Source organism: Accipiter gentilis, chromosome 17, assembly GCF_929443795.1.
Source record: "Accipiter gentilis chromosome 17, bAccGen1.1, whole genome shotgun sequence".
Classification (NCBI taxonomy): Eukaryota; Metazoa; Chordata; class Aves; order Accipitriformes; family Accipitridae; genus Astur; species Astur gentilis.
Window position 1 is genome coordinate 21,017,252 of NC_064896.1, and position 207,370 is coordinate 21,224,621.

Genomic DNA, 207,370 nt, shown 5'->3' on the forward strand with positions numbered 1-207,370 from the left:
ACTTCAGTGCTAGTTAAAAAAAAAGGTATCTATGAAACCTTCCTTCCTCTACTCAGTGGCTAATGCCATTCCTCTTTGCTTTGTATCTGCTTCTCCCAGCTACAGCTCTGAAAGCTCAGGTCTACCCTGTGTCTTTCCTTCAGTCCCCCTCTCCAAGTCAGACGCAGCGCGTCGAAGAGAAGCTGTGGAAGTGCAGAGCAAACAGAGAGCAAGAAGGAGATCAGTTTTCCCATTCAGAGTAAGCTGTGTCTACTGCTAGTTTCATTAGTCTTAAACTCGGGAGTTTTGGAAAATTAATCAATCACCAAGCTCTACTAAGGCACTGGTGAATAAGAAACTGTGTCCCTTTTTTAAAAAGTCATCCTTAAACCTTTTATTCCTTGGGTTTTGTCTTTAAAATGGAGACACCACCACTTACCCCTACCTAACAAGTGTGTTATGAAGAAGAATGATGTGCTCAAAACTTAATATAATAAAGACCAGATATGCACCTCAGAAAGACATATGGTTTGGACTAATTTATCCAAACTAAACATTACTTTCACTGCTTTCTTAGGAGAACTTCTCAAAATATGGCAGGAGTAATAATGGACTGTAATTCTTTAAATATACCCCTAAACATAGGAATCTGCATTCTAATCCACTAGACTGCTAAGTATGCCAGCATACCTACTCTTACCATTGAGACGCTTACTAGCAGGCATTTGATATATCTGGTATCAGAGATACTTGATATTAGAAAAAAGAAAGAAGCTTGTCACACAATAGTATCACAAAGCAATGGAGGGAAAGCGTTATCCCAATGTTTGCTGTAACTATATTTCCATCCCAATTAAACTTTCCTAAATACGCAGGGGAATTTCAAAGCAATTTGCCGTGATTTAACTGTGCAGCTCACACTGACATTTCTGGGAGTCAGGATGATAAATCCCTTCACATTGCTCTGAAAGTTCCTCAGCATGTTGGAGGCATGCGTCAAAGTCAGGAGAGTTCTCCTAATGAGCCCTGCACCCTTTGATGTTTCCGCTGGATAGCATTTCTGGCACTGAATGAATATTTCAGATGTCTTATGCAAAAAAAGTCAAACAGTTTTCACCTTTGATAACCATACATCTTGCTTTAAAGGCCTTAACTTCTAAATACTGGGGATGAAAAGTGATTCTTTTATGTCTTTTTTGCCATTGAGAAGTAATGCTTTTGTTATTAAAAATGAATAATGTTTCACATTTTGTAACCTTAGTATACATTAGTCAACCAATGGCATTGAGGTTAGAAATCAATATATAAAGTTAAGCAGTGTTAATGTAGTGGATAGGTCATTTCTCCATTAAAAGTGTTTTAAAACTGAGCACATTTTTTCCTGTAGTCATTTGAAAAAGCCCATGGAGAAAATATCTGGACTTTCAAGGAGATTTACCCAAGATTTTTGTCGAGCCAAATTTCTGAATGCAAAGTTCAATTGACATGTCTGATTTTAGTGTCCTTAAGTACAGTGTTTGCTGTTCACAGCAAACAGTAAAATTTAAAGAGAGGGAGAACATTAGCATTATTGAAAATCAGTGCCTAATCGACTTCATCAGAATGCACTTGCAAACATTAGAGCAGAAAATATTCTGCATCTTTTACACAATTAGGGAGACATCAGAAATTCATAGCAAGGGAAAAAGGTTGAATATACGTACATTTAAAAGCCCTAAAGAGCAGGAAAATTATTTCTCCTGTTGCTGTTTTTGCCCCATATTTGCAAGCCTTCCCTTAGTTTTAAGGGAATGAATGACAGCCCCTGAGGTTTGGAGATGGTCATTTAAAAACTCTTTGCTGGTCTAAAAGGGTCTATGCCTTTGCTCATTCAAGAAAGTTCAGAACTTGAACTCGTCAAATCACAGTCAGCTTCAGAAAAATCCTAAGCAGGTTATGGGTGTGTTACAATGGGAAAGCAAAATCCAAGAAATCAGAAAGCACACAATAGAGCACGTCTGGGGAAGATTTTCAGATAGATTTTTAAAGTACAGAAAGCTGATTTAGCACTCTGATCCTCTAGCTCTAAGGGCAAATCTCCTTGCCAGGCTACAGAACCAGAGCCTCGAGACACAGCCACGCTAACACCAAATGGCACGACAGTGTAACAGCGTCGGTAGCTTCTGACTTCTGCCCAGGTATCTATATCAGTAAATCACATCCTAATTCTGAGTCCTATTCAAAAAACACAACCACTATTCTAAGGAAGATTTTATCAAATAGCACATGCAGGATTTGACCTGGTGCTTTATAGTGAGATCTCCTGGAGACTATACCAAAATCCTTGTAGCTACAACGGAGGCTGCCTAAGGAAATGGAAACCTTTTATTATGATTTCTTTGCACTTTTTGTTCAGCTCCTGTGTAGAGCTCACAAAGAAGGTTTCTATGCTCACTTTTCATAGGCAGGTGTAAGGACCGTCTCACTACGGTACATACATGCGATGAGTATCTATGAGTTCCAGTCTCATAGATACCTCCCATAAGGCAGCTTCCACAGCTACAGCTGAACACAAGAAAACCTAGAAATAAGAGCTGTCCAGGTGGTTTGTCATTTTCAGCCCTGCTCTGAGCATTACCAGTTGCATCCCACCAGCTCACTGGTGTAGGCCAAACGTCCCCAAAGCACAGTCAAGGACATGATTCTGCACTGCTGCCCAGTCACGCGTTCATTAAAAGCTACTGAGGCTCATTCATTCTTGCTGATTTTATTTCGGAAGTTACATTCACAGAGATACACCAAACACAGGAGCTCGCTGAGACTCTCATAAAGTTCGGAAAGTACGGTAAAATGTTAGAGGATGATGATTTTGATTTTCAATTATGATGTGAATTTTTGAATGTCAAACCATCCAGCACTGATGAGATATTAGGAAAGCTAGATTTTAATGTGTGGTGTATTCTCCGAGTATGTTTTGGGTCATATGTGACAGACAAGCAGAGGCGAAAATTGTTCTTCTGCATCACTCTGACAGATATTGCTAGATGTACCTTTCAATGTCTTATGTACCATCTGAACTAAGTGTCATTACCTATATGAGCAACCTTCTACCTTCCATTCTACATCCCTAAGCCCTTGTTTCAGTGTCCCACTGCATCTGCCTACCCAACGAGGAGTAAATGATCCAGAACGCATTTAATGTCTTCCTCTCAAGCAGAACCAAGACTGCTTACAAACACCAACTGTAAGCTGCATTTACATTTGGCAAGTTTCCAGCGATACACAGCGCTGCCAACAAACAACAAGAAAAAAATGCTATAGTCAGCACAAACTACAAGGGAAGGTTATTGTAAAAAGCAGCTTAATTCTATTATCCAACCTGGAGTTTGACAAGAACACAGGAGTCCCAAATTAAACAGAATTTCCAAAAAATTCTGTATCATCTGACATCTGAAACAAGAAGCTTAAGCACTGCAGCACCAGTGCAGCGCAATCATGAGATTAAGGCACTGAGTAATAATGAATTTTAGTATTTCTGCAGTAACAAACACTAGAACAGCAGTAAATAAACATAGGAGTGGAAGACTTTCCCCGCAAGGTATCACAACTATTGCCTTGGATTCTAACACATTTCAAGACATTAGAAATTGAAATGAAATTTTAAAAACCATCTTTCACAGGGCCCCATGTAGAGCCAAATGTACGCATTTGGGCATAATTCCCTGATGACACATTTAGGAGAAATTAACTTTGAATGAGAGTAATTGGGAACTCTTTGCATCGCAATATCTATAGTGGGAAAGTCCCCCTATGCTGGATGACCCTTCAGTATTGTATCAAAAGCCCTGGCTTTCCTCAGTATGCTTTATGCATAATACACACAAAACTGTAAGAACATAAAGCTGGCGCAGCTAAATTCAAGAGCTACAAAATGAAAACACTATGATTTTCAGTATACATTAAATGAAAAAACTATGATTGTCAGCACACTTTTTATTTGTCACTTGTTCCCTCCTTTCAGCAGCATATTCTGATGCAGTCTATAAATACATGATCTGCTATTTTTCCCACAAGATTTTGATTCATTCAGTACACAAACACCTGCTGAAGAAAAATTCAGCCTTAGCAGTTAACATTTGGCAACATTTTACAAAACTGGCAATGGGGTTAAGCTCAAAATAGAGCAGCAGCTCATCCTGAAATCCATTAAAATTATTGTATTGTAATTAGCATCAAGAAGACAGTAAGCTTTTAAAAGCAGTCTGAGACAAAGCTGCATACGTAACAGATAATATACATGAAGTCGTACTTTTTATCAGAATGAAGACTTTTTCTATTAAAACCAAGAACATTCTGTAAGCTGAACATTATCATGGCAAAAAAGCGCAAGCTTAGAAAACCAAGAAGCTCCAGTAAACAAAAGTTAAATTATTCTTATCTGCAACCTCTAATTATGTCAGCCTATGAGCATACATTGAATGAAGCGCACTCACTTAAACTTGAAATATCTCTTCACAAGTTTCGACAGTTTCTTTTGTCAACCTTTGCCTTGTTTGGTTGATAGGACCTAAATGATTTCACGCATCTTTCTCCATTGCACGAGTTCACCAGTAAATGATGCACGAAAACATTCCATAAAAGCAGCCCCAGCTACTGTGCCATGCTAAAAGGCTGCTCCAGGATCCTGAGCTTTTTATTTATTAAGGAGTGCTAATTTCCTTCACTCCTTTCATTACTTGTTGAGCAAAAAGCAATCCTGTGGAGCAAATCTCTAAAAAGCCCTTGGGTCCCCTTTTTTTAAAAAATCTCATTTTATTTACATCCAATCTAGCATCTCCTCTCAAGGTTTAAGATTATTCAGACAATAATCTGGCTTTCTGCAGTCCTAACACAATGTTACAATGGGTTTAGAGCCCCGAACTGCTCTTTTGTCATAGCAGCATTCTCCTTCAAAGAAAGAAAAACATCTGAAAGCTAGTGAGCTAAAGAGGAAAATATTTTATTTCTGTGAAGAAGCTATTAATTGGATGAGTTAAGCCAAGGAGGGAAAATTGCCTACATCGGAAAGTAAATTCAGAATTAAAATCCTCCCTGACCCTCCAAGTCTGAAAAAAACCCAAGTTTAAGTACGTTGTACGAGTGTGACTGTTACCCTTCTTTCTACGTCAAGAGGAGGAGAGCAGTGGATGTTGCTGACCAGCGGATCCTCACTGACAAACTGGTGATGTACCAGATAAATGGACATTAAGCTGGACTGGTACCTGGCCAGACCACAGGTTCAAAGGGTTGTGACCACAGGCACAAAGTCCAGCTGGAAACCAGTCACTGGTTGTGTACTCTGTGGGACCAATTCTGGGGCTGGTGCTGTTTAACATCTTCATTAACAACCAGTCAGTGCTTTGCCTGGGGACAAAAAGGGGTTTCTGCTATTCTCTTTTGAGAGAGAGAGAGAGACTGAATGGGCAATGAGACTTTTGGAATAAGGAAGCTCTGAGCAAAGAAAAGCTCTAGTTATTCAAGCACAACCCTGCATTACAAATTTTCTAACATTTTTAAGACTAAAAATCTCTTCTAAGTATTACATCATTTGCATCATTATTGTTTTTAGCAAAGAGTTTAAAACATCAAATGTATCTAAATCTTCAGTTCTAGTTTACAGTCACATTTTACTGTAAATCAGCTTCTGAAACGTTGGGTTTAGTTTTGCTTAAAAAGGTAGAGCTAGATTTAGATTCTTAGTGAATCCACTTAACTTGCGATAAATCACATTTAAACTAAACTCGGATTTTTCCACTGGGTTAACTGAACTAATTTAAAACTGTACTATTTGTGAAACTGGAACAATTTTGAATATCTGTGAAATAATCTAGGTGCCTCTATCTCAGTGAAATCTAAGGGAAGGCAACCCCTAAGTGACTTTGCACCTTGGCAATTTTATCTCAGACCTCAGCTACACTTCCAATATGTGCTCTCTGGATCAAGACTGATCAAATGGACAAGATACTGCTTGCATAGGCACATCTTTGTAGCCTGTTAAAAAACTGTTAAGCCTCTTAAATGCAGGATTTAATCAGAGTTGTACCTTGGACACTCTTTGCCTGTAGGTAAGAATAGCTTTTAGAAAATTGCCAAAACAGTATTTATTAAATCCCTTGCTAAAAGAAGCTGTTCTTAGTTTACCTTCCTACAGATAAGGACAAGGTCACATGCTTTAGTCCTCAAATGGTTTTTTCAGTCTGTTTATTTTGACACAGCAGTTGTCAGGTCAGGTTTGGATTACAGCCTAGTTAATCTCTGCTGCGCTAGAGCATCGTGTTCTTCCTCCTCCTCACTCCATCCTCCCAAATCCTTACAGCGAAACCTTGCCCTAGCAGACAGCTACGTGCTTGCCATAATGCATAGTGTTGGTCAGCTTCAGCAAATATAAAATAATTCCTCTAATAAGTCAAACAAAAGAATTTTGTCTTTATATCACGTTTCTCCGATTCCTTGATATCATGTTTCAGCCTGTTCTCAGCATTTTCATGAAAGGCCACCTGTGTCACTTTAAACGGAGAACATGTTTTGGTATACGATTGAGTGGGATTTACCTGAAGGCAAGATTTGAGGACAAGGCATGAATATGCAAGGCATCAGCAGTTGCTCGCCCTTCTCAGTTTCTGACAGTTATTTTAGTTATGCTTACAGCTCCTTCAAAAGCTATCAAGGTCATGTAACTATCTGCTTTTACTGGGTCCCATGTCTTCAGCATCTCCCAAACTAGCATTGCCATATTTTGGGATAACACACACCAAGAGAAGGAAGACTGAAGTCACGTTCTGAGGAGGACTCGCTAGTGCTACGGACTGCATGCGAAAGATATTAGCCTAAAGATTCCACTCTGGTATTGCAGCTGTTTATCACCTGCACCTATTTTAATCAAATACAAAGACCTTTACAGCACCCATTAGAACTAATGATGTACAATAAATATGAAAGAGCATAGCCTCACTGCTACTAAGACAGATGTCAGACACATGTTACAAGTACCTCAAGGTAATACAAAAGTGGCTATTAGTTGTTATTTCAATAGCAAGCCTGCTTTCTTGGCTGTGAAAAGCGTGAGTTTGCACAGAATGCAACAATTTTCTATTCTAAATCTGATTTTTAAAAGTACTCTACAACTCCTGCAGAGATAGATCATTAAGCTTACAATGCCTTTAACAGATTGTATAATGATTAAAGCTTTAAAAATACTTTGCCATTTCAAGAAACTTCTTGAAAAATCAGAAACTTTCCTATCACCACTCAGATGAAACTGAGGCCTCCTAAAATTTTCATGCACCAAAAAAAACCCCCAAAAGCAGAAACAAAACCAAACCCCAGACAGGAAAAGATATATTATTCCTTTACAAGCAAAAGGGTATTTGCGTGTGACTGTGAGCGACCTGGTTCATGTCCTTACTGTGCCATTTTCCTACATGACAAGTAAAATGCTTTAGGTGTCAGATTGCATGTTCCTTTAGGGAGGGTCGTCTTCTTTTCTTCTGCCTGTTTTCTTTTTGACCATGAAATCTGGCCCAGAGATATCTTTTTTGATGATTCCACCCCCCACCCCCAATAACTGGAACATTCCCAAGAAAAGGCCTGGTTTCAATAATTTGAACATTTCTGACAAAATAAGTTTCTTAGAAAATAATAATTCCTCAACAGTTCTAGTAATGTGGGATGTAAAAAGAAATACATAAACAGACTGAAAACATAATTAAAGAATCTCCCAGGGAAAAATGGTTTCCTTCTTACAATGGGCAGGGGCCACAGCTACAAAACCCAGGGGACTGCAGAGAGAACTTCTGCCATAATGGATAGGGTTTTACAGGCACACAGAATAGCTAAAAATGTATTTTTAAAATAGAACAAAAAATATGCAAAAAGAAAAAAAAAAAATCAAACTGATGCCTTATTTGAAGTTGTTTCTAAAAATGGAGAAAACCATGCAAAAAACATAAGGTTTTCTTAAGTCACTATATAGCTAAAGAACTTGATTCAGATTAGCCTGTGCTATAAAGAGTACATCAACCTGGGTCATAATTTGAACATCGGTAAAAGTAATTACTAAAATATGTAAAACCTCATCTTTCATCAACTCATTTTTTAATGCTCCCTCAGGACCTTTTTGGACTCTGATATTTTCTGCTGGACCTCGTTATGTGTGAGTGAGTTACCTGACAAGCACTGGTCACAGGAAGATGCTTCTTCCAGAAGAACACCTGGCAACGTAAGATCCCCACAACGGCCCCAATTGCTCTTCGGCTACATTTGTACCAATAAATTAAAAATACTCCTAGCTGTTTTTTATCACTGGGGCCAAATCCTCTGGAATGGTCCATATAGAAATTAGTAAATCTCCAGCACTGAGCTGGCCACATCTAAAATGCCTATTGGGGATGCTCCCATTAACCCTCAAAGTACACCCAGGAATTGTCTGGGAAGGTGAAGCCAAAGCTGTGTCAGAGACCAAGAGAACTATTTAACAGTACCTTTAAACAACTGTGTTCCTATACGTGTGCCCGCAACCTGTCACTGTTTAATTTAATAAACTATATACTATAGGGGCAGCTTTTGCATATTCTTGAATTATTTGAAGTACCACATGAATGAGTCAGCGCTGCAGTTTAATGGGTCACACACAAATAGGAATGGAGCGCTTTGCAGTTTGACAGATATCTATGGTTCAGCCTTATTGCTAGGTAAAATTTAAATTACTTCATTTTTTCAAAAACACAGATTTACGAAAATAGGAGAAAGCTGCAATAAAACCAATAAATCCAGTATTAAAATAACTTTTTACATCAGAGATTTACTCAGCTTCTCAAATGACTCCTAAGGTAGACCAAATATCTTCTACAACATACCCCTGACTATTCTGGGAGTTAAACACTGCTTGATCCTGTTCTGAAAGACCCCCTGGTGTGACCTTCAACATCCTTATGCAACGATATATAGCAGTCAATCTACAGTTCCTAAGTATTCTCTAAATTTCCTCCGAAAAACATATCCTTTCCCGTAAAGACACAAACAAGAGAGATAACAGAAGAAACCGTACTCTTTCTTTTACACCCAATATATTTAACCATGCTAGCAATACAGAATTAGGGAACTTCTAACTTCTGCTGTTGATGATATACCAGTTACAAATAAGGAGACTGGAGCTGCTCTGATACAACTTGTCTTGAAACTTCTGCCCATACTTTTCCATTCCTTGCCTTGAATTTTTTTTATACATGCTCTGAGCTACCAGAAACCTAAATTCCTTCACCTAGGAGCACCATGAGAGCTTGCAGAGCTCTCACTTGTTTCACAGAATTTGTTAATTGTTGGTTTAGTCCAGCGGGAAGAAGAGTTTTATAACACTTTGGGTCAAAGAAGAGTTACAGGAGCATGATTCCTTATTATGGTAGTGGCTATATCACAGCTTATTCTAATTCTTATCACCTCCTTTGATAAAAGAAAATAGCTTATTTTAGAATAAACTTTCTGTGGCGTTGAATAGAATGCATAATCCCTGCTTCAGGGTTTGCAGAGGCTCTAGAGATCAGCAGGAATATTATTCATTGTCACAAACTGATATTAATGCAGCATTTTATTTGAGAATTTCAATGCCCAAAAGACAAAAGACATTCTTCAGTTCCCTGGGGTTGGGAAGGTTATATACTGGTGTCTGCTCTACATTTTGCACTTCACAGTTAACATGGCCTGCTCAGAATAGGAGCAAACAACATGAGTACATCAAAACCTACGCTTGAAGTTGTACCTTGCGGTGCGAGAGGAACAAACTTTGCTGCAATATTAGATTCATACCAGTTCAAAATATTAGTTGAGATTTTACCCTGCCTTCACTTACAAATCCATCGTGAACGATGGAAGAGCCTAACTGGTCTCTTCCATTTAACGGAGATTTATTCTTAGAGGAAGGTTTACTGAGCCCACGTACAAAATCAAACCCCAGTGGCAGGACAAAATGAAGAAAAAGTTCTCTGCAGGGGAGAAATTCAACATCTGTGAAGACTGCTGCACTCCTGCTGCTTTAATAACTGCCAGAGCTGACTTCACTACTCTGCCCAGCCTATAAAAGGAAAATCCTCATTACCTGTTAAAAAGTCATTCTCTTATATAAACAGATTACTCGGGATGTATTTTGATAGTTGTATTTGTCCCTAGTGGAGAACACAGTATGTTTAAATGTCCAGAAAATATATTCTACCCACCTGCCTTCTTGCAATGGTTAACAAAATAGAAATCAGAATAATTACCAGTGCAAACATCTCCAGTGTTACTTACCAACAGGCTTTTCAGACCTGGGGAGAAGTTTTATAACCTGTAAAGCAAGAGATAGCTGAATTCTACCAGTGTCTGAATTTAAAAAGATAATCACTTGCAGAATCCTCACAGTCAAAAAATGAATTTTTTTTTCCCCCCAATAAATTTGTAATACTTTTATATATTCACTTAATGCATCAGAAACACACCGCTTCATCGCCTGAACACTCAAGTGCACAGGAAGCAGCAGTGCTTCATAACCACTGCAAACAAAAGCCAGTGCTATTCTGAAAAAAACCCATGGGCTTTGACTTTTATTGAATTCTAAAATCACTTTTATTCATTTTTTATTTTGAAATAGTACCAGAAACACATTAATCTAACTTTGGAAGCCTATAGACTTCACTCGCATGAGGGAAAAATCTCTTTAAGGGTTGTTATTTTTCCTCAGAAGGAAATGGAAGCAAATAATATTGTTTCAGACCAATTTATGGTTGATAGGAATATTGGAATTCCTTGTATCCCCTCCCATGAGTTACATGGACTTCTAGTAAATTACATCATGTTCAGCACAGCCTCAGATTGGGAAATACAAACAATACACCAAAAGCCTCCAGCTATCAGGTTTATAATAGTAAATATAATTTGCAGTAGATTACATTTTTCTAAAATTATATTATTTTTAGCTAAAGAATGATGTGTGCGAAATATTTTTTTCATTTTCCCTATTTTATAGAGTATGACAAAAGTCAAATAAATGCTTCACTGAGCAAATGAAGTATATATAAAATGGCGACAAGTAATTATCTGCAACAGTGTCTTAGAGAAATAACACATCTGCTATTTTTGGCATTTCCTGCTGTATACAAAATGTCTCAATATTTAACTGTGTTATGTCAGCCACATTCACTGACCAGATATTTTCCAGACAGGTCCTTGAAAGGATAATTATTCTTTTTCTTTTCTAAGGATCGCCAGGCTAGAATAATGTTTACAGGTTTTGACAGACACCTTACAAAACAAAATTAGTGTTCGCTGGAAGCAGATAGAGCACAACTTGCAAGCAACTGAGAAGTCTTGTTCTATATCTGATCTTCAAATTAGGGCCCAAACACCTAAGGAAGGTAACTGGTTTTACTTGCCAGTGTAAGCACTAAAGATTGAAAACTGATGGACATATTTACTTCCATGATTAGGAATAAATGGGGGGGGGGGTGGGGAGAGACATTTTTGCTGGTAAAGAGGGTAAGAGTGATAGCATTTTTAATACCCAGAGGAAGTTACTATTTTCAGCCACCAAATATTTCCCACCAGGTTCAGTGCATCTGTTATAAGTAACGAGGACCAAGAAAACAAGGCAGGGATCGCAGTCCAGAACTAGCGCTTTGGCCGTGTCTGCTATGATATTGGAAACGGACAGGAAACATCTTCAATACCTTTTTTTAGATGCGATTGACAAGTTTAATTTATTTGATGTACTTCTTAGTTATAGGAATAGCAATAATGCAACGGAAGGATGCTGCACGGCAGAGTTGCCATGGCGACAAAGCAGTCAAAGTTAAGGCATGAAACACGAAGAGACTGAATACAAAGAGTGAATTCTCTCTTGGCATGGGAGAAGGAGAAGTTTTACAACAAAAGGCAAATTGTAGCAATATAACACAACACTCGCCTGCGACGCTGGTAATATCTAGAATATATGACGTTAAATGTCCAACTTTACAGTTCCGAATTTGTGAACGCTGATAGGCAGTCTGCAAATCGTGGCATTCATTTAGGAAAACGCGGAAGTTAACAGCCTAAATCAACGTGATAAACCCACTCCTGTGTCTTCTTATGGCTGCAAAAATGAAACCTGGAGGAAACCAGATTTCACCTTTTCCCTGTTACACCTCTTGCCCCACACTACGTGCTCCGACACAGGTGACATTATCAAACCACCCACTTGCTGCCAAGCTGCCGTATGTTCTTCCTAAGGTTATGATAGACAAACACAATTCTCGACGCTGTCTTTCCAAAGCAAGTAATATTTTTGACAGATGGATGTAACAGCTTCCATTTTCATTAGCTTCATAATCGCCGGAAAGTGCCAGAAAAACATACTGTATCTGAGCGAGTAAACTTTCACGGCAATATTTTTAGGCCCCACTGGAAGTATTTCCTTGTAGCAGGGACTTCTTTTTGCTTCCTTCATGGAAATCAAATGTTAACCAGAAACGCTAAGCTTTGCATACTGATGACTGAGAAATAATTGGAATACAGTGCAGTTACAACAGTATAAACTCTAAAGAACTCAGCCGTCTGGAAATATTGAAATCCCCCCCTGATTCATTAGTTTGACTATTTCTGTGGTGTTGCGTGGCTGCACCGCAGGGAGTCAAACCTCCCAGGAGCGAACATCCCGGCTGGGCTTCCCGAGCCGTGGTGTCAACCCAGGCACGGTGACACCGCGCAAGGGAAAAATGACACCGTCTCGGGAAAGAAAAGGACTGACCTTTTCTAGTCACCAGTGCTGCTCCGCGGTGAAGCCAGACGTTGGCAGAGGATGAGAAGAAATGTCACGTCAGGTGGCAGCCAGCTGATGTGGACCTTTGAAGGCCAGATGAAAAGGAAAGGAAAAAGGCTTTAATTCAATACTTCTTTTTGAGCTTCATTATTTCGCATTGCACCTGCAATTTGCAACAGAACAACAGTTCGTTTTTACTGTTTATATCTTCTTTGGAAGTTCGGCGTGACTTACACCCACTATAAAGGAAACAATCACAACCGTGACTTACAACGTAATTATTTGCACTGTAGAATTTGTTTTCATTAGAAAGCATCTTCCCTACTTTTAAGCATAAATGTACCTTTGGTTTTGGAGTACTTTATATAGTTTGTGTAATACTAAAGCTTAAGAGATCTTCTGTTCACTTTGCACATGGTTTTACGATGAGCAATAATATCACAGTTAATATTTCCTCCATATATCTTTTTACCAGGACCAAAACTGGATCAATACTGTAAACTTCAGCCTGCTGCACCTCTCAATTTAATGAGTACAACAAGCTGCATTAATCACTGCATGGTCAAACTGATAGCACCCGGCATCCTTGAAATGTCTCTTGATATTTAGCTACTACCATTTTGGAGGGCTGTGGAGTTCATTTTATAGCAACCATGACAAAAAGTGTCTCTGCCAGGAGTCCCCCGAGCACAACAACTCACTAAAATCCAATAACTCCATAGGCTATACTCTATTAACATTTTATACTCGCTTCCCATTCAAGGGCTCTGTAGCAGCTTGACACCATTAAGCTGAACGGCAATTATTTAACATGACCACCGTATCCTTTTCTACACATGAGAAGCTTGGGTACAGCATGCTGAATTGTCTTTACCCCAAATCACTAAGCCATACACTTAAAACTAAAAGTTTCACACATGTAAAATGATGGGTGGACTACCTGTTCCCGTGCACTGGCAGAACCAAGCAGAGAAACTCAATACCAAGACCCCAAACGCCCTACCTCAAAGATTAAGCGACTTTATCCAGTATGTAGTTAAGCACAATGGAGTGCCAAACAGCCAAAAAAGTAATGTTCTGGAAACCAAAACCATTCTTGGCCATGACTGGCACACACAGGAGTGAAATAGTACAGTTTCAGTTTGCAAGATCAATTTTTAACCTACATTTCATATTAGTAGGGTGAATAAAAGTGCGGTAATAATTTGGAGGAAATTCTACAGCTACCATGGGGTCATCAAAATATGTTTTACGTGCTTTAAAATTCATTTTTTTCATTAGCATTATAAATCTATAATTTTAAAAATGTAAACAAATATCATAAACAAACTTAAAAGTTAACATATGTGCTATTAACTCTGCTAATCTCTGAGGAAATCTGCTTTTCAGTGACTTCAAATAGGGGAACCATACTGCACTATATGTGCTCAGCCAGTGGTTTGGTAAAACAACTTCACAAAACATAAGTAGCACAAATCTGCAGCTGAAGAAATTTCTGCTTATTCTACCTTATTATTTTAAATCTCAATCAAGTTGTAATGCTCTACATTTCAATATCCATTTTGTTATCTGTTCCAACAGAATTTCTTAATAAAGTTCATTGGAAATTCAACTTTATTCTTTTGGCGATCACCAGTCAAACTACTTTAAAGAAACTAAGAAGTAACCTAGTATTGGCATTAGCTGACTCTATTTCTTTTTCTGTCTTTCTGTTTTCATTAAAAGGAAGAAAAAAAAACCAATAGAAGCATAAATATTTGCAGGAAAAGTTTTTTAAAAAGAAAACCTGCTAAAAATGTAACGTGACATTATGGCAACCAATGTAAAGGCCTAAATGTATTTAAGTTAGGCTAAAATACTTATTAAAAAAGCAATTTATAAAGAATTAAAGGTGCTGCTTTCTAATTACAAGTAAAACTACAAGGTAAATAGCTGTTCTCATGTCAAGACAACTATTATACACTTTTCCATAGTATATTAATGTCTATATATACTGGCTTTGTTCTTTACAATGAAACAAATATTAAGATACCTCTTCTTTTCCAGCTGGTGGTGACTAGTTTCTCTTGTTTAGAAAATCTTCTTTGGAGTTTTTGTCAGATTTTAATATAATTACACACATAAAATTAAAATTAACTGTCAAAGCACCTGCCTCTTATGTTTCAAAATTTGAGTGGGAACTTACCAGTAAAAATAGCTTTAAAGAAACTTTTCACTCACTAGCTTTCATGAGTTTCCTTTGTTCACTAAGTTTAAGTGAAAAATAAGTGTAGATTTTTTTTTTTAAATTATTTCCATTTAATTAAAGCAATTTTAGGATTAAAATGCATTTACGTTAAAATTCCTTTTGCATGCATACAGTTGGACAAATTCCAAGTAAATAAAATTAAGAAAAAAAAAGTTACCCACCTAACAAAAATACAAAAATGAAGGCTCAGGATAAACGCATCTAAAGCTACATAACTCAGCATTCTGCTAAAATGGAGCATAACTTTGAGTACTTGGTTGCAAATAAACTTTTAAAAATTCTATGCATTGAGAAATAACCTTTAGCTAGGGGAGAAGAAAGGATGAAGCATATAGTTTTAACTAAGTTTTCTAACAAACCTTTCAGAGGAGTAATACCTATGTCCTGTGTTTGTGTCCGGCAGAGCAGGACTCTGAAGCCACTGGACACGACCACCATGCAGCTATGCAAATACAATGCAGAAAGCATCTTTTTCTCTTTGCAATGTAGCAAACCTGGGAGGGTAATATTTTCCTCTCTTTCATTTGATTATGACTGAAAGGTTTTTAGGAGCCCGTGACACTCCTGGCTCTGCTACATTTTCTCATTACTACAATGCTTTGGCTGCAGACATGCAGGCAAAAGATTATTTCTTTGAAAATATATGGTATTTTCCTGAAAATAAAAAAAAAAAAAGGGGGGTGGGTGGGGGGAAGGTGTTGGAGAGATGCACAATGTGAGGCCTTGGAAAACCTCATTTTATAGAAAGCTTAAATTACAGCCAAACTGGGAGTGAAAAACATTGCTTTACCATTCCCACTCTTGGGAAAGTCCGCCAGCTCCCAGAAACACGAGCTGAAGCATAAAGATAAATGAACTCCATCCTGCCAAGAGAAACCTGCAGCATTGTGTCCCTGCCTGCTGGGGCCAGCCCTGCCAGTGCAGCTCCTCCAGCTGCCAAAACGGGGGACGAGTACCCGAGCCTAGCTGCTGGATAACGGAGGGATCTGGTCACGATTCCCCCACCTCTGCTCCACGCTGCCCGAGAGAGGCGTAATTGGCACTTGAGTTGAAGCATACGCAAGGTCCTTTCGTATCCGCCGCTTGCTTAGCTTGAAAATTAAAAGACGCTATTGATAGCAATTTATATGCACCAGGACGGCTGCGAGGGGAACTTGTGCATGCTAAATTGCAAGTAATAATTCACTGTTCTGTGACAGCTTAACAGAACATAATCACAAAACTTAAAAAAATAAGATTGGAAAAGAGGACGAGAGGACATAAAGTCCTTCTCTCTGCTCTTCGCACAGAGTTTCTATTGATAAGATTTCCAATGAAAAATCTCTGTTTGGGGATGGGAATTTAAAAGTGCCTAACACACTATGGTTACCTGCATTTTCTGCATGCAGACATGTGCTTTAAAAACAAATCTCTCTGCTCGTGACAGTTTAATCCAAAATCCGTACGTAAACCTAGTATGTTTCTCATTTCCATACTAGAGAGAATGCCACTTTGATAGAAATTACATGCACTCAGATGGATGAAAGGCTGGATTTTGTAGACTGGACTTCACTTTTCTTATCTTTATTTTAAAAGACTTCTTTGTGCCAGTAAAAAAACCCCACTTTTCATACATGTCCTTTCTGCAGAATGTCCATATCAAGAGCTAAACACGTATTTCCCATTTGCTAGTGCTCCAAAACCCCCATTATTTTAGGAATGGGGTTTCCCTTCTTATCTTCGATTGCAATTTAAAAATATTTCTTGTCCATTTCTCTTATCTTTTCAGCTTTCAATCAATTTCAGCAGCTTGAGAGAAATGTGGATACTCGGCGCAAAGATGAAGGCGTTGGCAAAAGGCTGAAAAATCATACTGGAGAGAGCCAAGTACCTGAAGAGAGGGAGGAAAAGGAAGGAGACCAAAAGCAGAAAGGAAAAGAGGCAGATGTGCACATACACTACGCACGTGGCTCAGGTAAAGATAAAAACCACACCATATAAAATAAGCTCTGTAGTATTTTGCGCTAAATGGAAATATGACAAGCCGTGTTCAATGGAACAAATCCCCTTTCCAGGAGCAATGCTAATCCCTAAAACCTCAGACATCTGAGACACTCCGCACGTCCCCATTAAGCTACAACAGCAGAACAAACCAAGTCTTTTTAATTTTCTATGTCTCACCCCTGTACAAATAAACTCATTTAAATTGCTGATTCCCTGCCTCACCAACGCACATTCATGCACGTTATTTATTGTGCTTAAATCATATCATTCTCAGATAGCAAATTAAGGTTGAAAAGATTCCTCACATTTGACTTCAATTCATCTCGCTTTCCTGCTCAGTCCATAAAAGCAAGAGGAAAAGAGACATTTCACCTACCACCTCTTGCTTATTCCTTTTAAAATGACAAATGAAACAGACTCAAATACATTCCAGATTACTGCGCAGAAGAGAGTGCTTTTGCCACCAGTGCCTGAAAGAGACGGAAAGTATCAACAGAAAATATATTCTTATATGAGTTTTGGTATTACCCAGATGGTGCCACTAGTCAGTAATTAATTTGAGTGAAATAAACTGTGTTTTTCCACAATCATGGGATGGAAGAAATATCAGAGGGTAAAAATCTCATCTACGGGGATTCTTTACACTCTTACAGTGAGTAGTCACTATGTATTTTATGTCATATAAAAGAGCTTTTACCCACCCGCTCTCCTCTGCCTTTATTTCCAACCTTCCTCACGCAGTTGCTCCCTTACCTACCGTGATTGCAATTGGTGCCATAAAACAGTATACCAAAGAACTTATACAAGGAAATTTATTGCCAAGGGCAACAACAACAGATAGTTACCAATACTACAAGTGAAACTAATCACATTAACCCTTATAATTACTACTGACACTGAGTACAGCTGTGAGCCAAATTGATCACACAGGGGTGCCGGCAATGGCATTGTCACAGCTGGCGCCTTGCAGAGCTCGGGAGGCAGGGGTGAGCGAGTGGGAAGTCACTTTGCATCCAAGTTAGCATGATGAGGATAAAATACTGTCTCCTGAGTGATGTTTGTATAAATTGAAGGAAAAGTAAAGCCTCAGCTCAAACCCTGAGACTTCCAGATCCAGTCGGTAAAGGAAGAGTCGACCCAGCCAGGCTGCGCAGGGTCAATAAACAGTGCTAAGCACTTTTTCCCATATCACTGGTAAGAATCTTGTCCAAAAATGTTGTGTCTGACACAGAAGCCTGCATTTCATCACTTTCAACAGAAGTTGAAAGATACCCTGTCTGGAGATGCGCTATCTTCAGCCTAGTTGCAACTGAATACAACACATTTCCGCAGCAGTTATTCTTTTTGGCAATCGAGATAGTCATTTGTGAAATATCTTCGTGTCTTGCAGAACTGATTTTCCACAGGCTCAAGCTTCTCAGAAAGATTAGCATGGCGCAAAGTGGAATTAGAGGGTGGATCTGCATTAGCGTTTAATTTGGATGAGGAGTAGACACTTGAAACAATGATGGCCTCCGCTCGCAGCGCTCCGGCTTGCTTCGGTGACCCACTCCAGAGCGGAAGATCGGCGCTCCTGCCAGTGAAACTATATTGGGAAGTACACCCCAGCCATGAATCCACGCTCAGACCAGAGCCAGCCTAAAGTAAAACCACTAAAAAAGTATACAGTGCGGATGCGGGATCCTTAGTACGATTTTACTCTACATCTGGGTCCACAGGAGCATCCACACACCTGCCTGCCTCTAATTTAATACAGGAGCAGGCTCAGTTTTGAGGTGGGGGGGTCGGGCTTCCTCAGTCACTATGCATCCACAGGATGTTCCCAATTTAACAGTCTTAGCCTTCAATAGGCATAGTCAGTGACAATTAACTCCTTAACTACAAAGATGACCCCTGAAGGTCAAAGAGCCCTTTGCTAAGTAGTATGAAGAGGAATGCTGTACTGCAGTCTACATTACATTGACACTGAGACCAAAGAAAGATTTTTCACCGTCGCAAATCTCAGCACGGCAACTTTCACAAGAACAACTTTCACAAGGTTTACAGGAACACAGAATCAGACTAATAACATGTGTTTCAAGCATTCCATACTAAGGGTTGTGCTATATGCTTGTTGCTATTGCCTTTTGCAGGTTTTCATTTAAGTAAACTCAGAAATACTAAGAATCCCCTGTGAAGAAACCATGTAATACATTCACTTGAACAAAAGGTCCTCTTCAGGTCAGTATTCCAATGAATTTCATTTTAATTCATTTTAAAACTTCTTTACAATGGCACTGAAAGTGCAGTGGTGGGTAGAAGAACGAACGACGAAGGAATAGATTCTGCAGAATTAATTCTTTTATAATCTTGGAACAGCAGGTCACAATATCTTAAGCACATTATAATGTATATCCTTGCTATTCATTTAAAATGCTCAGTTATTGAGGAAAGCAGCTATTTCAGCTGAAATTTTGTAGAAATCTTAATTTTATCAATAAATTGGGAGAAAGAATTCCTACAAAAGACAATTCCAAGGACGATCATTTTCAGAGTTCAAATCATCTCTACAGGAGATGGCTGGGACTGGAGGACACAGACTTTTTGTCTTCTGGAAGAGGAAGAGGGTAGTAAGAAGAGAGACCCAAAAATGCAGTTGGGACAGAGGCTGATTATCAGTAGCAAGCTATAGAGGCCGAGGGGACAACTCAGGAACTGACAGAAAGATGAGATAAAGCATTAGATGTTTTGAACAAGGACGGAAGAATGCGAACATACTTTTGCAGGGCAGAAAGGGTCTATTTTCAGCCTGCTTTTGCCACGCTGGAAGTTTCCATGATGGAGAAGAAAATAGCACTGTAGCAGAAAATGATCGTGACCTCCTCAACGAACCTGACCTCCGCTAGAGAATGTGCCAGTGTGATGAGGGAAATGAAGAATCTTAATGAGGTAAGAGGAAAGCCGGTCATCCTAATGCAGCGGGCTCCTCCCAAGAGATCAGCTAGAAAGCAGCATTCACTGTATTTTGCAACTTTATTTGAATTCATCCTGGTTTATCTTTTAAAGAAAAAGCAAGACTATTCAGATAGTGACATAATCTATTTCTAAATTTCTTTTTTCCCCCTCACGTTTTTCCTCTGAGGAATTAAAATGTACGCACAAGTCGTGGCAGCTGTAATACAATCCTGGGGCAGAGGGGTCTGAGGACCCTGTGCAGAAGGCTGGGGACGGGGAGGTGGCCACCGGTTGTGGCTTGCAGGAGGAAGACAGGTTAGCAAATGGCTCAAGGAAAGCACCTTGACAGTCCGAGACACAATCATGTCCCTCAGATCCATTTCTGGGCTACAGACAACTCCTGGCAATCTCGCGACTCCATTTGCTAATAACCTGGAGAATTAGGTTAGACTGTGCTAGAACAGGATCTCCCACCTTTCTCACTCGTCTTACATCACACAGACCCAAACGTAAAGGTTACGTGTAGAGTACTGAATAAAACAGGCCTGCTCTCTGCCCCTGCGGGCATATGGCTGAGAGTAGTTTGCATTCATGCATCTATGTTGTTTTTATCCCCCAAACAGGTCTCATCCATCCTGCTACGGGGACCTGTCCCTCAGCGTTCACACAGCTCCCCAAACCAACCGTCTACATTGACTGGGAGTAGCAAGGTTCCCAACCCTGCCAAAGAGCATACAAGCATTTAAATATTATAGCCCATCGTGTGCCAGTTCTCAAATCTGTTCTCTAGCCCTGTTTAATTTATTGATATAGACATGGTGATGGAAACCACACAGCACGGACGTAAGTCCCTTCTCAGAAAAACAACTAAAAAATTCCCACATGGACAGATGATTATCCCACACATGGCCTCAGGGTGATTACAGACAGACGTTATTGTCAACATTACCATCCATTTCTCTTTTAGCTATTGTTTTCTTTTTTCTATGTCTCTTTCACAGGCAGGGAAGAAAATCTAAAAATAAAGCCCTTTTTTCCTTGAAAAAAGTTACTTGCTGGTAGCCCTTTTTAATCTTCTTCCTTTGTTCCCAGTCAGCTGCTCTTGCAACACAACCTGGATTTGATAAAAGAAAGCTAAAGATGGAGAATAAAACTTTCTTTGGCTTTTTTTGAGAAAGCATCTTCCACAGAAAAGCTACAAAAATTATTAGATTTCAGATGTTCCCCCCATTTGAAAGCTGGAGATGGTTGTCCTGGAAAATTGCTGCTTTTTTAGGTTCCTGAACTTGCTGGGGTTTTGGGGTCTTTTTTTGTAGGGTGGGGATTTTCATTTAATATCCAACTTGACCAGGTGAAAAATACTAACCCATCACTTCTCCTTCCCAAGCCTCACTTTCTAGCTTATGCATTTCTTTTTTAGGCTCCTGTGTGAATATTTTCTTATTTATTAATAAGAATCTTTTCATAGAATGATAGAATTGATTAGTTTGGAAAAGACCTTTAAGATCAGTGAGTCTAACAATTTTGGTTTCTCATTATCCTATGAAAGAAACAAATAATTTTTTAAAAAATGCCCAAATCATATTGCTGTAGCTGAAAGCAGAAAGGACTGATAATTCAGCAGCACTAAGCTGATACTTCTGAGCCCAGAAGCTGATCTAACGTGCCCCGTAGGGCAGGGGTAACAAACCAGCAGAGGACAGTTCTGCTTACAGCATTATTCCACCCCTCTGCTCTCCCCTGGCTCTGGGGCTCAGGGAGTCCGATGAGTTTGATCAAGCAAGTAGTAGTAATAATAATAATAATAATAATAATGATATACAAAACAAGTGATGCACAACACAATTGCACACCACCCGCTGACCGATGCCCAGCCAGTCCCCAAGCCGCGGTGCACCCCAGCCAACTCCCCCCAGATAATGTATGGGCATGACATAATATGGTATGGAATACCCCTTTGGCTCGTTTGGGTCAGCTGTCCTTGCTGTGTCCCCTCCCAGTTTCTTGTGCGCTCCTAGCCTCCGCTGGCCGGGCAGTATGAAAAGCTGAAAAGTCCTTGAATTAGTATAAATACTGCTTAGCAACAACTAAAACATCGGTGTGTTATCAGCATTGTTCTCATCCTAAATCCAAAAGACAGGACTGTACCAGCTACTAAGAAGGAAATTAACTTTATTCCAGCCAAACCCAGGACATCCTTCCACACCATATTGTTCTGCAGGACACCTTTGTATAAGAAGCTGCATAGTTTTGCGGCATTTCTTTCTCATTCTTCACTTTTTGCACATTGAAGGTACTCTGAAGTACAGAAAACAGCACATGGACCTTAACTTCATCTCTGTTACATTAGAAAGATATATTTATACAGAGCAGAAATGGCACATGCAGAAGTGCTGCAGCCAGGCATGAACTGGAGTAGTCCTGATTCCCTTCCAAATTGCACAGAGGTTAAAATAAGTCCAGCACCTCAGCAGGGCACAATGGGAACACAGAGAGAGACACTTGATCCTGCTTAGCCACCTCTTACAGCTTCATCAGTGGTGCAAGGAACAATTCAACCTTTTTCTTTAACATTTGAACTTTTTTCTGTAGGTTCAGCAAATTTAGTGGTATGCTCTGGTGCTAGATATTTTCACTTCAAGAAATGACAGTTAATAAAACCAAATGCCGTATCTTACCCTTTTACAAAACACGGCTCTAACCTGAAAACCTACAGCGTATCTGTTACTCAAGTAGCATATTCATTTTATTTAGAGCCATATATCCTGGCAATCTAGATAGGCAAGTAATTTTAAAAGACATAAGGAAGGACTCTAGTTGTGGTCTGTATTAGCAAATTACCGTGTGAAAAGCTTCTTTTTGGTGCAATTTGTCCTCCAACTGTACTTGGAGCCCTGTGGTGCGTGCTGCAGGCAGCCCTGAACACTTCCCCGCTTGGTGGAAGCAGGGTGGACTCAGCGGCAGGTAGCGCAGGCACACTTAACGTGGTGCAGTAGGTCACAACTTTTTGAGTCAATCTAGCAGGTAAAATACACACTGGGAACCAATGCAGGCTTAACTGACAAGCCACCTGGAGCATAAACTCCCCAGCTCGGTTTTTTAAGAGTATTGGACAGCAAAGGTTAGGTGAGATGGCTCTCACATGCCCTATCTAGATCACGGTGATTTCAGTTTGCAAAGTTTTTACAGCATCCTGTCTCCCACAGGAAGACTGGCCAGCAGTGAAATTCCCAGTCCTCTTCACTTTTGAAAACTAATGACTTTGCCACTTCTTTTTAAGCCAAAAATTGCTTGTGTACATGTTCATAAAGAATACCAAATATTAAATGTCTAGGTATCATAACGTACCACCAAATCCATTTTGTCTGACTTTAGATGCCAAAAAGTTTCAGCGAGATGCCTTTTATTCTCGTTGAAGGCTTAACGGGCATAGACAGAGAGTATTGTAAGACACCAGTGGGATGAATCCAGAGCCTTGAGACATGCTTAAGACGACCAAAAAAAGTAAAATAACTTCTGTACCTCCTGGATTCTCCCAGCTCGATGCCAACAGGATTCCCACTATGGGCAATATGTAGTTGCCACACCATACAATACAGTCCCATGGTACAAAGACACAATGCCTACAATACATTTGCAAAGGCCGGCCACAGGATCTTTGAGAATCAGAGAATCAGAAGTTTTAGGCAGATACTTAAAATTCCTCAGGAGCTCAGGGCCAGTCAGACCGCCTCTTACCAACAGAAGGAAGAAAATTCTTCTCTCTGCAAACTACTCCTCACCCACAGTCCTAGCATGATACGACTGGCAGACTCCAAGGAATGAAAATAACATTTTCCACAAATTTTACTATCTCAGCTCTGTAGAGTCACAAGCAGCTCTGGGAACTGGGAAACAGCGGAGGACCTCTCTACCGCATAAACAGAATTTGTTAACCAAGTTCCAATTACAGGACCAAAAACCTACCTGCTTATCTATAGCTGCCATCACACTAAATCTGATGATAATTGAGTTGAACAGATGTGTAAATCAGGGCAGAATCTGACCTGCCAAATCTCTATTATTAGTGATGTTATTCACCGCATAAAACTCAAAGTGACTTTCAGACTCTGGCTGAAATCTGCATTGCTGCCCATTAAAGAAACAAAGTCTTTTTCATTTAATGCTGTCCAAATTTTGAATTAGAACAAATTAGGAAAAAATACATAGGCCCTAAATTCTCATTTTGTGCCACCAAATACAAGTACATATATAGCAAATCTTGGAAGAGGGGAGAAACATCCACTAAGCCTGGGCATACAATGTGAACAAACACTCTTAAGGAAAAGATTTTCAGCATTCCTTATAGGAGCCATTATTCAAAGATGGCATTAGCACACAAAAAGCAGAAGTGGGTGTCTTGCATATCCTGGTTTTATTCACAATTAATGATGTTTTCTTCTGTAGAGAGTTAATGTTTACATCACATCTTCATTGATAGAAAAAAAAGTGTTGATTATTCTTCTCAGAACTAGCAATTTAAACAATTTCTAGCATTTCAGAAATGTTGCTCTATCACACAGTGTACACGCCTCTCAAATGATCTGTTTTGCTTAACACTTGTGAAACAATTTCTGACAAACAGTCAACAAGGACCCGGGGCCATGCCTGCTCCAGCTGTTCCTCGCTGCGGCAGGACGATGTGCCTGTGCTGCCAAGTGAGCACGGTAGGACCGGTACCTCTGGGAGACAGAGCTATCTCACACTTCAGTTTTTCCCACTCAACAGAGAAAATGTGCACCGTTCCTATTTACAGAGAAGACAAGTCACGTGTTTTCAACACCCTCTCCTCAGCAAAAGCCAAAATACAGTCCTGTTGTTGAAGAATGGAATCTCTTTTGCCCCCATCTGCGCTGCCACCTCAGCTGGAGTTTGCCAGGTAGAGCTCCCACGCAGCCCTGCGGCACCTAACCTAGAAAGCAACATATCTCTCAACAAGGAAACCCACAATCAAAGCCAATGCTACCAAGCCTCTCCTGCCGTCTGCAAGCCCATTTTCTGCTGTTGGCCATTTCTCTGCTGCCCTGAGCTCCTGAATATCAGGAGATCAGGTGTACCAAACAACTCAGTTTAGAAATGGCAACGTCACCCCCGCACTCTTTGAATGCAACCAGTTCCAAACTGGAGGGGTTTGCCTCCAAATCCCCTTTCAGAGGGCCAAGGACAACCCTGCCTGAACCCAGCAGTCTCTTGTGAAACATCTTGTTCTCTCATCGTTAGTCCCCTTTTCTCCAGTCACCAGATACACAGCTCGGCGTGTTATTGCCAAGGAGCTGGCACCCCATGCGAACGCAGCATCTCCCCAAGGTGACCCACGACGACCAGCTCCAGCTCGTGCAGAGCCAACGGCAGCGGCTGGCCATGCTGCTGCCCGTCAGCCGTGGCTAGTGGCCAGACAGAACCGGCTCAGGTCGGCACGAGCGTTGTTTGGTGGCGAGGGAAGGAGGGTTTGCTTGAGTACCCAGGAGCCGCCGGTGTGTGTGGCAGCTGCCAGGGGCCGGGTCCAGCACCCTGGCGTTCGCTAGCGGCGCCCCGTTTCCGACAGATTTAGTCCACGTGGGTCCAGCTCCACGCAGTATCGGCTAAGCCAGGGCTGCCCCGAGACGCCTCCAGCGCATCCTCCTCCCGGCCAGCACCCTGCTGCTGCTGCTGCTGCTGCTGCTGCTGCTGCTGCGTGGGTGACCAGCTGAGCGCAGGGCTGAGCACCTTCCCTCTGGGGTTTTGCAGGAGGATGCTACACACAGGGCGTCAGAGACCTGGAGGAGAGGAGAACGGTCCTGGGCACCGTACAGTCACCTCCAGCAGCCACAGGCAGAAACAAACTCAGGTACCCATGGAACGTAAAAAGCTACAGAGTGGTAACAGAATGAGCCCAAAGAATCTTTCTCTGACGTGCCAGTGGGGTGTTCTCAGTATCTCACATCCATTACACCTTCCTAGCCGTGCCACAAAGCCAACACAGCATAGACGGTTAGCAAATCCCATCACTCGGGTGTCAATCAGAGCGCTTCGACAGGATAGAATAAATCCAACCGACCTACGTCAGTCTTGAGCAATTGCCGTTAATGTCAATCACAGCTACATCAGTTATTTGCATAATTGAAACCGCTCCAGGGACTGAAATCCCAAAGGAGACATGATCTATGTCTCCCATCTATATACTGAAAATTACACCGTTCTATTTTAATTCCATGTATCAAATTCTCACATGGGATCTAGAGCACACAATTTAAAGACCAAGAAAGTGGTTGGTGAATAACTGCAGGCTACAAAATTTTAAGAAAACCTGTGCAAGGAAAATTTGCAATATTAAATCCATCTCAGCTGTTGAGATTCCCCAAGTTCAGTATTTTTGACAATGGACAGTCAGGAAAATCAAAACCATTAACCATAGAAAATAGGTCTTCTGTACAGAAGTCTTTAATCTGGTTGAATGACTGAAATTCATCTGAAAAGCTCTTACATAAAATATTTCTCCAGGATTAATAAGTAATTACCATGCATTGTTATCAATCTAGAATATCTTACGACACAGGGCATAGATCTATTAAGCTCACAGATAATGGACTGAACCATGAAGTCCTTCTTTACCCTGATTTTACATGAATTCTTATTTCACGTTCCTTTCAATGAAATCGGTCGTTCCTAGCATTGTGTTTCTTTTTCTTCCTTTAAATGTCTTAATTGGAGATAAGAGGCAGAAAAGAAACCATCTTAAAGACTAAAAATCAAATTCAAATGAATTCATTAATTGTTGTTTTGTTGCAGTAACTAACAAATTAGTTACGGCAGAACTACGGTGTCAGGGACACCTGGGTTGGAAAAGAGCTACTAAGTTATCTACTATGCCATCCAATTCCTTAATTGTGAAGAAACATTTAGTTGTATTAAAATATACTACCTTCACCTGTTGTTTTCTTTTTCTCAATAATGCTTCTTCTCATACCGTGTATTTCATGAAATACCCATCTTCTTGCAGCCCTTCAAAAGTGGGGGGTTTAAGTGCTGAAGAGGAACACCAAGAGCTGTGGTCTACATTTCACCTCCTGCAGTCTAGAAACCGCATTCTGCTGGCAAAGTGTTTACTTCTATTTTTTCACTTTTAAGCAACAGCTATATCAATTATTAATGGTATTTTTCTCTGGTGCTTAAATTTAACTATTTTAATTCTCTGGTGCTTAAATACAACTACTTTTATTCTTGAGAATGGTGGAATTAGAAATGGGTGGATTCACTTAATAAAAATCTTGCCTTTTAGTTCCCCAAAGCCTCAATAATTCCAGAGCTGAATTACAAATCATCGTTTTAATAGACATCCTCAGTAGTTCATCTTAGACATAGTGATTACTGCAGCCAAAGCGACTAGGTAAGACCAGAAAATCAGTTCTTCAGTCATCTGTACAGGAATTAAAAATGCTTTACTTGAGCTGTGATATTCATGAATTTGCCTACCTTTCTGACTGGCTAGCATTTCCTTATATTTTGTTTTCTTTCAGTAATTTATGTATTCCTGAGAACACCAAAAATATCAGGGCCTGTAATCAAGTCAAATCATGTCACACTCAATAAATTATGATTCAGAATTCTTGCCAGTTCCTGAAATATCTTTAATCTTTAATTTGCAAGTTAAGGTTAACATCCAAAGAGAAACTATTGAAAAGGAGCGCTACGAAGAAAAGTATCAACCACCTGAAGACAGAGATTTATTAATGTCACTTATAACTATTTTAAAACAAATCTTCAAAGTTAGATATGTAAATAATACACAGAAATGTAGGTTTCTGAAAAAGGAGAAGAATAACTTTCAAAGCAAAGCAAAGATGAAGAGGTGTTGATGTAGTGCAGACATCTGCCTGTGCAACAGCAGTATATTACTTTTAAATAATATATATAAACTGTGTAAACACACTTTAATTATTAGCATTTTAGAGGAGACTTTTTTCCTGTGGTTGAAATCAGTTGTCGTTATTTGTTAGCGTAATATTTTACAGAATTTTTTAAACGGATGTTTAAATGTGGACATACAATGGCTTTTGTCATACACAAATACATAAAATAAACCACAGAAAAATACAATTGTTTTTATGGTGTTCCAAGCAATAAATGTAAAGCAAGTAAAGCAGCGTGTTCTTTCTTGACTTCCCCCAAAACCTGCTGTGACCATATTTACCTCAATTATATAAATACAAGTACCTTCTTCTTTGAAGGGAAATATATGAAGGGAAATATATCAAATTTTAAAATTCAGGAACAAATCGTACCACACTGCTCACACAGTATGGTAGTTTACTATTTTGTTTCTGTGTCTGGAAGAAATTAATTACTTGGCACTAGACAGAAGAGTTAGGCCCTTTATTTATTTTGAGAACACTCCCAAACGGCCAAAGTCCCGGTTCACTCTAGGTAGTGTCCTGTTGAATTAGTGCTCCATTGCTAATTAGAAATGCTTCTAGTTAAAGCAATGCAATCAGAGAGGCATAAGGATGGACTGAGTGAAATCGTATGGAGCCATCCTCTCCAAACCTCTCCGTCTTGCTCAACTGGAATAGAAAGCATACCAAAAATAGATTCTTTCATGAGAAATTTACTCCTTTCTGCTTGTCAGAAGCACTGCTTTTAGGAGACCTTTTTTCCATTATTTCAACAGTTCTTTAAAACGTGATTGTAAATGTTGAGCTGAGGGAGTTAAACAAGCAATTCAGACCATAAAAAAGCATCAACCTGGTTTACTCCAGATCCTAAGCACTGGACTGCGTTATCTCCCCGTGAGTACACACACACACACACCCCCCCACACCTCGGTATGTTTGCCCAAGGCTGGATAAAGGAGTTTTATGCATATCACACGCCCTTCTTCAGGAGGCGTTAGCTGGGGTCACCAGCGGGAGGCAAAGGATGAAGGTTTTGCACGCACCTCCCAGTTTCAGCAAGCGGTCGCTCTGTTATTCCACATACAGCTATTGAGAAATTCCAGCACCCCTCACCTCACACGTGTGCTAGCTCAATGCGTCCCCTCTAGCACTCGAAGCCCAAAGCTGAAAAGGACCCCAGCACGCCCCACCTCACAGGACACAGCTCCGGAGAAAGATTCCCACGACTCGCCTCTTCCCTGGGTAAAATTACGCATTTGAATGAGAGCTCCTTTAAATAAGTTTTTAATAAAAACTTAGAGTATTTTTCCTTAACAGTAGCACGGAGAAAACTTACTGCTGACCCCCCCAGCGTGAAGTAACTCAAACACACAGTGTTCCCATAGCACAACTGACACCTAGTGCGAACCATCAACCCAGCGCTACAGTCACTGCCAAAAAGACAAGTAGCTGGAAAAAAGAATTTCTTGGCCAGAAGAAGTAGGAATGCTTCCTGTCTTTGACAAGGTGGGAGAGGAGTGCTGATCAACTTGCTGGCAGGCGGTATATACATGGCGTAGATGGTTCAAAAAGGAAGGGGAGGGGGGAACGTCATGTGTAAACAATTAATGCATCTGTGGCAAAGTCTCAAGTAAATGGGTTGCTCTGCCTTCTGGTACTTAATTAGTACGCTCTGTTCAGTACATACGGTGTCCCCAGGAAGCAATGCCTCCAAAGCAAATCAAAGGGAGAATAATAAATCTTGCTTTTTTTCTCCAGACATACAAATCTCTCTCTACACCTATGTGTACAAATATGTACATCTGTACGTACGTGTAGGGAGAGAAAGAAGATAAAAAAACTAAAGTTGCAGGAGGACAACAGAGCAACAGCCATCGTGTTCATTTCTTGTGTTTCTGAGGAATCGGCTCTGTAGGGCTACAGAGCTGATGACAGCCTGCACAAGGACAGAGCTCGGTGAATAATTCAGACCCAGTAATTTTTAGATATATCTCACAACTTCAGCATTTTGCAGATGAGTTAAATGTAGTTGTACGTCTGAGAAAAAAAGCAGCAAAATGTAAACCAATTCCTGTAAAAGTTTGAACGCAAACCCATGAAAAAAAAAGTGTGGCAATATATCTATTTTCTCGTGTCAATAATTTTATAACAATTATAATGTCTTCAACCACTAAAGATAAACCTTCTACCTACTAGTGTCTTGGGGTTTTTTTTTCTGCATTTGACTCTAGTGGGAGCAGGCTGTAACACCTGAGTGTTTTCTCACAAGTCATCAGTGCAATAATGAGAGGTTTGGGCTTCTCAGGATTAGTATTCTTGTGCTTTTCAAAATGGCCACGCTGTAGAAGATGGTGCTCACCCAGCAAGGGAGAAAAAATGATGCTGTATTACAGCAGAATAGTTTACAAAAGCAATGAGAGACTTAAGGTGATACACAGCTTGTGTTTATTAAAATTCATAAGCATTTCAAGTGTACCCCTAAAGGAATCGTGTAGATGCTGCAACAAATTATTATATAATATAATTAAACACAAAAACCTGCAATAGTAAAATAGCATTAAGGGACAGATTTTCATTGCCGTAGCAGTGGCAGATTGCAAGCAAAGATCCCATTAGAGGTAATGGGAGCTGAAGCTATAATCCACTGTGTAGTGTCAAAAATAATATCCCTGTGGCTTTGGCTTAAACTGGCAGACTTAAGGTAGCAACCTGATTTCTAATTCTCCCAATTGTGTGCAGACAGCAACCCTCACAACGCCCCTCTTCCCCTTCTCCTTCCCAAACACGTTTTCAAGAAATCCACATTTGAGCACAAGGGAAGGAGGGAGGATCAGGCATGCTATATATAATCGTGCATTTCCTTTGCTTTTGTTGGTTTAAATCAAGCTTTCACTTTATTTTAGCATGGTTAACGGTTAGAGCAAAGGGCTACCACCGAGAGCTCTGCTGTTTTGCACTTTGTAATCATGGGTAAATCACCTTTGGACTGGTGTAGTCAGGCTTTTAGCGAGGTGAAGCAAGCTGCTCTCCCTCCCTAAAATCACCCTTCACCTCTTACAGGAACAAATTGCACCAGCCTGTAGCCGGTGCAAACCATCGGGGACTCCACAGTGCTACGGCTGGCAGCAGTTTTTCCTAAATGAAATGGTCCCTGTGGGGTCATTTCATACCCCCCCCCAAGCTCTTGTTACCCGCTGTAACAGGTTTTCCTTTGTCCCTTACGCTCTTTCGGAGGATGGTCAGCTTCAAACAGACTAGATGCCCAGCTCCAGTCCAAACCTGAGGGCTTGGGCTCCCTCCCAGCCTTGAATTAGACCCGGGGACTCCAAAGTGCTGGAATAAAACCAATGCACATATGGAATCTGCACAAATGTGTGTAGGGTTTTTATTCATTTTCATAACTTCTAAGTGTTCGGGATAACTTGTTTACATTAGATGCTGAGAGAGGAGATGGGCTTTCGCACCCGCATGTAGTTGCTAGGGTGGTCTGTACTCCCTACGAGCTTGCAAATGACACCAAACTGGGGGGGAGTTGGAGGGCAGGGCTACCATTCAGGGGGAGCTCAACAAGCTGGAGGTAAGACCGTCAAAAACTTAATGCAGTCCAAAAAAGACAGATGCAAAGCCCTGGATGTGGGATGGACCGACCCTGTGAATCCCTACAGAGAGGGGACCGACCAGCTGGGCAGCAGCTCTGCGGAAAATAATCTCGGGGACCTGACGGATGCGTTAATGACCTCTCGCTTGAACCACTCAGCCTAAATTTCTGTACCGTTCTGCCTTCCAACAAACTCACAGAAAAGCCATCTTATACATATAATGCAATATTTGCCCTTCTCCATCCAAACATGGCAGGGACTTAATCCCGGTTTATGTCAAGGAAAAGAGACACATACAGACATCTGCAAAGTAGCTCTGCTGGCACCAGCCATCCAGTGAATCAGTGGCAGAAGCAGAATTGTAAAACAAGAATTACTGGCTCCCAGTTCTACCTGTTATCTGTTCAACCGTAATGGTCTCACATGAAAACCTTGTGTTGCTTGGGACAGCTTTCATGATGTGTTTTAACAGCACTGAGCACAACAGCTTTCTGGCCTTCAACTGATAATTCTTGGCATTACCGTAATGCAGATTATGATAATTACTAATAATGTGCTGGGGTATGAATAAATTGTGTGGAATATAGGAAATTATTCTGGTGCAGAACAGTGAGCTTCAACACAACAGAAAAAAATAACTCATGGCAGAGTATGTGTAATAAAGTAATAATTTTCACACTAAAAGATAGCTGCTAAAACAAAGTTTTTTGGGAGAGAACAGTTTTTTTCATCTATGTTTTGTACAGTGCTTAGCACTATCCAAAACCAGGCCTGCTACATACTATTATGGTCCAAATAAATTTAAAAAAACCCCAGTAATACAAAATTTGAGACATACAGAGACCTTGTCTCCAATAAGGAGACAGGGAAAAGGTGAGGAGAATTCATACAGTAGGGGAAAATGTTTGCTACACCTACATCTCTTCCTCCTTTTTGATTGATTGAAAAATTTAATAACTGGGTAATCACAATGAAAATTTCTGAATCAGTATTCAATAAAACTAATGAACTCAGTTTTCAGCGCAAAGCATTTTGGGACTTGGCACACTGTTCAAGCCACTTTTATACTCCCCCTATCACAAACTAATTGCAAACATCAGTGTGAATGTGACTAGGACAATAAAAGGTTTTGAAGGTATTGTCTGGCCTCAGCCATTCTGTCATTTTTAAAATTTCATAGACCGACCTTCTTGTCCAGCAGATTCAAAAGCTCACTCAAAACCCAGATATATGTGACCTAGGCTCATTTTCCAGGGAGAATACTAGGAATCAACCAAACCTGTTAATCCTCTATAACGAAAGGGTCAAGTACAAAGTCATGTTTTACTTGAAGTTTGTTCCATCCCGGAGAAAAAGGTTTTCAGATGAACTGAAAAAAGGAAGAAAAAACCCCACAGTATCATGTGTACTAAATCAGAGGCAAAGTCTATAAATATCACCCTGAAAGGATGAGAGAATTCTCTGATCTTTTCCAAGATACCTGGGACGATTATTTCACTTTCTGCATTGCTTCTCCCACTGTCTGTTAATTGTTTGATTGTTCTCTGCCGTTGCCTTTTGAAATATCTTTTATTACATTCTATGCTTAATATTATAACGCACAAAGATGAATTACAAATGAAGCAGTAGAAAGAAGAGTCGATGGCACAAGCTGAACAAAAATAATGGGTTTTTTATAAATAATATTTAATACCTCTCTCAAAATCCAAGGTTCAAACCTTGCCTCCAGTAAAGTAAATGGCAGAATGAAGCATTTTATCCCACTTTTTGGTACAGCTCCATCAGCGTGTTTCAGAATCGAGTAAGAAATCTAGGTAATAAAACAGTATAAATCCTACGATCCTTTCGTTTTCTAGATGGCACCTGCTAGAACAGGTGCAATAATTACTGATTACTGGGGCCTAAGTGTCTATGATCGCATGACACCAAGGATGACTCACAATTCATTTCATATAGACAAGTGGAAAGAAAATAATTTTCAACTCTTGACTCTATTTTAAGCATTTCTAAAGCATTATTCACCATAGTATCAGTGAAAAGGATAGATTCTAAAACTGAAAGTCTTCATAGACAACCATTAATCCCCTGGGTCGTTTGTAAACAGGACAAAATTTATCCTATATCCTTTGGGGTACGCAAACAATATGGGCTCCAATCTCCATATACAACTGTAGCTCTTAACACATATGAGTGCAGCACATGGCCAGAAAAAACATTAATCTCTCGGGTCTTTAAAATGAAGAGCACTTTTCTAGCAATGACTTCAAACAGCTAAAGTCATGGAAACATATTCATAATTGGTTTAAGTAACTAATTTTGGCACCAAATAAAATTTTTGTATCATCTTTTAATTCAGCGGAGACCTGCTTCAAAGTTAATAATTTAATAACTCTGTTAAACAGAAAGAACCCGTACAAATTGTACATTTTTATGAAGTCCCAACAATTGTACATCTAGAGCTACATCACCGGTATTGCAACAGTCTTCTCTTTAATAAATTTATGTTTCAACAAATATCTATTTTGCTATTTTTTTTAAAGAAGTCACTTATTTTTAGATAAATCTGAAGTCATTAAGTGGATGATGGTAATTCTGTGCCCTGGAACTTTTAATAACACATAATATTAAATGCCTTGAAATGTTTGCATATCTGAGAGGAAATAAAACAGGATCTTTAAACAGAGGTTAAAAATGTATTTGTTTCTTTATATTCTTGAACATGATATTATAGTTAGCAATAATAAATACTATCGTCCTACTCTGATATCAAAGTCAAGTTGTACTAGACACGGCACAAACACACAGACTACAAGAATTGCCAATCTGAACAGACAAATCAGCAAACGGAGAAGGAAATGCATAAGGCGATTTGTCTCATATCATTAGCAAAGCCTGAAGCAGACTTGATCCGCAGACTCCAGCCAGAGGACTACATTGCCTCTTAAAGAACACCGGGCACCATTACATGTTGGACTTCTACCACCCCAGTGTAATTAAACTGTGACACTGGCACTAGTCCATAAGGCAAATACAGAGTACACTAGTAGTTCTATGCCCCGAAATGGCAAGCACTTCCATGCAATAAATATCTATGTTATAGCAGCTACTGTAAACACTGTAAGAAAACACACCCATTTGGTAAACCTCCACAAAGAAAAGGCTTACACAATTTATTAGCATTTCCACTATTTAGAACAAAAAAATTCTGAGGGTATGTGCCCTTCCTCACCCTACGCCACTTGAGTTTAGGCTGATGAAAATAAACGTGACAGTAACAACCAACGCGTGTCTAACACAGCCCAGTGCCCACTTCCCATATTTTGTTACTTCAAAAGCATCAAGAAGCAGAGGAAAAGACAAGAATATCAGTAAACCTCATTGTTCTCAGCATCGCGAAAGCAAAGGGAGACAGGCAGTTAGACGATAAATATTAAATTAAACAGCAGAGATTCATTCTCCACACTCAAAAGCGTTCCTTCTAAAAATGAAACTGTCAGCACTGACTATAAATGTTTGTTTATCATTGATCTTTTGGGACCTGCAGTTGTTATGAAGTACTAGAGATTGCAAACTCTCTGTATTTTGGAAATCAGGCACTGAGCATTTTGATAGCAGAAGACAGGGGAAATAATTCATCTCTTTAAAAAAAAAAAAAAAATTATCTTTATTTTATAGCTCTCCTTTCATCAGAGCTTCATTTGAAGTTTTTAGTCTCTGTTGTATTAAAAGATAGTTCTGATTCTGCAGGAAACACTCTCAGTGGGAGGTATCTTATAAATTAATACACAAAATTGAGGACACCTCTTACAGCGCAAGAGTATAATCTGGAAATAATTTATGGAAACCCAGAATAAAGACCAGGGATAAAACATAGTAAGTTCTCAAATGTGGAGAATAAGTTAAACATTAGAACAAGAAATGCTGACTAAAAAGACTTTAAGCATGCAAAACCCCGGTTACAGTCTCAAATCCAGACAGATGGTAACCAAGCTGGCTTGCAAACCTTTCACTGATCTTTCACTGATTAGATCTTCCAAAATTTTTTTCAAGCATTTGTTCTAAAATTTCATCCAATTGCATTAAATAAATCATTGGATTAAGTCTCCTGACTACGTCTTGTCAGCTGGGAAGAGAGGCAATTCGAGCACCTTGGATGCTGCAAATTGGGCAATGACAGGGGGACTGGGCCTCCCAGTTGGGAGCCCGTTTGTCTACTGGGCTGCGCAGAGTTACTTGTTCCAAAACACACGGAGGACTTTTAAAAGCTAGTGACGCACTATTCTGACATTACTATCGTACATCATACATGGAAAGTTGGAATGGAAAATTAGGTAGGTGCGTAACCTCCTGCGTTCCAGAACAGCTCATAAACCTTACTGCGCTGAGCTAGAGTCGGGGTTTTTTGGGAGCTTCCTTGGCACCCAAAAGCTCACCAGGGAAAGATAAACTTCGGCAAGGAGAGACCAGGATAGCAGTGCCGGTGGAAACAAAAACTGCAGGGAGGTGAGATGGGGTGACTCTCCGTGCTTACCAGGGGTGACTCTCCGTGCTTACCAGACTCTCCGCCATGAATCAGACACTCCCTGGGCAAGGGGTGAATCGTCCTGCAAAGCAGGCTGAAAATGGGAACCTGGTCTCCCACCACAGCGACAGACTAGCAGTACCCTCCTGAAAACGCGCTGGCAGCTAAAGACGTGCATCCTCCTTAAATCCGAGGTGCTCCTCACAAAACGCAAACGGAGCGGCCTCGGATCCCAATGGGTCTGTCTGTAGAAAGGCTGTTTGGCAAGGAAGTCAGACCAAGAACGGTCGCGGATCATTCCCAACCCTTGGACAGCATTTCGGCCTCCACTGCTACAGACGGACCCGCTACCGGCCCGGCAAAGACTGCGTGACCCAGGAGGTCACGGCCTAGAAAAGCACACAAAAGGCATCTGTGGTCCACGGGGCCGTGGATGCCTTTCTCCTCAGGATGTCAATTGGAGCTCAGTTCTCTGTAGGAAGAAATGAGCCACGCTTGAAGGAACGGAGGATCTTCGATGACAATGCCTGTATTCTGTATTTTGACGTACATTTTTTTCCATTCAGCTGAAACAACAGCGTGTGCAAAGGCTGCAGTAGAGTTGAAGGGAGAATACGTAGCACAGGGCAGGAATTTTTCAGATTTTTTCATCTTTTTCTGCAGATTTACACACACGGTTTTTCAGACGGGAAGCGGTAGCTGATGCCGTCCCATTCTCTGTTTTTGATTCTTGTAAATTCCTATTAGGTTAACTTCTGGTTTAGTAGCTTGACGTACTGTGAAATGACTATAGATTCCAGCTCTAGCCAGGCAAGAAGCCAAGGTAACTGCACTGTGAGAGGGACGGGCCTTAGCTCTGCTCTTGAAAATTTAACACATTTTAACTATCGATTTTCAAATGAAATACACTTATGTCACATCAAAACAGAGCAGTATTAGGTTTCCTCCATACTTTGTGCTGCTGAATTCAATTGCCTCATTTGATCCTAACTGCAGTAAAAAAAAGACAAATGGCTCCTCATATTAATAATACTCAAAAAAATGTAACTGCTTAAATTGCATCTAGCAACAACCTGGGAGTCGGCACAAGCGCGACAAACTAACTGCAACGTAGATGAAGCAACAAAGAGACAGAAACTTGCGTTGGTTATAACTGAAGACTTAGAGTCATCTTTAAGTGTAGCATTCCCAAGCTCAACAGAAGTAAAATTTTGCTGTGACAAAGCGCAACTGCAGCAAAACTGGTCCAAGACGCCCAAAAGCCCAACCAGTGGCGTATGAGAGAACAGGACGCCTGCTCATCTCTAGATCTTCAGGAGCACCTTACAATAAAGCAGAGCAATAAGCTCCAAATCAAAATTCCCATATTGCAAGGCTATTCGTATCACGCCTTACTGCTGTTTTGAAAAAGCAAGATTACTTCTTATCCTGGGCAGCTCTTTTTCATCCAGCCTCTGCCTGAAGGAACAGATCAAGCAAACAGCCAGGGCCATCTCCCGTCCACATACCTTCAAAACACACAGCTCCCGCTGCCTCTGCAGCTTTCCTTCAACATTTTCAAACACACACGTGACTTGCTGTGGACTGGATATTTCCAGAAAGGAAAAAACACCATTAACTACAGGGATTTCTTTTTTTCCTGGAAAGACTTCATTGCAACTGCTATGTTCTTTCATATGAGAAGCAACAAGCTTAAAATATATTTCCCTGTAGAATATCTAATGATAACTACAAAAATAACCAGCCTGTTTGCTTTGATCTTCATAATAGCTGTAAATTCTAAGCATTGCGTTAACTGTGTATTAAAGCACCATAAGCAATGGTGTTTATTTCAATCATTTTTCAATTACCAAATCAATTTTCATAGTCACCTTAAAAAAATGTTTCTAACAAGGAGCTTTGGGTATTTTAGCCTAAAATGACAAAGAAAGTTCAGATGAATAATTATGAACCAGGATAAATTGTGACCACAGTGTATACTTACCAAATATTGCAGAAGTATTAAGGCAATAGTCACTGGAATACAGTATCGCATGAAGTTTATAAATACTGACAAAAATCATATTAAAATAATATATTAGCAATAGAACACAGAACGATGAAGGTCAAAGAAGTAATGTTCACTTTGATTCATCTTAAATGTGAATGAAACCTTGAATAATGGCATCCTTAGTTTGGAATTTCTTGGCTCTTGTTGTTTTGTATCACACTTCTAGTGTCATTTAGGAATCATATTACCAGATAATTCAAAGGTAGATTTTAGATACTACATAACAGATTTGACAAAACATTAGAAAAATTATTTCTATCTTTCTAATGACACCATTTATATAAATAATACTACAAGGCTTTTTAAACGAAGCTTATTTTAACCTGATATTCTTCTGCAACGCTGAAACCAAAAAACACATTGTGGTCTTAAAATAATAAAAAAGAAAGTGTCTATACCCAGATGCAGATCTACTTTAGCTTTATAAATGAAATATAAAATGAAAACAAAATCTCATATGGTGAAAAACATACTGATTTCTAATGTCAGTCAGTATTAATAACCTAAACTATAGCAAGTACCTTTTATAACTGATTTTATTAGACATTTCACATTAAATGTAGTTTTTATACTATTTTTCCAGCGGGGGGGGGGGGGGGGGGGATGTCCCTAGAAAAAGGTAATTCTAGTAGAAAAAAGATTTATTTTTAAACAGTGCAATTACATAAAAATTAAGAAAATTTTACCATGTTTACAGTAAGTGAAAATTTATGTGTAAAAAGTCTAATCTAACCCTTACTGCCACCAATAAAAATATTCTCATTCACTTCAAAAGGTCCATGTGATAGAATATTTGGATTGATTATCTAAGTTGTTTTTTTAATTTTAGTTTTTATTTGTTAACGAACGAAGTAGCAAAGGACCCCTAACGTTGCATAACTTGTTTGCATAGTTGCCATCACTAGAAACGGTACAGAAAGTTGTTTCTTATCACAGAATAGACTCACAGAACAGTTTAGGTGGGAAGAGACCACCGGAGGCCACCTAGTCCAACCGCCTGTTCAGAACAGGGCGCAGGGAGTAACACGTGCACGCATCAGACCAGACCTCTCCTCCATCCAATGCTGAACGCATCAGAAGGTGAAACGAAAGATTCACGCGCAGTACCTGTTGTGCAGCACTATATAAAAGCAAAAAAATTCCTTTTGCCAATTAGATGCAACCAGCAGAGGTTCTGAGCGTTATTTGATTAACATTTTCTCCATCTTTGCAGACTGCAGTGCTGTTAACAGTCATAAACTAATTGACCATCCATCTTTTAAAGCCCAGACATCACTTCCTGCGTCTTAAAACCCACAGCAGTAATGGACATGTCTTGATCTATATTGCTTCTATTCAGAGAGGGAAGAACGATATGAGATTGGGGCAAGGATGACACAACAGGGATGTTACGACTGAAGCATCCTTATTCTCTTGCCCTAATTCCAGAGACGGATTATTACTTAAAGTCAAATGACGTGGATTTCCACAGTACATGGTGAAAGGAATGAGAAGTTTCTCCCTGCAGCACTTTCTGATCCAGTCCCAGTAAAGCACAGGAATTCGGTAAATCAATGTTAACGTTACGATCAGCAATTTCACCAAATTCCTTATCACCATTTACTTATACTTTCCTATCAGCAAAACCCGCAGTCAGTATTTTGTGCAATACTCACTATATGTGTGTATACATAAACACACACAAGTGGAGTAAGGTCTGACCAGCTGTGCAGGAATACAGCTTCCAACAAATTAATTTGCGTTAATCTAGAGAGAGATGTTCTACTATTTCCCGGAGTATGCAGAGCAGCAGGATGCGGTAGGACAGCAGCCCTAAGCAGCCTCTCTTAAAGGTTAGATTTGCAAGGAAAGCTCTATGGCTGACATTTGCAAAGTCAGCTAGGAAAATGGACATCCATTCTGCATCCATTTTAAAGGTAATTTGCCATCCAGGTATTTTTCTTTGTTCTGCATATCTCAAATTCTACACTTATAAAATTGCTGCTTACAGGTTTGGATATAAGACTCTCTTCCCTTTGTTGCAAAGTTATCAAGGGCCTCTTTGTTCTTACACTGTGTTGTTCATTAAAGAAGGAGAACTTTCATTTTCCTTATAATGGAAGTTGTGCTCTCAGAAACTACACATATCCCTGAAACAACCCTATGTGGAATCTGTTGATATCAGATACATATTTCCCACAGAAACACTCTCACAGTGAAAGAGAAATAGCTTTTCATAAAAGAAGCTGAAAGAACTTGAAAAGTAATACAAAACACAATAAAAGAATTTATTTCTAGCGGTGCATTTCTGAAGTATCTATCCTTTTTGAGATGCGTCACAGTTTCCTAAAGGGTTTGTATTAAAAACCACTTTAAAAATACACAGCGGGTTTCTTTAGGGATTCTATCAGACTTCATATCTAACTGATTTTCCAGAAGTGTATATTTTAATAGAAAAAAAATCCTGCTGCACTAAACATTAATGTCAGATAGCAGATGAGATCCATCTAGTGCTCCACTGATGTTGCACCTGAAGAGTATTCGGTGGGGAAAACTACTGGGCTCAACTGTTAGACAAATTAATCTCTGCCCTCACAACCCCCCCTCCACCCTGCCCCATCTTGATCATTATTGAGTGAGCTTTGTGTAAAATGTATTTGCATTTCAGTGACATGTATTTTTAAAAGCATGCTAATGCTGCATGCGGTTGCTTGGACATACCACCTCTGTTTACATTCAGCATATTAAAATTGGAACCTTTCCATTATCCCATTTTCACTACTCAATAACTCCTTCCGTTTCTGAAGTTTCTTATCCTCCTTATGAACCTTTATCTAAGAAGCAGGCTGAAGCACCAGGCTGTGCTAATAAGGAGAAAGTCCCCAGTGAATCCATGTCTGGCTTAATTCTTATTTTCAGACCACTTCTTCTGCAACATATACTAATTAATTAATTTCCACATTTACTTGCCAAATTCTATTCCATAAAGAGTGAACCTCCACTGTGACTTCTGTCTCTTTCCCTGTGGACTTCTACAGTATGTACCCACTCCTTTTCAGCATGTCAAAATTTCTGCCGCCCAGCACGGCAGCTGGAGTTTCAACCACATTACGTCTTTGACCTGTCCCTTTACTGATAACAAGACAACTTAAGCCTTGCTTTCATCTGTTCAGCATCTCATCAACATTCAGTTTCCTGCCCCAAAAATCCCACCAGCGTGTTCTTTACAGTGGCAGCTGCCCCCTATAAGGCTTTCCCATACCATACACTGGACTTACTCGAACTCCACCTTGCTTAAACTCCACAAATTCCACCTTCCCATTCAAAATCTTACTTCAGTATTAGCAAAGGTAAAATAGAAAAGGTTATAATACCCATTTGTCACCCCTACTTAGACTATTTTCTTATTTCAGCTCAGAATATGAATTGGGGAATAAGCTCCAAAATGGCACCCGAGTAATTTCATGATTATACCAACAGTGTTTTCTCTAAGCTTTAGGTAAGAGATTTTTTTCTGCTAGATTATTCAAGCCTTGTCTGAGTCCTCACTCTTTTGTAATATTCTTCACCAGCAAAATCAAATGAGATATTTCTCAAATTGTCTTTCCTGCAGTGCATCATTCCATTATTATTTTTTATGGAACTGAAGCACATTTGGATGACATTTGTGCATATTCATTCTTGGATACCATTAACTCAATGTATTTCTAGATGTCTGCGTGCAAAGCCACATAGCTGCACGGAGCAGAAGAGAATTTCAGTTAATTGGGAGCCAGCTAGAATGAGGTACTTAACAGCTGTACAACCTACGCACGGACCTTAAATCAGAGTTCAGATCATCAATTGTCATGCTATGCAATATTCAAGAGAGACATCTGCTGGCAATAAAAGGAAAGAGCGCCGATCATGAACTATGATGAAAGCAATACACATTTAATTATGCGGATATATACTTATCCATGAAAATGAACTATTCAGGGCTAATTAGAAATACCCAATCTGCTGAAATCATACATTTACTTTCATTACACCATTTTCCAGATGCATCCTGTTTCATTTATGATGCATTTCATCTGTTTATGTTGGATATGATTTGCTACATTACACTGCTTCACGAATGTTGTCAGTGGGATGGATGCAGCTCAATACAAAAGGCATTTATTTACTAAAAGGACCTACATCTGGTTTAAAGTCTGAATACATGCTCTGAGTGCAAGGTATTTTATAGAAACGAGTCCTGTAATTTTAACAAGTCAATGACAGGATGCCATCCAATAACTAATTAATATGTATCAAGTAATAGTGAATGATCAAGCTTTGAGGACCCCTTAACGAATGTCACGCACAGCAACGGCACCGCAGCCAGCGGAGGTTCGGGCATTAGCTCAGCACCGGGGAGATGAGACCCCAGCCAGCCTTCCCGTCCCGAAGCTATTTCGCTATAACCGGGCCAAAGATTATTTTTAGACAACTTTCATGTGGGCTATAAAGGAAAAACCCTCCTTAACCGATGTCTTAAAATGACACTTAGCCACAGCCTTGTTAGCTTGGTTTGTTTTAGCTTGTGTTTTCGTATTCATATTTTGAACTTTGTCAAGAGCCAAGGAGGAAAATGTGCTGCAGGTGTCAAAACATTTATGACTGTCCTGCAGAGGACATTTCAAAGAAACAGCGAGGCACAGAATTAGCCATTGCTAGTGCAATATTGCTGGTGCAGCTGCCTCGTATTTTATTCCACCTACTTTTGAAATTTTCCAGCGTTCTTTTCCCAGCTATGAAGCCATTTCTTTCAGCCCTGCTCAGGAAGGAGCCATTGTTCCACCACCCTGCTGCAAGATGGGAGAAGGTATCTGTAAGCAACAGCCGTGCTGTTCCCTCTCCGGCATTTATCCTTCGGTCTTAGGAAAACACTTGTGACCAGACTTTCCAGTTTCTTTTGGAATACTCCAGATTGCACGCAATACCTTGTTTTTCAAAAACAACACTCTGGAGGGGTGCCTTATGCTCCTAACAGTGCACCTACTCACATGGTCCTCCACTTTGCGCCCGTCTCCCTCTTATTTCTTCATCTAGGTCATTTTCACAGACAGTTGCCTCCTTTGATATTTTTGTGACCAGGTGGCAATAGCCAGCAAGTCTTCACTGTATTTGCCCTCCCTCTACCCCCAAACCTGTGCTGAAATTACATGCCCTTTTTGCATTCTTGCTACAATTTAGTCCTTAAAGTAAGAAAACAGCAGCAGTGCCCCAGAATTAATTGAAAGCTTGTCTTTCACTGCATTAGGGCATTCAACTATTGTTCAAATGAGTCAACTGAAGAGATGGGAAAACAATTTTCCAAGAGGCGGAGGAAAATGGACAGTAACAGACCTGCCTATACAGTAAGAAGCCCTAGAAAGAATACTAATGCTTCAGGCAAAATATATTTTAACCAAAGTTAAAGCAAGGAGGTAAAAAATCCCCTATAATTTCCCTTTAGGAGCTTTAAACTGTTTTGAAATGGTTTTAATAATTTCAGCTACATAATCAAAAAATCACTTCTATGTATATAACTGCAAGAGCCCTTCTAAGCTTCCTTTCTAATTCAGTCTTCTTATCCTAAAAAGCCCAGTTCTACTTCCCATCATCTCTCTCCCAGGTTAGGAGATGCTTTAACTCCTAATTGGCTCCAATCTATTGATTTCCATAGCTTTACTCCAGTTCTTTCCCTCCACTATGATCCACATCGTCATCATAACTACAGGAACCAGGCGTATCTAAAGGTTGTTTATTGGAAGTGACCATTTCATGTGACAACAGGCTACCCACCAGAATTAGTATTTCGGAGAATAACACTCATCACTTTACATAATCTGTAATTTTTAGTCTGTCGATGCCTAGAGGCACAGGTATTGTCTGAAACACACCAACTTTCAATGCGTGGATTACAATCTGCCCACTACTGAGAGACTGAAGCTTCAATCAAGCATTTAGGTGGTTCTCAGGGAGCTAATGATTAAGGTCATCTTGGTGATCTTTTCAAAGTTATGTTTACTAATCAGAATTGGTTTGACATGATGATGGATGGGCAGTCCTTTTTAAAAAAAAAAAAAAGTTATTTTGTTACTGATTTATTGTATTGTTTTCTTCTCCATATTCTTTATATATAGGGTTAATCTCTCTGCTGGATCATTTGGTTTTTCGTGATAAACTACAGTAAGAAATACACAGAAAGTGCCAAAAGCACTGCTGCAGCAACCAGCTAGCCGTAAAGTTATCTTCCAGTAGAGGGAATGAGGTCACAGCAGCTGAAGATGGAACTGCACAGAATCCATTTAAAACATGATATACTACTGATATAGTCCGTAAGTCTTCCAAATACTTAAACTGATGGATCTTGCAAAGAAGAAAAGAAAGAAATTCAACAGACCATGATCATCCCAAAAGCCTAAGACATGGCTAAAACATAATGTCATGATTTTTCCTGAGAAAAATAATGACCTAACTGTAAATCTGTTTAAGATTAATCTAATTTAAGCTGTTTAAAATAAAAAAGTTAAGCAATCAGTCAACATACACCAGTTGCTATTACTGTTTATGAAATACATATCTTGTTTGTACATTTTTAAAAAATCAGCTTTAAGTAGCTTCGAAGAAAATGCTATCTTTATCACAATTTCTGTTCATCAATGCATGGCGCTAGCAATGGTGAGCAAAGGCATATTGGACTGAAATACTTGAATGACATCTTTGCTCTGAATCAGCTATGCTGTATGATGAAAATGCCTCTTAATGACACTCAGTGTAACATTATAAAACAGTTTCACTGCAATCATCGTACTTTTTGTTTGGCATGAGCCAGTCTCCATTATTCTAAGTAGTTAATGTAAGCAGCGCAGATCATACTCGCTGATATGATTTCACATTCAATGATAGGATGGGCTGCAGCTCTGAAGAAAATTATTAGTGAGTCAGAGACCACTCACATTCCACGGCTGCTATAATTAGAAACCATCTACATCTCCAAACTACGGCAATTCTAATCCTGAGGATAACTAGAGCCTATCTTTTACAGTAAGTATTGGCAAGTATGAATAAAAACTCACTTTATATGCCAATAATATTTACACAGTTCTGAAAATATAATCTTACACAATGCTAACCCTTAAAGACATAACAGGTTTTTAGCACAGTGCTTGGCCCGTAAGTATAGTGTAAACTAATAAAGAGCAAATCTTACAGATCCATACAAAGGCTTTTTCTGTTAATGTCTATTTGACTTAACTTATAAGCATATGCATATTCACAGCAAAATCCATCGGAATTTTAGGGGCTTTGCATAAAATCTCCCAAATAAATTTTGAGATCTATAGACTACATCATTGTCTAAAAATGCACAGATTTATGATGGTTTCAACTCCCAACACACAAAGAAAAATATGAGAGACATGTAGATTCTCTTCCAACCTTTTTCATTTCACAACAGGAAGAACAAAACATGCAACCCATTCCAGTACTATTAAATAAACTTTATTATTGTCAAACCTATTAGTGTTTATTGAGCCGAGATTAAATGGTTCTGCAATAGGAATTTTAAAAGGTGTTTGAGTACAGCATATGAACAGTCAGGAGCAAGGTGCAAGACTACCTTCAGGATTTTTCATGACTTCTATTATTTCAAGGCTGGGATGGATTGGACTGTCTAATTTTTTATGTGGTAAACTGTGTCCTTTTTGTGCAACCTTATCTGCTGTGATGGCTCATTTCCTGTATGTGTGAGGTAGCACCGAACCCAGATCTCTAGTCTCATGCTCAGTGGAATTCAGCTTTCCCATTCCACAGGAGGTCTCATTACTTCCTTTACATTGCCAGGTATACTCCTAAAACAATATGATTTCCAGAAAAGAAAGAGACTATCAAAAATAACATCTCAAAAATGAGGTCATCCTAGAGATATACTTGGTGGCAAGAAGCAAGGTTTGACAACTTCGTGTTTAAAGAAAAATCACCCATCACTGAGATGAAAACACAGCTAATTAAAGTACTTACCTGCTGAATTAACATGCAGACATTACGCTGCTCTATCAAAATAATCTCTTTCCTTCTCCATCACCCTACACATACTCATAGACAAGATACAATGCATAAAAACAGGCAACTTCAAAAGATCTTTTCAGAAGTCTGCAGGTAGATCAGTTTTTAATGCTGCTTTTGTTCCATTTATGCACCCTTCACCACTTTGTCTTGTAAAAATGTAGCACCTAAACCACTTCTGAAGCCACTGGATTCCCATTCCTAACATTCCAGAGAACAACAGGACATAATGGTAAAGAAGAGAAAAACCTCAAAACATACAAAGCTCCCCAGTACCAGACTTGAATGCCTTTAAACAAGCAACTCCAAGTCTTCCAGACAAGTTCTATTTGTTGTTTCATACCACATTTTGCGTTCTTGGAATAAGGCGTTTTGAACTCAGCAGCACAGAAATCATCAGAGTCATGGCGTCTGCCAAAATCTCCAACTTCTGATTGAACATACCATAAACATGTACACAACTGAAACACTAACACTGAAAAATAGTTTGCTTTATACTTTCTATCCAAACCAGTGTATCTTCTGATCCTAAAGATTGGCAGAGACTTACCTGAAGAGAAAATTAAGAATTCATTTCTTACACAGCTAGTGCTTTTTGCGTTTCTCTTAATCAGTCCAAATTTCCATTTCAGGCACTAAGTCTCTGGCTAATTTTGTATTTCAATTGAAAACACATCTCTTAAAAACTTTTTAATTAGCACTTCTTTCAAGTTGTATAATTGTTAATTAGTTGCTCACTGTTAATTTTAAGTTTGCTGGCATAGTGCTTTGAGACTTTATAAATAGTCCTCTGCATATTGGTTTGTATTGTTGTAAAGTGACAAATCTAGCAGACCAGCCACACGCATCAGGGAAGGGAGTGGCATACTTCCGAAATCAATTTCACTAATAAATCCTACAGATTATAAACTGAAATCAGTATGAACTCAGTAAAAATAATTATATTTTATTAATAGCAAATAATCTAGATTAATTTACTGTGGTGGCCTGACCTTGGCTGGCTGCCAGGTACCCACCAAGCCTCTCTGTCACTCCCCTTCCTCAACTGGACAGGGGAGAGACAATATAACGAAAGGCTCGTGGTCGAGATAAGGACAGGCAGAGATCACTCAGCAATTACTGTCACGGGCAAAACAAGCTTGATTTGGGGACATTAGTTTAATTTATTACCAATCAAATCAGAGTAGGGTAATGAGAAATAAAGCCAAATCTTAAAACACCTTCCCTTCACCCCTCCTTTCTTCCTGGGCACAGCTTCACTCCCAGATTCTCTACCTACCACCCCTCTAGCCGTGCAGGGGGAAGGGGAATGGGGGTTGGGGCCAATTCATCACACGTTGTCTCTGCCGCTCCTTCCTCCTCAGGGGCAGGACTCCTCACACTCTTCCCCTGCTCCAGCGTGGGGTCCCTCCCACAGGAGACAGTCCTCCACGAACTTCTCCACCTTGAGTCCCTCCAACGGGGCTGCAGTCCTTCGGGCACAGCCTGCTCCAGCGTGGGTCCCCCACGGGGTCACAAGTCCTGCCAGAAAACCTGCTCCAGCCTGGGCTCCTCTCCCCACGGGGCCGCAGGTCCTGCCAGGAGCCTGCTCCAGCGCGGGCTTCCCACGGGGTCACAGCCTCCTTCGGGCATCCCCCTGCTCCGGCGTGGGGTCCTCTGTTCCCGGGCTGCAGGTGGAGATCTGCTCCCCCGTGGACCTCCCTGGGCTGCAGGGGGACAGCCTGCCTCACCGTGGTCTTCCCCAGGGGCTACAGGGGAATCTCTGCTCCGGCGCCTGGAGCACCTCCTGCCCTCCTTCTGCACTGACCTGGGGGTCTGCAGGGTTCTTGCACATATTCTCACTCCTCTCTCCCAGCTGCTGTTGTGCAGCAGTTTTTACCCCTTCTTAAGTACACTTATCACGGAGTCTCTACCAATGCCACTGTTTGGCTCAGCCTTGGCCAGAAGCGGGTCCATCTTGGAGCCATCTGGAACTTGCTGTGTCAGACATGGAGGAAGCTTCTGGCATCTTCTCACAGAAGCTACCCCTGTAGCCCCACCACTACCAAAACTTTGCCATGTAAACCCAATACATTTATTCAAATTATTAGAATTTATCTTAAAACACTGTGGTGGTAGTGGTCACATGTCTAAATCAGGAGATGGGGTTGAACAGCACCAACATCTTTTCAAATACAAGCAAGAATGACCTTCTGGAAGGGACTCCAAACATAAAGAAACAGAAACAAGTGACAAATTAGATGCAGTACAATAGTTCACAAACATAGTGGGACCTTTCTACTTATCATTAAGAAACAGCGCACCATTAAGAAACCCATGCATCTGAAGTACAGCATGGCAGTTCTTGTATAGATTTTTAGAAGCTTTTCCCCTAGAAAGGAGAAAAGCTAGTAATTTTTGCTGGAGAATCTGAATGACAGGCAATAAAGGCTGCGGATTGGGGTACTGAAAGTGGGAAGTTGATATAAAATACATTATTGGATCAGCCAGGAACACCAACATAATGCAATCAACTAAAAAGGGCAGAAAAAAAAGACAACTAAACTAAAAAGGTAAACTAAAAAGAAGAGATAGCAGAATATCCATGCTGGAAGACTAACACAACTCTCAACTGCATGCAAAAAAATGTGATTTATTAGTATATATTTAAATAACACATTAGGTGTTACCTCCAACTTTTTGACATAACTTTTCAGGATATCTCAGTGATGAAAAGCTGATATTTTTTTTAAATGCCATACAGAATTCACTGTAAGTGGAAGAGATGTAGGTTTTGCGGCTTTTACAGATTCTTAGAGCAATCTGTGTGAAAACATGAATTCACACACATGCACACTCAACACTTCTGAGTATCAGTATTTAAACTGCTTATGTTGCCAGCAGCTGTAACTTTTCAAACCATAAATATCAAACCAATGGAAGACACTCTCCTAGGTATCACTGAATGTAAGTACAAATGAATGCGCATAAAAAATGCAAAATAAAGTTTATATAGCTTAGATAGTGACACAAGCAGTTAACAGCATAGTTTACCATTCCCGCCATTTTAGATGTTAATATTGTCACTGACACTGCAGACTGCATTGCCTGCTGCTGCTAACATGAGAATATTTTAGCTGCCCTCAGACTTCATAACTTTAATTGACTATCCTTAACTTCTCCCAACAGAAAAGCCTTTCCAAAAGTTTTTAAGTACTGTAGAGGACTGGTGGCTAGAATACTGTCCCTGTCAGCTAAGTAAGTAAAAGACTTGCTTCTCCAAAATTAACATTTTCATAAGCACTTCAAATATCAACACTTAAATACACAGAGATGAATGTGCTAAATTTATCAGTTTAACACACTACCAAGTGTATGTATATTACTCCCTCTACTGGATCAAATCTGTATAGTTATCCATACTGCAATTGCTAGCCTACAAAGCACACACAAACATTTTTTGTCTCAAAACTCTGATCTTTATACCATTTTTGGTCAGTTTAGCTACACGAAATTTCTGACTACATGATGTATTCATTTGCATAACCCAGGACTAAAGGATCCCAGCTCTGGAAACAAATTTTGAATGCCAAAGATGAAGGCACATGTCTAACCAGTGTGTAACACTGTATAAATATGGCAAATGAACATACCTTTCTTAACAGCAGAGTTTTTCCTCGCATCTCACAGCATGTCATCCTTTCTCCACCTTGCACAACCAGCCTTCCCGGCAGGCAGACAGCAGTATTACCTCTCCCTTTCCTGCCTCTTCCCAGGTGTCTCACCTGCTCGCAGGAGGCAGCATCCAAAATGCCACCCTGCTTTATCATGCACTAGCTTATGCTTTAGGTAGGAACTGCGCGGACATGTGAAAAGGACCTTATTCCTGAGGCCTAAGTAGAAAATAATATACTTTTAAACTCTTTGGTTAAGCAAAACAACAGTACTGTCTCCCATGGGACAAGTCCTACTGTAACTCATATAATTGACTCTTAAGTCCTGAAGACATCTAACAACAATATATATAGTGACTATTCTACTATAAAATTTACGTGAACCCTTTTGCTATTTAATATGATCGTTGGGGTTATATTAATAGAAATGCATTACCTCAATATGCCTGTACAATTACAAAAATAAACCCTAAAATATCTTGACAGCATTCCCCTCAAAAAGGTTAGACTGCAACTCCAGAATGTCATCATCTTAATTTCAAAATATCATTACCAAGAATATTATTTGCTTCACAGTAAAGAGGATATCACTAATTATACATTAAATGAAGGAGAAAATTTTAAGAGTTACAAGAACTGGAAATCTCTGAAACCCATACTATAAAGATGTGCACTATAATCTGACTAACTCTCCCTGCTCCAGCCTTTGCTCTCCTGGATATCATCTTTGTCTAATCTCTGTATCTCTAACTTCTGGTTCTTGCAGCAACCTTTTTTGTGCTCATCACATACTTATCTGCATGACTAATGAAATCAGAAAAAAAAAAAGCAGCACTTTCAACTTGCTGTAAAAACTCCACCAGATGGCACCTAAAGACAACATGACCCACTACTTCAGCACTAGTATGGCACACTTTTTTTGCTGTAAGGGTTAAAAAAAGGAACCTTCAGGTTCATGATTTTAGCATCTAGCATATAAAACCATGTATTGCTGTGATTTACTAGTCCACATGTTTTAGGAAAATAGAAAATGTTTATAAACTATATGTGACTGATACCAAATGATGAAAGAAAAATGCTAGAAGAAGTGTTATCAGCATCTGTGAAATTACAATGCTTGTATTATGCTCTCTCCTTCAAAAATTTTCCTCTTTGGTGAATGCAGGTACCTTCTTCTCAGTATGTTTTTTTCCCCATTTTGCTCCTTTCAGCTGAAAATCTCCATTCTCTGTGTTCCGAAAGAGTTATCTTTCTGTTTTCACTAAGATCAATCTCCAGAAACTTAGAATTGCTGCAACGGATCAGGGCCAAGGCCTGCCTTGATGTCTCTTGGCATCCTATCCCTGCTAGTTGTAATAAATGACCAAAACTTCACAATACACACATATTAATGAATATCCACATTTCACCTCTCTCAAATTAAGTACACATATTGGCTTTAACTCTGAAAAATGGCATTCATAAACCTATCAAAATGTTTATCAATAGGCTATCCTTGTTTTCCATACGAGCATCCTTGAAACTGTAAGTTATACGGCAGAAATCCTTGTGCATCACCTATATACCAAAACATTATTTAGAGTATATCTCCAGGACACTCTAGGAGAGTATGAAGCATGCCAATAACAAATAACAAATAACGGCTAGGACTGTTAATGCCACTTCAATAAAAAAATATATATCAGTCATAAGTGCTATTTCATAGAACAAATGCTTTTACTAAAGATCTTTTTCTATTTCTCAATTCTTTTGAAAGAGTTCTTTTTAATTCTTTTTTCTCAATTCTTTTGAAAGCAGATGCTTTTCCTTACCACCTCCTATACAAGGAACACACTATACAAATTTAAGATTGGGCTTTAAAGTCATGAGAACCTTACTGTTTTTCTATTACCCCGTCTCTTCCACCTACATATATACTTACACATACCTTGATATACTTACATTTTGGTTTTCCCTACTGAATACTAAATAATAATATTTTACCTAATCTATAATAGTTAAGAGGTGGGGGAGCAAGGGTGTGTTTGACAGTGCAACGGCAAGACAGTAGTTACTCTACTGTGATATGAAAGGCTTAGAGAAAAAAAAATCCAAATCCAGTTACTCAAAGTATTACTAATTAAAAAGTATGCCAATATTACCCCAATGACAAAGTGAATTGTACCAATAAAAGGGAAGCTAAATTAGAGCATAAACAAAGACAGATTGAATCAGATTCAAATAAAATAGCAATGTGTCTGTTTTGTTTTGCATGTTCACAGATAACAGAAACTTATTCTAGGAAAGATAAGTGGAAGCACTGGGCCTTCTGCTGGTTTCAAAAGTTCTTCATGAGCACTGTTTTAGTTTCAAAAGCGACCCACAAAGACCTAGTTAAGGAAGGGTTATTGACTTTTACTGTACATTCCCAAATTATCATGGAAACACAAAAAAGAGACACTTGCAGGTGCTGTGTCCACCTAATGCTCGGACTTTCTCCTCACATTGTCATGTAGAATCAACTGTACTGGTAGTTCTTGCCTAGTCTACAAAGAACCAGGGGGGACGGGGACGGGGGCAAGGGGAATAATCTTATTATCAGACTTCTCATCTGATCAGTGTTTATTTCAAATATGTGTGTTCCATTCACAAAATACGCAACCTGTACTGTTATTACACCGGTACTGGAATTTTAATAATGTAAGCACACTGCATATAACGCAACCGGTTTTGACTCTAAGTCAGAGCACATTCCCTAAACAGTGCACATGAAATGAAAACACTGAATGACTCCTGCCGCTATCTCTCTGCTCCTACCACTTTTCAGAGCACTGACTGACGCTCTTGTGACAGCTAATGCCTGTAGATCTGCTAAATCTCAACAAAACATTCACATCGGTATTGGCTCACAACACAGAGCACTACACCTAAGTACACAAAGGTACGCTTCTAGAAAAAGGTAATGCCAAACTTCTCATTTTATTCAAGGGAAAGCTTTAAAAATACAATTTACTCCAGAGCACATAGCAATCCCCCAGGGGCCGTGTACTGTTGAAGTCTGCTCAAGCCTGCGTTAGCACTGCAGTGGGCTTTTCACCTCATTTTAAGTGAATTTACTGATTGTAACTAACCTCCACAGCCCCCGCAGTCATCAATCCTTTACCAACACCACTGGTACAGCACCTCTCCTATTAGGGTTGTCCAGAACACCTCAAATCAGCTGAAATCCATCCCAGAAGTCCTCCTGCTGGAAGCCCGAGAGGGTCTTTTTGGCCTATTTTGAGCTCCGCGGATGTAATCGGCAATGCCCCCGCTAGCTGCCTGGGGCCGGAGGGAGGTTGTCACGTTTAATGGAAACAGATAAGGCTAAAAGAAATACCAACCAGCCAGCGAATACTAATGACAGGTCTCTTACTCAAATCAGGGAAGGTTTTCTGGGTTGGGGAGACGGGGGGGACCCCCCTCCAAAAAACCCCCACCCTATAAACCTGAACATCAGATATGCTGAGCATTACCTTCCTGTGAGCAAGATGAAACTTCCCCTCATCTCACCACCACCCCCCTTCATCCTCGCGATCCGGCTCCCCTGTTACACCCGCAGCCCGAGAATAAACCGCCAAGAGATGATTTTCCCTCGCCGCTTCCAACAAAAGCTACTTTCAGAGCCTAACGTCCCCCGCCCAGAAGTACAACCGCCGGCTGAAACACCTGCCCTCTCCCGGGGAAACTCAGCCCCGCTGCCGCCGCCAGCCGCAGCCGCGCTCCGGCCCGGCGCTGTTCGACGCCGGGAGATTCAAAAATTCACCCCAGGGGAGGCGGCTGCCCGGCTGCAGCCGCGGGGCGAGGCCGGAGAGCGGCGGGAGAAGGCGGGGAAGGCAAGGCCGCGGCCTCCGCCCGCCGCTTAGCCGCCGGCAGCGGGCCCGCGACGCCCCAACATGGCGGGGCCCCGAGCCCGACTCGAGGCCGGCCCGTCTCCAGGACGACCGCCGTTGGCGGCCGCCGGGCGACGCCATGACCGAGCAGCGCCCGCCGCGGCCGCTCTACTTCCCTCGCTTCCACGACCGCGCCGAGCCCGGCCCGCCCGCGCCCGACGGCGGCCCCGGGACCCCCTTCGCAGCCACGGGGGCGCCGCGGCAGCCCCCTCCGCCCGCCGCCGGGGCTCCCCGCTGGGCCGCGGGGCTGGCGCCCGTCGCCTACGAGCCGCTGCGCTTCTTCTGCCCGGCGGCGGGTGCCGAGGAGGGCGGCGCGGCGGAGAGGCGGCCCGGGGAGCAGCCGCAGCTGGAGGGCGAGATCTGCGAGCTGGGCATCCGCCTCAAGGAGCTGGAGCTGTCGGCGCTCGTCGGCGACGGCTTCGACGCCCAGCAGTGTGCGTGTGTCCCCCGCCCCGGGGCAGGGGCGCAGGCCCGCGGCCGTCGAGCGATGGGCGCGGGCCGTCTCGGGGATCCGCACCCCCAGCGCCATCAGCCAGGCAGGGGGTGACGGCAGCGCTCCTGCGGGGCGAGGTGTGAGGCTCCCCGGGTTCGGCGCCCCGCACCTCATCGCTGCGGGCCGCAGGTGCCCCGGGGGGAGCACGTAGGGTGCGGGGGCGCAAAGGGTGTCCTCTGCCCCCGACGCTGGTCAGGGGGCAGCCGGCCGAGGGCCCGGATTAAAGGAGGCTCAAAACTACAGCTGAGGTCACCTTTGCACAAAGGAGCAAAACCCCCGAAGTCATTAAGCGTTAGCAAAAAAACAAGCGAGACGCCGCTGAAATCGGAGGGAGTTTGTACGTGCAACGTGGATCCGCTACTAATGAGATCTGCGGCTGTGAATCGATGTAAAATAAAGGCGACCGATGACCCCAGATAGCTGGAGGCGTCAAAAAAAAAAAAAAAAAAAGTGAAATAACTTTGGCGTTTTAATTTTAAAACCTGCTGGCCGTGAAGGAAATACAGGAAATAAAATAGGTCAGCAGATAGTGATTACTGAGAGTTCCAGTAGGGAGGCCAACAATTATTAAGGATACGTGCTCGCCAATTCCTTCAAGGCCACCGGCTGCCAGTCAGGAAACTTTCAGGAGCGCAGAGGTTACGAGAACACAGAAAAAATGTCCATCAGATATACACATTCAAAGGAAGGTTCTACAGAAATTGTGATAGGTGGTTTGCATACATTTACTTTTCAGAACAGGAAATTAATAGGGTTTTTTCCTTTCTTATAGCAATACAGACCTTTTTGCATTTTAATACCTATTATTTTCAATACATGTGAGAAACTTTAGTTTTCAGATATTTGCTAGACAAGAAATTGTAAGGAATGTTACTACTTTGCTTAACACGTTATTTGATTTTCTCAGAAGTACTGTAAAGTATTAATGCCAAAATTAATGGCAAGTTATGTTTCATTCCTGTTTAGATAAACTTCTGAAGGCACTGAAAGAAGAAAAGATACAAGGCATGAAAGCAAGGCAGAAGCTGAAGAAATAACCACCAACAGCATGAGGATTATTTCAGCTGGATATTCTGTCACTACATTACCATAGAGTATTTTAATGGATCTTCGATATTATTTTTCTACTTTTTATATGCTATTCTTCTACCAAATTAAAAAATACAGTATATTTTCTTGTTGACTTTTTTGGTGTATTATTTGTCTAATACTAGTTACTGATAACACTACTATGTAGCATTTTAACATTTTTTCTCCGACTACTATAGGCAAACAGGATGGATAATATTTTCTTCAAAAACACTAAGAAATTAACACTGTCCAGATGCCTGGATTCCTAGCAGTCCACTGATGATGTTCAGGATAGATGTAGCAGGGAAACACAGCAATTCCAATACAAAATACGGGAGTCGCTTTGTTTTACTTCTAAGTACATTAAGTAAGTGCAACTGAGAGTAAATAGACATGGTCAGAAGTCCTATGCTTCTAAGCAAACTTTTGAAAACGACTTTCACTTCAGCATAAAAAAAAAAAATCTTTGTTACAAACAATCACAGTGTATTCTTTTATTGTCTTTAGTGAAATTACAGAAGTTATGGCTTGAGTTAGTTTTTAACAGAACAGCTGTATAACATTGACTTTCAACTAATATTTTACTATTATTTTAGGACTAATAGCACTTAGGCTAAAGCCTGTGGCAGTTTTTGGAGTAACAACATCTGTATGTTTGGAATGCATGTCCTTTCCTGAGAAAAAATGAACAGAGGCAGCGATGACAGATTGAAGATCTGGAGAACATCTGCCATTAAAAAAGTAATGCCATATATAGCATCGAGAATAACCTACCAAAGTAGTAAATAAGCTCATCAGACTGATAAAAAGACATCAATTACTTTTTCCTGTTCTAATTCAAGAGCAGTAGGTGGCAGCATGAAATAATAAAGTTACCAACCCTGAAGCTATCATATTTTGGCAAGCAGCTTTTTTTTTTTTTTTAGAGAGTAATATTTTAATTTTTATTTTTTTTTAAACTGTGGTCAAGTTGCTCAACTATGAAGCATTTTAACACAATAGAGTATCAAAATTTTATCTCCTGTCACTGCTTATTACCGCATTTACTCTTTTACTATCTTAATCTTTCCAGCCAGATGTTGATCTACCCTACACAGAGTTTATATTAAAAAAATACCTAGCTGATAACTCCCATTTGTCAATCAGCAAACTATAATAATCCCATTTTATCAGAGCAGCTAGGGGATCTTAAACAGAATCTTACCATCCGCAATTGCCAGTGTCAGCCGGGCGTCTCCACCAATATGGCAATTCACGGTTTCATCTGCTAATCAATACGCTTCTTAATGAAACAAAGCCTGAGCAGGGCTGGGTGGTGGGTAGTAAGGACAGGGTCAGGCATATGTGGGCCAAGAGTAGCTGCCATGAGCTTTTGCTCCCCCCCCCTTCCCACTCCAAAGTTCCCTCCAATATAAACACCCTCCCTCTTCAGCTGGCTTAAATCCACTCTTTAAGCCCACCTTGGCACCATTTAATTGCTGCTTAGCTCTTTAGAGCCTAATTAACGACATCGTGCTTCTGGCTAAACAGTTCTGTTTCACTAGTTGGCATCTTTTAAGCTATTTTACTTCAGACAGCACATCACAAGTAACTTCCAAAGTGGGCTTTGGTATTTTTACACCCGGTTGGGAAATGCTCACGTAATCACCGATGATTTATCTCTCTTTCCAACCACGTCTTGGAGGCTGAGGCAGTAAATATACAAATGATAGATCTAGGTGCCTAAAGAACCAAATTATTACCGAAACACCTTGGAAAGCCGGGCTTCAGTGTTTTACAGCTCCCTTGCAGAATGAGGATAAAAAGTCTCTGAGAGTTTTGAGGCTAAACCCATGAACAGATACTGAAATTATTAATTACTATGACAATGGGAACTGTATTAGTGCCGAAAATAAATACCAGAAGACAAACTCGGACAGGACAAAAAGGGCCAATATACAGGGGCCTTCAAAGGCTTTGTGCAGAAGTAAGAGCTTTTAAATCAAGTTAGGTAGCAGAGGAACTATCTTCATTTTCCCAAATCTCCAGAATAATTTCACTCCGAAACCACTCCAAGTTTTCCACGGTTATTGCAAGGGCCTACAAGGATTTCCATTACATATGATGCCTGCTTCCTAACCGTTACTTCCCCGTACCTTCTACCAACTCTTCCACTTGGCGTCCAGCTCTCATCAGCCATTATTCACTCAGGTTTTCTTGGCTTAAACAGAGCTAATTTTCCCAGCATGCAGTTTAAATCTTTTTTTCCATCTGTTGTTCACTTTGTCATATGGCCTTTATGTTAAAGCAACACTTCATGTTTAATTACCAGGTAATAATGCGAGGAATAACTTCAGTTAATATGTAATCTCAATTTAAGTTGCCTGGGGACACGCATCTACTGAAAAAAAATCATTTGGTTCACATGCCGGAACAAGGCAGAACGGTTTCCCTTGGCCAGCGTCAGCCACGGCACTCTGCTCTCAGGATGCTTTGGTCAAAGCCCTTTCACTGAAGCATCTTGGCATTCCAAGAAGATCATTAAAGAATGATGGCTATCTTCACCGGAAAGCCAATTTGGCCTTCTGTGTGTAAAGCGGCACCTACAAAAGTAACTCAGAGACTGTAGGGGAAACATGGGACGTACAATGAAATATTTCTGCCAGGAAAGAATCACTGATTGTACTTTCAGCTGGAAATACTAACACATCCATGTGCGTAAATTTGGCGAGAGAGTAATAAACTTGTATTAACAGCCTGGACTAGCAACCAGTTAAACATAACAGCACGTATATTGATTCTCGTTTGTCCACGAACACTTTATTCACCTTTATTTTTCTTCTCTGTTTCCACCTGACCTTTTTACTTTCAGTAATTTCCTCTTGTCTCTGTAGGCTTATGGGTACATCTGAAAACCGATCTATTTATTGTTTCCTTTGTAAAAACTAAACATATATTGAACAAAATAGAATGAGCATTCTTACTGCAGTTTTTTTATTCATAGAGCATGTGTCTTTTTTTTTTTTTAATTGTTTCTGTCCTCTTAGACTGCTTAGGGAAGGCTAAACTTGATATTTAGATGCTGGCACAGCTCAGATCTCTTTCATATACCTGCCGTGTGACTCAACAAATCTATCCCCACTGCAGTCAAGAGAGAAACATTAGGCTCCGATTTTGATACACGGGCAGAGATCTCAAAACGTCAGTAGGTTGCTCCCTTTCCCAAATCTTAACACAGGCTTCTCAAAAGCAATGTCACATCTTCTCAGGCAACCTGAGGGCTGAGCAATGACAGCCGTCTTGCTGAAAGAGCCCTGTCTACCCCCACAGTGATACTGGTGTGCTCCCCAAGGAATGCCCTCAGGTCTTTCAGTTCCGAAACCTGAAGCGGCCTTGGCTGCTTTATGGTGGGGAAGAAATAGATACAAAGCCATTTGAAAAGAAGAATGCATTTAAGCCTTAAAGTATTTTATACCAAACAGTTGGGTCCCTCAAATTTCAGGTTGCTTTATTTTAGAGTTTGCTACGTTAAAATTCTCCAAATAGATACTCAGCCTTATTACAATGGATCATTAGAATGTAAATTAATCTTCAAATAAAGCTGCCTTAATTAGCTCAGGGACAGATTACAGAGGAAATCCAAAAGCACTAAGCTCTCATAAAATGATTTTTCTGTTTTCAGCAGTGAATGCTGTATGATAGATTCACCTGTCCTGAAAATTCAGAGCTAATATCTCAACATAAAGTAGGGAAAATCTAGAGCAACACTTAACTCTAGGAAACGTGTCCTCTTTTGTTTGTTTGGGAGGCAGTGTTTCTTAAGATCACTGACATCTAGATACCGAATCAAAGAGGTGCCATAAGAGGTGCTAATCAGAAAGCAGTCGGTAAGTGGTGCATTTGGCCTTTCTAAGGAAATACTAATAACACTACTCAGTTATTTAATGTTACACACTAAAAACATACATTTGCAAAGCAGGCTGAGATTTTGCTGTATCTTGAGAGAAGTCAGAACTACCCCTTGAGGCAATTTAAGCACTCACAGTTACAACATATATATATATATAACTGTATCTTAAATATACCATCTGTCCAGAACTTTAGCAGTGATATGTACACTAGGAAGTTAATTTATTCTTTATTTTGGTAAGATCCTTTCGTGCCTCTTTTTTTCTCTGAAACTACAAAGAGAGGGAGGAAGGGGTTAGATGTGTTCCTTGTAGTAAAATGAACTTTTTATTCCAAATTTCCTGCATCACAAATTACACAAAAGCAGTACTGTCAAAAAGCACATACCTGCATTTTCCTTTTTCTTTTAATGTCACTTCAGACTGACAGCAGGAAACTTAGGCTTGAGTAAATACCAATAAAAACCACAGTAACTGACTGAATAATAGGGGAAGGCATAGAGGAGGATATTAAGGTGAGAACAAAAATTCACAAAGGAAAGACAGGATCACAAGATGTCCTCAGAACCCACGGGCTTGCTGGTTACTGTCCTTGCTCACCTCTGTAAGGTAAGCAAACACCTTTCTTCAGAGGGAACGCCCCTGCTGAAATACATGGGCTTAACTTGTGGAGCTCTTAAAACTCCTTCCCTGTTTTTTGCCAGGCTCTGCCTTGAGAGCATGAGCAGCGGGACCCCTACAGAACCCAGGAGCCTGGCAGCACCAAGGGAAAAACATGCTTATGCTTTAAAGCAGCTGATCTAATCAAAAGGACACGGCAGGAATAACCAATAAGTAGCAACATCGATTTTAAGACATATTTTATTTAATGTGCAAAATTGCCAAGAAAAACATGTACAACTTCAACTAAGCTATAGCCACTAACATGAAAGAAACTATTCTATGTACTTGTAAGCTTCATTTCTAGAATCACCAGAGTAAAAACACAGCCATTTGGTAATGACCCAGAACATTTTAAATGCCTCCTTTTCAGTGATATGTAAAATTCTACCATTGGTATGGTTTTACATTTGTAATTGCAAAAGGAACAAGTTCTTGGAGATTTCCCTTCTGATTGCATAGTATAAAATTTTAATTAATTATTTTCTTCCTCTTTCAGTTTAATTCCTAGACTTGGCTTTACAAATCACTCTCAGTTTTGCAGCTCTTAAGTGGCTTCAGAAAACTAATTTTCCCATTTATAGCTGAAACACTTATAAATTTTGAGCAATTTTCACAGACACAGCCATTACAGTTTAGGTGAACCAAGCTGTGAACAACAAAGATGATATGGATATTTGTAATCATGCAGAGCTAGTCCTTTCCATAATTCAAAGATGTAAGAAAAGTTCATTTCATCAGGAAGTGAGATCTGTTGCATGGGAAGTGAGACAATTTATTGATGTAACATCTCTGTAAAAAAGCGTAGAAGCTGTTAGTGGAAAGGCTTCCTAGAACATCCTGAAATAGTATCAGGAGGTGGGTTTTTTTCTTGTAAATTCATGTATATTTAAACGCTACTAGAGGAACAGGTAATTTATAGTCTTGAACAATTACCAAGCTCTATGAAACAATAAATAGTGCTTCATACTAAAGTAACCACTTGCACTCCAGGGTTTCAGTGTTTCTAACATTATTGGTGAGTTCAGCCTCTCACCAGGGGTGTGAGGAGAGGCAGTCCTCTTCCCCCTGCTTTACGGACAGGGACACTGAGGCATAGTCAGATTAAGCGTCTTGCCCACAACCAATCCGAAATTCTGAAGAAGGGTCAACTGACCTCCAGTCTCCTAACTTCCAGCTACCCATAACCAGACAGCATCCTTCCTCTCTTTGCACAATTTTAAGATACTTGTGATGGCTAATTCACTGAGAGAATGAATACTGGATCAGTCCTGCTCTCCTTGAAGTGAGTAGGTGGCTTCCCAATAACTTCAGCGGAAGACATTACCTGTACTCATGTTTTGCCTTAATACTAATATGACATCTGTAAGTATCACAAAGCAGAACAAGGGCCAAAGAACAGTGCCATAGCTAATTAGAAATTATATCACGTATGTCGGTTACTACTTCTATCACACCAGCAGTGTATCAGTGAGCTAAAGAGTGCACCTCTTTGTGTACACCAATATAGAGTCAAATTCAGAATGCACAGCACTGGCAAGAAAGACATTAAATGAAAATAAAAAGTCAAAGAACATAGCAATATCTGCGCTGTACACATGTCCTTTCTAATGAGACTCAAAGAACAGCCCTGAACAGACCCTTTGTTGGGTCTGAGCTGTTTCTGCTGGGTTGCTAAATCCTAAACCAAAATTCAAGCCTCAGTAAGATGGGTTCTATCTTATTTTCCAAAGTTTTTGGCTTCACTGGTGTTTTTTTTCTATCCAATATGACTTTGAATAGAGTTTGAAGAACCCAAAACCAACATGAAATGAAAAAAGCCTTCCCAGTCTCTCTGTCATAGAAAGAAATATTAAAATTAATTTGGCAGAGGGTAAAGTGTTGTTTTGGGGTTTTTTCCTACTTTCCTACTTGCAGTGCTGAAAGTAGTAAATAAAGGCAAGGACGAAGAATGAAGCTCAAGTTTACTTACATTCAGATCTCCCATGTTTATAACTCCGAAATAGAATATGCTGTTAATGTTGCTATTTTTGCACTGCTTTAACAAATGAAGAAATCGAAAGCCAACTAAATACATAAAATTGATTCCAAGCAGTTAACTTCAAGACTCTTTGACCTGCCATAGTAATCAATTCATAATTGCTTAGTGTCCATCCACTGCTGAAGTAGAAGTATTACCACCTATTCTACTACAGTCACTTGGCTTTTTAGATCCTGGTGAATCCCTGGCACGGGCTGCTGTATTCTTCTGCTGCTGCATCACATCTCAAGGTATCTATTGGGTAAGTTTGCTGGTGATGCAGGACCTAAAAGCCACTGATTCCTTGCAAAAAGCCAGAGTTAAGGACCCACAAATTTCTTGTTTAATAGTTTAAAAAATTAATCATATACACAGGCACTCTTTACAAAGTTCCACTGGAGGCTGCAAAAGTCAATGCTCCTTGCCAGATGTACGATATTTTAGCTGATGCCAGTGTGTGTTACGGTGTCCAGACACTGGTTTACAAAGCATAGAAATGCATTGAGCTGCAATGAAGAGGGACATACTTTGGAAGAAAAATTCACCTCCTCTCTAAATATTGTACTCAGTGGAATCAACTTTCTGTATGATTTACAATCCTTTGGACCCATTATTGCCTAGTATGTAAATATGTATTTATAAAGTTACAAAATTATTTACAGAATGTAATATAGTTTCAAGCTACTCCTTGGTAATGAATTGAGCGTGGGATTTTATGAAAAGTCAGGCACTTCTTAAAACAACAATTATTTTTAACAAATGAAAAAAAATCAAATTCCTGGAACACCTCTTCATGGTATTTGTAATTATTTTCGAGACATCTGCTATACACTTGACCACCTAACTATTTAAAACCCATTTCTCATCTTTCATGAGCTTCATAACAGAAGAACTCTGGGAACTAACACTTCATTACTGCCTCTGTACACCTTAAGGAACATGAAATGGATGGGGACAAATAGACAGATCGAAGAACTAGTTTTCAAAAAATATTTTTGGACATACGTCTGTGTGTGTGTATATATATATATATGATTATGATACCATACTCCTAGGATTTTCAATAGGAATATGGTCTGAAGCTGATTTTTAAAAACATGAAATATTATATGATTTGGGGGGCATCTCAACAGTTTTAACCATTGGGACCTAAACCACCTTTCTGACACACCACTTCGGTGTAGTTTTTATGCCTGTTGGTATTCAGGGCCACCCAAAAGGCAAACGTGTTACACAGGATAGTCCATCCACCTCAGCACCCTATCAAAATCCCTGTCTCATCTCCCATGTCTTGTACACAGCCCAAGCAAAATTTTTCCCGAACAACAGGAATCGCAAGATGTGCAGTTTTCTGATTGCTTTTCACTCATTGGGGATGGCAAAACATTTTAAATCAAGGATGTGCAATGCAGTTAATCTCAACAGAGATTCTGCAGTATTAACGAGGTTTGCCTTTGTGACTTGGCTATCTCGAAACTTTCTTTTAAAGAGCAAGTCAGTACGCAATTCATTTACTGACCTATATAAATCTCATTTCCACAAGTCAAGTTTTGCATTATTTATTTACAAGAGAAAGGCAAGAGTTCAAAAAAAGTATTCTAAAGGAGTATGCTTATCCTCATTTTGCATGCCTACCCTTTAAAATGGAAAAAATTAACTTCAAAGTATTTTGAAAAGCAAAAAAAAAAAAATTTAAAAAAATCTTAGTCCTGGAGTTATGGCCAAAAAGTTAACCCATGAAAAGAAAGTCTAGCACAGAAAGTGTTAGGTCACCACTTGACATACTGATTCCATACAGCACCGTTAAAAGTCTAAAGTGCTATGTCCAAATAACATTACATTAAACAAGCTTGAGCTAATTAATTTCTCTTTGAACACACACTGCTTTGTAAAAATTGCTTAGCAGACCAGTAATGCATCTGGAGTGAACACAGAGAACTAGGTAGACGTTATTTACCCCATATACTTATTTTCAAAATTACGTCTGTCTTAAAACAGCTTGTACCCTTTTCTGGAGGGGCAGTAAGTGGCGAGAGGAGAGATGTGCTCCCCCAGCCACAGGAGCGTACTGAGCAGAGGGGCTCTCGCGCCCTCCAAGTAGGGAGCGGTCCTCAGCTTAGCAGACCAAACTTGCCCTTGTGCGCAAAGCCTTTAAAAAAAGGCTGATGGTATTAATATACTAACATACTGTATGATCGTGTCTTTCTTTTTCACCCTCCTAATTATGTAGTAAAATATATATAAGATGTCCTACAACTTGGTGTTTTATTACATGAGATTACTTTGAGTAACCAGAAACCACTTGTCTTAATTATGCCACTTGCAGAGCTGCACAGAGAATGCACATGGCTTAAACAAATCAGTGGATGCATGAATCGCTACACTCTCTTGGGATAGGACTGAGTCTTAATTTATACATACGGTCACTGACAATGAAATGAATGTAGCTGGCTGAGAACAGCTGCCAAACACAACCATTTTCTACTAGGTGTGAGTTAATATGCAACAGAAGATCCATGGCTTCCAGACTGTTAAGGCACTCCTGACCTGTTAATATCCTTCGTATTACCTCACGCTTGTTCTCTTCCTATCTCACTTCATGTCAGTGAGGTATGGGAAGCCACCGAGATTTGTTTATGTACTAGAACTGCAAGGTCAGGACCATAACCAATTTATGGCATCCTTGGACACAGTACTCAGACCTGCTCAGATGTGTAGAGGATGAACAAAGTCAGCGAAACGAAGTGACTTCTGCTAGCTCAGAAAACTTGCTGCTTTCAAATCTCCTTCAGACTCTTGGAAGCTGGCAGTTAGCTCTTATATTTGCAATGCAGGACTAAACCCAGTACATTAAAATGTAATTAATTCTTCAACAGACATCTCGAAATACAATGAAAACTGGAGTTAGCTTTGTATGTATCATCCCTTAAACTAGACAGTTCTGCCACTCAATCCAATGCTGCTTTTTCTACCGGCTTCACATTTTTATCTTACACTATCTTACATTTCTTACGTCTCACCTTTTCAAAGTTAGTCTGAAAAAGAAATGAGCATTACATATGATAATCTCCCCATTTCTATATATAGGATTTACATGCACTTCTATCAAGTTCTACCCATAATATTACTACATACAAGTATTATTCATATTTCTAGACTGAGTGCTAGAGCTTCTCTCAAAGCCAGATAATATGTTTTTCTGCAAAAACAACTCTCAAAGATTACCCTCTTATCCTCACAAAGTTACTGTTCTACTGATGTTAATAAAAGTCACACATAAGTATACCTACTGAAAGTGGTCATAACACACATACCAAGAAGTAATTTTGCGTGCGTTTCATTTGCAGATGTTTCTACTGATGATTTACAAATCTGAAGACAAATAGTGGTCAGTGGTGAGAACATCAACATTTTTGTACACAGAAAACAGTTTTTTTCACCTAAACATTTAACATTATTTTAAAGAAAATTGGGGCATTTAGTAGAAAAACCTTAATGACTAAGTTTTTATCAGTAAAAATGGCATGAATATATTCTGATGAGGTCATAACTTTAAACAGGTATACTTTCTTCTTTGAAATCAGTATTGAAAAACTATATTGTAACTGTAGTCATACAAAATGTTTATTATATTACAAATTATTTGTACACTATATTTTCACTTTATCATTGCTTTGTGCTCAGACAGTATAAATATTACAGCATGATTTTTCTTTCCCAGGAATGTCCTTAGTGTCTTGATATCTTACTTTGTACTTAAAAAAAATAATACAGAAACATATTACAAACAGGATAAAAAGCCATTATGAATGAAGAATGTATGATGTCTTTGTGAATAAAGTGCACCACAATGGTTTCAGAGTGATGGTTCAGGGAATATTCAATAGACTGCACATCATTGATACAATACCAAACAAAATTAATTTTGAAAGACTAACATGTCTTCCTCAGCAGTATGAAGAGTACTTTGTTTAACTTTACTGAAATGTTTTTATCTTTCTAGAAGGCTATTTAAATGTTTTTATTTGGGATTTTTCTATTTGTTAATTTTGCTTGCATGTAGGCATTCAAACCCTGTACATCTACATAATTTCCAAACTTCTAAATTTCCAGTATGGCAAGATATATGCTTCGTCATGTAAGATATATGAGGCTTTACCCTCGCACATTTTTCAATAGAACTACTAAATTGCCTAAATTTAAGAACAGGTACAGCTTTACAAAAAAAGCTGAGTGTCCCAAAGACGCTGTTTAAATCTGGTATGTCCTACCTCCCGTGACTCTTTTGGGAACATGTCGTAACGTTACCCTTCCCAGCTACGTGGCTTCACGCTCCCATCCACGTGATCGCTGCTGCTTCCATACCTGCAGCTTTAGGATAACTCTGCAAGACTGGAGTCTAAGATACAGAAATTTATTTCACAGCACATTTCACTCCCATTGCATAGAAGGGCCTATCTACTTCCAAAATTTCACTGGGCTAAATAGAAGAATCATTCAAAAACTGAGGTAATAAAGCTGATGCAAAACGTGGCTGACACAATTTAGTGTAGATTTCCCTTACCAAGCTAGGTTAAGCCAGTTATGAACCATCTTAGGCTAAATAAACGTAAGCCACTCTTCAATTGTGTCTGCACTTATGTTACAGTGATTTAAATGACTGAAAAATAAGCAGAATATTGTTTAAGGGATTCTTGTGAAGCTTGCACGAATAGACGAATCCTAATAGAGAAACTCAGCCTTGCTCTCAGTGAGTGATGTTCCCACTGAAGCCAACCAGAACTAGTCTTTTTATGGCACGCTGGGTTTGGCCCAGTATTTTTAAGTTGTTATTTTAAAGTGTGATATTCTTAGGCAGCTATTAATTCAACACAATTTGGATGTATTGTATCGCACTGATAAGATCAGTATTATTTAGCTGACAGGTAGACAGAAGTCTGTCTTTACTAGACTTATATTTGTATGAAAGATTGAGTTTCTTTGGTTGTTTGGTGTCCAAGTCACCCAAATGTATATTTGTGTCCTCCAGACATAGTGTGTTTATATTGATCATTAAAATTACTAGGTTTTTTTTTTCTTTTTCTTTTTTGCACTTGGTTTATGGAAATTTTCTGACTACAGCAGACTAGTCACTTGTATAAATATACAGCACATATATACATAGAAATTACAAAAATACATTTTATTTATATCTGATTTTTAAATAATAAAAATGAAATTTCACATTTGTTGAAAGATTAGCTAGCATTCCAAAAGCTTCTGCAATATTTAAGGTATTGGAGCAGAAGATATCTGTGTAATCTAGGCTAACTATCACAATCTCAGTCAGGGTTTATAATATAATTATTTGGGGAAAAAATAGCTCTGCTTTAAAAGTTTGTGCTTCATCAATTTCTTCTTCTATCCCCTATTCTAGTCTCCTCTCTCCTCCTCTCATTTTACTGATGGCCAAAAAGCTAAACCAAGTTCCCTTTCTCACCTCAGTAAAGACCAAAGAAACTCAGGGAAATGAAATGATCAGACAAAACAGCATAAGCAATTGAGGATAACTAAACAGCTTACTGAAATGAAGGACATTACCTTTAACTCCAGTCCATCGAACATGCCCAACACAACAAATTTTGCAAGAACTTCAGTTCCCGAAGCTAATTGCTGAAGGAACAGAAAACAATTGTTCGTGATCTCTGACTAGTCTGTACAACTGCAAAAGATGAACTACTGTCCCATTCAACTGGTTTGTGTTTCTTTTGGGATTGGATCCATACAACAATGTAGTTTAACAATTAGTGACCTTTATCTTGCACAATGAAAAGTCAGCATAATTTCTGGAAATGCCCTCTTTTTCACAGAACATTAGTATTTTTGTTAATCCATGTAATTGTTTACTTATTTACATGTTAATATAATACTCAGGTCCTCTACATTCAGAACTTCCTAGGTTTGCATTCACCGTTCCAGTGTAATCAAAATCAACTGCAGCTTCAGGTAGCACTTTCTGGCATCACTTTAGTAGATATCATTGTTTAAGAAAGAGAAAAAAGCACTGTGTTAAACAGAGGTTTTCTTGTCCAAGCAGGTGTAGTCATTATTCCAGGTTGGAAAGACTTGCTCAGAGGTCTCAGGTTCACCAGCTTCACATGCATTCAGAGTGAAAAGCCTGAATATAGAGCAAACACGAATAACCTTTTTTCTTTCTCCTGGAAGCTTCTAGCACCAATACCCTTTGTTGGCTCTTCGTGCATTGTATTCTCTCACACCAAAAAAAATCTCCTCTATAACTCATCAGTGGCATTGAGGTAGCCACCAATTATCAAAATATCATTCACCTTCTTCACAGTCTTCTCTTCTTTCACTTCTTTGTACTGTTAATAGGATGAGGAGAATTGGGGCTATTTACAGGACATTTATTTGTATTACTTACTCATCTCAAATTTTTTTGGTTTGAATACAGTCTCTAGAATGAAAAGGCTGAATGACTCTGCATTGCTGAGATCAGCATCCTTTATACAACGTCCTGCAGCAAACAATTAACATGGCCACCACCACACCTACCGTGGCCTTTAGCTAACTGTGTTCTACTGTATTTTCTTCTTTAATCAAAGTTTTGACATGCAGAAGTTATTTGCAGCAGCTCTGCCTTTGGACCCACAACTGAAACATCGTGTGGCACAGACATGTTCAGCAGCATCTCTAGTGAACGGGTCATAATACGAGAGCTAAGTGACAGTTGCGTATGATCAGTCCTTATCCATATTAAACATTTACCTGGCAGCGTTTCCTTAGCTGGCAAGCAGAATTATGTATCTTCAGAGACCTGTTGCTCTACTTTAAGTCATTTCATAGCGGTGACTTTTCAGACAGAAAAAAATGCCATCACTTTGGCACAATTCACAGCAAGTTTGTAACTGAAAATTAAAGAAGTCACTTTCTTGGCTACCCCAGGTTGCATGACACAAATACTGTGCACAAAAGATATTAGACCTGGAACTCAAACATATCTGTTTGCTTCTTGGCCAGTTTAGCAACTTCTTCCCTTATTGCCTTTACGAGGGCAGCTGTAGAAATGTTGGTGAGCGGAGCATCAGACGGGTCATTGTCCGTCAGGCTCTGCTGAGAAGCTGCGGTGGATGGCAAAGGAGCTTGTTCCAGGCTGGGATGCATGCTTGCTTGCTGGCTGTATTGGCGAGGAAGTCGGGAAGGAGAATTATGTTGGTAGCGGGGCCGTGGATAAGCCTCGATGTATCCAGGTAGTGGTACCTGTAGAGCATTGTAATTATACAAAATTATACAGGACAACTGATCCGTAGTGCCACCCGCCAGGTAACACAAACCTCCCCAGGGCAGAATAAGATGTAACAGATAGGACTATATGAAGAGAACGTAAACCTCATACTCCTAAGTGTCCGTTTACAAGCGTCTATCTTGGCATGTGCCGTTTATACACATATGTCAATGTACGGGTTACTCAACTCCCCAGACTGTGGCAGCAAAAACACCTAGAAGGGCAAACATTGCATGTCCTAATTTATCATCACAGCAAAAAGTCAAAGGGAGAAGGCTTTTCTGAAAGTATCTCCTCTGCTTACTATCTCTCCTAAACATTTCAGTTTTAAATATATGGCACCACTACATTTCAGGACACCAAAAAGCCTAGAACAGAAAAGTAGGATTTGCTGATTTGCAGCCACTGTCTAATCCAAGTCAGCCAAGTCTCTGGACTTACTGTTCCTAACAAAAAGTCACTAGATCCAGACAACAGGGTTAAGCTCAGGTATGCCAGCCTGGAAACTCAACACTGAATTCTCAGAAGTATCAGGATTTCTGGCCACATTTAACAGCATTACATGGAGGATTCACGATTTTACTCTGTTGTAAATTCACTGATTTCAGCCCTACGTTACACTGGCTAAAACTAAAATAATAACGTAGGCCCTTTAGTTACTGTGAGATATTAAATTTCCTTCACAAAGCCATGAACCACGATACCAGTCTTTATAGTCCTCAGAAGTTCCTAATGCATCAAATAAAAATAGTATTTGTTTACATTTTGCAGAAATCTATAAAACAGGAAATCTACAGTCCTTCACTTTGAAGAAGGCTTTATGTTGTTACAGAAGGCAATAACCCATAACCTATTACTAGGACAAGATAATTTCTCCTTGAGAAAAAGCTTACCAGCTGATCATTATAGTCCCTGCTAATGACAAGCAAGTAAGGAATGTTCAGAAAGTTCAGTGATGTTTTTTTCTGTGACTCAGAAAACTACACTTACATACACTGTACTCAGAATACTACACTTGTAAGTTAACTGATACGTTTCCACAATGTTCAATCACTAAAAAGTGAATTTTGTAAATTTTTTTGCTTTAAATGGGAAAACCACATTTTTACTTTCCAAATACATTAAGGTTTTATATAAGCGTATAATACAGGTGGCCAGGCAGACATCTCGGCTAATTTTTGGATTTCAGTTAGGCTGAGGTGTAAGCTGCTTCACCCTCCAGGGCTAAGGCTTTGGTGGGTATGCCAGAAGCAGAATTTCAGAATTTTAGGTGTCTGCAAGCAGACTAAAATGTCAAGATCTGAAACATCTGCCAATTTTATATACCTTCTGGGGAACAGGGGACCTCAGCATGGACTTCAGAATGACAGCTTTGGAATTTTGCTTAAATCCCATTTTGGCTCTGGCCCTGTGGGAGCTTAACAAACCCTTGCTTTTGAAAGTTTTGCCACTTCAGGCATCTAAGAACCTATGAAAACCTGACTACTAGGATTTACACATGCTCTATACAATCTTGGATATCCATCAATCGATGAAGAGAACGTCAAACACGTTCAGTATGGTGCGATGAGACAAACATAGGAAGAAGGCATGATATAAAAGTTATCATTAAATGCAGTTGCATCTGTTTAGTTTACAGCACATTATTCAAAAGACAAACATTTTAGTAGTACAACACTTGAACACGCCACTAGAGGCCACCAGGTTACTACTGTGACTAAGCAGCACCTAGCAATTTGGAAAACAAATGTTTTGTCAGATACAGTTCCCTTATCCCACAAAACTTAGTGCCTGAATACTTACCTTTTAACTGAGAAAATAGTACATTACAGTAAATTGAGCTTATAAGATAATTCTTTGTTGTCAAATCCCCTGTTTCCTATGTCCCTTTGTTTACAGTCCAGCTAGTGGACATGCATGAAAAATAAAGAATTTCGATTTTCATCTTACAGATATTAAGCGTCTGCTCTTACTAATTGTCAAGAAAACCTTGGAACCATGACCATAATCTAGAGGCTCAGAAACGACAAAACATCCAGAAACTCAAACTCTGAGTATTACCTTATATCTTTATTTTTTGCAGTTTTATTCAGCCTTTCTGACCATATTATGTTGCTAACACTATTACTAGTTCCTCTAGTAATGATTTTCAAATAAAGACAATTTCTTGACAGATTTGCAGTCAATGGGAGGTGCAAATTCATTGTAGAAAGTGAAGTGTTTGGGGTTTACATTTTTTCCTCTTCTGCAAAGTCACAGGAGGGCTGAAAGTCTGAGTAACAAGTTGTTAAAGCTCTGTAATAGGTAAGTGAAGTTAAAAGGATTATTTGTTTCCTTTGAATTCTACATTGCCACAGTTATTTTTCTCACAATCTCTCCACTCCTCTGCGTACGGTCCACCAGCACTAACTGCTCTTCCCACCTCATTCCCTGAAGACAGGGAAACCCACATCAGGGTTATACTCTTCTCCTTCCAGAGGAAGGAACTGGCAGCTGGAGACTTGTGTTCCACTTTTGTCCAGTTTGTTTTCAGTCTCCCCTTTTGACAAGTGATATCTGACTCTTTTTTTCATGGGACTGCAGCCAAGGAGTAGGGATGGAAAAGGAAAAAGAATGTAAGACAGGTAAAATACTTTTCCTGGGTTTTGGTTGTTTTTTTCTTTTTCTTAAAGAAAACAGTTAAAATGATTGCTTAGATACAACAGGCCTCCTGGATTTAAAATGTCAGTAGGGTTAAAAATAACCAAAAAAACCCCCAAACCAACAAACCAAATAAATAAAACAATGAAAAGAAAAACGGTTTCCATGCTTTAAAGGGCGGCTCTGGGAAGGCAATCTACGACAGCATCAAAAGCCTCCAGGTGTTGGGCACATCAGCAGATGTGCTCAGCTTACAGGTGAACATACTTCTTTTTTTCTTGACAGTTCAGCCTACAAATTCAGACTTGCATCTGACAGTCAGAATGAATTCTTTTTCTCACAGGCAACAGGAGCAGTAATAAAGATTTGGCAACAAATAGCCGCCCCCAGGAACTTTTACATGCCTGTGCTGCCTCTTGCTTAGCTGCTCAAAGCCAACTATTAAACTCCAACTGCAGTTCACTAAAATATTCTGTTGATGATATGCAGAAGGAAATAGAATCCATCTCCCAGTTTGTTTAGCTGAATTGGTTCTGGATAAATACCAGATGTGAGGTCAAGCAGCAGAACTGATCTTTTTTTTTCCTAGTGGAAAAACCCCCTAAATTTTAGAAATTGTTTCAAACATGATAAACTATTGCAATTCATTTTAGGATGTCTCAACTTTATTTCTTTGAAATAGAGGTATACTTTGGGCTAAAAATTACATCTGTCGCAGACTAGGATTGTACAATTAATTATTTAATTTATGATCTGTCACTGCAGTCTGCAGGAGGACTCGAAACACTGCGCAGCGGGGCTGCAGCGGAGCCGGGAGCTCGGATTCGGGAGCTGGGCTGCCTTGAGAGAAGCCTCCAGGAGGGAAAGATGCTCCCCAGCCTCCAAACAGCACAAGGCCACCCTGAGAGGCAGCGTCACCTACTCCTGCCATATGCCTATCCAAATATTTAACCTCTGTCTTGGGAAAGAAAAATGGTACCTAACCCACCAACTTTGAATGGGTGCCAGCCCCTAACCTAGTGAATTATTTAACTCTCTAAAAGACCTTACTTACAGTTCATGGGAGGGACAGCTAAAGTATCCATGCCCCCTCTCATAACTTTTCACTACTACAGATTATTACCATTCAAGGAAGAATTGTCAAGCTCAGATTCTTTGCTCATCACTTAGCATTGTTTAAAACCTCTCCTCTGCAAATAACAGTAAATATATGTAGTTAGAAAAGCAACAATGCTTACTGAGTCTGCCCATTGCCCTGGTAATTCATTCTCTCCAGCATAGGGCATCCAGGCTTGGTTCCTGTATGCAGTAGGTGGTGTTGGGATAAAATAGCCTGTGAAGCCAGGTCGGTTTGCTGCTGGTATGGCAAACACTGCTGGTACGGTATTTCCTATTAAGAAAGAGAGTAGATATAATTAATAGTTGACATTTTCAGTTATAAATTAGAAGATAAAGTTTATGAAGTAACTGGCTTCAGTTTGGGGGGGGGTTTGTTGTTCTGTTTTGGTTTTTTTAATTGGTGAGAATGTGATCACCATCGGTTGCATGTGAAGCTCCCACCATCTGACTAGAACATCTCTATAATGCTGGGAAATACTGGAGAAGGCAAGATTTGCAATTGTCTATATAATCATGGACAGCCTTCAGATAAAGATACGAGGACTTAGTCCTTAGTACTTGATCTTTCTAACAACTGATCTTCATAAATCATTAGAAAAAAAAGGCTTTTTTTCCTCTTACATTTGCTCCCTTGTATTTAATTTGTAGCTGTTGTTATCATGCGGTTTCAGAGTAGTGCACCTTTCTTTTCAATAGCAGGTTATAGAGCATTCAGTTTACACGGTAAAACTGCCTTGATATCTCTAGGCACAAAATGTACAAAAATGAGTGAGCGATCCATTTAAAAGGCCTGCTCAATTCCTTTTCCAGGAACAGCCTATGACTGCAATAAGTTATGCAGCTATGACAAATATTTCCAAGGAAACTTACTGACACCAAATCTGTTTTATCACAGCTTGGTCAAGATGTATGCATAGGGATGCCCAGGAAGCCTTCTACTAAAATTCCACTATCATACTCCAAATTGGGTGGGAGAAACCAGCCCTCCTAGTATGAGGTTCAAGCCAAATGTCTGGATATGGCTACATCTGCTCTTTCAGGTAGGGTTTATAACTGGGGCTCACAGAGATGCAGAGAATGATGCAATTACTCAGATTACCCGCAGGATATAACTAGGCTGACTGGAAGACCAGCATCTTCTCACATGCTCCCACTATTTCCCTTGAGAGAAGCCATCATAACTCCCTGTATTTGCCAAGTTTAGAACAAATACAAACAACTTTCTTGTCCAATAAAACTTCCTTCCTCTAGTGTCTATTTACATGTGAAGGAAGACACCCAGCAGTGTACCACAGTTACACTAATGTCACAAAATCCTTCTTCCTAAATCCTGGGTGGGAAAGCTCTATATCATCTATATCGGGTAGTAAACAAAGCATGTGGATGGTGTGTTTTGAGTATTCAGTTATAATACATGGATATATACTTTTCAGATTCACAGAATATAGCAAAAATAACACCATTTATGCAAAAGCAGAAGAGCCAGTAATCCCCATAGGAACACAAAATACAACTCAAGCATTTTCCCTGAGGAATGGAAGTACAGTAACGTTGGATAGATAGGCACCGGCTCTGTACTAGAAACAATGCAGAGAAAATACACTACTTCTTCCTTCCAACTGCACATCATTTGAATATTGCCACTAATTGCCCTCAGTAGATATGATGCTACTGCATAAGAGATGCCAACAAAATGGCAAGATATGGGCATTCTCCTGAACTTCATACAGAGAATAACTGATAGAAATCAGCATCAGTTACTGGCTGGTTCAAATATCTTCCCCCAGAATGTCATTTACAGCCCTTGTACATCCTTGCTCCTGAACACTCTGCAAGAGGGTTATGCTGCCTACTCTGATAGATGCTGGGAACACTGGACAAGCACATGCACAGAGACAGAAAAACTCAAACAGCGACAGCCATCCCCAAAGCAGTCTCCATGAAAACAGTGATTTCTAAGTTCTCAATGACCTCCCATACAGTCCCATGCCAGAAGGGCTATGGATGCAATTAGGGCTCGCTAAGAGGAGAAAAATGTATTCTGTGGCACAATTCTCTCCAGAGCAGAAACGTATCATCTCTTTCAACATTGTCTCCAAAAAAACCCCACAAAACAACCCAACCGAAAAAAAAAGCCCCACCCCAAAAACAAAACCAGGAAAAAACTGGAAGAAAAATGAGGGATATGTCATATGGACTAAAAACTTCTATGTTATGCTTGACATTTACATGGTGTTTTCTACTGTTAGGGATTAATTCCTAGCTTTCATTTTGACAGTGGGTTGTAGTGCCTTTTCACGTATGTCATGGAGGATGCTGGAGCCACTCAGCCATCAGAGAAGCAGTCACCATGGAATTCCTACGGACCAGTGGGATCTAGGATGGACGCCTGCATGGCAGATAGCCACAGGTTCTCTCACAGGACCTCTATCCCAATTCCTCCAGCCCCTTGGTTTGGAAGGAGGTGGGCTAAGAGAAGAGGTGTGGGCGATCTTTGTTCTTCTCAGGTCACAGACAGCACAAGGTTTGCTATTTTCAATGATTTAGCAAGGATGGAAATAACAATTCTTTGGATATGTACAGAGAAGAAAGTGCTGCTCCTGTAGATGACACATGGCTTCTACACCAAAATGGTCTTTGAATTTAACCACACTAAAATGAGCTACTATTCAAAATGAACACTCAATAATATGATGTACTACTTTATCCCAATTCTTACTGCACCATCATTATCTTAGAGCTGGTGTTGATGGGCTGCATGAGAGCAACGTTAGGCTATTTCATGCCAAATCAGCACCTGCAGCAACATTTCTTCAAGTATTGAGGCAATAAAAATTTATTCTCCCATCAGAACATTAGAAATCCTTTTATGACAGTTGCAGGGTTTTCAGCTCTCCATGTCTTTCCCTGTATTACAGCCATTTGTAGCATCTATCATATGCAAAAGTTTCCTCCAGCTACCCTCAGAATTATTCTGGCAAACTCCACAATGTACACGAAGGTCACTTTCTCCCTTCTGAAACGCAGCCACTCTTCAGTGGTAACACAACATACCCATTTTTAACATACAGCAATAAAATTGCCACATCACTGGAAATTATTAAAAAGGTATATCACACAGAACACATTACTGCAGACACGAAGAAAGACATCTTGGTAGTGTGGCACATTTTACAGCTTGAAATGCTTTAAAGTGAAAGGCTGAGCATCTGCTCTTTTCAGATTCACATGCACCGTTTGCAGAAGTTATGACAAGAAGTGAGAGTAGAATGGATCCTTCAAAACTACTATATTTAATTAACTGACAACAGATTTGCATATTCACATTATTATTCTCAGTAGAACATGTTGAATACAATGCAGATAATTGTCTATTACTTCTGAGGAAGCTAAGAAAGAAATTTTTCTGGCAGATTAGCAGAGCAATGTCTAATAAACCTACTAATTTCAAAACTTTGAACTGATAATGAAAAAATTTTTTAATCTTTTAAGCTCTGTTCTGTAGCTCTTCAAGAAAACATACTTTGCCAATGAGAAGCTATTTCAACTATTTTCCCAGCTACATGTTATCCATCAAAACAGTGCATCAGCTTGATCTCATAATTAAATCAATTCATTCATAAACAAAATTCCTATCAAAGGTCCAGGAACTCACTAGACCTTTAAAACTGGGACATTGAGACCCAAAACAAGTTCTGCACTTGAGCAGGAACTACCCTCTCCAACATAGGAGGGGAGATGAGCTAACGGATTACTTTTGACTATGCAAAAGCACTGCTGCCTTGTGTTCTGAAGGGAGGGGGGCACATATGTTCAACTTAACCCCCTCAGCAGCCCACTGGTGTGACAAGTCTAGGGGTTAAGTTTCTCAAGAGGAAAAAGGGAGTCCTAATACTCATCCCACAGCCAGGTTGGAAAACTTCAGTCTCGCACATGCTATTCTTTATGTCCACTTGTTTTCCCTCCCTTTCCTTACAAACCAAGCAAAGCTGAATGTCATTAAGCCTCCTTCTGCACTACTACTTACAGCTCCATTGCATACTTACTCTGTTCTCAAGCACTTGGCCTGATATTCTTGACTGATAAAATTATGGAATTTCTCCATGTCCCTCAGAACCCCGTTACCCATCTCTCCCACTTTGGTTGTTTCTGTATATGGTGCAACACAACATGCGAGTCACACATCAGTCCCAACGCTGCAACTTCTGCTTTTGCCAGCCAACACCCTCTGTACCAGCCCTAAAAATTCTGCTGGATTTTGTGGTACAGACGAACTGTTTTACTGGGCTTTAATAATTCGGAGTCCTTATCAGTGAGCCAGCAGAATGCCATACTTGAACAAAGACCATCTGGTACATTGCTGGATCTCACCTTCAGAAATGACCATTTCCTGGTGCTTCTGCAGGATGAGTAGTATTTTACAACGCAGCTGATGCTGCATTTACGAAGGAGCAATGCTTTGTAGGTCTCCTTCAGTTGCACCAGAAAAAACACACCTAATAGAGTCTTTCTCCAAATAATCATCTGTATTTGCTATATCCCATACATTCATTTCTATGCAAAATAAATTGTTAAGGGTCTCAAAGCTGCAAGTTGGGTCTGCACTATTTTTTCACCTGAGTGAAAAGCTGATTGATCAAGTGGACCAACAGACATCGGTGCTCTCGAACCAGGTGCAAAAGATGCCTGATCGTGATGCTGGGCCTGATCTGCCCCACTGGACTCAGGTATTCTCACTTTGCTGCCAATATCTGATGTAGACCTGTGCATTAAGAAAGCAAAAAAAGAAACTTTTGTCATTCTGACTGACAGATGAGGTTCATAGCCACATACATGCCTATCAGCTACAGTATGACAAGCCAGCTAGGAACGAGCTATCTGATTTTGCTCTGGCATGACAGAAGTTTGGAGAACAGTAAGGCTGAAGAAGTCCAAGAACAACTTCTTTGGCCTGGTCGCTGCTTTGCCAAAGCATGTTATTACCATTACACAGAGCCTTTGCTTGCTGCTTCAAACAAATGCCTGTGACATGCAACACAAAAACCAGAGCTTTACCATAAATTCATTGACACAAGACTGCAGACAATACCATATTATTACAGTATATATGATATGGCATCATATAGTAGGGGACCACTGTGGTAAGTAACATTAACTGCACTTGGGAAGTACTAACATCTTTTGAAATGGTTGCTTTAGAGCTAAAACGTAATGGATGAACAAGAATACGTCAACAGACAGCATCTGTATCCTGAGTCTTTGGATGCAGTTACGATATCATTAGCAGCCATTCAGAAAAGTTTCCTTTGGCCTTAGCGCTCCACAGTAATTCTCAGCAGGCCTGCGGTGCCTTGAATTGCAGTTGGCACCAGGCAGTACCTCACAGCACAGCACTGAAGGCTAAATGAGTTCATCCACCACAGAGGTGTAAAAATTCCTTGAAATGCATTTTGTAGAGCGCCTTACTGTGAGGAAGAGGCAAAATGTATGCACTGAGCTAAGGCAATCAGGCTTTAGCACATATTTGGCTTCAGAAATGCAGGTATGAGATATTTGAAAGCTAGGCAGAAACCCCTGGACCCAGTGTACGGAGAAACATCTTACAATTCATCCATATCCTGTTGCAAGCCCTCAACAATAGAGAAAAGCAGCGAGAATGACAGTGCAAATTATCTACCACACATCTGCAATACAATACGCCATTATGCGAGTTGAGGCAAAGAATGTTTTAAAAGAAATCGGAGCCTGGATTTCCTGATTTTATTGAAACTGATTAGATAATAGAAGAGAAAATTCATTGTTATTCCTTTCCTCTTTGTGTTAAAATGAAATAAAAACAACGTGTTTCTAATTTCATGAATGTGTCTCTATAAGTGCCTTGTAAGTGCCCCTTCAGGGTTTGCCCCAGTTTTTATTACAACAGTGTTTTTTTAGAGATCATACCTAAAATAAAACAACAGATAAATACCTCCGGAGAGAGGCAACAGCCACAGGACCTGTTCTGGGAGGGACAGGAGGAGGAGGAGAACCCATTACCATCTCAGGAAGCTGAGAAAATCTGTAAGCCTGTAAAAGGGGAAAAATAAATATTTTCTGAAACACCAATAGATCTCAGTCAAACTAAAAAAACAGAAGAAAGTCAGAAATTAAATACCTGCTTCACGTGCTGGCCAACAGGAAGTTAACTTTTTGTGGCATCAATAGTAACTGCATTTTATTTGAGAATTTACAGTGCTTGGGTGATTTTAGGATGTGGAAGAAAACATAAACAAATGAGTTCAGAGCCAAGATGAAGTCTAATTAAAATAAAAGGTATTAAACACTGTCTCTGTGACATTCGTAACCTTGCTGGCAAAGCAGATCTGTTATGATTATGTGAGACTCAACAGCTGCTTTGGACCCACAGGAAAAAGATCTCAGTATTTTCACTTGCTCCAGAAACAGTCTTTTAAAGATTCAGAAAGCATCCTCAGAGCAGCATCTTGTGAAGTGAAGCTGCCTGTGAGCAATGCATATTTCAACCTCTTCCTTTCAGCCTTGAAGAGATGAAAAGAAAATTCTTCACAAAAACCCCAAGCTCTGTAACTTTCTAAAGCAATAATGAAGGTCTCAAACAGTTCTGAAAAAGCAGACTAATTCAGAGGAACACAGAACCAACCCATTAAGTCACAAAATTAAGCGTCTTGCCCATAGTAATTCTGGATTTCATCACTAATACATGTGAAGGATGAGTAATCATGTACATGAAACCCATGGCACCCAAGAAATGACATGTAGGACAAAACTGCTCTTCTAAATTCCTTGTACTGCTATAGATTAGAGGTCATAATTTTGCTAAATGTACTTAAAGACAGAGGGATGATAGCTCTCTAGCACTTCATTGACACTTTTCTTAAACAAATTGTGGGTTTGGGTTTTTTTGTTGTTTGTTTGTTTGTTTGTTTTTAATTACGCTTTTATTGACCATGCTTCAGAGCAATGCACAAGATTAAAGATAAGATCAGAGCAATAGCAAATAACAGATTATGGGGAGGCTGTCCAGCATCAAGACATAGGCATTTTGACAAAAACTAGAGTCCCAAGTCCAATGGTGGGACTTTGGCCCTCTAAACAAGAGGTATCTGGTTTAGGCAGAGAAGCTCCCTCCACAAACAGCAGAGGAAGCTAAAAACACATTACCATGGGATGAGTCACGCTCTCTCTCCTGCCTGTAGAAAAAGCCTACAGGATTTACATGATTAGCTCAGACTTAACACCTACATTTGAGTTTGAATTTGGCAATATAAATCCCACACTAAATACCAAAACCCACTATCTTTCAGTAATCATCTTTAAAAATTACACACTTAAGACAGCGTTCCGATACCTTCTTTCTCAAATAGCTGCAAAACTGGGTTAACACAGAGGACGGGTAACTTACCAAATACTGACTTTTGATGTCAGTGTCTCTAAGGGAAATGCAATACAGACCAAGCATTTTTCTCCTGCCTCTCACTGCCATCCTTTTTAAAGCAGGGTAGAGTCCCTCAAAGGCATGTCTGTGAAAATCATTTTTCCCTTCACGCCACCTACAAAGTCTCCTAATATTTACTTTCACCATGCTACAATGGTATTTAAAGTATTTCTATATTTAGCTGGAAAAAAATACATCTAAAAAGGCAACGGTACATTTCCTCGCCAGGGGTTGGATATACTGATTTTTAATGAAAAAGAACTGTATAGAAAAAACAAATGCTATTTGCATCAAAGAAAACCTCAATTAGATTTCTCCTAATAGTGCTGGACTTGAAATGATCTGCAATGCCTCTTCTGCATCTGAAAAGCTGGCAGTGCTCTCACAGCCTGAACTGAGCACTTCCTTCTGGCTCCACAAGCCTTTCATCCCACATCTTGCTCTCAGCATACATTTGTACCAAGTATGAAATTCTCCCCCCCCCCCCCCCCCCGCCAATTTTAAAGGAACAGTACATTAGCTAATGTTTCAGAGTGGCCGGTGACTCCAGATACTCTTTTGAGTATAACAGGGTAGACAGTGGCACAGAGGTAGATTTGGGTTTTCTTTGTGTGTTAATGGATGTGCTTTAGAATATGGACATCAAAGGAGGCATTTTAAGGGATCACAAAGAACAGTTCACAAATGGGCTGCAACTTGCACTGAAAATTTTGGGGAAAAAAGTAAAACAGAAAATTGAAGCACTTCTTTTGCTGCTTACATGGGAGAGGAACAATTTTGAGTGAGTGGCAATATTTTGCGAATGGCTGGGCAGAGGGTTTCCTGTTAAGGTGAAAAATCCTGTTAGAAGATCTGCTACACCATGCTGAGGAACAATCCGTCATGGGGACAGCAGTCAGTCCTCTTTGTGCTGAGCTTCCACAGACACCAAAATAGTTACGTGAGGGAACTCCAATAAAATTTCTAGAATTTCTCCAATGGGTTGGGGCATTAGTGTTTTCCTGCATGCAACACATAAATGGAAAAAAATGTTCAGAGGCTAAATTAAACCAAAATTTTACTAGAGGCACCTGTCACAGATTTAGATGAGCCTTTAGGTTCTAGGCTAACTGGGATGATCGTAGAAATAAAGTCACTTCAGTGAAATTTGTACACTATTGTAAATCCAATCAGAAAAAAACCACCCAACAACTGATTTCACAGATTTGCCTAATTTTATTCTTCAAAATTAGTTTATCCTTTAAAAAAAAGTGTTGCATCACTTTTGTTGTTCACCAAAAAACCCCCCCCAAAACCAAAACAACTTAAAAAGAAAAACATTCTGCATGGATTCCAAATTCTATTTTGTTGAAAAATGAGAACTTGTATAATACAAAGGCTATAACAATCGCTGACAGAAGTAATCAAATTTGAGATTCAGGACAGACTGCACAGATACCAGACTGCAGACCCCACACCACCCTCTCAGGAAGAAATACCCATGAAGGAGTCTGTTGTGGCTAAAAACACTGATAATTTAAAAAGCAAATGAGTGAAGAATTTTAAAAAGTAGTAAGTAAGTGCAGTTTAGCAGAGCAATTTCAGCCTTTGGGCCCAGGAGACATACAACACAAGCCTCTGGAAGATAAAATCCAGCCACTAGCAGTCACCTGCACTAGTGTCTTCTACAACCCACAAAAGTCTAAGGTACTGCCTGTCAGGATGCAGGAAAGAAAAGTTAAATCAGCACACAATAACTAAAGTCTAAAGGAGAAACTTTGCAGTTAGCTTTAAGGCTACATTTCCTTGGTTGCAGTATTAAAATATTTTTACCACCTCCAACTTACAGATATGTCTTAGGTGAAATTATTCAATACTACCTTCTAATGACAGAAATATCCTTCTCCTTACATCTCACCATAGGAATTAAAAGGGCAATGTCTTTATTTACTCATTGAATGATTTAACTAATTTGATTATTAAATTGCAATCCAGGAATAATGCAAAATTATTGATTTCAGTTGGATTTGGTTTTGCTTTGCTAGCTGTCCTGTTTTATACTTAGTTTGGTAACTGTTATTGAAAGTGGCTGAACTTTGGCAAAATACTCTCACTTTACCTCTGTTAAATGAAGTGAAGCTCCGAGGACTTGGATACATTACCAGTCACTCAGCCTGCAAGTTTGTCCGCCAGTGCCTGTTGTACAGTGCTAGGTCTCACCTTGGGACCCAGAGCTCTGTTACTCTCACTCCTCTTTCCAGAGCACTAAAGAGGAGAGATGGGAACTGGTCCAGCTTTGTAATGAAGAGGTGGGTGGGTTTTTTCCCCTGGCCATAGCTCTCCACTTGACTCAGCCGTGAGAATTTCCAGAGTGGTAACGTGATCTGCCAAGGCACAACGCTGGCAGTCGGGCTTGTGTTATACGCTCAATGCTATAACTCCGTCCTCCAGTTGTAGTATAGCACCTGGATGACAAGGACCCAGCCAAGTGTTGCTCATCCCTCTTTTGGAGGCTCCAGAACAACACTAAGAGTTTGCATTTTACTAGCTTTTCTCTGACAGGAGAAGGCACGGGCCCCATGAGAAGGAATCCTGTTATCACAGGTCACCCACGGGCAGTTTGGCAAACAGGCATTCCCTCGCAAGAGCTACAGGTAATGTAGGTATTACGTTAGCATGTAAAAAGCCACAGGAGGCCTCAAAAGGGAAAAGAAAAAGAAAAAGGAAGAAGAAGATGCATGCACACTCTGGAGAGCTACAGTACTGTTTGATGGTGGGACTAGTCAAGAAGTTGACTGCAAAAAATCGAAGATCCATAACTTGGAGGAGACCAGAAGAAACGTAGGCCTGAAGAGTGGTTCTGGTCCTCTGAAAGTCTACGGTACAAATACTTAGGAACAGAGGCAAACACTGAGATAGAGATTTGCATGCAGATTTTTGGTGTTTTGCCTCAATCCGTTTACCATTTGGGCTTTATAAAGGTAGAGCACATCTGTGCTAGAAATCTTGTGTATCGCTTTTATCACCTATGAAATACCTTTGCATTAGGTTTCATGAAACCTAAAGGTGCACTCAAGTTACTGGAAAGTTTGTGGGATCTTGTAAAAAGTTTAGTCTGGTATCACTGGACTGTGAAGAGCCAGATGTCAGAAGAGAGTGATGGACTGAAGACCCTTATACTTGCCTTGTATCTAAAGACCCAAAGGTAAAGCCAGTGGCTGCATTTGTTCCATCTAAGCAGGCAAAATGCTCTTGAATCCAGACTCCAAATTATAATAGCATTGTTAGTGGCAATTGCCACTAAGAACTGAATTTTAAGAAAGGGCAAAAAGAAAGAATTCTTGGTTTGCAGAGGTAACATCCTCCCCCGTAGAACAAACACCCCAGTGCTCAGGTCCGTCTCACCCCCAAAGCTGCCGGAGGGTGCTCACTCCCCTCTCAGCTCGGTGAGCCTGGATACCTTCTCCACGTCTCAGACAACCCACTCCCGAGCACTCCCCGTCGTAGCATCTCCCCCGGAGCTGCTGCGTGGAGGTATCCCGGGCAGGCAGACAGCTGCTAAGGTGCTGAGAGCAGTAATTCTTCCATGTTTTTCCCACCCACAGGTCACTTCCCACACACGTCTCGGCTGGGTATTTTCAATTCCAATCCTCTGTCCCCATTTGAGAGCAAACCCGTAAATGGTGTGGTTGGAGTACAGCTCGAATTCGTGAAACTGATACGCAGAAAACTATGAATTAACAGCCCTTATCCAAAGTCCAGCAGACTGTGCCGATCCTAATCTGTGGCGATTGACTATCTTTAGGAAATTTTTTAATGCTATCTTCAAAACGCCAGAAAGATAAGCAAATGCTTAAAGATCTGAAACATGCAGATTTACAAGAGTATTAAGTCTTAGAACAAAACAGTGAAGCATTCACCAAAAAAGTATGGCTATTACATTTTTTTAAAACCTGTCGCCATATAGTATTTTTAATTTCATTTTAGAAAGACTCTCTGAAGTGTCAAAGTAATTTGACTACCCATTAGCTGTCTCTTAAGCTTGTAATCGAATTCTAACCATAAAATATGATTATATGCTGTATGAAGTTCATTGGACCAATTTCAAAGTGCCAGAAATAACCTTTAGCATGATTTAAATAGCACCAGCCTGAACCTTTGCAGGCAGTGCCATTGGCTTTCAAATATGTTCAGAATAGTTCAGAAGCAGCATCCCTTAATGTATTTTTTATTGTCATGGAAGGAAGTCATAGTAATAGTTATTTTGAACTGAAGACGTTTTTCTGCATTATCCTCTTATTCTAGCCAGAGTAAGGGACCTAATTTGAAATGCATTCTTTCAAAAAAATATTCATTTCCAACCAAAAAAAGCCTTAATGAACAACTTTTCACACTGCTATTGATAGATGGGCTATTTCTCATCTGAAAGCAATCATCTCTGGTTTAGATTTGTACCTGCATATAAGAAGAAAATACATTGTTGAGTTTTGCAATACCGTAATGAGGGAATTTGTGGGTAGTTTCACACACACTGAGGGCGTGCACAGTGCTACTGCAACTGCTGTCTAGATACCTACAGAATTCCATTAACAACTTCCACCCATGGATTTAAGTTCTAAATTCATTTATTACTTCTGCGAGGTAAGGACATGTTAGCCACAATTTGAGGCTAGAAAATGAAGGATAAAGAGTGACTTACACAAGGTCAACCAAGAAACCCATGGAATTAAACCACCTCTAGAGTCCCAAGTCAAAAGCTGTAACTGCAAGATTGTCAATAACAGCCCACACTTCAGGTCACTCTGATTATTACACTTGGTTCACTCTCTTGCAATGATGCTCTTCTCTTCAGTGATGGACCTCATGCGGAAGTGCTGAGTGTTTCACACCCAGCTGCCTACACAGTTGTTCTACAAAACCAGATTGTTTCCTAATATTTGTTTAGTGAATAGGAGAAGACATGCAAACAAGTTCTTCATCTGGTGAACAGCCTGGAGCTTAGTGCAGCCTATTCTTTCAAGCATAATTTAGACAAGACAACCTTGCTGCTAATATAGATACTGAGTCTTCCTGCAGAAGACGGGCATGGGTAAGCTTACATACATACACCCCACTACCCATACTTACTTACCGTAAGCATGGGTTTACATCTGGTTTTAAGCATGTAAACAGGGCTACCTCTTTAAAAAGTGTGTCTCGGAGTGGAAATATCTTTATGATCTTACAGTATACTAAAGAGAAGTTTCACTTACTGGTCTTGGTAAACTGTACTGATACATTTCTGGTCTGTATGTGGGTACCCACTGTACCCCCCCTCTAGGTCGGGTCATGGTACCAGGAGCACTGGTCACAACCTCCGAGTAGGGCAAGTGCGGTGCTGAGCTGTACGCCTCCTGCCTGCTCTGTCCTCCGTGGCCCGCAGAGGCCAGGCTGAAAGCCTCTTCCAAGAGCATATGCATCTGCTGTCGAACCTCATCAATAGAGGGCTGAGAACTTAAGGTTGAGGTCTCCGAGTGGCCTTTGGCCTGACGGGACCTGGCGTAACTCCGAGGCTCGTTGACGCGGTCAACATTTGTTTCTTCTATAATTTCAGGCTCAGTCTGTTGGATGGAATAAAAGCACGTGTATGTAAAAAGCTTTACAAGACAGTATTTGTGCTGCTTCACACAAAATGTTCTCAAACACAGATGTAACACATACAAAGTCGGGAATTGTGACAATATAGACAAATATTGGAAAGGAGTCATATGATGCAGGCGACTATAATAGCCTGTTATATCCTACATTGTTTGCTAAGAAAACTAGCAGGGACACTCTGTAGCCGATTAAATTGTCAATGATTCACTTAAAAACAATTAGAAGTAATGTTTAAATTCTTCTCTTAGTTGTGAGTATCAATGGGAATACGACTGTGCCAGGAGGAATATGGCTCCCTAAATAGTACCATCACTATGAAGGACCTCATACAAGGGACTGCTTGTTACAGCTACAGAGACTGAAATTCTTTTGTCCGTTCTCACATGTTAAGATTTCAGAAGAATTAAAGTTTAGGGGGGTTCCTGAGCTTTCTAACCCAGTGAGGAGCTCTAACAATGATGCCACAAACTAGGTCCTGTCCCTTGCAGAAAATATCCTGACATAACTTGGTTGTCTAACCTAGTCACCTAACAGTAGTTACACAGAAATTTACCTAAAACTAATGTGGGAACAGTCAATGAAACACGTACTCTAATGAGCAGATAGTACTTGTGCAGCTTAACTTGAAGGGTTACTCCTAGGGTAATTCCTTCTGCACACGTAGAGTACAAACAGAAATCACCCCCCTGATTTTTTTACCTGTAACTCCAAGACAGAAAAACTCATCATATTGTAAGAACTTGACAGTGAAATAGCTAACTTCACCTATATTCTGTAAGATTAGATTTACTGCCTGTAGTTTTAAAAAATACATTTTAAACAGGCAACCTGAAAAAGCAACCAATTCCTTATAATTCTTTAAATATCAATAAAATGCATTTAAGATGCTAGGATAACTGCAATGAAGAATAGGATATGTACCTCCTTCTATATATAGCACGTGGTTAGAACTGCGTTAGCATTTAAAATAGCCACAAATAAAAGAATACAACAGGATGTTCTTATTAAAAATTCCAGCACTATCCTGATGATTGGAGTGCTCTTTAGCTCCTAGTGTGGCATACTTTTTTTCCCCCATGTAACAGTGCTTTTCTATACCTGACTAGACAAGCAACTGTGACCCCAATCTTCTGCAAGCTATGTATGGTCATATGTACTATAGGACAATCATAGTACATATTTCTTCATTTGCAGAGGAAAAAAATCAAACTGACTTTCTTCTTCTGTTATCAGCCATTCAGAGAAGAGTTACACGGTTAGCCTGAAAACTGACAATAAATTTAAATAAACGATCTTAATTTGTTTTCTCTTTTAGCTGTTTTAAGTATAGCTATTTTTTGTACTTCATGAAAACACAGCAATAAAAAAAGAAAAATTAAGACAATAATTACTCATTTGCATATTAGAATTGAACTGTAATTTATATGGTTATAGTTATATGGTATATTATTCAAATTCATAACCACAAACCCAGCTTCAGGCTTCTTAAGTGGTACACACATCAGATTGGGGGAGGAACAATGTAACGGCTCAAAGTTATCTTAAACTGAAAAACTTTTTAGGAAATCTTCAACTAAATAGTTTCCTGTAATTTTCTTCCTGCATTTTGATTCCACTGTTATTTGTGTTGTTACAATAAATAAGACTCAGGTAAATTTTAGAAGCTTAACTATAAAAATCAGGTAAATTTTAGAAGCCTGACTATAAAATGCAATGGTAGTTTGTATAAGTGCAACCAAAGAGCCTCTGAAATCATACTGCCCCAACTGGATGATTAATAACCATGGTTCTTCTGTTTTCTCATGCTTGTAAAAATGTCAGTGAACAGAATCGCACAAGAGACCTATCAGTACCCAATGCTGAAATAAATCAGGTTCTCTACTACAACACCTTGGTGAAGGCATTAGACCTCTATAGAATGTCTAAAAGATATCATATGTATAAAGGGTGCATATTAGCAGTCAACATTAAGTCAGCTTTGATTTATCAATATAAAAGTTGACATGAAGATTTTGGAGGAGACTGGTGACCATTACTTTTCCTCAAGTTTTAAAATTTATTTCAATTCATCCTATCACTTTCTGATGTATGTCATTTGCTTTCCTATCAACTGAAACACATAAGTATGGTAAATAAATGCCATTATACATTAGCATTACCATTCTAAAAATGCAGATAATGCTCATACATGGTTACTGTATAATACAAGGAACTGGAATTATATGAAGAAGGACAAGAAAATCCTGTACTGAGAGACAGACTTTATACACCTCTGGGATAACTCTGCTGCTGCAACTATACTAGTAAAATTCTTCATGTGAACATTAATCCATAAGCTTTTTGAGGAGTTGCATTAATTTAACTATATCAGTAAAATTATACCAGTAAATTCTTTTGTATAACAATCTTAGATATGTACAATAAGGTGATTTTCCTCCTTTTACGCCAAAACCAGTCTAAATATTTTCTGCCCTAGTATAAAGCTCATTAGCAGTCTAGAGGTTCTAGACTCTTTCATTATAGCATTTGCTCTACTCACAATTGTCTGTGAACATGTTGGAAATAACAAACATGTTCATAAAGTCTCCTTAATCTACTTCCTAGGTGAAGGCGATGATAGTAAACCCTATTGGGATTATTTTAAATTGAAAGATAGGTACTATTCAATAATAACCTGTTTATAAAAGATGCTGTAAAGGCAAATAATATACTGAGAACATCAAACAGTAGAACGTACACTCCAAAATAATACAAAAAGCTACATATTCTATGTAACTATTGACCTCACATCCTGACCAGTTTTTAGCTCTGAGAAACAGAACCATGGTTCAGAGAAATATCACAAAAAAATCATTATAGGGAATGAAATATTTTTAGAAAATTGTAATTGAGATATTAGAACTTTGTTATGTAAGGGGAACCAAAACCACATAAATAAAAAAGTCAGTAGTGTGGAATGACAGATTTCTCAGCTCTTACTTCCCTCTCCTATTAAAGGACAAAGCAAAATCATGCAGATCATAAACTCTCATGATTTAGTTGTGTATATGAGTCTAATAGTTCTTAAAGAGTTTTCTTAAAGAATCTAGGGGATCTTAGCCTCTTTTGTTAAGGAAAAAAAAAAAAAGAAAACATTTATCATTGTTGGGAAGATAAACCTCAACACATAACCTGGGCATACTGGTAACAGCTCAGGAAAAAAAAAAAAAAAGGAAATTTGTTAATCTGCATAAAAATCTCATGGCTTGAAGATAACGTGAGCTATTTGATTCATTAATGTAATTATTTGGAACTGCTTATAAAACACAAATTTCACTATTCTTTGGCGGGACTTGGTGCTAAATAAAATACTGGGAGGAAGAGGTTAGCAGGAGTCCAAGAAGGCTGGAACATTTAGAACGACAAAGTAGATGTCAAAAAGTGGTACCAGATGTTATTAGATAAAAAAGAAAGGACACAAGATTCAGCATACAAACCAGCCCTTTTTCAGAGCCCTTTTTCACCCATTTTCCGAGGTCAGATTTACAGAGGTGTTTAGTTGCACCACTGGTGAGATCCATATGAATTCCACACATAAATATAGATACAAGTGCCTGCCGATAGGTATCCTGGGAGACCAAGCCTGTCAGACGCTCGGCACAGCTCTCGGAAACCTCAAACGGGAGCGAGGGAAACCAGCCCACGCTGCAAGCCGAGGCTTGGGAACTAAATTTCAACATCCTGTCCCATTTTCCCCAGCATTCTTCCGCTTTCAGACGGGAAAGACATTCAGAGTTAGAAGAGGTGCACTGCAGTGAATCTGCAGCGCATCAGGCAAAAGGAATTTTATGTAACTTATCGGTAAAAAAGACTGTGCCATGGACAGCTCGCCCAACTGCAACCTTGAAAGAAAGGCAGAAGGAAACTTGTGTTTGATGTGCACAGATCTCAGAGTTTATAATTACTTTTAGGACATCTCAGAAGCTCATTAATCTATTTTCAAGGGTTTTAACAATTTTTTTAAAAATATATTTGATATATAGCATACACAATATTTTAAAATCTATTTTTTAAATCTTCTAACTACTTTTGGCATATTAATTTTCAACTAATAGCAGGAGGCCATGCCTGGTCTCAGAATGTTTTCAACATTCATTTCAGGATAATATCACCTATGAAAAACTAGCTTTTATTAGCATATTAAAAAAAACCCTTGCTGTCTTGAAACATATGATTTTCAGGATAATGAGGGTAGGGTGGCTCGACAATGTTTTTATCTAAGACAGCTCCAAAAATAAAGGAAACATTGAGGTGAGGTAGGGGGATGGGGTGTGGGATCTTTTTCGCAAAATGTAAAACCTGTTTCAACAGGTTATACCTTTCTTTTTCCAGGCTACAGCGATGTGTTCTAAGGCCTCAGAAAGCAGCGAGCCAGTCGTCCCACTTACACGGCACAACGTGACTCAAGCAATCTGATGGGAAGTGTCCAAATGCAGGAAATCATGTAAGAAATCGGACACCAACAGCATGCCCCTAAGAATTCTGTAAAAGATTTAAACTTCCCTGAACACATTCCCTGACCTTGGTACATTCTTTCACCTTGCTAAAAGTGCATCCCTGGCAGCTGAGTTGACAGTTAAACCCCACACAAAATGCTTGTCACCTACAGAGTTTAGAGGATGAGCAACCACCAAATGCACTTTCTTACTTTTCCAGAATGGTTTAGTCTTTCTCTCGGGACTGATCTTCAGGGATGGCTGAGAATTTTGTACACGTGACGAAGGATAGAAAAATTCTATGTTACTCCAGTGTGGGGGCTATTGTTATCCTCATTCTGGGTGCACGCAGTGTCAACTTGCGCCCAGTGTATGTTCAGACTGCACAAGACAACTCATCTGCCTTGTGTTGGCTCCGTGAGTTCCTCGGACCATAAACCAGCATCTCCTTTGGCTGGTTTTGACATTTACCTACGCAAAACTCTCCCAGTTCTGATGTAGTAAGAGGACAATATCTCTTTCTAGGGGATTTCCACAAAACACTGACATCCGGACTCAAGTGAAATTCCCAGAAGTTGGTCGTTCGTTCTTCTAAATCAAGAGAGCAGCATCAGGGGTACAGAACAAACAGAGGATTTCAATTCAATGAGAAAAAGCTCAGTATCAAGAAAGTGGCCACATACTTAGAAGAACTATCTAAATTCAAAATTCAACACTTTGGCAAATAATGAGTTTCAGGGTGTAGGGATTGGCGCTCGGAAGATCTCGCGATGTACGGAAAGAGAAGGGTTAAAGGAGGCGGGATGACCGACAGGCAGTATATAAGGGCGTGACGCAGTTGAATAAACGCCATTTGCAGCATCCTCATATTGGTGTCAGTGCTCTGTGGCCCAGGGTATGGTGGACCCTGTGCCGAGTCCCACGGGGTGATCAGACGAATGTCTACATCAGGGCAAATGTTTTCTTTCCATTTCAGACTGTAAAATGAAGTACAGCTGTAAACTACGTGAATGAGCTTTTTTCAGGATGCTGACTGCACATGAAGTACTGTAACGTTAAATACTCAATGGCACTCTGGCTTGTAGCTTATCAATAGTTTCCTGGTTTTAGGAGTAAGTTGAGACTTTGCTGAGCAAATTTCACTGCATATAGCTGATAAACTTACGTCATATCCACTGTTACGGATTCCACGTCTAGGTCTTTCTCGAGTCACTAGAAGATCCATCTCAGTTTCTCCTGGGCTAGGACTGTTCAAAGACTGCCTGCTTCTGTACACCGAGTTCTTCATCGGTTGCCTAGAAAACACGAAACAAGAAAACAGTAAAACAAAAAGAAAACAAGAAAAATGACAGGCAGCAGTTTTCAATACTTACCTTTATTCTAAAATGATGAGGTTCATCAAAATGCCACTTTATTATAGGATATTCTTTCTATGTATATGGAAGTGCTAGAAATCAGTAACATTATTAAGAGATCATTAATTTTGTTTACTATTAAAGAAAATAAAGCTATGTAAAAGACATGGACATCATATGTGGGAGCTTATCAGATGAAATACATCCCAAGAAGGTATCAGAACCCTTTTAACCTCAGCTGACATGATTCTAATTAATAAAAACTAAATAGGTGCTATTATCAAAAAATAATAGGACCTCCCACACACTCAGATGGGGAGCAGAGATTTTGGTTGCTGATCCTGCGCAACGAGAAGTGGAATAATGCTCCAGTGAAACAAACACCCAGCAAAGTGAACAGGAAGAGAGACAGGAGTGGGAGGGAAGTGCTTCCAAGATGCTGGTTTTAGATAGCCAGTTTGGTAACTGGCCACAACTTTATCAGAGATCTGCACTCCCTGGAATTAAACCGCTTCCAGCATAGCGCTGGGCAAAGGCATCCTTAGGCACTGAGCTTACACCACTGTGTGCTCAGAAGCAAGGGGGGCCAAATGTAATAGAAAGAGCATATAACTCAACATCCAAAATACCCTGTAATCTTTCCAACGCAACCTTTTCTTCCCTTGTTACTGGTTATACAAAAACAAATACAGCATTCCTCTGAAAGATACAGAATATTACATAAACTCTTCAGGAGTGGTTGCCAAATTGTGATACAGGAACTTCATGCTTCATCAAGCCACGTCTTTTAAAAAGGCTACATCTAAACTAGGAAAGTTTAGGAGATGTTGTTCTCATAGTGTATCTGGCCATTGGTTGTTTTCTTGCCTATCCCAGAGAAGCGCTCCTCCCATTGTAGATCAATAACAGATCGAATAATGGCATGCCAGTTTCATTTATTAATACAGTAATTACAGTGCTGTTAGAGCCTGATATCAAGTTATCTTTGCCTAGTCATGCTATTTTTCTGCTTTGTGCAATTATTCCATTCAAAATATTGGAAGTAGATCAGGTCATCTAATGTGTCTGTGCGTTGCTCATTTTACACAGGGGACCTGACAATGTTCATCACGAAGTAAGAGAAGTTGCACGATCATGTCTGAATTCACACTTTCAGTTCCCATTTGCAAGGTAAGATTTACACCTGAATAATTGTGTCATGCTATCAGATGGATCCCCAACACGAGCTGGGGCCTGCTGTGCTCAGCAGCCAATAGTAAGAGATATAGCAAAGGTGTAACGACACAGATTTTGAAGTGACCTGCTTCTTCAGCGTCTGCGCTTCGGTCAGATGGACAACTATCCATACCTGCCGGGATATACTGTCCCTTCCTCTGGCACTTGAAGCCAGCAGTTCTCAACTAACCCTCACAGACCGACTGAAAACATACACTCATTCCTTGTTTTCCCACGGTTGTCTTGGGTAGCTAGTACTGCTCAAGTAGTGATGTTGTAGTGAAGTTGTGCGTCCACAACATTTTTTCACTCAGTTGTTCATGCGAAAGTAAAAACATCCTTAGTGTATCACGTTCATCCAAGTACATTTTTACATTAGAAAAGTTCAAAAATGGCAAGCATTTTTTGCCCTTCAATCAAATCTTGGCAAAAGATTGCTGCTGCAGTAGGGGGTTCAAAACAGTGGCGGGATGATTTTGAGGCTTACAGCAAGGGAGGGTTTCAAAGGCAATAAACATCAGTCAGAGCACAACAGCCTTTCAGCCATGACTGAAACTTGTGGGAATCAGAGAAGAGCTGAAAGCAGAAATTTGGAAGGGACCTATTGAAGGGATACGACTTGGGTGACTCTTCCGACATTCTCCTACGTTTGCCAGGCAACTTGAGAGAAAATGCAATCTTATGCTAAGATCTGACTGAAGGCCAAGAAAATGCTTTTCTTAAAGCTAAGTGAGCCTGTGGCCTGAACCGATTACAAAGAGATCTACTACAATATTTGAGATATTGAAAAGCCTAGGACCATTTCTGTAAGTGACTAAGAGGAAACCACATGAAGAAACGTGTTCCATTCAGCAATTATAAAGACTTCATGGTTTAACATCTCAAGAACCATCAACGAAATGAAAAGACAACACAGTCCAAATTAATTCACTGATAAGAAATAGTTCTTCAGATATTACAGATTTGGTTAACAGAACTTTTTGCTTTGACAGATTAGAGCAGCAGAAACTGGTTGCAGAGATCCAGAAAAACAGACATTTACAAGATCTGACAGGATAAAAGGTAGGACAACAAAATAATCATTTCACACTTCTGATTAAACTAAGTATTCAGGCATGTACTTAATTTTAAGGCAACTTTCAAAAACTTCTGTGTGACTATAAATCGCAAATCTCCATGCAAGTTTGAAAGTCCCAAATGCACTGCCAAAGCAGAAGACAAGAGAAGGTTTTGCAATAAATTTCCCTATAAAAATAATATTGAATAGATTAAAGTGTCTTATCTTATTTCTTCCAAGACTATACTGTCGGTATTACATGGGGAACTAGGTTATGCCAAGGCTAATCAGATCTGACAGTCTTTATGTTCCTACATTAAAGGTCTCTAAAATTTCATGCGTGTTTTACAATAGGTCCATAAATACTCAGTTGATGCAGTTGTGATATATTTTCTAAGGGATTCAAATATATAGCTAATACATGCAAATTCTTGACCTGATTACAAACTATTAAAGAAAATCCCAGAATAGTGCATATCATCAGTAGGGTCTTAAAAATTGCCTTGAGATTGCCAATTAGCTCATTTAAGAAAGTTTTACTAATGAGAAAGGAGGTATGAACACTAACAACTGGCATTCAAATGGGTTAGCAAGTGCCTTCTGGGAACACAACTGGAATATTTTAAAACATGGATTTTATGGTACAGAAGACTCAAAGGTACTAAGAGCACAAAGCTGTTTGTTCCTGAACAAATAAAATTATTTAGTTTTGTAAATCACTTTTAAATACAATTTAAAACAAATTCAAAATGTAAAGGTGATCTTGAGTAATGTAATCAACTGCATCTTTATTTTTCTGATATATTTTGAAAATGCTATAATAATGTGATTTAAGTTAGTGGAATATATACAAAACAGAAAAGAGTGGAATAGACCTTTTCCCTAGAAACTTTGAAACCTATGACTTACTCCTAAGTGATATTATTAAAAAAAAAAAAAATCAGTTTTTAATTTCTGTAACTATAATGATATAAACAATGATTCAAAGCAGAAAATGTTAGAAATCAAATCTTTTCAATTTTATGCTAACCTAGATTGCTTTAAAAGCAATTTTATTTCATTATGGACATACAAGTGTATTGATTCATTTATCAGTAACCAAAACCCACATTACCTTGTAGTATTATTCAAGGTTTTCCTCCAGCAGTATGCCATTTTAACCATCTTATTGTTAGTTAGAAAAATGAAGACAATAATGCTGTCATGTGTGTTGCAGCATATCAAGTTCATTTCCAGGTCTTAGACTGGAAATTTTAGCATAGTGTTTGGAATTGGTTTGTCTACAAACATCTGCAACATCCGTGACGTTCATTAAATGCTTTGTGGCTTAACAGGAAGTGCATCAGAAATGGTTCTTCTCTCTTCCTGTGTAGGGATATAGACTATATATTTAACAAGTAAATCTGGCAGTCAGCCTTTTACGGTTCAGCTACACAATGAAATCATTCCTCTGCAGCAGTATACCTGCCTTCAAGCAGTTTATATCATGCCAGTGATCACCATCTCAAATAGACTATGACAGGTTTACACAACACATCAGAAAACACGCAGGAAAAAACGTATTCTGGGACCTTTCAGCACATTGGCACATGAACAAACAAACATCAGTATATTTAACAAAAAGCAGATGGCTAGCATTAAAGCTTCATGTGTAATGTTTTAAACATTTCCTACATGGCATACGACACATAATAAACATCCAAAGTAATGCCTCAGTCCTTCACTGTATGTACAGCACACAGTCATATCAATATTTCCGCTGCTCCATCTATATCTTCTGGACAGACTGTGCAGACAGAGCCAGACTCCTGTGTACTGAGGGTTCAATATCTTACCTGTTCAGTGCACTTGGAGCAATTTATTCCTCCCTCACTGGAAAACTGCACGAGGAAATGATGCCCCAGACCCTCCAGCGAGGACATAACATACAGTTAAGTCAGCATCTTTTTTTTCTTCATTGACCCTGGGAACCCTGGGAAACGGCCCATCAAGGGCAGTATCCCTCAGTCATTTAACTCTAGACCTATAGAAGTTCATCTCATCACAGCTTTTGCCCATATTCTGAGCCAACACTGCTTTTATATTTCCCATCACAGTCTTTTTTCATCTCTGTACCCCAAGGGTATTGCTGAAGTTGCACTGTGTGCAAAGACTGTGTCACCACCAACGCTTTGATTGCAGTCATGATTTACGCTTATAGGAAAACTTTGGTCTGAACTTTCCAGGAGATGGGATGCAAGATTGCACCTCCAGGCATGAGGGCCATTTCCAGAGGAAATGTATTTCAGTATCGCTTTTCCTCTCATGGATCAACTGCTGCTGGTCCCTGATTAGAGTAAGAACCAGAGCCCTTGTGGGGTGAGGCGCAATGGCAAACACACTCTTATAATCTTTCACACCTCTACCACCCGTAAGGAAGCAGAATCTGCATACTGTGCCTTTCCTGGGTTAGGACTGGCGTGATCTCCTCTTTTCAGTGTGTCAACTCGCGTTTCAGAGAGCGCCAGCAGCAGAGCAGGTCCACCCACCCACAGCAGTCTCAGGCAGAATCAGCATGTACACTCCCCTCTCGTTTCTAAAATGGGGAAATGAATGCTACTGGTGTGCCATCCTCAAGAGACAGGGAAGCGTTAATCAAACATTAGTACTGTTATACAATATGCCAGCTTCACGTCACAGATGAGCAAATCATGAATTTCTCCGTTAAAGGCACAGGAAGATCACCAGTAACAGGTACACGCACAACCTTACAGATACTATCCCCGCAGGACTTGCTGAAATACATGGACGACGTACTGGTTGTGTTATCTTATGCCTACTGCAATACTTATATTCAGATAAAAATAATGACAAAATAACAACACCACTGAACTTTGCAAAAGAACAAGTTCAGATGCTAACTTCCTGGCTTAAGTCCACTCTCAGTATTACCAAAAACATCACTAGCACTTTTTTTTTATTTACCTTACTTGAAAAATGACTCACAAGAACTTGCCACTGTCCCTTCCCTTATTTTTTTTTCCTTCCATTTCTTTCTTTTTAACCACGGTGCAGCTTTACCAGATGATATACCTTCATAAATAATTATGGGTTATGTGAATTTTCTCCATAAAGCAGAAGGGACCAGCTGACCATACAACAAACAGTTGGCTCCTTAAGCATGGCCCCTTTGATTCCCTACAACCCCTGGACATCAACTGTCCTCCCAGGTGAACAACTGCATATAAAAAGTCTCACCTGTTCTTAGGCTCAGCAAACGGAGACGAGATATCTGCATCTGGATCCAAAATGTGGTCAAGTTCTTTCTGGTTTTTTTCATACATCCTTTTTCTCTCTGTCAGCCCCTTGTTGTTATCAACCTGAGGGAAATCATAGTACCCCTTCCTCTTGGCTTTCAAGCGCAGTTTGTTGCGGTAATGTTCTATATCGGACTTCTGCTTCAAAGCCTTGTTCATCTAAAAGGCAAAAAGACGTTTAAAGGATGGTGCTGGGCTGGCTACTTCCAAACAATATTGTCAGACTGTGTTTGATGAACTGCATGTGTCATTTTACAGAGCGTGTTTTGTACCACACCGTGCCATCTGTAAGCAGTGAGGAACTGCAAGTGAACAGAGTCGCTGCATTTTTATGGCTTGGCAGATGGTTAAATAATTTTAGCCTAAAAACTATGTACCATTACAACAGTGACTCAGATACACCCACTGAAGAAAAACACCGATGATGTTAGCCAATTGTCGTGACCCAACACCGTGCTTGCTTTTGAGCACCACAGGGAGAACTCACCGATGAAAACTCTTCTAGGGTCCCATAAGTACAGAGACATCACTCCTGACTACACAAAACCTTAAATATGTCATCACTGATGGCTGGGGAAGAATTCCGGTAAAATATCATCATATATTCCTTTTATTTATATGCTTCCTTACAAATCTGTTATGGGTCTCTGTCAGAGACAGGATCCTTAAATAAATGGCTGTTTGGTCGGACCTGGTACAGGTCAGATCCCATGGACACTCCTAAAGTGTTGAGAAAACTTCCCTCCTGCTTCAAATTGTCAGTTACATGGAAATGAGCAATTTACTTGGGCTTTGTGCTTCCACAGTCAAATTCTACAGTCTTCTTACAAATTTCAAGAAATGTATGTACAAGAGAGCACAGAGCACCGGGAGTGCCATCCTGTTGACTTACAGAAAATAAATGCTGAAATCTAGATAAACCTTTCTCTGAGTTTGGAGACACAAGAGGGCTTAAAACGTAAGTACGAAAGGGAGCATGACAGACCGCTCTGATGCAGGCCCACCTGGGAAGCCTCATGACACTGTCTTTTACTGGGTCTCTGGCAGCAGCCCTCCCTGTTGCTTTTAAACAGCATCTGGGAGATTCTGGCTGATCTTTACATGACTGTTGCAGTGAGACTTTGCAAACAAGACACCTCACCGGCTTGTCCCCATCATGTTTAACAACTATATAAAAGCCTCAGTCCTTTGTAAATGGACCAGTCTTGATTAAATCTACATAAAAACATGAATAATCATACAACTATGGAGCTGAAGTGTGATTTTTGGCCAGCACCTGGATCAGATGCTTATGCCATCCCCACTTTGCTCCCAGGACCAGGAAATAACTGCACCCTCTGTGCACAGGCTGGGGTGCAGACTTGTTGCATCCCTTCTTGCTCTGAATGAGATGTGTTGCTCAGTACATAAGGAGCAGCTTAGCACCCAGATGATCTATGTACATTTCCATGCTCAGCCACAGAAGTCATGTAGACAAAGATCTTATTCTGCTCTCTGTCTTCACTACTCATTTTGTTAAAACAAATATGATAGGAAAGAAGGATATTGGGAAGGTCGGAATATAGAAAATTTCCTCTTTCGAGGTCGCATGCATTCATAGGTGCATTGCCAAAGAACAGATCTTAAATTCTCAGACTTTGTAGCCCACAATGCTAATGGGACTTTATATAGCATCAGGGTGAAAAGCTCCTACCAGTCCTCAACTCTAACAGGCTTAAGATTGTTCCACCTGTCGATGTAGCCAAGGAGACAGCTGGAGACATTATCAGAGAGTCCTTACCTCTCCATTAATGATGGCAGATTCCTGGCTCCTATCTGATGCAGCATGAACAGCAGGTAGTGCCACAGGTTTGATAGCTATCAGCTGTACCGATCCAGAAGAGGTGTCGAAGGGGTCAATGGCAGATTTGGCGATGTTATCAAAGAGAATGCCTCCTTCCTCTTCATCACTTACAGGCACTAAAGCACATCAGACTTATTCAGCATAAAGACACAGATATTTGTACTGCATGTTCAAGGTGAAATTCAGTGAGCACATGCTTTAGATTAATGATGTGCTCGGTACACTCAAGCAGCAGACCTGGGAGACCTTTACACTGGACAAAAAATCCCATTAGATTACAGATAACATTATGCATTCAAAGGATTATCTGGCACTCCCCCAAAGAAGGTTGATTTCCAATCTGCACCAATAAGATGGAAAAAAAAGGAGAAAAAGAATGACACAGAAAATTGTATGAAAATGACAATGAAAGTCAAAGTACACGTTTTCCTAGGCTTCACATGGAAAAGACATTATATGCATGCACACACACACGTCTCCCCATGCCAAGGCATCAGTCATTACACCTGATCTAACCCAAGACTGCAGCTTTTTTGGTGTCTGATACCGCATGAGCATGGGCATTCTCAAAATTTGAAAAATAAACCCACTGATTTTAGCAAAAGTTATTAATGCTAAAAATGCCATCTGTTAAAATGAAAGCATTACTGTTGTGTGTTAAAACATGCTTAGGAAACTGATGGTGTCCAAGTTTATGGGGGTTTTTTTGCTTTGCAAAGCAGTACCTCAGGTGGCTGTAAAGTTAACCATTAAAATTTCTTAAAAGACAGGAGAAGGGTTCTGAAAATCCTTAAAATTAAATGGTGTGGTGAAGCATCTTTAGTTTTAGATGTCTACTTAAATGGATAACTTTCACATACAATCGGGCCCTTTCTCCTCCAAATTTTGTTTGTAAACCTACATCACCTTGTCAAGCTGTTCAGTCTTAAATCTTTTATCCTCATTTTGGAATAAAAGAATGACTCTAAAGCACGAGCACAAATTCTACAAAGAGATCCTTGCAAACATTTTTGAATAATTATGCTATTAGAAGGAAGAATGTCTGCTCCATCTCCTAACTGACAGGAGCAGAGATCCTCTGCTAAAGAACAAAGAGGCCTGCTCTAAATTTATTTCCTCGGAATATATACTTACTCTGGTTTAATATTTGTCACTGCACAAATTACAATGGACTTGTATAAACTCAGCAGTTTAGACAGAAAATGATTTTGGTAAGAAAATATTTGACACTGGTAACATAAAATATGAACCCACTGAGTAAGCTTATTATCTTTCTGTCTGTACTCAGTGTGGTCTGGAGTTGACACTACTTGAGCTTTTTAGAAATATATGGGTTAAATCACTTTATCATCAAATATTGTCTGTCCAGCTCCACGGAACTGTCCAAATACGATAGAGTCTTTAGTGGGCCTGAAATCCCCTCATCCCTCCTGGGGTTGTTCAAACACTCTGAAATTGTATGCTCACCGGAGCGAGTGGATCGCAAGCCTGGCTCACTGAAATTAACTGCCGGACTCCCACTGACGACCACGCCGCCAGGACACCACACCAGCAAAATCAGATGAACAAAGAGATACTTGCCTGTCACAGACTGCACTTCAACAGGAAGGCATTGACATTACAGTGAGTATAAAAGTGAAGCATAGATGTTCTCCCCTGGGGGAATTTCGAATCATTTCAGTTCTCATGTAAGTCACCAGACGCAGTTCTGGAAGATGGGTCTTGTCTGTAATTCACCACCAAAACTTCCACACTACCCTAAGAAGGTACCTCCGTTATGACATGACTATCTCCAAGAGAGAAAAAGGTTGTCTGAATTGTATTTTTCACCGAAAAAGATGGTCTCTCATGATGATTACAGCTTAGGTGAGCCTGGATAGTATTTCATCTGCGGTCCAAGTACCAAGAAGCTGTAGAATCCCTTTGCCACTTGTCTCAGCATTTGCCTGAGCCAGGCATGCCCAAAAACCCTGGCTAAGCATCAACTTGCAAAACATGATTCTTTCCAAACATGCTCTGTGTACCCTCCTTCAAGTGGAAAGCACCAAGAAGAGCAGCTGCATTTCCACCCCAGTGTTTCCGAAGGACGGCGCTTGCTGAGACCTCAGCAGTGATCTCCAGGCACCCGCAGAGAGCACGACGAGCTACAGATGCATGGGTTGTCTCCTCAGACCTCATTTCAGGATCAGAAACCAAGAGTTGCTTAATTAAACAGAATTCCTCTGGTTCAAAGACTCATTAAACAAAAGAAAAACTGAGGGTAAAGAGAATCAGGAATCACAGACAACAGCTACTTCTGATGTGGTACGCTAACACCGAAGAGGAACCTCAGTATCAGCCCTCTCATTGGTGAGCACATCTCCTGCAGCGCTTTTGGCATGGAATTAATAGCCAAATGGGACTAAAAATTGGAAGTCTATTCCACCTTAGCTTAGCATTTGTTCATTAATTGGCATTTATAATATAAAAGCAGGTTTTTTTCCCTTGCCCTTTTTTTTCACTGATGAGTAATAAAGAGTCTGTGATCTGCAGTTACTGGCATGCTGCTATAGTTTGCCTTGGCAGTGAACCATAAGCAAGTATTGTGGGAGTTTTATTATTTGCTCCTATCCATCTCTTTCTCAGAGAGTTTACAGCAAGCATTTGTAACACAATTGAACCACAGCAACGTCTAAACTTTTAAAAAAAACAAACCAGAGAAAATTGGGACTCCTAGAGTGTCTGTTTCTGCTGTGTAGCCCTTCCCCACGCCAGTGCACCCATCCAAACACCTCAGCTGGGCGAGTAACTGCCGGGCACAGGAAACTTCAGAAAACTGCCCAGATATTCTTTACAGTCACTCCAAATAAGCACACTTGCTTATTATAATTAGCAACACAGACTTAAAGCAATGCTTTTAATTGCTGTTTTTAAACAGATGCATCCCAACATTATTATGGATTCATTGTTCTACTCGTTTGCACTGTCTGCGTGCACATATAGCAAGACTTAGAAGTTCGGCGGCAGAAAAGGTCAAAAAACTGACTTAAACACCTTCTTAACAGTAATTTCCCATCTCTGAGACACCTCGTGCTAGATATCTCATGCCATATGATCCACTGAGATTGAATTATTCCTCCTAATCTTCCTGTGACTGAAGTACATGAAGCTATATCCAAAGCAATCGTTTATTAAGGTTGAGTGCCAACTGCAGTGAAGATCAGCGTGGCGCTGGGTTTTTGAAGAGCAGGACCATCGCTGAAGCTTTATCTCCACATCACTACAGCTATTAGCATACAAGATTTGCTAGATGAAAGCTGCTTCAGGGATGCTAACCTCCAGTTTCGGTGGTTCTGCACCATTTCCAGCCAGCAATGCCAGCAGGTGGGGGTACCCACTGGTGATACCAGTCCCCCAGCCGGCGCAACAGGGCTGTGGAACTCTAGCTTGGAACCGTTAAGATACAATTAGCCAGGTAGAATATTCTGGTTTTATCTAGTTACTAATTTATATTTAAGAAAAAATAATTATACTTTGTCAGCCTAAGATTTCAATACGAAGGCCACACAAGACTTCTTCTCCCTCTCTCTCTCCCTCCACCTTGTCTTTTCTCCCCTCTCCCAAATCAAAATACATTGGAAGGGAGCAAAGGAGGACTGAAATACTTACCTGTACAAAAAGAGTAAGGAAGTTTAAGTTACCTGTGGATCAGGTAACCTTACAGCAAAATACTTGAAACAAAGACATGTGCTGTCCTGCACAGAAGCAACCATTTGACTGATTTTGGAAGTCCTCAGAAAACAGAATGACATCAATGGAGAAAAATGCATAAAGCCAAAACCTAGGAAACACTCACAAGGAGGCAGACATGCTCTGCCTTTTCTCAGGTCATTCAATGAGGCATTAAAAATTTTCAAAGACTTATTTTGTATGAAGGGAATGCAAACATACCTATAGTTTGACAAAGAGCAAACTATGCCGCAGATCTAAAAGACTATCTCCTTAGGAAAGTGCCTGCCTATCAGTGTTTCAAACAGAAATCCTGACTCATGAATGTAAATTAATAATGGGGACATAATTTTCATTTTAGAGAAACTCTCCCCATATAGAAAAAAAATTAGAAATTTTTGACATCATGTAAATCATTCTATTGTCAGCTGGCTATCTCCAGGAAGATATGAACAAGAGCTCTTAGCAATAAAAACCCATATGCTTCTGAAGGACTTTATAAGCCTATAACTAAAATACAAGTTTCCTAACATCAGTATCTGAACCTATTCAGGACTGAAATACTTCCCTATGAGATACTGCAGTGTAACAGAAAACATACTTATGTAAAAACACACACACCCTTCCCAAAATACACCCAACTGTGAGACAGTGCAATTCCAAGGTTTTCATGAACAGCACAAATATTATATTTTCAGAGAAGCAGATGGCTTACAGACTAATGGAAGCAGCTCATGATTCCCCCTGGATATTATTTTCTCATAGGTGAAATCTGCTAAATATCAAGTCACATATCTGAGGTGTTGCAGTCCTGGCTTTGCCTGGGATCCTGAAATAAGAGTTACCCGAGCACGTCATTTGAGATCTCTAAACTGGTATTTGCAGGGGGTTTTATGAAACTATATACGTGGGGTGTCTACTCTTCTATTAGCTGCTCGTTTCGTTCACTTTCTACAAAGGTTTCTTGTCCTTATAAGCAGAAGCAAGAATATCTCTCTGTGGTTATGTCTTCTCCTCAAACCACATCTGCCTCATCTATTTAAATAGCAAAGTCTTTCAAAAAGAGAACATGTGTTTCATAACGTTTGTAGAGAATCAATCCATCAGCCCCTTTTCTTGGCTGGCACTTCTGTAATACCATCCTAGACATGTTCAATAATTAAAAAAAAATATTTAACTGACACGGATGATGACTATACCAACAAGATAAGGAAGGCATGAGAACCTACAACGGAAGCCACTTCTTTAAGAAAGTAGTGCTCTGTGAGTTTAAAAAAACTTTGCAGAAATAGTTTTCTGTTTGCACAATAAAACCGTACATTTGTCTTCTTCAATGCTGGCATGTTAGTGAAAGATCACAACACCCAGACTGCCACTGGATCTGATGACACGAACATCTACACAGTCTTTGCACCATTGCTTGGATGAGAACTGCTGTCAGACTCAATTAGTGGCAGAGTAAAGCTCATCCGGAGGGGAAGGCAGACATGAATCAAGAAATACTTAATTGCGCAACCACCTGCAGATCCCAGTTCCTTCAGAGGTCTGCTGCAACAGGCACCTCAGCAACGTAGGATACGGTATTTTCTTGCCATAAGAAAAGCAATCAAAAAGACTGGCTTAAAAAAAAAAAAAAAAAAAAAAAAAAAGGCAAGCTGGGTTAGCCATGCTGACCTAAAAAAGGCCAAACAAAGGATTTTCCCCTTACTCTACACGAGTTCTACCACGCCTGTGAATACAGCACCTGGGTGGCCCCACTCACACAGTATGGGCAGCTTGGAGGTGCTGGTTTTCTCCCACTCCCTCACTGGGGAAAGAGGCGGTGGAGCACTGGCACCTTTTGCTTTTGTAGGAGTGTGAAGAGGCTCAGAAACATGGCTCAGAAGTTGACAGAATAGGTTATAACACTTGGCTGCCCCTTGCAAACCAAAACCAAGTGGGGAAAGCGGTGGGAAATGCTTTTGGCTACGTCTGAAGAAACAAAGGGTTCACTGTCACCAGCGGGGTGCTAGCAGGGTCACAATGCTCTCTATATTTAAAACAAACACACACAAGAAAAAGAAGTGGCAGAAATGGAAACAGTATGGGGAAACATCAGGCTATGTCACACAAGCTGAAATCTTTGGAGAAAAAAAGTATCAACATGTAAAGCTTCTGGGAGGCTCAAGGAGAATAGTAACTAGTACCAATATAAGACATTTCAGCTGAACGTGTGGATTTTGTTCATTCTTTCCCCCCTTCTCCCCCATGGTTAAATGTCAAGAAATTAGTCCAGAAAAGCCTAGGAGTTTACTGTGAGGAGGTGAAGTGTTAGGTCAAGATCCCCACTAACACCCTTTGTGGGGCAAATGAAGCTAATGCTTCAGATGAGGGAATAAATGATGAAAAGAATAGACTCCTCTCTGCACCATATATTATTTCTAGTACTCTGATTTCTCAGCCTTTCAGAGACACAGGCATCATGAAAGGGAAACATCTCACTTCAAATCTGCCCAGATGCTCCAATGCAGTTGTCTGGGCTCCTTCCTTACTGGAAAGAGAAAGGCAAGTACCTCCAGAGCAGAGAGTTCTCTTCCAATTAGCTATGGCCCTCTGGAGTCACTGGAGAGCCTACCTGGTTAGGTTAGGAAGCCAGTTTTAAAAGACCAAAATTTGACAAGATGAAGCCCTTTCCACTCTAACTTGTATTTCACCCCACCCAGCACAGAAAAGGCAGATGAAGGGTGCTGGACGTTTGCTGGGATACACCAGATCCTCCAGCTAATTCTGTGTCAAAGCAGACTGCTACATCGCTGCTACTGGATTCAATTGCTGTTGCCATATTTCATTTTAATTTAAGTCACTACAGACAACTGCTCAGAAATTCAGAAAAGCTGGCTCTGACGCTGAGCCACATCAGACAGTGTGAAAACTGGTGGCCCACACTTCTGTAGAATAAAGGAGGCAGTGTATCATAGCTTAGCTGAATTACATCCAAAAATCCCTTTCATTTTAGCTAAGCCAATAATACAGCTAAGTTTTCCTCCCCAGTACTTTGTTCCTGCAGACACCTGATTTTCAGATATCCCTACGAAGAACAAAGGAAAAGAGAATTAAAAATTTATGTGACAGCTTCTGCCTGCACAGAGAAAATTATAGTCTTAGAGACCGATATTTTAGAAAGGAGTGAGGCCCTTGACTGAATGGCTTCTGAAAAGTTACATCTATTTTTAAAGACAATGTCCAAATACTTGGACGATGAGAAGAAGTGTTCCAGCTGGGATTCCTAGGAGGAGGAAAGGAAGGTTTCTTACACAAGGAAGTTTGACTCTTTGGGAATGCTGCTTGTGCATCTCCACCTGTGATGTGTGTCCTTTTGTGATGCTGAGGTTCACGTACAAAACTGGGCTCAGCTATACAAGTTCTCAGCCCAAAAGGTATGGAGTCACAGGCTTCATTAAGAACTGCTAGCAAACTAAAGCTTTTGTTTTTCGCAAAGCAAACAAGCAATCATGCCCTCCCAAAGATAGTAATGATGCAAGATCAAACACTTAAAAGTTGGAAAAACAACCTATATAACTTTCACTGGCTTCATTTTGTGAGGAGCTGGTGAAAGGAAAGGTTTTACTGTAGGCTGCTATAGTTCTTCAAGTACGTGTGGGTTCAGCCATTTGCTTCTCCCTGAATGATATTTGGCCTGATAAAATGATAAGTGAAAGTGCTAATATCCTGTTGTTCTCTTTCACGCTCTCTTACAAACCTGTCTCGGAAATTGCCCGTACCTCTGTTGGCTGATTCATTCATCTCACAATCCTCTAACATATACAGTTGGGCACTTTTAAAAAAAAGGGCTTAATTTTTTTATTATTTTTTTTTAAGTGCCCAAAGTAAATGAAAGCAGAACTCATCAACTTTTAGAAAGGAAACTTCCTATTAAAATACTAATAAGTGTTTTCCAAGAAAAACAGAAGGAAAAAGATGCAATTATCTTACCAAAGTTTATCACTACTGTAATACAAATAGATATTTTATTCATGGTTTCTGTAGAAATAAGGCTTGGCCAAAGAGTTCTCCAGATCCTCCAAAACATCAGGTCCTCAGGCGAAGCCTGTCAGTCTATGCTGGTTTCACATTGTTCACTCTCAGCCCTGACACACTCCATTTGCAGTCAATTTTGATACAAGCCATATAGAGTTTATGTACTGAGGTAACATCCAGTGCTGTCATTTTTCTGTGTAACTAAATGTCAGCAAGAAATAGAATCTAAAATTGGTCTGTAACTATGGCAACTAATGAGCCATTCTAACTTGGAGTCCCCAAATCAAACATGTGACCATCAAGGGATTCATTCCAATTTTAAAGATGCTGCTTTTCAGAGAAGAAAATATGCTGCTGCTTTTGCTGACATGCGCATTAAAGGCGTCAGCCTACAACCAGGCTAGAGAGCTGGAGCAGGTTCAGACAAGCTAGGAGAAAAGCAGCTTCTTTCTTAAACTGGAAGGAAAAACAGCCAACACATTCTACTGATGCTAATCACACTGGATAAAGAGAAAACCCTACAAAAAGAACAAAATATCAGAGATGACAACAGCGTTTGTAATCATAGCACTGGGGAACAAAGCATAAGCTCTGTGACAAAAAAGTAACGGGTGCCTTGATTTTTGTTTTTTAATTTCATCGGGCATTTGGAAGCATGCAACTCAAAAGTCAAAAACACCTCTGCACATGCATTTAAGAATAAACGTGGGGCCAGCTCTGTAATTCTGGTAAGCAGGAGGCTATTTCATCTCCCATGTCCACATCTTCCTTCCTTCTCAGAAGTTGTTCTTAAAGGGTTGTATGAGGAAACTCTCCTAAACATATCTTAAAAGATACGCCTAGAGCTAAAAAGTCCCCATCTCTTTACCAGGGAACAATGTATTTATTCCTTTTCATATCTATGCCTGGAAACTACCAGGCAACCCTTACAGGGCCATGGCAGTCAAGTGAAGAAGTTCCTCTAGAAGTGGCTGAAGTCTACCAGGAGGGCTCTGCAGATAAGGTATTTCACGCACAGGTTCCTTCAAAGCCAGAATAGTCAGACAGAAAGAGCCTATCTCTTTACCATATTTTGTATATATGCAGTACTACTACTTTTAAAATGGCAAATACTGCTCTTCCTTTCTGCCCCAGGACCTCAAAGTCTTGGTGCCAGCATGCCGTAGGAACAAATGACAAGAACACATAGTATGCATGGAGTATACACTGGAGATGTTTTCCCTATGGCGCTAAAACTAGAAATCACTTAGCTGCTTCAGGCAAGGAGCACCTTGACCATATTAAGTTACATCATTATTCAGGCTTTTTTTCAGAAGACAGAAGGTAAAATAAACATGTAAATAAAGCAGTTATTGGTTTTCCAGCATAACTTGAAAAGCGCATAAAGTTGAAGCTAAAATTATAATGAAATTAAGATTTAAAATAAAGGGTCAGTATTCCCTCATACTACATTGAAAGATTTCTTGAAGCACCACGTGTACATTCTAGAAACACACTACAGTCCAGATCAGAAGAAAGGATGTTAGGTGTTAGTCAATTCTGTTACAAAGAAACTGGGAGTTCTTACCAATTTTCTCTGAAGATTTAAAGCCTAAAAAACCAAAAAAAAATACCTTCACTAAATTATTTTGCCTACATGTGTAAACACCACCTGACACTGTTTTTGAATATTGGCTTTCCTGGGTAGGGATGAAAAAAAACAGCATAAATTACAGCTTTTAACTCTGGAAACCATGAATGTTGTTGTCTCTCGTAAAATAAGCTACATTTGAAACAGTGAAAATATAATTACGACCCTTGAAACTTAGAACCATGAAATCTTGTTCTGCTGTCTATAAAAAAGACCTCCTTGAGAAAGACCAGTCAGAATACTTACTATTACAGGTCTGGAGTAATCAGTAAAGCAACAGGTCTGTCAGAAGAAAGCAGTACTGGTGACAAACACATAACAAAAGAAAATGAACAACTTCACTTCTCTGTGTGAATTTGCAAATGCGCATAAATCTCAGTGAAGCTGATTTAAAAACAGATTACTACCGTTATATCAATTATATGGTCCCCACAAGATGCAATGCTCTATGGTACATGAATGGAAAGAACAGAGGACACTTAAAAGACGTGGTATGATTTTGCTGTACTTAACAGAGGCCATCTCTGGTGCTTTGTATCTGTCTCTGTATCACACTGTATTCCTGCTAAAGCAACAAAGCCTTTGTGTGACACTTTAGTATTAGGCTTAATGATCATCAAGAGATGATATGATGTGATACCAGGGTTGCCATCAGAGTGCTCCACAGAGGTTACTCAGGCGATTTACTGGAGAAAGGAGAAGAGATCTACACTAAGATTTTCTCTTTATCCAAGTCCTTCCACCCACACTTCCATTTTTGACAAAGAAGAATTACAGACTTGTGTTCATGACAGAATCCGATGAGACCACATCCAGTTTAATTCCCTCCCTTTAGAGCAAAGTGATCAACTGGTTCAGCCACAGTGTTTTCTATTCATATGGAAAATATAGCTATGGAAGCAAAGCTGTGACTCAGGAGAAATAAGCAGAGAGACAGACAAAAGAAAAGCAAGGAAGAAAGGGGATTGAATTCTACTCTCATCAGATGTTCCTGATACATCTCAAGTCTTAAGGTCGCTACCATCAACCAAGGGCTTGTAAAAAACATCCAGCATAACATCCTAGGTGCATCAGGAAAAGCTGCCAGTAAGTGTTAATAACAAAAAGGTATGACAAGGATGATAAAAGATAGAAAGTTAACGCTCTGGACATCTCGCACTTTCTCAAATTAATTTTTACCTAATTAATTCATCTTCATCAGATCTGGGCCAGCTTAGCAACAGCAGTAATGGAAATAAGTATCTTCAGACTCTACACACAAAAACCCCCTGTAAACCCTGTCCATAAGCAGCATCATGGCTTCATTAGTTTACAGGTATTTAAAAGAAAAAAGAAAAAAAAAAAGAAAGAAAACTTGCAAAGGCCCACACAAAGAGTAAACACCACACTGCTTCATGGGGGGTTAGGAAACAGCTATAGCAGTAAAGGCGGGGGGGGGAACAAAAAAAAGAAACAACCAAAACAACCAGCTACGAACAGAAAATGCCTAAGTACTGCAGAAGGTATAGGAAGATGGTTTCAACATAGTTAGTGCCTGCGTGGGTACGGCTACAGGGGCGACCACAAGCGGCTTTCACCAAGACACACTTCTCACCGTTTCTTTTCCTTCCTTCATCTTTTGTCACTTTTTGCGGTGCCATTACTTTCTGGAGGGAGCTCCGTCCGGAGCTGGGCTTTCCCGACCCGTTGCTGATGATGGAGCCGTTCTGACTCGGGGACCGGCTGCAAGTAACCATAGTAACAAGGGAGGCAGTGAGTTCTTCCTTATAAACCTTATTTCAAGGTTATTTCATTTGCACAGTTTGTATCACTGAGTTTTCAAGTCTGATTTTTGTACCAAAAGGAGACAGAATATAAACTGCACGCAGAAACACAGTAAAGGCAGGAACGGAGCGACGGTAGGAGAACACGACTTCTCCATTAGTTTGGGGTCGATAAGCATCTTAGTGGCATCGAATGCAACTGCTTCTCATGCACAACCCCCACAATGACAAGCAGCACTGCAGAGGACAAAAAATCCTGTTATCAATTCAGCGTCAGTTATACAGCTAAAATAAAGCAGACCTTTGTTTTTGTGTATATGGCTAAACTAATTCCTTTATTATTTAGCCTGCATTTACACTCAACTGTTTTGTCAGCCACGATGCAAAGTTCACTCACTTTACACGTACGCACACACAATGTGATAAGAAAATTCTCCTTTTTTCCGTTTTGCACGTAACCTGGTTTAACCACCACCATTATTTGCTGAAACTCATAAGAAAATGCTTGTTTCACTCAGCCATTGCATATCTTTGCCCCGAAACTGGTCCCCGCAGAGGGTGAGGAGGGAGGGCAGAGCAGAACTGCTGCGAGCGTTCAGTCCCAACGAGGAGCAAGAACAGAAATTAGCAGCGTAACTCTGGGCTGCACCGGGAGCAAGCTCTCAGCAGAAGTTCTCTTCTTTTGGGGGTGGGCAAATTACTCAAATCCTAATGCACATGTTGAGAAAAGCAGGCCAAATTAGAAAATGCTAAATTTGGAGCTCCTCCACATCCAGACATGGTGTCACATTGTTTCTACACGTGTAACTTGCCACAACGGGAATGAAAAGTGTCCACAGGACCTGTATAGTTACTCATGCACCCACCTGCAGTCACTGGATTGTCACGGCCAATGACAGGATAATGTAAAGAGTTTGCAGTGGAGAAAAAAAACAAAAGGACTTGGTCACAAGGACTTTCATTTACAGAGAAAAAAATCAAATCAAGTTCTATTGCTGTCACAATGGCTTTATATCCAGAAAATGGTGCTAAAGCAAAACAACTGTAAAAACCATCCTGTAAATTATTGCCAATACTATATTGCCAGCTTGAAACTTTCATTTACCTCCAGTTCTGACTGCCCTGTCTGGTGTAAGTAGAGAGCATTTACTGTGGTCAGAACAGGAAGGGACAAGCATGAGAAAAGTAATCCTTAGGGACTCTCTTTTGATGACAACCTAGGTGGAAATATATATAATTTGAGACAGGCTCTTTCCAACTACAGGGTTTCAGGAGAACTCAGCATGCAACACAGCTCAGGTCAGCCCAGCCTGAGGATTTTCTTGTGAAATTCTATTGAGAACAAATATTCTTGGAAAGTAGCATTCCTTCCCTATAAACCTGTCTGGCACTGCTAATGTATAATCCCAGCCCAGTAAAAAAAATTCATCCAGGGACAGACCAACACCTGAAGAAAACCTGCTCCACTTGGCAATAAGGAAAGGAGTGACTGTGGATAGCTTGCACAATGATTTCTGCTGCCACTGATCTAAATAGTCATCCTTTTTAAGTGGCCATTGTACTGTTAACTGTGAAGATTCCTTCAGTGGTAATATCAGAGAAGATATTCTGATCAGTTACCAGCCACTTCATGGCGGTCTGATTTAAATTGACCTTTCCAGGCTGCAAAGCAGCCTGCACGAAAGAGCAAATACATAAAGGTCAAGAAATATTTCTTCATCTTCAGAAACCATTAAATTCCATCCCCAGACACAGCTCCTGGAAATGAAAAAAGGCTAAAATTCTGCATGTTCTCACTTACTCAAGTAATCACCCTGAAGGAGGCAAAACTAGCTTTTAGTTATTTGCTTAGGAAGGCACCAAGGTTCAAGACATTTTATAATGAGAATAACTTTCCTGTGATTTCCTGGATCGAGTTTGCTTATCAGCGTTTGTTTAAAATTGTGCAGATTAAGTAGGGGGGGATTTCTGCACTCATTCAAAGGACTGAGTGAAGAGCTTAATCACTTTTGTTAGAGGATTAATTAACAGGCCTGGTTTACATTTTATGTGTGTGTTTACACATGGCTTTGGAGAGGCTTCAAAACATTTTAAAGAACAGTTCCTGCAAAGGCTTAACCTGTGGTGGTCCAGCACCAGCAACGACAGCCGGTGGTATGGTCATCTTCCATTTGTCAGTCATTTCGTCAGAGGATGGAAGACTCAAAAGGCACAAGTGCTGCTTGGTTGCACGGGCTATATAACCTGACTTTCATGGTTCGAGTGATTTATGGTGTGAACAACACATTGCTGACATTAAAGGGCAGAACAACAGTTTACACCTAAACCCAGTGAAGCAATCGCAGGAACCAGGGGAGTTCTCAGCTGGTTTACTCTTCTCTCTTGGTTTTCCTTGCAGACAGGTCTCTCCATATTCCAGGTGATTTACTATACAACCAGAGAAGTACACCAAACCAGACACCAGCTCCGGATCCTTCTGTTTCCATTTTTCTGTAGGGAAAAACCTCATCTTATCACCAATGGGGAGGTCTACCCCCAGGAAGAGCAGCAGCAACGGCTCCTCCAGCCCTGCGCCACGCGGGCCGACGCCTCCTGCGGCTGCAGATGGCTCCAGTGTGTCCCTGTCACAGCACACAGCAATATTGCGCCGAGTTTTCCAAGCTTTTCCATTACTCCAAAGGGACAAATATCATCGTGCATTGACAAGTACAAGACGAGGTGACTCAACTATGAAGATTTGATTTTCTACAGAATTTCTCTGCAGTATCCCAATACTCTTCTTTTATGTTATGAAGTCCCTTCAAGAAGCAAGGACTGTGTATTGCCAGTGAACTAGGCAACACCTGTTACCTCTGTTCAGGCTGTTTACCTAACAGTTTTATTTTTCTCTTTTCCCTTCAGTATCATTCTTCAGCAATAAAAAGTTGATGATGCTCCACTCTAATTTCAAGGAGAGCAGGTCAAATAAAAATGGACTTAAAACATGCAAAACAGCTAGGATATAAAGGGATAATCTGCTTTCCTTGCCTGAGATGACTGAGACAAGAAATAATGACCTTCAGCTATTCTGATGATAATTGAGGGTAGATATGAAGTAAAACTTCCTAACGGGAAAGGTAGTGAAGAACAGACTGCTTGAAGAGGCTGTGATCATCTCACCACTGGAAGACTTTAAAAAAAAAAGGTAGATAAAGTTGAGTTAGGGGTGTATTTGACCCTGCAGTGAAGAAGAGAAAGAGCCAGCTAGCTTCTGGGGACTTCCTAATCTGTGATCCTACAACACCGTAGGCTTCCTGTGAAGACGCTGCAAACCTGGGACACTTTACCCTAGACACTGACATTATCTAGCGTACTCTTACACTCTCAAAAGTTTTGTCCTGCTGTAGATGCTTTGGATCTAGAGGTCTTCCATAATTTAGCAGATGTTTAGGGCTTGCTCTTCTGCTAATGAAGACACTGGGTCCAATTCTGGAATGACAGAGTCTGTCAGGGGAGGTACAGCAACTTCCAGTGGCTGAGGTCCTGTCTTTTGGTTCATTTTAGAAATAATCAGTGTTCATGCTCCAGATCCCCTGTGTCATTTGTGTTCCTCTCTCGTACAACACCAGCATGCATACGAGAGCCACTTCCCATTTACCTCCTCTATGCATGTACAATCTGTGAAGACTTCACTTTATTTTATCTTGTATTTTGCAGCAAACTTACACATCCAGCGCAGACCAGTGTTATGCCAAGAATATACATCATGGAGGAACCATCTGCCACACACAGAGTCTGGGTGCCAAACCTTAGTTTTTCCCGAGCAACCAGCAGCATGTACCCTATTCCACCCCCCTGCGGAAACATGCCAGTCCATACCTTTTCCTTGTTTCATTAGATTTGGCAGTTTTGATGGTGCTCCCATCCTGAGTAATTTCTCTCTCCTGGGAGGCGGGAGCATCTCTAACTGGAAGTGGAAGTACAACAGTTTCCTGAGTTACAGGTAAAACCTCATCTTCAGCTCCTTGCTGACCTAAGTGTTGCTTGGCATAGTCAAAGCCTTGTACTGGCTGCAAAAAAAAAGCAGGAGAAAAAAAGAAATTTCCAGCATGCATCATATGTTAATATAAAATTTCCACTTCAATATAAAATTTTCCACTACCCCTTAACTTCTTTAATTACGTAAACAACGATAAAAATATGTAGATTGCCATATGAATGCCCAACAACAACCAATTTTCTGATGAGATCTCCATTCCACATATTTTAAACATCATTAGTTAGTATAAAATTGATCTTGGCTAACCTTTCTTACCCTGCCATAACACCCCCAGAAATTTCTTTAAGAGACAATGGAAGAATGAGCATATGGAAGAAAAAATTAGGAGGGAGAAAAATAAGACCATACAGAAAATGGAAAACTTTCCCTGAAAAAAATCTTGTGTTTCTGAAGAGGGTGGGAGTAATTTATTCCAAATCAAGACAAAGTAAGAAAGGCAAACACCAAAGTTTCACGGGCAACATTTTCCAGAAAAGGATCTTTTTCAGATCAGTGAAATTATATTTCCCCTGGCTTGCCAGTTGCCTACTGGGAAGGTTGTTATTGACTTCACTTGTTTCTCTCAGGAAGCGACATTCGCAAGAGCCTTGCGGCGAGGCAGGCGAGGGCGGTGTGCCCAGCCTCTCCTTCCCCAACGCCCGGCCGGCTTTCCCTGCTGCCTCTGCAAGGAACAAGCAGAACTGACACATGCCTTCTGGGCAAAGCAGCCACCGAAAGGTGAATTCTCCTAATAGAAAAATTAAAGTGTTTAAGCAAAACTTAACTTTCCAAACTGCTTTTTCAACTGGAAAAAAAAGAGAACGGGGGGGAGGGGAAGAAAAAAAAAACAACCTGTATTTTCTATTGGAAAAAAAAATATGAAAAATAAATCAGTCAAATTCCTGACCACCTCTGGAAAAAACATGTAATACATAAAAATGTTCTTGCTAGGCTAGCAATTAATTTACCAAAACCTGGAAGGATGCTCCTCCTGAAGTACGAAGACTATTGACAGAATGCTAAAAAAGCACCATAAAACCCTTCAAAGGTGAGCAATAGTGATTTTAACCCTCCAACATACTTTTGGAAACACATCAGAATTAGACAGTTAATAACTGAATAGTCTCTCTCAGGTTCCTGTCATGTCGCCATTGAATATTTTAGTTCCAGAAGAAAATCAGCTGGATAAAAAAATTTGCTGATGACATAGAAAAAGGATGAACTCTGAAAAAACATTTTCTCTTGTTCTGTCCCTTACTAAATCTGGACTATAGCTATAAATACAGATAAATTTCATAGGCGATCTCGCTCTGAAAATAACAGGGCTGTCTTCTGTTTTTTAAAACAAAACAAAACATGCTTTTTGTTTATGGGGATCTGCATTGCATTCCCAATCTCCTGCTCGAACTGAGGCTGATGATTTCTAATGTGCTCATGTACTTCAGTATTCCTCTGATAAGCAGCTCCAGTGCATTAAGGAGACGCTAATTGGGCTAATGCTGATTTGGGAGAGCAGACGTCTCTGTGCATTACCACGATGGAACGTGCAACATATCAGAGAAATGCCAATTCACCATCACCACCCCATGGCAAGTCATGACGATATCGGCCCTGACGGGGCCTTCTGCTTGCCCTCCTCCGAAGGCAGGGTACCACAAAAGCAGTCACCAAATTAGCTACGAAGTGAGGAAACGAAGAAAGGGAAGGGAATGAAGAAAGGGGAAGCAGAAGCTGTGTGAAGGACAGCTAGGAAGAACTACTGCACCACATCCTAGAGAGTAATATTTTTAACCAAAATAATGATTTTCAACCTTATTATCTATATAAAGTGTTAGTCAAGACTCTCCCAGATACTCTGCAAAATGTATCAAAAGAGAAAAGCTGATTAAATCAGTTATTTCTCCCTCCATGCCTTTGAAAGAGTAGAAGTTACAACTTATATGTCATCTCTTATTTAAAAAAAAAACCACAACAAAACAACCCAAACCAAACAAAACCAACCCAGAAGCAGCAGAACACGAGAATTACTAAAGAACTCTGCAGAGTCCCAGCTCGGATCTGCCAAAGGAAGAAAATGAAGGATTATTTCAGTCTGAGTTCTACTTACCACCATGTCTAGTAACAAACTGCAATAAAGGAAGAGCTGAAAAAGCCATCCTCATCAGCAGACATATTGCGTTAAATAAAATTTATCTTGGAACCCTGCTCTGTAAAAGCCCACAGGAGCAGATGGCTTTACCACCCCTGAAGGGAACTGGCAAGACTAAATCATGAACAGGCACTGCTGAAGCACTGCAAGCGTAGATGTCCAATACAGCTAAAATACTGAGAAAGACCAAAGGACTGGGATTTGAATATTGCTTTTGAAATAATAAATGAATGATGAGACCATTAAATTACATTGCCTGGCAAATGGCACACTGAATATAAGGAGCTGTTTCTGGGACTTTTTCCCTTGTAATGATCATGAAAAAGACACTGGTATTTTAAAAAAAAAAATAAGAAAGAAAAGAAGGAGTCAAAAAAAAAAAAAAAAAGGATGATCAGCTCCTCCCCTCTACATGTATACCTATGTACACAGACAGTTTCTCTGATCTTTTTTTTTTTTTTTTTTTTTTTTCCCCATGCACTTTATCAAATTGATAGTGGTTGTTTTCTCATGGCCTGCAGCATTTGCTTTTGCTTGCAGGACTTAGACTACAGATCTTATCTCTGTTCACCTGCAAGCTTTTTCTTTCATGCTCTAAAAGAAAGGAAAGGTGACAAATCAGATTACAGCCTTTAAAGAAGCATGCGGCGAATTAGAAAGCAAGCTATGTAAGCTAACATCTATCCAAAACCTCAAAGTAAACACAGTTGCTTAAAATAAAAACAGCATTGAAAGAACATTAACATAAATTCCCATCAGAATTCCACCGATTTGAATTTATACTTCTTTTAATTTTACAACTGGAGAGCCGATTTAAAGAAAATATATGGTAACAGCCCCTCTTCCCTGCAACTTAGTCCAGATGTCCCTGACTGCTAAGGCAAACCCAAACAGCAACACAGCTCCCAAGAAAGCTACTATAAACTACACTACGTACGCGAGGTCATTTTTCAAACTTCATTTCTTTAGCCTTCAGGCTGTTACAACAACAAAAGTCATTCCTTAAATTACCAGGCACAGGCAGCAGCCCTGCTGGTGCGTTACATCACCTCCCCCAGCTGCAGAAGGATATTTAAGGCTAAATTTTATGTCTCGTGACCCCTCCGCGCTGCATCCGTGCACCCTCTCCCGCTGGCACGGGATGGAGCGTGGGGACCCGCAGCCTCCCGCTGCTCCCAGCAGCAGCCGGACTGCAGCAATGAACGGGCAGCTCGGCTCTGCCAGTCCCCTTGGGACGGGACTTTGGGAATCCGGACACAGACAATGGCACCGGTGAAAACAAAACCGGCTGAAATCCAAGGCTGTGGGTAGCCCGTAATATTCTCTTTTCCCCTCTACACAGTTCGCTGGATATTCAAAAGGTATCCAAAAACTGCACCAGTGATTCAACAGCAAATCTCAGACACACTGAAATAAAATACCAAAGCTGCTGCTTAAACTAAAAATCACTCTGCTGTGACTCCACTTACAGAACATTAATCGAGCAGTCTCAGGCACTTTTCTAAGCCATGACACATAATATATTCATTTTAAATGCGATACAGATATGTGCTCATCAGCTCTTTGTATTGCTAGACTGCATGAAATGTAGCAATTGCAGTTCAAGTAACTGCCACTATTCCCGACATCCCTAATGCTGGAATTAAAAATAAAGCTAAAACTCTTCCTTTTTCAAAATGGCCTAATTTCATTACCTTCCCAAAATACATTCCTTAGCCTTATTTTAAGTAAAGATGCTGAAATCAGGAATAACAAAACTAGCCCATTCCCAGTCCCGCTGCAAAATTTATGTTCCATGGTCCATATACCAGCATATACACTAAACTAGACCTGGCTGAACCTTTTTGATGGAGCCATCATTCTGAAACTAAATGGAAAGCAATTTAGCTTTCATTTTGAAATGCATCACTTCTCATATAATGAATTAAATTAAATTTTATGGAGTCTCAAAATACACCAAAACAGGGAAATGCACTCTAGAAGTGGACCTACTGCACTCCAGCTGCAAATGTAAGCAAGTCTGCAGGAAAATCTCCTGAAACAGAGTGTAGTGTGGATGCTGGGAGCTCAGCACCAATTGTTTTGCTCTGCAGATGCAACTCCCATCTGATAACATGGACGGCTGATGCAAATGTAACCTGACTGAATAGGTTTTAACCTCACCATGTGTCTTACAGCCTGATTAAATCTGATTTCTCAGGAAAAGTAAAAATTCAACTTTCTCTTTCTTTTTGGAATGACAACTATGGATTAAAACATTAAAATACTTTCAAGTTTTTTCTGTGCTGTACCTTCAACCAGCAGTGGGGTTTTTTAAATAGCAACTTCCTTCAGCTGTAACGCATCCCGTACTGATGGCCAGCTCAAAACAATGTACAAATTTATAGTCTCATTTTGTCCTTTAGCTGGGACTAAGATTACATATAAGAAGAATCAAGTGGTGCACAGTATTTGCAACAGCCCCTAATAAAGCATGATTTGCATTTTAGAGGTTTCGATGGGACATTATATGATATGACTGCAGTGGTATTAATTATTGTTTGTGTTTGTGATATTACTTGTTTCACTTTTGCAAATCTAGTCTTAATACTAGTTTGATAACTAGATAATAGATGAGCATACTGGAACCAAAATGGAAATGTCTTTTTCACATCACTTTTGATACAAATGTCTTTTTCCAGCTGGCACCAGCTGCACCCATCTGCAACTAACCTAAGATGAGGAGAAAAGAGCTGTCATATGCATCATGCCTGCCTTCAACTCTCCCTCCAATCGACATTTTTCAGCAGAAGCAACAGAGCTGAAATCACAATAATCCTGCTGCCTGTAGCATTAAGAAACCAAAGAGAAAATTTATCATTTCAATCCCGTGCCAGCAGAGAAAACCAAAGCCAGCTAAAAGGGCGAAGGAACAGTGTGACTTACACACAGGCTCTGTGGGCTCAAAACTCCTAACCTGGAGTGGCCCTGTTGAAAAGCCATTTAACAGAGGCATTGAGAAGGCAGACTTTTTTTCACTAAGGAGGCAAATCAGTATTCTGTGACATTTTTCTGTTAGACAGAGAATCAAACCGGGAACGCATTTGATTTGGAAAAAAACCCATCTTGGAATTGATAGGGGTTAGTAACATTAAGGAAAATATAATTGTTTGAACCTAACCAACAGTATCCACAACTAAATCAGAAAGTGCAAAAGATCTAAAAGGAAAATAGCAGTGGGATAAGTTTTCTGAAAAAAAATTCAAAGAACGCCTTTTCTGGATTAGCAGTCGGGTGGAGACGTGCTGCTGACGAGGCCTAGGCCTAACACCCCAGCTCCTCAACTTCACGAGGGCAGCGACCGCCCTGAGTAAGGCCTACGCAGCCCTAACGGCTCAGGGCCGCGCGTCACCGCCTAACTGCTACCGCTGTGGCAAGGGATGGGCTGTGATGGAAGGCGATGGGTCCCCAGTAGAACGGAGGGGTGATCGCTGTGACTGGTGGGGTCAAGGACAGAGAAGAAGTGCAAAGATCCAAGCTGTAAGTAACGACCTTTTCAATTCCAAACATCCTTCAACTACACCTAGCAGAGAAACACAGTTAAAGCCTCAGAACACAAACGGACGTCTTGGGTCTAGAGCTCGGTCACTCACTTTAGCTCTCTGAGGCAGGTTCATCATGGTGTCTGGTTTGAAGTCATTCTTGTTCTTTCTGCACAGAACCGCCGTGATGATGATGATGATAACTGTAACCACAGCAATGGGAGCCAGCACCGCTGCAATGATCCACAGGTTGTTTGGGGGGTTCTTCACCACCGCTACAGAAAATTGCAAACCAGCATCGGTAAGTCTCACTGTGCGAACGCAAGATTTGAATTGCTTCCAACACAGTCTCCAGCTGTCTCCGTATAATAATTAGTATAAAAGGATTGTTAGTAATCTAGCCATACCTTTGTATTCCTTAAGTAAAAAAAAAAAAAAAAAAAAAAGACTCAGCAACACTGTTCAATTCACAAATCCCTGGGCTCTCTTCTCTTAGTTATATGTTACATATAACATCAGTTATATGCAAAAGCAGCCATCAACTCCCAAGTCGATGCTATATTAGATATCACTCCAATGGTTCCTTTACAGAATAAACATAAAAAGGTGCAAGTAATACATCTGTAATTATTTTTCATATACAATAACAGCTTATAGTAAGGTAGCATGTGTGTTAAAGGTATACACATGGAGCCCATACCTGGTATCAAAGTCTTACTGGCTCAGCAAGAGTAAACAAGTAGAGCTTTTTCAAAACCAACAAGCTAAGCACACTAATAGTTATTATTGACATCAATAGGGAATAAGAAGATGCCTCTCTTGTGCTCTAGAAATACTTTATCATAGTTAAGGTCAAAATGAATCAATCATTTCTGAAGGAGGGGAAATGATGAGGTTGGAAAGAGCTACTTGCAGTTTTAATAACAATGGCACCAGGAAAAGGGTACATTTCAGAAATGCAGTGATGCTAAAACACTTTAGATTCCCTTTTATCAGAATAAAGTCTCTTAGTATGAACCTTCAACTTGTATCCTGTGACACATCCCCAGCTTCTCATTTCATTTCTTTCTGGAAAAACACCAGATAATCTCCTTACAACGCTGAATTTTGTTTTAGTGAAATATTTTGTGGACTTCACCATGCTATCTCTATTTATTTTCCAATGCCACTGGTTGCTGGTGTGGACAGGCAATTGTGAGAATACCGGCGTAAAGCAGCCTTTCCCATTTCCTAGGGGACTAGTGCTTTCAAATGTCATTGAGCTTACTAGCTGTCAGAGGCACTCAGCATCTTTCAGGATCAGACTTCAAATGCATACCATCTTGTTCAGCTGCAGTTATGAAAGCCAGCTGAAAGGCTGTCTGAAGCTTGAGCCTATTTTCTTTGTAGATCTACAACTTTTTGCAAAGTCAGTGTAGTTTGTTGGGTGACGTAGGAGTAGTGCCATTAGGTACATATCTTGCACAGAGTGTAACAGTAACCTCATGCTTAAAGACTGTCCAAAAAGCCAGGTTGAAGACTTTCAAGGTTCACTTTTCAATGGACTTGCATAATTCTTAATTGTTAACTTTGACATTTAGCTTGGGGATGAAAGGGCTGTGGGGAGGGAAACAATCTGAATTTTATCAGATAACAGTAATTTTAATTATAGACTGCTGTTGTGGGAGCAGCAAACAATTGTTGAAAATTTATACTTACCCTTTCTAGGGAATGCGGAGGAAACTATGACCTTATGGCTAATAGGACAGACATTCAGGAATCCTGGTTTACATCTTTAATTCAGTTACCAGCTTCCAATGTGACCCTAAGTCAATCCATGGTTCATTCAACTCAATAAGACTTCAGTGGATTTTGAAGCAAGCCTTTCGTTTTCCTGTAACTCAGTCCCTCACTTATAAAACAGGAACATCCATATTTTTTGTTATTATTCATCTGTCTTGTCTAACCAAACTACGAGCTCCTGAGGGTAGATGTGTTTTCTTACTGCATTTTGGTAAAGAACTTTTCATTCTGCTATAACAGAAATTAGAATGAGTAAAAATGAAATGCACACAAAGTATTTTCTTTGGGAATACAAAGACAGACTACAAATACCATGTCCAAAAGAAAAGAAATGGATTTTTTTCCATAATAAGGTATAGACCTAGAACTACCTTCTATACTTCAAATACCCTAGCGTCAGAATCTCAGTTACCCGGGGTCATAATTTCAATTTCTGAATATTCTCTTCTTATAGTATTCTGTGCCTATTTAACTAGTATAAAAATCTACAGATGAACGAGGCTGCCTTATCAGACCATGGAAGTACAAAGTTAGATGATGAGCAGCAGATGTCATAATTACCTAAATACTCACATAAATCACAAAACTGCACAAAGAGCTAGGAAATTGCTATGTATTATCTAGGGCTGCTTTAGTAAAAATTACATTAAAGAAATAGTCTCATGGAAAACAAAGTAATTTAGAATTTAAATGCTAGACTTCATGGAAGCAGGAATGGAGATGCCTGGTTTCAGTCCAATTAAAGTCAGTAACAGACCATGATCAAATCAAGGATCAGGTACGGTATATAGTGCATTCTCTGGAAATTATGTCATACTTTAGTCTTCTAACTCAATCATATGTTTATGGATGATACATCAATTACTTATTACAGTGGTCCCTTCTTTTTCTATCACCATTACATGTAATTATTTCAGTATCACTGCGCCCTCAGGCAGAAATAATGGCACCAGGGAGTCCCATTTTATATGCTGTTTAGCCAGTAAGGAGATCCAGTAGAGAAGTCCACTGTATAATTTTAATTCCATCTGGATAAATACCTTGGCAAATTGAAGACATTCAGTTAGCTAAAGGCATCAATTCATACATTAAGCTGCTATTGCGCAGAAAAGCCTCCAAGCTCCACCATGGGTTTATGACTGTGGGTCACTTATACAGGAATATCCAAAAAACCTTTTTTTAACAAAACACCTGTGCCCACAATCACTCAGGAACTGATGCAAGTCTTAGAAAAATATAAAAAACTTTACTTTTCAAGAATGGATTACTATTTTGGCCACATTATTCTGAATGATACTACCATATCTTGAATCTGAAAACTGTCCATACACACAAGTAGTTCTGTTCAACTGCACTTTTCTGATTTGTGTCTAAAGAATATCTTTAAGAACCATGAGGGTGCACTTTACAAAATTCCTGGTGAAAATGATTCTTTAAAAAAAAATCCCTTTGAGAGAGAAATAATCTATATTCTTTTGAACAAGTCAAAAATAAGGGACATCTTGATAGCCCCACATTTTACTTTGGGCCAAGTTATTTAAATAGCAACTTAGCTCCAGCAGTCATGGTTTCGTTAGCATCAGAATTAATTCTGACTTTACAGTTCCATAAAATTGTTCAGTTTGTAGAGTTGTAAGTGTGTAAAATTAGTTGTATAATAGAGTTTACAGTGATCAGCTAAATAACAGTTGGTATAGAGCTTTGATTTACTATGATAAAAGATTAGTCTGTCTTCCACAGGAAAAAGAGCAGCTCAGAAAGGCGCAGCTGAAATTTCTCTGTGTGATCAGTGGAGGTTCCCCATACCTACACTAGTGTTTTCACAAAGGACTAAACCAGAGAATTTTTAAAAGAACTCTTACGATCAGCTTGAACTTGAATAACATAACCTAGGGTCAGGGCCATCCGCTGGGAGTCAACAGTACTCAAAATTTTGGCAGCCGCAGTGCCCAGCAAAGGTTTCCCGTTGTATAAAGTATAGTATGTCAGTTCAGCTGGTTCCTTGGGTCCTGGGATACGTTGGATTTTTACCATCTTTCAGGAAAAAAAAAAAAATAAAGAGAGAGAAAGATTAATAAACTGTGTTTATATTATACCATTGCAAAACCTGCCAGGAGCTACTCGAAGGCAGTGCACACAGGGAACTCCTTCAAGACCCCGTATAAGCATAAGCTCTGTGAAAATATTCTCACAGGATCAGAGCTTCTCCCCTTCATAGCTTAGGCTATTAAGATTAGTGAGGACTGACTGCCTTCTTAAAAAATTTTAAACATAATCCTAAGGTAAAATCCTATACCAAGAAAAGCATGCAGTAAAAAGGAGGAAAGGATCAAATGTTTGGACATTACAGTCCTCTGTAAAGAGGGAATTCTTAAAATCTCTCCTAATATTGATTATTATACTTTACTGGCATATTGCAGTTGAAAAATTCCCTCACATTTTATTTCTCTACTCATTATTTTTGATCCTAGGCTGACAATAAAGAGAACCATGCTCTTTCCATTTTATTCTGCAGAATACCAGCAGAATTTTTGCTTTGTACCCTCTGTCTTTCATGAGAGTAGAGGAAGTGTCAAACACCTCTAATGATGAGAGGAAAAAGGAGTTTGGTGATTCTTCTCCATTATGTTTGGGAATAAAATATGTCATGTTTTCATGGAAAATATTACAAAGTTTCATACTTTGGGCAAGTAAAAACCTGTTCCTTCTTTTAAATTCTTTCAGTAGGAAAACACACAGAATTGTGGGCAAACAAGAAAAGTAGTAATTTGGTTTTATATCTCACAACAAGCAATTCTTGAAAAACATCATGTAATTAAAAAAAAAAAAGCAATAACTTGTCATGCAATTTTTGAAGACAGATCCTCTTTGCATCCCCCACAACTAGCATCAGTTCACTAAAACAGTAAGAAAACAAAATATGATCATTTCGAAATACTGAATGGGAAATGTTGCTAAATGCAAGATGATTAATAAGTTACTCAGGACTGAAATCTCTACTAAATAATGTAATCTGTGGCCACATGCTCTGATGACTGATCCTGTATAAAGACTGTTTCATACTTTTTTTTTTTGAACAAAAAGAAAAAAGAAGTTCTAGCTTTATTGAGTTACATAGGAAAGGAAGGCCTAGGAAACTTTTTTTTATGGACAAAAGCCTTGAATTCTTCATTATGCTGAATACGAGACTTTATGCTAAAATACGTACTTTGTACCAATCCTCATAGCAACCAAAGAGAAAATATTTATTAACACTGATTAACTAATGATAAATTCTAGACGAGAGGCACACAAACATGGCTGACTGCAGACAAAGAAACCCATGCGTTTTGCACTTGCTGCTTTGATATTCATGAAAAAAAGACAGGAAATCTCAACCGATGAACAATTATTATTATTTTTTTTACACAAATTGAGGCAGGACACATGCAAAGCCCTTTTTTCAACACATATCTAGGCGCAACCGATGTCGCATTGACCACCTGCACAGTGTAGCTGCCCACAGTAGTGGCACGTTTGAATCGTCTTCCTTGCTGGTGGGACATCATAAACAGCGGAGCCAAACGCTGCTCCATTAATCTTGCAAAGCTCTGATTGTTCAGTCCCAGTAACGCAATATCAACCCCTTGAATAACTGTGGGAACGGAGAAAAATCACATATCAGCACACCTCACGTGGACAGACAAAGTAACACGTGGTCTGCAGGGCAGTTTGGGACAGGCACGTACTAACTAGCTTAGAGGAAAAATAGCTGGACACTGTTACACCCCCTCAGTAATTCCCAGTGGGGATATAACGTGCTTCTGTTTCAGCCCCTGCACTGCTCTTCTCAGATAACGTCAACGATGTTTCAGAGAATAAAATCCTCCAAAAACATTCTTAAGCCTTCAGTGCAGGAAGCACCTAATATATGAACTTCAATGTAAAAAGCAAGTTAAAACCTATTTGAGAGCTGCCTGGTTTCATGCTTCTCGCCAGATGCTCCTGCTGTTGACTAAACCACAGTTTTTCATCTAGCAGTTTTGAAATCTGAAGTTGGGATTTTGTACAACTTCGTTTGAAACAAAATATCCTACGTTTGAGAGCAATGAAAGCTGAATAAACATTTCCTAAGTATAAATGAATGTAAAATTAAAAAGATATTAAATTTACATAAAGTTCAAAAAAGTGATACTGCATGCTAATTTCATTCATACATATGTATGATTTTTCAACAGTATTTAAAAAAATCTTTTGGGATCACCGTGATTTTTTTTGAAAACAGCATTTCCATTGTAATGTCAATAATACTCCATTGCAGTACATGCACAAAGGCAAGAAATGGTGTATTGGGTTCATGGGCTCCAAATGGGGAAGGGCTGTACCACTCCCTTCAGAGGACCATGATCTCTGCATAAATTTATTTTTTGTGTCAAAATTATGAATAGATATAACAGGTACCAAATCACACTGCTTTGGGAAGCAGAGTGTAGAATTTAATCTGTTTCATGTCAGGCTCCTTTTCTCTTGCTCTCCTGAGCATTAAACAACTCTGGGTACAGACACACTGATGAGAAAGGCTTCGGTATCTTCTCACTCAAAGATGTCTGGGGAAAAGGGTCCCTTTTTTGCCCAGTTATCACTTCTGAAGTCAAAACAATTGTGAATGAGAATGTGATACCAGTGAAATGACTGTTGTAAAACAAGTATTTTGAAGCCTAATAGCATTCTCTGCACTGTCTTTTCCACCAACAGAAAGTTATGTGCTTAATGCTTCACGTGAAAGATGCAAAAATTCCTGGACCCAGACAGTCAGCAAATCATAACAAATTTCCTCGGTTTAAAAGATCACCTTTCTTCCTGGGTTACGTCTACAAGCCTCTTTTAATTTCAGATTTAAATTCAAGTCCAAGGGAGCGGGGGAAGCCTGTTTGCCTTTTAAAACTCTGAGAAGTTAATGCTGTTCTCAGAAGTGCTTAAATGAAAGTGGCATAAATTCTGAGGCAGGCGTTGGACGCAGGAGACGTCTCTGTTCAAGATGACAAATCACAGTTATGCCCCAGAGTAATTGTAAATACATTTGCCCAGCTGAATGCAACAGGAAGGTTCAGTGGGCAGACACTTATTTTTGTGTAAAATGACTGCACCGATGCGTTTGTATAAACGAGCACTAAAAATTATTATCTGAAGTGCATGGAGGAGGGAAGGAGATTAAGAAGTACCTGTTATCACCCAGTAGTCTCTAGTTGACTCTGAGACATCAAGGTTTGGATACTCCAAAGCTTTAAAAATAAAAGTTGAAATTATGTCATAATATTCCAACATCCTACATGTTATATGTCCCAAAACTGGTTAACCAGACAGTGATAAATAAAATTGAACTATGGTCCAGGAAGAGTTCTAGAGGCATAATTTTCAGGGTTACAATTTCTCTTCTGTCTGAAAAAGGACATCAAGTGTAAACAGTACAAGCACTGCACTACAAAGCAGAACATACATCTTCTGCTGCCAAAATACTGGCTGGTACAGGATTGCCCATTACTAAAAATGATAGGGAATGCGCGTGTGTCGATGTTATATATATTTCTGCTGCGTTCTCTCTGTGAGTAATCCCCTGGGGAAAACAAGATTAGATTCTATGATGAATCTGTGATTTAATCCTTACTTAATCCAGACCACAATTTTAAGCTAAAAGAATATTAAAATAAACCAGGATCAGATTCCACCAATCACAGAGTGCAGTTCCACATGAATTACAAACGAGACTAACGAAACTGTGAACATGCCTTAGAGTGTGGTACTCGGTCTCTCACTCTGCACCATTTAAGGTATTACCACCATATGTGTTTACATCTGTGAGAAACTGATGTTTGCCGTTTTGATGCCTTTTGTTAGCTTTTCCATCTCCAAAGCGCATCAGACTGTAAAGTCCAATATGCTGCTAATTCATTATACAGCTCAGCATTTTTTCAATAGATTTATGCAATGAAGAAAGCATTAATACTTGGAACTTAATTCAGAAAATCTCCACGCTTTGCATGTTGATACACTGCTATTGAGTTACCTGATTTTTAAACTTCGGTGGCTTGAAACAGTAAACATTGTAAAGGATCTGATTACGCACAGTAACTGCTTTTGAGGAGGGATTTCACAGCGTGTCCCAAGCTGTGCATTTCCATGACAGACTGCGAAGGCTCTGGAGGAGCCGCCGGAGCCTACTGGGAAATAGCACACTCTGAGAACAGCCGCAATATTTGTTTGATAAACTGAAACTACACTGTCACATGAATAAGCATCAAACACTTTTCAAAGTAAACATTTTCACAAGACACGCTATCAGTCTGAAGCCATAAACACTCTGTGCGCATGAGTTCATGAGTTTGCAGTATACCTGCTGTGCTGGGAATAAAACCAAGAGCTCCAAAATGAAATATAAGCCATTAGTTGTTAAAGGAGCACCAGCTAAAGACTTTATCAGGTCAGTTCATCATGTGCAGGGATCGGCAGAGAACTGCAATACCACATGAGACTCTTACTGCATGACAAATGGCTTTCACAGCTCCTGACTACCAAGCATACCCCTGTATCGCCTTTGTGGGAAGCACCATAATCCTTTTCCTACACAACAGGCCTATTTTGGAGGTCAAACACTTGAACTGAGCGCAGCCATCATCAAAACTTCCTCGGGCTTTCTCCTTGTGCTCCTGGATACCCCGTGAAGACAAGTCCTGCCCGCAGGACACTGTTTGGGCAGGCTCACCCGCCAGCCACAAAAAGGAAGCAGCCTGTCTCACGATGAACGGTCTCCACCCCTTTCTAGGTCCCCAAGCACACCCTTTGTCGACAGCCTCCCTCCACCTCCCTTTCCCTGTGGAACGACTTGCTGGAAAAGCAAGCCTACCCGGAGATGTGTCTCTTACCCTGTGAACAGAAAGTCTGTCTCAAAAAGCGCACCAGCGCAGTGCAAGAACTCATCGTCGGGCAGTTTCACCTATTTGTTTGCAAATACCTGATTTAGGTAAGTAACGCCTCAAGAATAACACACGCTCCTTCTTTTTCAAGGATTTGCTCAATGACCGGAGTTCGCTGTGATTCCTGACTGCCTTGCACCTTAGAGTGACCGTGTACCCCACAGACAGCAGAGTGCTCGTTGTGCAAGCAACTGATGAAGAACTGCACAAGATAATTACTCTGCGGTTGGGCTGTCAGCAAATAAAATGGACTGACAAAAAAAAGGGAACTTGTGTTTTCCCCAGTGCCCACTTTCCAGCAGCCTGGTTCTTCGAATCAGAAAATGAACAAGCACCTTAATAATGTTACCTAAAGCTAGAAAGCCACTCGGTTCAGTGTTCTGATCATAAAGACATATTCAGCTCTATCCTTCAGTGCCCAATTATTTCAATACTTGTGAAATGAAAAATTACAAATTGCTCCATCACTGGTTTAGCCTTAGCAGTGAGTTTGATAGCTACCAGAAGCTTAAGCAGATCTTTAGCGGTATTTGAGCACAGTATTTCAAATTTAACAAGCACCTTGAAGATTTACACACAGCGAGATCAGCCGAGACCTGCTCTTCCTTAAGCAGAGTCCAGCACCACGCACCGACGTACCCGGCGTGTCCCTGTCTCCTCTCACTTCCAGTGAACACTGATTTCCTCCAGTGAACGGATAACCCGGCTCTACAGTGAGCTTAATTTCACACACCAAGTTTAAGAAGCAGATTAAACAGAAATCCCCCTAATCAAATGTCTTGTCCCTTTATTCATTTTAGGGAAATTAGCATGCAGACACAGAGAGCACGTATGCCACACAGGCTGCCCAGACACACAACTTTCTCTGGCTCTCTGTACCTCTGATTCTTCCTAACAATTGAAACGCAAGCAAATTATTGATGCTGAAGTGCTTAGACCACATTTTAAACTGAGGATGAAGTTCAGCAAATACACCAACAACTTTTTAAATGGCGAAGCGTAGACAGAGCTCACCCACTACCCAAACACACACTCACAGCGTGCTACCCAGCCCTGCCACCGCAGCAAGCACCGGGGCAGAGGCTTCCACTGAAGTAGGCTGAAGATGAACTTCATGTGCTGCACTAAGTTTTCCTGAAACGGAGAATTGGGGACATTCGCTGTTTTGTTTTATATAAAACTACAATTTTATTTTGTTTAGAACCTGGCACAGGCATTTTTTTTAATTAATGACAGCATACACGTGGTTTTCTTAATTATCTGCCAGTGTTTCTAGCAGCCAAAGTGAACACTGAATGCAGAACCACTCCCACCTAATCCCCCCCTCTTCTTTTTTTTTTAAAAAAAACCAAAAAACCAGTTTAAAAAGTAGGCAGCAAAAACACCTACAGTCCGTGGGCTTGACAACAAAGCTCATGGTGTTTGCAAAGCAAAAGCGCGACGCTGGCTAATCTTAAGGAGCTACGCGCTGGGAAGTGCATACTTACATTCTGCAATGGTAAGAGGTGGGTAGGTTAGGTAGAAACCCACCAGCTCAGCTGACAGCTGATTAAGAAGGTTGCTGGAAATAGTGCCATTTAGAGTTGTGCTTTGATTGTTCACTACATAAAACAGAGTGACAGCTTGGGACACATTGGAGGTGTTCAAAATCTGAAACAGAGGTAAAGAAATAATGTGCAGCTGCGCTTCAGCTCAGTGTAAAAAAAAAAAACAAAAAACCAACCAAAAACCAACCAAACCAGTGCAAACAAACTGGGGAAACATTAACTTAACAATGAATTAGATACGGCTCACTCAACATGATTGTGTAAAACTTTACTTGTGTGATACTTTAATTCCTACTTTAGCACATGCAGAGTTACTGGAGGACGGCAGCAGGCAGAAAAGGTGCAGTCAGTTCTGAAAATACTTCTGTTTTTACCAGGAAATGTGTGATGAGGAAGAGGATGCTTATCAGAAAAAATGTTCAGTGTTTGTTGCAGAGGAATTAGGCCTGTATGTCTTGCTTTCTTTGCTGTCTCCCCTGTGCAGTTATCTAGACCTACACCTTTTCCATAATGAAATAAAGGGATATAATGTCTCTTCCATTCCTAGCATCATCTGATTACCTGCTCTCCTCCCCACTTTAACTCTACACCAGTTTCTTCCTGAGCCCAAATCTGATAACTGTGTTTAAGGACCAATTCTGTTCAGTGAGTACTGGATCAGATCCTCAAACACCAGTGTTATGCAGGAAGCAAATAGGCAAAGGTGGGGCAGAAATGGAAAAAAACAGGTTTTCTCAGAAAACTTATGCCCTAGGATGTTTTTTGGCTACTGATACTGTAGGGAGGGCTGACAGCATTCAGCATTCATTAATGTTATTTAAATACCCCATTTTTATGATTTGGATCACTAAGTAAAAACATAAAACATGGTATAATAAAAGCATCAGAAGAAGAGTTCAAGGTCAGACCAAAGGTCTGCCTAGCTGACATCCACTTGCAAATGGCTGGGAACATCTGCTCAGGGTTGGAGAACGAGCACAGAGCAAGAGGAGAGGACTCTTTTCTGCAGTGTAAGGTTAGCCCACAGCTATGGTCTCAGCCATAAATCATATGCTTGGCTTTAAAAAGGGTTGATGACTTATTATTCTATATGTTTGGCCAATTGCTTTTTATAACTTCCATACTCTTTCTCCAGTTACACCTGGACATCTTCGAGATCTTATTACCCACTGTGTGAAAGGATTCTTCTTTTTTCTTTTAAACCTGAGTAGTTCTGTTATGGGAAACTCCAGATGATCACTCCTGATTCACTACACCACTCATGGTTGGAGAACCATGGCCAATTTAATTTCTCCTTGCATGGAAGTTGTTTGATGTCTTTTACCCATCTCGCTGCTCTTCCCTCTACTCTCGTAGTGCAGCAATGCCTTTTCTGAATCAGCTCCATCTGCTCCAGAACTGTTCCTCAGTTTGTAGCTAATCTAAAATCCTTGTACTATTTTCTGTTGCACTTAGTCCTTTACATGGTACTGGAACAATTTCAGAAAAATCTATGTTGAAGATCACACCCTTGAGCCTCTTACTTCCCAGTTTATATCTTGCCTCCAAGGCCTCCATCCTATTGCTTCCTAAATTGGCAATACCCACAAAACCCACAACTACTGCTGCCTTCTAGAGCTCTTTACAAAATTGCCTAGGTGCTTTGTGAGATCCGCCACTTCTGGTGTGAGGAAATTAGACACCATGAAGTTCCCCTCAGCATCACAGGTCCAGCTATTGAAAAACTTGATAATCACTTTACCCACTGCAGGAGGTAATCTCTTGCCATACACTTTTGTGCCTCTCTGAGCTCCTCCGGTTTGAACACAAGCTCACAAGAAACAGTACCAAAGTACTAAGCAGAGCTCTGATGACCAATTTTCTCCTTCTGGTAAGCTACATACAAACTCTTCCAAGGAGCACAAGTCCATACACAGAGTTTTATCAGAAGTCAAATACATATCATAGTATCACCCAGAGGATAATTTATTTATTCCTTAAGTACGGCACAGAGCATAAGGGTGTTGGCCCACTGTACATATAAAGGTCTGAAAAAATCAGTCCCTTAATAGTGAATTTGGGTCTGCGTGTATGGAACTGGAATGCACACTAAAAAAAAGAAGGAAATATATTCCACTAGTTCAGATCTTACAAACAGCTATGCATGTCACTATCTATATACCCAAATAGCCTCACTGAAAGCAACTAATGTATCAGAATAACATATTCAGTAAAAATATGAATTTGGAAGAATATTTTTATATATTTGTTTGAATTTCACTTAAATAATTTAACCACAAACCATAAAACTCAAATTCATGAAAATAACAGTAACAGTCTTCTATAAATCACACATTTCTAAGTCATCCTGCAATACATAAAACAATTCAGATGAAAGCATAAACTAACTTCCTTAGTGGCTGTCAAAGGCGTTATGTTGAAATACAAGCATACAAATAGCAAAGAATAACCCAGAGAGTTTGGCAACAGGTGCTGGCAAAGCACGCAACGCCGTACCTGAACTGTTAAGTTGTTGCTGGTGTTTAAGACCTTTCTTTCAGCATCCTGAAATGCTCTCTGTAACCGTTGCTCCATGGTCTGAACAAACTTGCACGACTGGATATTGTCTGTTTGACCCACAAACTGCAGCTCTGGAAAAGGAACAATGTATTTGTACGTGGACAAAATATTCTTGGTTGCATAACTCCTGTAATGCCTGGCAGCAAAATGATCAATTTACAAATTAAGCAGGTGAAAAAAATGCCACATAAGATCAGTTTATGTCACTCAAGCACTTGCACTAAACTAGCCTTAACTAAGACAAAATGTAAGAATTAAATTGCATTATTAGAGCTGATCCTCTCCACAAACAAATGGAGATTGCTTCTGCAGTGATATGCAAGATGCTAAGACCAGTTCACTGTACGTACACTTACTCAGAGCCAGGCAGTAAGTGAAATCATTCTAAAACACACATTATACTCTTCAATCTTCATTTGCTCTTGCAAGACATAATCAATCATAATATTGATTCTCTTTCTGTTTGTGGTAGGAAAAATGTACTCAACTGGCTAATTGCAAAAAGTCTGTGTATATAAATATGTAAGCACAGACGTAAGAAATCTTTTTACAATGGAATACGTTGTTTTACAGCACACTGCCCTCTTGTAGCTTATGCTGTTCTGCTGCACTGCAACTGCTCTGCCCTGATGCTTGCTACAGTACAGAGGGGTTAAACTGGCTCAGACAGCCGGGACCCAGCCCAAATCCAACGGGTCTAGCCAGAACAAGATGTATATACATCATAGAGTCATGTTTCTCATCGGGTCTCCTCAAAAGAAACACACAGGTCACTGCACAACCCGTCGATGAAAGTCCATTTAACCAAACGCCAAGTCTTTAACCAAACGCCAGCGGGCCGGCCCTCGCTCACCAGTTTTCAGCTGGAAGTGGTATGCGGGAAGGGGCTTCCATGGCACGGCCAGGGCTGCCACCGACTGGAGATGCGGGACGTGCTGCTTTATGTCTGCCGTGGCGTTGCTGATGCCATACGCGAGAAGCCTTTCAATTACAGCAGCTGGCATAAAAACCAGTCTGCCCCGGGTAACGTAGTAACCGACTGTTACGTTATTCGATTGCTCCAGGATTTCAACCTAAAACACACAGGGAAACATTTCGTTGCTGCTGTTTGCTGTTCAACCACTATTTGATGGGATTTCTCATCCCGAATATAGCTCCCTTGCAGAGTTTTTATCCTGTAATCCCCTATAAACCCTACAGGATCAGTTAGTGTCATATCAGACGTAGTATTAGCAGAATTGCTCAGGGAGCTTTAGACCCAGCCCATGCAAAATGTGCTCCGAATTGAAGCAGCGCAGTATTGCTACCACAGCTCACATACCTCTGATTTAGGCTGGGGCTTCATTCACGTATAGCTACTGGGACATTTTACTTATGAATGTGAAAATACAGAGAATCCAGAGAACTTCCAGCTCCCACTTCATACCTGAATTTCACTGACTTTGTGCATGTGTCTCTCATTGCTCGTTTGGAGACAGATTTTTGAAAGATAGAAGTTTCCAATATTCGATTCTTCAACCTCAACTGTCTCTTCTATACTATTTTCCTACACTGTCCCAGATGGCTAAGCCATCACCTATATGAGTGGAAATGGCAAACCACAAGAATGAATGCACTAAGCCAAAATATGAGTTGAGTTTGCCTCGAAATTCTGTATTATTTTCCAAAAAGTTTAAGCCTTGGAGCTGGTCCTCCACGCTAAGTTTTAGCTGGTTTCCTCTGTTAGAAAAAGGCAGCCTCCCTCAGGTTTACAAGAAGGTGGGGGACTAAACCTGACAGTTTTCATTGCTGCCGCTGAGTCTCAGAAATATACAATTCCCAAACCAACTAACACCATCCAAACTTGCAGCAATAGAGCATGGGGACAAAAGTCAACCTTATGCCCTCTATTTTGAGCAAAAATACCTTTTTCCTTCCCAGTGGCTTGGTGAGTATAACCCATAACAACCTTGGACTCAGCCCAAACTCCTGCCTAAGTGCACAGGAACCCACGTTGCAGAGAAGAGTGCCCCAGCAATCCACCTAAACCTGCTCTTACATACAGCAATGCAGAGGTTCATGCAATTTAGCTGCGAAGTGATGAACACAACTCCCTCATTTATTTTCAATAAAATGTGCTTTCTCCCTGCTCGGGATTTTCATCCCTGTGGAACCGCACTTGTCAGGTACTGGGTTTTCAAACCGGGGAGCGGACTGACAGCCGTGACACCCTATTTACCAGCCCTGCTCTTGCAATTTATCCAGGCTGACCACAGCAGCACTTGGCTGATTGCAAACAGGAGCCATTCCTGAGCTGCAGGGGGAGGAGGAAACTGCTGTCAGTAGTCGTTTCCCAGAACACACCACAAAGAAATTTGCATTTCTCCCTTCTACTTCATCAAATCAAGTGGTAAAAGCTTTGGAGAGGTCCTTACATTTTTAGAGCCCAGAGCGGGTGCCACCTATGCCTGCTTTCCATAGGAAAAGCTCGGTGCTCCCCTCCAAGAGGCTTCCTGCATCCAGAGACACCACTGGAGCTGCAGCCAGCTGGGATTCTCTTGGTGGGAGATCACGCAGGCAACCAAGCACGCTTACCTGAGCACTGACGTTTTGGTTGAACGCTTGTCTCAGCACTTGGTTGAGCCCTTTTCTCACACTCTCCTTGAAGGGATTGCTGATCAGCATCCTCCTCGTGTTCAGAAACAGAACTGTGGAACAACAAAAGCCCCATGTTGGTTTGAGACATTACTACGCTACCGTTTGCTTTTTTTGTTTTACGTTGGGCTAGCTGGGCGGAGATCATCAAGGCAGCTGGGATTTGCAGCAGTTCCAAAAGCAGCATGAACTGCAGGGGCTCAGCAGTGTCCCCAAGTTCCCTATTCATCCCAGGGCAATAGCCCATTGTTTCCAGAGTGAGGTCTAACAAATGCAATTTCTTTAGCAACAACAACAATCTTTGCCACGCTGCCTTTCCGAGTGAGGTATGACACCACTCGACTGTCTGCGGACAGACTGGTGCAGCGTTCCCAGGGGACTCAGCTGGTGCTGCACAGGCAGGCCCAGGTAAAGGACGTGTGCTTCATACCTTCATGGCCAGAGTTAAATAAACAAAGAAATGTGTTACTTCACTTCTACAATTATTTTCCATTTAGGAAGTGTCTGTACACTTTCTTTATTAACATGATCACTAGCTTTTTCTTTTTCTCTTATAATTTGCAGAAAGAGTTTTATAGCTGCACTTAAGTGCTTTCAATCATACACTATGTACAAGCTACTTGTATCTTTAGAAATAGTTGTTGTACTCATCGTGCTACTGATATACATATTCAGCAGCTACTGAACACACATGAGGTCCAAAAGCTGCTTATTTCATTGCCTCCAGTATCAGTCAGGTCTATACAAGGTCATAAACCCTTTTATGTAGCTATTCTTCTTTGCTGAGATCTCCGAGATACACACATCTTCTGGTGCTGTGCTGTGCTACCATAAGGAGTCTGTGTGAAGCCTGGTCTCCAGACCCCTTTAGTTTAGAGTTCTTACAGCTAAGAAAAAGCTGTCTGTGAAAAAAACAGCTAAAGTGGTACTGTTCACATAGAAAGCTCAAAATCCTCCCATTTTGAAGCATGCAACTCTAAATACTAGACATTATTTTCAAATGAATCTTTAATGATAGAATTAGATGTTCACATAAAACCAGAATTAGGTATCCCTATGCAAACAGGACCAAAGGCTGAGGCAGGTTACTGCACTGTCACCTTCAGCGGAACAGATTCCTTACTGCAAAGCAGAGACCAAACCGTCACGTCGTACGGGGTTGTCCCTCTACCCTGCAGTGACCCACTGAACTTCAGAGCACCCGGTCTCGCTACTTCATTTAACACATCCACTGTAAAACCCAAGCTACATATAAAGCCAATGCCACTCCTACCTAGCACCCCTGCTTTTATCTGTCTGGTTTGTCAGCGCCGCAGGCTCATCCCCAGATGAATCGCTAATGCCCCCACATTCTTTGCCACTTGAGCGCATTTCCCACTCCTCTCCAGTAGCCCCTCACAGACAAGCGAGGTCCTTTCGGCAAATTCAGCGGCCCCACGTACCTGTTTTAACCATAAGGTTCCTGGAGAGCCTGCAATCCAGGGGAGGAGCTGCTGTCATGTTAGCGAAAGCGGCTGCTGCTGTGGTTTCGGGAGGAGCAGAGATGTTTTCCACTGGAGTAGGGGGAAGCCTAGTTGTTTTCGCTGATGCTGTAATAGATGTCAAAGCTGCTGTAATTGTCAGTGGATACGGGGTTGACGTTTTGGTGATTTCTGAGCTTGGGAACTTCTGGGTGTCAGTTACTGATGTTTCTATCTGCCTTGGTACGTGTGCTGTGGGTGCAAGTGTGGAAGCTGTGGCCGTGCTGCTTTTAGGGGTTATGAGCATAGCTGTCATGTCCAGGGGTGATGCAGTTGTGTTTCTTGTTGCAAAAGGGAAATCTGTACGTGTTCCTACTGAGCTTAGATCCGATGTCAAGTTTGTGGCAGTGTTATTTTTTGTTAGTGTCAGTATTGGTGTGCTTAAAGCCATCACAGATGGCAAAGGTGTGTTTTCAGTGCCTAGAGAAAAGAAGGAAGAAGCTGGCACTGGTGAAGCTGGAGATGATTTTCTTGTTAGTGGTTTTGCTTCTGAAGTTCCTACTGTAGGTATTGCACCAGAAGATACTCCAGATAACACTGTAATGACAGAATGGGTAAAGTTGGTTGTTGACAAAGAAGAAGAAGTTAGTTGTGCTGGTGATGTATGGACAGAAGTTATGATGACTGACTGCGGAGCACTGGTGGTAGGGGTTTGCAATGGGATGCCCTTGGTAGCTTTTTTAGATGTATTACTGGGAACTAGACTACGTCTGGTAGCACTTGTGTCCCACTCCTCCACACTAAACTTAGCTGGATTTTCATCAGCTGTAACCAAATAACCTGAGGACTCTAATTGGTTATCTGCAAATTCTGGCAAATTTCCAGAATTGATGTCATCTTCTGCAATAAAACTCTGCAAGAGAGTTGAGCTAGAAGGCTTCATTACAGAAGGGGTGCACTTGGTTGGCGGTATGCTGTGGATGGCACTGTTTTCATCGCTGGCTGAAAGAGTCAAGTTGTCAGTGAGCTGAAAAGCCAACGCTGGTGTTGTGCCTAAGGTTTTTGTCAGTAAAGTAATCTTTCCAGCATCAGTTGTTTGTGATTCTAAAGAGCTAGGGAAAGCACCTGTATGATTAACAGAAGGCACATGTAAAGGGAGAGGTGCTTCATAGTGTATACTGATATTAATGTCTCCAACAGTAAAGAAATTAGCAACATTTTCAGCTGTGCTTCCATGCTTTTTTTGCAGAGGGTCAGGCACTGTCAAAGTGGGAGCAAGGGAGGAACGCTGAGCAGGAGATGTTTTCAGTGCAAATGCATCTACATCAAACGCTGCAAAACTAGTCGACTTCATTCCAGTGAAGGGCGAATTTGAAACATTTTGACTAGAGTTTGCATATGTATAGTTTGCTGAAGGGGTGGGGGAAAGTGCCTGCTTTTTTGTATTAATTTTCTTTTGCAGACTTGAAACTACTGAGTATGGTGCATTGTACTCGGTTTCCAATGGAGAAGTACTTGGAGGAACTTCTCTTATTGGCATTTTGACCGACGTTTTTACCGCAGGAATACTAATGCCAGCTGAAGACAGCAATGCTGTCTTGGTCACTGTAGAAGCCAAAGTTACAACTTCAGGAGAGCTGACAGGATCTAAATTGCCTTCAGCGTCTGCATTAGAAATCCTGGAAAAGCTGGAGCCCTGGCTGTCCATCACCGTTGTCATGGAAACGAGCGATGGCAGCATCCCCCACGCTGGAGCCACGACAGAGGTGAGCGGCTTTCTATCAACCGAACGTGAAGTCTGATTAGAAGTAAAATGATTTAAAGCTCTTGGAGGGGAATACTCTGCATGTGGGGTCACAACAGCGGGTACTCGCATATTTCTGTCTTCATTTGCAGTTACGTCTGGACTTTCTGCATCTTCAGGTGGAAGACGTTCAGTCACAAAGATATCAGTAGCAGATGTATTTGTGACAGGTTCAGGTTTTGAAAGGCCTGTAGTGGAAGTAATTAACGGCACTGCAGCTAGATCAGGACTAGTCATGGCTGTTTCCAAAACACTGCCTAGTATCTTTGATCCTTGGGGGAATTTACTGGTTTGGATATCTGCAGAAACTTTGGAAAGCTGAGATCCATAAGGCAGAACAGTATTAATATTAAAGTTCATGGATGTCTTTGCTGTCACCCCTCTTGTGAAAAGCTGTCGAGCTGTTCTTGCCACAGGAAAGCCATCAGAAGTTGGGAGAGTACGTGCGGCAGCAGTTGGCAATCGCACGCTGTTTGCCAGATAAGCTCCCTCCGTCAGGTCTTGTGCAAAAGTCTGATTCAGAGCCGCCACCGAGTGCTGCGAGGAAACAGTCAGAGGGATTTGCAAAATATCCTCATCAGCTGCTGCTGCACTGGGACTGTTTCTGTGTGTTATCCTCGTAAAGGTGTCATTTGTCTCAGTTAGCAAGGGAGACCTGGTGCTTGTTGAAGAGGAGCGTGTTGCATTGCTAAAGAGAAAATCTGTTTCGCTTCTAAACGCTCGTACTGGCAGCACTGCATTGCGAGCATGCTTTGCATCTGGAATAAGTAATTTTGGCAATGAAAGGGAAGACGTGCTCTCTGCTGAGCTGGAGACATCAGCTAGGCTCTCAGAAGCTGATGACAAGAAAGGTGCAGTGGTAGAGCCTGTAGTGCAATTAGTCAGGGCTGTGGAATACTGAGGATGACTCGTTGGGGGTATTAGATGTGAAGTACCCACCACAGGATGGAAGACTGATGTAGGAACCTCTGATTTATCCTGAAAAACTGGTGATGAGAGAGGAGTGATACCACTGTTCCTGTCAGTCAGTGCTGCCTTAAATGGCTGACTCTTTGGTTTTACTCCAGTGGAAGAAACATTATACAAACTCTCATTAGGAAACTGTGACAGGCTTCTGGAAGTTACTGGCAGGGAAAACTGATATGGTTTTGACACAGGAATATGAGAATATAGAGACAAAAAAGAGGTCTTTTCTGAAGGAGACCCTTTCCCCCCTATTTCTGTGAAATGCGCTGTTGTCAATCCAAAGAGATTGAAAGGCATGGTAGCCGTAAACAACTCGGGACCCTTTCTGTGATTCACCGTACTGGAACGTACTACAGTGACCGTGCTTAGAGGGCTATTTCTGCTTTCACTAACCTGTGAGCTGGCTGAATCTGTGTTGAAGAAACCTTCAGGATCTGCAGACAAAGGCACTTTGATGGGCAGTACAGCTGGTTTCGAAAAGTTAATGGTATGAGGTGACTGAATTACCAATGAGGAGAATGATGGTGATGGAACAGCAGCAAGCATGTCTGATCCTGATGTGCTTGCTTTTGAAATGGAAGGTGTTTCTAATGGTATTAGCTGAAATGGCACAGCTGTACTCGAATGTGTCACTGATGGTGTAGTGGACAATGTGGCAAACATACCGAGTTGAGGCAAACCTGATACAGCAGCTGTTTCATCTGCATCTTGAGATGATGACCTCAGAGGCGACTCAGCTGAAACCTCAGCCGGTTCCTGGGGTGCACTGCTTCCACTGCCTTGATAAAGGGTGGCCGACAGATGAGTTTGATCCAAAGTCCTGGTACGCGTGCCAGTCAGTGTTGTTTTTATCATCTGAAGCAAGTTTGCATTCTCCAAAGTCTGTCCCATGGAAATATCAGCTACTGAGGAAGTCTTCGTTTCTGTGGAAGGCCGTGTTGGTGATAGTATAGATCTCCAATTAGGAAAAGATCCTGTAGAAGGAGCAACGTTGATATGCTGTTGCCTGATACCTGTAAAATAATAAGTAAAATGAGTATATTCTTCCCCAAAAGGAAGAGGAGCTGTCTTGGTGCAAAAAAATCACAATGCAAAATGCATTATGTTTAGTAAAATCAGTGATTTTTTTTTTTTTTTTTTAGTCAAAGGGCATAAAAAATCAGATAAATTAAAAAACAAAACAAAACAAAACACACCACAAAAAACAGTGGAAGGTACAGTGTGACAGATTACAAACCCCTCAAGTCATTTCACCTGACAGAAGAATAAGGAAAGCTTCCTAGAGCATACTATTTCAAAATACTACTTCTAACTACTATGGTTCAACATACTAAAATACACCTTCTTAAGCTTGGGACAATTCTTGAGGGTATCAGCAGTCACCCTGTGTCAAAATATTATTTGAGAAGATGGGTTTAGAAGCAGCGTAGAAAGGGAATAGATTTTGACAACCAAGCTTCACTGACTTGGCATGCAGTCTGACATGGGAATAGAGTCAGCATTGGCTGGGTTCCTGCAGGATGCATCTGGAGGTGCTCATCTTGCCAGTTCTAATAATGCATGCAATTATAGACACAAAAGGAAGAAAATAAAACAGGGATGAACATGAGGAAAGGGGGGCGAGATCCAAAACAAATTAGGAAATTAAACTCCTTTTTTGATATGTGCAGATGTACAACGCGTCATTTCAAACATCGGTTTACTCTACATTCAACACCATAATGTTCCTTGGCTTTGTTTTCTTAAAATGATTACTGTTATTCTAAAATCGTAGCATGGGAAATCTCACATTCTTACTAATTTAAAGATTAAGATTCACTCAAGAGTAAAATTTAAGTTTTGGGGTTTTTTTTTACCCTCCCCTCCGCCGAGATAACAGATCAAAACTCAGTACTGGTACTTGCTACCACGCCAAGCCGTGCCCCCTTGCATAGCTAACGAGGCACAATACGGAGCTAGTCCCTGCCCTTCAACTGCAGCGCATCTGGATCAGATACAGAGGATGCCAACCTCCTCCATCCCCCTGTGAATAACTGCAGCGTAATGGCGTGGAAGAGTAAGCAGAGGCAGACCTTGAGATACATGATTATAAAATGGGCTGGACGTTAGTTCCAGCCACCAATGAACCCAACAGTCAGAGCCAATGGCACCAAAGGGGATCAGCCCACACAAACAGGAGCCAGCAGCAGAACACCATACAGCGCAAAAGAGGAAAATGGGTCACGCTGCGCCTTTTTAAAGCTAAATTTCTTTCTTGTGATACCCTTGTGCCACACCGCCCATCATCCATGTGCACAGGCCAACGCAGATGATTAGAGCTCCTTCAGGCTCCTGCATGCATTCAACAAGAACATGCTGGAATTACGTTCAGCATGGCATTTTCACTCTACAAAAAACCCAAACCACCACCACTAACAACAAAATAAACAAAAAAGAAACCAACCAAACAAAAAAAAACACCCACAAAAAAACCCCCAAACCAACGAACCACAGATCTTCCCTTCTATCGCCGTGTTTAAGAGCTTTATTAAGCCATGGTGAAGAATGGCCAGTATCAACTTTCTTCCACTGAAATGCAAGAATGAATATAGAATCCAGAAGCAATTTGGTTTAGGGGAACAGCTCCAGGATGGGTAACAGAACAGAGCTCTGCCCTCCTAGCAATGAAAAAGGTCCCCAGACCTTTCCCTTAACACAGGTTAACTCGCACACTAGCATTTTAGAGAAAAGCAAAGGTAGGCAGACACGGGGCTACCTCCAGCAACGAGAGAGAAGCAGGCTAAGGGGAAGCCCAGTCAGCCTTTATGAAGCTGCACCAGAAGATGAGCAGGGTGGACAGGAGGCTGCAGAGTCCACCGGGGAACCTGACCCACCAGCAGAGGTTTGCAGCACAAAAGTAATGCTTTTGTATTTGCGCCATGGCTGCTGATGTGTCATTCGGGGACTGGAGAACTAAACGACTGGTGTGGCCTGATCTCTGATATTCTACATGCTTCACCATATGGTGGGAGGCACACTGTGATTTAGGCTGTGTTTTGGTGGCTTTGCCTTCCCCATTACAGTCAGGCAACTTTTTAACAGAAGGTAGGAAAGAAGATGTGTATTTTGCTCAACTAGAACGAATTCAAACGTATGCTTGAAATTTAGAACTAGATGATGTGCTTTGCAAAATCAGGCCTTAGGCAACCTACAGTTTAAATTTCTGTGAGCTCATCTCAGCTGATGAAGTCATCACTACCTGATCTGTTACACCCCAAACTGTCTTGTTTCACCTCTGAACTGAAAAGCCGTACTGAAAAGTGAATGCAAAGCTTTCACATGGGATTTCTTCTAGCACTTAGTGAACGCGCGTCCTAAAGGGGAATTAAACAAGTCAATGTTTTCTTGCTTTCTAAAACAGCAAAATCTGTCAACATCAATCCGCACACAGTCTGCACCATTCCTCATATTTCTTCACGCTTTGGTTTAATGAGAATTATTATGAACAGAGAGATAATATAAACTTTAAAAAAGCATCGAATTGACGTTACCACATTTTAACAAGAAGAAAAGCTCAAATAGTACAAAGAAGATAAAACACTGAATAAAAATGTCCTCTAACCACTGCTTAATTCTAGTCCTTCAGTTCTTGTTTCTTCCATTCCACACCAAATGGCAATTTTTCTGTTTATGTCCATTAATGAAGTAAAGCTCTTGAGTTACTGATGGTTTTAAAAAAAAAAGATACAATATTCTGCAACCGATATACAATGCTGGCATTCCACTGCAGCAATTTTTCTTTGATTCTACCTTTACAGGAAGATACTGACCTTCAGTAGCTATTTCAAATTTTTGCCATAAATTCAACATCCTGGTAGTAACTGGATGCAGCATGTAAAAGGCAAAATTATCATCCCAACACATGGAGTTTAAACTGAAGTACATACTCTTTGCTTGAGAATTGGTAGGATATCAACAACTACAGATGCTTATCATATACTGGGCAAACCAAGACTGTATCATGGAAAAGGGGCAGACATGGGAAAATATATCACTTCTACATCTATCAACAGCTGAAAACACTTGATGAAAAAAGACAACCAATTCAAATCAACATGAAAGGCACAATGAGAACTCCACCCGGCATGCATTGTGGACTGAGCCACTGCTTGTACATACCACTAGCTGTTTCTCATGTCTCAAGATTACCTGTTCTTTCATACTTCAGGCTATTGACTAACCACCACCTCCAACAATCCTAAAACCCATTTAGCAGTAACCTCATTACAACAACCATCATTGATTAGGGATCTTTCCATTTGCAATAATGAGGAACATCTATATGTCACAGCAGGAAGTTAAGAATTGATCCAGTTTAGAGAAAATCACAGCTTTCTAATTTCTAAGCCCTTTTGTGCACACCTAAAGGAGTAACAGGGTCCAAAGAGGAGCACAGAGGCGACCGAGAGGAAGACCAACGTCTCCCCTCACCCCCCCTCTAATAAAGTAAAAGGGATAGCACATTAGCATAGACACCCTGTGCCTGTCCAAAGGTTGAAGGTGACGCATACGTCTAATTAATGTGCGACAGTAAAAAAGGATAATTAATTATGCACCACTGGAGCAAGAGGTCTCACTTATTGTCCAACTTCTGTGGTGTCTCAGGAGCAGGGGCAGTTGCATGTTATTCTTCACACAGGTTTGGTTATTTCTAGTGAGAAAACTAGTTGGTAAGGAAATCTCCCCTGGAAAAAAGTAGTGGCTAATGAGAAGGCCTGTCTACTTGCCATGCCCATAAGATCTATAGTTCATAGAATCATAGGAAATCTCAGGCTGGAAGAGACCTGTACAGAACATCAAGTCCAACTCCCTGCTTCCTCGCAGGACTACCTAAAACTAAATGATAGACTAAAGGCGTCGTCCAGATGGTCCTTGAACTCTGACAGGGTTGGTGCCATGACCATTTCCCTGGGGAGCCTGTTCCAGTGACCGATCACCCTCTCAGTGAAGAACCTTTCCTGAGGTCCAATCTGAACTTCTCCTGACGCAGCTTCATTCCATGTCCTCGTGTCCTATCGCTGGTCACCAGAGGGAAGAGATCAGCACCTCCATTGCGTCTGTTGAAGAAGTTGTAGATTGAGGTCAGGTCACCCCTCAGCCTTCTCTTCTCCAAACTGAACAAACCAAGTGACCTCAGCTGCTCCTCGTATGTCTTGCCCTCGAGGCCTTTCACCACATACTCTGGACACACTCTAATAGTTTGCTGTCCTTCTTATATTGAGGTGCCCCAAATTGCACACAGTACTTGAGGCGGGGATGCACCAGTGCGGTGTATGAAGAGATCAAATTGCTTATCTGTCCTGCTAATATTTGAAAATGTGGTCCTGTTTGCTTTATGCCATAATAACGCAAAGACCTATAATGAGCAACATGAGCGTTCTGCGGATGCCGCAGCACATATTCTCTCATCTGCAAGAGGAGCAGCCACAGAGAAGGCTCTAAGACCCCAACAGCAGAGCTCCTCTCAGGGTACATGAGTATCTGTTTGTTAACACGCTCACAAAATGAATGCAGCTCCAACTGAATTAAAAAAACCAAACCGACAACAAAACCGAAACAAACCAACTAATGAAAACCCCACAACAGTTGGGATTCAAACATTTCCCTCCACAAAAAGGCTAAAGAAAAATAAGTTTGAGAACCTCAGCTGAACAACAGCCTACAACTGTGCCAAAGGAAACACAATGACTACCCAGAGTTTCCCGCATTGTCGTGGCAGCAGAGAAATACTGTTTTGCCACTTCTGAGCCATTACAAAATATCAACTCAAAGGTATCTTCAACAACAGAAGATTTTTGTTGTCTTGACTTCCATTTTATTACTCACAGATCATCTGGGTTAGTAACATTTAAGAGTGAAGCTGATAAAGAAGACATTTGGAAATTTTATTGTATGACTGACCAAGACATCTTCCCATTATATATATATAGATAGATACATCTTTTCATAACCTTCAGCATATTGAAAACAGGGTTTCAGTTTTCAAATTAATTTGCTTTAATTATTAATTTCTGAGACACAAAAAATTTACTAAAAATAATTCCCTAATGCTAATAACTATTGTAAAGTCTAAATTTTAATAATACAATAGTATCTATATAAGAGTAACTATAGCCATCTAAAGGATGGTGGAAATCCAAACATTAAATTACAAAAGCAATCCGGATTTTATACAGGTCTAAATCAATCAGCTCTAATGCAAAGCAATTCCAAAAATAACTTAAAAACTTTAAAAAAAAAAAAATCAGCTTGTGAGAAACACAATTACTTACAAACTTATATAAAAAATAACAATTTACTTACAAGATAAGTGCTGTTGAGAGACACCATTTACCACTTTACCCCAATCTACCCAGTTATAGATAGCACTAGCTTAAGGCTGCACTGTACCTTAAAAACAATGCCACTACTATATCAAAAAACACATATTTTTTTACCTTCTCACAAGCACGAAGTTTCCTGCTTATCGTTGTTTTACCATGAAAGACTGAGTGATCAAAGATCAGATGTGACTGATATGGGATACGATAGGGAAATAAACAGAAAAAGAATCTCTGTCACACCCCTGGAAAAAGGCACCCCCCCTACTCACAGGGTAATGCAATTTACTTCTGTTGAAGACTATTAAGGCTACACAGTATGATGATAGCATCAACAAGCAAGTTATCTGAGCCACTTCCGAGTTTCCTAAAATAATTTTTTTTTATTCCTTAAGAATTTAAAATTGGAAAAATGGGCCAAGGAATGCAGATTTTCACAGGTCAAAGGATATGAAATATGCTACCAATAAAAGACACAAATACTCAGCAAACCAGTTATAAAAATATAAAAATTTTACTCTTATTCACTATACAGAATGGTAAAACTTAGTTATGCCTTCATCGTACCTGTTATTCCAGCCATACACTGATGAAATTATTACATCACAACCTATGCATCCCATACATCTCACTTTTGGCACCATTCCACAAAGACGTTTGCAGCTTAATTTCACACCTTTTGCGTAGCATTTAACCTGCAAGTGATTTCCAGCCACGCCAAAAAGCCTATCCACAAACACACGTACCGAGCCCCGGTTCACGCACCCCGAGCCATGATGCCCGTTTCTGCGGTCGGCGTGGTTTGGGTCAGCCCCTGGAGCAACGCACTGGAAGGGGAGCAAACAAATACATACATTTTTGGCAGCTGCCAACCCACAGCTACTACGGCAGGAACGGACGGTGGAGAGGCGGAGAAAACCGCTTCCTTGGGATTGCACTAACTTTCTCAAAAGAGCGAAGGCAGCACAAATAAATCCTGTTCTGCGACCTCCTTAATATCAATTTCTTTACGCAGATTCTGGGAAAAGTTTACAGTAATTCAATAGACTGATTCTCACATTTGTTTCGGTTGTAACTTTTCCCAGATTAGATATTGACTTTCCAAACCCAAAATTCTGACCTGGAGGATTAAAACACAGATCTTTGCACCAGCAGCTGAGGTGGTTAATGTCCTTGCCTCTATTTACCTGTAAAAGCCAGCAGCTACAAGAGCCGGTCATTACAAACGAGCACCATCTCCCATCAAAAAAAGTCCCTCTTCCCAGTGATCTTAGAAAATGATATCCGAGAACTACTATTAATTTATTTTTGACAAACAGGAAAAAAATTTTGTCCCCATACCACCAGAATTCTGTTAAAACAAAACAGTTTTTCAGTGAGAAAAACTGTACAAGGAGGTATCATATTGCACAAAGTTTTCTTCTCCACAAACAAAAGTTTGGACTTTATAATAAATAACGGAAAAATGTTTGGACACAATATTAGGTCATCTCAATTGCACGGCCATATTTTTGCCCATGGGAAAATCAAAGCAGCAATCTCTTCTGCTAGGAACGTTTGTGCACCTTCCCCTCTCTCCCAGGCGGATTTCCCTTTGGGTACCAAGGGAAACGCACCAGCAGCAAAGCTTGGCATCGAGGGCAACCTTTTAGCTATGAAATGAAAACATAGGGCAGCAATGAAATCGTACTTCTCTCCCGCTTTCAACGTGTCCTGCCTTCATTGCTTACCCGGCTCATATGTAAGCTGGCTGGGATTCGGGAGAGCAGAGCCGAGCCTGCAAATGCTTCACGGCTGTCATCAATATTTGCTTCAGGAACCGACAGACTGGTGTGACTTGTACCAAGCGCCAGCCTCGCCTGGGGGTGAAACGTGTCTCCTTCACCACGCAGGCAGCTCTGCCGGGATGCTTTAATTGCATCCAGCGAGCGGGGATGGAGGTGAAGAGCAGTATAAGAGACAATAGATTAGCCAGGGTAAAATAACATGCTCCTGTCGTCGAGGAAACAATTCTGCCACCGGCAATTCCAGCTGCATCATCTGCATGTTGTACTCACAGAGCAGATGTTTGGCCTGATCATTAGGAAATGCAGGAAAGAAGAGCGTGGCAGCGGAGGATTTCAAAGCCACGCAGTGCTGCAGGATAATTGCAAGTAATCGTAGAGAAACCAGAAGGTGCTACGGGGGCTTTTGTCCTTGCTCCCGCTGAATGTACCTGTTACCATCTCTGCTTCGGTTTATCGGCTCATGCACAGAATTTAAGTGAATGAATGACACATATATCTATATTTTTATTTTTTTGTTGTTTTTATTGCTTATTCAGCAACACTTTTAGGATCAATGCTTTTGTGAGCCTGACAGCCTGCTTTAGCACACTGCTTATCTATTTGTAAGCACGCGTTTATACAAACTTTTGTAAAGGAATTGTGTTTATTCAGGGAAGTTTATATAGACACTGCTAGCATCAGCATAATTGATTTAATTAACAATGTAGCAAAAAAAAAATTCAAGGTCATTTGGGAACGTGCAATGCCAAAGCTGCCAGTTCTCATGATTCTACCTTGAGTCTTACAATATTTGAGGGGCTTTTTTAATGGAGAAAACAAAACAAACCCAAAAAACCCACATCCCTGAAGTGAAACAGACTGTATTAGTATTTCAGCTTTCATTCTTTACATGGAAATTCAGAATTCTTGTGGTCATGTGGTAAAAGAAAATGAAAGCACTTTAAAATCCCATGACTTTTATGCAAATCACATTTTTAGAGGACTGACTTTTTTTTTTTTTTTTTTAATCTCTGGAGCTAGGACAGACTGTAAGGATGCTACCAAATTCTGAATGAGCTTGAGAAGAGTTTTGGGGCCAAACTCTGATCTGCTTAGACTCCTTGGGAGTTAGGCAGCAAAGTACAAGAAATGTGGACTCATCTTAGTTTTTCCACTAGTAGTTACAAGTCAACGATAGTACAGCTTTCTTAGTATATGCAATAAAAAATGTGTATTCTTAACTACAAGCTACTCCTTTAATGAAGCTTTCAGAGTTTAAACTCCCCCTGCAAAATCAAACACAAGAGGAGACTGAAGAGAATCCCTACTAAAAGCCAAGTAGATTATTCTACAAAGAAAAGAAAAAAAAAGAAAAAAATTATTGTGTCCAGAACTTTTTTAAAGAAACGATAGTGCTTTCAAAGGGCTGAACTGTGCACCAAATTACATAATAAGATATATTTTGACATGCTGGTTGGGTAATTGTGAATGTTCCCTTGAGCCAAAAAGCTTTCTGCTCACCAAACCAAGCACATCAGCAAGAGAATCTTTTTTTGCACGTAACATCTGAGGCTGTAACCTGGGAACGGAGAAGACGCTCTGGTCCACGCTCTGCCAGCGCTAGGACGGCGACTCGTTTAATCCGCTGCGGCGGCGGCGGCAGCTTCTGCCACCCTGACCGAAACCCCGTTCTCCCACCTCAGGGCTTCGGCAGAAGCCAGAAGCCTCGGCCGGGACACCCAAACACCGACGTGCCAGCGCACGGCCCTTCGGTGCTGCCGGTGCGAGAGCCTCCAGCAGAGAGACGGTAACGAGCGGGTTGGCGGCGCGAGCATCTTCAGCCACTGCTGCTGTTAATTGAGCGCCTTTGAGTGTTACTCCAAAAAGTGCTGCTCATTTTACAGCCAAGCAAGCCTAGGAGTAGAGAGCGCTCGGACTACTCCACGTTATAGACCAAAACAGTTGCAGAGAAGAAAATGAAATCCAAGAATCACCTATTATCACAGCATCAGCTCGACCCGATACGTATCCGTACTAGAGGCATCAGCTGTGAAAGGGTACATCGCGTGGCCGTAGCTAAGCAGTGTGCAACCCAAATGCCTGACACCATGTCCAGACAACCCGAAAACTTCTTAATTTCAATTTATTTCATTGATTTCGCAGCTCTGAGGTTACAGTTACTAGATGCAACACACTTGCAAGCACCAAGGCCAGGGGAGGACAAGCTCTCTGTTTTCCAGTGACTATTTCAGGCCAAGACACGGAGCGCAGAAAGGCAGGCTGTGCCCTGGGCACTCCCGTGCTTGTCTCCAAGATCATGGAGGCAAACCCTCTTTGGGGTCTAGCCCAGCAAGATAACCAGGAAAGAAGTTAATCCTCTCTAAGGAGAGATATGGTCTCAGAGGTGCCACATACATAGGATCAATACAAGGACAGAGGTTTCCACAATATCTTTTGCTCCTCTCAAGCTCTTTCCACTGCCTGTGGCCTCTGACTGTAATGAAGGACAAAGAGGTGAAGACCAGGAAAGAAAATGTAGGTCACGCACAGAAACATCCTGCTTTCTCTGTCTGCACAGCATTCAGTACTGCCCCACTGATAATGCTTTCAAAGTTTGAAAGTCACTGCTGGGGGGGGGGGGGGGGGTGGAATAAAAAAAAAAAATCAGTATCTTACTGATTTTTAGATTAGAAAAATTTCTGGGCACACCAAAGAGAGTGTCTGAAAAGACCACTTGACATTTGAAGTAGAGCAAATAACATACCTTTTTTAAAGAGGCAACAAAACAATAATCAAGTCCAAATTCTATTCTCTCCAAGATTTGCACCAAATAACCAGTTTTTATCCATCCTGGCAGACAATGCAGTTTCTGATTCTAAAAAAAAAAAGCGAAGTCTGCTACTTGGCCCCAGAATGCACAAAGGTTAAATCAATGAATGTATAAGATCTACTAGCATGAATGAGCTAATAGACAAATATTGAGTTGAAATTTGGCACAGCCTTCTTTGGAGGGGACTCCTCTTTATGTCAATGAATGAGACTACAAACATAAGGTCTTGCTGAGAAAGAGACCACATAAAATGAATGGGGTTTTTTTCTTAGATTAGAAAAATTCTTTTCCTGAGCAGGCTTGACAGCACTGAGGCAAGAGACAGCACAGAGAGCTGCTTATTAAGGCTTTGGGGTTTTTTCCTCTCTCTCCACTTAAGAAAAGGACAGAAACTAGGAAGAAAGCCTTATACACGTCACCTTAATTTGTTCATTCTTACATACTAACTTTTCCGAAATTATCAATTTAGAGGCAATCCCTTTTAAAAAAAAACAGATTTTTTTTGTTGTTGTTATTCAATATTGCCCTTTGATTCCTACCTATTACAAATGTAGCAAAGGCCCTCTCTCAAGAGGAGGGAAATCACTTTCCTATGAAGGAAACTTTCAGCTTCCAGGGAGCTGTTGGAGAGCTTCCTGAGGTCAAGTCAGGATGATGGAGCAGCGACTAAATTCTTCTGAACAACAAATCAACCTGCAACTTTGCTATGACCCGCGGCGGATATTCAACATGAAGTGCAATATACATTACAATTAAAAATTACATCTTAGTGAACTATGCATATCAACTAGGTAATTAATTCTTAAGCTCCTTGTCTGCTCTACAGTAGATGAGTACTTGGCTCAGGCTAAAAACTATCTTGCAAATGTTTAAAAATTATTTCCATTTTCTATGACTTTCACCGTGCTCTGCACAGTTCATTAGCTTTTATTTTCAGGATCTTTTCTTTGCTGCATAAAAGTGTCAATAGCTCAAGTTTATAGCAATATGTCACGCCACTTCACTTCCTCGCCCCTTGGAAATCGCTGCAAACACTTGTCTGACAGGACACCATTACTGTCAGAAATAAAAAAATCAGCCACCCCCATTGACAGAGTGCAAGAGGCTAAAAGCACAAAGAGGGAGTCCAGGCCCCCCGTGGTAAAAAGGTTAAATAACTGCCCAGTCAAATCTAACTTTTCAGTCATGAATTAAAATCCAGAAGAAATGTTATGCAAATGCAAATATATAACATCTGCTTCTGAATCTGACAAATAATTGGTAACACTGGCAGCCTGTGGGGTTCCCAAGAATGCTGGAGAAATACCTTAGCTCCCAGCCCAGCTCCAGGCTCCCCCGTGCGCGATGCACACTGGGACCACCACCAGGATGCAGGTGCCTCCATCTGCTCCTCACTTATTTCCCTGCCAAAGCGATGAGCCTCTCTGCATCGGTCAGAAAGCCCTGTCCCTCACACGGAGAGCTCGGTCCTATGCAGGTTGTACCCCTGCACTTCTCCGACACGCTCAGATGCAAGTTCTATATTCTGCAGCGGGTCAGTATTTAATTTACAGGCATCAACATACTAGTACAGGCACGGAATGTACCAAACCCAATGTTCACAAAGACCCAAACACAGGGATAAAGCAGGTATACGTACTCACAGACTGTAGCTCTGCTCTCGCATTGGCTGCCTAAACATGAAAAATGTCAGTACTAATCAGTGATGTGGTATTAAAGAGTTAATTCTTTTCCCTAAGACAATGGTATCAGCATTTTCTGTCAAGTAATTAGACAACAGCATCTCACCTGTGAAATGACAGGAGTCCTAAAAAAAAAACACATTAGTATCATACAGCAAAAGCAGGATGACTGCTACAGGTACAATCATTTTTTAGTAACAGTTGAAGTCACTTTTAATTGTAAAACCAGTAAATAGTTAACAGTTACCAAAGTGGGCAGCTGGTTCTCAAAAATAAGACACACTGCCTGGAACAAAGGGCGTTATTAGAAAGAAAAGATGCTGCTATTTCCAGACGGTGCCTGAACAGCACTGCACAAGTTGGTGGGCCTCTTAATTTAAATTTCCAAAGTCCTGTAGAAAGGTTCAGGGCTCATGATAGAAAACAATTAAAATATTCCCTCTGAAAAGTTTAAAACCAGGCAAATAAGATATATTTTCTCCTCCACAGCAGTATGGTTTGCTTGGCTGTCTTCTGTTGTGCTTTAGTTAACAGGACTCACGTGCTCCATCACACTGTACCTTACAGAATGGTAAAAATGGCTCTGGTAGGAAAGCAATTGAAAATGCTTCTCCCGTGGACTCCCAACTGAAATCTGTCTAACTTCTAATTTAACTCAGAACTAAACCCCCCAAAAGCCTGGCTCTGCGACCCACTTTGGGTACAGCCACAACACCTCTTGTCACTTGAGTGCTGCTCTTTTTGCTAAAGTTTCATAAGATTTTGCTCTCTAAAAATTTCTGGAAGCTATTTCCAAAAACAGCCTCTAACCAAACCAGACCCTAATTTCTTTCCAGCCACTGAGTTAATCTTTAGAGACATGGGTGGTCACTTCTAACAAAAAGAGAAAGACAATGTCCTACTCAGACAGGCTTTTCTTTTGTGCATACACTATGCAAACATTTTGCATTTATGTAAGTAGAACTGAATAACCGGATTTTAAAGCTCTTGGGCTAACTGGGATTTTAGGAGCATTACTACTACACTGTCAAACAGATGCACTATACAGCATTTAAGAAGGTTTTCCATTAACCTGCTCTGTGCTGGTATTGCTATTGAAATGAGATAATTCAAATGAGATAGGGATAACTGGGGGAAACTAATGAATACGAAGTATTTTTTTAAAAAAATGAAAGAAAGATATATGAAAAGAAAAGGCATGGAGGAAGAAGGTACTAAAACTGCCAGGTCATGCAGTTACTCTTACTGCCAATTAAGAGTTGCTCAGGTGTCAAAATACCAGTGTTAAGATCTGAGTCCCTGATGCTACCAAAAAGAAATCCTGACCACCCAAGGCTTTGCTTCAGGTAAGATGAGAAGTGTAAGGTGAAAGTTTCTTTCCATAACCCTCCTGACAGGTGACTTATTGCACAGATCAGGGCAGCGCTTAAACAAATTCCTTAAGTCAGATTTATGTCACTTCCAGGTACTTTTTCGACACACCCTCTTCCTCACTGTCAAGATTTACTGGCCTGGATGCCAGGAAAACAGGGAACCGCACACACAAACACAGACACAGAGGTGACATGTCAGACTTACGAGAAGTAATTTGCATCCAAAGACTGCTGCTCTTCTTTCATGGACCAGGACACTGTTACAGTAAACTGGTGACTTGATGGATGAACCACCGTTAAGTAGGACTAAAATTGTGAGTACAGTAAAGAGTTAAAGTGTGGATGCTGAACATACAAAAAAAAAAAATCAGAAAAGGCTCATACTTGCACAAGCAGAAAAAAAATCTGTAAATTAATTTTTCAGATATCCATTTGGCTCAGGTAAATCTACCTTGTGATTTTTAAAACTCTCTCAGTGAATGGTGCTGCTTTGCCGCCTTCTCCTCCAGGGTCTGTCCTTCCCCGCCAGCTCCAAGAGGAGCACTAGGTGAGCTGTGGGACCTGCCCTGCTCCCCAACAGCTCTCTCACTACATCTGCTGCAGCTCTGTCTGCTTTTCTGCCCCTTTGTAATGCTCTGAGAGTCCCAGACAGGAGCTTGGATCACCTGCAGAGCAAAGGTGAGCCAGCACCGAGAGTTAATACAGAATTAGAGCTTCACTGGCCAAAAGTTAGCCAAGAAGAAAGTCTTTTTTTTGCATAATACCAAACAGGCTACCTTGAAAGAGCAAAGAAAAGCAGCTGGAGGGCGGAAAAAAATTATCAAGATAAAAAAATCAAGACAACTTCTGGCTTCACGATTATCTATGCCCAATGCCACTTCAGACCCGAGCAGCAGCAACGTATCCCCGCGGAACACCCGAAATTCTCCTTTGCACCTGTGTAACAAGAGCAGGACAAGGTGACCACCACCCTCAAGGCAGTCCCTCAACCTGCTGGAGACTCCTCTGGCCCCCCACGGAGAGGGACACGTGGGAGACCCCCCACCTTGGTGTCTGAGCTAAAAGGCAGGTGCTATTTTGAATTACCTTAAACTGAAGGCAAATGCTTTAGTTGCAGGAGGGCAGAAATGAGATTGTAAATTCTGGTCACAGTCTAGAGGTTTGTCTTGTTGACTTTCACATTAATTTCTTTTTCGTGGTTTTACTAAAACTGATTTGAATCTTAAATGAAGACTAATAATTCATTTCATTCTTCACTCACTACTGCTTTTTCATTAACAGGTGATACTTAAAATAGTACAAGGAATGTATCCAGAATTTCAATTAAAAATCTAAATGTTAACAATTTTCTGTTATGAACCAAAGATTTGTCATCTCAGAAATTGTAATTTCAAAGCGATAAATATGCTTCAGTCACGTTCCCTTTCTGCAAACCACCAGGCACCTTGTTTTTAATCCAAAAGCTTCTTTTATTGCAGCAATTATTTAAAACTCTGCCTAGACATATTAAAATGTTGACAATAACAAAAATAAATGTTGACAACAGAATGCGGTATATTACATGACTTAATAGCATCCATCACAGGATCTCAGTTTGCAGCTATCACAATGAGGCTGCACTGCTGAAATAAGGTGGTTTGCTGGCAGTGCAAAATTTAGCTTGAAGCTAAAAAATTAATACTACACATTTACCCCCATGATAAAGAAACAATGCTATAGAATAAAAGCGGATTAAAAAGGGAGCCTATACTACAGAGTGAGCCAGGATGTGTTTAAATTCTGTCTCCCTGTGTGTGACTAGTTGTGTTCTACCACGAAAACATAATTTTCTTATCATCTGAGTAAGGTTTAGCACAGCAGGAGAGGAAAAAAAAACATGAGTTGATCCAAGCTGTCAATTCAATTTGTTTATGAAAACTATTTCAATCGAAATATGGCCTGCTTTCTTCTTACTCAACTTTTTTTTTTTTAATTAATTACATAAATACATTCTAACTTGTTGTACAGATAGTAAATCTAATCTCCACTGCTGTGAACCTACTGTTACCACTTGCATTTTTGTAAAAGTAAGCAAAATCCATTTAAATGCAGGTCACTTAATGCCATCCCGTCACAGGAGGGGACTGAAAGTGCTAGCATTGTATCTTGACTCCAGTTTTAAAGCCCACCCTTTCTACAACAGTTGTATAAATCAGCCTTAATGCAATTAAGAATAAATACTTATCTTTTGATCTGACAGCATTTTGACCTTGCCTTGCACAGCTGTAAAGAGCTGCAGAGCGGCAGGGCTGCATCGGGCCCGCTGCAACTGTCCGTGCTTCAGCAATTCACTGCATCTCAAATCTAGCAAGCGAATGGCAGGACGTGCTCTTGAAAATTTGTGGTATTTTTTAAAACCCCTTCAAAATAGCCCATAAATCATCAACCATTTTTACTTTTATTTTAAACTTTTATTTTTGGTCACCAGCTTTCCCAGGGACTCGAGGCTAATGAGGAAGTCTAAACGAGAAATCTGACAAATCACCCAGCAGTACCTCCAGTCAGGCCAGGCATACAAGCAATAGAAGTAGTACATGGATACCACTACAGGCAAGAAATACATTAATTTTTATTTATTTATTAAGCTCCTGGCTGTAGCTTCCCCCCCCCCCCCCCCCGCGTAAGCTGTTGTGTTAGTCACCTTCATCCTCCAGGTATCGTCATCATATGGAAAGAGATACATTAAGAATCAGTAACAAAGTGTACTATAGATATATGCAAGTAATCTAGGTAGAAAAAAATCCCCAATTTAAATTTGATACTCAGTAGATCAAAATACAGTATGTGGAAAAAGTATTGAGTAGACTACAGACAGCAGGTTAAAATGGGAGACGGCACCTCTGCTCTGGCCAACTCAGGAAATCTAATTTACCAAGAACAACATAATGGCTGCAACATCAAAGTCTTTGAAATCTCTTGGCATTATCATAGGAAAAAAGAAATCTTCGGGAACTTTATTTAATTGTAGATGCACATTAGTCATGCTGTCACACTGCGCCTGGTATCACACAACGTGCCTAGAGGTATACATTTCAGTTATTCGAGAAATACCACAGTGAGCTAAGTGAAAACAACATTTGGGAGGCAACAAATATCATCCAGTGGGTCCCCTGAGTGTGGCGAAGGGCTCTAAGATTAAAAATAAATTAGCATGATCAGTCTTCCATAAGAGTTCAGGCATTCTGCGCTGCGCTGACTCAACCTCCGAGCTGACCTGCAGCCAAACCATGTTTGCAGTGGGGCTTTAGAGGAACAACCACCCGTGATTTAACTACAGCTTTCCTCAGACTCCAGCAAAATAAGTCCTTGCTGGCCTACGGTTTCTTCAGGTCTCTCTAAACAAGGACAAATAAATGCTGGGGTAAGGTTTGCACCGATACCGAGAATAACATTGCTCTCTACTTATAAGATATAATGCCAAAAAGAACCCAAAAAACAACCACCCACCATTTGGACAAATATCCTGAAGATAATACCATTCCCTTAGAAGGACGGGCAGAGGAGGAATCGGTGTTCAGCGATCAATGACCTCTGGTAAATGACCTGCTGCTTGACTACAGGTTAGCTCACAATGCAACAAGCAGGCTTGCCTGCAGACAAGCCATCACTTTAAAAAAATTTAAAAAATACTTAAAACCCACCACTGCATTTTCAGGTAGATAATTGATAATGTTTCTTTCTAGATTTTATTATAGATTGAATTATAAATATAATTGCTTAGGTAAACTGAAATACAACCACTTCAACATCCAGGTGAGTCATAAAGCATCATCAAGAAAGTTCCTATCCAAAATATTGAGTATCTACTTTAACTGAGCACTAATTTATTTATTTATTTATTTTAATAAGAAATAAGTCAGTTACTGAAACTTTACTTTCCCGTGGCGTGCCAGGCATCCTAGGCAAACCGCCATTAACCACAAACCTCACAGAGGCACCAGTTTGCGGCGGTGGTTTGGACCCTGTGGGCAGCCCACCCTTACCAAACCCACTCTTGCTGCGAATCAGTTCCCCGCTGGGGCAAATCCCATCTCCGCATCCATCCACAATTACTGGCTTGGGAACTTATTCACTTGGAAAGGACATGCTGAGCACAGACATGCAGACCTGCGCGGTATTTTCCATGAAGACTTTTATCCTCTCTGGGGGAAGAAGGTGGTTATACAAAAGCATTACTGAATTCTGTGCTCAACCAGCCTTCCCCCAATATTTCCGATGCATGTAGGGACCAGCCTGGAAAACAGAGCAAAGGTGTTGTGTGACAAGTCAAACTAAAACTGCCCAAAGCCTGCCAAGTCAGCAATATTTATTTATGGCAACATTTACAAACTTGGCGGACTAAATTCCAGACTCAGTCACTGAAACAGAACATCCTGATTTCCCAAGCTGCTTACCCCTAGCAACGTCTGCCGATTACACAGCGGCCTGGGACCCTCAAAACTTGAAATATAAGCCGTTTCTATAAAGATAGCTAACTGTGGAATTTACATCCCAAAAGTAAGGCCCCAAATACATGCCTTTCAGCTATTTGGCCTCAAGTATATCTGTTGCTGAACACAGACAAATTAATTTCTAAGAAAATAAAAATATAAACGGAGGAACCCAGAATTAAGAGTATTGCATTCCTGTGGGATTTTTTTCCTCACCATCCCTCTACATTGAGGTCACTAAACAGTAATTTAAGATTTTACGCATGTACATAACATTAAAGATTTATACAGTAGCTTGGTCTCCAGCTTCTGAAATACATAAATACATTAACACAATATGAAGGATTCTCAGAGATTTATCATAGTTCTAGGGACTTCAAAAGTGGTTTGTGGTTTTTGGTTTTTTTCTCCTCCCACCAGCTTCACAAAGCCCAGATGAAGCTTTGCAAATCCCAGTTACCATCAAGGGGGCTGAAGCCCTCTGGTACTTCAGAGGGAGAGAGCAGCCAAACTCCCAAAGAAAACACCACCACGCCATGATTAAAGGCCAGGCAAGAAATACTGAAATAAAGCATTCTGTGGAAGAGGGTGGAAGAGATGACAGCTGGAAGGCAACAAGGAGCAAGGTGATGATGGCATGAGCCCATCAGGCAACACACACCCATCATCCAAAGAAAGGGCAAACTGCCCGGGGGGCTTCTGGCAGAATAAGACCAGCATAAAAACAAACAAACAAACAAAAACCCCCAAAAACTAAACAAACCAAACCAAAACAAAAAACCACAAAACAAACAAACAATCTAGAAGGCTTTGCTAAGTGCTTTGGACTAGTAGATCTTGGTGTCTTGAAAGCTGGCTCACTGATTTTGGAAGTGTAGGAATAGCAGTTACGCACATATACATCATATGTTCTTCAAAAAGGAGGCTCAATTTGCAAGCTACTCATCAGCTAAAGTGCCTGAAAATAATTTTATAAACATCTAATAAGTACTTGGCATTTACAAGCTGTCAGGCACACAGCGATCAACATTTTCATGCAGAGTCTGGACATTTGCCCTTTCAGAAATAATAATATGGGAATTTTAAAAATCAAAATTTATATATTGTGCTATTCTTTTCAAGGTTCACTTGGTGTTTTTTTACCCCCACCCCCACCCCCCCAAAAAAAAGTCCTCAGTACATTGCTATTTTGAGTAGATAACTGAGTATTTTTGAGAAAGGTGAAATTTACATTGAATTAATACCCCTTTGTGAAAATAAATACACTTGATTTCCAAGCACATGCTGGTCTAAATGGTACTAGAATTAAAATAAGGGCAGGGAAAAAAAGGGTGTGATTCCAAACAAGATGAAGACAATGTGGAAGAATTTTATTTTAAATAGTTCCATTAAAAAGGCAGGTTTTAATTATTTAATCTACTGAAGCATTTTTGACACCAAAAAGCTCACAAGGAAATATTTCCAAAAATAAAGCATTTCAAATTTTCATTTTTAAATAAAACATTCTTTTTAAGACATGCTTAGAGAGTAAGTAATCTGAAGGTAAATAATATGAAGATTTAGTTAAATATTTTGTTGCATGTCAATCTGAAGCACTTGTGAGAGGGCTGATTAACTTCTCCAACATCTCCGTTTTGAGTCAATCTGAAACAAACTACTTTTTTCTGGTTTGGCTGGAGTGAAAACAAAAGGGCCCATTACTCTTCTAGGGCACTTTGATTAGATTGCTTGCTGTCTCACAAAATGTTGTATATTTCTCATTAGGTAAAGACAATTAAAATAATCAATCTCTGAGCGGAGAACTGCATTTTCCTGTAAATAGCTTTTATTGAAGAGGTCAAACGTTGGATGGTTGTTGCTGTAGGCTCTCATCTGTAGCATCAGGAATATGGAAGAGAAGTACCAGCTAGGGAATAAAAGGCCGTACGCACCAGTTGTACCTGCGGCCAGACTTTCAAAATGTCCTAGCTTAAAAACACTCAGCTTTCATAACCAAAGCCTTGTTCTGCCCCTGGCTCAGACCCCAGCATCTTCCCCGTGGTCCAGGGACCTGCACGGCAGCACCTCCTGGAAGACTTCTCACTTCTGTCCTCAGCCGAGAGGGAGCCCGGCTCCCCCGAGAGCCTGGCCCTTAAAGCACTCTCTGTCCTACGACACCTTACAAAGTACTTCTGCTTTTCCAGAAAATTTGTCTCCCACAGCAAGGGAAGACAAGGGCCTGCGACTGGTGTCTCAACTCAGCCCACGGACCCAACAGAGTTAGAAGAAACCGGACCGTGTCCTAAGTAAATTTAAACTGCAGTGCCCGATGCTAAACGTGGTAGTGAATGTGAAATGGTGATAAGAAAGAGTAGTAAATATTGGTAACGGGGCAAGATATGCAGTTAACAGGCCATTAGATTATCTCCCTATTAAACGTGACTGCTCGGAGTGTCATCTTTTCAAACACCCCGAAACGCATCAGTCCCAGTTAAACGAAGGCACGGAGCCGCTACCGCTGCTGGGGACATCGTTAAACCACCGGCACCCGAAGACGCGCCACGCGTCCCGCCGGGTAACGCCGGCGCAGCGGGCACAGCTTTGGGACCACCCGGTTCGGTTCCCCACGCCTGCCGGCCGCGGTCGCTGCCGGTGGCCGAGCAGCCCCCAGCAGCCGGTGCTGACCCCCAGCCTCCGGGTTAATGGAAGCGCTCTCCCACCCCTCCGGCGGAGAAGGTACTCGCTACGCTTGACCGTGCCCGTTGACCGCAACGCAACCGAGCTCAACCTTTGATCCTCTCACCGCCACGGCTTCTAGCAAACAATGTGCAAATCGCCTAATTGTTATAAATGGAGTTTATAGGCAGCTTGTTGACACCTAAATAGACTCACCGAAGGGCAATTACATATTTCTCTATATAATCTCTCTGACTCACATGCTCATTTCGGATACAATTTATTAAAAAAAACCCACAAACCATCAAAACGGATGGGTTGGTATACCAGAAATAAAAGCAGATCATTCTTAGAAAAGGGTTAGGCTGAAAGAAAACAAATATTTTCTTCTGACAGTAATGGAACAAAGTCACTGCATTTCCAGTAAGACCAAGAACAACCTTTCCCGCACACAGAGGGGAGAGATTTTACAAAGTATTCACCCAGAACTAATGTCACAGTACTAATTCCCAGGGGCTACTCACTAAAATATCATAGCATTAAAAGACGGGGCATAAAATACACATTTTCCTAAATTCTCCAAATGCCAGCAGATGAAGAAATGCCTCTCAGGATCTCACTCAAGAGAAAAAGAGTTAAAACTAGAAGACAAACAGGACAGGCTTTCTTTTCAAATTGCTGAGCCCATACAAGCTTGCATCAGCCTGGCTCTTTAGTTCGAATTTGGTGACTGCGCCGAGTCCAGTGCTGGATTAAGCAGTCACGGACAAGCCTGCTGACCGTGCTGCAGGGGAAGGGGGACAATTTCCCTGCTTGTCTATCGCAGCATATTTTTTTTCTAATTTACCAAGATAATTATTTTACCCAGAACTACAAGACAAAAAAAAATTGTATCTTCTTTACGTGACAAGGAGAGAGCCCTGCATGCATGCCCAGTCCTCTGAAATGTTCCCACGAAGACCCAGAAGAGACCAGACACACACGCCTTTTTACACAGCCCCGCATCCCTCGAGCAATCGGCTCCATAAATTCTGCCTGGGGTTTAACAGAGTTGATGCTGGTTTTCTGTGGTGCGCTCTCATCCGTCTGCTCTCCAGTGCAGATTTTGATTAACGTTAAAACCAATACTGTGCCATGAGGGAAGTCACGGCTGGACGATTCGCATGGCTCTGGAGAGAAACCTTTTGGTATTCTTTTCCTCTGTCCCCAGCTAAGCAACCCAGCCTCCTCACCGCATCTGCTTCACACTGCAATGACCATTTTTCTCCTGCTAGTTCATGCTGCAAAACAAATTTCTCCTCTAGGACAGATACTTTTCCAGCCTGAAATGCTACATATGTTCCCAAAGTACCAGCAGAAGCCCTTCAGCGAGCTGTCAGATTGGCCAAAATCGATGGGTCCAGCACCCCCAGCAGGCATAAATCAGCCTGGAGCCTGAACTGGAAAAAGGGAGGGAAATCAGATCACACCAATAAAACCAATACTTAACTTTATTTGAGATCTGGTCTATACAGCCTACTGTCTTTAACCTAGCAGAAAATTCAGCCTTCACTAAAACCAGGTCATTTCTTTTGGGGGTAAAAGCAGAAAGCATAGCACCAGGTTAACTACACAGAGAGGGGGGCTCTTTGTAGACCATCGCTGCGACAGTCCTAGAGACCAGGCAGCCATGGACAGTGCTGCTGTAACCTTGAAACGAGCACTTGCAGGCCACAGCACCTGCCTCTCCTGATTAATAGCCCTGCCCTCAACTACTCAGTGGCAAACATTTACAACAAGGAAGCTAATTACGGGAGTGCTGAAAGAGGAGGCAAATCATCCTCAGGGGGCAGCTGACCTTCTTGCCTTGATGAAGCTTACTAATAGGTTTAGTAGGTTATTATTAAAAAGATTTTCTATGTGAGGGATTTTCTTTATAATCCGCAGTCTCAGGACACACAGAAAACACATTTTTCCAATTAGTTAATAACCATCATTTTATTTTTCAAACTGCATAAGTACCCACAGGATGATAAAACTATGCATTAAATGATTCATTTATGCTCACACACCTGCTTCTACAGAACATCCCACAGCAGAGTCCTACAGAATGACTACACCAAAATGACATGAAAGGGAACTTGAAGAGTCAGAAGCCCATTTTTGCTCTGATTCAAGACAAAGAAAATTTACAGCTCAAACCTCTAGGCACTTAGAAGGTCAAGCATATTTATATTTATCACCTTCCACCCCATTTACTCACTGAAAGCTAGGTGTTGCCTTTATCGGTCAAAGAGCAAAGTGATACAATATATGCTTATCATTTTTTCATCTAAATGAAAGTACAAATTTTTGTAACTTACTTCAGAAGAATATCTAATGCACACATATCTTGCATGTACCATTACTATTGAGTCTACAGGCAATTGCAGACTGATAGGTCCTGAGAAAAACACCTCAAATTCCTCAAAGAAAGTAAGAGTAAGGCATATGACAAATGAAAAACTCAAAAAGTGATTCAAATTTTATTCTTTGTTTTCAGCTTACCAGGCATAATGCATGCCAATTCATTAGGCAGAAGTAGGCTTGTTTTCCCATTATCATGAATACATCTGCATGATTCCTTAGCAAATTAAAAGTAATTTAAAATTACCTGCCACTTGCATTGGCAAAACAATACAAAAAAGTAGCAAATACATTAGAAACAGTCTTTCTAGAGAGAACTGGTTTCATTTTGGACACACTGTTGTGCACATGCACAGGCCTAAGCACATTCCTCTGTGAAGCACAAGTACCTGTTGATGGTGGTTTACATTTTTGTTTTTCTTAAAAGCTGCAGAACCCCAAGGACAAATTCAAACAATGAATGGGAAATTCAAATCTTTTCTATGCTTAGACCAAACACCCGGAGATGCTCAGATGTCATTAGTTCAAAGCCCTGTAGTATCACCCACCTTTCAGGCAGACAACCTGAAGCCCTCAGCCATGGCGTTAAATGCACCTTGGTGCAGAGATGGTACATTTAATGCTTGATTGACTACCTATATAAAAACATGTGTTACTCTTCTCAATATTATTTCTTTACCTTCTTAATTGTAGTCATATCAGTATATTAAAACTTCAGAAATAACATCTGAGATGGAATGGTGATTTGACTTACAGGACAACCACGCGAGTTACACAGAGCAGGTCTCCTCCCCTTCATCTAGAGAGGAGAGGATTCAAAGTCCTAAAAATCACTATGATGATAAAATCCTGGAGTTTGCCCCAATTCTTCTCTCTTCAAAAGAGCCGCAAGAGACATACGGATCCCACCAGCTCTTTGCAGGCACTCCAGCCTGACTCTCAGGAGCCAGGAGAAACCAGAGCTTTGCTTCTCAGCGGTTCCATCTCACGTTTCCATTTAATGGCTGGAGAGAGAAGGGAAAGATCGCAAAGGGCTTTCTGAGCAGGCCAAAGAAACTGCAGATTTGTGGGGCTATTAAGGGGTCGCTGCCCTTCTCCACCAAACACAGAGACCAGGCAGGTCTCACTCCCAAGACCACCACCTCTCCACACCAGCTTTGCTGAATGCAAAAAAGAAGACCGGTGCTTCCGAGGGGCACACGGCATTCGTATTTATTTATCGGAGAATGAGAAAAGATACAGCGCGAGGAGTAAATGCTAAAAATACGTACCATGCCGGAAATGTGACTCATATCCGCTGCTGATCTCCTGCCAAACCGCTTAAATACTCCCTCTCCCCTCACATACCTGTCCCACTCCCATTAATTCTTTTCAGACAGCTACTTCTACGGGGCACGGCCCCTAATGTGAAAAATGCCGTGCTTTATCGGCCGTGCTACGCTCTCACCTTACGGACGCTGCAAGGTCACAGCACGGCAAATACATTTGCCACGCCATTGCTGCCGTTTAACACAGCTCAACGTGAGGCTGCAGGGCAGGGTCAGTTTAAGATGGTTTTGGTTTAAAAACAAAACCGATTTCACTCACTCACCCGTCCGACCCGTGCCCCGGGAGGGGTGTGCCCAGGCAGGCTGCCCCGTGGCCGGGCACCAAGGGGCACAGCCAGGACCACGCACCCTGGACCGGGCTCCCCACGGCACCGCTGGGGAAAAGCCCCATCACACCCCCGGCGTCTTCCCAGGCTTGCAGCCCGGTGCTGGGTTTGGTGTGTTTTTTGGAGCTGACGCTGGGCTAGGATTTCTGTCTCTCTTCCGCAATTGCCTCTCGATGAAGAGCTCAGCGATTCCCCGCTTGCAGTTCGTCCTTCGTTTAAGTCTGGGTGCGGGCTCCTCCTGATTGGGGGGTCCTGAGATGTGTTTCGATCTGACACCCTTTTTCTGCCGTCCCTTCCATCCCTTCTGCATCCAGACATCCCCACTCGCTCTCTGTGCACACCAGTCTCACCATTCCCACCAAACCTCTCTGCAACAGAGGACCATGAAAACATGTTCCCCGTGTTTCACAGTTTTAACTGTGACATCCATTATACAACATTCCATAACACATTTTGCCTGAGGTCACTGAATACTTTTCTGACATAAATCCTAAAAAAGCAAGGAAATGCCAAACAAGCGGAAGCCTTCTAGTAGGCGCTTCACCTACAGCAGTGATTTCTATATCGTTATAAAGAACTTTTTAGCCCTCACATGACATGAAAACACACATTATGCAATACACCGTCTTTACTAATAGTATCACATACTTTAATAACTACTCTGTCAGCAAGATCAGCATGAAGGAGGACTGACAGCATAACTCGAGTGAACAACTTGTTGGAGAAGGATGAAGTGATAATAGTCTTAGAAATGGATTGCCGTTTAGGTCAAAACACGACGGACATTACAGATTTTCCTCGATTACTGCTCATTTAATGGCCTGACTGACTTACAGGCACACAAAGGCAGGTTTACTGTGAAAAGATGCTGCCTTGAAGAATGGCCTTGGAGTACTCCTGAACATTATAATCAGCCATCTCAAGGCGGCTGCCATCCTGCCTCCCGAGACTCTGCAACACAGCAACAGAGAGCTTAAAAGCGTTCTCCTCACTGATAGAAAAAGGATCTTTAATCTTGTCTGTCAGCTTCAAAACAATTATAAATTAAGAAAACGGATACTTGATCAAAGTAAAATTAATGGCAATATAAAGTAAAAGTGTAGTACAACTGATTAGCTTCTCTCAAAGATGCATCTGATGTTACCTGGCAATGATTTTAGTGTACAGGAAGCCTGAAGGAGAGCAAATCAGTCATTCAGTGGCTAAACAACGCTCCCAGCTTTAGTGCACAGATTATAAAGCAACAGATTTAGTTTAAATGTTCCAAAACTGTTTTTCTCAGATAAATATGATGAAAATATACTGTGATCTTCACAGACCAAAAAACTGAATAGTGACATTTCAGGTAGGTGAAAAATTGAATGAAACTTCAATATCCTAATAGAAATGGTTCCATAACTAGTACCTGAGTGTCCTTTTATTTTTTACGTACCCTGTAATGATATTTCACAAAGAAAATCAAGAAAGGGTGAACTCGGTAATGATGTTGTATGCAAAATGAAGCAGAGGTTAATGTGGTGGTTTGACCCTGGCTGGATGCCAAGTGCCCACTAAAGCTGTGCTATCACTCCCCTCCTCAGCTGGACAAGAGAGAGAAAATATAACAGAAGGCTTGTGGACCGAGATAAGGACAGGAGAGATCACTCACCAATTACTGTCACAAGCAAAACAGGCTGGACTTGGGGAAAATCAACTTAACTTATTACCAACTGACCAGAGTAGAGTAATGAGAAAAAAACCCAAACCTTAAAACACCTTCTCCCCACCTCTCCCTTCTTCCCGGGCTCAACTCCACTCCCAATTTTCTCTACCTCCTTCCTCCCAGCAGCACAGGGGAACAGGGAATGGGGTTTACGGTCAGTTCATCACACGTTGTCTCTGCCGCTCCTTCCTCCTCAGGGGCAGGACTCCTCACACTCTTCCCCTGCTCCAGCGTGGGGTCCCTCCCACAGGAGACAGTCCTCCACGAACTTCTCCAGCGTGGGTCCCTCCCATGGGCTGCAGTCCTTCAGGCACAGCCTGCTCCAGCGTGGGTCCCCCACGGGGTCACAAGTCCTGCCAGAAAACCTGCTCCAGCCTGGGCTCCTCTCCCCACGGGGCCGCAGGTCCTGCCAGGAGCCTGCTCCAGCGCGGGCTTCCCACGGGGTCACAGCCTCCTTCGGGCATCCCCCTGCTCCGGCGTGGGGTCCTCTGTTCCCGGGCTGCAGGTGGAGATCTGCTCCCCCGTGGACCTCCCTGGGCTGCAGGGGGACAGCCTGCCTCCCCGTGGTCTTCATCACCACGGGCTGCAGGGGAATCTCTGCTCCGGCGCCTGGAGCACCTCCTGCCCTCCTTCTGCACTGACCTGGGGGTCTGCAGGGCTGTTTCTCTCAGATGTTCTCGCTCCTCTCTCCAGCTGAAGTTGCTGTTGTGCAGTTTTCCCCCTCCCCTTCTTAACTCTGTTCTCCCAGAGGCACTACCACCGTCGCTGATGGGCTCGGCCTTGGCCAGCGGCGGGTCCGTCTTGGAGCCGGCTGGCATTGGCTCTGTCCGACATGGGGGAAGCTTCCAGCAGCTTCTCACAGAAGCCACCCCTGTAGCTCCCCCGCTACCAAATCCTTGCCGTAAAAACCTAGTACAGTTAATCTAGTAAAGTATTCACTTATATGCAATACAAAGCTGATCATTTCATAAACTGAAATTTTCAAATATAAACTACCATTACAAAATCCTGTTATTTAATGATGCCTTACCTGACCTATTTTACAAAACCACCTGCCTCAGGGAAGCTGAGACACAGCTGGTAGGGTAACTTCTCAAGGGTGTCTCACAAGAAGTCAGAGGACACATGCAACACCAAAGTCAGAAGCCTTCACTCAAAGTCCTGGGTTTGAGAACACCATGTTCTCCCTTTCTATTATTTTTACTGACATAACATAAAAATTTTGCACAACAGTGCTGAATATCACATTTAATCAAAAACTAAAACCTGATGTTATAAATGTTACTCAAATTGGAAAGTCAAGTATTCCAAAATTAGAAAATGTTCCTCCACAACAGCCTTTGATTGCACACAGACATGCCATCCTTCCCTCGGAATCCTTGCCTTATTCAGCAGAGGCACTGGATAGCAATCAGGAATTAAGATGTCTGTTCACTTATTTTTTAATCATCCTCTTCATACCATATATTTCCCATTGATGTGGTTTAACCCCAGCCAGCAACTCAGCCCCACGCAGCCGCTCGCTCACTCCCCCACGGTGGGATGGGGGAGAGAATTGGAAAGGTAAAAGTGAGAAAACTCGTGGGCTGAGATAAAGACAGTTTAATAGGGAAAGCAAAAGCCGCGCACGCAAGCAAAGCAAAACAAGGAATTCATTCACCACTTCCCATGGGCAGGCCGGTGTTCAGCCATCTCCAGGACAGCAGGGCTCCATCACGCCTAACCATTACTTGGGAAGACAAACGCCATCACTCCAAATGGTCCCCCTGTCCCTCTTCCCCCAGTTTTATATGCTGGGCATGACACCCTATGGTCTGGAATATCCCTTGGATCAGTTGGGGTCAGCTGTCCCAGCTGTGTCCCCTCCCAAATTCTTGTGCCCCGCCCCAGCCTGCTCGCTGGTGGGGTGGGGTGAGAGGCAGAAAAGGTCTCAACCCTGGGCAAGCACTGCTCAGCAGTAATGAAAACATTCCTGAATTACCAACACTGGTTTTAGTACAGATCCAAAACACAGCCCCATACCAGCTACTATGAAGAAAATTAACTCTATCCCAGCCCAAACCAGCACACCATATTTGCTATGTGCACCAGATTTTAGTCATGAATTCCTGTTTCATGTTTATTACTGAGGATGCTGTCCCTAACAAAACTCAATTCTCTTATCCGTTCCCCAAATAAAAAAAAGATTAGTCTTCACATCGGGGATCTGAGGTACAGGAAAATTAATGCCAAACTTTGTCAACCCCTCCCTGCTTTTGGATATAAACTTGAAATCCCAAGAACCTGATTTTTCAGAGTATATTGCACACTCAAGAGTCCAAAAGAGATTACTTTATTTTCTATACTTTCTTTTGAGGGAAGCAAGTATTACAGTTTTTTCTGATAGAAAAACATAAATCGAAAGATAACTGACATATCTGGAAGCACTTTGTATCAGAAAACTAAAAGGACTCAAACTCTGTACTAGTCATACATTTTTCACATCCTTACAAAGCAATCTACCACTCTCTCTTTTCTCTGGCAACGTCCCCAAAGATGTTTTAATTCATACTTCTCTAACTAGACTCTGAGCACCAGTATTCATGCATTTAGCTTTGAAAGCTGCTGCTTTTCTTTCAAAGATGAAGAAAGGCTTGTGCATCTAAAACATGCAATTTTGCCAGCTCTTCCAGTTGTTCCTAATAAAACATCTCATCTCCTCTTATAAACGTTGTCCTGTTTATATCCCTAAACTATCCCAGCTACCGCAGTGCCATTAACAAGGTGAGTTGAAAACGTACAAGGCTCATTACAAAGGAAAAAAATGAATCTTGAAATCACTTCTCTGCTGAAGATCTCTGCGAGATGATCTTTTCTCATCCATCCCCATCAGAGGTTTTGTATAAGTGGTATGCACCAAAGCGTAAGCACAACATGTACAAACACTAAACCTTAATAAGCCAAAGACACAGGGACTGCTGGCTAAACTCACTATTTATCCAGATCTGTATAGATAGCAAAGCCATAGACTCTTCACACTGGGACTGTAAATTACAAAACATCAAAGTCCTATTGCAAATAATCCTAGGATTCGCATTCTTTAAAAAAAGTCTTAAAATTGTCAACATGGAGAGCAATATGCTCTACAGCCGTTTCCAGTGGAGATGGTGCTAGATGGGAAGGTGTGGTCATTCTGCTGAATTAGAAAAAAATCAGCTATGGATTGCAAGGGGTTAAAAATAGCTGAATTGAGTCATTAAAAAATCATTAGGATTTGTATTTTCCTTTGTTCCTGTTGAACGCAACAAATATGTCATTTAGCAGAAATATTCATGGTTAAGAGATGATATCTCTGCAGAAGAAAATCAGACAAATGGCATATTTTTAACAAACGCTTTTCATTTACAGAATGGGTTTTGATGTGCCTCCGATTATCTGTATTTCTGGCTTGCCCCTACTTACAGACAGATCAGTGCTTTTCTAGAGGAGGCTGACTTAATATGTACACTCCATTTTATTATACCGTTCAGCATTAAATCAGGAGGCATGACTGTTATTCTTCCCTTCAAAGGACTGTATAAATGAAAGCAATACTTTCATTTAAATAATACTATAAAGTATTTATCAAGTAGTTTGCTTATAATGCAAGCCAACAGCATATATGGTACCATTAAATTAAATGCAGCGTTACCTCTGATTCACACATGGAAACCAGAAGAGTCAGGAGCAGGGTCAATGCTTCACTGAGACAGGTATTCATCACTTACACTAAGTCGAATTGGTCAGATTTTTATCTGTTGTAAAGCAATGTAAATCCACTGATATAACAGTCGAATCATGCCAAGGAAAGATCTGGCCACTTCAGTATGGTCTCATAATCACTTAAGGAAGTACGTATTCTTAATGGAAGCAAGTGCATAAAGTTCTCTTGCAATTATTTACCATTTTAATGATTTTATTCTTTGTGATCAGCTTGCTTGGAAAGTATTATTTTGAGAGAACTTGCCATTTCTCTTTGGAATAGACTTAAATGCTTGGAAAAAGACCCGCGGTCCCCTCGGAGTAAACGCTGCCTGTAGTACTCGAGTAGCAGGAGCGGCGTCCCCGGTGTGGTTACGGTCCCTCTCTACTCTCGGAACAGAAAAGAAAAGAAGAGCTTCCACGAAAAGCAGGCAGAGGCCGTGCCCAGCCGAAGGGAGCTTTCGTCAGCCAGAGCTGGGGGAACGCGGGTAGGACAGGCAGGCCAGAAGGAGATGGGTAGGACGTAGGTGGTGTGTGCCAGCAGGAAAAGTGTGAGAAAAGAACTGACGCGGTGGGATCATACCAGCGAAAATTATGCATCCAACACATTTTATACAAATTGCTTCCAAGTACAAGTTGAAGTAATGCTTCATATATGCAATGTGACAGTAGAGCCCTAAAAGGAATCTTACCGGGTGGACAACGACGAAATATGAAGGAAGATTTAGACTTAAATTGGCAAGCTGAAAAAGGACTATAGTGCTCTCTGACATTGGACGATAGATTTATTATTTACTGAAAGGATCAGATGAATGCAACTTAAAAAAGCAGCGGACAGAGCATATGCGAAAGACTAGGGTATTTTTTTAAGACTATTTCAGAGGGAAGTAGACATTTTCATAAAATGTATGGACATAATACAAAAAATATAAAATAAAACTATTAAAATATTCATTATAGAAATATAAACTAAATCAGAACGTGAAGAGACTCAGCATTTCCTCTGAAAATGAGGCTGTAAAATGAAGATTTTCAGGGCCGTAGCTTGGGTTGCATTTTGACAGTCAGAGCAAGCAGATATTCACCTGAACGTTACCAGCTAAAAGTGCATGTGCCACAATTATATTCCACTTAGAAAGGCGTTTTGTAAATGGGTGTCTTAGAAACATACTTACCTGCTTCGAAGTCACAGAATGCTTCAGTACTGCAACAGCCTCTGCAAATACATCACCTTGCCGCGTTGGTATATCAGCTCCTACAAACCCGAGACTCATAAATCAAAATTCTGATATCTTTTCTACAAACTACGAACAGCCTTTAGTTAAGCATGTAGTAGTTAAATCAGAGATCAAAGATACTTTCATTTTGTGTATCCTGTATATTCAGCACCCAAGGGAATCGTGGGAGGGATTTCTGCAACTCTGAAATGGATTTAGGACTCCAGGGCTCAGCTTTTGACAATAATTCATTGTGTGAGCCTCTGGAAGGTATCTAATGTCTCCGTGCTTTTGTGCCCCACTTGCAGTATGTGTAAAAAGTGATCATTCGAGAGGCAGTGGTCTCATCTGAATTAATTCAACATTTACAGAAGTTCAGTGAAATTCTTTAATAAAGGATGACAAGTAGAATAGGAAATGTCATTGCTGTTTCCCCTCCTAAGAAAGCTGCAAGGGGGTTGGCATACTTGGTTGTAGAAAAGCTTTACCTGAGTAAGTCAAGAAGTGAGGTATTTCAGATACGAGGAGACCGCGTTTTTATTAGGATACTGAGTCTGCCAACTAAGCTAACTGCGTTGTGAATTAGAGACCTCTCCAACGAGGGTTGCGATAGTGCAACACACCAAATGAGAAAGAGGTAAAAAAGAAAATCCTAAATCTGTAAAGTAATTAGCTTTCAATGTTACCGTAGAAAACGCTGATGTGTAAAACTTCACCAGCACAAAGCTCAGATCATGATTCAGTTATTCTGGAGGGTTTCTATTTAGCAGAATGGCCCAGATGATCAGTTAGTATAGCAAACACTTCCATGCAGTTCCCTGGAAAAGAGCTCATAGTAATAAATAAGGCACAAAATAAACATATCTTGTAGGAAATTCATTCATACCACACCCAGTTTTAGAGCTGCTATTATCAATCCATTGCCCACAGTCAAAACTGCAGTCAGCCAAAAAGAATCCGCCCAAAGCATCTGGGATTTGCAGGAGGCTATGGGAGGTCTATCATGATGGGATAAACAACCCAGGTCTTTTCTCTCGGATTTGTTGCTCAGAACATTTGTATTGTCAAAAAATGTAAATTGGGTCTTTGAAGTGGTCTTCCTGTAATGAACCTCACTGTTTTTAACCAAAGGTTATAGAAACTGCAATGCACAAAAATTAAAAAATCAGAGTTTGGTTGGACCCTTGATGCTGCGACTGAGGCAATAGTTTTCATTGCTCTGGATAAAAGAAAGTAATAATTTAGTGTTGGAAGGCATGGAAGGACTCATTTTACAACATGCAGGATCTAAGCAGAACCACAATGATTTATTTTATGGCCTTAAATAATTAAATATTGAACAACTAAGTAACTAATTCACCTGCACCTTCAACCATTCAGTCACAATGCTCGCAAGATATTATTTCAAAGTGGTAAGAAAGGAAGTGAAGCCAGTGATTCAAGTCTCTTGTAACTTAAAGCTTGTACAAAAATAGTCTCTGGATTAATGGAAGTTTTACAATACCACTGAACCTTTTTTGGCTGCCCTTCTACTCATAAGGTCTCCCTTTTGGTAAATATTGTCTGAAAATTACTGATTGTATGTACATCACAAAACAATTACCATAGCTATGGTAATACACTAAATTTGTATTTACCTATTCTGCAGAGGAAAAAAAATCTACAGCAACAAAAGACATTAAAGACAAAAAGGTGTGCGAACACAGACTTACTACTTCCCATGAGCATAGACTCACACTAAGGGTAGCTGGTGAGTGGGAGGTTGCCTAATAGGCAACAGCAAGCAAGTTGGTAGATGTTTCACTAGAGCTACATCAGCAACTCTACAATGAAAAGATTAGATATTGGTTACATTTTGTCAGTATTTCCCAAAGGCCTTATAGCTCCTTTTCTGTCCCCAGGCTAGTACATAATCATCATCCAGTCAGAAAATCTGCATTACTGTGTATCCGCAGTGGGATGGAGAAACCTGTGTTAGTCATACCACAGAAAATGCATCTGTAATATAAAAGTAAGTTGTGAAAGGACTCATGAGTTAGGAGCAATAAATAAAATGGTTGTTCTGGTACCAAACACTGATTCATACTTCTAAACCTCTCTACATTATCAAAATGACTATTACAGGCAACAAATGCAGAAGAAGCATTAGGTAATACCCTCTCAGGCACTATAATAATGTATGTTTCTCATCATATGTTGGCAGCAGGAGAAGCTCTGAGGCTTTTTGTCCGGAGCAGTGAATTTGTCAGGCTATCCAAACACAAAGCTATCAGCAACTCCGCGTTTTTCTTTACAGACCAGCCTTCTTACACCAGTTCCTTCGGCTCCCTTTCCATTACGCTCAAATTATTATTTCCTACACATGCACACACCCCCACCCCCCCACCCCCATCTCTATTCTTCTCATGTTGTGAAGTGTTTGCAGGACTAATTTCATGGGCTGTGCCTACCGCAAGCAGACGTGCTTACCAGATAACTTCTGAGTTAGCCTCCAGAAAAGGCACGGCTTCTGTCAGTTCGTAAGCTATGAGAACAGCTAGTATAGGAGACAGTTCTTCAGATGGCAAATGATTTTTAGTAAAGCTAGTTCCCCCCCAAAAAGCAGTAGACAGGACACAGTAATATTTTTTTCTACCTAGACAAAGCTTAAGACTCAGCAAGTACTTTAAATGGACACACTCGGTGTTTCCACTGACTCGGACACCCTTAGCATGATCACACTGGAAACAAATACAAATATGTTTAAAATAAAATACAGAATGAGGCCAAGAAATTTAACAGCTAAGCTGTTCCATAGTACAATAAGTATTTAAATAGAAGCAAAAAGCCTATGCTAAGATGATAGCAGGCTGTGTCTTATAGTCGGGTTTAATGGGATTACTAAACACAGTTCAGCTTTACTGTGAAGGTCCAAGTTGTATACATTTTTCCTGTCCCACTTCCAGCACTGGATTTTATAAATATTGCGTAAAGCACCTGCAACACAGAATTTCTTAGGAGTTTCTTGCTCTTCCACAACTACGCTATAATTTGTGTGCCATATTGCTCCATTCCTCACTTAAATGCATCAGATTCTCTTGCAAGTAATTTTATTTATTACAAAATCTGAAAAAAATTGACATATTAAAGCAGAAATATACTAACTGGAAAGATTCTCTATAGTTGGTATGAGTGTTGTCAAATGATCACATTAGGATTTCCTTTGTCAATAAGCATTTTCCAGTGGCATCTGCTACATCCCCTAGAATGCTCTGACAGTAACTGAGAGTGAATCAGACTGTAGGGTCTATAGGACATCTCACAAAAGCAAACCGAGAATCAATTACCGCTTCTTGCATACCCTGGAGAAGGAAATTTGAGGTTCTGTACTGATTCACTCCCAGAAGAAGCAACTCAAATACTCACAACTGCGGTTAAAAAAGATTTTCCACCACTAGGGAAGGACAGATAGTACAGTCAAGGATTTCTCAAGCTCTAAGTAAGCTAAAAAATGTATGTTCCTCATCTCCACCCTCACACTAAACAGTCAGCAAATATTGTGGAAAAGTAAATTACCTGACAAAAATGTAATTTGGGGTTGAATGAAACAGTTAACAAGTTCAATCAGTCATTTCAGAGAACCTTTTGCTAAGTGTATTGAAAGTTTCAATGTTTCTCCCCTCAATCGTGTTAGCTGAATTTTCCTGCTGTTTGCAGTTCATCTAAGAACACACCATTTTGGAACAAGTAAATAACAAGTGACAGGTGTGACTCAGCCGACTCTAACTAAAACTGAAGCATTACAGTAGCTATTGACAGATTGAGGGGGAAAATGGGAGAAAGCAGAGTTACGGTGATCGTCTCAACGGAAGAGTCCTAGGGATATTCACAGAGTCAGCAGATTGACTGATACAGTCAGGTCTAATTCACAGCAGGACTCCAGCAGCAAAGGAATACGTTTGTAAGAGACACGGAATGACAAGGCTATGTCAAGATTTTTGCACTGTGCCTGACTGCAGTATAATCAGTCCTGGCCAGTAATAATACCATCAGCTGTCACTGGCAAATAGCGGTATTCTATTTCTAATGTGAAATTGCAACCTTTCAGATGTACACAATGAAAAACCCTGATGACTCTTAAGTATTAACGGGGTCTACAGTATTATGTTGTCCATTCAAAGTAAGTCTAGCTGGAGAAATTCTTGGTGCAGCTTGGAAAGGACGTCCCGATTAGGCTCTGGGATTGCACATGCACGGTCAGCATCATTTCATGTTTTCTCTGTTGTCTACTGGAGTTCTTCTGGCAATCCATGTAATTTTGCTCCTGTGTGCCAACTGATTCAATATTTCAGTTGATTTAAGAATTACAACCAACGTATTTTATCTCGTCAAACAGCACTTGCCTCTTGAGGAAAGTCAAAACTGGAAGCAAGGTACCGGAGGGAGATTACTTCAGTGCCCCTGGAGCAGGGAGGTCTGCAGGGCGCAAACCCCTTGGTATCACTTGACATCCTAAGGAATAGCAGGAGAGAAAGAGATATGGAAGCTGGGAAAAATGCCAATGAAAATGTAGACCTTCAATCAGGTCAAGTGTGCTGTATCAGTAAAGAACAGATTTTGTTTTGACCAAGCGGGCCACTGCTCTGCAGCGGAGGAGAGCTAAGCTACCAGGGCAGGCGTAAGAGTTTGCGGCACTGACAAACCACGTGAAGACATCACTCGCTACGGCCACTGGAAATAATGGCTTCAGGAAACTGCGACACACCAAAAAACTCAAAAACAAAAGCCACAGATGCTTCACCTCCGGAAAAGATCACCCACATTAGGAATACAATTCTGCATTGTGCTTAAAACCAAAACTTTGGAGACCCTTCAGAGTGGGAGCATGGGAGCAGCTGTGGGCTGAATCCTGTAAGCGGCATCACAAAACGCCGGAGCTGTGCGGAGCTCAGGCATTTTGTGATGCCACCCAAAAGATGCACCATTTTGCTGCAAAGCATTTTGCTGCAAGGCAGCAACAACATCTACCTTCCTCCCCTCCCCTCTCAGTTTTGCTGATAGTAGTTTTTATGAGCTACTGGATCACTACTCGTCATCACCCGTGTTGAAATCATTAGGAAACAGTTCGGGTTTTTCTACATTAATGACTGACACAATAAACTGTGTCTTATTTAACTGCTCCATTGTCACTGGTACCTCATGGGGGAGTGAAGAAGGTAGAGCCAGACTCTTCTCAGTGGTGCCCAGTGACAGGACAAGGGGCTATGGGCACAAACGGAAATACAGGAAATTCCATTTAAACGTAAGAAAAAAGGTTTTTTACTGTCACAGTGGTCAAACACTCAGTTTGCCCAGAGAGGCTTTGGAGCCTCTGGGGGGAAAAAAAAAAATCAGTTAAAAAAAATCAGTAAAGCTACCTGTCCAACCTGGTGCACTAATACTTCAAGTACTTCCACCGTATTTCATTACTAGATGTTCAGGTGCCAACTTGTACCCCAAGGAGGAAGACACTTGGCCTCAAGCAGTCGTAAAAATGGAATTAACCTTTGAAAAAAAAGGCACGTCCTTATTTGACCGCAGGCTGCCGTCTCTGTCCGTGCCTCCCAGCAAAAGTCACCCCAGGAATGGCGTGCTACAAAGAGAGCGGGCTGACTTGATGGCTGGCGATCGCGATTATTATCGTTATTCTGCAGGTGAAGAGAAGCGACTGCCTTTCTGAAGTTATCTACAAGCAAAGGTTTTCCTAGCTGGCATATCTCACAGACTTTGCCAGATTTTTGAACCCTGCACAGAAACACCCACCCGCCCGTAGCTGTGCCTCCATCCCCACCACCAACACGATTTGCCTCATGGCAGGGAAGGGGCACGGCAGCTCAGCCTCAAAAGTGTCCTCTCAGACCGTGAAACTGGAGAGGACCCTGATGCACACAGTTTCAGAGAGAAGATCAGGCTGGGGAACGTGAACAGGTTTTCTCGCTGCTTCCCATTGAAGGTAGTTGCCGGGAACAGGCAGCGAAGGAAGGACAGGTTCGGGGTCAGGTTAGCTGTGGGACCTGGCGAGCAAATCTTAAATTTTCTTCTCTAATGCAGGACTTGAGTATTGCCTTCTGGGAATGAAGCAAGCCATAAACAGGCATGTTAAATATAATTTTGCTAATAATTTCACAAGCTGCTAAGGAGGTATTCTTGTCTTTGCAGCAATTCTGTGATTTTAAGTTTCGTATACTGCGTCACTTTATTTTGCGGGTGACCTCCAATTCTGCAAAGGCTTTTAGGTGTGTTGTTATAAATTTAAGTCTGAAATGAGCTGACCTGCTTAATTAGGATGTCCATAGAGTTTAATGAAACAATTTAGAGCTTCAGGTTTTTTCCTGCGAAAGGACCCTGATTTCTCACAGCTACAACAGAGACATCTAAATTCAAATTGCAATTTACAATGCTGTTTAAAAAAACTTCTGCACAATTTGGCCAGATCGTCAAAGACTATTTCCCACAGTTCCATTCATTTAGTGGAAACGTTGCTTTTTCATATTCCTGATATCTTCCTGGAAATTCTTCAGTCTCTCTCCCCACACTTTTGGGGAAAAAAATGTATTTGGCAATCTCAGGTCTTCACAAAATGGTGGACTCGGTTTTGCTGCAGAGCAACACCTGTGGTAGCTGGTGCATCGACTGGAGAAGACGTAACATTCACTTGTATAGCACAGGGGCTAGCTCCTGGCAGGGGAATTAAAAATTAGTAGGTCATCCATACGTTTCTGAACAACCTTTAGTTCAATTCTTTCTTGCTGGCAGATGCAATCTTCTGTAGAGGACACCATCTTGGACAAAAGCTTCTGTTATTAATGCGCAATTTTTTCCACCTCTGTCTCCTGCTATCTACTGTTTTCCTAAGCCTTTTTGAAGCTGATTCTTCTCTTCTGCTTTCTTCCAAGCAAGGCAGCAGAAGCTGTTGCAGCTGAGAACAGGTCCTGGCACCCCGCTGGGTGTTGTGCTGGTTTTGGCTGGGATAGAGTTAATTTTCTTCATAGTAGCTGGTATGAGGCTTTATCTCAGCCCATGAGTTTTCTCACTTTTACCCTTCTGATTCTCTCCCCCATCCCACTGGGGGGGGGTGAGTTAGCAGCTGCGTGGTGCTTAGTTACCGGCCGGGGTTAAACCACAACAGCGTTCATGGCCGAGACCATCGCTGATTGTGTGATAAAGTTTCTCCTTCCTGAAAGGGTTTTGTAAATCGTTGCCTCGGACTCTGTGCAATGTTGCAGCACAGAGTTATACTGCAGGTTTGTTATCCTTGGCAATAGGAATGAAACAGGAAAGAGTACGGCTCATTTTCAGTGTAGTGCTTTTTAAAAAAAGAAGTGTTAAAAGGTCATTATTAGCGTGGTGAAGGGCTCCTCTGAAGTCACACAGCGATACAGTATTAACTGTGCCACTGTACCTGTAGGAATTATGATGCCGGGGACACTCGACTCTACCTGCTGGTGAATAACCAGAACACCGATGCCGTGCCAGATCACGTCTACGAGACCTACGAGCAATGGGTCACCTCCCACGCGTGGGTCTCGCGCGCTGGAGCACGGTGCGCCGGGATCCTGCTCTGCACGATGGAGTGCCTTGCAGGAGTAGGCTGGTAAGGGGAACAGCCAGTCCTTGGTTCTGCATGAACAAGGCATGGAATCTTACATCAATGCAATGACTCCATAGATTATATTTAATCACTGTTTAAGTACTAATATTCATTCTTTGGAGTCCTTGAGAGAGGGGATTGTTGTTCAGGAGAATAAGGTCGTGGACCACATCAGTCCTGACAGACATAGAGTTGTTATGAAGGCATTTGGGTCTGAGAGTAACTACAGGTCTCTGCAGATCCTACAGAACAGACCCTGGCACGTTATTCTCTTACTATGGTTCCAGTTGTGCGCCTGTGGGGTAACTGGAAGGGGACCACCTTAGAGAAAGTCATACAGAATGGATGAGGCTGACAGGCACCTCTGGAGGTCACTGAGTCCAGCACTGCCCATTAAAGCAGGGTCAACCAGAGCAGGTTGCTCAGGGCCATCTCCAGTCAGGTTTTAAACATCTCCAAGGAGGGAGACTCCATAGCTTCCACAGGAAAAGCTGGAGCATTTGACCACCCTCACAGGAAAAAAAGGTTTTTTCTGCCAAAGAGAATGATACTTTGGCACAATGAATAAGCTGAGGTTGTAAACTATCCTTTTGTGGTAAGATACTGTGAAATTCAATAGAGAATGATCTGTTTGCTGTAGAACTCTCCAATGACCCTATAGAAATCCACAGAGCGCTCTCTGCTGAGCTGTAGAGGTTTTTAAAAGAAGTTTAGTTTCTGTAAAACCCACCAATTCCACCCTTCTAAAATTCTACAGGCCTATTCTCCTGGGGTTCATTATCCCAGAAATCCAGGTCAAGAGCAGTATTCGTCTACCGCTCGCTCCAAACCTCAGAACTAACTGGAATAGGTACTACGTAATGTCTGCAAATCGCATGCTTCTCCACAGCCTATTCTGCAGTTGAACAGATGCCCTGATCAGCATTAGTGCTGCTGCTGCAAGTACTGCAGGTGATATTCAGATTTTTGTTTCAATAACGAACCAAAACAATCTAATCTGAGCATAGCAAACTGCCACTGTAGAATTGTTCACTACAAACTAGACATTTTCCAAATAGACATAAAGCTAAATACTACTTAATTTTTTATGTATATTAATAGACTTTCAAAAATGGCTGATGTGAGCTTTCGATGCACCAGGAAGTTCGACAGGTCAGGGGAGCCAAAATCGCAGCGCTCTTGTGGTGCTAACTCCAGTCCCTCGTGCTACAAAACCACAGGAGGAGCAGCTCCCAAGCAGGGAAGGACACTGATTCTGCTCCTCTGTTTATTGCACCAATGGCTGAGTCATCACAGCCTCAACAAATATTCCATAATTAGAGTTGTTCATTTTAACAATACTAAAGAGCTCTGTAGAAATAGCTGTAAATATGCATTGCCATTTCAAGACTGAAATACTTCTGCAACACTGCATCCTGCCAGGTAACCTCCTTGGCAGCTCATTTAGAGGGGAACGAAAATTTCCATCTAAAAGGAGAGCTAACACTGTGAAGCCCTTTTTATAAAGCCCCATGAATCATAACGAACTGACGACTTAAAATGAAGGAAAGGCAAGAAACACCCCAGCACGTCTGTACTGGACTGGGACACAGGACACACGAGTTCAACTCCTGGATCCCGTCTACGCCTTTGACCTTGACACAGTCGATGTGACAGGCAGCGCCGTATCGGAGATGTCACCGGTGGGGGATCCTGTAGCTGAGATTGCTGAATTCTCTCCATAATGCCCTATTTTCACTTCCTTGTATGTTTGCTAAACTGGAATATTCAAGAGGGGGTTTTATACATCGATGATTCTTAGATCAAACTTGGAGATACAGGGATGTGGGGTTTCAATAGATTAGGAAAACAAAATTAGGGAGGAAGTTTGCTGGTTTGCCCTCTCAAAAATTACTGCAAGCTCTTTCTTTGAGAAATACAAGCATACAGATGCTTTCGAGCGGAGGTGTGAAATCAGAAATGGAGCTATCTTACTGTAAGAAATGTGTCGTTTACTGTCCCTATCGCTATCCAGCCAAATCTACTCATTACAAGCCTCTGAAGAATGACAGTTCACTCATTCTGAAGACCTGTTAGAATCTGGCAGCATTGTCAAAACTCTCTCTTCTCAACACAAAATTGGGCCTTAGATTTCTCAAGCTAGATGCTCAGAAAAGGAGAAGACTCAAACTTGATTTAAATTATTTGCATTAGCACCACGAACAAACTCTCTTGTGTTCACTCTTTACATTCAAAAGCACGAAGCCTATCCTGGCTGCCTTGTCCCGCGAGACCTTTCCCTTTCTGCAGGTCATTGTCCACAGCAGAAAACATCTTCCAAATCCTACAACTGAGGATCTGTGAGTGGTCTCACAGTCAGCAACCCTCATTTCACAATCCTGGGTCATTCCTAGTGCTTGATCCATTCTTCACCAAAATAGATAAAAGCTTCCAAGGGCTTAAAAATAAGAAAAGAGACTATGAAATTAAAGACTATCCTGTAACCATTCAAAAACATTAGCCTAGCTATTTCCAGACTTCTGCACCCTCTTTGCAACGTCATTGCTATGTCAGTGCCATTACTCTGGTTATACACTAATGAAACAGCAACAACAGCTTCCCCCCGCCACCAAACGGTTCTCAAGTGTGAACCTTGTACATTAAGGTACATTTGTTCTTTCCAAATATATAACCATAAAGCGGCAGGTGAATCATACAAGGGTAAAAATGAATAGTACAGTTGTAATGCATTATCACATCACATCTTACAACCCTACTGGTCAGGCCTCTATAAATTTCACAGCAAATACACATAATAAGAAACCTACTAAACAAATGAACTTATTTTAAATTACTAACTATAGAACAATCCTTATTTACTTCCACGCATAACATATAAAAAACCCCCTAATTTCACATTAAATAAAATAGTAATTTCTAGGAGACAAGAAATGAAAACCTTTAAGACAGATCTAGTTGATTGATTTTACTCCACAATTTGAAGTGCTGTCTGGTAATACTACGCGAGCAAGAAAAAAAAATGAGTTATCCAAGCAACTATTAAAAACTCCTTACCTTGGCTATAATTAGTGCAGTTTAGCGTGAGCTGTAAATTGTATTGGTTACATTTGCAACTTAAAATCCAGTCACCTCACCACTTGATTATCAACATATATAGTTTAATAATAGTTCACCTATTTCATTTCTATAACGGAATTCTGCAAAATATGTAAAGAAGACAATAGTTGGTAAATCACGATGTATCATTGTCCTGCTAGGACCAAACTGGAGTGCTGTCAACAGCAATTCAATAAAAACAGCAACCTGGAGGCTCCTCCTGTCTTGATCAGCAATATTTAGCAGTATTCAGTAAATTAATACCAAATGAATTCTGCTTGCGATACAGAAACTCTGTGCGCCGGACACACTTCAGCGGGTGAGCAGTTGCACGGAAGGTGCTCCAGCCACTGAGCCCATCCAGATGCTGCCAGGAGAAATGAGCTGCCTGGCAGGTTTCGGCTGGGATAGAGTTAATTTCTTTTCTAGTAACCGGTACAGTGCTGTGTTTTGGATGTAGGATGAGAAGAATGTTGACAACACGGATGTTTTCAGTTGCTGCTCAGTAGTGTTTAGACTAAGTCAAGGATTTTTCAGCTCCTCATACCCAGCCAGCGAGAAGGCGGGAGGGGCACAAGAAGTCGGGAGGGGACACAGCCAGGGCAGCTGACCCCAACTGGCCAAAGGGGTATTCCATACCATGGGACGTCATGCCCAGTATATAAACTGGGGGGACTTGGCCTGGGGAGTGCAGGTCCCGCTGCTCAGGAACTAACCGGGCATTGGTCGGTGAGTGGCGAGCAACTGCATTGCGCATCACTTGTTCTGTATATTCCAATTCTTTTATTTTTGGTATTGTCATTTTATCTTCATTATTATCATTATTTTCTTCCTTTCTGTCCTATTAAACTTTCCTTATCTCAACCCACAAGTTTGTTTTGGTTTTTTTCCCTCATTCTCTCCCCCATCCCACTGGATGGGGGGGAGTGAGTGAGCGGCTGCGTGGTGCTTAGTTGCTGGCTGGGGTTAAACCACGACAAACAGGTATCAGATGTTAAGACAAAAAATTACCAGGTGTATATCAAGTTCAGATTTCCTAATGCGATAAACCATTAAAAATAGTAACACTATCAATGTAGACCTTGAGGCATTAATGTAAACTACTCATATCATAAATGACACTAATAACACAGTGAGTACACTGAAGGTGAGAAAAATCAACACTGCAACGAAACCGGTAAGAGATTTCATAGCTGTATTTAGAAATGAACTCATTAAAGATGCAAAAATTTTAATGATTAGTGCTACACTACACATGATTTTCCATTTTGATATGAATATGAGTTTATTATACTGCACTTATAGTCCAAATATCTGCCACAGCAATTTGATATAATTGTTTTTTCTGTTAATTTCATTAAATTACTTTCAGTGCTATAAGTAATAAAATGCTGACTCCATTTCACTGCTGACTGACAGACACTGCTCAATATATCTTGTTCACTATCACGATTTAAACTATGCTTATATGGTTTAAAAGCTCTGAAAGCCCTAATCCAGGAGAATTGAATGTGTTTCCTGAGGGAAAAAGCAGCCTACCTTCATGTCATGTTTTACAATATCTGTTCAGAATTCAGGAGTCTCCCAAGAATTAGGAATGCTGGAAAAAAAGAGTTTACGGAATAAATTCAAAGAGCTTTGGTTAAAAAAATATTAGGTTGGCAGAAGAGAAGGCATTTTTAGAGAACCTTCCTTCCTGTACTATCTCCCCTTTATGTTTGCACAATGATAATTGGAAAACAACCCAAAGCCACTGAGTTTAGTTCCCATGATCTCAATCATGTAATGCAATTTCAACATTTATGGAAAAGATTAATTAAAAAACGTCCCATGCAGTTCCCTAAAATAAACTGGCTGTGCTTTCAGCTAGGAAAAGTGGAAGACGGACATTTTCTCACTTGCAAATGCTGTCATCACCAAAGAAAGCATCCCTGGGGAAAGGGAGCAAAAATCAGTTTTGTGGTGCCAGAACTAAGACGTTCACATTTTATTCCTGAACACCTGATTTAGGAAACACGTTAGTTGGGCGGCACAAAATACTCATAGAGTCATCTGGGAATTTGAGCGGAAGCGAAGAGGAATACTCCAGATTAAAGTCAAAGCAGTGAAGAAGGCTTTGCACCAGCAGCAGCAGCCTGAACGGAACACAGGAGCATTGTGAGCTGCTGGGGAAGGAAGGAAGACCTTCTAGTCTGGTATTTGTGCAGCAGTTAGAGGTGAGAAGCCTGGGTTTAGAGAGATATATCATAAATAAATACAAAGAAATTAATATAGTCCATAATGATTCTCAAGTCTTTCGAGTTTCGCAAAATAGTTTTGCGAACGGGCAAACCGGTGTGCATATTTCAGGTATTCCGCCCAGTTCTCGCCGGGCCGATGCCCGATGCGGTTGTGCGTGGAGGAAATAAAGGGTAGTTTGGAAGGAAGACAAAGTCTGGAAAAGTAAAGGAGCGGTATGAGGTTAAATATACTGGTAACAGGAAGAAATCCGACAGACAGTTCAACTTAATATCCCGAATCGGTGTCCTGCAGAGGTGTAACCCTTTTGGCACCCGCTGGCCGACCTGGGAGAACAGCCTGGCTTCTCATTGCAGGGTGGAAAGCCAACGTCCACCCACGCACAGAGAGCAAGGAGGAAACGCTGCTCCATGCACAGCGGCTGTAGTCATCCGCGCTTACGGGAGCAATCTCGGTGTAACCAACCTGTGTGAAGCAGTGCGGGTGGCTCTGGAGCCAAATGCCAATCATGAGAGAACACAACTCGGGGGAAATAAAGACAGGGAAAGAGCTAGTTTCCGTTTCTTTCACATAGTAAGAGATTGCAGTGATTGTTAATCCATTAACGTCTAAATCACGGAGCTGGGCACCTTCTAGCGTATCAAATATTTACGAAAACAGCTTTAAAGCTATCACCTTCAGACAAACAGGTGCTGGCCTTACAGAAACACAGGAAAAGAAGGAGGGACACGGAGAAATACATACATTTGCATACAAGCAATACATTTACATACAAAAAAATACATGCATTTACTTAATATGCCAGTCTATCACAGCTACCGAAACAGTCACTGCCATATGAAGGAGCAGGAAATACCTATGGGCACGCGCATGGGGCAGAGATTCTTCTCACCTGTAAAGGGGCATTTGTGCACCATCTCGAGAGCCGTAGGTCAGAGACAGAGAAGTAAGCAGCAGTCTCTGCTCACCGGCAGTACTGAATAACCCAAGCATATTGTATCACCTCTGCTTAACTACTGCAAAATGAATGTTGTTTTGTGCCAACTATTTCTAATTCTTCAGTATGAGCAACGTGAAGGGCTGCTGCTTTTGGTATTTAACACTAGAGGCAGATATAGAATAACCTGCAATACGTAAGCTTGCAAACGAGATCAGAGAAGCCAGTGCCTACATGGATGACAAAACAAACACGAAACTAATACAGCACTTGGAACAATTCACCACGAGTGCCTCGGGGGCAGATTTACAAATGATGCATGTAAGTGCCTGGTAAGACTTGCAGGAGCTGCCAGCTATGAGAGCTGCCTAACACCTACTCACTTGAGAAGCCACCAGCCCCTTGAAAAGGCAGTGCAATTTCTGTGCCTAAATTACTCCAGTGATCTTGTAGGCTCCCATCTGCAACTGTAGGCACCTAAACGCCTTTGCAACTCTCACCAGTCAGCGCCCTGGTACCTCCTGTCTCACTGAAAATTACCGAGCACTCCTGTCTGAAGTACCTACGGTACTTCTACAACTGAACCTTTGACATATTTGGGTAATTGAGAGTATTTTTTTCTTTGGCAAAAAGCGAGAAAGGACAAATGTGAGAAGAAATAGGATATCGTAAAACCTCAGCTTATGGCACATGAAAGCCTTGATGTAAATCTCAGTTGCAATATTATACCCACTAATGAGTAGCAGTACTCCAATATCTGAAACATCTAATATCAGGACACGGAGAGTAACGCTATGGGTTGCCACATCAGTTTGTCGTGCCAAGAGAATTACAGGGACGTTTCAGGAAATTCAGAAAAGGATGATTTCTTATTGGCATCCTCCCTTTTCTCTCTTGTAGCCATGGGAGCACCTTCACAAGCCCTGGCCCTGCTACCAGGCAGTGAGGAGCAGGTCTTAATTTCATTCCAGAAGGCAGCACCTGGGATGAGCGAGGGAGAGAAGCTTCCAAGAGCCTGACTTGCTATATACTTTTAAGCATTTTTCTGCAAGCTCCAACTGGAACATATTGCTATTCTTGCACCAAAGTTTATGTTAATTTCATCTTGTTTTACCATAAAATCTTAAATCACACTTTGTTATAATGTAAATCACTGATCTAAAAACTAGACGCTGGAATGTGTCCCCTTTTTTTCTCTCTCCAAAGAAAAAGCTGAGCACCAGTGACTTGCATCACTTCTTTATGGGATTAACCCATAAACTTGATACTAGTTAGCAACTTCTGAATAATCCCTCAGAGAAAAAAAAAAAAAAAAACCAACACGTTATTTTCAGAAAGATGTTGAGTGTTTGACACTTGATTATCTTGACTGCAAGGTATCTTGGAAGACAGAATGTAATTTTGTGTCTTCTCTAAAAATGTGCACTGAGGGATTTTTGTGGGTTTTTTTGTCAATAGCATTGTGGAACACTGCTTTAAAGTTTCAATTACTGCCACGGTGATAAATACAGGACCTAGAGCTGCAAGTGAGTACTCAGCAGGGTAACGCACATGGCATAAAAGGGGACTATTGCATGTGTATATGTGTTTGTGTAAACAAGAGCGTGTGCCGACAGGATTTTTGTTTCAAAACCAGAAAAGCCTGGAGAAACAGGAAAGACCTTTTAAGAGCTAATTTGTATTTCTTGGTACCTTCTGCTGGCTGAATGAATCAACAACAGTGTTTATAATGTCTTTCCAGTTGCACCTATAGCAGTTGGTTCCACGGACGCGGTGACAGACGTTTGCCATCGCTTTCGGTCCCTCAGCCCCGAAGCGGCTCCCATCTCCCTACCCAGCACCACGGCAAAACTCAGGTTTCCTTGCCAGGGTCAGGACCAGGACCCTCCTGCCACAACAAACCAAGGAATTCCTGAGGGAGGTATCCTCCCGGCACGGTAATCCCAGCTCCCCCCTCCCCGACTCTCAGCAGCCCCATCACCTCTTCTCACCTGGCTCTCCCGCGCTGCCAGCTCCCACCGCCCGCGCCTCCGAACCCCACAGGGCACCCCAGAAACCCCAAGCCTTCCCCCGTCTTCAGACGGCACCTCTCCACCTGCCCCACAAGACCGCTGGCTCCGTCACACGCACTTCTGCTGGTTGGGAGCATCGGGAAACGGCAGATAACGGCAGAGCGTTTATTATTAGCTCCCTTCCATCTTTGCAGGCACGGATTTCCATGAAAGGAGGACGAGAACCTGAGACGGCAGACATCTCTATCTCTGACAAACCTGATGGAAACTGGCCAAAGGATTAAAAAGTTACCGAGGAGGGTTGTACGTCAGTCGGTCTTTCAAATAGACTGAGAAAAGAAACGAAGGTAAAATCCATTGCTTTAGTTTTGTTTCCCTAGGAAAGCAAGAAAAATATTACAGAACGTTAGCTAGTCTTTCTTGCGCGTTTCCTTTCAAATTGTATTGCTAATTGATGCATTTGCCAAATCCCACCGAAGGCATTAATATTTCTGTTAAAGATTTCTGCCGGCACCATCACTTAGTGAACTGACTAAGGGAAGACAACCGCGTATCAGAGGGCTTTAGGCAGGCTCCGCAATACCTCCCCAGCAGTTTGGGTGTACCAAACTTCAGGGTCAGTGCTCCCACCCCCTTTCAATGGGTTTTGTGCCAACAACTAAGCAGCAGAATCCAAATGTAACTCAAGAACAAAACGCTACATTTGTTATGATCACATTAAAGTCAGAAGGAGCTATTAAAAGAAGTTGTAGCAGATGACTGGGTCCCGAAGAACCACAGGCAATAAATTCACGTGGCAGTTTTGTTTCGTAACCTAAGTCCTACTTATTCTTTCTTTGTCTATTCTAATTACTCCCCGATACGGAACTAATGTAGAAATCAAATTAAATGCTCAGGAAAGTGTACGAATCAGCTGGCCTGAAAAAAACAACTATTAAAAACAATTAGGTAAATATATCAATTTAGAAATGCGTAACGTGTTTCTGCCTGAGCAGCTGTACAAAAACAAAGCCGAAATGGAGACTTGTGATGCCAAGACAGGAGCAGCCTCTCCGGCTCTTGGGGAGATATTTGACATTACCATGCTGGTGGCCAGGTCTCAGTGGCCCGCTGCCTTCAGAAAGCATCCCTGCTTGCAGATGGCGCTGAGGAGAAATACATTCAGATCTATATTGCCCCTTTTCTGCAAAACCTCCCCCAAAAATTGCTATTGCACCGAGATGGCTAACATTGTAAACTTGTAGCAGGGATACAGCAGTGGGACTACGCGGACTGTCTAAACTGAGTTGACCAAAGTTAACATAACATGGAGAAGAAAAAGTGGTGTTTTAACCCTGAGATTAACTCAGCAAAAGCAACCAGGGGTAGAGAAATAAGTCACAGTAAAATGATAGGTGCCATCTCTCTCCTCTGGACTTACAGTGACAGAACTATCCCATGATAACTGTTTCACAATAAACACATAAAGAAATGGTTTTCAATACAGCAAGATCTATGAATGTATTACTAGCTCAGCATTAGTGATGCTCCTACAACTCATGAAATTTTGGAAGCAAAATGTGCAATAACATGGATTTTAAAAGCCTGAGTTCATTGAATGTAGCTACTGCTGTCAACGCAGCGAACACAAATGCCAGTTAAAGTAAATTAGTTCTTTAAAGCTGATGGTATGAATAAGTGTACATAACGTTCTCTCTTAGAGTCTCTGTAATCAGGAGCCACGCAACAAAGCCCAAGCAGACCACAGAAGCAGCGTCACTAATACCTTTCAGACACCTGCAGCACACTCCAGAAAAGACCATGAAGTATTTGACATGTGCCGATACAGTACCTGAGGAACCATGAGCAAGCAGCCAATACAGAAAGTACTTACTACACAGAAGCCCCCCAAACCTAAAACTCGCTCGTTGGCCTCAGCTCTCGCCTCCGCGGTTTGCTGTGGCAGCAGGAAGGCTCGCTTACACCACGGGCTACTGCCACACAAAGACACTTAGGGAACAAAGTGAGAACTCTAGGTTTAAACGGGAGGTCCAGTATAAAAAAAAAAAAAAAAGAGATGCTACCCTGCAAATTCTGCTTATGTTAATCTCTTTTATTCCAAAGTGTTGGAAGAATATTTACTATTTCTTCAAGGAGCTGAAGAACCCCCCCCAGTTTCCCAGCTGAGAGAATACAAACCCCCTACAAGTGCTGAGGGAGCCAGAGCAGACACTTAAGTGACTTCACTATCTCTCTTCTTGAATATTACTATGTTTTCTCTAGCAAAGATAGCTTAACCAGTGAGCCTAAAAATACTCCTAAGAACAATTTTCACCACACAATGGGACACGTACATGTTGGCAAGTACTTAAAAACAATCCCTGTTCTACCCCATTGACGGAAACATGCACCAGAAACCTCGTCTAAATGCCACTCTATCAACACTGTCAGGGTGTATTTTAAGAACAAAAAATAAATTCATGCGTAAAACTCCATTTAATCTAAGTCTTCCAAATCATACTGCCACCTCAGTTATAAGAATCCACTTGTATTAAATAGAAAGCAAATAAAGTACATTCTTTGCTCCAAAGTTCATAAAAAACAGTTTCCTTAAGGAGCCTGTGGCATCAGCTAAAATGGCAACCCTCCAATTGTTTACAGGAATAAATGCCAATATTATCATTGAGAGGAGTACTGATATAACAAAAGGTTTATAAGTGTTACTCTGATGGGAATAAGTCTTACTTCATACAGGAATACAGTAATAAAAGAGCATTACTTTTCATTATATAATTGCTATCATTTTTTTTATCTTTTCATATGTTTAAATAGTATTGAAGAGAAAGAATGACATTCTTCTGATATTAAAAAGACTGTGAAAGAGGAAGGTGCTCTGTAATTAATAAATCTTCATTTGCAGAAGTGCACATTCAGTGCTTAAAAGGCAAACCCATGTTATTTCTATATGATATGCTGGAAAGTATATGCACATCTGTAAGATATGCTGGAACACCCAGATATACGCACACTGAAAAGGTGGAATTTGCTGCTTGCAGCAGCTTTCACACACACAAATTGACTTACTGTTTTAAGAACCTGGTAGTTTACTAGTGGATGATATAAGGTAAGAAGTACATATTTTTGAAGTTAATTACTCCCAAACTATTTTTCTGCGAAGGCGAAGGAACCAAGAGAGACCAAACTTTTTATGAAAAGAGAAGCATGAATCAATATACTTGATTGTCTTCACTCTCAACCAAAGCGTATTTGCATTTAAAAACAAAAAAAAAACCACCATGAGTGAGAAGACTTAAAATACACATATCACTGTATTTTTCTCTTCCTTCTAGAAAGAGACGTCAACAATATCAAAACAACAATTACATGCCACTCTGAACTGAAATAAAGTTCGTGGTATCCCTGAAAATGTCATACCCCCATAGAGCGGAGGCAGAGGTGTCTCAGTACTACACCAGTCTCACTAACGCGGGTAACTTTGTACTCTGCTGTCTGGCTAACAATTGTATCTACTGAAACAACCTACCATTCATTTAAAGGGAAAACCAATTTTAAGAAGGCATAGATAACACAAATACTGCACTACAGTTATTTAGCTTCCAGATTATTCCTTACTGTGTTTTTATTTACATTGTCCTAGTCCCTGAAGGGCTCAACAGATTAGCAGTACAACTCGTTGAGCACCTTAAAATGGCAACTTCAATTTGTTTAAATCAGTGTCATCCTATATATGTAATGCCCTCCATAACGTGTTCGCCTTTTTCCTTGGTCATTACTGTAGTACAAACAGGCAAAACTCTCCCTTCTGAAAACACCTCTCCCAGGTGTGTCTCTATAAACTTAGTGGTATCTCACAGGAGAAACAGCCCATACTTCAGACCCAGCTCGCAGATCAGAGACTCGGTCCACACCCACTGAGGTCCCTGGGATTCCTCCTATTGCTTCCCACGCCAGCAGGACCAAACCAGATCCGAAAGCTCTGATACCCAAGGCTAGACCTCATTAGTCATGGAAATACCCAAACAGTTTAAAGAATTCAACATCAGTACAGAGAGTTTAGGCTGGCTACAATGATGTTAAGAATTTTTCTGTGTGTGCACAAGTAGATAGCATTGATTTCTGCAATAATTGCCTAGAAAGACAATTTTAGAATCAAATTAGCAGTTAAATAATTGTAGGAGTTATACAGAGAGATTTCTTTGATTGGACAGTTGTAGTAATAGCTACAGAAGTCTATCCTACATATGCTTTGCATAATACGCTACGTTATTGTAGCCTACAGTTAATATTGTTGAAAACAAATCGCGTTTTGAGAATACGTTCCTGTAAGATTATCTCTTTGGGGTGATTTTAATTTTCTGCATTACACTGAAAGTGCTGGATACATGAAAATATCTGATAAACTCTGAATATTCCATACTTTATTATCTCAGTCCTGCTCCCATTATCTATTACTTTTAATTCATCACTGATTTTTCAAATGAGCCGTTGGCTTTTCAACAAAATACACACTGCCCAGCCAGTTCGTCTAACACGGATCAGCGTTCTGCAGTGTGTTGGAGGACTGTAAGTCTAATTTCAGATAAGCATTATATGTGCTTCCCTTCGAGCATTTGAGGAGTTTCATTAATTGCAGTGGCTGGCTTGGGGCCTTTTAGAGGACAAAAAGGAGATTAATATCAAAACACCATTCCAGTCTCCTACCTAGGACACCAAGACCCAGGCTGCGGAAAGAAGGAAGGAAACCAAATCAACCGAAATCTTGCCCACGTGAAAACCAGTGGCAGAGTTTCCGTGGGCTCCACCCAGGCCAGGGTTTTTACCAGTGCATTTCCAGCTCCCAAATAAATTATAGCAAGAAGCACAAGAGGTCGAGCTCTGTCTAACACAACCCAAATACCCCAACTCTCCGGATGCACGTGAGGAATAAAGTCCTAACGGTGTTCACCTAGCAGCCCTTTACCTCTGCCTGCAACACCTACAAAACAGAATATTAGACAGCTTGCAACCGGAAAGACGGTTCAACTCGGCGTGCTTGTCCTCTTCGCTTTACCTGATCCCTAATCCCCTCCGCTCGCAAACTCATTCCTAGGCACAGCTCCCAGCACTTGGCTCGATAAACTGATCCGGGAAGGCAGCACAGCCCCGAGTGCCGGTTGTGGACCGAGACACCAGGGACACACGGACACGCGTGGACTTCCAGGCGTCTCCATGGCTCTTCGTGAAACAGAACGGAGGCACGAAGCCCTCAGGAGAAGTGTCCCCTACACACAAGTACTCTTTGGTTTCCCAGGAGCTTACTTTCTTTCCCTGCATCTTCTTACAGTTTATATTCTTTTCGCGCAAATTATTCGAATTTCGGATATTCTGTTCGTCCGTACAGGAACGTAGGAAATGCCATCCTGAACCAAACAGGACCCGTCCAGTCTCCATCAGTCAGTGCAGCCAGGTACTACCGAAGAGTGCACCAGACCTACACTTTGGGGGTTCTTAAAGTACCCATTTTTGTGGCGGCGAGTCCTACAGCTAGAGGGAGTATGAAACAGCATCGACCGGTTTTGAATTAGACTTTTTTTTTTTTTTTTTAAACTCAATTGCTGATTGTCCCCTTATTCCTAACGCTAGGAGACAAAGCAAACAAAGAACAGTATTTATCTTTGTTCTATAATATTGTGACATTTAAACCGGGTAAATGGGAACTGTCAAATAGACATTTTGATATTGCTGTTGATGATGGACTGGATTAGCAGAGAAAGGATTTGATTAATGACGAACAAAAAGAGGAAGGAATAATTAATGCCCAGGAATGAATTTTTATGGACAATGAATCACTTTAATTTTATATTTCTATCAGACTACAGATTTGATCGAATATTCTTAGATTCCAATGAGGCATTTGACTTTATACCTCACATTTTGATTAATAAAATATAAAATGAATATGGTGCATATGCAATAGATTTTAAATGATTAAAGAGAGCAGCAATGCTTCTAATAGACTCCCATGGGGACTGCTTCTCAGCCTTGCACTCAACATTTTTATCAGTAACCTGGAGGAAGTCAAAACCATCTGTGATAAAACTTCTCAGACGACGACTGGGAAGGTGATGAACAACGAAGCAAGCACGCAGATGCAGCCAAGTATCAGATCACACATCTGGAAATAGACTATAGACCAATTTCATGGGATAAGAGTGTCTACGGAGGGGAACAGTGATGAAGGGTTATGTCTACTGAGCGGACTGCAGCTTCCACAAGTAGGAGAAGCATTGCAGCTTCAGGGGTTGTTAATCTTGCTTCTCTCAATTATACTGAAGTCTGCAGAGTAGGCTTACTCTAAAAAAAAAAAAAATCTAGGAAGCAGAGGTGAATAATCAGATCAATGGGAAGTCCTACAAGACTAACAATTCATTCTTACACACGGGGAGATCACCACTACAATAAAAAATGATATTACCTCTGACGCTGATGCCGATGCCCGTTCCTGATGAACCAGGAACAGCAGGCCAGCTCTGGAGGCTGCCGTTCCAGAGGGACATCAGACTGGAAAGACTTCAAAGAGGACTCACAAGAATGACTAAAGATGTGGGAAATATGCCTTTGATTGAACCATCTGAGAACTCAAAGCGAAAGGCATGGACTGATCACAGCGTACGAATAGCTATGCATGGAAAAGACATTTTGGAGCTCTTCAGTCTGGTATATAGGGTGGCTAGAAAACGCAGTGGGACAAATTCAGTTTTGACATTATATACATTAACAAACATGATAGTAACACACTTCATCAATAATTGAGAACTGTCCAGCCGCTGAAAAATTTTAATTAGGATCGCATAGTCTTTTAAGGGTTACCCAGAGCTGCCACACTTGTATCAGTCACTAAAACAAAGAGAAATCTTATGGCCCGCCTTCTGCAGAAGACAAATTCGACATCAGTGACTCCTTTCTGACCAAAATGCCTAGAAATCTTTTACCAATACAACTTTTTCCGTGTTCTGTACTCCTTCTTATGGCCGATCGCTACCCTTCTCCAACTTGCGCTATTCTTTCGGATGCGAGATGACCAGAGGAAATGCTGCGTGTGCTCAGGAACAGCCCAAGCTCATCAACAGGCCTTTGTACGTGGCTTCTCAGTAAAATACAAAGGTGTCTCAGAGCTCTCGGTAGGTGACGATCTGGTAAAATTCCTTTTAAAAATAAATCAATAATTCTATATTAATTATGCAACAGAAGTCCATAAGCTTTTTACAAGTGTTTCATTAGGCAAAGAAAAACAGAAAGTTGGTACAGAAAAATAGAAAGTTGGTATAGAAAATAATGCTTTTTTCTAATAGCAGTAGCACCACAAACAGCACCCCATAAAATGTCTAATCAACACTCCCGCTTATTCGCCTAGCAAAAGACCACACTGCCCGTAGCCAATTCAGAGCCCAAGCTCTAATCCTCCAATTAATCGAACTTTTGTTTTTAAATAGCAATGAATTTTGGATACCAAACCTTGCATAGGGAAATCTATTGATAAATTCAGCAGATTGCAGCTTTGAAAACATCTCTGCTACTAACCACTCCCAGCAAAAGCTGGGCAATTTCAAGTATGTTTACGGACTGCCAGTCAAAAATGGACAGTTTTTTCAAGTCTACTTTTATGTGAATATCTAATTCAGCAGCTATACTCGATAAGGTTTGAGACTTTCAGAATTGGTGACCATCAAGAAATTCAGACAAACCCAGCTGAGAAGACTGAACTGCTACAACAACGAAGCCTGTATTGGTCTTAAAATCATTCAGCCAAGATGTTTCACCACAAGATCAGAGAAGCATTTTTAAAATTACAGTATCATGGAAGGCCAGACCAGAATATGCAAAATAAAACCAAAACCATCAGGTTTAAGCATTTCTTAAAACTACCGCTAAAAATTTCAGCTTAAAGACATCACATCAAAGACATACTAAAATGATAGAAAACTGTAAAAATGCATTCCCTTTCCTAACTAGCCATGAACCCTATAAAAATCCAATTTTTCATCACTGATACATTCAACTGCCAAAGCTACTCGTCAGATTAAAAGAAAACCACACAAAGAAAGAACTAGGTACATCTGTAATGGTTTCTTTTAAATCAGCTTTTTAGAACTTCAGTGACAAACACCACCACATAATCTAAGTCATTTCTATTATTTTCAAAACAAAGAACAACTATTTGGTAGCAAACTGTTCCCGAGGATAAACTTCCATTTTTCAACTCTTTTCTTGCCATTTTTACATTGGTTGCTAACATATTTTGCTGGCCTCAGTTATTTCATTGTTTAAGAAATACCACAGAAAACTAATACATCTTTGTTTCCCACTCTTTTGGAATCTGTTTTTTGACATTTTAATTTCCATGCATTTAAACGTTTAGCCTTTCTTTTGACTTACTAACACTTAAAAAATCTGTCTCAGCATTGTGAGCTACACGTTTATGTAACAATCTTCTTGTGTTATCCTAGCTAGTAACCATCTAAGGTTTAATTTCACAAAATCCATACCTCAAACACAGGGCAACAATTTCTTTGAAGACTTTTTACTTATTTTCAGCTAAAGACACTGCAGTGAGATCATCATATCACTAAACAGTAGAGTGATGCAGGAGAGTTGTGCTGCTTTTTTATTACCTGGTATGCAGATGGATTTTAATTTATATTGGCTTGCTTCAGGAATTTTTTATCACCACCCATCTGCATGAGCACTTATGAAAACAAATGATCAGTAGGTATATGGTGTACAAAGACTTTCCTAGAGAGCAACCAAAATCACTACATTCAACATAGCAGCTTTTTAGTCATAATAAGGAAAACGCACACACGTGAAGGCAATTCAGGAGAAATTTCAAAAGAAGAGCTACTGCTGCTTCCACAGCTGGTGCCTCAAACCTGATGATAATACCTGAAAATTGGAGAACATGCCCAGAACACTTACATTCTGTGTTTACGGTCTTGCATAGTTGCATTTCTCCCATGTATTTTTCCTATTCGAAGTCGGTAGGAAACAACTGGGGTATTTCCCTTAAAAGACCAACACTGGTATGGTGGTAACAGGTGACAAAATGACAGACAAGGTATTGTAGATAGTTTTAGATCTACAGCAGTGTGTGGTGGAGAAAATGTGGAAACAGGCACTCTCTTCTAAGTCTGGATTTTTATTTTTTCCATCTTTGAATGTTCTTCCATTTTTCCTTCCTTCCTCCTGCTCCCAGAATCCAGAAAGGAATTTTCCCTGATTTAACCTCAAGATCAAGTGGAAATATTATGTGTGTTACATTTTGCTATACACACTGTATATATCTCATACCTGCAAAAGTAATTATTTAAATATTAGTAACATAATTGCTTCTTTTCACCCAAAAGGGGCCCCTAGTACGTATATCTTCAGACTTTCCATTTTCTGCAGTAAGTCCTCTTTCTAAAAGGGAGTAGTCAAACTGAGTCACGGCTGCTGTTGAGAGGCTCTTAAAAGCATCATCTGTGTTCAAAGACGCACTTCAGACACCTACTGGCATCGCGTCTCTGTTTCAGACTTTAAGAACATTACTGGCCTTGCTTCTTGTGACAACAATTACGAGATGCAGATGTTTCCTTATAGCCTTCTGCGTGTATGTAGCACTGCCACTAAAATGCCAGTTCAAAGCCTGGACTTTGCTCTTATTTCCTTCTTTTTCAATTCCAGATCTTTTGTCATAGACCTTTTCAAATCTAAAACTATTGACAGTTATGTTTAAGGAGGAAGAAGGGAAGACCCTGGTGGTTTTTTCAAAACATTATTTTCTTACTTTCTTGATAAACTCTGAGGATTGATTTACGGAAACTAAAAATCTTCGCTGTGGATCCCTGGTTTTTGCGTATTTGGGCTTTAGGCAGGAGAAGAAGAGAATAAGTGACGTATTACTAAGCAATTTCTGGGTGTGAAGGTTTAGGTTTCACCAACATTTGAAAGGTCGCAGCAGCTGCCCATCTTCTGCTCAACTCCTCTTGGAGCTGCCAACCAAGCCTCAAACCGTGAATGAAGAAGGCAGTGCAAGAGTGACCACAGGTGACACCGTTAACTCTGAAAATAAGGATAAGCCTTTCCCACCTTACACATACGTGATCCAGCAATGACTAGAGAAGTCTCAAACGCTCTGCTGACATGGGCCACAAAAAGAAGCTGTTTGTCTGAAGGGTGGATAAAGGATAATTTAGCCCAGCGCAAGCCCAGAGACAGCAGGACCCCCCAGTCTCAGCGAAGGGAGATGCATCACCCAGGCTGCCGGGGTGGAAGTTCCTCATCTCTGGTCCTTCACAGAGCTGCGCGGGCACCTTCCCGAAGGCAGACTCTGAACACGCACCTCTCTCGCTCAGGCAGGTATAGTGCTATCTGCCGTGCTCTGTCCCAATCTGTTTTACCTGGATTTTTTTTCTGTTCTTTTTACTTTCGGTAGGAAAACTCCCGCACACCTTCAACTCAAGTGTTATTTCCTTGAATTTTTTAAAACTAACTTCCAGACGACGTGTTTGCCTTTTCTTCACGAACCTGACCCTTAATATTTGAGAGGCAACCTCGGGCGCAAGACCAACTGTGCCAAGAATACTACAGCTACTTCAGCAGCAAACTGCTCTGGGCGAGAGGTACAGAAATTGTTTTTCTTGTATCCTGTACTTCCTCTAACTAAACACCCTCATTGGGAATGTTATTCTGTGGGGTGTTTTAGCTGAGAAATGCCCTATGTCCAAAGCCCACCCGTGCAATCCCACCTTGCTAGTAGGAAGGCAGTGTCCTAGCCGTGGCCCTCAGGATTAGCAGTAAAATGCGGATTAGTTCAGTTAAGTGCAGTAGCTCCTCCCTTGGACTCAGCAGAAGGGAGTTAGAACAGCAAATAACCATTGAAATGCTCTTTTTTTTTTAATGAAATGTTGACATGTTTGGACATTGAAGCCTAAATTCCTATGCAAATATCATCAGTATTTACTCCAGCAGAAACAACCATTCCCACAAGACTAAGAGAATGTCGTAAACAGAAAATTACTCACGGTCCCCCTCCTCTTGCTCATCAACCTGACCTCAAGCAAGTGTAAAAGATTTCAGGAAATAGTGCAGTGAAGATTAGGAGGAGGCAATATATCCGATACACTACTAGATGACTGAACATGACTGAAAATAGGATTTAAAAGTTCTTCTCTAACCATAGGTCTCTAACGGGCAGTCAGCATTCCTGACAGGCAAAACAGAGAGACGCTTCAACCTCACCTGAGATACCAGTTGCTTACCTTAATCTACAGAGAACAGTTTCATCAAAGTTGTTTCAGTATATATGAAGTATCCTGTATCTAGATGAATACGAAAACTAGATTATTTATTACCAGCTAATGTGGGGAATAACTCAGATCCGGGAATGTAGTGGAAAAAGGTGACTCATGACTGGTGGATCTATACCAGGCGTACCCATCAGGTCCTCCCAAAGAAGCATCTTTTTGCACGCTCCTGGTGGCCTAATCTTCCAGCCCATGCTGTAGATTCCTGTTTTGTTTTGAATAAAATGAGTCAGAATTTGAACTTTTCACTATTCTTTCACAGGGTATCTGAGATATCTGCACATATTTTGTTCCGTTCAGATAATCAGACGGAACGTTAAAGAGCAACGTGACCAACCTGAAACTATTGGTTTCCTAAAATGCTGGACTGGTAATTCTGGAGAGCAACCACAGGAGGTGCAGAGTGCCTCTTGCTATTTCCCCACCCATTTCCCCAACGCAGAGCTGGATCCAGGGAAGGGCTCGTGCCCTGACACGCTCGCGGCACTCGCCTCTGTGGCAGCTCCTTTGGCAACGGGAACGCCGACCCGTACGCTTCCAGATGTGCCAATTTTTGCGGAGTTTCGGGAGCTGAGAGGCATTGAGTCAGTGCTCAGGTAGCTGCCATCCATCGAGAGCCACAGCCCGTAGGAGGGGGGCCTGGCAGTTTAGCAGCTGGCACGGAGCGCTCTCCGAGTCGTTCAATCAAAGCTCCAGCTGCGAGAAGCAGCCACTGCGCTGGAGGTGCCGTTATTGGTTTTGAATTCGTTGTTAATTAAGGTGAGATCTCACTGTGCTAGTGTTCAGCAAACGCGGGAAGAAATGGACCTTTCCCTGGCAAGTTTATCATTCCAACAGGCTACACAAACAAGCGTAAAGGATGATGGAAAATGTAAAAGGTGTATTTTGACATTTCTTGGAACATTCTTTCCCCAGGCCCCCCACTGCAGCCCCTCTGACCAGTTGATTAAGCTCATGGGCAACACAACGGTAAGCCATGTGCCTTTTCCTCCATTTTACTCAAACAATAGTGCTATGTGTATTTACTGGCTGAGAGATGGTCCACCGAGACCAGATCAGCTTTCAATAGCTGCCTTTCAAAGTTACACCCATTTCAGAAACTGCCTCTCTCTTCTTCCCCCAGGGGAAATGGTTGCCCACGGTTCACGCCTCTGGTTCATGAAGGAGTTCTGCCCGGCTGGAGCATCGTAGGAGTCAACCCAAAACCACACGTTCCCTCATCTGATTTCTGGCTCATTACTTCTTCCTTTCTTGACAGATACATTCAGTTTGACTGAATTTTTGCACTCATTATTCTATAACCCATCAGAAATCAAGGTTATGTACTTCTAATTATGGTGGACAATGTAAGTTTACTTTCAACCTGAATTCAAGCGGTGGTCCTGGGGATGACATACTGGGGAAGTTAATGATTAACTCTGCATGTCACTGAGCGGTTTTGTATGCATCCAGCTAAAGAAGCATAAAATACTTCTAAAATTAAAAATGAAGCTTCTCATCTGCTGTTTGAAACCTAATCACTCTGTACTCAATGGTGAAAGTGTCCTGAGGCACCAGCCAGCACTGAGGTCTGGTTCTGAGTCCCTAACACAGAGATAATCCATCTCTCTGCTCCCAACACCTGGTAGCCAAACGCCTCATCCTGTCAGTATGTCTTTTCAGGGAGATCTTTTCCTTTTGTGTTGAATTCTTATTGAGGTCAAAGAAAATATTGTTACTCTAGCTATTTAAAATCATCTCAGGGAACAGAAAACTTTTGAGTTGTCTTCTGAAGCACTAGCACCAGAGTAAAACTTCTCTCTTTGCCCTCCACGCCCCAAGTTCCCTGCTTTGTCTTCACACGCAGCCATGCCGCGTGTTGCACATAAACCCAACAGAAGAACCGAGCGTTCATCTGCGAGTGTGTACATATGTACGGACATAATTTTCCCACAGATGCATATTATTCCCCAGTGGAGAAAGCTGTAGTAAAAACGGTGCACGACGAGTGCTCTTCCCAGTGTTTAATGTATCACCTAATGCCACTTGGACTTCACGGCAGTAGACCTGCTCTACGAACCATATACATTACAGTAAGAATCACAGAAATCAGTAAGAGCACGTTGGCTTAACAGAAACCCAGAACTACACGTAGACTGCTCTATGTGAACATTTAGAAGTTAACATTCTTAGACAAAACTAACGTTCTTCATTAACAGTCTGGCTCTACTATGTGTTTTGCCCCTGACGTCAACGGGAGACAGCATTTCGCACGCTCTGTCTCACCGGAAGACAGAGTTTTTTAGGTTGATTGACATCCAATTTATGCACCTTAGCAATTGTTAACTACTGATAAACACTGCATAGGACTAATAAAGTTTTACTTGCATTTTCAGCTGTAATGCTCAAAGCTATTAACTACAACAGATTACATTAAGTACCTTAACGTAACGACCCGATTGTCTAAAATTCCCGGGTAGTGCCTATCGGTGACAGTATTTTCCACTGTGTGCGCTATGCATACTATCATTACCTACTTTGGCTTGACACTATTGTAGCTTCTCACGTCTTTTTTTTTCAAGCTGTAGGCCATGAGATACCTACGGATATGTTTTTTAACTCTACTGGACTTCCTCACTTAAAAGTGAGATAATGGCTGTGTCATAAAGACATACAGACCGCAAAGGAAGAAACAGAATATTAGTACTTTTCATTCTGCTCTTGAATCTAGCGATCGAGTGTGAAGAGGTGTCTTGTTGCATCGTCAGAAATACCTCAGCTTTTAAAATTCAGCTCGGAGAGGCTGGCTACCTCCGTAATTTAGACGTGGCGCGAGAGTTCATGTGAAAACCAGACTGAATTGACAAGCGCAGGTACACAGTTAGGCATTCTTCTGACCACAGGTCAATTTATCTTATAGAGATAGATCAAGCCGCAGTATTTACACGTTCAGAACAAGTAATGAAGTATGAGGCACTGTTCCACCAACCTACAACCCGCAAATGAGAAACCTTATTATATTATGGCCATAAAACTGACAGCAACTGCATATGATTACTGTACCGTCGCGTTAAGAGCTTCGAAACGTGGATCCGCAGCCCTACTCCTTTCCTAAATCCATGGGATTAATGTAGCCACGTACCACTTTTAGCCTCTTTCAATTATTTCAGCATAGCCTTAGAATTATATTTGGCATCCCTATCTGGCACGTACAATAACTGCGAGCAACAGTAATCATTTCTGCATCGAGGTCACCGAGCGTATCGACCGCTGTAAGAACTCGGGAGAGCGCAGAATACCGCCTGCCTCAAAAAGTCAAGGCAAATAGGGAAAACGTAACCCAGAAATCGGCGCAGCTCTGGGCTGCGTTTGCGATGTAGCGGTCAGCTCCGGGCAGCGCTCGCCCTCTCCTAACCCTCCTCATCCTCCCCTCCTCCCGCCGCACACGCACGGCTCCTCCGCTTTAACAAAAGCCTCTGCCCGTCCCTCTTTCTCCGCCAGCACCAACACCTAATCCAACCAGCCTGTCCCACGGGGAAAACCGTTATTTGCGCCTTAGCCAGGAAGCCCCGGGGACGCGCACACACACACACACACACGGAGGCTGCAGCGCAGGCTGCCTCCGGGGAAAAGGCAGACCCCCCCCCCCCCGCCCCCCGCCCGGCATCCCCTCCGCACCGCCCAGCCTGGGTGCAAAGAGCGGGCAAAAAAAAAAAAAAAAAAAAAAACCACAAAAAAACCAGGCTGCAAGGAGACATTGAGGAAGAGCCGGGCTCCCTCCTCCGCCGTTGCAGCAGGTGAGGCCGTTCCGCAGTCGGCGACAGCGGCGCTCCCCCCCCCCCTCCCCGCGCACCGCGCTCCTTACCCGGCTCGGCCCGGGCGCTCGGCAGGAGGGCGACGATCACCCCCAGCAGCACGACGGCCCCGGCCAGGCCCGCTCCGCCGACCGCCGGCGGGGCTCTGAGCGGGGGCGCTGGGCCGGGCGCTCCGCCGGGCCCCGCGGGGCGCGCCCCGCTCCGCCCGCCGCCGCCGCCGCCGCCCGCCGCCCGCCGCCACATCGCCGCGCCTCAGCGGGCAGCGCTGCCCATCGCCCCGCCGCGCCGCGCTCTAGAGCAGCGGCTGTGCAGGCAGGAGGAGGCGGCGGAGGAGGAGGAGGAGCGGGGGGCACCGCATGCTGCCGCCGGCTCTCGCCCACCCGCCCTGCTGCGCCGCCGGAGGACGCGGTGCCGGTGACCACCCCCCCACCCCCGCCCGGCACCGGCGCGGCCCCTCCGGCTCCGGCGCGGAAGGCGGCTTCGGCGACAAAGGGCTTCGCGGCGCCGCCAGTCCCGGCCCCCCCCCCCCCCCCCCCGGCTCCCCGCCCTCCGAGCGCGGGGAGGCGGGGAGCGGAGGCGGCGCTGCCGGGGCCGCGGGGACCCCCCTCCGCCGCCCCGCGGGGCTCCCGGCCCCCCCTCGCCCGCCCCGGCGGAGCCGGCGCCCGGCGCTGCCCGGGGGCGGCGGGCGCAGGGGCCGGGAAGCCGCCGGCCTCTGTGCCTTCGAGGGCACGGCCGAGGCAGCGGAGGCTTTTCTGGGCCCCGAAGCCGTCCCTCGGCGCAGAACACCGGCCGCCAGCGCGGGGAGCAGTTAGCTCCGAGGAGGGAGAAACTGGAGCGTACCCCGCAGGGGTTTGACCAAAGTGGCAGCTACCTCCACGGCCGCCCGGTGTGTAAACACAGGGAAGGTCTTCTCCTGCCTCCCCTCTCCCCTGCCTGTGACCGCACTCGGAGCTCCAGGCCGAAAGGGGGGCCGCGAGGGACGGAGGTTTGCCTCTGCAACGCTTAAAGGCCCAGCGGGAGGCCAACCGGGCCATCAAACCTACTATGAGACCAACTGGGCCATAAAACAACCAACTATGAGACCAACCGGGCCATCAAACAACCAACTATGAGACCAACCGGGCCATAAAACAACCAACTATGAGACCAACCGGGCCATCAAACCTACTATGAGACCAATCGGGCCATCAAACAACCAACTATGAGACCAACCGGGCCATCAAACCTACTATGAGACCAACTGGGCCATAAAACAACCAACTATGAGACCAACCGGGCCATCAAACCTACTATGAGACCAACCGGGCCATCAAACCTACTATGAGACCAACTAGGCCATAAAACAACCAACTATGAGACCAACCGGGCCATCAAACCTACTATGAGACCAACCAGGCCATCAAACAACCAACTATGAGACCAACCGGGCCATCAAACAACCTACTATGAGACCAACCGGGCCATCAAACCTACTATGAGACCAACCGGGCCATCAAACCTACCGTGGACTGCAGAGGAGGTGAGCCCCAGCCAGAGGCAGAAGCTGCCTCAGTCACAGTCGGACCAACCGCCACGGCCATTCAATCCAGTGTTTTCCGTAATTTGTATTTGCAGCAGAGGTCATGTGAATTCTTCGTTCTAATACCATCTCTTTCCTGGCGCTGCTTCCTTGAGTCTAGTTCCCAGCTCACGTCTGCGGGCAACAGCCGGTGGTGCTGGGAGGAGGGAGCAACACGAAGGTGGGCGCGGGGCAGGATGGGCTCCAGCACCCCGAGAGCTGATCCTGAAAGGGTGCTGTCCCGGCCTCCCAGCAATTCCAGCAGAAAGGGAGACGTCGTCTTTCTGATAAATTCCTAGAAGTCAGGGTTGAGGTAGAGCAAGCCTCAGCCTGGACTAGCCACAGCTCGAGAGCCTGCTGCCCAGCTAGTCACAGCATCCCCGGAGTCACGACGACCCACGATTATGTATTTATCTGACTAGTTTAGCACGCTCCAAATGTCACCAATACAATTACTCGGCCGCTAATACGTCCCATTTGTGCCGTTTCACTCACTTTTTCCTCAAATCACTAATTCATTCTATGCAGAATTAGCTTTCACATGATGACTACTAATGACTATCCACAGAGAAAAGATGGCAGTTGTACGATTATTATAGTAAAATGGATAGCTTACTCATCACTCCGGTTTATTTAGGGCCAACGTATTTAGTGCAGGGCCCTCTGGTGGTACCTTCTATCACCTTGAGGGAGTCCTGTGTAAAACCCATTCCATCATTTTCATAGTTTTCTAGGTTTTGTCACAACACAATCTTTGTAATAGGTCCATCAATAAGTTAATTTTGACAGCACTTTTTCCCAATCTAGCTCTGAACCATTAAAGTCTTCTTTTAATTTTCCATTATACAGCATATGTGTGTGTGTGTGTATTACCTATAAAATACAAATATTTTTTTCCGAGCAGATTTAGTCGTTATTCCAAAGGATTTTAAAAATGCACATTTTCCAGAATGATGGCTGGATAAGATCCCTTACAGCTAGTGAAAAATCACTGAAGTTTTACCAAGTAACTGTAGTTAACTACTTCCTAAACTTACCTTTCCCAATCCTATTTGTCTTCATGGTCCAGAAAGGTAATTTCAACCTCTGGGGGGTATCTGGTGCCGAGATTTGCTTTCCTATATGTGTGTTCTCCTAGAGTGTGCACGTGCTCTGTATACTTGATCAGCAGGTACTTTTTTTTGCAAGCAGCACATCTCTGTTGCCCACGGATCCCCTTCCATGGTTAAACACATCTGGATCAGGGAGATGAAGTGTATGTGCCTCTAAGCTGGTTTCCTCTCAGCTGTAGAATCCTTAATGCTAGAAAGTAGTCCATATTCTAGAAGAGAGGTCTCATTATGGGTAACAAATCAAGATGTGCCACGCCAGTGAAGATTTATCTAGTCTAGCTGGCTGAGGAGATGTACGAGCATTTCTCCGTTGGACCAGTAGGTCTCTTGCTGGGGAAGAGTACCACAATCATTTTGAGTCTTGCCCATGTTTACGAAGGAACCCATAGATAAGAATCTCACCCACAGAAGAGATGAGACCAGTGGCCGTGCAGCGACTTCTCTGTGGAGCAGGTGGCAGGCCATGGTCTCCATCTTCGCAACAGAACAGTTGGCATTTTTCATTTTGATGAATAAGACAGGCCAAGTTTATGAACACCTCGCTCCACAAATAACAGCCACAGAATGGAGTCCAGTCTCCAGCCCCCTCTACCAACAGGGTGTAGATGCACCTAACCCGCTACTTCAGGATATGAGAAGAATCCATTCCAATGTGTATTTTAGCCTCTCAGCATGAAGCTTCTTCGTTCTAACGAAGAATACTCAGTGCTGTTCCCCAAGACAGGGGCAGCTGGAATCATCTGAATCTGCTTAGCGCACGTATCCACCTCTCCCGAGAGAGAAAATGCACCTGCTTACAGGTGAAAGGTAGGAAGATATGATTAACATCAATCACTGTCAAACCTTATCCAGGATTTAACACGCCTGCCTGCACAGCAGGACATCAGGCTGACCGTTTCAGTCGCCACGTCGTTCAGTGTGGGAAAAGAGGCAGGAAGGGCTACAGCATTTCTCTGGCGTTCCCCAGAGCTCTGCACCGCACAAGACACGCATGCCGAATATTATCGGCCTGTGAGGAAGTTACAGCTCTTTAAGCGGGGAGCGGTAGTATTTCACAACCCTACCAAAACTTTGACTCAACACTGCCTCAGTTCATTACGGGAGCTGAAATCACAGTACGCGTGAGTTGCAGTGATTAATGTGAATCTACCGTGATCATCAGGACTGCGCTGCTTTGTGAGTGATACCAAACAGTAGCGTCTCTGTTGCCTCCCAGAGAGCGATCATCTCTCCAGCTGAAAACTTCAGCTAATTCATTGAGAAAACATAGCATCATCCTGAACCCGTTTGTCCCGCTACAGATCTGTAGCATGTGACAGCTCCATTGACTCTGAAAGCTTTTCCTTGAATGAATCCACTACCATAACTGCAGTGTAAGTTTGTCCTTTGCATTTAGCGACAGGGGAAATACCAAATTTTAAACCAGTGTTAGTCATCCTAAAGGCGGCTGAGAGGAAGATTACTTACTCCTAATTGTCTGTCCCAGTCCTATCCTTCCGCAGGATGGGAAAGAGCACAGGGGACAGTCGGACATTATTACTAACAGAAAGCAAGAATGGAAAGGACTTCACAGACGGCGTATTCCCTCGGAAAGGCTCAGGCTGCCTTTCCTTGTTTGTTAGATGTTGCCAAAAGCGAGAGTGTAAAATACCAAGGCAATGGCCCTATTTGCTATGGGAAACGTGGGATATAGATACCAATGTCAACACGCATTTAAGTCAACAATATGTGAGTCTAACTGTAAAGAATGAGAAGGAAGCAGCTTTCATAGCAACAGAGGTGCCTGTAGAATTTGGACAGACGCATTTTCATGTAGCCTGAGGTACAGTGCTGCAGGAAAAGCTTTGCAGACAGCATGACCAACCTGCATTGAAGAGCGAGCAGCTGTAAAAGATCAGTAACGGCAGCACCTCGTATTCAGCAAAGCAAAGCTTTCCGTCAGTTCTGAAATATTTTGGTATCAAAAATACATTGCACTGTCATTTCAGTCTTCTACCCTTCATTTCTAACAGCACCTTAAACGCGATGTTAGGCACAGAAACCACGCTACTTCAGAAACACGCTTACCCAATAGCCTGCTTCCCGACGGCTTCCAGACCACTAGGTTTCAGCAAGCACTAAGCCCACGGCAGAATGAGCCCATTTGGCTGACAACAGCACCGGCAGATGCCCCTTCCACGGACGTCTGGTCCGTACCAGGCTGGCCATCTGGAGCCACTGACCGCGTGGGGCCATCTGCGGCAGCGGGAGCACCCTCCTGCTG

At 41.2% G+C, this 207,370-nt stretch overlaps 2 protein-coding genes and 1 long non-coding RNA gene across 3 annotated transcripts; 1 reads left to right on the plus strand and 2 right to left on the minus strand.

Annotated features, from left to right (window-relative positions):
* Positions 1 to 53,576: 53,576 nt before the first annotated feature.
* On the plus strand, positions 53,577 to 55,163 carry C17H11orf91 (chromosome 17 C11orf91 homolog). The gene is made up of 2 exons (XM_049820511.1): positions 53,577 to 54,059; positions 55,085 to 55,163. Exons 1-2 carry the CDS (start codon positions 53,705 to 53,707, stop codon positions 55,153 to 55,155), a joined length of 426 nt encoding a protein of 141 aa, XP_049676468.1. The 5' UTR covers positions 53,577 to 53,704; the 3' UTR covers positions 55,156 to 55,163.
* Positions 55,164 to 65,407: 10,244 nt separating this feature from the next.
* On the minus strand, positions 65,408 to 202,577 carry KIAA1549L (KIAA1549 like). Its single transcript, XM_049820482.1, has 21 exons — positions 202,488 to 202,577; positions 140,296 to 140,628; positions 136,828 to 137,442; positions 135,326 to 135,438; positions 133,605 to 133,824; positions 132,689 to 132,822; positions 130,133 to 130,295; positions 126,897 to 126,956; positions 125,178 to 125,329; positions 123,558 to 123,729; positions 120,025 to 120,188; positions 114,084 to 114,274; positions 110,057 to 110,184; positions 99,045 to 99,223; positions 97,206 to 97,423; positions 91,507 to 91,636; positions 85,482 to 85,829; positions 78,766 to 78,863; positions 77,414 to 77,559; positions 72,917 to 73,068; positions 65,408 to 69,013 (listed from the first exon to the last, which is right to left on the minus strand). The coding sequence occupies exons 2-21, from the start codon at positions 140,504 to 140,506 to the stop codon at positions 68,732 to 68,734; spliced, it is 3,876 nt and encodes a 1,291-aa protein (XP_049676439.1). The 5' UTR covers positions 140,507 to 140,628; positions 202,488 to 202,577; the 3' UTR covers positions 65,408 to 68,731.
* Positions 202,578 to 203,460: 883 nt separating this feature from the next.
* Positions 203,461 to 203,931, minus strand: LOC126047204 (uncharacterized). The gene is made up of 3 exons (XR_007508530.1): positions 203,814 to 203,931; positions 203,692 to 203,755; positions 203,461 to 203,601 (listed from the first exon to the last, which is right to left on the minus strand). It is a non-coding gene; the product is annotated as an uncharacterized LOC126047204 (long non-coding RNA).
* Positions 203,932 to 207,370: the final 3,439 nt, after the last annotated feature.

Excerpts from the sequence above, each read along its gene's own strand:
- KIAA1549L (XM_049820482.1), bottom strand. The coding sequence starts at position 140,506 with ATGGGACAGACTTTGGAGAATGCAAACTTGCTTCAGATGATAAAAACA. Across the intron at positions 125,330-126,896 it reads AGACTACTGGGTGATAACAG|TTATTCAAGGGGTTGATATT; the intron begins GTACTTCTTAAT and ends CCGTTCCCACAG. Across the intron at positions 78,864-85,481 it reads AGTACAGTTTACCAAGACCA|GCTTACAGATTTTCTCAGCT; the intron begins GTAAGTGAAACT and ends CCCCTTTTACAG.
- C17H11orf91 (XM_049820511.1), top strand. The coding sequence starts at position 53,705 with ATGACCGAGCAGCGCCCGCCGCGGCCGCTCTACTTCCCTCGCTTCCAC. Across the intron at positions 54,060-55,084 it reads CGGCTTCGACGCCCAGCAGT|ATAAACTTCTGAAGGCACTG; the intron begins GTGCGTGTGTCC and ends ATTCCTGTTTAG.